Raw genomic sequence first — 213818 nt, forward strand, 5'->3', positions numbered from 1 at the left:
TCTGAAGCAGAGTGCAATCCCTCACCAGACACTGAATCTTCTGATGCCTTGGTCTTAGACTTTCCAGTGTCCAGAACCATGAACAATAAATTTATGCCATTTATAGATTATGCAGTCTAAAGTATTTTGTTGTAGTAGCCCAAATGGACTAAGAAATCAGGGATGTATCAGTTTAGTTGTTGCAACAACGATGCTGTGTAACAAGCAACCACAAAATCTTATGGTTTACAACAATAAACATTTACTGCTCATGCATCTGTGGCTCATTTAGGAATCAGCTGGGTGGCACTGCTTCTCATCACAGATCTGGGTTGGCTGGGACAGCCCCAGTCCTCTCCTCCAGGCCATGCATGTTCTTCTCTTGGTAGTGGCAAAAGAGCCAAGAAACAAGCAGAAATACAGGAAGCTTCTTGGGCCTAGGCTCAGAACTGGCATGCTGTCACTTTTGCCCATACAATGTCAGCCAAAGTAAATCTGGTGGCCAAGACCAAAGTCAAGTCCATTCTACCCTTGAGGAGGTAGGTCATGGGACAGGCGTGGAAGCAGGAAACAGTGAAGAATTTAAGCCAATAATGCCATCTAGCAGAACAAAGGAATGACAACAGTGGCAGGCATATTTATTGGTGATGATAAACAGGACCCATGGCCCCCAGACCTGTCATCTCAAACAGCAAGCATGATGGAAAGTTCATTTTGCTAGGACAGGATTCAGTTAACACCAGTGCAATTCATTTATAAGACACCTTCTTCCACCTCCTCAACAATCCAATTCTAATTTACAATTGAAGGCAGGAATTTGACTTTTAAGGAACATATGTGCCACACCTTCTGCCTGATTTCCATAAGGGTCCTTTGTGCTGAAGAAGCCCTAAGGTGGTCCTGGGAGATGCCACACCTTCTGCCTGATTTCCATAAGGGTTCTTTGTGCTGAAGAAGCCCTAAGGTGGTCCAGGGAGATGCCACAAAGATGCCCCATCCAGAGACAGTGAGGGCATTGGCTGCTCTTCAAAGTCAAGGAGGCCACATGTGAGTGTTTATTCTGATGTCATTGGATGAGAACAGGCAGGTCCAGGGTGGTACATCCAAATGGTATCTTTATTGAAGCAGGATTGAATTCATTTATTCACAGAAACACTTATTGAACACATAGTAAGCACAGGGCAGTGTAGTGGACCCTAGGTGTGGAAGTGCAAATAAAATATTGTGGGGGTCCTTGAGGGATCACATTCTGAGGAGGAAGATGGTCTTCGAAAATAATCAGTTACCACGCAGAGTAGTATACACGAGAGAACTCTGTGCTGGGTCAACTCAAAGACGGAAGGATGGGATGGTCAGGAAAGGTTTCATGGAGAGACACAAGGGGTCTTGGTCTTGAAAGAAGAATAGTCTCTAGGAGGGGAGGTTGAGGAGAGTGGGTCTTGATTAGCAGAGAGAACAATGTCTACAGACGTTCTTTGTATTTTGGAGATCACAGGCTCCCCAGAGAATCTGTTGAAAACTCTAGATTCTCTTCTAGGATCCATGCCTATGAACATCAGTGTTTGCCTACAGTTTCAGAGTTTCTCAAGTTGTCAACAAGCTTGTTCTCTTCTGAGAGGCCCTTAAAGTTTCTATTCACTCCACCTTCTTCTCAGGAGAGCCTTGTCTCTAGCCTGGGAGCCCCTGGCAAGATCCTGGGACCACCGCGCCCAGAGCTTCCTTTCATCCAGAAGAGTCAGCATCATGCCATCTCCTGATTGGCTGTGGTTTACCTACACCTGAGGGGATGCTGGCTCCAGTGCCAGGTATTTCTAGGAGCTCTGAAGGGTGAGGCAGGGTGTGCTCCGGAGTGTCTCTGCCGAGGCATGTCAGTCAGTGAGATGTGGGGGTGGCAGCCTCCTCCACAAACGCTATGTCACCTCCTGAGGGACACGGGGTTGACTCTCCACGCACTAGCTCAGGGGAGTACACCATTCTGTCAGTCAAAGGTGCCTTCATTTGTATCCTGCGATTATTTTTCTCTTAATTTGTCTTAGTTCCTCTCTCTCTGTCTGACTGCTGATCGTTCAGTTTCTGCCAAGCAGGAGAGAAGAGCCTGAAATGAACCCAGAACTTCTGCAATGTAAGGCAGGAATATAATTTAACAGGTCTCTGAAGAATCCTGACAGCAGGCCTAGTACTGAGCTATGCTCCATGAAATGTATGAGAGGCGAGTTTCCTGGATTGCAGTGCTGACCTAGGTCTGCTCTGGAATTGTCGCTGGCTCCCCTGTACCACATGGAACACGTTTGGTCATGGCAATTTTTTAGTCTCTGTAGTACAGAAGAGATCAGGCTCACTATTAACAAAAACAACAGCAGCAAAGAATTTTTAAAGGCTGGGGAAGGTAAGAGTGAAAGGAAGAAGAAGAGTTATAAAACTCAATAAACATTCCAAGCTTGTGCTCATTTTACAGCCACGTGCTGCTCCCAGCCTGGGACTTTGACCTCTGATCTCCACTTGCCAGGGTCTCTCTTGTCACTGGGGTGTCACCTCCAATGCCACTACTCCCTTAACCAGGAGATCTAAATTTGTCCTAACTATCCAACCATTCTCAACCAAATCATGCTGTATCATTTCCCTGTTTGCACCCACTGAAAACTCAGATGGCCTTGTTTTTTTATATTTTTGCATTTTTGTTTTCTCTCTTCTTCCAAAGAGAACACAAGCCCATTTTGTAGTGCCAGTGCCTGCAACAGACACGCAATAATTATTTACTGGAAAAAAGTGGCTGGGCATTCTGGTTTGCTTTCTGGGGTGCAGAGGCCCCAGACCAGCCTTGAGGATTCTCTGATTTTTAATTTCTCAGTACTCACCTCTCTTCTTCATTTGATCCCCTCTTTTCAACATCCATCTCCCCGCAATACACAATTTTGCATATGTTCACATACACAAAGACACACAAACCCACACAAACGTACACAAGCACATTCATACAAACACATAAATACATATAAAACACACTCATACAAGTGAACACACACAATTGCACACAACAAAACAGCACATATAAACACACACACACACACACACACACACTCATACAGAGAAGGAAGCCATCACTAGTTCAATCAGGAATTATGTCAAGGAGCGATTTCCCCATAGGAGCCTAAGTTGGGAAAGGTGATGGATGAGTAGTAGGTGGGGGCTTTGGGGTTGGGGTCAGGGAGTGGCCTTTCTTGCAGAGCCAATGGGTCAGGGACACTTGGAAACAAAACCAACCTCAACTTGTTTAGTTTCGCTGTTCCTAATGGTAACCTAAATTCTCAAAATGTTAAAAAAAAAAAAAAAAGAAAAAGATAGAAATATCTTCTAAGACTCATGCAAGCCTCGCTATGTTTTTATGAGTGGGAGAGGCAGGGCTAAAGCGTGATGAACAGTAGTGTTTTAAATTAACTTCTGAACTTTATATGAGCTGTAATGATCTGTTTATCTGTCTTCACCAGCCTCATAATGGCCAACTAGAGGGTCAAGACTTGAGCCTTTAACATCCCATTATGCATCTCAGAAAGACTTCTGCCCGGGTCATTATTGCTTAATTGTACCTTCTTCTTCTTTGAGTGACTTTATTAGGCCATAAGAGAAGCCTTAAGTAGCTCGTTGGTGATAGAGAGTCCCGCCCGTGCGACCGCTCCTGCCCTGATATTTACCGTGATGGGCAGGAACCGAGGATGTCTCCTGGCCGAGAGAAGCCAGTGGAGTCTAAATCCCTTTTGCAATTTGGTAGAAAAACTTGCTTTTGTGTTGTCTTGTTGGTTTTCAGCATGGCCATTTCTAGTGCCCTCTTTTAGGTTTTCCAGCTCCCATGAGATCTTCCTAAGTTTTTTCTATATATCCATTGCTTTCCTGGGTGGCGGGATGGTGTCTGGAACAAGGTCTGAATGGGTGATGTACATCATCACACCTGTCTGTGCCTCAGTTTCTCTACCTATAAAAGCAGGATAGTGACCCCTAATTTTTCTTTTCTGTAGGCCCTTCAGATGACTAAAAGAAATCACTGGTGGGAAAATGCTTTGCAAACCGTGGAATAAGACCTTGTGGGTTAAATTTTGATGAAGGTAAAAACAGCGTTGCCTCTTTTCTGTCGTCTGTGTGTTTATCCTCCCCTCCCCCAATAGTGGATGACAGTTCTGCCTTTTTCTACTTTCCTGGCACCTTTACCTTACAGCTTGCATGTCCAGCTCTTCCAGGTTGATTGCACCCCATTGATTACCCCATCGCATGTTTGACTGTCCTTCCCCATTGGACCCAGTGGTCCCCGAGGGCAAGGTTTGAGCCTCCCTCACCCCTGAATCCTCAGGGCCTGGCAGGGGCCTGGAGTTCACGATGTGCATGTTTCTGTGGTCACAGAGCAACCCACATGCTTTTGCGTATTTGATGTGGGGGAGCGAGATCAGGGAGATCTGGTCACCCTGGGGGCACCCACTCTGTGCAAGGCCCTTGGCTGGGTGGCTTACATCATTGTCCCCTTGTAAGTGATTTCTTTCATTTTGCAGAGGAGGAGACTATGCCTGAGGATGATGAAGCACCTTTTCCAGGGGTGAGCACCTCTGCGGCTCTCTTCTGAGCAACACCTTCATAGAGACAACTGCCTTCCAGCCTCCCCTGTGAGCATTTCTCACAGCCCCTAGAGATCATCCTGTCCAAAAGTGAGCAGGTGGTCTGTGCTGCCCATTACCTCCAACTTTTCCTGCCACCTTAAATGGGATCTCCATCCACCTGCATTTGTGGCAGGTTCTCCACCTTTGGTCCCCATTACAGGTGCACGAGTCCATCCACTTCTCACTGCCTGCCCAGAGGCCACCGTCAGTCACCTGAGCTCCAGATCTCTTTGCTTCCTCTCTTGCCACTCACTAATCTCTTACTCATACTGCAGTGATGTCTTCAGAGTATGCATCAGGTGAAGTCCCTTCCTTTCCCAAATAAAACTATTTGTAGGAGAGAAACCTACAGATTGCTCTCCCTGATATGTCTCCCATTCTAGCCTCCTCCCATGTCATCCTTCAACCTGTTAGCCAGCCTCGCTGGTCCTCTCTCCCTTCTCTGAAGGTGCCTTGTTTCTTTACAAATTGTGCTGTCCTTTGGCTGGGCACAGTGGCTCACACCAGTAATCCCAGCACTTTGGGAGGCTGAGGCAGGCAGATCACCTGAGGTCAGGAGTTTGAGACCAGCCTGGCCAACATGGTGAAACCCTGTCTCTACTAAAAATATAAAAATTAGCCGAGTGTGGTGGTCTGCACCTGTAGTCCCAGCTACTTGGGAGGCTGAGGCACAAGAATCACTTGAACCCGGGAGGTGGAGGTTGCAATGAGCCGAGATTGCACCACTGCACTCCAGCTTGGGTGATAGAGTGAGACTCTGTCTAAAAAAAAAAAAAAAAAAAATTGTCCTCTTCCCTGTTGCAGCTCTCCTGGCTCTTCAGGGTGATTTCTCCAGCAGCAATATTGGAATTATTAACAGGAAAGACTTTTTAAGCGTGATGCAAAATCCAGAAGCTCAAAAAGTAGATTGATGGATTTTTCTTTCTATAAATTTGTAACTCCTGTCTTGCAACCTATGTGATATATGTCAGACTAGTTTCTTTCATATGTAAAGAGCTTCTACAAATTGTTAATATTGCAAAACAATCCAATGGAAAAATACTGAAAGAACTTTAGTAGACAATTGGCAAAAAGGAAACAAATTACTATTTAAAATAGATTCTCAATTTGTTTGTAATAAGGAAAATGCAAATGGCAATGGGGGAATGGAAAAATGGACTTTGTAGATGTGGTATGTGTGAGTGGTCAGTTAGTGCATCGGCTTTGCAAAACGAATTGGGGGTTTGTGTCAAACTTGACATGATTCATACTCTTTAACCTGGCAGTTCCACTTTAGCACTTTAGCTTTTTGAGGTACTTACAGAAATTCACAAAAATGTGATTTTTGTGGCTTTGTTAGGATAGTGATTAATTGGAAATGATTTAACTTACATTTGTAGATTAAATAAAATGTCAAATATTCTTACAATGCAATGCCATGCAGCCACTAAAAGAAAGAAGCAGATGTATATATCTGCTGTCATGAAATGATCTCTAAGATGCATCTTTAATTAAAAAAAGAAAAGTACAGGCCAGGCACGGTGGCTCACGCCTATAATCCCAGTACTTTGGGAGGAAGAGGCGGGTGGATCACCTGAGGTCAGGAGTTGGAGACCAGCCTGGACAACATGGCGAAACCCCGTTTCTACTAAAAATATAAACATTAGCAGGGTGTGGTGGCACATGTCTGTAAACTCGGGAGGCTGAGGCAGGAGAATCGCTTGAGCCCAGGAGGCAGAGGTTGCAGTGAGCCGAGATCATGCCACTGCACTCCAGCCTGGGCAACAGAGAGCGACTCCGTCTCAAAAAAAAAAAATGTACAGAACAGTGTGCTCAATGTATTACCACTTATTAATGGGAAATGCTATTGCTTTTTGAAGGGAAAATGGTAGTGATAGGGTGCACTTCACTTTTGTACTGCCGACTTTTCTTTTAAACAATATATGTGATTTACCTGTTTAAACAAAAAAATTGGTATTAATTTTACAATAATATATTGAATGATGTAAATCTACATTTTGTATATATGTAGATGTATTTCTATAACTACATAAAATAATTTATCATTATATTATACACTGTACCTATAATAGGACATAACTGTGGCATGCTATGTTACAGGCTATGGTTATAGTATGACGTAGAGCTGTGGCTAATGTTATATACCATAGCCTAGTCATGACATATTGTAGGTACATATATATTAGTAATAACATAAATATATAAAAATAGTTATGCAAATATTTACATTTATATTCTGAACAGATAAAAACTGGAAGAAAATATAATGAAAAGTTAATTTTGGTTTCTCTGGGTGGTGAAACTATAAGTAGTTTTTTAAAACTTTTTTGTATATATATGTTTTAAAATTTGCATTGTAATTATTTGTGTATATGTGAGTATATATATGTGTATGTATGTATGTGTGTGTACACATATAATCAGCATAGATTATGTAGGCTGTTTAGTTTTCATGTGTAGTTTTCTTATTTCTGCCTGTTTTAAAAAAACTAATAATATAATTATACATAATTACATAAATATTCTGTTACATTTCTATCTGCCAAAGCAATTTCATATTAATTATTTCCTCTGGGTGCCCCATTGATCTGGAGATAGGCAGAATGTACATTAACACTACCATTTTACAGATGAGTAAACCGAGGTTCTGTCCAGTTCAATGGAAGGGTATGAGTCAGAGCCAGGGACTGTTGGCCAACTTGGTTTTAGGTTGATGATGGACTGGGTTCCAGGGAGCAGTAAGGGCTCTGGAGATCTGGAGACTGCCAGCCTCTCATTCCACATGTGCCCTGTTGCAAGGCCCTCGAAGCAACGCTGCCATTTCCAGGAGTACTGGGAGGAAGATAAAGGGATGTCCACAGTGGGCACATTAAGGATCTCTTGCTTTTTTCTTCTCTCCACTGCATTAATGTAGTTTTTAAAAATCATCATCATAGATCGGAAAATACATGAACGTATTGCATGTGAGTGTAATGAAAAACTGGAGAACACGCCAGTCTTTTTTTTTTTTTTTAATCTTTGTTGCATAGTTTTTTATCTTCTTTTTGTAAACAGAAAAAAAAAAAGCCTCGAGTCTCTGAAACAGCTTCCCATTCGACCTATGCAGGTCACATTTACATGTAGTTCTTAAACTGGTGGTTGAGCCTGCGTTTTGGCATTTACCCTTCCCAAATGCCTTGAGGAGGGAGCTTCATCTTTAGCCTCAGATCACGTCACTCTCGTGCTCAAAGCCGTCCGCTGGTTTGCATCTCACTGGGTGTAAAAGCCGAAGTCCTTGCCATGACCTTCGAGCTCCTGAGTGATCTCCCCCACCTCTGCCTCCCTCTGATTTGATCATTCTGCTCCAAACACATGTCCCCCCTGCTCTTCCTGAACACACCGAGCAGGCTCTGCCCCAGGCTTTGAACTTGCTTTTCCCTCTACTTGGATCTCTTTTCCCCTAGAGAGACAGGTGGCTTCTTCCCTTGCTGCTTTTTATCCTTACAGAAACCTCCCCTACCGTACGAGTGCTTTCTTAACCTCCATGTGCGTCATACTAACACATCACGCCACCCTGGGACTCCACAGGACTCCACATTTCCTTTAATGATTTATTTTTTCCCATAATGTGTATCCCCATGTGGCATGCTGTATATTATCTCCCGCCCCACCAATGGCTGGACTGGAAACCTCACGAGGACAGGGATGGTATCTTTTTTGCTCATTGCCAGCATGCAGGACCGTACAGAGGATGGAGGTAGTCAGTGATGCAAAACTGATTTTAAATTGTTTGGTGCTGTGCCAGAAGGAGTGATTATTCTCACTATGCGGCTTCCTCTGACCTCTGAACTCCTGCTGGAATGATCTGGACCGCTCAGTTTGGCATTTTAATTATATACTGTCTCATGTTACAACTTAAAGTGTTCTAATTTTACGTATTTGCTTATACGGTAAACATGTATTCAGCTTCACCTATGTATACCAAGCACCTCAGAAACCTGAAATCATTCCTTAAGACCAAAGAACAGATAACAGGCTGATAGCATGCTGATTTTGTTTTTTTATCTTCCACTTCCTACCTAGGACAGTGCAAGTAAAGAGTCAGCCCTCAAGAAAACAGAACAAAAAAGCAAGTCACTGGGCTGTGCACATTTAGTAAGCTCCACTGGTACCAAATGCTTGTAGGTTAATGAATTAGGAACATCAGTTTTCTTGGTGCAAATATGCTCCCAGCTTAGTTAAGAGGTTCTTCAGTTTGAATTTGTTTGGATGAAAACAAGATGGTTCCAAATTTCTGTGTAAATCTGAAACCAGACAAGTTTCACACAGTTGCACATTTCAAAAAAAAAAAAAAAAAAAAAGTTCTGCTCCCGTTTGGTAAGTATTCTGTGTATCTGAAAGGAGAAAAAAAAAAAAAAAACCTTGTAGTTTCCAATTGCAAAATGAGTCTTTATTTCCTCTCCAAAACCCTTTATGTGCCGTGAGTTGGTGAGTGTAAACCGGCTTCCTGGTGTGTGTGTGCAGCCCTGGGATGCCACAAGTCACATTTGTGACATGTCGGCTCTGGGAAATGCTGTGGAACCTGTCAGAACAATCCGTTCCACATAAATACAAAATGCTCTTTCTCACCCATGTCACCACGAACCTTTATTCAGGGCTTAAAACCCAGCTAGGCCTATATGAACAGCGTATGTTCGGAGCTTTTCCTACACACACAAACACGCACACACATACACACACATCTTTATCTTTCTGTCATTCTCTGCATTAACTACATTCTTAAAACCTGGAGGTATGCCAATCTTTTTTTTTTTTCAAAGAGGAAAAAAAATCAAAAGTTTTTGGTAATTGAAATTCATGACAAATTACAGACAGTTTTTTTCTTTCTTTTTTAGAACACCGTGTTCTTAGAAAAGTGTCTTCTTACTGAAATGAAAAAGCGTGGAAGCCGTGTGCGCCCGTGGACGTGGTTTTGTGACTCATGGCTGCCCTGGGCTGACAAGGACCAGTGTTTGATCTCTAAATCACGGGAAGACGAGTGTTGGATGTCAGGTGGTGGTGTGGTATCAGAGAAAATCGGTGGTCTTTTTGTTTTGCACCTGTGTTCTTTTGCTGTCGGCAAGGTGGGCCCAGGTAAAGCCAGCGTAGGTGAGCAAGGGGTCGCTGATTTTAATTGAGTAGTTATTCCAGTAACACCATCTATTCTGTTCACAGCCAAATGGGGTGGCCCCCTCCAATTTATCCCTCAGGCAGATTTCAAGAAAACGCTGTAGTCCAATATAATCGATGATTTCATATCCGAGAAAAGGTTTTTGTGTTTTTATTTTGTTCCAGTGTTTGCTTTAGGACTGATACTACCATTGCTTTTAATAAACTCCTTTGATACATTTTCTCCCCAGAAGAGACTTTTTTTGTTGTTGTTTTCAAGGTCACACAAAGAATATAACTTTGGTTTATTAATGGAAACCTTCTAGCTACTGGTTAATTCATTACTGCACAGTACAATTTTAAAAGTCACCAACAATGTGGTTCTTTGTCTTTAATTTCTTTGGATGTGTGGTTGTGTGTGTGCGTATGTCAGCACCTTTTTACCTTAAAGAGATACGCGAATCCCCATGAATTATTATACTTTCACTTGTTTTTGTGCCCACTTAAATTTATAGGTAAATATGTGTAAATTTGGGAAAAATATACTTTTTCCACTGTTCGAATTTCTTTCCTCAGAACTTTCCTAAGACTATAAAACTACAGCAGAGATGCTGGGGGCGCTGGGATCTGGGTGAGAGAATTGAGGCATGCACCTTGGGTGCAAAATTTAATGGAGTGCCAAAAAGGCAGTAATTAAGAAAAATGATAATTGGATGCAATGTTTAAAAAAATAAAATGAATGCACCAAAATTCACAATGAACAAAAAATTCAGATTTTAAATAAAGGCAGGATCTGATCCTGTCCACTGATTTTTAGAAGAGTGAGATGTATGTGCAGGCTTCTGATATCTCAAAGACAATTTTGGGAAACATCTTGCACAGAATCTATCATCACGGATTTTTATTTTAGGAGAAGATGTTACCTATCACCACGAGGGTAAGTTTTGACAACCGAATTTCTCCCCCTTTGCTCTTGCGGTTACTCCACAGACATTTGAGCATTCCGCGACAAAACTGTTTTCCAGTCCTGGACAAATACTTTTTATTTCTGAAAGCATCTCGCAGGGGGAGCTAGGGAGTAACACACTGCTCAAAGACGCTCTTTATAAAGGGACTTTCTGTGTCGTTTCTGGATTTTGATAGCAACTTTTGAGTAGGGCCGAGCAGCCTTTGCAGGAATGGGTGGATGGCGGCTAAGGTCATTGTCAAGGACTTGGGATCAATTAGTATGCAGATCAGAGCCAAGGAGTTCAAAGGTATTGTTCCAATTCAATCACATTAGCCAGGGCAGAGATGAACAAACAGCACGACCTTAATCACCAAGCCTTACCCATTCACTGGGTGTGTGTGTGTGTGTGAGAGAGAGAGAGAGAGACACACTAAGATCTGGCCAACCATGTGAAGATATGAGAAAGCTGACCCCCAAGCCTTATTATTTATAAAATATAATATGTACATTTCCTTCCGTGTATATTTGAGGGAGAACTTAATTGAAGGTGAACAAACTGGCTCTGTATTTCAATGCATGCCTTCACACATACACAGACACATTAAATGCCTTGCAAAAAACCAAAATCTCACTAGTATAATGCCAAGGTAAGTTCTTTTCCCTCTTACTTGCAGACAAGCCTATTCAAAATGTGCACAATTCTTTCAAGTCCCCCAAGTGAGAGGACGTGAAATTCCACATTCTAAAATACAGTATCTGCAGTCTAAATATACCTTTCAACTGTGTGGTTAGAGCTAACATGGAGATAAATGAGGAAATTTTGAATTTTTAAAACATCACAGGAAGAAGGATTTTTTCCCCCTTCTCTCTCTTCTCAAAGGAAAACCCAATTATTTTCCTGATTTGCCGATGTGATGCATTGGAATGTGGGCAAACCAGTGGCCGCTACTCATTGCCTGTGTCCTTAAAACATACAGCACGGAAGAGTAGGGACACAGATGCATAGTGTAAATACGCGGGTTCCATCTATAATTATATCTACAGCACACATGAGATACTTTTATGGTTTGGGTGGAAATGAGGAACGACAAGGGGATTAGCCTTTGACAAAATGTGACATTTAAGCAGGTTCACCTGGTTCTGGAACCCTTTGCCCTCCGAGTCGCTGTTTATCTGCGTTCACATGTAAGTTTGCTGCATCAATCTGGATAAACATTTGCTAAACCCAACAATGACTTCTATTGGAGTGGATTACCCCGGGAAGCTGTAGGCTGCACTGGGGGAGAATTCCGCCTCGGTATCTTCATTTCCATCTAAAATCAAACATGATCCGGTAACTAAGGTTTTCCGAATCCAGTCTCTGCCCCCACCTCCGGCCCTGGGAAGACAGTTAATCATAGCTGGCGAAGATGAAAGACGCGCAGGGAAACGCAACTCTAGCAGGCAAAGCTGCACCCCAGGGGGTCATGAATGCTGGGGGAGGAACCATGATTCCTTGATGCAATAACATATTGAGACACTTTCGGCTTTACACTCGCTATCAAGTAAATATAGGATATCTCACCCATGAAGGGTGATTATTGCTCCTGAAAGGAGGAAACGACTTATTAAGGTCTTGTTCAGGAGCAAAAGAAAGATAAGAATCATTATTAATAGAGAGAAACAATCTGGGATTTTCCCTATAAAAATGTATTTCCCCTTAAGACTATTTTGGCAGTGGGGTTATTATTATTATCATTATTATTCATATTGGTCTGAAATTGACTGTGCTTTCAAAGCAGTCCTAATAAGTAGAGGTTTCAAAAGATAACTTTTCCCATTGCATCTCCCGTCACATATTGTTAGTAGCGCTTTTATCTGTAATGCAAATAAAGACATTTTAAAATGTAAATCTGTTACCCAGTCCCATAAAAATATTCATTCACTGTTTGGTATTTTATTTGAAAATATTAAGCCACTAAAACAAAACAAAACAAAACACACGATCCTTAAAACCAAACGTTTACCCAATTATTCACAGAGGCATCATTTCTCCTTTGATCCTACTATTGTGATGTTTTCCCTGAATTTTGGTTCAAGACAGACATTTTCCTCTTCTTTTTTCTTTCCCCTAAACAAGGTCATAGATTTTTTTCCCCCTAAATGAAGACCAGAGCCCCCAGTGCAGGATTAAGTAAGTCCTTACAGTGTTATAAAAGTGAGTGCTTCTTTCCTATAATAAAAGGTGTTTAAAAGGTTCGCTACAGCTTTAAACAGAATTACAATTTACTTCTTTCAAGTGTCCAGGCCATAAATTCTTCTCAATTCCCTCTCTCTCTCCTTGTCGGAATTAATGAGATCAGATCTGATCAGGGCGCTGATGTGTTCAGCGCCAAATCACACAACAGCGCGCGCACCGTAATGGAATTTGCATCTAATGCATACATAAATCAAACATCTTTCTGGACATTTTCATATGCATAATGTCATTTCATCCAGTTCTCTCTGTGCAGAGGGGGAGATTTTTCTCTCTGAGAGAATGACTTTCTTTAATGCTTTCATTTTATTTTCGCTGACTGCAGTCCGGGAGAATGCGCTCGGTCGGAGAATCTTTCGGGGCGCGGTTGACAGTTCTTTTTCCAAGAGGGGTCCTTCACATTTATCATGCCTCTTCCTCGGGGGCTTTGTTATGCAAATGTGGCTGAAATTGATAATTCCAAAGTGCTTCATTTCGGCTCCTCGGCGGTTGGAGATGGTAGATAAAAAGAAACTGACAAGACACACTGATTGCCCTCAATGCATGTAACTCTCTTGCTAACAAGGCTGGATATTGTTAAAAATTCCTATTGTTATGAGGGTGGCGCTCCCATTATGCAGGCCTTGCAAATTTCTGATTTGAATATTAACCCTTTAATCACCCCACCCCACAGACCCCTCCAAAAAAAAAACAAAAAAAACACACAATTGCCATCAAATGGCTTCAGAACCCCAAACATCAAATTATTCTTCTATTATAGTGAACAGCTGGGGTACACTGAAAACACTTCATTAATCATTTGTTCCCAAGGTAAACTTTACATTTATTTTCAAATACAAAGAAAAGGGGTTATCTTAAGCAAAGGGGAGCCTCCCCCCAAGTTCTAAGTAAAGATGTTGGAACGGCATCGCCCTGAGTTTGCACAAAGGGCTGGAAATTGATAATTGAGAACAACAGTTTGTAAAAGGAACCTGGCCTCTCCCCCGGCCCCTGCTCCTCGTCGGCAAATGGAAAGATCAGTATTTTCACTTGGCCATGCTTCCGCTTTTCCGTTCAGACTAAAGAAGGCCTCAGGGAGGGGATATGTGTCTGCCGTCACCAGAGTTAAGTTTATTTTACCTGTTTGACCAGACGAAGGGAAAAAAAAATCTCCCAGCGTCCTTCTCTTAGTAGAGAGGGGATGCAGAAATCTGAATACCATTTCCAGGGAAGAATTACAAATTGAGGCAGCTCTGGGCATTAGCATACCAATTAGGTGCTGGCAGCAAACTGGGATTCTAAGGAGGTGCTGCGGGCCTTGGGCTGCGGCTGCTACGGGGTCAAAACACCAGGAGCTCAGAAGAACGTGGTTATTTCTGCTCAAAATCAAGGCCTGGTCCTTCCAAATACCAAGACCAGAATCTGGACTGGAAGGCCTCCTGTTTCTAAACATACACATGCACAATTACAATTTCCCAGAAAGTGATCAGACCCATTCATAGCGTCTCTGAATGAAAAACAGAAACTTAACAGGAATTCGCCTGTCAGCTAATTAGAATTTAGCGACTAGAATTTCTTAGCAGCTTTCCCATGGTGGCTGCATCTCCAGAAATGTCCACCAGGTAATTGGCCTCGCTGTTAAACCTTGGAACCACTTAGAATTATGTTTTCTTTTGAAAATGTTGCTAGGTTAGGGAAAGAAAACCTGCAGGTTGGTGAATTATGCTTAATGTTTTTTTCTCTCAAATGAAGCTCCTGAGCTTGGAAAAGAAAGCATCACGGGGCTTAGAGGCTAGAATTGCCTTGATGGTGTGCTGTGCCCGACGCCCATCAGAGGCTGCATCAAAGGGCTTCACCTTCTCAGTTCTGCAGCCGCGCAGAGCAGTACCTGCCAAATTATGGCAAATAAAAGAGGCGCCAGATCCAACAGACCTCTCTTACCTGCTGCACTAAAGAGGTGGTGCTCTGTCTGGCTGTTTGTGAAGTGCTGCCTTCCGTCCACACGCTTGGGGCTGTCGTCCAGACACACGTGGAAACACATGCAGAGGGGCACACAGATAGGGTCACTGCAAACGTTCTCAGGGATGACAAAGCCACTCACAGACCCTCTGCACACATGACCCAGGTGACTGCCGAAGAGACCTGGTCTCTCTCCTTGGCAGCCTTCACGTGCATGTCAGTCCAGGTACGAAGGCAAATTACACCACTCTAAAAGATTTTTAAAAAATGCATTGGTTTGTGTAGAAGCAGATTTTGATAAATGGTGAAGTTAGGGGATCATTCTCATATTTATAGTGGCCATTGGGCCCACGAACTTGTCTCCTGTCTTCATTATATGTTTTTGATATTTACGCTAGCTGCTAATCTCAGGAGCTCGGCCACATTTTCATAATTAAGATTGCAGCCCACACTCCCTAAACTTAGTGTGAGTCATTAAATCAGCAGGTTATAGTCAAAGTTGCAGTCAAAACAATGCTTATTCATTAATATCTGTTATGCTAATCAGCACCAATAAATGTGAAGGTAGCTAAGCGCTTACTCCTCCCCTGAAGAATCAACTAGCTTTTAGAAGCTTACACTTTCCTAGGAAAAGAGAAGCCTTATCTTTAGTTCACAAGAAGCTTTTAGGATGCAAGATTTAAAGATGTGTCTCTATGTATTTAATGTCTATTTTATTTTCAATTACACTTTGCGGTGAATCTGAATACCTAACGTTATCTATAGATTGCATGATATCGCTGGGCACTTGAAAGTGAGTTTTTCTGAGTCTATTTGATTTGTGAGTATTTTTTTTTCATCTGCTGGCAGAATGGTGCTCCCCACTCTCCACCCCAGGTTCTTCTTAAAAGGAAAACTTGGTAGTTTGTTCCCATCCGTGCACTGACTAATGCTCAGCAGGCACCGGGTGGTAATGACCTAGGGAAGGGGGTGTAGGCACAGGCTAGGATGTGGGCATCCTGGGTCTTCACAGCCTCTGCCAGGATGAGGGGCCTGGGATGCTGCTTTGTGTGCACAGAGGAAAGGTGTAGGAATGCCCGTGCTCGCTGGCATTTAATTTACCAGTTGCCTCTGTGCTGGGGCTTTGGCAGATTCTGCTGGAATCTGAAAGACAGGCTGTCATACCGAGGGCCTGCTGCCGACTCTGAAATTGAGAAACTTGGCAGATATGCAAACAGTAACTGGGTTTGAGTTGTTTTGATTACAAGTTAAACAGAGAGTCATTGGCAGGGCCAACGTATATCTGCCGAGGTTCTCACTCTCTCTCTCTCTTCTCCCCTTTCTTTCTCTTCTTTCATTTTCTTTCTTCCTCTTGGCCAAGTGCGTGAAAGTAGCTGGTAATTTCTGCAGAATCCAGTAACACCTTGGCTTTGCAGAGCTGGGATATTGTGAGAGAAGGAGAAAGGGTCAGTCTCTCTCCCTTTGGACTTACTTTATGTTGTGTTGGAAATGAGGCTGGCCATATAAAATTTAGCCCTGAATTCCAAGCCTTCAACACATTCAAAATTTCCCCTCTGGGTGGTTTACAAGGACAGAGCCCCATTATTCTTTCTAAATTTTGCATTATTTAGAGATGTATGGAAAAACATGCATGAAGAAAACATTTGAGAAAGCCTTTTAAAAATAAGTCATGCTTCCAATATTTGCCCAGAGAGAAATAGAAAGAGAGAAGATCTGCTTTCGCTGTGCTGTTTCTCTTTGGTTTGATCCAGGTTTGGGCCCTCAGCACGTGTCTACCTAGTCGCACCCTGCATGTTTGGGACAGTGAGCATTTACTCTTACCGGAGTAAAGTCAAGTCTTGCCTCCCTGGTGACCATGTGTAGGGGAAAAACGAAATAAAGAAAAGAAAAGTAAGAAATCTCAACTGGTATCACACAGGTGAATTAAAGGCAGCTGGCCTTTTAACCACATTTCCCCATTGTCAAAGGCCTCTTTCCATTTCAGCCAGGGGTTTGCACAATGCTCCATTCTGGACTGAGCTGCTCTTGCAATTTTAAGGTGAAATTTGTCAGTTTTGGAAAGAGGGCAAGGACAACATCTAACTGTCACTGCCATTGTCTTAAGCTGGCTGGCTGGAGGCAGATTTCCAAGAGGCTGTTTCACGTGGCAAAAAACACATTCGATTTATAGAAATGAGACTCTTTTCTTTCCCCCACAAGTAGAAAGCTGAAACTCTGAACACCCTGACAGAGTTCTTGGAAAGAGCCCAAATATATCAAATCAGACTTAAAAAAAAATCCACCAATTTGACCACAAAAATACTTTATTGAAAAATGTAAAAAAAAAAAAAAAAAAAGGCCAGGAAAACACACCACCTCACTGGGCTCAATAATGTGTCCCTAAAGAAACTGAGTTCTGAAAGGGCCTCATTTGGACAAAGTTAATTACTGCACAATAATTGCATTTTAAATTCAGTTTCTTTCTAGAAGCAGTGAATTTTAAAGCTCATGATTAGGGAAAAAAGTAAGTTCCTCTACCTACAACTTGTTAATTGCCTTTGTCAAAAACTGATGTCCCAAGACTTCCTCTCCCCTTGAAGAAATAGAACTTCTGAGTTGGTGGCAACACAGTCTCTGCAGACAGGGCTGAGTTTGCAGCTTCTGCTCTGAAGAGCTCAGCACTGCACATGCCCACCAGGCCAGGTGGACTCCCAGCATCATGCTAGAGCCCCGTTCATGTGCCGCATGGACTGGGGGCAGAAAGGCAAAGGACAATCACTTTAGTTGAGCATCTCCTCTTAGTCACTCTTTTCTACATGAACTCTGGTTTCATTCTCCTCGGAACTCTGTGCATTGATACTCCCGTGTTTGTGGGTTTTATAAAACTATTTTTATTGTGGTAAAACATGTAGCATACAATTTGCCATCTTAACCATTTTTAAGTGTACAACTTGGTGTTATTAAGTAAATTTATAATGTTGTGTAACTATCAACGGTACCTATCTCCAGAATTTTTCATCAGCGCAAACAGAAATTGTACATCTCATTAAGCAGTAACTCCCTAGTCTCCTTTCCTTGCAGCCTCTGGTGGCCTCTGGTCTCTCTGTCTCTGTGAGTTTGCCTGTACTTCATGGTGAGTGGAATCACACAGCTCTGTTCTTTGGGTCTGGCTTATTTTACTTAGCATAATGTTTTCGAGTTTCAACCACGTCACTGCCTATGTCAGAATTCCGCTTGTTCTCGTGGCTGAGTAATATTCCGTTGCGTGGTAGACCACATTTTATCTGTCCACCAGCTGATGGACACTTGAACTGTGCCTATCTTTTGGCTACTGTGCTGCTATGAACACTGGTGTACAAGTGTCCGCTTGGGTCCCTGTTTTCAGCTCTTTAGGGTCTATTCAGAGGAGTGGAATTTCTGGGTCCTGTGTTTAACTTTTTGAGGAATGTGAGATTATATTTACAGAAAAGGGCACAGGGGCACAGAAAAGTTTAATAACTGGTCTATTCTGTATAAGTAGCCAGTTGCAGAACTAAGATGTTGAGCCAGAGTGTGAATTCAGTATCTGTTTTCCATCCTACTTGCTTCCCAAAGTTAAAACCTTCATTCCTGACCCTCGAGAGGACACTTGTCAGCTGTAAGGTGAAAAGCTGACCCTTGAACCTGCTGTCTTGTGACAGCTGCATCAATGGTCTACAAATTCCCCTCCTCCATTTAGGCAAACTGTGGGGCCTCCTTGAACCTCCAGTTATCTGCAACAAGGGTAAGAGGATGTCCTGCTGATATGGTGGCATGTATATATTATATACAGACTGAGTGACACGCACTGAGTTTTAAATAAGTAGTATGCGGCCGGGCGCGGTGGCTCACGCCTGTAATCCCAGCACTTTGGGAGGCTGAGGCAGGCGGATCACGGGGTCAGGAGATGGAGACCACCCTGGCTAACACGGTGAAACCCCGTCTCTACTAAAAATACAAAAAATTAGCCGGGGTGGTGGCGGGCGCCTGTAGTCCCAGCTACTCGGGAGGCTGAGGAAGGAGAATGGCGTGAACCCGGGAGGCGGAGCTTGCAGTGAGCCGATATCGCGCCACTGCACTCCAGCCTGGGCGACAGAGCGAGACTCCGTCTCAATAAATAAATAAATAAATAAATTAATTAATTAATTAATTAATTAAAAAAATAGAAAAAATAAAAAATAAATAAGGGGAAAGACCAAATTGACATCATTTATTGTTGGTTAGGGGAGTGGAAGGGGCGTATGAATACTGGTAAACTAAAATGACTGGGGACTGGGCGCGGTGGCTCACGCCTGTAATCCCAACACTTTGGGAGGTCAAAGTGGCATATCCCCTGAGGTCAGGAGTTCAAGACCAGCCTGACCAACATGGCGAAACCCTGTCCCTACTAAAAACACAAAAATTAGCTGGGCGAGGTGGCGTGCGCCTGTAGTCCCAGCTACTCAGGAGTCTCAGGCAGGAGAATCTCTTGAACCAGGGAGGTGGAGGTTGCAGTGAGCCGAGACCCTGCTACTCCATTCCGGCCTGGGCAACAAGAGCAAAACTCAGTCTCAAAAAAGTAAAAATAAATAAAAATAAATGATTGGGGATTTCCAATCCTCACTGCTGACTCCTTTTTCTAAGTCCCTGATGAAATTCTTCTTTCTTTTCTTTTTTTGAGATGGAGTCTGGCTCTGTCACCCAGGCTGGAATGCAGTAGTGCGGTCTCGGCACACTGCAACCTCCCTCTCCCGGGTTCAAGTGATTCTCCTGCCTCAGCCTCCTGAGTAGCTGGGATTACAGGTGCCCACCACTATGACGGCTAGTTTTTGTACTTTTAGTAGAGACGGGGTTTTACCATGTTGGCCAGGCTGGTCTCGAACTCCCGACCTCAGGTGATCTGCCCACCTAGGCCTTCCAAAGTGCTGGGACTACAGGCGTGAGCCACCTTGCCCGGCCTGAAACTCTTCTCTCTAATGAGCACAAATCCCAGAGGCTCCTGAAAACATCCACTGTTCCACTCTTGTCTGTTTTCTGTGTGTGGAGCTGAAGAGATCTTTAGAATCGTGGGTGGGTGTATATGAACAACTAGAGAGCATGCACTTTATAACAAATGTCCTGAGTGCTTAAAAGTTATTCTGTACTGATTGAACATGGAAAGCATCCAGGGAGATTAATTTTATGGGCTCTTTTTATGGGGGTAACAGATCAAAAGCCCGCCTTTGGATTGGTTTCATCAGATTTCATTGGCATCTTTGTCTTAATCACTCACTGATTTAAGGTAGAAATTTAATTTAATTTAAAACTTTTTTTACTCTAATCTCTTATGAAATTAATCTGCTCTTTCAGTTTGGGAGTTCGTACAATTGCTATTTTTATCATTTTAAAATCTGTTAGCCAAAGTAAAATGTTTTTAACTTTCCATTTCACACACCCAAAATCGGTATCAGAAAACAAGTACCGAAATTGTATTTGTTTGGAAACCAACTCATTCTTTTCAGAAAGTAACATTAAACACAGCCAATTTTCACACGAGGTGATTATTAAAACTTAAGAATCGTTTGAAGTTGGCATTCCCCTGGGATGCTGAGGACTTTTCCATTTTTTGAGACTAAAAGCCTCTGTTAAAGGTAAACTTCCTTTAATTAGTGAAAGCATCTTTGTTACGTAACAAATTCAAATCTTTCTTTTTTAAGGCTTGTAATTTTTTTTCCCAGTCCATTTTTATTATTATTTTTTTCCCCAGTCCATTTTCTCTGTGCCTCTTGCCCAAACCAAAATGAATTTCCAACTTTCTTCCAACTTATCCCTGATTGCTTAGGGCTTTCTCAGTTTTAATACTGAAAGTCTGAAGCCCAGGAACCCCCTGAACAAAAAAAGTGGGACAGCGGCTTTTCTACTCCTTGACCCTTCTTTCAAATCCTTAAACATACAAATAATTGCTCCAAGATTCATTAGTAAGCAGGCCTTACTAATATACCAATGGACTGGTTAAGCTGTCTATGAGTGAAAAACATTAGTTCAACCGTGCAGTCACAGTTTGTCATTATGGCTCTGATACATTAATAACAGTGAGGACTTCATGTTGTTGATTTGACAGAAGGGTTGTGTTTGGCTGTAGTTGTGTACTTTTCTTTGGGTATGTTCACAATGTGCATAATAAAGAAAATGCATTGTAATACGCTTGTACCATAGTGTATGTTTGTGTGTCAGGTGCAATTCCTGCATTAGGAAAACACATTGCTAAATGCCTGAGCAAGACACTGGGTGGAAATGAACCCATGTGCAGTTGGCAATTCCATTCTAAGTCTCAACATCCTGGCTGTTTCACACTTTTTCTTAAATACTCCAAAGAGGCTAGTCTATATTATGGACTAATGGCCTGCAAAGTTGCTTTTTGCAAAATGAAGCCCTTTAAAGCTTCATAAATTCATATATAGAGTCATTTGAAATATACCAATGTTTACATGTCTATCAATTTACTTGTTAGAGGCTTTGTGAAGACTATTTACAAAGAGTGTTAAATTTCTCCCCCTTTAAAAATGTTAAAACATTTTGATTTGAAAAAGTGGGTTCCTAATCATGAAAATTTTAAAAATCTTTGAACTATTCAGGCTCCCTCAATAAAGAAGTGCACTGGGAGAAAAAGACAGATACAAAGTGAGAAAGAATGATTATTTCCTTAGTGGCAATAAAACTGCATGAATTAGGGGTATGTACATTCTGAGTGATTTATAACACTTGAAATTTATTTAAAAAATGGTTTCATGTAAGAAAATAACAAAAGCTGGTTGTTATTCATAGAATGGATAAAAGAGCATGAATCTAAATTTGGTTCTGAACAGCTGTCTCTTAAAAGGATCTTATTATACCATTTATTTAAATTATTTTCTTAAATTTTTCTTTTAGACAGTGCACTTAATCCTGCAAAGTGGCAGTATATATTTGTTTCTATTTTAACTTCATCAGCATTCCCTTCCTTCACAGTTTCTCTGTTGGTGTAACTCTTGGTCTCAACTTATCAATAAGGCGTTTAATAACTACACTTATTTTTCACTTGCCTTATGTTATTAACTCTTTGTTACAAGTACAAAGACCATCGATTTAAGTGAGGTTTATTATTCTGAGGCTAAAAATACCTTGTAAATTGCATAAACTTAGCAATTATATATGTTTCCTCAAATGAAAAAAAAATCAGAATTTATTAGAAAACAGCCTAAATGGATGTCACCTTTGGTTTTAAAAGCATTAAGATTGATTTTAATGCCTCTCCAGCTCCTTTAACACTTATGTACACATGTAGGATAAATAGTTAGAAAGCAATAGAGCACCTTGTTGTTATATTAATAAAATACACTTACATCATCATGGTTAGAAAGAAAAGCAATACACCACATTTGGAATATAAGCTCATTTAGAGCAGAGCGCAATATAGTTTTATGAATTAAAAACCAAATCAAATAAATTCAATTAATTTCAAGCTACCAACTTAGATTCGAAAGCCAAATGTCACCAACAGCTGCAGAGAGAGCTCCTCTGATGGGCTACATGTGGTTCACAATGACAGTCGACAGCATCCTCCGTATGGGTCTTTGAGCCCATGCGGTGACAGTCCTGAAGCTTATCTGAGTTTATACCTATTGCATGAGAACGGTAGCTCAGACTTGACCGTGGGTATATTACACGTACTCAGCAATCTCTAATTTCTCCTAAGGAGGCAGCCAGGCATATAACGAGGTGCTAGGGTTTGGAATTGCACAAGACCTGAGTAACCACAGGGCCTGAAGGACTCAACTTGTTTAGGACTCTCCTCATCTGTAAAACGGGACTGATTTTAGAGTGGGTCCAAGAGATGTATGTCCATGTGCATTACAAGAACATAGGTGGTTCCACATAAAATATGAAGGTTCACCATGTCGTAATTTGAAATCATGCCAATCAGAATACAGATGAAGCAGAGGGTTTCAACTTTGTCCTGTCAAGAGAATTGTACATTGTATGGATGTCACAGCTACATTGCGCTTCCTTCTTAGTCTGGACAAATGACATGCCTGCCACCTTTTTCAGGATTACGCATGTCGTGTGAGTTTTGAACTTGGTAAGTTCATCAGGAATGAGGACCTTCAGAGATATTGTTGGGAAAGTGGGAACTTCCAGTATTGTCAAGAATGCCTGTGAAATTGTTCGCAGGACACCTGGCACTCCTCAGGGTCACAGGCACCCAGCATCTCCATGGGTCACCTCAGTATCACCCTTAGGAATCTGTGCTGAGGCTTCCTCATGAAAGACATGGGGTTTCTCTCCTCATCAGGCAAGCATAAAATTTGTTTTCTTTCGAAGCACGAGAACATTGCTGTTTATTTAAGGTATGAGTCTAGAAGCAGAGTGTGAAGTATTTCATGCTTTCTGTAGTAAACCAGAATGAATGATTATTTTCCATTTCCGTATAGTTTTTTTAAATAACTAATTAGAAAAATTAAAAAGTTTAAATATGAGCATTTTCCAAAGTCTAGTTTCTATTAATAACTTCTTTTTAAACTGAATAAATGGTTTGTCATGCCTTGCACAGAAATTGTACAAATTAAATCAAATTTAATTCAAAAGAATGACAATTTCAGTTGTGTTAAAGATAGCTAATTGGGGCTGGGCACGGTGGCTCACGCCTGTAATCCCAACACTTTGGGAGGTTGAGGTGGGTGGATCACTTGAGGTCAGGAGTTCGAGACCAGCCTGGCCAACATGGTGAAACCCGGTCTCTACTAAAAATACAAAAATTAGCTGGGCGTGGTGGCACATGCCTGTAATCCCAGCTATTAGGGAGGCTGAGGCAGGAGAACTGCTTGAACCCAGGAGGCGGAGGTTGCAGTGAGCCGAGACCGCACCACTGCACTCCAGCCTGTGCAAAGAAGCAAGACTGCATCTCAAAAAATAAATAAATAAATAAAAAATAAAATAAAATATTTAATTGGTGCTGTAAGATTAGATCCAGTTGGTTGTAATTTGGGGAAAAATATTAGAGATCTGAGGTACATTTTCCAGAATTGAATTTCACAATATAACTTTCATCACCACGTATACCAGGACCTGAAAATAATATTGAAATTTCTTGTCTAAAACTTGTGAGGGAGGTATATGTACTGATTCTATCTAGAATTCTGGGCTGAAACATAACAACGCTGAAATTTTCAAGGTTAATTATGTTGGAAGCCTAAGGCTGGGTTGGAGCAGGCGAGGGCTTTTAAAACAAAAATAGAGGAAACAAAATTGTAGATACATCTTTGAGGGGATATGTTTTTGTGTCAGTGATGCATGTTTGGAAAGAGAGAGGGAAAAAAGAGAGAGAGACAGAGAGGGAGAGGCAATGCTACAGACCTCAAGAATCAAATTCTTTTTAAATTTGCACGCTACAAATATTCTTCATTATAAAAAATGTTTCCGGGCTGTGCCTGATGCCAATGTGCATTTCTTCTTGTTATTATAATCCTTGTCTTCACCTGTGATATGTTAGATTATCTTGGAATGTTAATGCTTGGAATACCATAGGAAAAATACTTGGAAAGTACTTATAAAGTAAATAAGCTTTCATTAAATATAATTGTCAAGCATTAATCATTATAATGCTACTCCCTATGGGAATAAGGGTGGATATTCAATTTGTTTTGATTACGCATGAGTTTTAACAGAAGCCTGGTTTGCTGTATTCCTCACAACAAGTCTGCTTGCGTCTGAGTCCAGGAGCCGGTAAAGAGAGAGCCTTCTGTTTGGGTTGTGAATGAAAATCAGTCAGTTTTTATTGTGTGCAGGGAAGTGATAAATATTTTGGAAAACAGGAAGAGTATTTCTATACCACACCTCCATCAGATCTAGAGAGAGCTCCGTCTCTGTCATCCACACTGCCTCATGTACAGGTGCTAATATTTTTATGCTAAGCAGTGAGATTGGGAACTTTTCATCAGAATCTGAAAGAGGTACAAACATGCTGCCAGTTGTCACTGACAGCTAGAATCTTTTTTTGGGAACTCCTACTACCTGAATTTCCCAGGTAATTTTTAGGTGAAAATGTCAATCAATTCTAGACAAATTCAGATCACCCCTGTGAATGGCACCTTGAGTCTTCTTTTATAAACCCACTGTTTCGTCTCCCCCTTACCCAAGAATGTTTTCTAATAAACATTCCATGCTAAAAAAAAAAATATCTGAAGCCTACTGATGATGGAAATGAGGGTAGAGTTCAAAGTGTAGCAGTGGGGCAAGGAAAAGGGAACTAGCATTTACTCAGCACCTACCATGTGTCTTCATGCACCAGAAGATGAGAGGTTAAGGGTCTTACCTTCAAAGTTACGTAGTTGGTAAGTGGATTGCTAGAGTGGCACCCCAACTGTTTTCACTTCAAATCAATGCTCTTTCCTCTAAAGCATTTGTTTTCCTTTACAATGAAGGTTTGTTTTTATAACAATTGAGGCAAATTCAGTGTTTCACTAGGGAAAGGAAATGATGAAGAATAATGTGAAATTGGTTAAACAACAGAAACTTATCAGACATACAGGGGATAGATCTCCAGCTTCCCCGACAGGGCTCCCTTGCACTCTCCTGCCTTCATTTTGTCGAAGTCGACCTCACCCGCAGGTCAGGAAGGCACCTGCTTAGTGATGAGCCCTGTGCTAGGTTCTGGAAAGGAGCAGGGGACACAGAGATGAATGAGAGCTCCCCTTTTCCTCAAGAAGTCCACACTCTCTCATTAGGAGAGATGGATATGCCATTCATTTATGTTTTAAGCATATACTGAATACCAAATACTGTGGCTCCATAGGACTGGGCACAGTCCCTATGTTGAAAGGCAAGTGAAAAAAACATTTGGGTCAGTAGAATATGACAATCAGTTATAACCCAAGCCTTGAGAGTGGGAAAGATGAGAGTTATGGGGGATCCACCCAGACATCTTGGAAGGTGGGGTGGGATAAAGAATATGTCCTGGCCGAGCACAGTGTCTCACACCTATGGTCTCAGGACTTTGGGAGGCTGAGGTAGGCGAATCTCTTAAGACCAGAAGTTTGAGACCAACCTGGGCAACACGGCGAAACCCCATCTCTACTAAAAATACAAAAATCAGCTGGGTGTGGTGGTGCATGCCTGTAATCCCAGCTACTCGGGTGGCTGAGGCAAGAGAATAACTTGAAACAGGGAGGCGGAGGTAGCAGTGAGCTGAGATCACGACATTGCACTCCAGCCTGGGTGTCAGAGCGAGACTCTGTCTTAAAAAAATAAGGAAATACTTCCTGGAAGAAGTGCTTAGGAATTGACCTGATAAGATAAGGAGAACCATAATGGCAGGGAGGAGAGAGGTGATTTGGAGTGGTTTGGGAACCCGCCCACAGTTCCAAAAGGCTGAAGGTAGATATTATGAGGTTTGAGAGACACCCAACATGCCATCACAGCCCCTGCTGGGGAATTTTGGATTTTATTGTATAGTTTCTGGGGCTGCAGTGAAGCAATTTGGTCTGGACAGGGGCATGGTCGGTGGGGCATCTGAGACCTGTTGTTCCATTGGGGGTTGGTAATGAGGAGTTGCTGTGGCTGAATTGTGTCTTTCCCACCCAATGTGTATGTTGACGCCCTTAACCCCCAGTGTGTCAGAATGTGTGTTTGGAATGGAATCTTTAAAAAACTAATTAAGTTTTGGGAGGCCGAGACAGGTGGATCATGAGGTCAGGAGATCGAGACCATCCTGGCTAACACGGTGAAAACCCATCTCTACTACAAATACAAAAAATTATCTGGGCGTGGTGGCAGGTGCCTGTAGTCCCAGCTACTTGGGAGGCTGAGGCAGGAGAATGGCATGAACCCGGGAGGCAGAGCTTGCAGTGAGCCGAGGTGGTGCCACTGCACTCCAGCCTGGGTGACAGAGCAAGATTCTCAAAAAACAAAACAAAACAAAGCAAAAAACACAAAAAACAAAAAACAAACTAATAAAGTTAAAATGAGGTTGTTAGAGTGGGCCATGAGCCGGTATGACTGGTATCTTTAGAAGCAGCAGCACTTAGGATAGGGCCTCACACTGACTGAGGAGCCCCTGTGTGAGGTCACAGCCAGAAGGCACTACCTACAGGCCAACCCTGCTCACGGCTTGACCTCTGACTTCTAGCTTCCAGAACTGTGACATAATAAATTTCTGTAAAGCCATCCAGTGTGTAGTACGTTGTTATGGTAACACAAGATAAATACGAGGGTCAACCAGGGACCCCGGAGAACAGGTAGGAGTGTTTTGCTGGAGTGGTCCTGATGTGGGATGATGGCGGCCCAGATGAGAGGGGTGGCAAATGAAACAAGCAGAAAGGAGAGATGTAGGCCATGGAACAGACAGAAGAGGACATGGCCAGTGAGTGAATGTAGGTGATGAGGGAGGCAGGAAATCTGAGACGATGCAGGTTTGGGGAAGGGGTGATTTGGGTAGCACCATTCGCAGAAGGCAGAATCATGGGCTGATTGATCAGATAACTGATCAAAGGCAAGAAGCAGGAGAATAAAGTCCTGTAGGAGACAAGAGGGAGGATTCAGACGTATGTTACTTCTAGTCCCTGATTCTTTTCAAGGGTAGTCTCTGGACCTTCTCATCCATTCCCAGCTCCTAGTACGTGGGCAGTGAGATGGGAGAGGTGGGTCACTGCCCCACTGCCCACCATGCTTTTGTAATGCTCCCTGCTCACCCGTTCTGTGCTTTAGCCTCTACACCTCCACGTGAAATGTGGACAATGAACTGAAAGGACACCCCAGGCCCCTTTCCTAGAGCTGAGCAAAATCTGCTGTGGTCCCCATGTGTTTATGTGCTGATCACCTGGGTTGACAGTGGAATCTCACCTCCTTATTTCCCACTTGGGAATTGTCTTCCTCTACAATTCTTTCCTATTTCAACAATACAAATAAACTCAGAGCAAAGTCTGTGGCTGTATTTCTTTTGTGTCTGCAGCAGGCCCAATCCTTGTTAATTAATTGCAGAACTGAGCTGATTGCCAGACTTTATCTGGCATTCTTACGAACACTGGTTCATTTTAGTGACACTTTTTTTTTTTTTAGGCTTAATCAGAATGGTTTTAAACTTGGCTTCCCCGTTCTTAAGGAACTCTTTATTGTTTCCTCCTTGGAATTCCTGGAGCACTTTGAAAGTTCTCTGTAGCATCCCTTATCTTGTTTTCTGATAAATGGGTGTTTTTCATCTTTCTCTTTTTGAGGACAGATACTACACTTTTATTTATCTTCAGCTCTTGGTAGAGCAAGAAGACTTTGAAAAGTATTTAATTGAACATAACAGAATCAACCAAATGAAGCCATATTGTCATGCTTGCCCAGTAGAATTCCAGCTGACACCCTTCTTTGATTGTTGGTTAATTCACTGACACTAAACATATGCTGGGCCCCAGCCAGGCAAGGAGAAACAAAATTGATTATCATATAGTCCCATCCCTGCCTTCAGCAAGCTTCCAGTCTAGAAGCCCATGAAAACTCTCACTTGAGGTGTATATCAGTCAGCTCAGGCTGCTGTAACAAAATACCACCAGGTAGCTTAAACAACAGGTAGTTATTTTTTTACAGTTCTGGAGGCTAGCAGTATGAGATCAAGATGCCAGCAAATTATATTTCTGGTGAGGCCTCTCTTATTGGCATGTAGACTGACACCTTTCTGCTGTGTTACCGGGTCCTTCCTCTATATGGTTCTGGAGGGAGAAAGAGAGAGAGAGAGAGCGAGAGAGAGTGAGCAGGCTTTCTGCTGTCTCTTTCTTTTCTTGGAAGACCACCAGTCCTATCAGATTAAGGTCTCACATTTATGACCTTCCTTAGCCTTTATTACTTTCTTATTGGCTTTATCTCCAAATACAATCACACCGGGGGCCAGAGCTTCAACATATTAATTTTGGAAGTAGGACAAAATTCAGTCACTAACAATGTGTTTCTCATTCTTCTTCTTGACAACCCTTAGAAGTGGGTGCTTTTACTGTCTTCTTTTTTGAGATTTGGAAGTTTAAGTTGAGTCCCAGAGCTATTGGGAGGCAGAGCTGAGCTTCCAACTGCAAGGCTGAGACTCATAATTCCTCCTTCCTGCTGAATGCTGCGGGCCCCTGAGTCAATGGGCCATAGCCAAAAGTTTGCAACATCTCTCCTCTACTACTATGTATTTTGTTTAATCAAATGTAATGAGGTTTGTGGAAGCAGTAAACTGAAGTTATTTTCAAGTAGGAACTGTATTTAGCACTGTTAATTGAATCAGTCTAGTTAGTTAGAATAGAACAGTGGCTGTTTGCCCCATAATAAGGAAATTGAGCTTCTCATAAAACAGCTAATTCATGTCCTGTTACACTGTAGAGCATACCACAGGCTGAGGACCCAGAGTCCCCCACAGTCCAGCCTCAGCTCTGCCTGGACTGCAGTGTGGCTTTGTGCAAAGTCATGGCATCCTCGGTGTCTTCAGGCCTGATTGGCATGAAGAGGGAGCAAGGGAAACTTGGCTGTCCAGTGGAGCTGGGTGTACATGATCCATTGAATCCTCTCTGGGCCATTCTAATGGTGGGCTATTGTTCAGATTTTACAAATGGAGAAACCAAGTCTCAGAGGGACTAAGTAACAAGATGAGTGAGATTGTGGACATAGAAGCATGTGGAAGACTCTCTGTATCTCATGTTTTACCTGTCCTCATGTTTTACCTGTCTGACAACTGCATCCCAATGTCACCCTTTAGGGGACATCGATAGAATAAAAATAGCTGCAAACACTTGTCTACCTCTACTGAGATAGAGAGTCTAATTCCCCATCCTTGAATTTGGCTGGCCTTAGGGACTTACTTGACCTTGAGAATGCAGTGGAAGTGATGTTCTGGGGCCATGAGAAGACTTGTCTCTTCTGCCCTGGACTCTTAGAAACCAGGTGCCATGCTGCATTTTTTTGAGGTGAGAAACGCTATGTCCTCAGATGGCAGAAGGGCAAAAAGGGGTAAATTGTCTCTGTCAGGTTTCTTTCTAAGAGCAACTAATCCTACTCATTATGGTGGAGCCCTTGTGACTCAATCACCTCCCAATGGCCATACTTCCCAATATTGTTGCATTGGAGATTAAGTTGCAGCATGAATTTGGCAGGGGACACCATCATTACAACCTCAGCAGTGCAAAGAGGCTCACCAACTAGCTGCACTTGGATGAGTTTGTGAAGCTTTAGATCCATAGTCCCACGGCCCACCCCTGGAGAATGAGGTTTCCAGGTGGGGGCCTGTGGAAAACGTCCCTGAAGTTCTGATGGCCAGACACAACCAGGAGCCCCTGGTCTTCCTCCTGCAGCACCTGTCCATCAATATCCTTGCCAAGTTCCCTAGATGTCTTCAGGTTCCATGTTTGGCCTCTTTTCCTGGAGGCCCAGCTCCTTGAGGGTGGGCGCCATTTCTTTAGTATTTTTTCCCTAGCTTGCCACCCACCCTAGCACAGTCTGCCATCCTTCCGTGAGTGTCCCAGGAATATCTGACAGCTGTCAGCTGGAAGAATGACTGTGTCGACTCCCTTGTTTCCTAAGATGACCATTTGGCCATGGGTTCTACCTCACAAGACCCATCGTGTTGAGCTGGCGTTCATTAGCCTGCTGGGCCCGCATGGAAAGTGTCTGTAAGCGCCCAGCAGCAGGACATCCTGGTGATGAAGGCAGAGGCTGGTGGGCAGGCACCCTGAGCTCAAGCACTAGTTCCTTATGAAGGAAAGGAACAGCTTTGGGCGAGTGGGCGACACTCTCCAGGGCTCTGTTTCCTGCTAGGAGAAAAGGGTTTAACAACAGTGTCTCCCTAAGGGTGCCATGAAGATTAAGGTAATCCTGCAATACCTGGACAATGACCATCGTTTAGTAAACTGATGGTAGCAATATTCTCCACCTTGCCACTTCAGAGCTACACAGACAATGACTATGCTTCCAGTTTGTCCCCAGAATAACAATTTTTGTTTCTCATACCATTCTTCATCTGATCTGATAACTGTTCTTAAGTGTTCTGCAAGACCTTCCAGGATGAGTCTTTTCCTGTAGAATTGAGACATCGGAGTCCAGGCCAGAGAAGGGCAGGGTTGCTGGTGAGAGAGCCATGTGGTACCTAAGGGAGGTGGTGTGAAGGGATCACAGCCAGGTGACCCCTCACCACAGTGAGCCGCTTTCCCAACAGGCTGGACTCCTTGGGACTGCAAGAGGAAGGACAGGAGGGCCCAACCTCCATTCATCAGCTTCCTACCGACATGTGCAAGTCCCAAACGCTTGGGTGGGAAACTGGAGGTAGAGACCAGACTTCTGGCAACCCAAGATGCTGGAATTCATTGGTATTTAAAAACACTTCCTTGCCCTTTTTCATTATACAGTCTAACATTTAAAGACTCCAAAATCACTACTGATTAGTACAATGCAACGTGGAGAGCTTGGAAGAGGTGTTGGAAAAAAACACTTCACTAAGAAGTCATAGTCTGAGTTGATGCATCTTGTAAATAGATAATTTTTCATAAACCACTTGAACCTCTTGGCCTGGCCTATTTGCTGAAGAATTGCAGGTTGCTGGTGAGAAATGCCATTCTCTGTTGCCTGAGCCATGCAGTTTGGCACTCTGGAGTTGCATGTGGACATTCAATGTTGTATTGTTTCAGATGCTTCTCCAAGGGCTTGCTTTGTGTCTGTTGTCTCCTCAGCTCCAGTAGAGAGGGGTGGGTTCTGTCCTGCTTCTACAGCCCCTTACGGTGCCTGGCCTTGGTCTAGCAACATAGTAGGTGCTTTAAAAGTACTGGATGAGGCCAGGCACAGTGGCTCACGCCTGTAATCCCAGCACTTTGGGAGGCTGAGGCAGGCAGATTGCCTGAGCTCAGGAATTCATGACCAGCCTGGGCAACATGGTGAAACCCTGTCTCTACTAAAACACAAAAAATTAGCCGGGCGTGGTGGCATGTGCCAGAGGCTGAGGCAGGAGAATCACTTGAACCCGGGTGGCGGAGGTTGCAGTGAGCCGAGATTGCATCATTGCACTCCAGCCTGGGTGACAGAACAAGACTTGGTCTCAAAAAAAAAAAAAAAAGTACTGGATAAGCGGATTTGGAAAACTTGGGAGATTCTTTCTTTCTTTCTTTCTTTCTTTCTTTCTTTCTTTCTTTCTTTCTTTCTTTCTTTCTTTCTTTCTGTCCTTCCTTCCTTCCTTCCTTCCTTCCTTCCTTCCTTCCTTCCTTCCTTTCTTCTTCTTCTTCTTCTTCTTCTTCTTCTTTCTTTCTTTCTTTCTTTCTTTCTTTCTTTCTTTCTTTCTTTCCTTCTTTCTTTCTTTCTTTCTTTTTTTCAACATGGAGTCTTGCTCTGTCACTCCGGCTAGAGTGCAGTGGTGTGATCTGAGCTCACTGCAACCTCCGCCTCCTGGGTTCAAGCCATTCTCCTGCCTAAGCCTCCCAAGTAGCTGGGATTACAGGTGTGCACCACCATGTTCAGCTAATTTTTGTATTTTTAGTAGAGACGGGGTTTCGCCATGTTGGCCAGGCTGGTCTTGAACTCCTGACCTCAGGTGATCCGCCCAAAGAGCTGGGATTACAGGTGTGAGCCACCACGCCTGGCCTACTGTCTTTAACTTCTTACTTTACTGTAAAAGAAAATCCTTGGAAATCCATGGAACAAGAGAGGGAATGAAGTTTTAAAATAAATTTACTTATTGTATAACCACATTACTGAACATTTTGTAAAACAAAGGAAAACGAAAAACAAAAGATCATTCATACAGCCATGGCTGAGAGAAAGTTGCTGTTGGCCCTGGTGTCTTCTCTTAGGTTCCTTTCACCTGTTTGCTACTATTTCATGCTGTTGTAATTGTGTGTGTTTTAGTGTCCCTTGAGTCCCCCTTCACGTTACGGTGCTGTGGTTTAGACTTGTGAAGTGATGGCTTTGACCAGGATGGTGTGATTTCACAGAAGCAGGTGGGGTTTGAGTGACACTTGTTGGTGTTGGAGCCCTGTGAGTGACTCTGAGTGAGTCGTTTTCCTCTCTGAGCCGCAGTTTAGTGGTTCATAAAATTGGAGCAGCAGCCCATTGTTGGTTTCCTAGAGGAGCCGCACAGATGTGGGGCTCCAGTGAGAGAGACCCTACCAACGGGGGCAGGCTCCATAGGGGCCACTCTATGGAGTGGCCTTTATGAAACCCTTTAAGAGATGCATAAGAGGGGAAAAAACCAACCCTTCCTCCAAAACAAGAGCAAAATGCACACAAACTTCAGGGAGTAGAAACAGAAGGATTCCAAGTCCAAGGTGGATCCAGGACTGAATAATAATGGACCCCAAACCTTTCCTTTTCATTCTTCCTCACTCTGTTCATTATTTTAACACTTTCTCCATCTCTCCTTTCATTATCAACTTTTTGTACCAAATCGTCTTCCTCTTAACATTCTAACTGAGAATGCACAACATAGAGATCTGTTTGGCCAGAATAAAAATGTGAGAAGCTTGTATTTTTAAAGCTGTGCTCTGTGGTTTTAAAAACTGCTTCCATCACTAAGTAATAGGAGGGCCACTGGTGCATCCATGGCAAGATTGGAGAAGAAGGACATTTTTCAAGGCATTTCTACATGGGATCTGCTGAGAAAGGGCAATGACAATTAGCTCCATCAAGGCATCAATCAATCAATCAATCAATATCAAGTTAAATGGTGGACTATGGTGTTGGGCTGGCAGACAATATCTCCAATTAGATTTTGTTTTGTTTTGTTTTGTTTTGAGACAGAGTTTTGCTCTTGTTGCCCAGACTGGAGTGCAATGGCAGGATCTCGGCTCACTGCAACCTCTGCCTCCAGGGTTCAAGTGATTCTCCTGCCTCAGCCTCCCCAATAGCTGAGATTACAGGTGCTTGCCACCATGCCCAGCTAATTTTTTTTGTATTTTTCATAAAGACAGGATTTCACCATGTTGGCCAGGCTGATCTTGAACTCCTGATCTCAGGTCATCCACCTGCCTCGGCTTCCCAAAATGTTGGGATTACACACATGAGCCACCGCGCCAGGCCTCCAATTGGATTTTAAATGCAGTGGCTTTAATCCCTTAAATTCATATTTATTTGGACCAGTTACTCTGCATACATGTAACGGGTTTAGAATAGTCCCTAGGGCGGCCGGGAGTGGTGGCTCACGTCTGTAATCCCAGCACTTTGGGAGGTTGAGGTGGGTGGATCATGAGGTCAGGAGATCAAGACCACGGTGAAACCCCGTCTCTACTAAAAATACAAAAAATTAGCCGGGCCAGTGGCGGGTGCCTGTAGTCCCAGCTACTAGGGAGGCTGAGGCAGGAGAATGGCGTGAACCCGGGAGGCGGAGCTTGCAGTGAGCCGATATCGCGCCACTGCACTCCAGCCTGGGCGACAGAGCGAGACTCCTTTAAAAAAAAAAAAAATAGTCCCTGGGGCAGGACTAGAACTGAGTAAATATTAGCTGTTATTATAATAGCCATTATTATTATTACTGTTTTTATTGTCTTCACTCACAGAACATTTTGAGTCTGCATAAAGCAAAGGACCCACACGGCAACATAGGAGGGAGTTGGGTAATTCTTTTTCTTTACGAAGTGTCATTAAAAGATGCTATTGACAGTATTGGCAGCTTCATTAAGAAGTCTGTTGATGATGGTAATAAGGCTGGCACATTTGGGATTCAGATTGACACTTCTCAAGACAGTGGCAGAACTTGGGCTGGCACAGCAATGCCAGAATGTGTCTCAGGTTCTGGGAAGGGCTGGGTGTCTTCTAAGGGAGCTAGGTCTGGTTGGAGAGGCCCTCGCCTGGGGTGGGGGGTCTGGGGCCCCAGTGCCTGCTTAGCTAATTATTTTCTGTCTGAGGACTTTGTGCTCATCACTTCACTTCGCTGGGACTCAGTTTCCCAGCTGTAGCTGACAGCCTGCTCCACGATGAATTCACCCTCATATATCTGAGTCCTGGAGGTTCTGTCATGCCATAGGCACTGGCACTAACGCAGAAGCAGCAAAAAACCAGGCTTTTAGCAGAAGGTGTTGGCATAATATCAAATTTATGTTGTAGATTGTTGACACTGGAGATAGGTGAAGAATGGATTGGAGAGGGCAAGAAGAGACACTAGGAAAGCTTCGCCATCACCCTGGCAAAAGATGATGCAAATGAACCAAGACAGGTGCTGAGGATGGTGGGGGAGGGAGGCAGGCATCACCTCCACCCCCAGGACCAGAACACCCTTCCCCATGAAGAATATTCTGCATCACACATGAACTTGAAGGAGAAGGAAAGCTTAACAGAAAATAAGCAATCAAGGACCATTTGAACCTCCATGTTGGGTGAGATAGATGTGTGATAATCTGGGCTCCTGGGGCATTCCCTTCTATAACCTGTGAGTGGCCCAGGGTGCTGTAGGTCTGTCAACCAGGCTACTTCTGGGCTGTCCTTTCAAATCCTGAACATGGTTTTGGACTGCACCTCCTTCCTCCCTGCGTCTCTCCTCCCTCCCTCTTTTCTTTCCATTTTGCCTTTCAAGCAATGATCATTACACATCTTCTTTGTGTTAGACGCTGGACTTTGTGCAGAACCAACAATTGAACATCTAGCTAGTTTGGTGCTCCGTGGGTTACTGATTGAGAACCATTGGTTGGGTCTATCTTTAACATACTCGTTTCAGTGCAACATCTGCAAATAGAAAGTAGCTAATGGCCTTATCAGTCAGTAAGTATAATTCGGTTACAACAACATGTGATTTTTAAATGAGGCACAATCACTAATAGTGGTGTTAAAGACTGATCCCTGTTCATCCTTCTGCCACCAGGATGTCTGTCAGTCAGCCTGAGGTTGCTTCTTGGTCTTTTATCTGATTCAAATGTGAATGTGCTTTGGGAATAGGCTTGTACTCAAAATGTAAATAGGTGTTTTACTCTCCCTCTTAAAGCTATTACTATGTCGATAGATGTCTTGCTATAGTTAAGGGTCTGTCGGCATTTACATTAAGGAGTCTTATTTTCCAAGGCTTAAAATGCCATTAAAATCTGTTCGACTTGGTTGTTCAAATGACCAAATTATCCAAATTTCTTCTAAAAATCTAGTTGGTTTTTATTCATTGGGGAAAATATGCACATCATTGTAGATTCTTGGCTCCAGAAGACTTGTAGTGTTTCCAAGACTAACAAGCTGACATTTTTCATTCCTGAACCACATGTCTTTGGTCATTTTGACTTTTCTTTGTAAAAGTCCCTCACATTTATAGGGAGGCTGCTGTTAATTTAGGCAGTCATTAGGGTTATATTGGGGTAATTTCAGCATACACTGTGCTTTAGCTTTTTGAAGAGACAGAAAAAAGTGGGAAGATGTGTTGCATGTTACTGCATGCAGGGAACTCTGTGTGCATTTAAATGTTATCTCATTTAAACCACACAATAGCCTTTGGTGGTAGGAGCTCTAATCTCTCTTTCACAATGGAGGAGACTGAGGTTCTGAAATTTAATAATGATGTTGGAATTGTAGTTCAAGACGAGGATTAAAGCCCATGACCTTTGCATTCTACCAATACCTCATCATCAAACATCTTTGAAGCTGAGCGCTGTGGTGTGTACTTGTGGTCTTAGTTACTTGGGAAGCTGAAGGGAGAAGACTGCTTGAGGCCAGGAGTTCCAGGCTGCAGTACACTATGATTGCACTTATATAAAAAAAAAACTTTGTGATGGTTGTGCTAATCATGAAAGGTCAATCAAAACACAAAACCAAGGTCAAAAATTTTAAGAGACTACACTAATTCTAGGAGTTTTGACAGAATTTAACAATCTTCCAAAAGTTGGGCGTACTGTTAGCAAACCAACCTCCCTCTCTCGCTCTTTCCCTCCCTTCCCTTCTGCTTTCAACAAATATTCATTGAGCATGTACCATAATAAGCCTTATTATCATCACACTTAAATAATTATATTAATTTCTGCAATAATTTGCAATTAATAATTTCTGCTTCAGAGCTGTCACTCACATGATTTTTTCTGCATATGAGGTCCCGTTTAACCTCTGTCGATTCTTTAAAGCTCAGTGACTATTATTCTGGTTTGCCTGGGACTTTTCCAGTTTACTGTAAAATGATCAATGTTACCCTCTTTCCTGTTCAAAATGCCCTAGTTTAGATGATAGTCTATGTGATCACCCTATGATGGGGCTACATCTAGTCTTAGCTACTCAGTAAGGCTTTTACTGAGAATCCATTCCACTAATCTTAGGGGAGATTTTTCAATCTCTCTTCACTTTTCTGGTCAATCCTTCTGGTCAATTAGGTATTCTCTAAGTATTATGCTTATATTTATTTATATTGATAGTGTCTTTTGTTCTGTATCCTTGGTAACCTCTACGATAGGGATAGAGGATGTTCTAAAACGATCTGTTGAATTAATCAGTGATATGGTTTGGCTCTGAGTCCCCTGCCAAATCTCATTTCGTAGCTCCCATAATTCTCGTGTGTTGTGGGAGGGACCTGGTGGGAGATGATTGAATCATGGGGGCAGGTCTTTCCAGTGCTGTTCTTGCGACAGTGAATGGGTCTCGCGAGATCTGATGGTTTTAAAAACGGGTTTCTCTACACAAGCTCTTTCTTTGCCTGCTGTCATTCATGTAAGACATGACTTGCTCTTCTTTGCCTTCTGCCATGATTGTGAGGCCTCCCCAGCCACGTGGAACTGTAAGTCCAATAGACCTCTTTCTTTTGTAAATTGCCCAGTCTCGGGTATGTCTTTATCAGCAGCATGAAAATGGACTAATACAATGAGCAAGTGAATTACTTGGAAAGAACATTATCTTCCCCTCCCTTACTTTGGTCCTTTCCAGCACTTTTCCTTCTTGAAAACCCAGCTGTAAGCCCTTTTCTGCAAGAGGCCTTCTAGAATTCCCCCACATTAGTCGATTCTATTCTGTCTTCATCTGTTTGGGTGCTTATCCTAAAATATGATTGAAAACAATAGCACATATGTTTCTTCTGTCATCCCTCCTGGTGCCTAGCACATAATGATGTTCAAGTATTAAGTGAGAAGTGAATGAAGGTTTTCCTGAAGCACACTTCCTCACTGTGGTTTACCTAATGATCTGGGCACCTTAGGGAACTTTCAGACTGAGGCAGGCTAAGGTGTAACAATCATTTTGAATGACAGTAATTTCATTAAAACATTGACTGTAAAACCCTAGCAGGCAGTAAACAGCACTAATTAGTTCAGTCACAGTAACTGGCTAGAGATGTGCATTCTAATATACATATTTTTCTCACCCAAAACTTAAGTGCATATTTGTTGAGTTGCTCTATCTTTTAGGTCGGGGGTAGGTGGGTTAGTGGTTGTAATAACTGGGAAGGCTCTCTGAAGCTGCTGGTTTGATGGTTGGAAGCATGGAATTAGACATATGTATTAGTTACCTACTGCTGCATAACAAATTATCCCCAAGTTTTGCAGCTTCGAACAGCACACATTTTCTATCTGATAGTGCTTATGGGTTGGGAATCTGGGTGTGGCTTAGCTGGATGCCTCTAGTTCAGGGTCTCTCCCAAGGCTACAGCCAAGGTGTTTGCTGGGGCTATAATCATTTCAAGGCTCGACTGGGGACATTCTTTTTCAAAGCTCACTCATATGGCTGTTGGTAAGATTCAGTTCCTCGTGGACTAGTGGACCAAGAACCTCAGGTTCTCACTGGTTTTTGGCCAGAGACATAAGTCCATTTCCAACAAGGCTACCCACAGCATGGCAGTTCTCTTTGCTCATTACGAGGAGAGGGACAGAGAGAGACAGAGAGAGAGAGAGAAAGAAAGAGGCCACAAGTTTTTTTGGAACCCAATACCAGAGTGATCATAGTATTTTCCTGTACTGGAATCCCAAATGTGTTCTGGAACTACCTGGAACTATTGGAGATCCAGAAGTCACATGAGAAGACCACTGTCTGAGACTCACTGAACTGGCCTACAACCTGGGACCTCTCAATTAAATCTTCCAAAGCCCAGCAAGAAGACCTGGCTTATAATGTATTGGCCAAACTATTTAGCAGTTTTTGCAAGCAGATCTTTGTATGTTGCCCATCCCTTCCATCTCCTATACAAATGAACACATGTCCTTTCATTAAGTCCTCAGTGGGTGTATGCACTTCTGTCATGCATTCACTCATTGCAAAGGTAGGTTTATGAGACTTTTTTTTTTTTTTTTCTGAGATGGAGTCTTGCTCTGTCACCCAGGCTGGAGTGCAGTGACGCAATCTCAGCTCACTGTAATCTCCGCCTTCTGGGTTCAAGCGATTCTCCTGTCTCAGCCTCCTGAGTAGCTTGGACTATAGGCACACGCCACCACACCTGGCTAATTTTTGTATTTTTAGTAGAGACGGGGTTTCACCATATTAGCCAGGCTGGTCTCGAACTCCTGACCTCAGGTGATCCAAGGTGCTTGGCCTCCCAAGGTGCTGGTATTACAGATGTGAGTCACCGCACACAGCTGAGATTTTTATTAAATAAACACCATGGTACAGTTGCGAGGGTGGCTGAAGTTGAGTCCCTGCTCTGTGGCATCATCTCAGTTACTTATTTTCTTTGATCTTCAATTTCAATTTCCTGAGCAACAAAATGCAGAAGTAATGTTTCAAAAGACTATCAGGTGAATTGAGTGTGAGGCCAAAGAGAAGGCCCAGCATAGCATAAGAAGCTTAAAAGTGGGTTTAATGAACAGTAATTCTTCCTGTTCATTCCTTCCTTTTAACCATAGGCATTTTACTTTGCACAGTGAGGTGAGGGTGAGGGTGGGAACTTGAACCAGGGTCTCAGAAGATTATACAAAGTATAGCACATGGAAGATGTTCAAGGATCATTTATCAAATCAAAGAGTGAATGAACCCATGATGGAAGGAGTGAACACACAGCCTGAGCACTCAAGAAACTTCCAGACCCTTGGGTAGAAAGCATGGCATTGCCAAGGGAGCTCTCACAGATCACAGTGGGTTTCAGCCCAGGTGAGGGGAATGGGTATAGGAGGACTCCCAGGATGCAGGCATGTTGAAGAGGAAGCAGGGGCGCTTTAGGCCTTGGGGCTGGCAGGAGCAAAGGCATCTAGGCTGTGTTGTGCCCAGCACAGGACAGCAGCATAGCAGGTTGATTGGAGGATGCCAAGGAGCAAGACGGGAGCTCCAGGAGGAGGGACCCTGACTGTCAGGCTAAAGATCTGGTATCAGTCTGGCGACAGTGAGGGGCAGCTGGAATCCGGGCCACCTTTGGGACGTGCCCCTCCAGCAGGAGCAGTAGCAGCAGCAGCAGCAGCAGCAGTCATGTGGGCCGGAAGCATGGAGAGTCACCCTTGGTTTCTCAGACTGGAGGGAGGGCCTCCCGCTTCCCATTCCTGAGCACCACCCTCTCCGATTACTAACATATCACCCACCTCCATTTGGGATTTGAAAAATTCGAAAATATCTTATTCACACCTATGTATATCACTTCTCGACTTGAAGTCTAACATGCTCCCCAATTTACATATAATTCGTTTGACTCGTGTAAACTGCATTAACAAAAAGAGGAGCAATGCGATAAATTACTAGTGACAGAGGCCAGCCTGGATTGCAATTATTTTTATAAGCCCCTGGTAAGCAATGATGTCCTGTTTTTACAGCACATAATATCCCAGCATTATTGAAATGCCAGCAGCGTCCACGAAGCACATCTGTGCTAACCGGTCACACAGGTAGCAGGGCCATGAGAAAGTACAGTGGCTGGAGAGGCCCAGTCCTGCTCCGTGGCCTTGCAGTCATCATAGTCTGGTGCGCTGTGGTCCCCTCCAACAGGAGCGAGTTGGAGTGGAAGGCGTGCATGGAGATTGCAGCTGGGTGGGCTTGGATTCTGATCTCCTTATTATCTTTCTAGTTATAAAAATTGAGCAAACCTCTTCGTCTCTCCTGACACCCGAGTTTCTGGCCTATAAAGTGGGAATGCTAATAGGGGTAGCTCTCCTGTATTGTATCAGGGAAGGAGGAGAGACACGGAATATCTAAACTAACAATGATACCAGCTAATAGTTTGTTATTAATTTATTTATTTATTTATTTATTTATTTATTTATTTATTTATTTATATTTTGAGACACGGTCTCACTCAGTTGCCCAGGCTGGAGTGCAGTGGTGCAATCATGGCTCACAGCAGCCTCAACCTCCCAAGTAGCTAGCTGGGACTACAGGGACCCACCATCATGCCTGGATAATTATTTTTGGTATTTTTTGTAGAGACAGAGTTTAGCCATGTTGCCCAGGCTGGCTGGCCTCAACCTCCTCGGCTCAAACTATCTGCCCTCCTTGGCCTCTTGAAATGCTGGGATTACAGGCAGGAGCCACCGTGCCAGACAACACTAGTATTTATTGAGTATATACATGTGCCAGGCACAAAAGTATGTGCTTGAGATTTGTTTTCTGATTTAACACTGCGGGCTCCCCTCTGAAGCGGGTGTGATGAATATAATTGCTATTTTACAGGAAATGAGATGAAGAGGTAAAAAAGCGAAGTATGTACCCAAGATTACAGCTAAACTAGGACTTGAACCCATGTCTGTCTGAAGTCCGAGCTGAAACTTTGGCCACTAAATTGCCCTGTCTCACTACAGGTAAACGATCTTCAGAGCATCCTCACTTGCAGGAGGGGAGATGAACATGAGAAGCTCCCAGGGGAGGTGATCTGGGTTTGGGCACACTGACCCCAGGTGTGCTTAAGGATAGAGAGTTCATCTTCATACCTGCTAATCAGTTCTCTTGGCCCCAAAAGATGTACAGGGTGTGGTTGTGTGTTTTGCAAATCTGAATAGCGCAAATCTGAAATTTTGATTTATAATGTATCAATCATCTTAGTTTACGCACAGATTTTGAACTAATGCAAACCCTACTTTACATTTCCTGCTCCAGAGAATTAATCTTGAATTGTGCTAGTTTTGAATTATGTGAGGCCTTTGGGAATAGGCCTACATCCCTCGCAAGAAAATTAATCACCCTATAAATGACTTAACCCGCCTCTCAGGGCTTTGCGGTGGAGACTGAATGCAAGAATGCAAATTAAGTGACCAAAAACCCGCATTCGCAATACCTGAGTTTGCTCCCCTCTCCTAAGTGAGTAAACTCCACCCCAAAGTGGCCTCCAGCCCCCTGGTTCTTCCTTCCTGCTGCCTGCAGGTTTCCAAACTCCCCCTGGGGCGTCAAGTGCCAGCTCAAAGATCCCCCCAAAACTTGATCTACCCCACAAGCACCACTACTTCATGCAGGGCAGTGTGCCCCTGGTTCTGTCTTTGCCTTCTCATCAAGTCAGGGCCGGAAGACACATCAGTGTGTTCTCCCCATCACCGGTGACTGCAGAGAAGGGCCCAGCAGAACAAACACTTTTTTAAAACGCTGCAAATAGACAGGTGGATGAAAATTTTCAGATGTGTGAAATACTGTCTTGGGCCCCATGGCAATTTCTGGATCTAAGTTTGTGATTTCTAGTTTAATCTTTATCTTCTCCTCCTCCCACTGTCTCAGCATCTAGGCTGGGGATCTTTGGCCCACAGAAACCACATCTTTCTTGCTAACCTGTTGTCTTCTTTTCTATGCAACCCCACTGCTGGGGGAAAGGCCAAGATGGAGGACTTCATTTGATTTATTTTACAGAAAGCCAATGCTGGAAAACTCTGTAGTGGTGGGTGGTATTGTTTGACACCTTCCTTTTCAGGGGAAGAAGCTGAGACCCAAAGGGGCAACTTGAGCCACCTGAGGTCACTCTGTGGATAAGCAACAGCTCTCAGAGGTTTGCGTGAGACAGGCCGGAACTACTTCTCTCTGCCCTCCCAGGATCTTTGCATGACATGATATGAAACCAAGATTCTCAACAACCAAGATTCTTCTGTGGGGCCCAGCAGAAGTATCTGAGGAATCTTTTCAAAAATCTGCATGAACTTGCTAAGGCTGCCATTAACAAGTTCCACTTTTCTGGGTGGCTTAAACAACAGAAATGTATTTCCACACAGTCGTGGAGGCTGGAAGTCCAAGGTCCAGGCATCCACAGGTTTGGTCTCTTCTGAGGCCTCTCTCTGTAGCTTGTAGATGGCCGCCTTCTCCTTGTGTCTTCCCACAGTTATCCCTCTTTCTGTATCTGTGTCCTGATCTCTTCTTATAAGGACACCAGTCATATTGGATTGGTGGACTCATTTTTAACTTAATTACCCTTTTACAAATTCGATCTCTAAATACAGCCACATTCTGAGGTACTGGGAGGACTTGTTCTATTTGAATTTTTTTTTTTTTTTTTTTTTTTTTTTTGTGGAGGGACACAATTTGCTCATAATAATGTGTCCCCTGGCCCTTCAAAACTCATGTCCTTTCTGCGTGCAAAATACACTGACTCCATTTCAACGTGTTCAAAAGTGTTAACTGATTCCAGCATCAACTCTAAGTCCAAAAGCTCACCTAAATAGCATCTAAATCAGATGTGGGTGAAACTCAAGGTATGATTTATTCAGAGGCAAAATTCCTCTTCAGCTGTAAACTTATAGAACCAGACAAGTTCTCTGCTTTCAAAATACAATGGTGGGGCAGGCATAGCATAGATATCCTATGGGAGAAATCAGAAAGAAGACAGGAGCCACAGGTCCCAAGCAAATTCCATTAGATCTTAAGGCTCAAGAATAACCCTCTTTGACTTCATAATCTATGGACCACCTGGTCCCTCCCTAGCAGCTTCTGTGGTGGTTTCTCGTCATCTCCCACCATTGTCCCAGCAAATAAATACTATGACCCAACAACTCACCATGTGCCAGAAACATTTCCTGTATGTCAGTCAACTCATTACATTCTCACCAGGGCCCTAAGAAAGAAGCCCAGTGATCAATTCCATTTGACCAAGGAAGAAAGTAAGACATAGAGAGGTCAAGTTCTTCGGCCAGGGCCACGTAGCTTATTAATGGAGTTGCTGGGACTTGAACCCAGCCAGTCTGACCCCAGGGCCTTTTCTTATACCGAGACCTTGGCATTCCAGGTGAGGCTCCTGCTCACCAGTGTTAGACAATCTCTGACCTGTTGTGTCAGCTCCAAGTGTTTACTGGTGTAAATGTTTCTTCTCCTCATCCCCAGAAGGAGTTAAATGAGACAGAAGTCCTCCTCGTAATCCTCTCGGTGCTCCTGTAGCTGGGACAATGTGTGATGCACAGAACACTTATAAGTGTCTGTTAGTGATGAGTGAATTGGGGGAGGCTGTGGTCCTTCCCTGAAAAGGTGAACCAATTAAAACTCAAAATCACCTTAGCAAGATACCAAAGAGCAGAATTTCAGTGGTCCCAGCCCCTCTGGAAGCCCCTGGAAGCTTATTTTCATTCTGAATAGACCTCCTTTGCTTTGCCTCACAGAGAGTGCTTCCATTCAACCAGTAATTAGTGTCTCTAAGTGGAATCTACTTAAGAAAGGACACAAAGCCTGAGAAAGTTGTATTATGCCATTTATAAATGTCCGGTGATCTGCTGCTGCACTGTGATTCACGGAGCTGAAATAAATGATTTGCTTCAAAAAAAAATTATGAACGTTCATTCCGCTGGTAGAATCTCTTAATTCCCGTTACACATGTCAGCATATTATGACTGGAAGCTGTCAGGTTCTAATGACTAAAATTTCATTTTTCAGACTTCTCACACTGTGTGTGAGGACTATAAGTTAGAAATATCTCTGCAGCTAAGTTTCTTCCTCATCTGGTAAATTTAGCTCTTTCTTTCTTTTCTATTTATTTTTTAAGTGTCCATGTTTACATGAATACCTTGAGTAAACTAATCTCATGCTTCATTCAATAAACGAGGAGGTCTACTACTATGGTGCTTTTCTTCCCAAAGCTGCTGTCCTTTTTATGGGACATAATGTGTCTTGACAGCTGACAGATTCAATGCAAAATTATTTTTACTTGGCAGAGTGGATCAAAATATGGATTATTTTAAAGAACATTAGCACTTTTTTGTTTAAAGTAAAATATATTGTTTATGCTTTGTATGGATAAACAACCTTGACATTGGCTGTAACTTGTTTTATTATCCTTGAAATGGAAATTTGTTGACACGATATTCAATAAATAGAAATACTTCGGTCCTGTTCACTTAACTCGCATACTATACTAAATAGGAATTATTGATCCTCCAGTTATTACACTTGTTCCTGAAATGCTCTGTGGAGGGCAGGAAAACCAACTTCCAATTCAGGTTGTTAATAGATTGGTCGCAAAATTTATGTTATCCATGTCCAACAAATCACTAATAAAAGCTTATAAGAGGCTAGATCATCTGCATTGAATTACTCATTCTTCCCCCCATAAAAAGCCTTTAGCTAGAGACTGACCAAAGAATTTAAAATCTCTCATTATCTATAAGTCATTGCTCAAAGTGTCCCTAAATGGGATTAAAGCATCGCTGCTCAGATTTCCTACAATGACTGCCCTCTTCTACTTCCACCTTGACTTAAATTAAAGGCTAATGATATGTTTCCAGAGGAAAGAAAGAGATAGCTTTTCCTTGAACGACTTTCCAGGACTCCAGCATCTAATCTGTTACGGAATAGCTGCTATGCCATGGTGGCCGACTGCATCTGTTTTTCTGGGAATATGGTCCAGGTCTAAGTGGGTCTGGTGACCACGTTGTCATCTCCATACAGCTGGTCAACTCAGTGCAGGAGGAAACGGGACGTAAGCACCGTGCACCATCCAGGGGCTGTTCTCTACCTTTGTTTACTGCCACTGCAAGGATGTGTGCTTCAGGTGCTGCTTTGAATACTCAGGGGCAGTCAATGCAAATGTTCCCTCCACTCAGTCTCCTTCCCTCCCACCCTCCTTTCTTTTTCTTTTTTTCTTTCTTTCTATCCATAAGCATTTATGGAGCACCAACCATGCACCAAACTCAGTACCAGGCACTGGGACCCCCAGACGGATCGGGCTTCCTGGTGCTCAAGCAGGTCTTGGTCTCCTGGGGGCTCAGACCAGCCCATGTACTCAGACATTTGTGTGGCATGACAGTGTGGGTGGTGGCAGGATGCCCAGTGGGAAAGGCCCAGGCCAGGCATGCTGCTGGCCTGCCTAGTGACTCCTGTCTTTACCCATAAGCACCTGGAGCCTGCTGAGGATTAACTGTGAATGAGTGACCATCACACTGTAGGCCCTCAATAACGGATCAGTGTTATTATAAGGCTGTCCTAGAGGTGCGTACCAGGGGCTATGACTTCTTTACATGAGGCAGCCAGGAAAATTTCACAGATGAATGAGAAAGCCAATCAGAAGCAGGAGAAAACTGGGCTATAGAAGACCCTGGTTTGACTATATTTCATGGGGATAGAATGAATTGAAATGAAGTGAAATAGAAATAAAAACAAAACCATTTGAGTAGGAGTGAGAAAGCAGTTGCAAATACCCCTAGTGTCGAGGCAGGTATTGCACGTGAACATTGCAGACAGGCCACGAGGGGAAGCGATGCAACCTCAAAGGCTAGAAGGTTCTTACCCATGGTTGCCAGATTTGATTCCTTCAAAAGAAGCCCCACATCTGGCTTAGGATGCCAGATCTCCAAATGTTTAAGGGAAGAAATCTATTTAAAACCTTTTAAAGACACCATGCATGATACACCAAATGTATCTTCAGGTCACATAAAGATTGTGGCCAAGCTAATGTCTGCCTCTTGTCTGGACATACCGATTTTATTCTTTCATTCAAAAACGACTTGCTGGTACTTATCATAACAAGTCAGTAGAAACAGTATTAGTATTCATACCAAAGAAGGCGGTATTTGAATCTGAGCTCCAGTACCTAATTAGCTGTCTGACTTTGGGTCTGTTACTCAGCCTCAACTATAAAATGATGGTTTTCATACCTGCCTTACATGTTGTTAAGAAGATTCAACCAGCTGATGCGGGTGAAATTCCTGATACAGGGCCTGGTGCACTGTGTATACTTCACAGAGTTTTTCCTTCAACTTAAGGGGTAAAAGAACAAGTTGGAACGAGCCAAGGAGTGACCAGGTGTGTCAGAGGCAGCAACAGGTTGGATCAGGGAACAAGTGCAGAAGGAGTGAACCCAGGCTTGACCAAGGAAGGCTTTTTGGGCTTCTCCTTCTCAGCAAGGGTGTGAAATGAAGTCTAGCCAGTTTGGAAAGAATAGCTCCAGATGCTCTTCAGGGTCAGGAGTGATTTTGATCCGTGGTGACCCATTCAGGTGGAGCAGATAGACTCATTTATTCACATGCACAAGCCTGGTGTTTCAGATCCTGATCTGACAGAAAGGCCAGTCTCGTAGGAGATGCCTGTGAGGCCAACAGGGGCAGTTTGGTGTTAGCATCTTGAGCCAGGATGCCCAGAGTGACCCTTTCCCTTAGTTAGGGTGACTTAGTCAAAGAAGACAGACATCTGGTCTGTGTGAGGTTAGGTTTTAAAAACAAGTTCCATGTATGTCTTGTTTACAAAACAAATTGTGCCCATCATTGTAGAAAATCCGGGAAATGCAGACAAATGTAGAGAAGAACACAAAAATCACAACTAGCTACATCCTTGGCATTTCCATGTTGATCCTGCCAATCCTTTTACTTTGCCTTTCTAGGTCAGTTACATTGAGTGGGCCCTTTTTCTGGCCTGGGTAAGCATGATGTGGCTTTCAGAAGAAGCACCAGTCTGCAATCCAAAGAGGAAATGGAAAATCTTTCTAAATGCTTGGCTTCTGTCTCCCCAAGGCTCCTCTCCCCACTCCCGACACCAGGCCTCTCCTGTCTCCCTCTCTCTCCCACCCCTGCCCTTTCTCCTTCCCACCTCCCCAAACTGGATTAGAAACCCAGGTCCTTTGAACTGTGCTCATTTTCATCCTATTCTCTTCAGTCACTCTCTGTTAGGGTGGCCAGATCAAATCTAGGATGATCAGTTAAATTTGAATCTCAGACACATCATGAAAAACTTTTTGTATAAGTTTATCCCATTGAACACTTGAGATATACTAAAACATATTCATTGTTTATCTGAAATTCAAGTTGGACTGGGTATCCTGTATTTTTATTTGCTAAAACTGCCTGGCTACCTCACACGGAAATCAAACAAGCCCACCTTGACTTACTTTTGCCCCAATCTTTACAATGAGGTCGAGGAATAAAGAAATTGAGCCATGAAAGTCAAACTGCCCCTTGGAAGGCTTGGTTGGACTGGGATAGAAAGGGAGCACACTATTTATTTGTTCATATATATATATATATATATATATATATATATAATGTGTATATTCCCACATATTTCTTTCATGAAAGTTGGTTGTATGTGTGTATGTGCACATACACACACACACACACACATATATATATATATGCATCATTATTTTTTCAGTAATCAGCATATTATATACCATTAAATATCTGGGGGAACAATCATTTTCTAAAAACCACCTAAGCTGTAATTAATATGGAAATAAACTTACTCTAATTATTAGACATTTTCACTATTTTCATTTATTTAAATTATACATATTGCTGCAGTAAACATTCCTGTAACTTTTTCTTCTGTTTTTGAGACAGAGTCTTGCTCTGTTGCCCAGGCTGGACTGCAGTGGTGCAATCTTGGCTCACTGCAACCTCCACTTCTAGGGTTCAAGTGATTCTCTTGCCTCAGCCTCCCAAGTAGCTGGGATTATAGGCACCTGTCACCAAGCACAGCTAATTTTTTTGTATTTTTAGTAGAGATGGGGTTTCACCATGTTGGGCAGGCTGTTTTCGAACTCCTTACCTCAAGCGATTCACCCACCTCGGCCTCCCATAGTGCTAGGATTACAGGTGTGAGCCACCGCGCCTGGCCATGTAACTATATTTTTATCTAAACATTTGATTTTTTTTGTAGCTACCTTCATAGGAATAAAATTACTGAGAAAAATTGGATAAATATTTTAAGCTTCTTGAACATACTACCTCTGGAGGGTTACTTGTGCTTCTTGCATCAGTGAATATTTCTACTGATCACTGCAAGATGCCAGCATGCAAGCTCAAAGGGAGGATCCCCTTCCTCATGGAGTAGAGTCCAGTAAACCTCCCAACACTGGTGAACAAAGGCTCCCGTCTCACCATCCCTCTCCAAAGTAACCAAGAACAAAATACCAACTCCTTATTGTTTTAACTTTCTGGTTTGTATCACTGTGACCTTACACAGTAGAAGGGTGAGGGATCTCACTTTGATGTAAAACATTTCGAAGTCTAAGATTACTCACATTTTTTTCTTTTATAAATAATCTGTTCACCCTACTACCATCTCCATAATTTTGTAAAATATTTTTTCAAATGCTAATGAATCAATGAATGGATTTGATTTATTTAGCCTTTTATATAGGCTTTTTTTTTTTTTTTTTGCAATGGATTCTCACTCTGTCGCCCAGGCTGGACTGCAGTGGTGCAATCTTGGCTCACTGCAACCTCTGTCTACTGGGTTCAAGTGATTCTCCTGCCTCACCCTCCCAAGTAGCTGGGATTACAGGCATATGCCACCATGCCTGTCTAATTTTTGTATTTTTAGTAGAGATGCGGTTTCACCAAGTTGGCCAGGCTAGTTTTGAACTCCTGACCTCAGGTAATCCGCCCACCTCAGCCTCCCAAAATGCTGGGATTACAGGTGAAAGTCACTGCAACTGGCCTTTATATGCTTTTTACTTCAAGTTGTATATTTATGCATTCTGCCCATTTTTTTTGAGATATTCATGTGTGGGTTTAATTTGTTGGATATTTTTGTGTCTAAAGGCTATTAATGTTCCTCCTGATATTTGTAGCAAACATTCTTTTGTTTTTTTGCATTGCATTTTAAATTTTGTTGATGATGGCATTCAACAGAGAAAGTTTTAAACTTTTATCTGGCCAGGTGTACTGACCAATTTTGTGAAGGGTTTTTTCTTAGTCCGTTTGGGCTGCTACAACGAAACGTCATAAACTTACAAACAAAATTAATTCATTTCTTACAATTTTGGAGGCTGAGAAGTCCAAGATCAAGACTCAGACAGATTTGGTGTCTTGAAGAGCTCTCTTCCTGGTTCACAGAAGGCCACCTCACTGTAACCTTACATGGTAGAAAGGTGAGAGATCTCTCTAGTATCTCTTTTAAAAGGACACGAATCTCATTCATGACGGTGGAGTCTTCAGGGCCCAGTCACTTTCTAAGGGCCCAACTTCCTAATACCATCACTTTGAGAGTGAGGATATCAACATGTGAATTTTGCAAGGGCATAAACATTCAGATCATAGCAGGTTATACCACGTGTTTTACATTTAGGGAGTCTTTTTACTGGCCCAGAATTTATTTCAGTATTCATCCACGTTTTCCACAAGTCCTACTATTTATTTATTTTAACTTTAATTTAAATATCACCTACCTTAGGTAGAAGTTTTCCTTTGTGTAATATAATATAAAACCGACATTTCTTGGGGGCATAATAGTAAAGATGTTAACATTTTTTGGTTCTTTTTGGATGCTGTATTTGTGCTTCTTCTGAAAGTGATGTGTGCCAAGATGGCTCATGTAACCCAGTTTTGACTAGGCTATTGATATTCTGTCTGGTTAATTTATTGAACTGGCTTAAAGCTATACATATTTTCTTTTAGTTAACTATGTAAGATATTCTAGATATATTGTCTACTGATTCATAATATCACTGGTAATGGATGATTAATGAGTACTCTTCTTCTTTGTATAACTTGAATTTATTTTTTCCTGTCTTATAAAATATCTGGAATGTACAAAACAATGCCAAGGATGAATGGTTGGGGCTGGAGCCCTTGTCCTTGTCCTAACTTGAATGGGAATGTATCTGGAATACAAGCATTGCATATTATACAGACTTTTGTTTAAACGCTTCAAAATATATATATTTTAAGAAATGGATGTTGAATTTATAAAATTTATTTTGGCTTCTACGAAGATGGAATCATTTATATAGTTTATTTCAACGTTGACATCTTAATGTGATGTGATGAATTAATCGATTGCTAATATTACGCCTTCCTTATATTCTTAATAAAATACCTGGGATTCTCTTAATGTGTATGTGAATTCAGTTAGCTAGTATTTGATTTAGGATAATGCCTGTGTTCTCATGAGTAATTTAGATACCTGGTTTTCTTTTTTGTCCCATCCATTGCTAGCTTTTGATATGGGTGTAAAGTGTCTTTATAATATGAATGAAAGATTTTTACATTATTATGTGTGCTCTGGATTAAATCATAAGTAATAATAATTGTCTATTATTCGAAGTTATATAGAACTAGCAAAATTACTTGGCCTAGGAGTCTTTTGGGGATATAATTATGTTAAAGATTTTTTTCCATATTTTCCCCATGGCTATAGGTTTACAAAAGTTTTCTAATTCTTCTTGGACAAATTTTTATTATTTCAACTTTCCGGAATTTTCCAATTCTGGAACCAAAGAACAGAATCTATGCAACAAAAAATTAAACAGTAAATAGAAAACTATCTATCTCATTAGATTTTCTTTACATATGTCTTTATGTAGGACTGCACATCTGTATTTCTAATTTATAAACTTATATTGTATCTAATTTCCCACATCCAATATGCATATTTATTTGTGACATTATTAATTTGGATTTAATAGTGGTTTATTTGTTGTGTTGTACATTTCTAAATACCAGCTCTTACATTTATTTATTAACACTATTTTCTCAGTCTATAATTAATTTATATATGATTTAACTGCATTTATTTTTTAGTTTCCCTTGTCATTAGATTTATTTTGCTCTTCTTGAGATGGTTTGTTTGTAAGCTATATATTTTTTTAATGTGATATTTTAATTTTTCAATTGTAGTTTTTCTTACTGTACTTACTGAACCGATTTGGACTTAATTCTTATGTTTAGTATTTAGTAGTTGTGATCTACACTTATTACTATTTGTCCTGAACCATGCTTTCTCTCTTCTTGAATTGTTTATTTTGATTAATTACTGAGTCATTTCAAGTATATCTGCAATCCCATTTTTTAACATGAGTATAGTGGTAGTATACTTTTTTTTATTTTTGCATAGCTGAGTGTCTTTCTTTTTCCTTTACAAATCATCCCTTTGGTGTAAAATTATTGAGTAATTTTCTTCTCAAAACTCGTTAGACTGTATTTCACTTTACTCTTGATATGAACAATTTTGAAGTCTGAGATTACCCACATTTTTTTCTTTTGTAAATAATCTGTTCATCCTACTGCCATTCTCACAATTTTTAAAAATAGTTTTTCCCCAGAGATTCAAAATTCTTTTCAGACAGGAGTTTCTTTAGAAAATGGTTGTTTGGAATAATTTGAGCCCTTCTGAGGAACGAACTCAGATATTTTCAGCTCTGAATTCTTCTCGATATATTTGATTAACCAGTTACTCTGTTGGCCCTGGTCATGTCCTCTGAAATGTCAGCTCTCTTCACACACTGCCTCTTTACTGTGTCTTCCATATCTTCATCTTCTCTCACATAAGTTGTATCTCTGTGTCTTCTTTCTCTAAATTAAGCATCAGGAAACATTTTCTGTGAAAGGTTAAATAAAAAATATTTTCAGCTTTCTGGGGCATAAGTCTCTGGTGCAATTACTCAGCTCAGCCTTTGAAATACAAAAGCAACACATAAACAAATGAGTATAGCTGTGTTCCAATAAAACTTTATTTACAAAAACCAGTGGTGGGACAGATTAAGCTTATAGACTGTAGTTTTCTGATTTTGCTCTAAATACCTGGAAGCCTTCTTGTTTGCTTTCTATTTACTGATTTAATTTTCTGCTGTATAGATTCTGTTCTTTGGTTCTCTAGACCAGTACCATGTGAAGATTGAGTGTGCAGGCTTAGGCTGCTTGAGCTTAAATCTCACCTGTTCCATTTAGTAGTTTTTTTGAGTTGGCCAAGATATTTAACTGCTCTGTGTGTCCCAGTCTCCTTATCAAAAAGCCAATGTGGAGACGTGTTTGAAGATTTGACTGAGCTAATAGATGTAAACTGCATAGAACAATGTCTGAGACTGTGTTAGCTCCCGGTAAGTATGAGCTATTATTGATTCTTTCATAATTTCTTTCAGATCCCTTCCTAAATTTCAGGCTTCATTTGAACCTGCTACGTTAAAAATAGTTTATTTCTTATTATGCCTCTTTTTTTATGTATTTTATTATATTTTAGAAAGAACACAAAGCAAATACCTCATAAAATGTTTTCCGTTTTTGACAACAAATCCCTTTCTCTGGTATGCTCTTCATCTATGTGTTTACAATGCTGGTTCCCATTTTTATACTTGCTTTGGGCATGGTTTGCTTTTATTTATGTTTATTATTATTTAAATAAGGATTGAGTTTCTCCTCACTATTATTTTTACTATTTTCAAAATAATCTTCTTGGATTTTAATCCAGAGGCCACATTGAAATGTAAAGTGTGTTGACAAATTTCAGGTATAATGCAGGTAAATGATCCTGTCAGACTCTGGCCTCAATTCAGTTTTCCTGGATAAAATTTTGCCCTGGGATTATTTGAGAAATCTATGACTCTTCTTATTTGAATTACATGCTGTCAAATTCATTGCTCCCAGTGCTTGTCTTGGAGTTTTCTTGAGTTTGTGCTTTCCTTATGTCTTAGTATGCAGAGTCCTCTTAGCTTTGATTCTTACTCCTCTTCATTATTTGGCAATGAGGAGTTTTAGCCTTCTAAATGGCTGCAGAAGAGGAAGGTATCAACGAGCAGACGTGAAACTGGGGGTAGTTCTGCAGGTTACAAAAGTACCCAAGGCCCGGTGCAGTGGCTCATGCCTGTAATCCCAGCACTTTAGGAGACTGAGGGGGGCGGATCCCTTGAGCACAGGAGTTTGAGACCATCCCGGGCAATGTGGCAAAACCCTACCTCTACAAAAAATACAAAAATTATCTGTGCATAGTGGCACCTGCCTGTAGTCCCAGCTACTTGGGAGGCTGAGGTGGGAAGGTGGGAGGATCACTTGAGCCTGATAGGTGGAGGTTGCAGTGAGCCAAGATGGTGCCACTCAACTCAAGCCTGGGTGACAGAGTGAGAACCTGTCTCCAAAATAAATAAATAAATAAATAAATAAAGGTACTCAAAAGGGTAGACATTATCACCAGGACTTATAATCAGTGGTTCAGCCACCAAGGTGCTAAAGGGATCTGCAGATTGCATAGCTGGAAATTTTCTCCTGTCTTCTTCTGCTAGTCAAGTTGTTTTTCTTCAGAATTCACCCATGAGTCACTGACAATCTTTTCTTGGTCACCTCTAAAATAGAGAGCGGGCACTTTATCTTTGAGATGGCTTTGTTTCCAGTGGCCATAATTGCTTTGGTATTTCGGTGTTTATGTGTGTTTCAACAGCACAGAGGGGCAAGCTAACTCAGGCAGAACTCCATGGCCTCCAGCAAATTCCCAGTATGTGATTCTTGGTAAGACAAAAATTGAATGGAAAGAACATGTGCTTTGGAATCAAGCACATTTAGCAGGTTATGAGGCTGATTCTGTCAGTTCACTGCATGACTTTGAGGAAATCATCCACCTCTTTAAACTTGATTCATCTTCAGTATAAAAGTTGGGATCACAGTGTCTACACTCGTGCTGTTGTAAATATTTAATACAATATAATAGTAAAGGTCCAAGCAGAGATGCTCATTAAATATTGTCAGTATTGATCCTTTTGCCATATGCTGGTATCTACAGAGAGAGGAAACTTTTGTTTCTTTTTTTTTTTAAGTCTATAGAAGTTTGTTGTGTAGACAAAGATTATTTATAATATGAAAGACTCATTTGTCCATCTGTAAGCATTAATATGAGCAAAAATACATTAGACTAAACCCTATAGAGTTAGTGGTATTTGATATTTTTACCACTAGCAATGGTAATGCCATATGGTTCAAATAAACGTAAGCAATTCATATTTATCTGTGTGTTTCTAGAATTGTTTTATTGAATGAATAAAATGGCATAATTCACTTAAAAAATCCAGAGCATGTGGTTACGCTAAACCTTAGGTTGCCATATAAGTAGCATGTGTGAGAATTTCTTTGAATGTAATGAGACCTAGAATGAATGTGTAATTCCTCTGAAATGAAGCTTCAGGAATATTTTTGGGAGTCTGTGGCTGAATGGACAAAACATAGCCTGTGGTTGAATTCAGACTCCACTACATATGTGGATGAATGGCACTGGGCACGTTCCTTACCCTCACTGAGCCTCCGAGTCCTCATTCATTCAATAAATGCTGCCACTTAGGCCTGCTTTAGGGATTGAGAGAAAATATTTCAAGGTCTAGTTCAGTGTCTGATCTGTAGCAGGGGCTTAGTAAAGGGCTATGACGCTACAGCACATTTTCTTGGTCATTGTAATGGCAGAGACTTTGTAGAGAAAGAGGAGCAGGTATTTTGGTGTCTTTAGAAACCACCCATAAGGTGAGAAAAAAAAATTGGTTCCTGGCACAAGAGAATTGAAAGAGTTCTTTCTAGGCCTCCCAGTGATAGATGAGGCCACGGCATTGTGAAAACTGTCCACTCTAAAGGGTAGGGTTGAGGTGTGAGGTAGACAACTTGTAAGGTGATTTCCAAGATCTCTGCCTCCTGGTATTCACATCCTTGTGTGAGCACCTCTCTTGAACGTGGGCTGGACCTAGTGACCCACTTCTAGTTAACAGGATATGTGAAAAGGGAAGGGATATCATTTCTGAGATTAGTTTATAAAAGATATGACTTCTGTCCTGAGTGCAACCTGTCTCCTGTTGTTTCCTTGCTTGCTTACAAGGATGAATCCTCCTGTCCTGTTGGGACCTGCCCTATGGAGAGGGCCATAGGACAAGCAAATGGGGATGATTCCCAGCTGGTGAAGAACTGAGACCTTTAGTCCAGCAGTCCTTGTGGAGCTGATTCCTGCCAGCAACCACGTGAGTGTGCTCAGAAGCAGATTCTGTTCCCAGTTAAGCCTTAGATGCCTGCAGCCCTTGATAACACCTTGGCTACCTTCTGCGGGAGACCCTGAAACAGAAGACTCAGTTAAGCTGTGCCCAAATATTCCTGACCTATGAAGCTGTGGGGCAATACATACTAGTTGCTTTCATTCAGCCACTATGCTTAGGGAGAATTTATGTGGCAACAAATGACATGAGGTATGTGTGGAAACAGAAACAATCCTTTTGTGTTGCTGTGGAGGTACAAGGTACCTGCTGTAGAGGCAGTCAGGATACAGCGTGGCTCTGAGACCTTCTTTCCTGGCAAACAGCTGGTGGAAGTCGAGAAAAGGGATCTCGCTGGGGTGGATGTTCCTGCGGCCTGGACATCAAGATCTGTCATGTAACATAAATCAGAGAAGATCAATGCTGCAGTTGTAGGGAGCTTTGCAGCACCATTTCCACCATGATGGACCTCAAACTTCTCTTCTATGGGATACATGGTTAGAAAACCACAGCTATGGAGGAGGAAGAGGGCAATAGAACCGTTTCTTGGAAGTGATGCCTCTCAAAGCCTAATTCTCTCAAGTCAAGCTAAGTCCCCATTCCTTCTGGTTTGTCTCCACCTTTCTCCTCTGCAGAGCAGGCTGCACAGGCATGGTCCCCCCCACATGCAGACATACCTCATTCCTCAGGTCTGCCCTGTTACCAGTTTTGTCGTGCATCTCGTGCTAAACTTACTTCTCAAATGGAAAGCTGCCTCAAGGGCAGGGTGGCACGGTGGAGAGGGCAGGGGCTCTGCATCTGACCTGTCTGACATCTGATCTTGGCCCTACTGGTTACTTGCTGGGCAGTCTTGGCGAATTTGTTTAATCTTTTTGAACTCTGGACTCATCAGCAAGAAAAAGGGAATGATAATATGTACTTTACAGGGCGGTTCTGAAAATTAAGCCAGACAAAGTGCTTGGGACGAGAGCCTGGGACGTTCTGACAGCAGTGTGGTTGTGGCTCGTGTCTGTGTTATTTTTCTGATTGTCTCCATGCAGGGTCACAGTAGGATTCACATGGGGTCACTTAGGCTCTGCCCTGGCCGGCAAACACTGCACTCATAGGTCCCCTCCTCAGAGCTCTCCAGCCCCAGGACAGATTGGGGGTGATATCAGGCAGGAGGACTGTGCTGGGATGTGACCCACTGGGAGGCCTCCATGTGGGACAGAGCCAGAGGCAGCACCTGGGCCGTGACACCAGTGCCTGGGGACGTGGTTTGCCTGGGAGCCAGGTGGAGCTGATCCTCCTTCTGGTGGGTGCTCTGTGCCTGAGGCATAGCTGGGCTGCAGGGGGTGGAGGACTCCTCATTCTGTCACTGCCACTCACAGGGCCTGGAGAGCTGTGTCTGTTTCTGGAACCTCTGAATCACAGCCTCCTTGGGTTCTTCTGAAGGCACATTGCACCTTCTAGAAGGGTATGACTCAGAAGGAAAGAGAGAAAAACCTCTACTGGCAAGAGGAAATGGCTGCAGTGTTTACTTTATCTGAAAATGGCACACGCTTTTATTAAGACATAAATGCCAGTGATGGATTCTGCTCTTGGCGTGTGGCTGTGCTCCCCAGCCCTGAGGTGAGATGGTCAGGAGATGTGAGACCCTACAGAGAAAATATTTACCATGCTGAGCTGTCATGAGACAGAGTAAGTGGGCAGAGGGCAGCTGGTTCCTTTGACCACCTCATTCTAGGGAAAATAAACAGGGACCCTGGAGCAGTCACTAACAGAGGGGAGCAAGTATCCTCTCTCTGCAGTAGAATCTCTGAAAATTCGGATAACGTTAATTGTGCCACTGTGGTGGCAGTGCAAGAAATTCCTGTTCATCCCGCTGCAATGATGATTAAGGTAACAAACACCCAGTCGGGAAGTCAGGCTCCGGCCCTGGAGAATAGTTGAGGATCGCCTGTAGCATATTGTTCCACTCTGCTGGCATCCTAACTAGACAGCTTTAGTTTTAGCATAAAATCCATATTCCAGACCTTTATGGAGCAGAGAGGCAAACTCCAATGCTGCCGTTGCAAGCATCAAACAGCATTAGAATGAATTAAGGAGATTTAAGACTCTCGATGCTGTCGGGGCTCTTCTCCATCCCCTCTGTTTTCTCCAAGGAGCTGTTTTAAAGGCGTGGGGGGCAAATTGGAAGAAGGGAGTGGGAAAAACGCAAACCAATCACGCTAACCTCGCTCCGGAATCGAAGTCTGACTCTGTACCACGCATGGATTTAATTGGGAGAGAGGTCTTTTAGAGACACTCTGGGTGGGTGCATAGATCAGTCTGGAGTTTCACAGTACGGCTTCTTCCAAGGTCAGAGCATGTGTCCAGGGTCTTCCCCGCTTCCTGGTGGACGGGAAGGCGTCTTCGGTCCGGTGGTTGACAAAAAATCCAAAGAGGGCGTCAGATGTGTGCACTCTGGTGTTTGGAATTTAAGTAAAATCTGTAATTTTCCTCCTGCATTTCCTCAGAGAAATTAGCTATTCTATTCACTGCATAAATTTTCAGGTTTTGCTAGCACGACACTCAGGGTGTTGAATTTTTTATGACAAAAATGCTGTAATAATTGTTGAACAGATGTAAGTGTTGGAGACTCGGCTCTGGCAGACCTCACGAAACCTCGATTAGCAATTTAACCCTGTCCTCCCTCCTGTCCGCACGCCGGGGAAGAGGAGTTGCAGTTTTGAATGGCTTCACTGGGATATGCACAAAGGCAGAGAAAGAGTTTTCTGGAGAGCAGGGGAAGTCCTTTAACGAGCTCTTATGCCCAGCCAGAAAAGGAAGAACTCGGTGCAGCCTAACCCTGAAATTACCACATTACCAAGTTGTCTAGCTGGGTGATTAATAAACTAATTGACACGGGGGACACTTGTCACTGGCGAAGCAGCTCCCTAGCCAAAGCGAGGAGCAACTACATAGCGTCTCCCGGGGAGCTGGGAAGTGACAGTCTACACCCGCTTCCGGGCTCCCCGTGACATAGGCCAGCCGGGCCTCCATTTACACCTCAAAGCAAAGTCACAGAGGGATCCGCCCCTTTCCTGGCTGCCTACACAGAAAGCAGCCATGGGAGACTTGCCGAGGACTTTGTCCACCAAGTGATGAAAGCATGCAAATGCCTCCGAATCAAAGGTAAATCAAAAGAAAATGGCAGCCCGCAAGAGGAGGCGGCGGTGACAGCCCGTCAGCCGTACAGCCACCCGACAGGCCTGGTGGCAGCGTGGAGGCTGCCAAGAGAACCGCCTGAGGAGGCTGCCGCCAAGACAGATGTCACGGCGAGGAGGGCGCGCTTCCGTCGCTTTCGGCGGGGCCTCATGGAGCAGGAAGTGGTACTACATGTGCCACTTAAGAGAATAATAATACTAATAAAACTGGGCGTTGTGAAGGGGGAGAGGTGGGGGAGAAAGGCTGGTTAGAGAGAGAGAGAGAAGAGGGGAAAGGCATGTCACAGTGTTTGGTAAAGGAGGAACTGAATTGATGGCCATCCTGAAGTTTGTGTGTGTGCGCACATGTGCGTCCTTTAGCAGGCTGGCTTTCCCTAGGCGCTTACAGCATCTTGAGAGGCATTGTGCTGGTGGAGACGTGGGGTTCTGGTGACAGCTGTGTCTTTGCAAGAGAGGAGAGGTGACCACAAGGCCACAGAGGTCCTCTAGTTTTTATAGCCCTCTTTTCTGCCTTTCCTGGAAATTGACTTTTGGTTTCCTGCCAAGATTGGGTTGCCCATTATACAAAAAAGCAGACTCCTGCTTGGGGCATTGCAGAGTTGCAGAGATGGAGGGAGACAGAGGCAGGTGAGGAAAGCCTCAATGTCTGATTTTCTCTGTGTCTGCCTCTGTGTTATTTGCGGATGGGTCGTGAGCCCCAGCCCAGCAGCCCACGATATTCGGACCTTAAGTACTGAAAATAACCTACTCCCCTTTTCATGGGTATTTTAAATTAAAATTAATATATAACAGGCCAGGTTTAGTGGTTCACGCCTGTAGTTTTCAGCACTTTGGGAGGCTGAGACAGGAGGATCGCTTGAGCCCAGGAGTCTGAGACCCACATGAGCAACGTGACAAGACCCCATCTTTACAAAAATAAGAAATAAAAAAAATTAGCTAGGCATGTTGGCATGTGCCTGTGGCCCCAGCTACTTTGGAGGTTGAGGTGGGGAAGATCACTCGAACCTAGGAGGTTGAGGCTGCAGTGAGCAGTGATGGCACCACTGCACTCTAGCCTGAATGACAGGGCGAGACCCTGACTCAAAAGAAAAACGTGAGTGTGTATGTGTATAATAATAATTACATATATATATATAGCCATTACAGCAAGAATGTCCAACATAACAGCTCTTATGTGTTTTTTGTATGTCAAGTTTTTCTAAAAATTGCTGACTTTGAGGTGAGACTTCTGTTTTACCTGTGCTCTGAGCAGGTGTTTGGGCTGCATGTTGGGAAATCCAATCCCAGAAATTGTGTAAAAAATAAACTATGTTTTTTTAAATTCTAAGATGATTAACTTTTGTCTAGGAAGTGATTGCAGATAGGTTCTTAGCCATAAATGTATAAAATTGTCATAAACCACAACATATTGATTTGATCATAAGAAATTCACTTTTCTAAATGTCCCCCCTCCTCTAAAAAGCATTTGGGAGTAATGCAGTCAATATAACAAAGAGTCTAAAGATATAATGTCCAAGTGCCTTGGAGGTGAAAGACCTTACACTTTATCTTATTCTTACCATTCCTACCCCAGCTGCATTTTATAAGCAGGAGAGTTGCTGGCTTTATAGTGTAGGAACAGTTTTAGTGCCTCTACCATTATCCCATTTTTGCAAATACTTCCAGAGGAAGTAATTCTGAGATTGCTGAAAATTCTCATAGGTGTAACTATGTGATAAGTCCTTCAGGGCAGAGAGAAGATGGGTAGAATTAGCCCAGCCTGGTGAAGTGTGAACAGGATGCCCATGGGTGAGAATCTGTCCTGGGTCCAAATAAAGCCTACACAGTTGGATGTGTGACCCTTAGCATCTCCGAGGCTGAATGATAACCCTCCCTACAGCAGCATGGCCAGTGTTAAAATGTACAGAAAGCTCACATTGCAGCAGGTGATGTCGGAAGGGCTTCATCAATATGTGCTGTACTGAGCATCATAAAGCAATCAGGCGCTGGTAACTGAAATCCTGGGATGGGCTCTATTTATAATTTATTGTACACTTAGTTTAAGTGTAATTATATATATATATATATATATATATATATATATATATATGGTTTTTTGTTTGTTTGTTTGTTTGGTTTTTTTACAAAGTTTTGCTCTTGTCACACAGGCTGGAATTCAGTGGCATGATTTCTCCTCACTGTAACCTCTGCCTCACGGGTTCAAGCAATTCTCCTGCCTCAGCCTCCCGAGTAGCTGGGATTATAGGGACCTGCCACCATGCTCAGCTAATTTTTGTATTTTTAGTAGCGATGGGGTTTCACCATGTTGGCCAGGCTAGTATTGAACTCCTGACCTCAGGTGATCCACCCACTTTGGCCTTTCAAAGTGCTGGGATTATAGGCACGAGCCACTGTGCCCGGCCGATATATTTCAAAGTCTAAATAAAATGCAATGGGAGACTGACATTCACTTTTAATACCATTTCACTAAAAGTTACCATTTAAGGGGATCATCCCTGTGGTGGTTCAACCCAGATGTTCCAGATGTTTCTTCCTTTTTCATCCATGATCTGCTGGTTCTCTTCACAGTAGCACTTTTGTTTTATTTTTAATATACTGTACATTAGTCTATCACTGGATAAGCATTTTTTTCTTGCAGCAAGTTCCTTATTCCTAAGAGCAAAATGTCCTCAATCTTTAAGTCAGAATTTAAGCACTTTCCTCTTCAAATATCTGTAAAAAAGATTGTCTTCTTCCAATTCTCTCTGTTCAAATTCATGACGTTCACTTTTAGGTTACCATTATTTTATTTAATGTAGCTGAAACATTTCAATCTGATTCCATATTAATATTTCCCTTTTTCAGATGAGGAAAACAAAAGCTCAGAAACTATCTTGGAGTCAGCAAGTAAGAAGGAGCTTAGAAAGGCTTAACATTTTCCATGCTTCTGCCTGGCTTCAGAGCCCATGCACTCTGCCTTACCACGGCAGGTGAAAGATGGCCCCAAATTCTTAGGTACATCTCCTGCCAAAAGACCCCTCCTATGGGTTCTGTGACTACTTCAATGAAAAGAATAGGGCAGAAGAGATGATGAGAACTTAACATCTGGCAGTGTCCATTTCCTGTCTTTTGAAACTTTCTGTTAAAGGCCTGAGCCACGTATGAAGTGTGAATCTTCACACCATGCAAGAGAAGCCACATGTTATTGCTCTGGTCAACAATCCCAGCTGACCCAACCAGATAGTGTATCAGGCATATGAGTAAAGCATTCTTAGATTCTTCAGTCCAGCCCTTCACCAGCAGAACACCATTCAGCAACCCTTGTCGGCATCATGTGGGACAGAAGAACCACCCAGCTGAGCCTTATCCAAATTCCTGACCACAAAATCATAAGGTATGATTGCTGTTTTAAGCCAAAAGTTTTGAGATAGTTTGTTAAGCAGAAATAGCTATTGATCAATTATCATGTATAATTGATTATAATTACAAAATGCCAGGACCCTGTTGGAATTGTCTGCTTCATGCTTTACTTTGTCTGAGTAGCTTTTGAACATCTCTGCAAAATCACAACCACAGCTCTTTACATTGTATTGATCTATACCTAGACTCTTTATCCATATCCTTTGTTTTGCTGCCAACAATTCTTGAGTGGACTGGAAAGAATTCACTGTCTCTGGCTCTTTGGTTGCAAGAGTAACTTTCAGGCTTCTGGTTTTAACAACATGGCAGACTGAACCAATAAGCATCACCTTCTTCATACAAATACACAAAAATACTGGAGAAGTATAAATTTTAAAATGAACACATAAACTCAAAGAAAGGGAATGCTTAGGTACTCGAAATGAAAGTTCAGTTTGCTGATACCATACTGTCCTTCAGAGCTATTGATTATAGGCCTTTGGGTCTGAAATTTCTTGCCTACAGAAAGACAGGAGATGCGGCTTTGAATCTGTATATGGTGGGAACCAGAACTGAATCCCCAGCATGAGACATGCACATTTAAAAGACCTGATAGACTAAGAGAAGCAGCGAGAAAGCTTTCTTGTGGCTTGGTTTCTGGGTAGGAAAAAAATGCCTCTCATGAGAAATCAGTTACAAGCTCATACAATGCACGCAGGGAGGGTCCAAGTTTACATTGCCCTTGTGATGTAAGAATTGAAGTCAAAAACACTAGACACAGGTCTAGCGTCCCTGCAGAAAGAAATGCAAAATTTTATTTTTAGTAACACATTCACAAACTTGGGCCACATGGAATTCTGATAGGTTTAAAGACAGAGCAAAACTAAACCAAAGCTCTTTGGAAGACAAACTCAATAGAAAATCATGAAATTGCACTAGGAAAGAAGATACTGAATAGGGAGTTAGACACAGCAAGCTGAAGAATGGGCATCTCAAGAAATAGAACTAATAGAATACTTTGAAAGGGACGGCAACATAAGTATATTTATATATGTAGAAGGATTTAAGCAGAAGGGTTAGAAAAAATAGGACAAAAAGAATTAAAAAGTAGAAGATGAATTTTCAGGTTGATCCAAGGTAAAAAATAGATCCCTGTATTAAAAAGTCCCTGCATACCATTAGTACTTCTGAATACAATGATTGAAATCTTGTGATTGCTCCAGGCTGGAATTTTATTCTACAGTCCTGTAAGGTACAGATCATTGGGTAAATGGAGAAAATTTTCTCCCCAAAGAGAGAATGACTTCTTTCATATCGCTGAATGGAGCAACATGTTTGGCCAAGTTCCTGTCCCAGGGAGGAGAACCTTCAGCTTGCAACAAGTCCTGGCCGTTGGAGAAACCATGAGACTAGACCTTGTGTAAAGCAGCTGATTCTGCCATGGGGGAAATGCCCTTTTGTTTACTGAGCTTCTCCCACCCATGCCTTGCTCCACTTTCCTCTAGAAGCCTGAGATATTGGGAATAAGAGTCTCAGCCTCCAAGAGATGGAGAACATATCAAGAGAGTCTGGATTTCTGGGGTGATTAAGTTCACTTGATTCATTAGCCTAAGTGCTCAAGTAAATTTCAAATCACAGTGTTATGTGTGATTGTCCACGTCCTTCCTCCAAACACTCCCCACCTCCCACCCAAGGGCCCATGTAACTTGCTATTGAGAACCTTTGATTTCTTAGGTATTTGGGTGATAGGGTTTTGTTGCCTCTCCTGAAGAAAATAGTGGCAATTTGTACTCAGCTGTGGAATAAAGGAAATCATGACATATCTTCATAGTGGATTTCCTATTTGATGGTTCCAGCCTATTTTCAATATCCACAACCTGCTGCACCCTAGGAAAATTGACTTCCTCCACTGCCACCCCATTCCCCAACCCCAGAGCTAGAATCTAGGTGAAACAGTGAGGCAGGGAAGCCTTCAGGAGGGAATGGGGCAGGGTGGGGGCTTGTCTCAGGTCACCATTCTCAATGTTGGCTGCACACCAACTTTCAACATCCCAAAGCCCAGGCCTCACTCAGACCAATGAAATGAGAATCCCTGAGGGTAGAAAAGGGCTTGGGATGCAATAAAAAATACGGAGTAATACAGAATGTGGGTCATACTTACAGTAAAAGATTATTTGTTGTTTATCTGAAAATCAAATGTAACTGGGTCAACCTATATTTTTATTTGCTAAATCTGGCAACACCAACCCATGCAATACTGCTGTTCAAAGCTCCCCCAGAGATAGCAACATGCAGTCGGTGATTTTCAAACTTCAATGTGTTTAAGAATCACCCCAATTGATCATTAAATACCAATTCCTGGGCCTACCTCTAAGAATTCTCATTCTGTTCTTCTAGGGTGGGGCCCAGAATGATCAATTCTAACCAGTTCCTGGGTGTTTCTCGGGCTGCTGGGACTCCGTCCACACTGCAAGTAGCAGGAGTGTGTTCCAGCAGATCTGGGCATTGAACTCAAGTCTTCCAACTCCTCCATCCTTCCCACTATGCAGAGATTGCATGGATTTTTGTGTGGGTCCTTTGGCTATAGCGTGAATCTGTTTTCCTAGGTTCTCCTGTTGGTTCTCATCTCAGATCTCTTGCTTGAGGAGTTAGTTCCCGGGATCTAATTGTATCTTATTAGTAATAAGTTCAAGTCAGATGCTAAAGCTAAAAAACCCCCTCCCCACACCACCACCATGATTGATTCTATTTAGGATCTATTATTTGCTCTGGCTATGATAAGCTGTCTGGGGGAATAAAGGAAACCTACGGCACTATCTCCACTCTTAAAGGAATTTGTTGCGTCTAAGACAAGAAAATTACATTTAGAGAGAGAGAGAGAAAAGGCAATGTGTATTCTTCTTTCACATTGGGAGTTATTTCCTGAAGAAATTAAAGAGATTCGGCAAAAAGAGAGACATTGGAGTCCAGATCAGAAGGAAGAGGACTGGAAAGAGGAGGGAAGAGAACAATTCTCCCAGAACCTTCTAAAAAATTACTTTTGTTTCCAGCAGTTTTACCTTTGTTCAGCAACTTATCAACAGTGTGATCTTGGAAATGTCACCTTAACTCCATAGCCTCAGTTTCCTCTTACGTGAAATAGTCATGCTGACACTAACTTTATAAGTTGGTGAAGGATTAGAGGTAATGGTTCTAAAGTGGTGGTTACAGTACCTGATGCTTGCAAGTTCCCAAACTCAGCTGCCCATGTGAGCTGGGTGGGCAATGTTGGTGAGCAGGTACATGATCAGGCCCGCTCCAACCCTTGGTCATTGCCACTGTGTTAGAAAACAGCCCTGGAAGCCTCATATTCCAGTTTTCTGAGACAAAATGAATTGTATTTTTGTGGCATCTTCCAGTTTTTAGATGCGTGCTCATTAGTTTCAGAAGCGTTCATTGTCTATGGCTGCTTTAGTGCTTTACAGTAGCAGAAGTGAGTACTTGCAACAGAGACCATAAGGCTGCATAGCCTAAAGTGTTTACTCTCTGGCCCTTGGTGGAAGAAATTCGCCAACTCCTGGACTAAAGATGCAAAGCAGAACTTCTGGTGGAGGGAGTGGCCCCTCTGTTGATGGTTCCATCTGTTCCACTCACTGTTCTGTGCCTTCTCATCTCCTCCCTCCACTCTGTGTCTTCTTCTCCCTCCATGTCTTTCACTCAGTCATGGTTTCTGCTTCCTCATAGCTTCTGTTTGCAGAAGGCCTTCGGTGGACAGCCTCAAAGGTCTCACTACACCATGGACTTTCAGCTTCAGCTGTCACCATCACCATCATCTTTTTCCAGTTTAGACTCCAGAGATGAAGACTGTGTCTTGTCCAGTTCATCTGTTCTTGTTAGGCCACAATATATGTCTCTGTTCAGCCTCTGGATTGGATTTCCTTGGGTCAAAGTGGCCACTTGGCTTCAGTTGATTGACATCTTTGGTATGGTCTTACTACCAAGACCTTTGTGATTGGAATTAATTATCTTTCTCAATCTTTTCATGATTCTATCCTGTACCATGGCTTTATCTCAATTAACCAACACTGCCCAGATTTCTAAGTACAGTTGACCCTTGAACAACATGAGTTTGAACTTTGAGGGTTCACTTATATATGGGCTTTCTTCTACCTCTGCCAGCCCTGAGAGAGCAAGACCAGCCCCTTCTTTTCTTCCACCTCCTCATCTACTCAACATGTATCTTCATTCTCAAGACGATGAGGATGAAGACCTTTATGATGCTCCACTCCCAGTTAATAAATAGTAAGCATATTTTCTCTTTCTTCTGATTTTCTTTTCTCTAGTTTATTTTATTGTAAGAATGCAGTATATAATATATGTAACATACAAAATATGTGTTAATCAATTATTTATGCTATCAGTAAGGCTTCTGGTCAATAGGGGGTTTTTAGTAAAGTTTTTGAGCAGTCATAATTACACATGGATTTTCAGCTATAGAGAGGGTCAGTACCCCTAATCCCCACGTTGTTCAAGAGTTAACTGTACATAGTTTTACTCCTGTTAGGAATAATGCTCAAAATCCTAAGGAAGTTAAACACTCGAACAAAGGATTCTTAGCAAAGCAATTTTACTTCTGCACAGAAGGGTGCCCCCTTGGCCAGTCACCATGAGAGCACACCTGAACAAAGGGGCACGAGTGCTTTTATTCTTGACACCAGTCCTGCCCCTGTATCCTTTTCCCATTGGCTTGGGTCATGTTGTACAATCTAAACTAATCCTGGTTGGCTAAACATTTGATTTTTTTTTTTTTTTTTTTTTTTTTTTTAGATAAGATGGGCAAGTAAAAGAAAGTGGAGAGGAAAGGGGAAGCCGTGTGTGTAATGAGCTAGAAAGTTAGTCCTCTTTCCAGATAAGGAAAGGAATGTGAGCTGGTACTGATAACGCCTGGTTCTGTGGCATGCCTGGGCAGCTAACAAAGGCAAAAAAGAACAAAAGGAGAAAAAAGGGAAAAAAGGAGGGGGTACTATGAATTAAAGAATGAAAGATTGATCGGGTTATTTGAAGAGAAACCTCATCATATCCCACACTCCTATCTCTAAGTAGCATCACTCTTATTTTGTAGGTGATGAAATTGAGACCTCGCAGTTAAATGTTTAAGTCAGGATGAACTACTTTTCCAGGGATGGTGAAGCCGGAGCTCTGGATGGCACTCCTGGATCTCCTAAATCTTGATTCCGTGCTCTTTTCTCCCCACTTGGCTCCACTGTTTTGGCAGAGTCCCTTAAGATGGACCTGATTGGATGATGTGGAACTAGCCATGCAGAAAGAACAGAGGGTGGGAAAACAAATGAGGTCAGAGAGTCCTCATATTAGTCGGTTCTTGCACTGCTATAAAGAACTATCTGAGGCTGGATAATTTATGAAGAAAAGAGGTTTACTTGACTCACGGTTCCACAGGCTGTACAGGAGGCATAGCTGGGGAGTCCTCAGGAAACTTAACAATCATAGCAGAAGACAAAAAAGAAGTAAGCATGTCTTCACATAGCCAGCAAGAGAGAGAGACAGAGACCAAAGCAGGAGGTGCTATACACTTTAAAACAACCAGATCTCATGAGAACTCTTTCAGGAGAACAGCAAGGGGAAAGTTTGCCTCCATGATTCAATCACCTCCCACCAGGCCTTTCCTCTAATACTGGGAATTACAATTGAACATGAGATTTGAGTGAGGACAAAGAGCCAACCATATCAGTCCTCTTCAGTTGTTGGTACCTATGTGGGGAGAAGGAGCTGTGTAGAGTGGGTGTGACTAAGTCGGTCAGAACTGGGAAGCATGGCAGACTAGGCTGTCCTGCAACCGGAGGGTGGTTTCAGAATCCAGAGCCTGGGATAGCATTCCCTGGACCCTCAGTCCATACCTGCTATCTACAGGCAGCTAGAGAAAACGTAAGAATCAGCATCGGTCACAGGTGACATTGGGGCAGGGCACTGAGCTCCCTGCTCTCCACTGCGGCTGCAGTCTTTAAACTCCTTATTCTATCCAGCACAGACAGTTTGCAGACGAAGGTTTCTGCACCGGCATCTCTGCTCAGAAGAGATTTGCTGATGTAACAATTATTTGCACTATTTATATTCAAATGTTCTTTTAAAAAAATGCAGCCTCTAAATTTACGGATAGTAACTGTGTGCAAATCAGGAAACTTATCTCCTTTTTATAGTCTAAAATCAAATTACACTTTACATTTTTCTCACTTGCAGAATATTAGATTGTGATGCCTAAATGACTTGTGTTTATGAAAAAGGTGAATTTTAAGAACAAATTTTAAAACTGCATAAGCAGTTTAATGGGTGTTTTTAGAAAGTGAGAATGATCAGCTGGTAAGCATTTATTATATATTAAACTGGAAGTTATATCGTCGCATCCGTTAGCACTGAATTCTGAAAATCATCATGGCCCAGGTTTGTGTTTATGAAATGATGGACCACAGGACTGTTAAATAAAGTTGTAAAAAAAAAGTTGGTCGATGTCCCTGTTTTTTCACTAGTTTTCTGACCTGTAATCTGAGATCTGATTGAGTTCTCAATATCCTGCAAGTCACAGATTCTATCCCCATTTATGCACACGATTGTAGTTGTCTCATGGTTTTCAGTGTTCTTAATGAGCTGTTAACAAGCTGTCAATTACCTATGCAAATTAGGGAGGCCAACATTGAGGGGTGGCTGTATCTGCAGTTAAAGAGTGCTACCTTGGAATGTTATGAAATCAATCATTCTTGCTTTAATAGCTATCTTTACTCATGTGTCTCTTGTCATGTCTGGGTCTTTTTTCATTATAATACCTACCGCATAAGAAAAGCCCTCTGGGAATTTTGAAGGTGCTTAGAAAGGAGCTTACCCAAATCTTTCATAACTTTTAACTTGGCTTAAAGATTGCCTAAAATGCAGGCTTACTTTTTCACCTGTCTTTCCAGGCACACTAAGACATTCTGTGGAGGAAGGAAAGCCATTGCTATTCTTGTGCTGATGAAAAGTGGCTTCTACTCACCTTTTAGCCCCAGATCTGGAGGACTATTTGGGATCTTTTGCCCATGTCTCCTCTGCAAGATAAATAGGTCTTTATTCCCTCCACCACTTGGTGAGCTCCTAGGTGCAGGTACGTTGATGATTAATAAGTCAAGTTAAGTGCTAGGGTTGACACAGGCAAGCTTATTCACTCAACAGTGGGCTGAGCCCCATGTTCTAGGCACCGCAGCTGCAAGAGTGAACCACGGCAAGATCACGTTCATAGAGCTGAAGACGTATAATAAACAAAAGCCATAATAAATGGGGAACAGAATCAGGGGTATTAGAAGGGGATGCGTGGTATGAAAAACAGAGAAAGAGGAGCGTAAGGAGGGTCAGGAGTGGTTGCGGAGAAGGCAGTTGTAATCTAAATGGAATGATCAGGTGAGGCTTCATTGAGGTGGGTACATTTCAGCAAAGACTTGAAAAAAGTGAGGTTGTTGGCCACAGAGATTCCAGAGGGAGAGCATCCGAGGCAGAACAAAATGCGAGTGCAAGAGAAGGTTTCGGAACAGTGAAGTGGTCAGTGGGAGGAAAGTTGAGGCAGCTATGGAAGGCAGGGTGCGCTGAGGCCAGGGCTGGAGCAGGAAGGGCAGGTCGCATGGACCCCCTGAGGATAAGCTCCTTGACTTTTCCTCTGAATAAAATGGGAAGCCATTACTCTCTGTGTGTGTGTGTGTGTGTGTGTGTGTTTCTTTTAAACCTGCTACCTGAAATAATGTTTAGGTTTAAAGAAGAGTTGCAAAGAGCATACAGGTGTTCCCTGTACTCTTCACTCAGCTTTCTCTGCTGTTCACGTTTCTCATAGCCATGCTCCATTGATCAAAACTAAGAAATCAACTTGTGTACGATACTACTCACTAAACTGCGTGCTTTATTTGGATTTTCCCAGTTTTCCATTAATGATCTTTTTTTTTTTTCCTGTTTCAGGATCCAGATTTGCTGTTCAGTGTCTCCTCAGTGTCCTCTAATCTGTGATTCTTTCTTGGACTTTTCTTGACCTTGAAACTTTTGAAAAGCACCCAAGTATTGTGTAGAATGTGCCCCAGTTTGAGTTTGGCTGATGTTTTCTCATGGATACTCTGAGGGTATGGATTTTGAGGAAGAATCCCACAGAGGTGATGTGATCTTGTCTTCCACTATGTCAGGGGGTACCTGGGAGCCACATGACTCCTCACTGGTGATGTAATCTTGGTTACTTGGTTAAGGTGGTGTTGGCCAAGTTTCTCCACTGTAAAGTTACTATTTTTAGTTTTCCATACTCTATCCATTGGCATTAAGTTGCTAAATCCAGCCCACATTCAAGAAAGGAAGCGTTTCAAGAAATCTGTAGTCATATGTTAAAACCACCATACTAATTAGAAAATTTGGGAGGAGAAACTTTGACATGATGAAAATATCCTATTTCTCATTAAAGCTTTGCTCATTAACTTTAGCATTCATCCACGGACCTGGCCCGCAGCATTTATTAATGTGATGTTCCAATGGTGCTTTTCTAGTTCCTTCAGAACTTCATTGCCAGGTTCACAGCAGGAGTGGCACACTTGATTTCTCTTTGAAAAGTGATTCCAGGGTTCATGGACTGAAATAGGAAGCCAGTGTGGAGGTCATTGTGATGACTCAGGTAAGGGATGGTGGCATCTTGGGCCAGGTGGAGGCAGTGCTCTTAGATTATCTGTGGAACTGCTAAAAGCATGGAGATGCCATCATTAAGGAGGGGGAAGGCTGAGCTGGGCCATTTGGTATGGAGTAAGCCAGGTGCTCAGTTGCATTAGGCATCCCAGTGGAGATATTGAATAAGCAGCCTCATAACTGAGTAAGAAGTCAGGAGTGAGGTCCCTTTCACCTTGGAATTTCTTCTTCAAGCTGAATTTGAGCTTTCTCCATAGCGCATCCTCATTAAATATTCTCATTTTAAAGGCTAAAAGGTAAGCCTCACTGTGTTGTTCTAAGAATTACATAAATTAATATATGCCAAGCTCTGAAACTCAATAAAAGATGTTACTTGTGTTAGCAGAATTAAAAGATCTCTTCCTCCCATAAATCAGCAATTCTACTTCTAGGAATAAAACCAAGGAAAAAGTGTACCTAATAAGACAGATAAAAAGAATGTTCACAGCAGCATTGTTCATTACAGTAAACAAAAAAATTGGAAACAACCTAAATGTTCATTCTCAGGATGGAAAAATACACGCTGATATGGCAGTTACAATAGAATATTATAGCACAGTGAAAAACGTATAAACTAGAGCCACATGTTCTGCAGTGAATAGATCAAACAATATTGAGCAAACAAGTAAATTGCAGAATTGGTACATTCTTCAATCTATTGCAATGTTATTTTGGTTGAAAGGTATAAAGAAGACCTGGCCTCTCACATATGTATAGTTGGAAAAGTCAAAAGTCACTTAATAGTCTTTTCAGATAATTTTGGATAATTTTCTTTGACAGTACACCAATATTTGGCAAATAGTAGTTTCTTAAGGGTTAGTTGTAATGTAAAATCTGTAATAATGCCAGTGAGTTTTTCATACTTTTGTATTAAAATCTATTATCTATATTGAGCTTCAATGAAATTGATGGCAGACTCGTGCGATTCTGTAACGTCATACATTGGTCTTTTGGAAAATATTGGTTCACTGAGTTGTGCAAATCTTCCAAATGTTGATACATGCAACTATAAAACATTTTAAAATCCACATTAGTGATTACCAGCAATCTCAGCAGAAAATGTTTCTAAGTATTGGGTCTCCGTCAGCTCACGGTGGTAGACAGACATTTTCGCAAATTCAAATGTTTTAATTTGAATTCTGATATTGTCAGTTGCTTCCTTTGAAATGACAGGCTCATTTTACTCATTTTTGAGAAAATGTCTGCTAAACACTCTAGTTCAAATAGCCATTATTTTTCTGTCTGTTGTTCATTTATGTAAAAATGTTGTGTGAAAACTGTGGCTAGTTCAGCTTGCAACTCAAGCAAGCAAGCAAGCAAGCAAGCAAGCAAGCAAGCAAGCAAGCAAGCATACACGTGTTTTCCTCACAACTCCATCATACTTTGGGGTGCAAGAGAAGTGTGCTATGTGTACTTCCCATTTTGTAACACAGAATACCAAAAAGAAGTACCCATAAGGGTCTAGATATCATAAAATTAATTTTTACTGCTTCATCAAGAGCATTGTTAAGTGAAACTGGCCTTGGTTTTTTAAATTTAGGTGTGTGGCAGTTAGTAATGCAGGGATTACTAGAAGAGTCTGTGCCACGGCCTTGGTTCCTGCTAAAAAGATGGCATTGGGAGAAATTTTAGAGAGCTTTCAAACTCTTTTTATTCTCATGTTCCATATGGTCTAATTTTAGCACAAATAATATGCCTTCACACTAGATTGTAAAAGGCGTGTGATTGTAGAGATTTTATTTTGTGATGTATTGTCTTCTGCAGTATCAAAGGGAAAGAGGTATTAACGTGCATCCCTCTATCTTGTTTTTTTTTTGAGACAGAGTCTTGCGCTGTCGCCCAGGCTAGAGTGCAGTGGCACGATCTTGGCTTACTGCAGCCTCTGCCTCCCAGGTTCAAGTTATTCTCCTGCCTCAGCCTCCTGAGTAGTTGGGACTACAGGTGTGTGCCACCATGCCTGGCTAATTTTTTGCATTTTTAGTAGAGACAGGGTTTCACCATGTTGGCCAGGATGGTCTTGATCTCCTGACCTCATGATCTGTCTGCCTCGGGCTCCCAAAGTGCAGAGGTTACAGGTGTGAGCCACTACATCCGGCCCCCCATGTTGTTTTTAAAGCCAGGGTAATTGTACGATTTTGTTACCAGCAGTGCTAACCTGAATGTGACCTGGTTACCTTGGAAATGCAGGAACTTATATGAGTGTAGTATAAAATAAAATGTGGACTGATTCCCAGCCTAAAAAATAAGCGGGTTTGTCAGTTTACCTTTTGCACCATGGACACTAATGCCAATTGAATGAAAAGAGGCAAGCAATGTCTCACTACTTCTATGAGAATAGTTTTGATCTTGTAGACACCCTGGCAGTATCTTTGTCATAGATCACTCCTGTAAACTGCCCCTTTAACTCAAGTCTAGACATTTTGGTTGGTTGGTTGATTGGTTGACCTATTGTGCTCCTGTGCCCTTCTCAGGGCATTGCTCCACTTGTTGTTTCCTCATGTGTAGGGAGCAAGCCACACAATTTTTCTCCTTTCCCCCCATCCTGGCCACAGCTTAAGAAAGTGGTGAGAACTTGACTAGAAAGTACCTAATGCATCGGCAAGGTGGTGGCCCATCAGACTCTCTTTTTGGAGAGTTTGAATAAGTCACAGAGTTGTACCTAGTCAGGCATTAGAGGCAATAAAAGTGGGGACCATATGGAATGGAAGCCATTTTTGTCAACCTAAATGTTGACAAGGATGCAAAGGAAGCCGGTACATTTCTGCAGGTAGAAGTTGGAAAATGAAGCAGTGTGGGGAAGAGTCAGGAGGAGGGTCTGTGAAGTGTCATTGGGAAAAGACAGAGATAGGGACAGAGATAGAGATGAGAGAAACACACGGAAAGACAGAGTGAGAGAGAGACAGAGAGAGAGACAGAGAGAGAGACAGAGAGAGAGAGAAACTGACTTCCAATAAAGCCCCTTATGTTAATTTGATTACTTTTCCTCACAACATAGAACATGACAAAGGCTCCAGGGGAAATTCAAAGTGGAGAGAAGGAATTAAAAACTTGAAGTCTTTAATTATGAGAATGCACCAGGACTCTTAAAAACCTCTATTAGAAATTCACTTGAAATGAACATTTCAGGACTTTTAGATGACACAGTAAGTATAGTTCTATTTTTTTTCATTCATCTCCAGAGGATATTTTATGTTAAAAAATAGGTTTTGATAATCAGAACCAGAACTTAAGTTCCTGACCTTGGGCCACCAGTAACCCTGATTGCTCTGAAATGTGCAAGAGCTCTGGAGACCAGGATTGGACATTCTGTTCAGCATAAGCCCTCTTTAGATCTCTCTCTGAAACAACCCTCACCAGATTGCCTGTTAATCGCCCCCGTTGCATCTCCGTGGTCAGAATGCCATTTCTGGCTTTATTTTCTGTTTTCTATTTGTACATAAGATAATCTTTTTTTTTTATTTCCATCTGCAAACTCTGGGGGGTAAATTTTGAGCATGATGCGCGGAGGTTTAGCCATGGGACTCTCATTACCGTTAATGGGAATGACAGCACTCAGTTTCAGAGCCTGAGAACATTTACCCCTTGGATGATGGTGTTTTGTGGTTGGATTTTTAATTGTATTTACAAATAAAGCTGACATACAAACAGCGGCGGCTCCCAGGAAGACAACATTGTAGAAAACGAGTGGGGAGTTGGGACTGTCCTTGGATACCCAGCCTCACACAATTCAGAGTTAGAGAAGGGTGGTGTGGATCTCTGCACCTCATATTATTATTATTATTGTGGTAAAATACACATAACATAAAATTCACCATTTTGAAGTGTACACTTTAGTGGCATTAAGTACATTGCAATTGTGCCACCATCACCACCATCCATCTCTGGAACTTTTTCATCATTCCAAACAGAACTTTATACCCATCCATTAAACACTCAGTTCCCATCCTGCCTCTCCCCAGCTCATGAAAACCACCATTCTGCTTTCTGTTTCTAAGAGTTTGACTCCCCATAGGCCTCAGGTAAGTGGGATTATACAGTATTTGCCCTTTTGTGACTGGCTTATTTCACTTAGCATAATGTCCTCAACACTCATCCGTGTTGTAGCATGTGCCAGAATTTCGTCTTTATTCAAGGCTGAGCAATATTTTGTTGTGTATTGATCTACCACACTTTTAATCCATTCCTTTAATGAGAGACTCTTAGTTTGCTTCCACCTTTTGTCTGTTGTGAATAATTCTGCTATGAACATGGGTGTGCAGATACCTGTTTGAGTTCCTGCTTTCAATTTTTTTGGGTGATATACCCAGAAGTGGAATTGCTGGATCATATGGTAATTCTATGTTTAATTTTTTGAGGGACTACCATATTGCACAGATTTTACGTTTTCACCAGCAATGCAAGAGAGTTCCAATTTCTCCACATTCTTGCCAACACTTGGTCATTTCCTGTTTTTTTTTTCTTTTGTTATTCGTGTGTGCCCGTGTGAGTGTGTGTGTGTGTCTGTGTATGTGTGTTTTTAAGTAATAGCCATTCTAATGGGTGTGGAGGTTTTCTGCATCTTGATAAACACCATACGGATTATATATTCATTCATTTTTTTCTTTCCTAACCCCACTTTCCTCAAACTTAAAAACTCAGAAAATGCTCCTTGAACCGAAGAATTGATTAGGTCTCCCCACTTGAAGTACCCAAAACGCTCTCTGCATGTTACCATTGCTACGTGTGTCACATCATTTCTAATTTGTGGATTTGTGGTTTATATGTTTGTTATCCTCACTATCCTTTGTGTAGCTGTTAAAAGCAGTATCTATCCGACATGGGATCTGGCACCTAGTAGGTACTCAATACATATTTATTAAATGAATGTATTTAAACCAATTCTGTTCTGTGTGACAAATGAGTCTTTAAATATGAAGAACAGAGAGGCTTATTACCAGGAAGACTATATCAAAATTCAGATCGTGCAGTAACAAAATAACACGACTGTAAACACAGAGATGGGAAAAAGTAAATTGACTAAATTATTAGTGTCATTTTGATTTCAGAAAGTGCTGCTTCTTTACACATAAGCAGTTACAAATGCAGCCTATAAAAGTTAATATTCATAACATGATTATCTTTCAATGAAAGTATTAGGGAAACACAAAATAATAATAATGGTAATGTACAGGGGGCGGGCTTCCGTGGTAACCCCGACACATCAATTTCGACATTTAAGCAAGGAGCTGCGGCACTTTAAGACAGGAGGCTCCGACGCCCAGTTTCAGAGTGACCCTCAATAAGTACATGAGAGATCATGATTACTTGGCATTTCTTGATTACTGATTATTCAGAAGGCACTTTGGAAATTGCAGATAGCTTGCTTGCCCAGGGGAATTACAATCCAAGTATGATCAACAAGGCAGAAGCTGTGCAAGGAAGGTTAGACTAAAAATACTGAAAGGATCCTGGTTTTAAAGCTACTCTTTTCTGCATTTTTCTTCTTTCCTTCTTCTTTCTGCTTTTTAGTTTATGCTCTGGTTATTTGCACATTTTAAAGGAAGGTATAGACAAGTTCGTTCATGTAGGGGGTGGAGAAGGGGACTTATATATTGGGCTAAGGGAATTGTATGAGATGAAAATAGGAGAGTTAAAGAAAGGTAAAATTTAAGGAATTTAGCACTGGAAAAAGATGTTAGACATCACTCATTCCCTTCATTTCGCAGATGAAATGAGTAAGGATTTAAAAGAGAAGGGGTCTTGGCAGGGCCGAGGATCACACCAATTGGCAGCAGCAGAAATGGGTGTATGGCCATCTTCTGCTGGTTCCTGGATCCAGGTTGGAAGATGATCTCAGGTATAAAACTCAGAGATATGTACTCAGGAAAGAGCAACAATCAGACAAATGAATTACAGCAGATAAAGAGGCTCAAAGTGGTTGGACTTCCACGAACTCAGTCCTTTTGAGATGGGCCACGTGGAAACTCCAAATAGAGTTCTTGCCTCATTAGGTATGAGAGGACGATGCAAGAGGTCCATAGTACTTTTGGGGGCCACAAAAATATTTCTTAATTTCTTTGATAGTCAAAAGAAAAATATAAATATAATAGTAACAAATGTATTTATCAAGGAAGGACAAAGGCAAAAATGTCTCAGCTCCCTGAAAGTCATGAAGCAGCCCTGCCTCCAAAGTACATGATCAGAGCTCAAATTTCTCATTGATCATCACCTTCTCAGTTTGGGGAGAAAATTCATGTGAGCAAGTTGGGCTCAAGATCTGAGATTAGAAGAATGACAATATTTCTATATTATTTAGGGCTTTCAGTAGCGACCAGCAGAAATTCAGTTTAAATTGGCCTAAGCAAAAGTGAGCAGTGACTCTCAAAACGTAAAAGTGCAAGGTTCTCTGATTTTGGGTACAGTGGGAACCAGGTGTTGAAGCGATAACATTCAGAATGTGTCTCCCCTCACTTCCAGGTGCTACTTTTCTCAGCACTGGTGGTGTTCTCTGACAGACTTGGATTGAAGAGGTGTTAACCAGCAGCTCAGAGCTTATATCCTGCTAGGTTCGATTTCACAGGGGTTCCAGCACATGCCCCAACAATTGACACTTGCAGCAGGCCTGGTACTGTACCTGGTCTTCACTTGCATCATTTCATTAAACTTTCAACTCCAGTCTATTAGGTAGGATCTAGTCTCACTCCCCTTTTAGAGGCAAATACACTGAGGCTTCTGGAAATTAGTGACCCCTGGTGCTTTCTCCCATATAGTAATCATTATCTAGATGTCATTTCCCCTATTTAAGATGTCACTTCTTGAGAGCTGAGGTTGGAGCAACACGCTTGCTCCCTTATGTGAACTCACCCCACCTCCATTTCCAGAGAAGCCTTCATAGAACCTGCAGTCCAGAAGATGCTCATTAAACATTAGTTCATGAATTAATAACTTGGCTCATTGGGTCCCCAAATTACCTTAACTGAAAGGGCTGACACATGGGTAGGCTTATGAATGCAGTGTGCAGATGAGAGTAAGAAAAGTTAGGAGCAGAGGATAATAAGATGTGAAAGAAGCCAAGGAAATTGAGTTACTGTGCATTAGCAAACTTTAAGCTTAAAAGATATTATCTATTTCAACTACGCTGTCTCCTACCGGTTTTCATAAGAGACTAGGATACAAAGAGGTGAAGAGACTTGCCTAAATTGTTAACACAAGTAGTAGCTCCCATGTATGAAGCCTCTGTTTTAGACCAGGCACTTCACGCAGTATTTCCAGTCTTCACAATGATCTCACAGCAAGGAATAATTTTTCTGACTTGACAGATGAGAAAATTGAAGGTCTGAGAGGTAAAGTTTCCAATACCACAATGCCACTAGTGAGGGACATGGGCAGGATTTGAATCCAGATTTGTCTCAAGCAAAAATTCATGTTTTTTTTTTCCTTCCCCTTTTACCATACTGTGCTGTTGGCTGTGCAACTGGAACTAAAAGTAATGCTTCTTAACTCAGAGTCCAGTGTATGTAATAGTACCTGACTCTAAAGCCCCCTGGGAGAAGACCCCTGTCTATTAATTCCCTTTCTATAGCATCTCTACTAAACACCATGGGCCATTTGGGGCCTAATAAATTTCTTTTATTGGTGAAGGTTATCTTTGGCATAATAATAAGAAAAAAAATCTTTATTATAGAGAAATAAATGGCAATTTTAAAACAATTTGAATGTAGAATAGGAAAGAAAAGGGAACATAGTCAATTCAAATGTGTTCATGATAAAAAGAAAGGCAACATGGAACCTCACACCATGCATAGCTCATCATTCCCTTCTTCTTGGGTCAATCTGCTTGCCCCAGCTTTCTCATTCATCTTTTAAAAAAAACTGATATAAAAATACCTTAGATGTTCCTGAGCACAAAACAATGGGGTCCCAGGGCAGAAAGGGCAGAAGGAGGATGTAGATAAACATAGAATTATCCAGGTCAGCAGAATTTCTACTTTCCTATGACCCAGCTTAAAATATTGCCACTTGCTTCTTTGGCTCATAATGCTATCTCTTTCTTATTCTTCTTCATTTTTCTTTGAGACTATCACAAAACAGTAGCTATCTTATTTTTTTATTGCACTTATCACCATTTGAAATATTTTCATCATTTATTTGCTTACTTCTTTGCTGTGTGTCTCCCTCTATAAACTGTATGCAAACTTATACTTCCTAACTGCCTTGTTCACAGGTATATCCCCAACTGCTAAAACATTACTTGTCATATAGTAGGTATTGGAGGAAAAAATGGACCACTGTTGAAAGAATAAGTGGAATTAAAGCCACTCAATGGGATGTCATGGTCTTGTATGCTTAGACAACACCCTGGTCTCTTCTGACTCCTATTTTCAAATGGATTTGATTCTTCCATGCCTACCAGGACCTGAGTCCTGAAGGGGAATTAAGAGTTCTCCAGGGGACAAAGTGGGGGAACAACCCAGGCCAAGGGGCCATGAAAGAAGGAGATCCCGACCTTGCATCTCATTGCTGCTATGGTGTCAAAAGACTCCTTGGAAAGTTTGAAACTTGGTGCCAAGTGATTAGATGGAGCTTTTTAGTGTGTGACGACTGCAAGTTGATTTGTAGATGATTGAAAGTGGATACCTGCTCATCTGGTGGGATTCCAATCAGAGCTGAACACCTCTTTAAGTCAATAGGATTTGCCATTACAATCAATGGTTTTCCCTGAGTGTAAATCTCCCAGTCAAATCACTAGGAAGTGATCAATGAAACTGCTTTTTGATGTCAGTAGGAAATTAGTATATAAGGTAAGTCGATGGGGAAAGTCTCCAACTTTCCTCAGGAAACTTTTGATTCTTCGGTAATTTACAAATCAAAATGATATGCACAGATCTCCTCCCCACCCCAACATTAACAACTTGCTCTTCAGAAATCCTTACCCAGTCTCTCACCAATCTGTGAGGCTTCTTGGTTTCAAATGTCAGCTTCTTAGTCTTTGGCAGACAGTATGGAAGTAATGTTATGGTGTGTATGACATACAGTAGGTAGTTTTTCTTTCATTTACTTGCAATCACTGAGAAAGAGAGAGAGAAAGAGAGACGGAGAGAGAAGAAAAGAAACACCCTAAACAACTTCCCATCCCTTATTATTTCATCAGTTGCTGTATATAATCAATAAAGTTCCCTGACAGACATCAAGGTGTTATGGCCACTCTTAGAGCCTATAATCAGTACAAGAGTTTCATGATGAGTTTGATATTCAACTTACCCAGGTGACTCTCGTTGGGCTACTGGGTGAGCTTGAGGAAGTGAAGAGGTTGGTTGGATATAGTAAAAGCCACACTTCTAAGCTGCCTAAGAATGGTGAGGCTTGATGGTGATGCCTTGGCATAGAAAGAGGTCAGCAACCCATGGTTCCACATGGTGGCCAGGAGGCCAGAGAATGTAGGTTTTATTCTGCCCGTGCATGTCCTCAATTGCCAGGTAACCATGGCCACAACCTGTGTCTCTTACTCTGGTTCCTCAAAATCCACCAGAACACAACGTAGTCAGAGTCCTCTCGCTTCCACTTACCACTTAAATGACTTTAAGAATTAATGATTTAATAATAACCATAAGCATAATGAACAGCAACCACAATAGTAGCAGCTCATACCTTTTGAGCATTTAACCACGTGCCTAATATTGTCTAAGTGTCTTCCATGCGTAAACTTATTAAGTCCTCATAGCATCTCTCTTAGTTACTATTAGTATTGCCATTCTACATGTGAAGAAACAGAAGCACTTAAAGTTCGAGTCACTAGCCAAGTGTCAAATGGTCAGTAGGAGACGGGGCCAGGAGTTGAATCCAGAAATTCCGATTCTAGAGCCCAAGCTCTTTACCAGCAAGTCAATCTCCTCCCCTGGACTCCAGTTCATTATTTCTTCAGGGTTGTGTGTGAGGCTTGGGTGAGTGTAAATGTGGACGCCTTCTCTGTAAGCTATACAAATAGAAATTAGTATGTTCAAGCCTTTGGTAACCAGAGTGTCAGTCTGAGAGCATGATCCCTAACTTAACTTCTGTCCTAACACTGGAAACACAATTTAAAAGCACACACTTCTGATGGACGGGCCAGTGGTGTTATTCAGAGGCATTAAGGAGAATATTGTCATTATAACCTTTCAGCAAACTGCCCCTTGGCTGGGATGATTATCTCCCTGCTCAGAGCATTCACATATGGCAGTGACAGCCAGTCTAGCATGAACAGATTCAATACTGCATTTATATGAATTTTGTCTTCTTAACCTGTGGGTGTATTTTCCTCCGTTGCCTTACATGTTCCTGGTGATTATTACTCTGACATTCTTGCCATTCTGACTTTTCTTAAAATTTGATTTTCCTCCCTAAAGGATGATGTCTTCTTCCTCATTGTGTCCCCAACACTCAGCACAGCATCTAGAACACGGCAGGATCATCATCTTTTATCTGGTTTAAATTTTCTTTAACATTAATATTTTGGCATTTGGAAGCTTATTAAACCCATGTTCTAAATTCTGAGATTTTAATTATGTACGTTCCTGCTTGCTTCTCAGCCAGTTAGGTACCCTTTTTTACAATTTTGTACATGGCCTGAGCTGGACTCCATGACATGCTTAATATGTGTTGTCTCTATTGGTCAGAATGAAGTAGGTTATGCTGTTGTAACAAACCCCCCTAAATCTCATTTACTTATAAAGCCAAAGGCTGACTTTATGTTGCTATTAGGTGGGTTGGCTTCATATCTTGTCACTGTGGGATCTGGGTTGAGGAAGTAACCACCGTTATCTCAGATTTCTGGTTTCCACAGGGAGGAGTTCTGGGAGACCTGACCCTAGCAATTGAAAGACACATGCATGACTTCTACTCATCTTAAAAGCTAGAACTGGTCACTCAGGCCCACTCTAAGCCAAAAAAGTGAGGAAGTGCAATCCTGCAACATGCTGGGAAAGTGGAGAGCTGGCAATATGTGGTAAGCCGCTCTAATGACTACCACATGGTCTTCAAAAAGTCCAGTCTAGTCTAAATGACAAGAAAGGAACCCATTAATTAAACTGGAATACAAGAGAAAAAGTGATGAGTAGTTTAAAGGTCAAAAATCATGCAAGGTGAACGGGAAAATGAGAAATAACTTTTTTGCACATCTGTTAGATTTGAATACCTTTACATATGGGTTCTGACTGACCTCTCAGCAGTCTTATGAGACAGATGCTATCGGCTCCATTTTTCATGTAGTAGAAAACTGTAGCCAGTCAAGGATTTGTTGAAGGCCAGTGGGGGCACAGCTACTCTTTCCCCTATTTCTCATGTAAGTAACTTGATGCCTTCTTCTTCATTGTGTCTTATCCTGTCTTGTGTTTATCCTGTCTCAGACAGCCCAAGCACAGTGTGTGACATAAAATAGGCTCAGTAGATGATGACTGGAGGAAAGAGCCTATGAAGGGTTGCTTCTGGATTAAAGAACCAGGTTGGATCCTCCAAATGTATTCAAGTACAGTCAATAAGTGGTAGCTGGTGAACCCTCTTCACTACCAACTATGACCAGAAGCTCTCCAGAATGTTGTTTTTTATCTCCTTCTTTCTCTCCCCCTTAGGGACCAATTCTTATGTTGACTTAGAGAAGGATGTACTATTTTATGCATATCTGAGACAAACACAGCCCACAGCCCTCTTTAAATAAAAGTTCTTTTCCTTCTCCCTCTATTTCTTCTTTATTTTTTATTTCCATTTTTTTTTGTCATTTTCTGGAGTTTTGGAAATTAGGCCATGAATATATGGCCTAATTTGTATGTGTCTGTGCTTGCAAAATCAAAAAAGATACCAGAAAAGAATTTTTTGTTGTAAATATGAGATGTTGAGTTGTTTTCACTTGTTGAAAAGAAGAAGTACTTTTGCATTTTATTGAGTAGCACAACACTTTGAATCACATAATTAACATTTAAGATAAATATTGTAGATATGATTAAAGTAGGTATAAAATGCTTTTCATCTAGTAGCAGGACAACTCCTTTTTTGAGGAAGATATAAAAACTTAATTATTTAAGCAAGCAACAAATTGAAGTGCAGACTCTACTTGCAGTCAATGATTATTTCAGAAATATTTTTGAGCACCCAGTGCTAATAACTATTTTAATTATAATAGCATCTCTACATGGAGGACTTATTGCACTCAGCATTGTCACAAAGCATTAAGTGTTATCTCATTTGCTCTTTGCTCCAACTGTATGAAACAGGCAATCAGGCCATTATATTGTCCCTGTTACCTTGAGGAGTTAACCAGGTTTAAAGATGAGAAATTACTTGTCTAAGGTCATATGGCTGGAACTCAGTACTGTCTGGCTTTCAAGGTCAACCTCAACCATTTCAGTTCAGTATACCCATTCATAGTGTGTGCCAGTTACATGGATGCACAGACAGACTAAGAAACATATTGATTAACTCCCTAATTATATAGTGGGTGAACTGGGGTCAAGAGAAGAGGCAACTCACCCTAATTATCCTATCACTTGGCAGCAGTACAGGAACTCATGTCTGAAAGCCCTGAATCTTAGAAAGTGAAGTTCTTTGGGCCCAGGCTCTGGATTTAGACAGACTGAATTAAAACCCACATTCACTATGGCAGAACTGAGTAACCTCAGACACATGTGAAGCTCGGTTTCCTCATCTATAAATTTGGTGATCATTTTACATGTGTGTGCACACGCATGCTTCATGCCTATGTGAGGGTTAAATGAGTTGCTGTATGCAAAGCCTGCCTCATCAGAGATGTTTAATCATTTATTTTACAATAATAATTATTATTAATTCACTGCACTTTCTACTGCAATAATTTTTTAATACTGCAGTGAGTTGCTTTCGAAAACTTTTTGTTTTAAGCTAATCACAGTTGAGAATGAGGAGCCTAGCCTGGCCATGGCCAGGGTGGGAAGGAGAAATGGTCACAGTCAATGCAATTTGCATCCTGTGGTCTGTATGTCTAGGTCAAGAGAGCTCAAGATGCAAGAAGGACATTGACCTCTGCCATGCATTTAGTGAAAGTGAGTTTTTTGTTAGTACGTAAGACCATAAGCTGGAAGCGCTGTCCTATTGAACTTGCCAATATGATTAAAATTTATGCTGTCCTAATTATACTGGGAAGACAGTGCAGGCCACCAAACTCTACTTTGGAAGGAAATCCATCACTGCTTGCCTCTTTTCCTGGTTCTCAAGGATGTCCACAATGACCCTCAAGCCACAGGACCTAAAGAAGAGAGCACAGTGCGCCAGCAAGCATGTGGGGGCAGGGACAACTCCTGGCACCAGCTCTGCCAGGGCTAGCAGGGACCTTGAGCATGTTATGCCCCCTCTCCTAGTTTCTGAGATCCAATGAGGCACAGAGGGGAAGAAATACCTAGGTTCTTGGTTCTGCTGTTTGTTGCAGCTTTAGTAACTTGGCTTCTGTGAGGCTGAATTACCTTATCTGCAAAGGGAGATAATAATTTCTAACTCAAAGGAGGACTGACAAGGGCAAGTGCCAAAGCATATATAGACCTCTGGCATGATGCCTGATAATCAATGCTCAATTAATAGTAATAATGATGATCACACCAAAGGGTGTTTTATTTTTATTTACATGACCATGAACTTCTCGAGGACAGAGGCTTTATTTTCCTTATCTATCTACTTCAGTGCCCAAGACAGTCTCTAATAATAACAGGGTCAACAATAACACCAACATTTATTAGGCATTTACCATAAATTAGATACTGTTCTATGGACTTTAAATACACAAACTCATCGAATCCTCATGTTATTCTTATGATGTGGTTGCTGTCACTCTTCCCACATTCAGCTGCGAAAATGGGGGCGGAGAGAAGTTAAGTAACTTGCCCAGGGTCACACAGCTTTTTGAGATGGTAGGAGGTGCTCAGTAAATGTGGAATGAATGAATGAATGAATGAATGGCTTGCCATGATGCCTATCTGTCGATCCTGACCACAGCTCCTTGTGTGTTCCTGTTGTTGTTTTCAGGTGCTGGGCAGTTTGGCTGGAGGGATTTGCCAGTGGCAATGGGTACAGTGATTAGGGAGGCTACTGGTGCTTCTGTAAGTCCTGCCTGCCATCCATGTGCAGCGATAGTGAAAATGATGGGAGATTAATAGGAAATAATGGGATAGTGAGTACAGCACTTAGGCAGCTTTCCATGAGCAAAAAACCTCACATTTAGCAAGGTGCAATTAGCTCTCCAAGACAAGATGGATAGGCAGGAAATGAAATAGGCTTGCGGTGATTTTATTTTTATACCTGGGTCCGCCCTTGGTCCTTCGGCCTAGTTAGCACTTCCGAACCTCCAGCTGACTCTGCACTGCCTGCTAGCTTTAATACACTTCGACTCTGGCTTGCTACACAGCCCTAATGTCGAACACACGAAGCAGACAGCTGCCCAGAGGCATTCTCCATAGAAACTCTCATATCACAACAGAGCTCAGCTTTCCACTACCACGCCAGGCCTCTTCCTTCCATCAGTGAGCAACGTAGCAGGTTGCAGACGCCAGGCAGTGTCACAGAAATGTCCTAATAGACACATCGGGGGAAAGCAGGGCGGCTCCCGTTGCATGCCAGAAGCCTTTCCATCATACCTTCTCCTCCACATAAGCAGATTAAACTTCATTAACTGTTCTTAAAAGGTCTACATGCATCCATACCATAGGAACATGAAATGATCACCTTAAAAGAAATTACCATTGTTTTCTTAACAGCCACCGCGAACTCCAAGGCATTTGCACAAAGACCTGTTTTGACTTTTCCCTTTCCAGAAGATGGACTATATATGTTTCCCTAAATGCAATAATTATTTTATTGCCCTGGCTTCTATCTGGGCACACATTCCATTTTCAAATGTAAATAATCATTTCCACCTTTAATAAATTAGATGGAACCTGTCTTGCTGGGAGAATGAACATTTCAATATCTTCAGACACACAATGACATCGTATCAATATTTAAAATCATTTTATGCATGTATTCCAAGTTGTCCAACTTCATTAAGGCCACTCATCAAGCCCTAGCTAGAATGTATTCCCATTGGACTTGTAGGCCTGGGGGCATACCAAACAGAAATTTAAACTAACTCACCTTTTTAATTCACATTATTCTCAAATATTCTCTTTTTTAACCCCCTGCCATGACTAAGGCATTTAGACTGGGCCATGATTTGGTACATGTCAAAATTTAACTGACACAATCCCCATTAGTATGTCAGAATGTGTGTGCCCTGGTAAAATACAGTATCCATCCCTCCCTACTCTTTGATAAATTACCCACTAGTTCTTTTCAGCACTCGGTAATAATTTGAGTTTATTGCTTGGTGTTTCCGTTAAATATTTACAAACATTTTAAACTATGTATAAATGAAACTTTCAATGTTTTGCCAGTCTCATCCTTTCCCCTGACTCCAAAATAAAAGAAAAATCTCTTGATCTATTTTTCATATTCCTGAAGATGCCACACGTGAGCATTGATGCTGGGAATACAAATATCCTTGCAAATAAGATCAGCCCCTCTCCCTGCCATTTGTGTCGACCAGGGTGGATTTGTTTCCCAAGATATGCATTTTCTAGCCGATGCTGAAATCCCGCACTGCAATGCCAATAAGCAATTAAGTCCATGCTGAGGAACTTGCAATAAAACCTTCTCAAACAGGGCACAGACTCAGAGAAGGTTGGAGAAGCCTGCCTCCACGATGCCACCTTTTGCCAGGCAAAGGCCACGGAATGCAAGCTCATACTTCAGGGGCAACCAGGCATCCGTGAGAGAAGTGGCTCTTTAGGAAAGGGAGGGGGAGGTGGCATTGTTGTAGTCTATGAAGGCTGCCATAACAAAATACCAGAGGCTGGGCGGGCGAGGCCGGGGGCGGAGTGGGGGTCGCGGTTAAACAGTGGAAATGTATTTTCTCACCGTTCTGGAGGCTGGAAATCCAAGACAGAGATGTGAGCAGGGTTGGTTTGTTCTGGGCCCTCTCTCCTTGGCTTCTTCAGCGACTTTGCATGGCCTTTCCACTGTGTGTGCACATCCCTGGTGATTCTTCTGTGTGCAAATTTCTTTTTCTTATAAGGATTCCTATTGGACTAGGGCCCACCCTGCTAACTTCATTTTAGCCATTTAAAAACCCTATTTCCAAATATGGTCACACCTGAGGTACTGGAGTTAGGGCTTCAGTGAAATTCAGCCCATAACAGTGCAGGGCTGTTTAAACAATAAGACAGTGGAGGGAATGAGAAGGCAAGGAGCAGCGTGAAGGATGAGAGGAAAAACGATGATCACAGAGGCAGAAAAAGGACCAGCAGCTGGGAAAAGTCCAGAGGAATTCAGACTTCTTTGTGCAGGGAAGAAGGCTGGAAACACAAGTGTCCATTATCCATCGTAGCTCTGACACTTGCTTACTGTCAGCATCCACTTCCTTTAATGCTTGTCACTGTGTTTAAAATAAAACCTCAACTCCCAAATCCCCTGCGCAATTGGTCTCCTGCCGCGTCTTCTCCAGGAGCTCTCCTACCTCTCTTAGAAAGCATGTGGCCCTCTTTCTTTTCTCCAACAGGCCAAGCTCTTTCCCACCCAAAAGCCTCAGCACATGCTTCTCCCTCTGCTTGGTGGTTCCCTACAGCTGGTTAATTTCTCCTTATCTTGCAGATCTCAATTTAAATGCCTTCAAGTTTAAGAGGTCCTTTCTCGGCTGGGTGCAGTGGTTCACGCCTGTAATCCCAGCATTTTGGGAGGCCAAGGCGGGTGGATCATGAGGTCAAAAGATCGAGACTATCCTGGCCAACATGGTGAAACCCCATCTCTACTAAAAATACAAAAATTAGTTGGGCGTTGTGGCACAAGCCTGTAGTCTCAGCTACTTGGGAGGCTGAGGCAGGAGAATCGCTTGAACCTGGGAGGTGGAGGTTGCAGTGAGCCGAGACCATGCCACTTCACTCCAGCCTGGGCGACAGCATGAGACTCCGTCTCAAAAAAAAAAAAAAAAAAAAAAAAAAAAAAAAGAGGTCCTTTCTCTTTACTCTTACCTGAGAATGAAACCTCCTTTTTCAGCATCCTCGTTCCTTTCTTTGGAGCACTACGTTTGTTACTACCATTTGCAATTGTTTTATTTGTTGGCTTGTTTAGCGTCAGCGGAGGGAAGAAAGTGGCTCCCTGTAAGGAAACACTGAATTTGAAATTCTCATGTCATATCCCGGTGGAGACACCCAGAGGTTCTTAGGACACAAAGGCGTGAATATCTAAGCTAAAGAAATGGATTTAGAAGCTTCCAGTCTAAAGTCTGTAGTTCAAACCATGAACTACATGAAGAGGTCCTGAGTCGGAGAGTAAGAGGGAACCGGACAGAATCCTGAGTGTAATTTCCATATTTAAAGCTCCTATAAAGCCACTAGATAGTAAATAAGAAAATGCCCTGGAAATTTAGAAACAGTAGTTGCTCAGTATCAGTGTTTCTTATACCCCAAGAGGAGGCCAGTTATGGGGTCCCAGTCTAGAAGTCATAAGACATAGATCCCTCTGTGGCTGTGTCTGAACTAGCAGCTCTTTCCTGATCTGGGCCTCAGAGCTTCTGTCTGTCCAGAGGGCAGGCCATGCCACATGGTATCAAGAGTCTCCTCGAGGTCTGCTGTGCCTTTGGTTGGCCAGTGACTGCCCAGCACAGAGGAGAAATCATAACCCTCTCAGTTCCCTGGAGTATTCTCTGAGACATGTCCTTGTGAGCAGTGGCCCTGCTTGCAGCACAAACAAGAAATAAACTCCTGTGTGCCTATGTTCTTGCTTCTTTAGGTGTTTATTTCCTGTCTCCTCTTTCCAGTGAGAAACCATCTCATCAGGGCTGGTGGTGGGGATCCCGGGGAATACCCAGGGCCCGGTAGGGCAGACGGCATCCAGGGCTACAAAGCTTCATAGCAATGCAAAGTCCAGGTAGAGATTCATTGCAGAGTCGATGCCAAATACCTGGGCCAAGAGTTTCCCATCTGCTCTCTAGTCTCCCCTTCCATTAACCGCCAAGATCTCCTTGTTTTATAGATGAGACAAATGACTTGTCCCTGGTGGTTGGAACTTAGGTTTTCTGAATTCAAATCTCAGTGTTTTCTATTCCATCTCAAGGTACTGAGGACAAGGACTCTTCCTTCTTCATTGGTCAAGTCTTCCTTTTTGGGCAAAGTCTATTCTTTGTTTCATCAAGCATAGACTCAAGCATAGACTCATTCTCCCGCTCCTGAATGAGTAATGAAAGCAACTTGCCGGTTCTTTGAGGTTCTTGAAAGTTCTGAGGTCAGCTTAGTGCCTCTGTGGTCCTGTTTCCTGGGGTCAAATGGAGATAAGGATCACTTACATTACAGAGTTGCTGTGGGGACTAAATGACCCCACAAATGAGAAATTGGCTCGATGACAGTAGGCATTCAATGCACATCAGCACATCTGAATTGAAAGGCATCAGAGAGACAGCATTTAAGCTTGGGGTTAAAAAGCACAGTGTTTGGAGAGGTGGAGTGGGAAAGTGAAGATATTCCAGGTGTACAGAAGAATTGAGTGCTGCCTTTCCTCCATACTTCCCCCCGGTTTGGGAACTTTGGGGATTTATTTCTTAGTGTGGGGTAATTGCATTTTCAAGTCAGTCATGTGCTCATTGGAGTAATAGAGCATTATTTGAGTCACTTCCAAAATGAAGTGCTTATCTAAAAAAAAAAAAAGAGAGAGATTGAAGAGCTCCCATAATATTAAATTGTTCTGCACTATTCGTGCCTAAATCTCGATGCTTTCCAAATTCAGTACTTCACATTTTAAAAGAGCTCTTCATGTTAGAAGTGAATGAGGTGTTCTGGGCTCACGCACTGTGGGCCAATTTAGACTCCCCCGATTGTGCTGATAACGTGAAGAGCGCTCCAGCTATGTAGAGTGCAGCTCCGGCATCCATCCGCTGCTCTCACGAGCCCCTTCTGAGCTGGAGGCAGGCTGGTCTCTGGAAGGTCTGTGCCCATGGGGGCAACTCTGGGCTGGACCCACTCCAGGCCTCCAGTGCAACATATTGTTCTCGTTCTGAACAAAAGTCTGGGTCTCAAAAAGAATTAAACAATTAGGCAACAGAGTATAGGGTTTGTTTCCACCAGGCCACCAGGATGGAATCCTTGTAGAGCTGGTTTATCCGTTGTCGGAAGGACAGAGACCAGCTGTCATTAAAGTGCTACCCTATGCTGGTTGCCAGTATGAAGACTTGAGTTGTCTGTTTTATTAGGCACAATAACAGGGTGAGATATTTATACACTGTGGAGGCAGAAGCTCAGAGACATTAACAAATGTTCCTACAGATAGGAAGGAACATCCCTGGGCCTGGACTCGGTTCTACCTATTCCAGTGTCTGTGCTCCCCTCCCAGCTAGGCAGTGTGGAGAAAATGTGGACTTGGAATTAGAAATGGAGCCCGGCCATTAAATATGTCTTCTGACTCAGTGTCCAGAGTTCCTTCTGCTCATAGCACATCGGTGCCATTTTCTGAAAAAAAAATATTCTTTGGTAGGATGGTTCAATGTCAGAGTTTCAATGCCAGTTTCATTCACAAAAAACAAACACATTATAAATATAGACCACTAATCACGGAAGTAAGTTCCACTGACAGCCACAGATAAGGATGTGGGGATTGAGGTGTGGAGGTGGCACATGGCTATCGGAGGTGATGCGGTAAGACAGCGGCCAGACTCGTGTAGATTCTTCCGGTCTTGGCTTCCCTGACTGATACGGTTTGGCTCTGTGTCTCCACCCAAATCTCAGCTCGAATTGTAATCACCATAATCCCCACTTGTCAAGGGCGGGATGGAATGGAGGTAATTGGATCATGGAGGCCATTTCCCCCATGCTGTTCTCATGATAGTGAGTGAGTTCTCATGATATCTGATGGTTTTATAATCATCTGGCATTTCCCCTGCTTGCACTCATTCTGTCCTGCTACCCTGTGAAGAAGGTGCCTGCTTCTCCTCTGCCTTCCACCATGACTTTAGGTTTCCTGAGGCCTCCCCAGCAATGCGGCACTGCAAGTCAATTAAACCTTTTTCTTTTATAAATTACCCCATCTCAGTTATTGCTTCCTAGCAGTGTGAGAACAGACTAATATACTGACCCTATATGCAAAATGAGACTCCTGACCTCTCTTAAAGTGTCCTATTTTTCTTTTTTCTTTCCTTCTTCTTTTTTGAATTCCAAATCTCATGCTGTGTAAAGTGCATATTCATTTCAGGGACACTGTTTCATGTCTGTGTTACCACCTCCTTTTCCCTGGAGGGTAGGGTGTGTGTGGTCCTTTTGGTTTGAGAGTAAACTCAGTGCCTAGTACAGAACCTGGAACATAGTCAAAACTCAACAGATAGAATGTGAAGATGTAAATGGGAATCAATCTCTTTCTTCCACTTCTCAGGTGTGGTGTGGGGGGACCTGGTTTTTGAACCTACAGCCCTAAGACTTGCTCTTCCTTTCTGCATAAACTCGGGCCAGTCTCTTGATTTCTTTGGGTCTTGATTGATTTTCTCCTGTGTAGAATGTGGATAATCACACTCTCTTCCCAGAGTGCAGTGAGAGTCAATGGAGAGAGAATTTGTGAAATGTCCTGCCCAGCCACAAAGCTGTGATTTGGTACATTTGCTGGTTCTGTCTCTCGGGTTTCACCATTTCCTGGAGTCTTAGCCCTCGGGAGGAAAGAGATGGAACCAAAGAAAAGGCTTTTTTTGGGTGGTTGGTGATGCGCTGGCTACACCACAGCCTTTGGCAAGGTGAACACATGGCCAGGTTTACTCTGGCGGTATTCCAACATGATCCCTAGCCAAATCTGCCCTACTTCCCTCTGGAAGCCACTCTTAGACCAGCCATCTGGGGACACAGATAAAGATCTAAGTCCAGTGACAAAAGATTCAAAATAAACACTAAATAAAAGTGAGTCGAAAGGGATCAAAGTCAGCATTGATTTTGGTTCTAAGAGAGCTGGATAAGGCAGTTCCAACTTTCCAGTATAACAATCAATAGGTGAGATTATGTGGAAATATTTATCATGTGACATTAACCTAAGGTATTTCTTATCAAAAACTGTCCCCACTTAAAAAACAAAACTGCTTGTTCATCTCATCCTTAGCTCAGAGACTTATATTCTCCCATACTACCTCTGTTCCCAACTCTCCAATTTGCCATTGGGTTCTACTGCTTTCCAAATGAATTAAAACAAACTAACAAACAACAAAAACAAGAAGCTTCTTCTGCTGTCGTCTGCTCCTTCGTGGTTTGCGCTCAGTGGCTTTGTTCATGTGCTTCTCTTTGCCCAGCTTGCTTTTCCTCTGAGAATCCTACTTTTGTCTTGTATCTGCTGGTCTGCTCATACGGTTAGCATAAAATACTGGCCCTCTCCCACAAACCCAACACCAAAGAGGTCAGGAAATTAAGGAGTAAGCGAATGGACCTGAACAGTAATATAGACATTCCAAGGAACTCTGGGGAGACTGAGGGCAGTTATGCCTTAGCATGGCCCCAAGGATGCCTGCATACCACATTTAGTGGGGTGGATATAAGAAGGGAGCTTGTGTATTTTATTTTTTATTTTTTCCATATTATACTTGGAATATCTTTGCCAACCCTTTGACCTCTTTGAGACAGAAAAATAGCAAAGTCAACTCAGCCATGTTGGGGTCACTAAGGAAGTATTACCCCTGAGGGCAAGATGGAGATGGCTGAACCAGCAGTGCAGTCAGAGAGACTGGCTGCTGGGGGCTTCCAGCTTCACTTCCTTCCTTCGCTGCAAAGGATGGAGGCAGGGAGACAACCTCTTGCGGAAGAGCCATGCCTGGCTACATGGATGGAAAGCTGCTGTAAGGTGAGGCTTTGGGGTTACAAAGTAAATGGGCTGGCCAAGCCCAGACTTTGGCATAGGAGGTCTCTATTCTGGGCCACATATCTCACTCCTTCAACTCTTCAGGAGACTAGAAGCAAGGGCCTGAGAAGCACAATCACAGTAAAAGAAATGCTGCTCCTAACATGCAAGGATATTGGACGATGAAGCAGAAACAGGCAGTTACAAAGCAGAACCACGTGGAAAAACTAGGTATGAAATATGCAATACTGAATATAAAGAGTTTAAGGAGTGGAATAAAAAGCACAATGGATACAACTTAAGGATAAATTAGTGAGCTAGAAGGTCAGTTTAAAGAACTCTCTGAGAAGGCAGGAGCAGGTAGAAAGAGTTACAAAAAGCAAAAAAGTTAAAATAAATAGAGGCTAGAGGCACATCTGTTGATATAAATAAAATAGGCAGTCATAGAAGGAGAGAAAAAATAAGGAGAGGAAGTATTTGAAAAGCAAATAATAATAGAATAAATGAATAAAAAGAGATTCATAGCCACAGTTCTTATGGAATGCCTAATAGAATCTATAAGTAAAAAATCACTTAGACAACATAATTATATTTAAGTACATCAAAGGAAAAGAAAAAAGTGACAAGCTATCCAAGAGAACATACAGATCACCCATACAGAAATAATATTTAGATTAAAATCTTATTTCTTAATAGCAACATTGAATAGAGAATTATTTTCAAAGTGTTAAATTAAACTCACTTTTAAGTTGTAATCTTATACCAAGCTAAACTATCTCTCAACACACAGGCAATATAATGATATTTTTAAGTGAGTAAAGACTCAGAAAGTTTACTACCCCATCATGCCCTCTCTGAAAACATCCTTGAGAGAAGGGCACCTGAAGGAGGATGTTTTGAAAAATATGGATATTAAGGATGAGCACATAGATTGGTAAAATTTATTGCACTAAGTTTTACCCATGCACACACATGTCTGTGTGTGTTTAAAGTAATATCCAAAAAGAAGGAAGTAAAAAGATAATCTACAACATAAAAAATACAGTTAAAATTCTACATAATATAACGTAATACCATCAAGTTTCCTGTGGTGAGAGGAGGGAATGGGGTTAGGAATAATGTCTGGGCAACTAGCAAAAGGTGAAGACAGCCAAAACCTTTTTATTCTGGAGAAAGCTCTTGATCTAGGTTCTCTCTGGTTTGTCCACCATCACAAAGCCTGGTTTTACATCCTGGCTTCTCTATTCTATGCCTGTGCCACTTTCTGGACATTTCTCCAATCCTTGGTTTCTCATCTCCAAATCCTGGATAATGAGGCCAGCCATGATAGGTTATTCATGGAACTTTGATATAGAGCCTGGCTCCCACTGGATGACAGCCCTAGGTACTGTACAGATGTTAGCCCTCTTTGTCACAACCCAGAAAAGTATCCTTTTTGACAGTAAAAATGTAGCTTATGTGTCATCCTCTTTCCCAGACCTTGGCACAAGGTATGCAGCAGTAGGACACTCTTCTCATCTTTGGAGGCTGAAGTAGCTTAGAGGTATAAAGGGGTAAGTCAGATCTGAAAATCCAGTTTATTTCATTCAATTTTGCAAATACAATTTACAAACTTGCCTTTTCAACCAAATATGTGTATATGGCTGAAGAAATCGGGGCTCCTGCAGTGCCATTAATTGCCCAGTTTGTTTCTTGGGAGTAGAGCATGGGCACTAACACATGTTCATTAGACGTCTTAATTGGAAGCAAAAATCACCATGGACACCATGGACACGATTTAAAAAGAGTAAAGCATGCTGGTCAGTTTTCATTTGGATTTTGTTTTATTTCATTTTATTCCCAATTCTCCCAAAGCCCAGGAACAGCAGTTCACGATAAAAAATAATGGCCTGAGAAATGTCCTTCTGTAACATCCCCACAGCTGTGTGAGTTTGCATAACTCGAATGTGCCTAGTGGGACCCATTTTGTTCTCTGGCCCTGCTGAGAGTGAGTTGGGGTGCCTACATGTGAGTGGCTTGGATCCCCACAACTGCTACCCTGGCACAGCCCAGAAGATGGTCTTAAGAGAACAATATCTTCCCTTTTGCTTCTCTGCTTTATTGCACTTGTTCAAGTGACAGCATTCCAGAGTTCCCATCCTCTTGTCTGGATGTCCTGCCAGGGGGCCCTTGAAAAAGTCTTTATATCTCCAAAGATAATAGAGCAACTTGCCACTGCCACTTGTCTTTCTACCCCCGCCGTGTAGATTTCCCCTGGATCCTGGAATGACAAAAGGTTCCAAACGTGATAAAGGACTTCAATGGGATTGGACACGAAGAGGTGTGCGGCAAGCCCTCCTATCTCTTGGCACTTTTCTCTTTATTCTTTGATTAAAGTCTTTTCCCTTACTTACATCCCCCATTAAGATGTCTCAGTGTCATTTAGGGTGTTAATTGAGAGGAGGTTTAAGCTCATCAAAGCGATTATAAGTGATAGTTAAAAATTTCTATATATGGCCTGTGCTGGAATCGGCACGGTGGGGTGCCATTTTTTCTTTTATCCAACTGACATTGGTAATAATAGATGAAATTATTACTAAATCGCAGCTGCAGAGATGATATCATGATTTTTTGTGTGTAATCTTTGATGAAAAATTAATTTTTGAGAGGGATAATTTAAAATGATTTAAATAGTATTATACTGAAGTCCTTGCTGGTAATTAACACCAATCTTGTCAGAAGGGAAACCACTTTTGCAGCTGTTTCTAAAGATACCTACAGTATTTGTAACTTTTCTGCGAGTAAAATTATAGTGTTTGGACTTTATTTTTACTGCACAAGGACCATTAGAAGAAAAGGCGTCAGATAGAAACCTTTGTTCTCTGAGACCTGAGTCCTGTTTTGTATTTGAAGGCCCTGATCAATGCCTGTTTAATCATCGCTAGACTATGGACCAGAGTAAGGCTGGGTCTTTATTTTTATTTTTTCAATATATAAAAGTATTCATAGTGGATGCTGCATACATACCTCTCTTTAGTTCTTAATTATTAGTTACGTAAGAGCATACTACTTGATGTGCACAGGATTTAATTAACAGAACAGATGGCTGCTGGTCAGAATATTCCTTCATCTTCATCAGTGCCTTGACTTTCTTCAAAATCCACTTCTTTCATCATGGTGGCAAAAGCTTTCTAACATGGAACAGCTGAAAATAGATTTTTCTTCACTAGTTTCTTCATACTTTAAATGACAGAAGTGAGAGAGTGAGGGGTGTGTGTGTGTGTGTGTGTGTGTATTGTGTCCTACGTATAAAGACCAGCAAGAGAATAAAAAAAGAAATATAGTGAAATTTAAATAGCAAAAAAAAAAAAAAAAAATTGAATGAGAAAGTGGGATAACTGCACAGTCTTCTGAGTCCTGAGTTTTGCTTTCTTCTTTTTTAACAGGCACGGTGATTTTTCTGACAAGATATATGGCACTAGATATCCACGGCAATCTCAGTATCTGCCACCTTGTGATTTCTTTCCCCCTCAACTTTGTGCTGAGAATGGGAGAAAAGGAATGAGTAAAGGGAAAAATGGGAGAAAGGAGGAAGGGAAGGAGGGAGGGGTGAGAGATGGCAGGAGGTCTTGAAAATTGTTATGCAGGGTGTCTGTTCATTAAAATAGGAGCTACGGCCTCAGCTCCTGCCGTGGGTGCAATTTTATTTCACCAGGATGCAATTGTCACTCTATATGTTTCCATCAAGAAAAGAAAGACAGAAACATGTTTTTTTTTGTTGTTGTTGTTTTCTTAAAGTCCCTTTTGCAAGCAGAAAAGACAGTTTATTGGTGGAGGCGTGGCATGCATGCCTGTGAAGTTTGCAATATGGAGATGCCGGCAGGTAAGATTGTGTTTCTCATGGCAATGTAAGAAGGTGGAGGGCCCTCGGCAGGCCCGTGGGAAAGTGCATCAGCCACAAGGCCTTAGGGGACCCCTGAGAGGAGGAGACCTCTGGGAATGAAGAGCTTTACCCCTGCAGGGTGAGAAGTGGGTCGGGCAAAGAAACCAGGCTGCCATTTTGCAGCTGTTAAGCCTAAATCATATCTCTTGTTTCAAGTTGACTCTTTCTGAGTGCTTCCGTGTGCCAAGCACATTGCAGGTATTAGGAACTGAATCTTCCTATAAAATCCAGGAGGTGGGGGGCATCATCATGCTGCCATAAATGACAACAGAGGCATGGTGAGGTAAGCGGCCTGCCTAAATCACACAGTGTGGCTCCCGGTCAAAGAGGAGAGTGAGGGATGGGGGATGTCAGGGCTAGGACTTTAGAAGGTACACAGTGAATGTTGGTGAAAAAAGTGGGTGAATTTACTTCCCTTCTCACAGCCCTATGAATACCCAAACTCCTCTCTCCTTCAATCCTCCCAAACTCCTCTAACCTTCAATCACCTCTGATTCTAAAACCCATAGATTTTAGGATTAGAAATGCAAGCTCTTAATATTCTTCAAGACCATGCTCTGATGTTATCAGCTTCTACCATAGAATCAGGAGCCCTTTCCTCTGAAAATATGTCCATGCTTATGGTAACCCTTACCCGATTTTATTTTACTTATTTGTTTTTAGGTTTGTCTTTCCTGCTAGACTATTAAGTTTCCTGACGGCAGAGACCAAGAATGTATTCACTTATGCATTTATTGCTTTCATTTCTCATTCATTCATTCATTCAACAAATACTTCCTAAGGACTTACTGTGCACTGGGTTTGGCACTGAGGATGATACAAAGATAGAAGATGCAGCCTCTGCTTTCCAATTGCTTACAGCCTGGTGGGAAACAGACTAGTGGCATAACTGAATGAATGACTTCCTGAATGAATGACAACAATATAAAATCTGATATACTTTAGAGGGAAGATTGGCCAACTTTCTATCTAAAGGACCAGATAGTAAATATTTTAGGCCTTGCAGGCCATACAGAGTCCATGGCAACTGCTCAATTTTGCCATTGTAGTACAAAAACATCCTCAGATAGCACGCAATATGAATAGGGGTGACAATTTCGATACAGCTTTATTTACAAAAACAGGCAGTAGCCCAGGCCTGAAAACCACAGTCCCCTGGGCTTGGCATAGACTTAATCCAATTGAAGATCAAGATAAATATTATTCCCCAGTCCATCTGCAGGAGCTGCAGCAAAGGTCAGAGGGAGTTGGTTGGGGGTTGGTTGCCCTAAGATCGTCATATGACTAAGGGGCAGGTAGACCTATTTGTCACTGAGTACTTGGAAGGGAAGAAATGGTGTGGATTGATGCAAAGGAATTTCACCTGTTCACAGACTTCAGTTCTTTGCTCTCCCTGGGCTCAGACAGTCCTGAGAAAACTTGCAGGAAGGCTCATTCATTTGGCAAGGCCAGAGGGCGAGGCAGGCGTGGGTAGGGAGTGCCGAGCCAGACCAGCCAGCAAGCCCAGATCCTGCGTGTCTATCAATGTCCCTGTGAGAGCATGCCATTAGGCTGCAGTAAAAACCTGGGGATGCATCATGCCCTTGTCTGCTCCCAACACACCCTTCCTTTTGCTGGCACGTTTCCAGAGGAGGATCCAGCATCTTGAAGCCTGGACGAGTTTGGTCAGTCTCGGCTGGGTGGTCAGGGCTCTCACTGAAGGGGTCGTAGCCTGCTTCTCCATCACTGTTCTCTATCTACTTGGTCATTGTCCCCACATGCATGTCCACACTTTTAGGACTCCAGATGGGGCAAAGGGACATTGTGTGCTACAATGTGGGACATCCATGGGCCTGGAAAAAGGCTGACCCATTTTAATGAGTACAGGTATTCCAGATGCAGAAGCAGGTGCCTTCACTTCCTTCACAGTCCTAGGTACTGTGTCTCCATTCCACAGAGGAGGCTAATGAGAGTCAGAGGTAAGACAGTGTGCCGAATGTCTAGGTAATCCACATGCTGTGACTACAAAGTTGATACATACCCAGAGTCAGCGACCATTAATGTCCATTCCAGCAGGTACAGCTTAACCACGTTTCAGGTCTCTGTTCAAAGATCACCTCTTTCCTGAAGCCCTCACCAATTGTCTCCATATGCCCACACTTCTTCTCATCTGAGTGCCCAAATGACTGTCTGTACCTCTCATGTGTGCGCAGTCATCATCTATCTTGTGTTCCAGGTAGTCGTGTATGAGCCACCTCTCAAACAGGCTGTGAGTGATCCAGGTGCAGGGGACCTGCTGGAGTGAAGCTTTTGGCATGATGTAAGCATCCAATGTGCGCGTGTAGAATTAAGTGAATAGAAGAAGAAATGAATTAGATAAATATAAAGACCAAGTAGATAATGGTCTCCAAGTCCCCAAGTATCCCCTTCTCCTGTAAAAAGAAACTGATTCCATTTAGAAGAAGAAGGAAGAAGGCTCATAACAGGATGAATCAGATGGGGATGTGGGGCTTGAAGGAAGCAATGACACAACTGGGTTCGAATCCCACTCGGGCCCCGGCCAGTGGCATGTGTGTGAGCATGGGTGTTCTCCCAATCTCCCTAAATTCTCTTTCTTCATATCCTTGTCACCTGGGATGTTTGGAGGGATGCTGTGCCAACAAAATTAGCCTGATGAACATAAGTGCTGGTCTGATAAATAATCAATAATTCATGGGATTCTGGGTTTGTCTTGGTGGCTTGTGGATCTTAGACTGCAAGCTCCATGACAGTAGGAAACGTGCACACTTTGCTCATTTCTACATTCCAGAACCCAGCAGAGTTCCCAGCACTTATAAAGTAGGGCTAAGTAGATACTTATCTTGAATAAAGGAATGAATAAGCTGCTTGTTTGTACTTTTCAGAGTCATGGCCTGCCTCGATGAGGACTTGGTTGGGTGTTCATCCCACCTGCATCCTAGGCAGGCTATATGGTCTCTTGCTGCCCAGCCTGGCCCCCTAAGGTGGGAGGGTCACAGAGGCAACCCTAGGAGAGTGGTGGGCTGAGCCTGTGCAACTCCTGCCTCCCTGAGAGGCCCTCCCCAGACTGTGGGAACACTGCTGAGGACCTCAGGGAAGGCATCCTGGAATGGTGGCTGTCTCAGGCTGACTGCCTGAGGGCCAGGGCTCTGCCAACTCTCATGTCAGACTTGCCTACACAGGCTGGCACCTTCCAGAGCTAACACTGAGCCCATCTTCCTCAGGGCTCGCACAGGGCACCTTATCCTCTTGATTGGCTGGGTCTTGCACCTTTTAAGAGGGCAGATTTTGAGCATGTTCTCTACCACACCCTTTTCCACCCCCTTCGTGCATGGGGAATGAGCTGATAGAGGCCTCCCTTTGATGGAACTCGGGTGGGAATCAGATGGGAACTGAGCCCAAGGAGATTAGGCCCCAACAGGGTGGATTAATCATTCCAGCCATCACCCTAGCAAGGGCAGCATGACTCACAGTGAGCAAACCATATTGCCGATGGCAAATTGGAGGACCTTTGTCGCTACAGGACCAAATCTCCCTACTCTTACACACGAGATGTGTGTGCTCTTTGGTCTTGGAATTTGTTTACCACCTTTCCAGCTGGAGCAATACTGGGCAAGGAGCAGGCATCCTGTGAATTTACTGAATGAATCTGCAACTATGTTTTGGGTTTGATTTTAAGATTATGCACACTTGTGGACCTATCGCAAACAGACTAAGAACTGAGCCTAATGACATAAATTTTCCATCACTACTCAAAGTCATAAAGTACTAACTGATTGAGAAACATTCCTTATGGGCTCACTAGCTGAGTTTCTTGACCTTGGCACTATGGAAATTTAGGGCTTGTCTAAGTCTATTTGGGCTATTATAACAAATATACATCTTGTTTGGATGGCAAGAAAAAACATTTCTTGCTCACAGTTCTGGAGGTTGAGAAGTCCAAGATCAATGTGCTGGCAAATCTGGTGTTTAGTGAGGGCTGGCTTCCTGGTATGCAGACATAGGAGAAGGGGGGGTGGGTGGGGGGAGAGACAGAGAGAGAGAACGATTTTATGTCTCTTCTTATAAAGGCACTAATGCCATTCATGAGGGTTCCACCCTCTCAACCTAATTACCTTCCAAAGGTCCCACTGGCTAATACCATCACATTGAGGGGTTAGGGGTTTAACATATGGATTTGGGGGCACACAAACTTTCAATCTGCAAAATTCATCAGCATCCCTAGTTTCTACCCACTAGATTCCAGTAGTACCATCTTCACCTTCCCACTTGTGATAATCAAAAATGTCTCCAGAAATATCTTATAAAATGTCCCTTGGAGGGCAAAATATTGAGAAGCACTCCTCTGGGAAAGGTTTCTGAACTCCTCAAGAAAGAGGCACTAATTTTGCACCCTGTATCTTTTGGAATGTGTCATGTCCTACCAGGTCTCGAACTTTCCTTAGGGCTGAGATGGATACTCAATGGAATCAGTCCATCTTGTCCCTAAATTGAGACACATAGATTTAAGAGACAGAATACATCCTCTCTCACCCCTGAACACCAACCCCTCCAGCCATTGTTTCTGCATGTATTGCCCTTCAAATTTTTCTCTTTGCTGCCTCTCTGAATCCTTGTCTGTGGAAGTCCTGCTAATTCACTAAGGTCCAGCTTCAATCTCATCTCTTACATCAGATAGTTACCAATCCTGGTGAAATGTGCTTTGCTATGATCTGGATGTCTGTGTGCCTCCAAATTTATATGTTGAAACTTTAATCTCCAAGGTGATAGTTTTAGGAGGTGGGCCTTTTATGTCATGCAGCAATGCCCTCATAAATAAGATTAGTGCCTTTATAAAAGAGCCCCTAGAGACCTGCCTTGCCCCTTCAACCACATGAGTGCTTCATGAGAAATCATCATCTATGATCCAGGAAATGGCCCCTCATTAGACACCAAATCCGTTGTCACCTTGATCTTGGGCTTCCAAGCCCCTAGAGCTGTGAGAAATAAATTTTTGTTGCTTATAAGCTATTGTTTATGGCATTTTGTTAAAGAAAGCCAAATAGAGTAAGACAAAAACTGGTACTGAGAAATGGGTAAGCTGCTGTAACCAATACCTAAAAATAGATAATTGCCTTTGGAATTAAAAGAGTTGTGAAGTGCCTACTAAAAAAAGCCTACATTCTTAAGAACAGACTATTAAGGATGATCCTGGTGAGTGCTCAAAAGGAGAAGAGAAGAGCTTTAGAGAAAGCCTCAAGCTTCTTAGAGAATACCTAAGTGGTGGTTAACAGAATGGTGGTAGAAACATAGATGGTACAGATCGTTCTGATTAGGTCTCAGACCAAAAGGAGGAAAACATTATTGGACAATAGAGAAAATCATCCTTGTGAAAAAGTGGCAAAGAAATTGGCTGTATTATATTTGCATCTTAGTGTTTTGTGGAAGATAGAATTTGTGAACAATAAATTTGGAAATTTGGCAAAAGAAATTTCTAAGCAAAATGTTGAAGGTGTGACATGGCTTCTCTTGACTGCTTATCCTAAGATGTGAGAAGGTAGAAACAACTTAAAAATAACATTTTTAATCAAAAGAGAAGTACAACTTAAAGGTTTGAAAAATTATCAGTCTGTCCCCATTGTAAAATTAAGAAAGCATGCTCTGGAGAGGACACCAAGGATGTGTCCAGGTGACCATTTGATAAGAAGATTAGTATGAATCAGCTAGGTGCTATTCATTAAGAAAATGGAAAAATGACATGAAGGCATTTTGTCGATTATTGTTGCTGCTTTTACTAACACAAGCCTAAAGTGCAAAGGCCTTAGAGGCAATTCGATTTAAGAGGAAGAGCCAAGGATGCCTGCAGGACATCAGCTTCCCAGGGCCACCTAAATACTTTGCTTCCTGCATTTTGGTGTAGTGCTCCTTGGATGACCCAGGTGTGGATCCAGTCAGCCCAGGTGTGGTACAGGCCACTGTGGCTGCCTCACCCGAGGGTACAGGCAGTAAACCTTGGAGGCAAACCTTGGCAATGTCCATGTTTTGCCATATTCATCAGTGTATAGAGTGCATGAGCTGCAGGGGTACGGCTACCTCCACTTAAATTTTAAAGAATGAAGCTGCCTAGAGCCTGGGGCACATGACCCAGGCATAGGACCATTGCAGAGACAGAGTCACTAAAGGGTCCCCACCAGGGCAGTGCCTAATAGAGATCTGGGGTGTAGCTGTCCCAGGACTCTAGACCAGTGGAGCTACTTGTCTGTGATTCTAGACTGTGGGAGCCACAAGCATGTGACTTCAACACATGAGAACTGCAGCATGGGCTATACTCAGCAAAACTGTTGGGGTGAGGTACACTAAAGCCATGGGAGCAGGACCACCAGGAGTGTTGGGGACCCAACCCCTGCCTTAATGTTCCTGGAAGGTGGGAACTCTGACCAGCGGGCCTGAAGGGCAGAGCGTTGAGTCAAAGAAGATTATTCTGGAGGCTTAAGATTTAATGCTGTTTGCCCTGTTGGGTTTTGAAATCTTTGTGGAAACTGTAGTCCCTTTCTTCTTTCCTGTTTCTCTGTTTTGGAATGGAAATGTCTATCTTATTCCTGTTCCACTATTGGAGTTTGGAAGCACATAACTTATTTGATTTCACAGGTTCACAGCTGGAGAGCAATTTGCCTCAGGATAAATTCTACCTTGAGTCTCATCCATATCTAATTTAGATAATATTTAGATGAGACGCTGGAATTAGGCTTTACAGTTGATACTGGAATGAGTTAAAAATTTTGAGGCCATTGGGAGGGAATAATGTATTTTGCCTATGAGAAGGACATAAATTTGAGTGGGGGGCTGGGGCAGAATGCTATGATCTGAATACTTGTGTTCCCCCAAAATTTATATGTTGCAATTCTACCCCAAAGTGGGACCTTTATGGAGATGATTTAAATATAGGCCTCTGTTTCACTAAAACGTATGTCAGTATGATTAAAAAAATGCTATGTATCTCATAGAATGTGATTCTGCCCTCATGAACGAAATTTGTGTCCTTATAAATATGCCCAAGGGACCTGGTTTATCCCTTTCACCATGTGAGGACAGAGCAAGAAGGTGGCCACTGCAACTCAGGAAAGGCAGTCTCATCAGACCTTGAATCTGCAGGTGCCTTGATCTTGGACTTCTCAACCTCCCGAACCATAAGAAATTAATTTCTGTAGTTTATAAGCTCCCCAGTTTATGATATTTTGTTATAGTAGCCCAAATGGACTAAAACATTACCTCTTCTGTATTCTCTAGTTGTCTTAAAAAATTCATTTTACCATTGATCTCAGTCTCTGTTCTAGCAGTTCTTATTGAATATGAGACAAGAATTTTTGTATTGAGATTCAGCATGTCATATTTATTAAACTTATGAACCATGGAGGTGAACTGCTCTGAGCATAAGTTCCCTCTTCAGAATTTATGACATGTGCAACTCTGAGAACATTGTTTAAACTCTCTAAGCCTCAGTTTACTCACATGTAAAATGAAAGCTCATAAGAATAAATACCAACTTCACATGCTTTTGTCCCTTAAAGAGATGGTATGTGGACATTGTTTAGTTGATATTCACTATCATTAAGACATAGCTGCCTGTTATAGTAGATTATGAAACCCTGGAGATCAAGGGATTTGTATTAGTCTAGCATAGTGTCTGGCACATAGTAGGTATCCAATAATATGTATAAAATTGAATTACAAATCTTTCTCAGGTTTAAATATTAGGTTGGTGCAAAAATCATTATAACTAGGCTCAAATACATCTTTATTAATCAAAGTAAGAACCTTACAATCAACACATTTTTGCCAATGAGAAATAAGTTTGTTTACTCCTGTAGGGTAAAAATCTGAGCTTCAGGATTCAATGAACTCTTGGAAAGCATTTTCTGCATCCTGCTGGTTGTGGAAATGTTTTCCCTGCAAAAAGTTTTCAAGATATTCGAAGTAGTGGTAGTCAGTTGCTGGGAGGCCAGGTGAACATGGCAGATGAGGCAAAATTTTGTAGCCCAATTTGTTCAACTTTTGAAACTTTGTGCAATGTGCCATTGGGTGTTGTCGTGGAGAAGAATTGGGTCCTTTCTGTTGACCAAAGCTGGCTGCAGGCATTGCAGTTTTTGATGCATCTCATCAATTTGCTGAGCATACTTCTCAGATGTAATGGTTTTGCTGGGATTCAGAAAACTGCAGTGGATCAGACCAGCAGCAGACCACCAAATAGTGACCATGACCTGTTTTTGGTGCAAGTTTGGCTTTGAGAAGTGCTTTGGAGCTTCTTCTCAGTCCAACCACTGAGCTGGTCATTGCTGGTTGTCATATAAAATCCACTTTTTGTCATATGTCAATCTGATCCAGAAATTGTTCGTTGTTGCATAGAAAAAGAGAAGATGACACTTCAAAACAATGACTTTCTTTTTAAATTTTTGCTCAGCTTATGAGGCATCCTCTTATCAAGCTTTTTGCCTTTCCAATTTGCTTCAAATTACAAACGACTGTAGAATGGTCGATGTGGAGTTATTTGGCCACTTCTCACGTAGTTGTAACAAGAGGATCAGCTTTGATGATTGCTCTCAATTGGTGGTTGTCAACTTCTGATGGCCGATTGCTACATTCCTCATCTTCAAGGCTCTCTTCTCCTTTGCAAAACTTCTTGAACCACCACTGCAGTGTAAGTTCGTTAGCAGCTCCTGGGCCAAATGTGTTGTTGATGTTGCGAGTTGTCTCTGATGCTTTACAATCCATTTTGAACTTGAATAAGAAAATTGGCCAGGCATAGTGGCTCATGCCTGTAATCCCAGCACTTTGGGAGGCTGAGGTGGGCAGATCACTTGAGGCCAGAAGTTCGAGACTAGCCTGGCCAACATGGTGAAACCTCGTCTCTACTAAAAATACAAAAATTAGCCGGGCATGGGGGTGCACACCTGTAATCCCAGTTACTCGGGAGGCTGAGGTAGGAGAATCACTTGGACCCGGGAAGCAGAGGTTGCCGAAATCACACCACTGCACTCCAGCCTGGGTGACAGAGCCAGACTCAGTATCAAAAAAAAAAAAAAACAAAAAAAACTTGAATTTGCTTTTTGTCTAACATTATTCCCATAGTCTAAAATAAATATAAAATAAGGAGCAAGTAATACGTCATTAGTGAAAAAACATGAAGTGAGAAATGTCCATTAAAATGATGTATAGCATAACTACATTCATGTAAGAGTGTATTCCAATATCTAATGGCAAATTTCAACAATGCAAAAACCACAACTACTTTTGCACAATATGACCCTGTTTCGCTAACATGTTTGTAACTGGAAGGAAAATGCTACCTACCTCACAGAACCACTCTGAGAATGGATGAAATAAGGTGTATTGTGGAAACAAATCAGCGATGGCCCCCAAGCCCCCAGCCCTCTGGTGCACATTTTCTGGCTAGCTCCTCCTTTCAATTAAATTACATTTTATGGAAAAAGGAGCTTTACAGATGACACTGATATCCCTCATCACTTGTATTAAATTAATCAAGAGGGATATTATCATGGGTGGGGCTGACCTGACCAGGGGAGCCCTTGAAAGAGACAGGAAGCAGCGGCAGACACTCTCCTGTTGGTCTTGAAGAAAACAGTCACATTGTGAACTGGCCATGAAGGGGGCCTTTTGGCAGGGATCTGGGAGTGGCCTCTATGAGCTGAGTGGTTCTTTGCTGGCAGCAAGCAAGAAAACAAACAAGGACCTCAATCCTTTAGATGCAAGATACTGAATTCTACCAATAACCATGTGAACCTGGGAGAAAATCCAGCCTCAACTGAGACTTTGGCCAGCAGACTGTATTAAAATGTACCCACAGGATTTTGATTTTGGGAGGTAATTAAATGATGACATGGAGAGCCTGATGCCATTGAAAGAAGAATTTACTACTTACATTTCCCAAGAGAAGGAGGCTTGCCACACCACAAGCCAAGTGGGGAAGCACCAGATTTGGTCAGGAAGCAGAAGGAGGAGCGAGGCAAAAGCTTAGACCACAGCCTCTGTTAGGACAGTGGTAGATAGTTGTTAGATGGCAATGTCCCCTATTGGGCAGAACTCAAAACACAGATGCTGTGGTTTATGTTGAGAGGGTTGTAATACTATTTTCATTCATCTGCAAAAACTGGATCACGGGGAAGATGTAAGTAACTTTGCCCATTAATTTGATTTTATGATTTTAATGGATGCTGATACGGTTTGACTGTGTCCCCACCCAAATCTCAATTTAAATTGTATCTCCCAGAATTTTCATGTGTTGTGGGAGGGACCCAGGGGGATGTAATTGAATGATGAGGGCTGATCTTTCCTGTGCTATTCTTGTGATAGTGAATAAGTCTCATGAGATCCAATGGGTTCATCAGGGGTTTCCACTTTTGCTTCTCTCTCATTTTCTCTTGCCACTGCCATGTAAGAAGGGCCTTTCACCTCTCACCATGATTCTGAGGCCTTCCCAGCCATGTGGAACCTCTTTTTCTTCCTAGTCTCAGGTATGTCTTTATCAACTGCCTGAAAATGAACTAATACAGTAAATTGGTACCAGTAAAGTGGGGCACTGCTGAAAAGATACTCAAAAATGTGGAAGTTACTTCGGAACTGGGTAGCAGGCAGAGGTTGGAACAGTTTGGAGGGCTCAAAAGAAGACAGGAAAATGTGGAAAAGTTTAGAACCTCCTAGAGACTTGTTGAATGGCTTTCACAAAAATACTAATAGTGATATGAACAATAAGGTCCAGGCTGAGGTGGTCTCAGATGGAGATGAGGAACTTGTCGAGAACTGGAGCAAAGGTGACTCTTGTCATGTTTTAGCAAAGAGACTGGCAGCATTTTTCCCCTGCCCTAGAGATTTGAACTTGAGAGAGGTAACTTAGGGTATCTGGTGGAAGAAATTTCTAAGCAGCAAAGCATTCCAAAGGTGACGTGGGTGCTATTAAAAGCATTCTGTTTTAAAAGGGAAACAGAGCATAAAAGTTCAGAAAATTTGCAGGCTGACGATGCAGTAGAAAACAAAAACTCATTTTTTGAGGAGAAATTCAAGCCAGCTGAAGAAATTTGCATAAGTAGCAAGGAGCCTAATGTTAATCCCCAAGACAATGGGGAAAATATCTCCAGGCCGTGTCAGAGAACTTCATGGCAGTCCCTTCCATCACAGGCCCAGAGGCCCAGGAGGAAAAAGTGGTTTTGTGGGTGAGGCCCAGGGTCCCCTTCCTATGTTCAGCCTAGGGACTTGGTCCCCTGTTGTAGCCACTTCAGCTGTGGCTGAAAGGGGCCAATGTAGAGCTTGGTCTGTAGCTTCAGAGGGTGGAAGCCCCGGGCTTTGGCAGCTTCCACATGGTGTTGAGCTTGCGTGTGCACAGAAGTCAAGAATGGAGGTTTTGGAACCTCTGCCTAGATTTCAGAAGATGCATGGAAACGCCTATATGCGCAGGCAAAAGTTTGCTGCAGAGGTGGGGCCCTTATGGAGAACCTCTGCTAGGGTAGTGCAAAAGGGAAATGTGGAGTCAGAGCCCCTACACAGAGTCCCTACTGGAGCACTGCCTAGTGGAGCTGTGAGAAGAGGGCCACCATCCTCCAGACCCCAGAATGGTGGATCCACTGACAGCTTGTACCATGCACTTGGAGTAACCGCAGACACTCAACACAAGCCTGTGAAAGCAGCCAGGAGGGATGCTGTACCCCGTAAAGCCACAGGGGTGGAGCTGCCCAAGACCATGGAAACTCACCTTTTGCATCAGCATGACCTAGACGTGAGACCTGGAATAAAGGAGATCATTTTGGAACTTTAACATTTAACTGCCCTGCTAAATTTTGGATTTGCATGGGCCCTGTAACCCCTTTGTTTTGGCCAATGTCTTCCATTTGGAATGGCTATATTTACCCAATACCTGTACCCTCATTGTATCTAGGAAGTAACTAGCTTGCTTTTGATTTTACAGGCTCATAGGCAGAAGGGACTTGCCTTATCTCAGATGAGACTTTGGACTGTGGACTTTTGCTGAAATGAGTTAAGACTTTGAGGAATTTTTGGGAAGGCATGAGTGGTTTTTAAACGCAAGAACATGAGATTTGGAGGAGCCGGGGGTGGAATGATATGGTTTGGCTGTGTCCCCACCCAAATCTCAACTTGAATTTTATCTCTCAGAATTCCCACGTGTTGTGGGAGGGATCCAGGGGGAAGCAATTGAATCTTGAGGGCTGGTTTTTCCTGTGCTATTCTCATTATAGTGAATAAGTCTCATGAGATCTGATGGATTTATCAGGGGTTTCCACTTTTGCTTCTCTCTCATTTTCTCTTGCCGCCACCATGTAAGAAGTGCCTTTCACCTCCTGCTATGATTCTGGGGCCTCTCCAGCCATGCAGAACTCTAAGTCCAATTAAACTTCTTTTTCTTCCCAGTCTTGAGTATGTCTTTATCAGCTGTGTGAAAATGGACTAATATAGATGCCAAATAAACATACTATTTATGGCAACAGAAAACTGAAATCTTGATTTCAGCATATGCTATCCTGAGTGGAGAGCTTAGCTGCACTGTGCCTGGACCCCTGGCCTACTGAAGCTGTGAGATAATAAATAGGAATTGTAAGCCACTATGTTTGTGGCCATTTGTTACACAGCCATAGAAAACCAATACATGTACATAGAGCTGACCTATCCCCAGCATAGACTAAGTGTGCAATGAATGATCTTTTTTTTTTTTTTTTTTTTGCCTTCCTCTTCTTCCTCTGTCTTCTTTTTACAGAAAATGCAAAGCTTACTCTACAAACTCACATGGGGGTAGAATACAGCTATACATATTTTTTTCCTCCTAAGACTAATTTCTCTTTTGGGCAATTCAATTTCAGTCAATGTAGAGAGCCTCTCTTCCTTCCAGCCTCTGTTCTTTCTCAGGTTTGGATGTTCTCCTTGCATCTTACTTGATTCCATGGATGGGTTCTACCTCTTGTCCACTCAGTTTCAGGGGAATCTTTCTGTGGTCAGGCTGAGTGCAGAGAGTTGGTGAGGCTGACCAGGGCCCTCAATGAAGGCCTAGATATTCCACGAAGCCGTTTATTCTCTGGAGTTCCACATTTCCCTGGAGTTCCACATAGAAAACAGGCCCAACTTGTCTCTATTTTCAGATTCCATAAACCTAGGTGGGGGTTGGAGGCATAGTCCCTTTTCTTGTTTTTGTTTGTTTGATTGTTTTAACAAACATTTTATTCTGGAATAATTTTAGTTTTATAGAAAAGTTGCAAAGATAATATGGAGAATTCCCATATACCCTTTGCCAAGTATAACTTTCCCTTAATGTTACATTTCTCTAGTCTATTTTTCAGAAGTAAGACACTAACATTGGTAAATTACTATTACCAAAACTCTAGACTTTACTTGAATTTCATCAAGCTTTTCTTTAATGTCTTTTTGTTGTTGTTGCAGAATTCAATCCACGTTACTCCATTGCCATTTGTTACCACGTCCTTCAGTCTCCTCAATCTCTCAGTCCCCTTATTTTTCGTGACCTTGACAACTTTGAGGAGGACTCATCAGGTATGTTGTAGAATGCACCTCAGTCATGGTTTGTGTGAGATTTTCTCATGATTAGACTGGGCCTATGGATTTTTGGAGAGGAGACAACAAAACTTAAGTGCCCTTTTTATCCCATCAGAGCATGGGGCACATGGTATCTACATGGCATCACGGATGGTGCTGACCTTAATCACATTGTCAAGGTACTGTTTGCACTAAATAAAAAGCAGTGTCCACATCTTTATCTCTCCCTCGCATCATCCTTCCTTCCTTCTCCCCTTAGGCTGAGGTCAGGAGACAAAAGAGGGAGAGTTGTAACTTCTTCAACCCTTCATGCTTTTGTTTATTTCACTGTTTCCCTAAGGATCTGGGCTTTTGGAAGACAAAAGCCAGAGAAATACAAGCAGCATATTATATTCTGGCCTTGATGTTCTCTACCTCTGAGGCAATGAGCACAAGAAAAGTCTGGCTGTTCAAAGAGGGTTGGGGAAAGAATTTTCAGGAAAAAAAAAATTTTTAGTTTATATTTCAGAAATATTATTCTGCCACATTTTGCTTGAAGCTCAGCCCAGGGTTTCCACTGCAGCTGCAGTTTCAAATATACTGCCCCATTATCTCTAGAAGGTTTTTTTCACTTATTAGACATGCTACCCAAAGTTCTATTGTGCAACAGAGTTAAAGGGCCTGGAGCCCTTGCAAAATTTAGGACGTATGGAAAAAGCCAAGGTTACAGCTGACACCATCCTTAAATATTGGCTCAACAGACAACTTGCCTTGAGATACATGAAGAGGAGTTAACTGCACTTAAGTAAAAATTCAGAATTTGGGCAAAAACACATTCAGAAAGAACATGTTGGAGATATGGTTGTATGCAGACAAAATGATTCTAAAACACTTATTTCCCAAATTTCTTATTTGAGAGCCAGTTTGACTAATTTTGGGAAGAATCTATAGTGTGCACTAAGTTCCTTCCATTTTCCTACTGGCCTGATAGAACCTTCCTGATTCTTCGTTGACCCTGCAGCTCTAGCTACAGTGATTGGCTAAATGGTGGGCACCTGACTGGAGTTGGACTAATCATAGCTCCTCACATCCCTGGCCATCTGATTGGTTGCTTGTGAACACATGACTCAGACTGGGCCGATCCGAACCCCAGTTGAGCATGGGGCATGTAAGTAGGAGGAAGGGAGAGAGGGAAAGGACTCTGATCTCTAAACAGTGAGGATCTGAGCCCAGGAGTTGCTGGTAGCCATGGTTTCAACCTCATAGAAACAGATATTCTAAGGCCGTGAAGTTAATGTGTGGGGAGAATCAGGTAGAGATAATTCTGATGCCCTCCCCACCCTTATTATGCCTGTACCCATGGACACCCTACATTTGGATTATGAGCCACTGATCCTCCTTTCTGCCCAAGTGAGTCTGTGTTACTTTTCTCTTGCTTAAAAACAAAGTCAGTCTTGACTAAGAAAGAGTTATGTCTCACAATCAGGGCAGTGCAAGGCAGGGGAAGAAGAGAAAGCTCTAAATGCCCCACCTCAGAGAGTCTTGGGTTCAAATGTGATTCCCTGATGCTCCATTGATTATCTGTGCGATCTTGGGCAAGATACTCAACCTCTCTGGGCATTAGTTTCTTCATCTACACAGTGGGAAAATTAGGAGAATAAATAGTCTTCTGAATCTGTAGGATGTGGATTGGTAATTTTTTTCCTCTCCCTCATCACTATTCAGAAACATTGCCTTACATCCAGTTTATTAAGTCCATACTGCATAATTATTTTTGTTTGAAATTCTTCATTCCACCAACATACATTGGAGTTGCTCTATCATGGTGTCTTCTCCCCTGATGAAGGCATGTGTTCCAGGGGTGAGCAGGTGATGCAAGATAGGACAATCTATGTTCATTTCAGGGTTTTTCCTAGAGGAAAAGAGGGCTTTCCTTTTGGGACATGGAGCAGTTATCTCCCCTGATACGTGGAGGAAGTCTGTATCCAATAGGAGAGAAGGCGCTGAGCAGTGAGAAACAAAGGAAAGAAGGATGGCAAGATAAAATGAATTTGGTGACATGGAATATTGATGTGACTGAATCCACCTTAATGCTGAGCCAATAACATACTAAATCTATACATTTTTTTTTTCTAAAAGCTACTTCATATTGGGTTTCTGTTACTTGCACCTAAAGAAGTCCTAATAACAGCATATTTTATTCCTGCCTTGAACATATTTTCTGATGTGTCCAGAACAGTCTCATTTTATGTCTGTTATTCTGGTGTAGTTAATAATAATAACTAACTTAACTCCCAAAAGTACCCTGGTTTGGTTGATAAATTTCATATTACTTAACCCAATGTACTTGCCCCAAAACAAGTGTTCATGAGGGCAGGGAGAGCCACTTATTTGGAGAAAAGCAAAGGTGGAAGAAGATCAGGAGAACCAATAGGAATATTTTTATTGTGGGTTTTTCTATGTGTCTTTTATTTTTTATGGCTTCTTTCTGTGCATGGAACAAGGTGTTATTTTTTGTCTCCCAGTGGTGAAAATAATTCCAAACAAAAATGATAAATACCAGACTCAAATTGGAAGTGAAAGGATCCAGAAGATGGTACTTGCTGAGAGTAATGGAACAGGGATGGTGCCACAAGAGTTCTTGGGGAAGTTTTGAAGAAAGCAAAGATGTTTTGGGGACATATGCAGTCTGCAGTCCTCCACAGAGACTGGAGCCCAGCATTTTGAAAAGAATGCCAATTGGAAGAATTTGGAATAAAGAATTACTCAGAAATAGAAACTGTTTTGGCAGGGTTGAAATGTTATATCAGTACAGAATGATTTCAAATTAATGGGCAGAATTCAATTTTGTTCATATGCATGCTCCAGTTTGGGAAGGGAATCAAGTGGAAGGGATATATGGGGGCTTTGAGAGACATTGAGTTCTTAGACAGTTCTTCCTTCCCACAAGTTAGAATTTAGAGACGAGTGTGGCCAAACACTGTGGGTGTGGTAAAAGTATGTGTGAGTTCAGACAATGGCAGTGACTGGCAGGGATGCTCTTGACCAGGACTAGGTCTATTACTTGAGATAATATAAAGTCTGAATTATTTCCCAGCCCATGTCATAATATCGTGGGGCTTAGACCCTTCTAAGGCTGCTTACCTTGCCAGGGAAGTGCACTTCCCCCTTGTAAGTATGAGATGGCAATGAGAATCCTGTGTGTGTCTGTATTTATCTGTATCTATATCCAGGTCTATATTATCGGATAATATGCCTACACATTCAGACACACATAGAGCCCCCAGTTCTGTTCCCCAAGCACTTACTAAGGACCCACTCTGTGCTGGAGTCTCTGCTATGTTTTGGGGATATAGTGAGGGAAATGTCTTACAGTCTCCTTCATGTGTTTACTATTTATTAATGCCAAATAGAGAAATAAAAATGCTGTCACATTTACAGAGCCCTTTGGCATTTGTGAAACACATTCACATCAAACAGCGCTGTGAATACAGCAAGAGCCATTCCCCTTATTCTACAGATGGTGAAGTCAACTCAGAAAGACCAAGTGACAAGTTCAAGGTCACACAGCCAAGACTAATCCACAACTCTGCCTCCTACATCTTCTTAAGTCACGTTTAACTATCTCGTATTTCTGTTTGAAATATTTAATTCCAGTAAGTGGGGAATTCTGAGTGGATACCGTGAAGTAAACCCATTTTCAGGCTTTATACCACGAAAACACACATGGACAAAAAGGCAGCATAAATCTCCTTGACTTGTGATTTAATATTGGGACTCCAAGCCCCGGGGAATATTTTCATTTGATTTCTTGCTCCCTTATGCTATAAGAGAGTATTTTTAGAGGGTCAATAGCCTGGTTTAATCTATCATCTCCTTCCTTCCTTCCTTCCTTCCTTCCTTCCTTTTTTCCTTCCTTCCCTCCTTCCTTTTTTCCTTCCTCCCTTCCTCCCTCCCTTCCTTCCTTCCCTTCCTCCCTCTCTCCCTCCTTCCTTCCTTTTTTCCTTTGTTTCTCCTTCCACCTCTTCCTTCCTCCCTCTTGCCTGCCTGCCCTCCTTCATTCCTTCCTCCCTCCCTCCCTCCCTCCTTCCCTCCTTCCTTCCTTCCTTCCTCCTTTCCTTCCTTCCTTCATTTACTTGTTAACTCAACAAATACTTATGTCCATTCCTCTGTGACAGAAACTATACTAAGGGCCAATAATTCAGAGACAAATTAAATTCATTTGCTGCCCTTGAGGGGCTCACAGTCTTGTGGTGAGACAGAGCATCCACTTGGGAGACTGTGATCAACGTTCACCAAGGCTTGGACAGATAGTTAGGAGAATTGACCACATCCACTGACAGACCTCACAGAGGGAGCAGTGGGCATGGCCTTTGGGAGGAGACATTGGAAGGGCCCTCCCAGCCTGGGTAGATGTCCACACCAGCAGGCGAAGCTGCTGCAGAGTGCCCTCAAGGGAGTAATCCACTCCCAGGATGGAGGGGCAGGCCTGCCAGGAGGGCTTCAGGAAGAAGGAGTGCACGCCAGTGGCCTCTAGTCATGCAGGCCTGAACTGGCTGCTGAGATGTGCAGAATGATTCTTCCTGATCCAGTGGGCACTGGAACTTTCAGTGGGCAGGCGGGCTCTCCTGGAGAGGAGGCTGCCCTCCATCTGAAGTCCCTGCTCTGCTCTCCTCTGTCTCTCCCACGCGTCCCTTCAGGCCTTTCATGCACTACCCAAATGTCTTAGGTGGGCTGCACCTCCCTGGAATGGGCTCCGGCCTCCTCCCTTAGCCCTTGTATTAGTCAGCTCCAGCTGCCACAACAAAAGTACCACAGACTAGGGACTGAGGAAAGCATTTATTTTTCATCATTCTGGGCTGGAACTCTAAGGTCGAGGGGCTGGCCTAGTTGGTTTCTGGTGAGGGCCACTTCCTGGGTTTCAGTCTTCTTGCTGTGTTCTCATACAGGTGAAAGAGAGAGACCACCCTCCATCTCTGATGTCTCCTCTTATAAGGACACTAATCCTGTGGGACCAGGGCTCCACCCTCACAACCTCGTTTAATCTTAATTACTTCCTTACTGCACATACAGCCACACCAGGCCTCAAGGCCTCCACAGGAAAATGTTCAGGGGATCCACTTTAATTTTATTATTGTTATTATTATTATTTTTTGGGACAGGGACTCACTCTGTCACCCAGGCTGGAGTTCAGTGGTGCGATCTCAGCTCACTGCAACCTCCACCTCCTGGGTTCAAGCAATTATCGTGCCTCAGCCTCCCAAGTAGCTGGGACTACAAGTGCCTGCCACCACGCCCAGCTAATTTTTGTATTTTTTTGGTGGAGATGGGGTTTTACCACATTGGCCAGGCTGGTCTCAAACTCCTGACCTCAAGTGACCTCAAGTGATACACCTGCCTCAGCCTCCCAAAGTGCCAGAATTACAGGGATGAACCATGGCGCCCAGGGGATCCACTTTAGCCCCGAGGAGCAGCCATCTCCTCACAGCACCTGGCCCAAGCCCCTTCTCACTCCTGTCACTGCCCTTTCAGCCCCATACTCTCAGATTCAGGATTTGTGGATGGGGTCTGGTGCTGGCATTACACACACACACACACACACACACACACACACACACACACACACACACGCACAGTTGCTTGAGTGATTGTTTGATAAAACAATACACATACCTGGTACAAACTTCAAAACACATGAAAATGGGATGAACAGTAAAATGTGACTGGCTCCCCCTCACATCTCCCAGCCACCAGTTTCTTTGATACAGAGAAACTCACGGTTTCTTGTGTATCCTTCCAGAAGTGTCCTATCACTGTTCAGCCTTTCACCGAGTGGATATTTCAAGCTAGTGGCAGCACAGGGTCACACTGCTCTCCATCATGCCTTTGGTACGGATCCATCTGTCATCGAGAGCATCGCTATCTGTAAGAACAGAGCTGCCCCATTTTAATGTTCCATTCTAGGGCTATCCCAAAGGATATTTAACTAGAATACTTGTGATAGGCATGACTTTATTCCAAGTCTTGTGGAGGAAATGAATATGCAAACTCCTTTGGTAATTCTGTTGTCCACTGAAGTTCAAGAACCTCTTGCACAGTCGAATGCCAGCTCCTTCCTTTGTCTTCCTGAATTTCCCACAACCCTCCCCCTCCTCAGTTCCTACACCCAATGGCTGACTTCTACAGTCATCAAGCCCCATAGTAGCTGTGGCTTCTTCTGGCTCACTCTCCTCATCTTTGGAACAGGGGCAATGCACTGCCCACTGCTGATGAGGTTTGAAAGAACTAAATGGGTTAACATCAGCAGAGATCTCAGAACTTGGCCTTCACATAGTAAGAATTGGGCAGATGTAAGCCATTTCCCCCACTGCTATTCTTACTCCCCAGAAATGTCCCACATCCAGGAGGCTGAAAAACTGGGTACTATTTCTCTCCACCTCTTGGAAATACTGAGATAATTACATTTCTCTTGGAAAATATCAGGTGATCTGCATTCACTGGGGAAATGGTGCGTAAACTGATCTCTCTTGCCTTTGCTATGAAAGTCATTTGCAGGTAAGAACCCCAGGATTTGGAAGCAGAATTTCTGTATTGACACAACTATTGGAATTCCTTCTCCAAGATTCAGGTGGGATGGGATTCAGGAAGCAAAGCTGCCACTGCAGCTTCCTCCTTCCATAGTCCAGGTGACAGAAGCGACAGCTTTCTTCTTCCCAAAGGGGAGGAATCGCAGAGATGCCAACTCTGCCGCTATGTAGGCTTCCCTGAGCCCCAGACTCCTGAGTTTCCGGAGAGGGAGCTGCGAAATTCTGGGATCCTATTCAGAGCACTTGTGATGTGCTCAGAGATGATATTAAATGTTTTATATCATTTTGGCCATGATACAGACACATTTGCCTCTGATTCTGAAGAAGCTCAGCATTTCATTAAGTCATTCCTCACTTGATGCACCCTCCTTCCCCAACCCTCTTCTTTACAAATTAAGAAAGAAGCCAAATTTTTTTATTTCTGCAACACTGTAGGTGTGTGTCCTCCATCACTATTTCTTAACAATGTGTGCATTGAACATATAGGTGTTCTCAAGGAAATCAAATATTATACATTTTATACTTTAAAAATAAGACTCTTCTAAAACACATGGGATGCTTTGGCCAGTCTACAAATTGTAAGGCATAAACGTTAAGCCCAGGTACCCAGATGTTATAAAATACCCATTTGATGTAGCTTTTATTTGCCATCAAAGGCTGCTATCTCACAATGCAGAAGCAAATCCTGTGGCAAACTTTGCTTTGCTTCAATCAGATAAACAGAAAATCCTGTAAAACTGCATTTATCTAGCCTACCCCCAGCCTTCCATTCTGGGGAGAGGGCTTATTGCCTTGAGACTTTCTGTCTTCTGGAAACACCCACATGGCCAGTCAGCTCATGGGGTAGGAAAGGATGTCTCTTTGCAGAGTCCCAACTTCCATTCCCTCTCCCACACAGCATGATGCGGGCACTCAGGCGGGCAGACAGTGACTAATCGGTGGTTATTTAGAACAAGGGCCACCAGCCCATCTGCTGGGTGATTAGGATTCTAAAGTGAGTGGGCACTAATTCTCCCCTCAGGGCCTCACAGCCGTGTCAGGGAGGTGGGTAGGTACTCAGACTAAAGTAAAATTGGGAGGCCTTGTGGGGAGGGATCAGTGGGCAGGGAGATGAAAGAAAGCTTTCCAGAAGTCTAGTGCTGAAATTTTGGTGTGACAGACATGTAGGAATTCCCTAGGCAGAAAAAAAGGAAAGGTAGAAGGAACAGCATATTCTAAGGCGTGGAAGCATGAGAGACAACTGTGGGGTCAGTGAAAACAAGGCTGGATCATAGGATGCTATTGGGGAGGTGGTGGCAGCATCTCCTCCTTCAGCAACTGCTTTCTCCTTGAAAGCAGGTCACTGCCCAGCTGGCCAGGCAAGAATCATCACAGGCTTCTCATGTGTGCGTGGGATCTAAGAGAGCTCTTGATTGTATTTCCTTTAACTGTGCTGTATTGGTTTGGTTCTGGCCTGGCCTATCAACTCCTGTGTTAGGAAAAGTAGTCTACTTTTTCTTCTTCTGCCTTGCTTCCTCAATCCATCCTTGCAACCACATCGGAATAACTTATCTACAAGTGTACCTTCAACAGGTCCCAGTGATCAGCAGCAATGTATTCCAAACTGTAGTTAGGTGTCAAAATCACCTGGAGTGGAAGGAAAGCTTTAGTAAAATTCAGTTTCCTCGGCCCTGTTCTAGACCCACAAGATCAGAATTTGGAGATGGTGCTTTGTGTCTGCATTAAAGACACACCCACATCCACACCCACCCCCCCACACATATATACATACTCAGATGCACACACACTCATGCACATACACATATGCACATGTAGTGTGTTGATCGATTGAGTTCAGTCATTGATTAACAAGGTAATATGCCAAATTAAGAATCAAAGTTCACATCTAAGATAACAATGGAAGTCATAGGAATTGATCCAAGGTAGTTCCTCTCTGGCTCTGGGTTTGTTATAAAAAGACATAGAAAAATAATCAATTTTTGCCTTGCTGCCCACCCCCGATTTTAGGTTTCTCTTTGTAAATAACCCCCACCCCTCCAACTCCATAATACTCTTGCTTAGATTGGGTGGCTTGGCAACGTTGCCTTTCGCTTCCTCACCACCATGGCTTCAGAGTGGTGGGCTTGTCACCAAGTAATAGCCTACCAGGATACTTTCCCTCTCACTCCATCCACCTGATTGGCTTACATATTGGCACATGATCCAACTCCTATTCGAAGAAGAGATGATCTGATTGACACATTTAAAGTTGGGGTTCATCCCTGGACCAATCAACTGTAGTCAGGAAGTTCTGGTTACTTGGCAAAAGCAAGGAATGCCAGAGGGCTCTTCCTTATGGATGATGGGGATGAGAAAGCTCTCATTGAAGGGGGATTTTCTTTTGAGCTGAGTTGACTCCCCAAAATATCTTCTAAGAAACAAAATGTGCAACAATTAGGGACTGATTAATAAAATCTTGATTCATTCAGCTCAGAGAGTATATTGTTTTGTGTCCATAACAATGGTAGTTATGGAAGTCTTGTAACACCTGGATGGTAATACATTTATGTGAATTTTACGAGTTAGCCAAAAATTGCATTTAAAGGCTTAATTTTAATTTTAATTTTGGATGGGAAAAGTCTTTCGCATTGTCATGGGTCTTTAAGCCAGTTTGTCCAAATCGAATAAGTCTTCAGAAATTTTGAGCCAGATTGCTTTCTTAGCAAATGAGGAAACTGAGGCCCAGAGAACAGAAGGGATGCTGTGTGATGCCCATCAGTGAGACAGGTGCAGCACATACTGGACGCCAGGTCTCCTGACTCTGGACCAGTGCTCCTTCCATTACACCATGCTGTTTCTTGCTACCTTGGCTTTGTGGTTTCCTAAAAGAAAAACAAATGTGGGAACATTAACTTGAAACATAAGGAGAACGCCTAAGCATTCAAATCCATTATGGAAGAGGTAGCTCTCCTGGACCCTGTTGAAGGATAATGTGCTTGGACCTGTTGTTGGTTCATCGGCTGGTGCTCCATCATTCGGTACCTTGTTCCCAGACATTTTCATTACAGATTCTGCCTGCTGTGATGCACTGGCACCATGCCATTCCTTATGCACATGCCAAAATGCTTTTATAAAACCATTAGAAGAAAGCTTTCCTAATGAGAACCACATCGGAAATGAATTCCTGAGATATCAGTTTGATATCAGTTTGAGATATCAGTTGACATGCCTGAGATATCAGTTTGACTATGAGTGGGCACCTTACCTGTAGACTTGCAAAGGAACAGTCATCAATGGGAAACCCAACCTACTATGCCTTGCCCTGTCTTTCCTACATCACCTGTATGATATATGGTCATTCACATACCTCCACCACCACCAACTACAATTAATACAACTACAGTCACAGAACGGAGAAAAAAGATCATGGTGCAGAGAGTCATAGCTATCTAACATTGCTGAGTGTTGTGCATGGCTGAGGTCTCACCATTTCAGATTGCATCTTTGATGCACAAAGAACATGGAGAGAATAGACAATGGCCGTATCTTCTTTGGAGGCATCAGTAGTAAAGACAATGGTCTTTCCCCACATCAAAGGCCTGTAGGAACAGAGAAGACATTGTTGTTCCTTTGATGAGAGAAATCAATACTTAGGATGAAAAATATAATTGATTGGACATAATGAAAAGTTTAGGCAATATATCTTGTCTAAGTTCAGGTTGAATCTGGAAGACATGATCATAAATAATGCTTCTACTTTATTAAGAATCATCATTAATATTTTATTTAATATGTAATATTTATTTTATTATTGCTTTTTTGTGTATCTTCATAAGAAACTTCCTTCCACTGAGATGACCTGGAGGTGTCTCTATGACTTGAGTTTGTCAAACTGACATACTTCCTATATGGATTTGACCTTGAATGGTCTCTTGATCTCAGTGACGTACTGGTTAATGTGTAACAGTTGATTTTCAAGAAAAAAAAAAAAAGGCCCTTGATATGTATGAGTGGATGATTTCTTTGGTGTAAATACTCACATTGTGGCTGATTTCAAGCCTCCAATATCATGTCACTGAACAGGAAGTTAGAAAGAGATGGGCAGTAGTGCACATCAGATTTAAATATATTCAAGGTCCTAGATAATAGTGAACTATAGTAAAATCATTAGGAAGTGTTATGTTTGGAGTGCTTATTATCTTTGATTTTAATATGGAGTATTTAAATGTAAGCTTATGTAATTTAATTTTTAATAATATCTGTATTTAACAACTGGACTGCAAAATTTCTGAAAATTTTACATTTGTCTGTCATGAGCTGGTATGAGTGGGTCACAGAATACCTGTTTCTTCATCTTTAAAGCGGAGGGTAGTATTGCTGCCTGTCCACACAAAATAACTGGATGATGAAATGTGCTAAGACTATTTAGAAGAGAGCCTCGTCACAGAAAATAGTCAGACCTTACCTTTGTCTGTCAATATCCTGCTTTACAGATGCAATCACACAGTTCTCAGTGGCCATACTTGACCTTGCAATCTTGCTTTCTGACTCTGGGCCAGGTCTTTTTCCACTGCAGAATTTTTAGGGTACTTTTTAAGCTTCACAGGGCGGAGTCTTTCCAGGGGCAGTATGGCCTGGAGGAAGGAAACGGATGTTCAATTCATGCACCCCTGCATTTGAAATCTGGTCTTGAGCCAAGCTCCTTGAGCTTCCTGAGCTTTGTATTTCTCATCTGTAAAATGTACTTTAGTAATGCAAGAACAGCAAATGATTTGCACACGTAGAGCACCTATCACATAGTAATTGCTCAATAAACGTGAAGGGTATTCCCTTTCAAACTAACAGCCATTTGACAACTAAGGGGTCCTTCTTTGCAAGCCAGTTAGAATATGTCTGTGAATAAATCTCATTGGGGACACAGGTCTACCCTATGGTATCTAAGGGATTCTAAATAAAACAGTGACCTTAGATATCTCCTCTGAGTTGAACATGTGAGCCCCATACTGCTAGCACCTTCTAAGCTGACTTTCTTCCATGTCTAGTCTCCTTACACATAAACATGTCTGCTTCCTTCCTGATGAACTGAACCGTTCTGCTCACAGACCAGTTCTTTGATATACTTAGTGTTTTCAACTAATTACACCGTGAAGTCTCCTGGCAGTCCCCATTTGCAACATTTGGCACCATTCCTCCTATTTCATTTATATTAATGATGGGAGTAGTCTGTGTACCATAATCAGTTAAAAATCATGACTTGCCTTATTAATAAATACCAGATTGGTGCATGATATTGTATTGGCTGAGCCCTCATTAGACAGCCCCAAGCTGTACCAGGAGTGGGATGCTTGTGCATTTCTCTTATAAAGTCTCATTTCTCCTTTCTCTTTTGGTTTTTCCTGGTCTTTGCAACTCAGAACAACAAACTTATCCTGTGAGATTTTGGTATTTTTAAATCTGATCCCATTTAAGCCACTTTATCCTTTAGGTAAGTTTCCTTTCCTTCCTTCTTGTCTTCTTCCATTCCTTCCTTTCTTTTCTCTTTCCTTCTTGCCTTCTTTTCCTCCCCTCCCCTTCTTTCTTTCTTTCTTTTCTTCACTGAGGCAAGGGAAAGAGACACAAAGATAAATGAACCACTAGTTTTCATCTGGAGGAGATCTAGGTTCTATCAGTGGCCCCTCTACTCTTCACTCACTATACTCCCACCACCTTGGACTTCCAGTGACCCGAACACGCCAGGATCATCCCTTATTGAAGGGCTCTTCTATCTCCCGGGAACTCTATGACTGTGGAGCTGCACCTGGTGGCTCCATCTTGTCCCCTAGCTCTCAGATCAACAGTCTTCTCGTCATTAAGGCCTTGCCTGATGCTTCCGGCTATGGCAGCTCCCTCTCCATGTCTTTCTCCATTGCATCATCCTCTTTCTCCTACTTCTCAGCCACTGCAGCCATCTGAAATCATCCTGCTATTCAATAATTCTCTTTCTTTCTTGTCTTTCTCTCTGACTAGAACATAAGCTCCTGGAGGCAAAGGACCTTGCTAGTCTTCCTCACTGGTGCTCAGCTCAGGCTTGGCATCAAGTAGATGCTCAGAAAATATTTCATAGCTGCATGGCGGGTTAGGACAGACAAACTCAGTCTACTTGGGCTGCTGTAAGAAAGTCTCACAGACTGGGGGACTTAAACAAGAGAAATTCATTTCCTCACAGTTCTGGAGGCTGTAAGCCCAAGATCAAGGTGCCGGCAGTGTTGGTGTCTCCTGAGGCCTTTCTCCTTGGCTTGTCAATGGCCACCTTCTCCCTGTGTCTTCATGTGGTCTTTCTTCTGTGCCTGTCTGTGTCCCAATCTTCTTTTCTTTTCTTTCTTTCTTTCTTTTTTTTTTTTTTTGAAGCAGAGTCTCGCTCTGTCACCTGGGCTGGAGTGCAGTGGCTCGATCCTGGCTCACTGCAAGCTCCGCCTCCTGGGTTCACGCCATTCTCCTGCCTCAGCCTCCTGAGTAACTGGGACTACAAGTGCCCACCACCACTCCCAGCTAATTTTTTGTATTTTTTTAGTAGAGACGGGTTTCACTGTGTTAGCCAGGATGGTCTCGATCTTCTGACCTCCTGATCCGCCCGCCTCAGCCCCCCAAAGTGCTGGGATTACAAGCGTGAGCCACGGCGCCCGGCCTCAATCTTCTCTTCTTATAAGGACAGCGGTTGTATTGAGTTGAGGCCCACCCTAATGACCATCTTTTAATTTAATTACCTCTTTAAAAATTCTATCTCCACATGTAGTTGCATTCTGAAGTACTGGGGTTAGGCCTTCAACAAGCAAATTTGAGGTTCTCTCAATTCAGCCCTTAACACCCAGGCAGCTTCAGCATTGAGAGAATCATCCATCCAGTACCTGAAAATGAGCCACATGCTCAACAGCAGTGACCGCCTCTGCAGGCCAGTCCGCTCTGCTGCATTCCTCAGCTGTCACTCTCTCACTGTCTGTCTTGTGGAAAGAATAACATTGCCTCAACACTTCGCTGGTGCTGTTCACTTCCCTGTAAGCCATGTTACTACCTGGGCATCTTTGACTTATTTTCTTAGGCTCAGCTCAGCTGTTGCTCCTGGGCTGGGTTCAGGTCCCTGTTTTAAGCTTTCTTAGCATCAAGTCCCTGCCCTGCATTACATCATCTTTTCACGTTGCCACAGGATTCAGGACTCTCTCATCCCACTTCCCAGCAGACTGGGAACTCTTTAAGATCAGAAGCCACACCTTTCATTTCCGTATTTTCATGAGTCATTTGGTAGGCATGCAAGAAGCATTCACTCCATGGACAAATGAAGCTACTTCTGAACCTAGCTTCAGTCTCTAGATATATGAGGATTCCCCAGAGAAACAGAGCCAACAGGACACGTGTATAGAAAGAGATTTATTTCAAGGAATTAGCTCACGTGACTGTGGAGGCACAAGTCTTAAATATACAGGGTAGGCTGGCAGGCTGGACACCGAGGAAGAGCTGCAGTTCAAGTCCGAGGGCTGTCTGTTGGCAGAATTGCTTCTTGCTTGGAGGAGGTCAGACTTTGTCCTATTTAGGACTTCAAAGAATTGGATGAAGCCCACCTACATTGGGCGGGCCATCTGCTTTACTCAAAGTTTACCAATTTAAATGAGAATGTCATCCAAAAACACCCTCACAGAAACATCCAGAACAATGTTTGACCAAACATTTGGGCACCTTGGCCCAGCCAAGTTGTCATATAAGACTAACCGTCACAGCGGGGAAGACCTTTTTGTGTGTGATCTTCATACATGAACAGCTTATGTGGACAACCTCATTACTGTTGTGAACTAAGGCACTCCTCGGTGAAGCTGTCTAGAGATTCCACTAGGTTTACCCAGACCACAAGGCATCCCCTGTTAGTGGTTGTGGGAGGTGCCATTTGTAAATAGCTTTGCCTGCTGTTTCCTTTTTTTGTGTGTGTGTGGACAAGCTGAGGGATTTAGTCTCTGGGTACCCATCTGCAACCTTTCCAAGAACTAGATTTGCTTACAATTTCAAATAGAGCCTGTAAGACACTTTGGCTTCACTTTCCCTGTCTCTCCCTCATTCTCTCCTAAGTACACTGTTAAATAATGGATTTGTGAAATGAATAATAGGCTCTGGCGGTAGCGGTTGGTCAGGAAATGTGTGTGGGCAGCTGGAGTGGTGAGAGGAAGCATTAAGCAGGCTGGTCTCTGGTTTTGGTTGTTTTTGTTGGGGTTATGTCTCCTCTCCACCCCTGCCCCCGCCTTGCTCCTTCTTTCACTTTTATCTCCTGGCATTGGGTCCTGTTGGGGTTGGACAGAAGACACGGGAGAGCCCACCAGAACAGTCTGCTCTTCCCAGGGTATCCTTCCCTGTGATACCCATGACCACAGGCAATGCAGGGAGAAGATGATGCAGAGGAGCTTAGGATGCAATTTTTTTTTCTTGAAAATTGTGACAGAGAAAAATACATGCGTACAAACTGATTAACCACCACCCACAAAAAGACATGAACGAAACCCTCTGTACCCGAGTCACAGCAGAGACTTCCAAGCCTCACCAGAGCACATGACCTCATGGTCTTGCCGTCCCAATCCTTATCAAAATCTAGGCATGATAAATGACAATGTGCAGACCTCCAGAAAGACCTTGGATACATGTGTTTCCTTGCGGTATCTAATTTTATGCTGTGGAGAGACACAGAGTGGGTGTGGACAGACTGTTCACTTCTCACTCAAAATCTCTTTCCATCTCCTTCTGTAGTGAGAATACCCTGATTCATTTGGAATAGGAATCACCTTACCTTTCCCAGCCTCACTTCTGGCTGCGAGAGCTCATGGAGCAGCACTGAGATTAATGGCACATGTGCAGAGGCCCTGGTGTGGGGCTTTTGTGAATGTTTTTTAAGGTGAGTCGACCCAACTGGCACACACCCCCTTGCACCCTCGTATTTCCTCCTTTTGCCCACTGGGAAAGGGACATGTTACCCTCTAACACGACAGTGCCTTGTGAATATACACACGCACATCTGTAACACACACTCATTTGGATGTGTAAGCATACTTCTGCACATAACATAAACATGTCCATGGTCACATATGTGCACACACAGATGTAAACCCATATATATATGGTTTGTACATTTTTTTGTTTGTTGACGTATGTACATTTCAACATAAACTTACAGACCTACTGACACATACAAGATATTCACATTAAACATACATGCCTGCCTAAATACATATGTATATGCCTACATCTCTTTCTCTGCTTTACTCAAATGCGTATCTGCTCACGTGCTAACGCACGGTTGCATGCATTCATTTGCATCTTCTTTGTACACACACAGACTGAAGGAGAGGAGAAATAGTGGATGTCTACAGGTAACATAGTGTCACGTATGAAAAACTATTTGGGCTTTATCCTCGAGGAACAGTAATTTACCCACTATCTGTGTAAAAGGTACTGGCTATTCTAAGTGGGATTTGATGTGGGGTTTGAGTCTGAAGGAATTTACAATTTCCCAGGGGAGGAAAAAATAGGAGATGTCCACATGGTCACCTAAGAAACACTGAAACCAATATAAAGAATGTCACAAAGCCATTGGTGAACATCCACCTTGAAGGCAAAAGTGATTGGAGTTTCCTGGGACAGCATCCCATCAGAGGTCAGCAATAAAGTCCATGTTCACCAACCAAGGCTGCTACATACAGTTGCACAGAGCATTCACTGTGCAAGGGCGCTAGAACAACATCAGATCTTCTCTCTGCCTTTCAATCCATTCACTTGCCATGGGACTGCACTCTTCAAGAAGAAAAGGCATTTTGGTGGTTTCTAACATGCATAAAGTTACTCTAAGGGCTAAGGGAAGCACAATCACTAATTGTGTCGAAGATACCTCACCCAGTCCCCGTGGAGAGAAAGGTGCCTACATCTCAGAAGAAAGTCATTTGGCTTCCAGTAGCTCTTCGTATGTGACTCCTTGGCTTGTGGTCAGCTTTGCCTTTGCAGCTTGCATTCATAAGCTTCGGGGCTTCTATAGTGCATTGGGTTAAATGAAAGGGATGGGGCAGACAAAGCCCACTGAATTACCTTTAACCAGCATGGAGCAGCACTGAGAAATTGATTAAAATATGCATTCCCCTAATAGAGCGGCTGGTCCCAGTCTGGAAATTAATTAATGTTAATAGTACACAATCAAAACTGCTTTTGGAAATCTTCTTAGAACATTAACTAAAATGTTCATCTTTTTAATGCATTTTCCTGAGCCACGGAGGCTAAAAGCTTCGCTTGTTCCATGCAAATGTGAAGGCGAGGAAAAAAAAAGCAAGCAGATTTAGGTATTTCAGGCTTGATAATGCTGGCTTTTCTGGTTAACCTGAGCCTGCTCCCAGGGCCTGGGCAAGATACCTCTTTTAGCTACTGAGACGGAGAGAGTGACCTGAGGACTGCAGACAGTCACCTCTGCATTTTATGCTGTGGACCACAGAAGGGGAAAACCGGCAGAGAAAAGGAACAAGAACTGAAGGGAGTCAGTTGAGGATCACCTGGATGTCTGGCCCTGGTGTGAGGGTGGGAGGCACAGAGCTTTAGGTGACACCAAAGGTTTCCTCAACTCAACAAAATGGTACATTTCAGTGATTTCCAAATAGAAGCGTTTTTGTAGCACCAGCTCCCTTAGTAACTAACTGTCTGCCAGTATAATGAATTTTTAACTTGCTTGGCCCCACCCTAGTCACCATGTACAGGTTTAGGGGGATTTGGATGCTCCAACCCCTTCAGTGAAAGTCCTGGTGAGCCTTGCCATGGCCTTACCCTTCAGTTATTGGTTTCCTCAATTATCATTTGCCTACTGCCTACTAACTAGCTGCTGAGCAAAGCATTCCTCTCAGGAGGTCAGAGTTTGGTGTGGGAGATAGGCATGCAGGCAGGCAAAGGGTGGTGCCTATCACAGAGATGTGCCCAAGCTGAAACAGAGCTCAGAGGAGGGATGCTAGCCCAGGAGAGGGCAGAGGCTGGTCTGAGAAGGCTTTGGATAAGGGATTGGCCAATCGAGGGATTAGAAGCAGCATCAGGGGTGTTCATGAGCGTGTGTCTGTGTGCGCACATGCATGTGCATGCTGAGTATGTTTGAATGTGTGAGCATATGTGTGCATGTGTGAGTGTATGAGAGTGCAGCCACGTGTCAGAGTGTGGGAGTGTGTATGCAAGTATGTGTGTGTGCATGTTGAGTGTGTTTGAATGTGTGCATGCATGTGAGTGTGTGATTGTGTGCACATGTGTGAGAGAGCATATCCATGTGTGAGAGTCAGTGTGTGTGCACATCTTTGTGCACGTTGAGTGTGTGTTTGAAAATATGAACATGTGTGTCTGTGTGTGTATGTGTGTGTGTATGTTGAGTGTATGCACATACTTGAGCATGGATATGTGTGTGAGGGTGCATATGGATATGTAAGTGTGAGTCAATGAGTGTACATGAGTGTGTTTGAATGTTTGCATGTGTGTCAGTGTGTAATCATGCAAGTCCAAGTGTAGGAGTGTGTGCAGGAGTGCATATGCATGTGTGAGTATGTATGAGTGTGTGGATGTGATTCTGGGGGCAACTAGGCTGAGGCAGGCATGAGCCCATGGGTACAGGGGCAGGAATGGAGGAGAGATTTGCAACTTATGAACAGGGCTGGTTGGAGAGATGCCAAATACTGTATAGGAGGAGAAAGGAAGTTAGTGCCATGAAAAGGAATTGGGTGAATGTAGGAGCTCTTGTTTTGTTTTGTGAGATCATAGGGTGACAGGGGGAAAATCAAGGGGAAATACCTCTACTGGTGAAGATGGTCAAGCTGCCATATTTACTCGGATCCCATTTTCTGAGAGCATTCATTAAAATGTTCTCTTCCTTATGATTAAGGCAAAGCTTCTCAACCTCAGCACTGCTGGCTTGTTTGTGGTGGGGCTGTCCTGTGCACTGTAGGATGGTCAGCATTTCTGGCATCTACCCGCTAGATTCTAGTTATGATGAGCAAATCTGTCTTCAGACATTGTCAGATGTCCCTGGGGTAGTGGAGGTAAGAGCCATTGGTTAAAGGCAATGAGAGATTATGTCACCAAACCTAAGGATCTTTGCCTGTTGATCAGTGCCAACCTTGGGCTCCTAAAATTGCAACTGGTTTCAGCAACTGCGCTTCTCCAACTAAAGCTTTGGCAGTTTTACTTTACTTAAATTTTGAATTTGCATATATTTTAATCTGCAAAATGGAATGAAATATTAAAATGTATTCTGGTCTTTTTTAATGTAGTTTTAACCACCCCATCAGTGCTTCCTGGTCATAAGAGTGCATGGGAGATTTTCATTAAAATGGGACCATTTATCTTATTATATTATTTTCTCAGTTGAGGTGAGCTCATTTTAAACTTTTAATTTCTTCAATCTCATTGTAAAATAAACTGTGATAAGATAAATACTAACTTTTAAATAATTGAAAAACAACTATCAGATTCTTTTACAGTTTATTATTTTCTAGCATTGAGGAAAAGGAGCTGACTTTGGGGGCCAGGCTGTACTGGGTGACCACAACCCTGAATTCAAGCCCACTCTCTTCCAAATTTGAGCCACGAGACTTCCAGCAAGTCTGTGACCTGTTTCCCTTTTTGTTTAATGGGAATTTCATCTGCATTTTTCGACTGTTGGAGAATTCAAATCAAATCAGGGCTATCAAAAAATTTGAAAACTGAAAAAAGTGCCACATAAATAGAAATAATTATTATATAGGTCGAGCATCTGTTCCATGATGAGCAGGTCTATGCAACCCTACCTCCAAAGGCTGAAGAAGCTGGGAGGCTGAGAAAAGAGGCTGAAAAATCTTGTTTCTCAGAAAGAAACATTTAATAGGAACTTATGATGAGAAGCCATATCTCAAGCAGCCGAGGATGGTGGATCCCTGCATCTGCCTTCCGGAAAGTATATATAAACATATTTATTTAAAAGACAGGGTATCACTACGTTGCTGCAGTGCAGTGGCTATTCACAAGTGCAATCCTGCTACTGTTCAGCACGAGAGTTTTGACCTGCTTTATTTCCAACCTGGGCCAGTTCACTCCTCCTTAGGCAACCTGGTAGTCCCCCAGTCACTCCCTGGAGGTCACCATATCAATGCCAAGCTTAGTGCAACATCCAATCAGCATAGCTCACCACAGTCCAGAACTCCTGGGCTCAAACGATCTTCTTGCCTCAGCCTCTCAGCAGCCGTAACTACAGGCAAGCCAGGCAGTATTCTTTATATAGCAAGTTTTAGGGTAAAACATGTGCATTTGATCATGTCTTCACACTTTCTTGCCAAGACTTGTGACTACTGAGGAGGTTAGATAAGCATCTTTATGAGGGGTTAGCTATGCTACAGGCATTGTTTAAAGGACTTACTGCAGAACCCCTTGGTATACGGGAATCAAACATCGGACATCGCGGGGGTTTTGCTTCAAGATAGCGTCACTCTTGCCATGCAACAGGCTGTTTTCCTACAGAATCTTAAATCTGAAAATTCAAAATCTGAAACTTTTTGAGTGCCGGCATGATGCTCAACAGAAACGCTCATTGGAGCATTTTGGATTTTTGATTCTCAGAGTTGGGATGCCCAACCAGTAAACATAAAGCTAATTTTCCAAAATTTGAAGAAATCTGAAATCCAAAACACTTCAGTTCTGAAGCGTTTTACATAAGGGATACTCAACCTGCAATGTTAATTATTATAATTCTGCAGAAAGGTTGAATGGTGTAAAATCAGGTAGCACTGAATACAAATTTTAGATCTGCCACTTACTGGTGGTGAAAGTTCAGGTACGTTACTTAAATTTTCTAAAATTCTGTTTTCCCATCTGCAGAACTCAACAGCAGAACTCACAGCATGGAATTTAAGGATTACAGGCCAAAGGTTTTGCAAAATGTGCCCAGTGTGAGGCACAGAGTACATGCTCAAGAAACAGTAGCTATATAATCAATGTGACCACAGCTATTATTATTATCACTATTGTTAATTTTTCAAACTCAGCCTACATTCACATTTTGTTAAAAGCTCATATGGCTGGGTTTTTCACCAAAAGCCAGGACTTTTGGCATTCGAGTACAGAACGGACATACAGTCAGTTTAGTCTCATCTTATTTGCACAATTGCAATGGCATACCTTCTGGTCACTGCTTTTTTTTTTTTTTTTTTTTTTGAGACGGAGTTTTGCTCTTGTTATTCAAGCTGGAGTGCAATGGCACAATCTGCTCACTGCAACCTCCGCCTCCTGGGTTCAAGCGATTCTCCTGCCTCAGCCTACCAAGTAGCTGGGATTACAGGCACCCACCACCACACCTGGCTAATTTTTTGTATTTTTAGTAGAGACAGGGTTTCACCATGTTGGTCAGGCTGATTGTGAACTCCTGACCTCAGGTGATTCACCCGTCTCAGCCTCCCGAAGTGCTGGGATTACAGGCATGAGACATGCGCCCGGCCACTGGTCACTGCTTTTAAAAGATGCTGTTATCAAATCCTCAAGCATGTGCCAGGCTGCCCATGGCATCTTCTATTTGGTCCTCACAGTAGCCTTGTAAGACATGCAATATTATTAGCCCTGTTTTACACACGAGGAAATGGAAAGCATAACAGGCAAGGAGGCAAAGACTTTCTTGTTTTCTATCTGCCTTCAGCCTTATAGCAGGCATTCAATAAATATTACGACTGATTCAACGGAGGGATGAATGAATGGAGAAGTTCAGGGAGTTCCCCAGAACTGTCCTGAGTGGGATTCCCAATCAGAAATCCAGGCTCTGGGCATCCCCTAGGCCTAGGGCACAGATGCATTTCCTGTCAGAGGCTGCTGTCTTGCATATCCATCTCTGTGGTGCTTTATCTGTCCTTTTTTTAAATGTATGTTTGCACCTTGTAAAGCACCTCTTCCCTTGATTTGAAAAATGGGAGAGTAGGGGTTGATTGTGGAAGAGCACCTGGTACTTAGTGGGCCCTTTATAAATGCCTGTGGAGTGCTTGGGCCACCAACCACAGACTCACAGTCTCATGAACCTCATTCATGCCCACCTCTGTCTTCCCTAAAGAACTGCAAGTTCTTTGTAAGCAAGCCTGTGTGTTTGAAACTCCGTTCATCAAAGATTTGATAGCTTGAAGAGTATGTTGTTTTAAAGCAGACTTGCCATGCTACCTAACAATGATACTGTTGATAACAGCTCTCATTCATGTAGCACCAAATGAGTGCCAAACACAGTGCAGGCAGGGTGCATGCCCTTCCTTATTTTATCTTTAGAACAATCCTATGAAGTTAGTATTGTCATTAGTATCATCATCATCATCATCATCATCATCATCATCATCATCATCATCATCATTGCCATTCCAGTTTAACAGGGGAGGATTTGGGAGAATGGACAGGGGAAATTGATTGCCCCAAGAAGTCAGGCAGGTGTCATAGTGAACCCTCAAAGCAACTCCACTGGCAGTGGCCCCATGGACTCTCGTCTCCTTTCTGCACTTTGGGGACAATGTCCAGCCTCTCCTGGTTTCCCTTCTTTAACTCAGAGACACTCTGAGCTCTGGCTCCCAGTGAAGACCAAAGCAAGGCAGGTCTGTTTCTGGCAGGTGCTGTGGCCACTGCGGCTGCTGGAGCCAACATGGACTGCTGTAGATTTTCTTTGGAGGGGCACTCAGATCCATTTCAGTACTGGGTCATTCATTTGAACCATTAGTGTCTTAGTCTATTTGGGCTGCTATAAAATACTATAAGCTGGATAATTTATAAACAATAGACACCTATTTCTCACAGTTCTGGAGGCTAAGAAGTTCAAGATCAAGGAGCTGGCAGATTCAGTGTCTGGTGAGGGTCCCCTTTCCTCTTCATAGAGGACAGCTTTTTGCTGTGTCCTTACATGGTAGAAGGGGTGAGGGAGCTCTCTGTGGCCTCCTTTATAAGGGCACTAATCCCACTGATGGAGGCTCCACCCTCATGACCTAATCACCTCCCAAGGGCTCTACCTCCTAACACCATCACCTTTAGGATTCCAGTGTATGAATTTGGAGGGGACACAAGCATTCAGACCCTAGAGATTAGAATATCGTTAGCTCAAGCAAGCTCAAGTGTCTTTTGGGCATCACAGTGAGGAGCACCTGGCTTTCACTGTAGTCCACGCACGTCTCCTAATCACTGGCCTTAAGTCTTGTCGGTGCCCTGTTCTCTCACTTAACCCCAAGGTTGGAATCCAGCAGCTCCTGACTCCTCTGGGGATGCCTTAGACAAGCCTGGCCTTCTTCTCCCACAGCCTGCAAAGTGCCCCAAGGCAAGGCCCGAGGGGCATGTCTCCCTTTCATCTCACAGGCCCTCCTTTTCCCTGTGGGGCAAATCTCTCCTCCCTGCGAGTTGGATCCATGGCCTCCACTTGCAGCTAAGCTCCACCAGCTGCCTCCACCTGTCCACTGCTGGACAGGGGCTTATGTTCTGACCACCTCTTCTCCTCATTTGAAAAATAGAAGAGTAGTGGCTGATTGTGGAAGAGCATCTGGCACTTAGCCCTTTATAAATATCTGTGGATTGCATGGATGCACCAACCATAGACCCGTTGTCTCCAAAGGAAACCAAGTCACAGTGGGCGGTTGGGACTCAACCCTCACAGTGCCAGGGTTGTACTGAGGGCTGGACACTGCCCCTTTGGACCTTCACCAGGTCCCTCTTACTAACTTCCACACCCTCTCCTCCGCAGATTGTCATAGACAAGCCCGTGCCCCTTCTCTGCCCCCATCAGCTCCTCTCCCAAGTGCTGTCTCTGTGCTCGGCTCATGGCATCATGCTATCTCTTAGAAACATGTCGAGGTAGGTTCACTGACTGTCCCTAAACTGGCCCTGTCTAACTCTCCAGCCTTCTTGTATCCAACAACTCCTGCAATATTCTCAACTCTGGCCACTGGAGACTATCCACAGCATGTCCAAAGCCCGTTCTACTTGCATGCTGACGTGAGGCTGCAGGGGAGGCTTCGAGCCTCAGAATCCAGCCCTGCATGTCCCTGTCTCACAGCACAGACCATGCCCCTTCGGTGTCTTGTAGTTTTCTTTTTTCCCTCATTGGACTGGGACCCTCCTGAGGGCTGAGGCATCTCTTATTCACCTCTGTTTTCTTAGTGTCTGCCCAGACGGGATTTTGACATGGAGTAGACGCTCAGTAGCTCAATAGAGCTTTTTGTATACATGAAAGATTTATCACGGTGCCTCCAGAAAGAATGATGGAACTTGCATAAACTGACACGATTATTATTGGAATTCATTTATTAGAAAAAAAACTTCAGATATTTTATTATCCCAAACACTGCATTTCAAGACATTTTTTATGCCAAACCTGACAAATGGATAGCTTTCCCCAGGTTTTTTTTCTTTTAATTATTTGCATTCATTTTCTGTTTCAAAGACATTTTAACATTGGGCAACCAGCTGATGGCTTAACAGATGTTATTAATGGGAATATTAGAAAAATTAAAATCAGAACTTTTAATATAAGTTGAATGAAATGCTCAACCACCCGGCCAATCGAAGGACTGATTATGCATTCTGGGAGCACAGGAGAAGGTGAAGGACTTGAGTGGTGTTTAGTGTGGGGAGACAGGAAGTGAGCTAGGGAGCGGGACTCAAGTCCCACTGCAGAGACCCTCAGGAGCCCTGAAACCTTGGGCCACTCTCCTCCTCTTCCTACACCTGAGTTTCTTCATCTAGACCCTGAAGAGGGGCTGAATGAGGTCCTCAATTTGTACCCAGGAGCTTTCTAGTCCTTCAGAGAGAGCTGTGAACCCACTAAACTGCATGCAAAATTGAGGTGGATGCGCATTTTTCCAAAATAGAGTGTTCACAACTTTTATGAGATTTCCAGAGATCTGTGACTCAAAGACATTTAGTAACCATTAAACTAGGCAGTTTCTAAGCTTTGTTCACTTGTTAATTCATTCATTCTTTCAGTCATTAAAGTAGCAGAGATTTTTGGGTATGTGGTAGGTGCCAGGCATTCTTACAGGCACTGGAGATACAGCAGTGAACAGGAAGAAGTCTCCACTGTACTGTTTCCCACTCAGACCATGCTATTTATGTGTGCCGAGAATCCTGTCTTGATTAATATCTGCATTGACCTTGAAAGTCAAACACATTCCTCAGCTATTTGGCTTTGATCAGGTACGTAGGATCCAGGGAGAGCTGGACTACTGTGAAAGGCTGGCGGCTGAGCCTCCAGGACCCCACTTCAAGAGGCAGACATGCTTTCTGGAAAAGTGTTTATTAAGGAGCAGGCAGCCACAATGCTGGCCAGGCTCAGTGCCTCGGGGACGGGCAGTGGGCACAGTGGGCCCAGCTAGTTCTAGGGCACCGGGATGCGTGACACCAGACAGCCATTTCCATAGACAGCAGGAGACAGATCAGTGCAGTCTCTCCCCTCAGCTTTCTGTGGCAACAGAGATTCCACAGGGTAGTGGGATTCCCAGCCCTGTGGCAACTTCCTGGAGAGGAGGACGGTGGAGATCTAGGAATCAGGGCAGCGGCAGCTCCCAGACAGGGTGGCACTTTGATGGGAATTGAGTTACCTCAATCCCAGGGATCAGCAGACACAGATATGCATATGGCTTTTGGAGCCCTGTGTGATCTGCTGTTAGCCCCAGTTCAGGATGCCTGGAAAACACAGGTCACATTTACACCCAGGTGGCTCATTTGTGAACAAGGAGCCTGGAGGGGCCATTCTAAGATGTCCTGCCTGCTCTTTATGGGGGGTTAGACAGGCATGGCCTGGGCATGGGTCAGGAGGGGTCATCTTCTCTCCAAGGGTGGTGAGAGCATGTTGTGGCCCAGAAGAGGTCCAAGGAAAGGAGACTGATATCCGCCTTCCACCAAGCTGGGAATGGAAGACTCTGTGATGGAGCTGGAATCCAGGGAGATGTGAGGACCTGCCACACAAAACACAGAACTCCCATTAAATGTGAATTTCAGATAAACAAATGGATATATTTTCAGGATAAGTATATCTCCAATATTGCATAGGACATACTTCTCCTGAACAAATTGTTTTGTTTGTTTGAAATTCAAATTTCACAGAACATTCTGTATTTTTATTTGCTGAATCTGGCAACCCATCCAGAATAAGAGCATGGCTCTATATCTATAAAATTTATTTTTTTTTTTACAAAAACTGATGTCAGGGCCGATTTGGTCTACAGGCCATATTTGGTTGACCCCTGATCTAAGAGCGTGCGACACAATCCAAACAAAGTTGTGTGGATGAGACAGAGCCAGCTGGTAGCGCGGCCAGAAGCAGGAAGTCCCTTGTTTGCTAGAATGGCTCCTAGCACACAGTAGATTCCTAGCCAGGGGACTTGTTATTAATCTATGCACAAAACTTACATCAAAAAGGTATGAAACAATTGCATGAATGCCCTTATGTGGGTCAAGCATGCACACACTGCAAGGAAAGGTATAGCTTGCTGGATAAGGTATAATATAAGGTATAGCTTGCTGGCCCTGAGGCCCCACCCACAGAACATAGGTCTGAGGTCCAGCACCTCCTGGTTACGTTTTTGTGAGACATGACTTCATCTCTGTAAGCCTCTGATTCCTCATTTGCAAATGGAAGCTAAAAATACTTATTTCATGAGGTTATACAAGGATTGATGAGTTGCGTTACTTATAATAGTGTCATACAGTTCTCACTTTTTCCTTGCCAGCCCTCAGAGATTCCTTCTCCTCGCTGCTCCTCCTCTCCCAGGTAAGTACACATTGCCCCAGAAAATAGAAAGACTCTTCTTCCCTTTAACTGGCTCACAATTAAAGGAACAGAATCCCTCGGTTTCTGCTGCCAGATCACATTTGCTAAACAATCATTTTGCTAACTGGGATTCAGACAATGTAGGAAGAAACACTTGAAAACAGTTTTAATTGGTGTTGAAAATAAAAAAGGGGAGAAAAAAAAAGTCAGAACATTATTAATTTTTGCTGCCGTAATGACCACTGTAGAATTGGCTGGTTATTTCCCCATTAGAACATAATGACATCCATTGTTGGCGGCTCTGTACTTGATTATAAGATAATGACAATAATTCATTGTTTGCCGCTCTTTACCTTGAGACAAGGTAACCATAAGTTTAAAGGAAGATGTACAAGAGGTAAATTATATGTTGCTAAATATGAAACAGCACCTCACTTGTCCTGGTTTATAACAATAAAAACAACAATTTTAGATAGAACATATATTTAGTAGGTTTTCCCCCTAGGAAAGACAGAGACATTGATCATCACATAATTACTACAAAGGAAAATCCTGCTAAATTGTTAGGTTTAGATACGATACAAACCATCTTCTTGAACTATGCAAAGAAAAAGGAGCTTTTTGAACCTTTTGCTTGCTGTTTGAACGAAGCCTTTTCTAATCACAGAGCTGGAAGTCACCCCAAAGCTCATCAGGGTGGGGGTTTTCAAGAACCTTTTAAAAATGCAGCACCTATGTACAAATATGGTTGTTTATGGATAGGCCATATGTGAAACAGATTTGAGCCTCAAACTCAGTGCTTTTCCACCACACCCTCTGCTGTGTCCCCAGTCATTTGGCTCCTGCCAGCTCCTGCCTGCAGAGGCTGCACCCACTTTGCACTAGCCCACAGGGTTACAGCTTGGCCTGCTTGGTCTCTTTTCTCCACCAGCAGTCAAATGAATCTTCTAACCCCCAGATCAGATCCATCACTCCTCTGGAGGACAGTTTGGCAATTTCTTACAAAGCTAGACATGGTCTTACCTTATGATTCAGCCAGCGTGCACCTGAGCTTGTATCCACATAAACTGGAAACAAATGTCCAAGCAAAAACCTGCACACGAATGTTTACTCATCATTGCCAAAAACTGAAAGCAGCTGAGATGTCCCTCAATAGGGGAATGGATGAACAAACTGGAGTTCAGCCATACAGTGGAATATTATTGAGCAATCAAGAGAAATTAGCTATCAAACCATGAAAAGACATGGAAGAAATGTAAATGCACGTTACCAAGTGAAAGAAGCTGAAAAGGCTATATACTGAATGATTCCAACTATCTGACATTCTGGAAAAAGCAAAGTTAGACAGTAAAAACATCAGTGGTTGCCAGAGTTTCAGGGCGAAGGAGGAGGGGTGAGCAAGGGGAGCACAGGATTTTTAGCGCAGTGAAACTATTGTAGATGATGCCATCAGGGTGGATATGTGACACTTATGCGTTTATTTGAACCCGCAGAATGTACAACACAAAGAGTGAACCCCAATATCCCCTAAGGACTTCAATTAATAATAATGTGTGAATATTGGTTCATCGATCTTAGCGTATGAACCACACTAGTGCAAGACGTTTAGTGGAAACTGTGTGAGGGGAGAGGAGTAGGTGAGAACTCTCTGTACTCTCTGCTCAATTGTTCTGTAAACCTAAAACAGCTCTAAAAATAAAGTCTATTATTTAAGAAAAAACCCCCAAACTATAACTGAGCATCGCTGTCGGTTAAAAACCCAAGTCCCTACCGAGGTCTCAAGCCCCTCCACAGCCCGCCTCTGCCATTTCCATGGTTATTTCTTCCACTTCATCCCTCTTGCTTCCACGCCTCATGCTGGCCCTTCCCTCAGCCCCTAGTCTTGCTCTTGACCTGTTCCAATCTCTGTCTGAATGCCACTTGGGCCATCCCACCTAGAGGATGGTACTCCATGCCTCCTGCTATCTTCTCTCACTGGCTTTTGTTTTCTTCTTATATGCTGCCCTTTATTTTTCTCTTTATTTTCTGTCTCTTCCACTACAAGTTCACTGATGCTCCCCCAGCACCTGCCAATGGCTGGCACATAATAGGTGCTCAGTAAGTATTTGTTGAATGAATAAAGGTGGGGCTGCTTCCCCTCATCTCTGTCCCCCAGGAAGCTCCACCCTGCTTGAAATGTCCTGGAGATGCAGTTAAACAACAGATCTATCTGTTGATCTTACACCATGATGTTGGTTAGGGTGTGGGCCCTGCAGGGCCCCGTCGCCTGATGGGGCATCTTATGTGGCACTCTTTAACTAGGGACCCATGGGGGAAACCCCACCACGTTCTCCAGGGCTGTATCTTGAAAATGGTCTTAACACAAGCTTGAAATGTTTTTTTTTTATTCTAGCTTTAAACACACACACCTACACACAGAGAGAAATGTTAAGTTTGCTGATGACGTGTGATATGGTTTGGCTGCGTCCGCACCCAAATCTCATCTTGAATTGTAGTTCCCATAATCCTCACATGTCGTGGGAGAGACCCAGTGGGAGGTAATTGAATCACGGGGTGGTTACCCCCATGCTGCTGTTCTCATGATAGTCAGTGAGTTCTCATGAGATCTGATGGTTTTATAAGAGGCTTTTCACGCTTTACTCAGCACTTCTCCTTCCTGACATCACGTTTGCTTCCCCTTCTGCCATGATTGTAAGTTTCCTGAGGCCTCCTCAGCCATGTGGAACTGTGAGGCAATTAAACCTCTTTCCTTTATAAATTACTCAGTCTCAGGCAGTTCTTTATACAGCAGCATGAGAATGGACTAATATAATGTGACAAGGTTTAAAGTCTCACTAAAGCTCGCATGTGGCTGCTGGATGAAGACCTGCAATCAAGATGCAATCTGTGCAGAGGAAGGCCAAGGTTCTGCTGGCCCAGGGCCAGCCCTGCCGTTGTCTCCTGTGCTGTTGGCTCCAGCAGGAGCTTCTTTCATTGAACGTGCTGAGTGGAAAATTCTCTCCACATCTGGATGACACCATCTTCCCAGGCCACCTCTTGGGGACATTCTGGTTCTACTTTCTCCTTCCCTTTGGCAGAGCCTCGTACTTAAGTGCGTGGTCTTGAGCTGGAGTGTCTGAGTTTGCAACCCAGCTCCACAACTTATTAGGAGTGTGGCCTTGGGCAAGTTACTTATGCCGCTGTGCTGCAGTTTTCTCATCTGTAAAATGGGAGGACGGAAAAGGAAGAGTTCAGATTAAATGATTTTGCACATGTCAAGTGATTAGAAGAGTGCCTGGCAAATTGTAGGTACAAATAAGCACTAGCAATGATGCACACTGGTCGTGTCAGTGGCATTTTGAGACTTCCCATCCCCATTAAGTGTCAGCATGACTCATCTCTTCTCCATACCTGTACATAGATGTCTCAGCCAGTTCTGTCCTGGGCAGCAATCCAATGGCTCTCTCTTCAACATTCCACATTGTATTTGGACTGGAGAAGCTGAGGTTGGAAGTTGTAATGTGGCTGGGTCAAGGTGATAGAGTAAGTTGGTATCACTCAAGGGATAAAAATCTGGAATCTGTAGGAGATGCTGGCATCTACTTTCTCCCTGAAAACGTCACAATGAAACCATAGGGCCACTGCCCAGTCCCACAGGTGCAGCGGTGCTTCCTCACTGTTCTGAGAGTTATTGATCTTTTTGAGACTTAAGGTGGGGTGGACATGAAGACCCACCTCTCAGAGCTCCAGGGCATCACTGACCAAGGGCTCCAGCTGCTATGCTCTGAAATCTGTCAACCGCTATGTTAGTTCTCAGGCCACATGTCCCAGAGGATGCTCTTGGCCAAAGACTGAACACAGCAGGCCCATTCCTGCGAAACCCAGGACTTCCTCACCCAGCAGCTTTGCTTGAAGACTCCTTCAGGGCCTTGCAGTATTTCCTTCAACGGCACTACAGATGCAGACATTTCTGCCCAACCTTCTTTCCTTCCCTTTCTGCTTCACATGGATCAGATCTCTGTCACTGCCAGACGGTTCTACCTGTCTCCCTTCACCCCCTTTGCATACCCGCATCCTAGGCATCTCCTTAAGGAAATCTTTTGCATGTCTATTCCTGTCTGGGCATCTGCATCTCAAAAAACTTGGACTGATATCCGTGTGACATAATCTTTTCCCGGTAAGGTGCACCTGTACACAGGCAATCAGAATTCAGGGACTTTCAGACACCTAAACTGCATCTGCCACAGGTCTTCATTTAAAAATGTCAGTATTTGGCTGGATGCAGTGGCTCACCCCTGTGATCCCAGCACTTTGGGAGGAAAAGGCAGGAGGATCGCATGAAATCAGGAGTTTGATAGCAGCCTGGCAAACAGAGCGAGATCTTGTTTCTCCAAAACACTTAAAACATTAGCCAGGTGTGGTGACGCACACCTGTAGTCACAGCTTCTCAGAAGGATGAGGTAGGAAGATTGCTTGAGCTAGGAGTTGGAGTCTGCAGTGAGCTATGATCACACAACTGAGCTCCACCCTGGGTGACAGAGCAAGACCCTATAAAAAACAAATGAACAAACAAAAACCCCAAAAGCCAAAACTGTAATCATTTAAAGCAATTGAAGCATATAACAGAAGAAATTGTCTACGCAGTTTGAGATCAGTTTGCTTATTCATTCAACAAACATTTACTTGCTGTCTATTTTCTGTCCAGTCTAACGTCAGCACCAAAAGTGCACAGCTACTGCTCTTAAGACGCCCCCAGGCAGGTGGGGGAAACAGGCAGACAAAGAAGTAATACACTACAAGTGATTTTGTTGAAGCGCAGTTGGGCATGAAGAAGAGAGAGGGAAGCCCATGTTGAATCTTGAAGCAGGAGTAGTTTGACAAGAAAAAAGAGGAGTATGTGTTTCTTTGCATGGGGAAAAGCATCTTGTGAGCTCAGGTCGATAAAAGAACATGGCTTGAGGCTGACACGGTTCACCACAGCAGCTAAGAGCACAGGCTCCAGAGCTAAGCTGCCTAGTTCTGGGTCCTAATTCCACTACTTCCTAGTGTGTAGACGTGCATGTGTTTCTAACCTCTCGTGCTAGAGTAGTGCCCTGGGAAAAGGGGCTAGTCATGCCTCATGAGGCTGTTGGGAAGATTGAAATAGTTCATAAGTACAAAGCTACTTAGATCAGTAAATGGCACGCACTCTTAAATATTATCCGCCATTTTGGCCACTGCGTCAAAAGTGTCAGGTAATGAGATTTAAAGGGTGATTGGATTACACTGAGCACTGCGGGCGTTTTCTCTGTAGACAGTGACTCTGCATTTTCTGGACCTTATGCGCTTACTAAGAGTTGGGCAGGCATCATCTTTGAATTTCATACCCAAAGCACAGGAGGCACCAAAATACTCCAAGTCTGTCTCAGGAAAGGGCATAAACATAGAAATGCAGCCTCCCAGAGGAATCTCAAAACCATCTGGTTCTCCCTCCCACCCAAAGCAGGAAACCCCTTCACAGCATCCCAGAAAGAGGGCCCTCCAGCTTCTGCTAACACACTTCCAGAAAGAGGTCCTCACTCCCTCACAAGGCAGCTTGTTCGGGTGCACCCAACTGCTGAAAAGTTTGTCCTGACATTGAGCTGAAGTCTGTCTCCCTGTAGCTTCCACCGCTGTTCCTGGTTTTCCATCTGGAATTCCAGAGAACAAATCAAATCAGCTCCCTCACCCCTGCAAAGAAGAAAGAAAAAAAAAAGATTTGAAACACGTTGGTTGTTCTTGAATATTTTCTTCAGGGTAATTGTGTCCGATTCTCCCACCCACTTTCCCCAGGACCTGGTCTCTAAACCCTGTGACCCCCGGTTGCCTGCCTCTTCAGGGCTGGAGGCCCATTTGAAATTGAACTTTGGGACTTGTCTTGCCTCTGTATTCTAGAGAAAGCCAGTGCCCCAATTTCAAACTGCTGCTGGAGGAGGGGTACTTTTTCTCTTCTCCTGGAGTTTTATCCCAGGTGGCGGGGATTTCACTAGCATAGCACTACTGGCCTCTCTCTGTCCCCTCATTTGCCTTACTTTAAGGGTAAACTGTTTGGGAATTTTGGAACGAATACCCTGGGATGCTTGGCTCAGGTCTCCTTCTATTCATTTATTTAAAAATAAATGGAAAAGTCATAGAAAGCTACCTGTGCCAGAGAATGTGAGTTCTGTGTGTTCCTGAATGTGGTCAGTTTTGTCTTAGGTTCCTCGGGAAACGGTGATTGCAGTAACCCACTCTGGGAGATACGTGCTAGGGAGTCCACCCACTTGCAGATAGAAGCCTCCTTCTCCTCGAGCTGCTGGAGAAGCAAGGTGTCATTGTGACTGATGGTTTCCAAATCACATGGGGGGAAGGAGTGCTCTTTATAATGTTCCCCTTAAGGCCCCCAAACCTGCATGTGATGGTTCAATGGGAACCCTGATATTTCTGCAGTTGGATGGTTTTTTTATACACGTGTTCTCAGACTATGCATAGTCACAGATATACAATTTTCAAAAAATAGTATCTTTAGACTGCATAAAACATTCTGAAAGAGCTACATAATTGTCTTCATTTTAAGTTTCCTTTTCAAACTTACCAGCAGTACTTTCATGAATGTCTAATCTAGACAATCCTTGATGAATTGACCTGAACAGAATCTCCCCATAATCCAATTCAGCATGGCTAGATGGCGACCACTTTAGCCTTATCTCAGCGAGACCCGTGACCTTTAAAATAATCACATTGTCCTCTCTATGCATCTTTAAGTACTTCCCTAATACATGGGGACAGGCCAGCCCTGGGACTGTAGTGCTCCTTCCTTAAAGAGATCTAAAACCTCCTCTACATCTCTCTTGTCCAACTGGCTGGAGCTATGTTTTTTTCCATGCGGTACTTCGTCAGAAAGCACCAAAAGTCAAAAAATTTGCATGCATACCCAAGCTGAAAACTTCAGCTTTTATTTTTCATTTTGAGAGTATGAAGTCTGAGTTCTTGTTCATACTCCATAAACTCAAAAGTCCTTTTCATCAACACCTTTTTTGAAATGATACAAGTTTCACCTACCCCAAAACACCATACAAAATATTTATTTTTTTAACTGCCATTTTGAAAACAGGTAGGTATAGAATATCTTCATTAGTTAAAAAGTACGTTTTTTCTTCCCTGTAGCTTTCCACTTAAAAAAATCTAAGTTTCCAGTTTCCTTTCCCCCAACAATTGTTTAATCGAATATTTTGACTTCTAGTACCAGTTAGAGGAATATATATATTAAGAGAACTATCCTTCTATTAGAAGGAAAAATGGCTTGCCCTTATCTAAATGATTTACACACAGAGGCAAACATTGTAATTCAGGAAACCACTTGCTGTGGTTCAGAGAACCAGAGAACTAACATCCCTTTTTTTTTTTTTTTTTAGTCTCCTTCTGTATTTTGTTTGTTTGTTTGTTTGAGACAGGGTCTTGCTCTGCTACCCAGGCTGGAGTGCAGTAGTGCAATCAGAGCTCACTGCAGCTTTGACCTCCCAGGCTCAAGCTGGCCTCCCATCTTAGCTTCCCAAGTAGCTGAGACTACAGGCGTGTGCCACCAAGCCTGGCTAATGTTTTTCTTTTCTGTAGAGATGGGGTCTCACTATGTTGACAGGGCTGGTCTCCGACTCCTGGGCCCAAGTGGTTCTTTTGCCATGGCATAGCATCTCATAGTGCTGGGATTACAGGCATGAGCCACTGTGCCCGGCCTCTTTGTCTCCTTCTGCTTGGACATCAGGAAGGTTCTCTCTCCCCACTGTCTCATTTGTACCCCACCATCTGTGCAGAGGCCTGGCCACTGCTTCTCTGGAAACTTCTCATGAATTCAGAATCCAACTCCCACTCCTAACGGAAACTCAGCAACCTCCTGGGACCTCCAAGTTCCCAACTTTGCCTTCCTTCTGCCTCTCTCAGCTGAAACTGAAGTGAGTCATTTGGAAAGCAAGTTGAAATTATTATTACTATTAATAATTATTTTAATACATTCACTCTGGGAAACTTTAAATTCTCTACCAACATGCGCATACGGAAGCTTCTCAACATAAGTCCTGACCTGGTCACCAGGCACGGAAGGAGACTTCCCAGTGGTATTTTATAGAAGAGGAAGTTGAGTCAAAGTGAGAATGAAATGACCTCTCAGCAGCTGGTAAATTTCATATTTGAGTTTCAAAACCAGATTCTCTAAGTCCAGCATTTCTCTTTTTATACCACACTCTCCACATCATCTCTAAAATGGGTGTAATTAGACCTATCTCATGCGATGAGAATAAAGAGTAAATGAAATGAGAGATGCAAAAAGCCCATCTTACTTGCAGTAAGTTGCTATAAATATAAGGCATGTTATCATGAATGCTTGAAAAGCTTAAAGCCTAGATTTTCTACTTCCAAGGTCCATGTCATCTGCCAAATGTCCCTTCTGAAGTTCAGTTACCTTATCTATCATTAATTAGTATTTATGTGTACCTGTAGGGTTGATATTTATTATAAAGTCTGTATTGGAGTCACTGGCATATAGTAGATGCTCATTAAAAGTCAGTTTCATTGTTTATGGGAACTCAATGATAACAGGGACTGATGTGAGCTTGAATCAGGAAGTCTTTATGAGTAGCGTTTTTTTAATACCTTCTCATTTAAAAAGAAATCTAAAACCTCCAAAAACAAAAGCAAAACACCAACAATGATTTTCATAATGTTCTAAAGCAGCAGCCCCCAACCTTTTTGGCACCAGGAGCCGGTTTTGTGGAAGACAATTTTTCCATGAACCAGGGGAGGTGGGGGAGGACTTAAGGATGATTCAAGCTCATTACATTTGTTGTGCACTTTATTTCTATTATTATTACATTGTAAAAATATAATGAAATAATTATATAACTCACCATTATGTAGAATCACTGAGAGACGTGAGCTTGTTTTCCTGCAAGTAGATGGTTCCATCTGGGGGTGATAAGAGACAGTGACAGATCGTCAGGCATTAGATTCTCATAAGGAGTGCACAACCTAGACCCCTCACATGTGCAGTTCACAGTGGAGTTTGTGCTTCTATGAGAATGTAATGCCACTGCTGATCTGACAGGAGGCGGAGCTCAGGTGGTAATGAGAGTGATGGGGACCAACTGCTGTGCAGCTCAGTCCCTAATAGGCCACCAGTACCAGTAGGTGGCCTGGAGGTTGGGGACCACTGTTCTGAAGTTCCCTGACTCAAATTAGTTAGTCCAGATGGGGTATTCTTTCACCCTGCAACCCATTATTTGAGTATGTAACTGTTCACCATTCATTCAACATAACTCCTTCCAGTGGCTACTCTGGGGAGTTTTGGCCCTGGAATTGGAATATGGAAATGCACGAGACACAGGTCCTGCCTTTAGATAGCAAAGGGTCGTAGGAGAGATGGCAGGGGATGAGTCATAGTAATAAGCGTGATAAGTAACATCAATTAACATTACTTATTCACTTATTTCATTGATAGTAATATTAATATCTGTGTAGAGGGGGCAGGGGAAGGAGCAAGCAACTGACAAAGAGCTGTAAGGAAAAAAAAAAAAAATCAGTCACTGGAGTGTACACTCCTGAGGAATACACTGCAGCTCTTCCGGATAAGTCAGAAGATCATTCCCGGCAGGAGGGGGCAGCCCCGGAAAAGGGAAAGGGACATTAAGTTCAAGGAATCATATAGGTTGGTACAAACGTCATTGCGGTTTTTGCCATTACTTTCAATGGCAAAAATGGTAATTATGTTTGCACCAACCTAATACGGCTGCCCATGGCAATGGTCAGCGTGTGATGGAGAGAGCGATATTCTACCGGGGCAGTTGCTGGCAGGGAGCTCTGATGAGGCAGGTGGGCCGTGATGGAAGGATACGGTGTATACCAGCACGTTAATTTTCAGAGAAGAGCGTCGTTAGTGCTTTCCTCTCTGCAAGCCCCCTGCCCTGCCTGTATCTGCAAGGCCTATTGGTTCTCCACGGAGCCGGACTCTGACTCGCTCCAGCACAAAATGCCTAAGCCCTCGGAGGTGCTCCGTATTGTGAGGGCCACCAGGCCCCGCCAGGCGGTGGGGGTGAGCCGTGAAAGGAGGAGAGGGCCCAGCCTCTCAAAACCTGTTTAAGACAACATGAAAAACCACTCACGTACTTTCAAATAGGTGAAATTTCACTTTCAGCTTTATTTACCTGAGAATGAATTTCAGTCTGAAGAGGCCTTTATGTCGTTGGAGCCGAAGCACCCGAGATATAAGCAATTTTCAACGAGAGTACTACACATTTGTCTTTATAACAATTTGTGTGTAACAGCTTTTATGCAAATGACACTAAAGTGGCACCTTTTTTTCTAAATTGGACATTTTTATGGTTATAATTTTCTTCTGTAATAACAGCAAAAAAAAAATGGCTGTCCCAGTGGAGTTGAACATTTCATCTTTGAGCACTGTCTTGTGAAGTTGGAATGACAAGTTTCTTTCATTTGCGCCAAGAATGTCAAAAAAGTGTTCTTTGTCTTCCTTGTCTTAGTTTTCAGGGGTGGTTAAACTTCAGGTGTCATCGTCCCCCATCAGCAACCCTGAGTAATCAGAATGGTCTCAGAAAATCCCCACACAGCTTCCAGGCCCCCCAAAAACTGCCTGCTCTTTCTCCTTCCAAGCCGAGCAGCATAAATTAACTTGGTTAGATTTCAGTTTCAACACGTTGTTGGGTCTTTTACATTCATGCCCACTTTTCCCTAAGTCAGACAGGTGACTTTTATAGACAATGAGGTTTAATTGACTCCAGTACAATGGAATTTATATACAGTATTCCAGGCAACCATCCCGAGATACTCATAGAATAATTCACGTTATTGTTGCTTAATCGACCGAACATTTTTGCAGAAACAACAGGAGACGGTGTGTGTTTCAAACAATGACTTAAATATATCCAAGGACTCGGTGAAACAATATCTATAATTTGTGGCAGTGGAGGCCTTTGGGATGGACGAAACTAGAAGGTCTCAGCAAGCGCACATGGGAGGAGTAGAGAGAGGTGCCGGGAAGAACTGGAAAGAACAAAGGCCTGTGCCCGGCTTGACCTTGGAGGTGTTTCTCCCTCTTTCTACGCTCTGATTCCCGAACGGTTCCCCTTCACCTTCATTCTAAAGTCAATAGTTAAAAGGGGTTGTTTTAATACATTCAGAGAAACTTGCTGTAGTATTAACTCCTGATTTTTTTTGAATTTGGAGATAACAAGAGAAGAAGAAATTGGGAGGCAAGAGACCAAAAACTGTGTCTATTGTGTGGTGACAAATTGATGTGCATCATGGAGGAAAGAGACTCCAGGACATGTAGACTTGAACTCAAACATTGAGAACTTGCTAGGTATTTGACACGGAGGAAGTAACCCACCCTTTCTAAACTTTTGCCTACCCGTGTCTTAGTCCTTTTGGGCTGCTGTAAGAAGATACCTTAGACTAAGACATTTATACACAGCAGTCATTTATCGATCTCAGTGCTGAAGGCCAGGGAGTCCAAGGTCAAAGCACTGGCAGACTGGGTGTCTGGTGAGGACCTGTTTCTCATAGAGGGTGCCTTCTGTGTGTCCTCACATGGTGGAAGAGACAAGGAAGCTCCATCAAGCCTCTTTTATGAGCATGGATCCCGTTAATGAAGATAGGCTTCATGACTTAATCACCTCCTAAAGGCCCCACCTTTTAGTACTATCACATTGGGGATTAAATTTCAACATATGAATTTTGGGGTGACACAAACATTGGGTCCAAAGCAACCCACCTGAAAAATGAGACCAGTGATATCTGTCACACGAGGTTCTCATGAAACTCAAAGGAGATCATAAGTATGAAACATGCTAACATCTATAAATGGATGCTTATGTTTTTATCATTATGATGAAGACTTATTTTCTTTTCTTAATTGAACTGACATTATAAAGTCACCCAGAAGCTACCTGCTATGTTGTTAATACCACCCAACCCAAAGGGTTGTAGTTCGTAGCTTGAAAATGGACACCCCTGAGGAGCCACCAATCATACATCATGCAATGCGTGCTCCTTGGCTTCTTTCCTGAGTCGTGGCCTTTCCTTTGCCCAGCAACACATATGCTGCTCAGCCATGCTCAGTCCTAGGCAGGCACTGGAGATTCAGAGAAAGGCAGGACATGGTCCCTGCCCCCACAGTTAGTTCCAGCTAACTCTAAGTACAGGGTTTTGATTGGATGTATACTGAAGCCGTGTTTCCTCCCTTCATCTCCCCTGGAGGGAGGGTTGTGTCCTGGCTGGTGGAATATTGGGTGATTTTTACTTTTAATTTTAACCCTTTTATTTAACCCTTTGTGAAATATATGAACTTTTTTGAACAAAAATGTGTTATATATAAGATGAAAAAACTGCTTTCACTGTGAAATGAAAAAAAGACTTATAACAAAAATAGTTTGAAAGGGAAGTTGGCCGTCTTTGATATACAGGTTTTGAATTAGAGAGGCTTTAAATGATAAATGGAATGTGTAATTTGTTTTAGTAGAAAAGTTTATCTATCTGTCTACCAATAGACAGATCAGATAGGTAGGTAGGTAGATAGATTAGATAAGTGATAGAAGATAGATACATAGATAGATAGATAGATAGATAGATAGATAGATAGATAGATCTGGAAGCTAGATTTGCACATATGTGGGTACACTGTGTACATGCACAGCTGTGCGTATACACACACATGCCCACACCTATCAATATAGAGGCATTTGTGAAACAGCACATCTTCAGCTGAGGCCACTTGGTGGGATTCCTGTGCTTTGATTTCTTCCTCCTGGCCATCTCTTCTACCCCTGGATGGGATGTCTTGGTGTTCTCACTCTGGCCCTCCTTCATCCAACTGCCCTTGATCCTCCACATTGAAGAGCAAATGACAGGACTAGGCAGGCCTGGCTCAGGACCCCAGACTTTAACCACCAGGCCTCTGATTTCAGCATGCAAGTCCTCCCAGGCCGTACAGAGGAAGGGGAGAGCGGTCTCTGGGGTTCCTCTCTCCACATACCACTTGTTGATTAGTTCACTTGTTTATCCTTCATGCACTTTAGTCTCCTTATCAGCAAAATACGAAGAATGAAGACAATCTCAAAGACTGTTAGGGGAATGAGAGCCCTTGATATAGGTTGGTCACTTTATAAACATCACTTCCTTTTTCTCTGATTTGATGGCTGGGAAGAAGGACAGTGACTTTTAAACTCCCTATAAGCTCATTAATAGGAATTAAGTTTGTTTCAATTTTCTATTTTCAGAGAGTAATCTTAGAGACATTATAGTTACTATCCTTCACCCACGGGACAGATGAAAAAACGAAGTATCAAAGTAGGTGGTGCGTAAAAGTGCTGGTGACAGAGACCAGTCTATAGTCCAGCCAGCAGAAGATGTCTATTGGGGAAATCTATTCCAGGGTTTTATCCCACGTATCACAGTGTGCTGGCAGCACAGTTTCACCTTGCATCTTGCAAGCAGAAATGCTTAGGGGCCAGTGTGCATACATCAGCATATATCTATATATCCTTACAGAAACCAAATATTGAAGCATGTCACCATTCTAGGATTGCTGCAGAAGACAAAGCAATTTGCATGGATCCTTTGTGAGCTTTCTTTTGCAGTGGTAGAAACTCATTAAAATCTCATGAAATCCTTCTACACAAAATGTGAAGAAATGCCGAATGGCCGCCCTAAAAGTTAATATGTGTGTGTTCAAGGTGAGGGGTTGCGGGCGGGAGGGACACATGTATTTGAAGCAGCTCATCATTGGATACAGCTGCCTAGAACAGGAGCATTCCTTAGCATATTTTAATTACTGTCTGGCTGCCCCTGTAAATAAATGAGCCAGTGGCTGGAGCTTGGAGGAGGCTGGGGACGGAAGCAGAGGTGTGGAGTCCCAGTGGTGCCTCTACTTGCAGCAGGGCTGAACTTGGGCATGATTTTTGCAGTGAGAAGAAAGCCTGCTGGCCTACCTGGGATTAATGAGTACCCAGGGAATGTGGGATGACTCTAGGCTGGAGCTGGGGTCATTAAATTCCGCTGGTCATTAATCCCCTGGAAATGCCCAGGGCTGAGGTCATTATTCTTGGGAGATAAAAAATTCAGGACCAAACAGCACAAGAACATGAATATCGTGCATGTCTCAGATTGGTGGTGTGTTTTTCAATTTGTTGGCAGAGTCCCATTCCAGGAAAACAAATCTCTGTTCCATATATCCATTGTGCATGCATTGATCATTTCAGCTTTAATTTTGAATCCAACCAGCATTTTTGGTGTGTCCCTACTGTGTGTCAGGAGCTGTTATAAGCTTAATTTCCTTTAGCCCCCAGGAGGTAAAGGTCATACCCTTCAGTTTAATTATGAGGAAATTGAAAGTCGGACAGTGTAAATGATTTAAGTCACACAACTATTCTTCAGTCTCTGGGCTTGGTGCTTTTTTCCTGCATTGAAGCCGCTTGCCCAGTGGTGCAAATTGTTAAGTGGTATATCAGACGGCAAACATCTTTTTTTTTTTTTTAATCTCTTCAGCTAGTTGTCCTTTTTCTACAAGACAAAAAAGACGCTCAATTCCACTTTAAAATTGCTGCAGTGGCTGGGCACAGTGGCTCGTGCCTGTAATCCCAGCACTTTGGGAGGCCGAGGCAGGCGGATCACTTGACGTCAGGAGTTTGAGACCAGCCTGGCCAACATGGTGAAACCCTGTCCCTACCAACAATACAAAAATTAGCTGGGCGTGGTGGCATGTGCCTGTAATCCCAGCTACTAGGGAGGCTGAGGCAGGATAATTCCTTGAACTCAGGAGGCGGAGGTTGCAGTGAGCTGAGATGGCGCCGTTGTAAACCAAACTGGGAGAAACAACAATATTCTGTCTCAAAAAAAAAAAAAAAATTGCTGCAATCTCTGATGCTGTTGTAAGAACAGCCTGTGTGGCACGTGCCATCTTCTTGCAGAGTGGATTAAGCTTCTAAAAAGTGTTCTACATTGTTCTGAGCTAACTAGTAAATTAGACTGTATGATTACAATGCCTAAAACCATCTTGGGCCAACAGCAAATGCACTCTGCAGACAACCTTACTTCTTTGTCCTTTAGTTTCTTTATTTGTAAAATGGAGCCAATAATTGTGGCACCTTATGAGATTGTTGTGAGGATAGATGAGCTAGTGTTTGTAAAGTGCTGAGAACAGCATCCAAGGCAGAGTAGGACATACAGACGTAGTTGTAAAAGAAAACAAAGTAAAATAAAATGAAGTAAAACAAAATAAGTAAAAACAGATAAGATAAAATAAAGTGATATAAAATAAAATGCATTATTAAGGCTGGAAATAGGCACTACTATAAGGAGTGTATGTTCTTTCAACTACTTTAGTGTGTTTGAATGCATAAACTATTTTTAGATATTTATTGGTCTTCAATACAACTTTGAAATGGCTTCCAACTTCTACAGTTTTATTCATACCTCCTTGCTGCCTGCCACTAGTGCATATGCAGATACCAGCAGAGCAGGGCTTGTTTGTTGCAAGTCTTTGAGACATTTTGCAGGAACCTTATGCGTTCTTTTACATGCAAAGAGAAAAGAGCACCAACGCTTTGAATCCCAACTACGTGCTTAGAACTTTATATAAAAACAAGTCTGCAAGTGAGGGTGTTTTATCCTTATTCTGTAAGGCTTCAAGGTCTTGGAGGGTTAATAAAAAGTAGCTCCAGTCACCCAGCTGGAAGGGGTGGACTGGGATTTGAACCCAGTGAGGCAACTTCAAAAGCTTTGGCTTCTCTTGCGCCAACAGACAAACATTTGTATAACTGTTTAATGCATCGGTTTTATCACCACTGTAATTTCTAGTAATATACTTCTTCTTACCTTTATTTATTGAAAAGCATTTTTTAATAGCAGTGGCAAGCAAAAGAACAAGAATTAACAACTGAGCTACAGTCTCTTCTAAAAATCAAACTGTTGTCTTTTTTGGTCTATGGTCCTTCCCAGAGCCTTCGTATACACATGCAGCACTTTTACATAGTAGTAATCATAGGAAAGACACATGTTTAATTCAGCTTTTTTGACTTAATATTAAACCAAGGTAGGTAATTTGAAGGACTTCATACATTCTGAAGCCTTTGCTCTAATGTGTTTGTTAAAAAAAGATCAAAACCCCTAGTTACGTTGCTGGTATGGTCATAACTGAATACTGTTCAGCTTCCAATAATTACCAATTAGAGCAGTGTACATAATATTTAAAATTGCATCAGAAGAAGGAATAAGTCTTCCAGGAGCAATGATAAGCCTTTCCATGATAATAGGACACTGCACATGTCTGTTATGAAACCACAGACTTCTAGACACTTCAGAGGGTCTTTGGTTTGGTTTTTCAACATAGTCAATGATCAATGACCGATGCATTTATATTACTGGGAGAATTCTTTTTATTCATTATGTGAACTAAATTTCTGTAGGCCCAGAAGTCTCACCATAAAATTTACTGACATGGGATATTTAACATTCGTATCTTTGTCTCAAATGCAAAGTGACACCATTCATTCATTCAGTATGTGTTTATTGATCACCTGTTTTCAAGGTGCCAGGTTAGGACATTGATTTGCAAACTATGAAGTGCATGTGAGCTCCCAGGGATAAGAAGATACAGATTCTGATTTGGTAGGGTGGGGATTACAATATGCAACATTCTTATCAAACTCCAGGGCCCAGGCAGATATTGCTGGTTAGTGGACCACGCCCATGCGGTGCTAGAGGATACTGGTGGCAATGAACCCATCAATCCAGCCCGGGGGGCGGCAAAGAAGCAAGTAGGCAAGGGCCAAATGAGGTTACTTCAAAAAGTGACAAATGCTGTGAAAACATAGAGAGAACCTGGCTATGGGGATGCTGGACCTGTAGGATGCTCAGGGAAAGCCTCTGTCTTGGAAGAGGTGACAGTGAAGCTGAGAGCTGTCAAATGAGAAGGGTGCAAACATGGGAAACTCAGGAAGATGAGCATTCCAAGCAGAAGGAAGAGAGGTGCAAAGACCCCGAGGAAGAAACGAATGGGTTGTGTTTAAGGAACAAAGAAATTTAGTGGGGAGAGAGTAAGTGAGGAAGAGAAGAGTGTGAAATAAGATCAGAGACATAGGGGAGGACCAGGGTGTGTCAGGCCCTCTAGACCACAGTGAGGAGTTTGGATTTTAGTCCATCCACACTGGGAAATCATGCCCTGGCTTTAGTAGGGCAATAATGTACTTGGAGGGATTTTTTTTTTTTCAAGGAGCTCTTTAGATAGGGTATGGAGGGCAGGTTCTAAAGAGGTGGGATGGGAAGCTATACACCAAGTAGACATCTGATGCCAGAGCCTATAAGACAGATGATGGGGTTTGGACAGGTTTGGTAGCAGCAGAGATGGAGACCCACAGATGGATGGGGCATATACCCTGGCAGCTTTTCTTTCTTCTATCAACCGACTGACTTGGGTGCTGCTAATGTGTCAGCCCTGTGCCAGTGTTGTCTGCTGATAACCACCTAGCTCTGGGAAGACCCACTCTATCCAGGGAGGGAGACAAGTGAGAGACTCGCCATTAGAACACCAGGACCAAGGGCTTCCCACGTACAGTGCTCACAATGAGAGCAGGTGATGATGTCTGTCCTGTGTTAGGCACTGTGCAATCCATTTCCCTTGAAGTACTTGCTATTATCTCACTTTACAGATGAGTAAAAATTGGGAGTCGGGAAGGCTGAGTACTTTGTCCAAGGCTAGTGAGAGGGTAACCTGGGGCCAGTGTTGCTACCTGTGGCTGTCTGACTCGAAAGCCTTTCCTGTTTCTTGGAACCCCACGCATCTTTCCTGGAAAGCCTCATTTTTCTACAGTCCCACAGAAAGACCCTTACACTAGTGACCACCAAATGTGGGTCTCTGCCTTAGGTCGCTACCCATCTGTTACGAGGCATATGCATGAAACTCTGCTTTCAAACTTCATTTCGTTGAGCCTGTCATGCCAGACAAAAATTGTGTGACCTAGCTTATAGTAGCTTTTGCCATGAAGGTATCATTTACTGGTGAGTATATTTTACTGCACCATTATAGATCTCTTCACTCAAGCAGCTGTCTAATATGTTGAATAGTCTTTCATCTTGTCAAACACTTCCATGCGCCTTTCTACAGCCTTCTCAGCCAACATGTACACACCTAATCAATCTAACGCCACTGTCTCCAGACTTTCAAACCCAAAAGCACTGCCCCAACCACTTTCTTAAAGAGACAATCCCTTTTCATTGAAATCTTTTTATCACATTCACAGAAGGGCTTCTTATTAGTGGATGCTTTCAGAGTGGTATAAAGGAAGAGGAAACTGGGATTTTTTTTATTGGTACATAATATGTGTACATATTTATGGGGTAAATGTGGTATTTCGTTACATGCATAGAATGTGTGATGATCAAATCAGGGTATTTACGGTATCCATCACTTGGAGTGTTTATCATTTATGTGCAATGGGAACATTTTAAGTCCTGTCTTCTAGCTATTTTGAAATATACAATACATTATCATTGACTATAGTTACCCTACACTGTTATCAAATATTAGAACATATTCCTTCTATCTAACTGTATGTTTGTACCCATTAACCAACCTCTTCATCTCCCCCACTGCCCCACCCATGTACCCTTCCCAGGCTCTAGTATCTATCATTTGGCTTGCCTGCATTTCTACTAGATCAGTTATGGAAATCTCTTGCTACAACAGGAAGACACATGGGCTGTTTCTCCTGCCGTCTTGCGGGCCTACACATATACACATTGATAAAGGAGGTTTTATCAGTGGGGTCTCATGTATTCATTATCTCCCACATGAAGCCTAAGGCTTGCAGAAGTGGCACACGATGTCTTCCATCTTCGAACATCAGAAAGCACCTAACCTCTCAGTCTCATCCAGCACCTTCCATCTCCCCCATCACCTCACTCTGTGCACTCCTGCAATATTAGTGGGCATTATTTTATGCCTTCCTGTTTTGGCTGTCTTCCCATGGCCTATAACACCTGCCTCCCCTGATCTTTCTGATGAGCTCCCTGACCAGCCTCCAAACTCTGTGGAGACATTATCCTCCCTAGAAAGTCCTTTTTGCATCTCCCAGGGTGCATGGCTTTGTCCTCAACATCTCAGGGGGCCTTGCCTGCTCTTCCATTATACATATTTATGAAATGATGGTATATATCTTATCTGTCCCTGAAAGGCAAATTGCAAAAACAGCTCCCATTCTCACCCCTGCCTGCGCCCACACCCTTTGCTACATAACTTTGAAACACCTTTCCACTCTAACTTAGACTCGGCAATGTCATCCTTGGCCAATAAGATGTTAGCAGATGTGATGCAAGCAGAAGTTTGCAAAGCCCTGATGCTACTGGGCTTGCCCTGTCTCTTGCATCTCTGCTCTTGCCATGAGAGCATGTCCAGGCCAGCTCCCTGAAAAATGAGACTAGAGCCCACTCATCCCATTTCCACCCCCCCCCAACAACTTTGTGGACTTTTAGACACTTGATAAGGCCAGGTGAGATGAGCAGAGCTAACAAGCCAGCCCCCCAAGGTCCAGTAACAATCATTTTCTTCCTGTTTTATATAACTGAGCTATTATTGTTTATTAAACAGCATTATTATGGCTGTAGGTGACCAATACACTCCCCTATAAACCTACATTCTCCTAAAGAACGGACATTGAATTTAAGTCATATTTGTGTCCTCAGGTCCCAACACTTAGTTAGGAACTCAATCAATGTTTGTTGAATTAAAAGCAAAATGATTTTCAAATTCTATATACATGATAGCAGCTCTATAATACTTAATCTGGAGCTTTTGTTATGACGTGGGAAACTCAACATCATTTTTCTCTTTGGACTCCAAGTTACAGAATTTCCACTGATAGATTGAGCCTTCGTTTGTGTGAGGATAGAGGGGAACCCCACTTTAGAACAATATTACCAATCTCCTCGCAGAACTATCCTATAAACCAAGTCTGTGTACAAAACGTTAATTAAAACCTCTTATTTTTAGTGTAAATATTTTACTCATATTACTTAGGAGAATTGTGTGCAACGAACCACGTGGAGGACAGAGATCACTCATGAGTTAATAGTCACCCCTAAACCAGTTAATCGAAACAGATTGTGAAAAAGTCCATAGATAAAAATGATTGCTATTAAAAAAAAATCAAAACAAAGCAAACACACACACACATACACACACACACGCACACACAAAACATTCTCTTGCTAGCCTTGCAATTTAGTGATAGACTGTGGATTTCTCAATTGAACTTTTGTGTCTCGGTATGATATTTTCTGTTTAAATTTCAGATTTGCTGCAAATACATCCACACAAAGGAGGCACTGAACACATAGGTAGATGTGTGCTCTGTTTTAGACTTTCTCCTTAAAAAAATTATATATGTATATATATAGAGAGAGACACACACACATACACACATATACACACATTTGTATTTGAATTAGTCAGGATGGAAGGAGGTAAGTCACTTCAACCTTTAAGCCCCTTTGACATTCACAAGGTGCTAAAAGTCAGCTGGGGTCTCAGCTCTGACGAATTTGCATCTCTTTGAATATGACGCTTGAAAAACCCCAGCGATAGATTAAATTTTGCCAAGGAGAAAATGAGAGAGAGGCTTCCATCTCTCAGGTCTGCTGGGAGGATCTTTATGGTTGATTTACTTTTTTAAAATAAATGTTTCTTTATGTGTTTCCCTCAGTTCCTGCCCAGGCTGACTCTATCATACAAGCTGTAACTTCTGCCAGTCCTATCAGCCAGCAAACAGTAAGTCAACCTGGCTCTGAATACGAGGTGAAGGGATATTTCAATCTAAGCTGCATATACCTTCTGTGTTTTCTGATTAAAATTTGCAAGCAAACCTTGGAATAAACTCTACCTGACACGACTTCTAAAATAATTTACGCTTTTTGCAAACCTCGAATGTAGGGATTGATTTTAGTTCCTGTCACTATATTTCAGATCATCAAAAATGGATCAGGGCTTTTAAGTGAATTTAATGACCAAAGATGTTTCCTTTAAAAAAAGAAATCACTGAGGTTAGAAGACAAAATTCCTTATCTAAAGCCACAGAAAAGTGTTCTTTTTTTTTCTTTTAAAAGTGGCCCATATTGATCATCAAAAATTTGAAAAATTCAGAAATAAAAAGAAGAAAAAATCACTCTTAAACAAATCAGAGATTCATTCTTATGCTTATTTTAACACATAAGCATATTTTTTCCAGTCTTATCTGTGTCTTTGTGTTTTTTGATACAGGTAAGCATAGAAAGCAAATACAACTTTGTTTCCTGATCTTTTCATCTCTTGCAATAACGATGGTGATAATTAATTAGAATGAAGACGGTAACATCCAAGCACAATTGATGAGGAAATTTTTAAGCTCTATGCACAAATTGCCTTGCTTTGTCATCAAAACAACCCTACAGGATGGGTTTTTATTATTTTCCTTATTTTTAAGTGTTAAGCAATTTGTCCAAGGTCACATAATCAGAATGTTGGAAAACAGTGACTCAGATCAAGGCAATCTTATCCCTAAAAGCTATGCTCTAAATCACTATGCTATGCTATAACATATGCTTTTTAAACATTATCATAAAGTCACTTTATATGTTTATATGTGATTTTTAGTGATTGTATAGTATACCAGGAGGCTCCATTTACCATGTATCTATATTTCATTCTATGCAAATATGCCTTAGGGAGGTGTGTAAGGTGGAAACCCTGTACTATAACATTATATAAATGACCTAATATCTTTTAAAGTCATTTCTTTATTTCTGGACATCAAGTGTTATTGTTTATTTGTTCTTCCAATCACACTTTTGGTAGAGTTAAAAGAGCACTAAATATCTCATCAGATAGACCTGGGTTTGGATCCCAACTCTGCAACTTACTACTGGTGTTTTCTTAGAGAAGCACCTTAATCTGTCTATATCTCAGGAAAGATAGGGTGTTGCAAAAATTAAATAAGATGTCATGGGTGTTAACTGTTTAGCACAGTTGCTGACACATGGGGAGCGGCTAATATCTAGTAATCCTTTTCATTATTAATCATTATTTATGACAGCTCTAATGTTTTTAGCAATATTGTCAATTATGTGACCATAAATTATCTGATTCAATCTTCACATCAATGCAATAAAATAAGCATTATTTATTGTCCTTGATAGATAGAACAATGAGGCTCCCACACGTCCAGCGATTTTCCCAGGTGAGGTCTGCCTCGGTTCCGGGGAATCTGATTTCGGAGGCTACAGTCTGAGGTTCTTTGCTGGGAACTGAGGTCCCATCCCAAGTGCCTTAATGACTGCCAAGGAGTTTAAGGGTAAAAGGGAGAACTAAAGAAACTTTAAGTAGGGAGTGGGTGAGATTGTCTGTCCAAGATCTGTCTGCTGTAGCTTATGACTTGAAGAAAGAGTAAGAATGAGAACTAATTATAGGGCTCTTATTGGAATTTAGGTAAGAGATGAAGTAAATATGAAAGAATGACAATGAAGTTGGAAAGAAGTGAATGGTTCCAAGAATTATGTTGGAGATAGAACTTGGAGGATTTAATGCCATGAAGGAGACAGGGAAGAAGGGACAATAACGTCCAGGTCTTTGTTTAAGGGATGGTGGGTAAAACCAATAGATTCATCACACAGAAAAAAGAATGGTCAGAGGAAGATGGCCAGTTAAATTTTGGATAAATTGACATTAGGTTCTTAATAGATACCCAGATGAAACTGACCAGGTTGCAGTTGAATGTAGATGTATGAAGCCCAAAAACAGAAAGCAAATTAGTGATCTGGATTTGTGTGCTTCTATTGACAGTGGTTGGGGATGTGGAACTACATAGGTGTGTCTAGGGAGAATGTGAAAAGAAGGGAACTGAGAATAGAATATAAGGAAAAAGGTCAGTTAAAGGATGAGCAGAGGCTATGCTGTACATTAGTCAGGATGGGTTAGGCTGTGCTGAGGTAACAAACAAAGCACAATATCTGAGTGGACTGGCACAATAGACTCTTATTTCTTCCTGTGCAAAATGTAATGATGATTGGTGGGGGCTCTTCTCCGTCTCTCTCCATCTTGGGATGCAATCCTCTTAATAATTGGCTTCCAGAGCCCCAAGAGAGGGAAAGAGCATATACACAGACTCTTAACTGCTTTATTTCAAAGAGATACATATCACTTGTGCTGATGTTCCATTAGCTGCAGTAAGTGCAGGCCATGCCCTGACCATAAAGGAGAGGCTGGGAAGGATTGTGGGTGCAGGAAGAAGACATGACACGATAATTGAACACATAGCATCGTCTTCATCTCCAACTCAGGTGGATTCCCAAATTCAGTATGAATTGTAAGCCTCTATTCAAGCACAAGAAGTAAGTGTTGATGTCATAGCTCAGGTTGGTATGCCTTGAGGTGTGACGGGTGCTGTGCATTTCTGCTCTTGTGGGGAGAGATGAGCAAGATACCAGACAGGACAGAAGCTGGTAGAACTGTCCTAGCTCTAGAGGCTTTGCACACAGGTCCAACATAGTCTACAGGAGTGTTGGAAACTTTTTCCAGGGAAAGTCGTCAGTAGAGCCCAGCAGTCTAGGCCACAATTAAGCTCAAAATAAGAATTGTAATTCTTACCAATTGATCCTGATGTAGCAAAACTCTAGAGCAAGCCAAACAGTTCCAGGATCACTAAGGAATCAGAGAGCAGGACATGGAGATGAAGCCTGGAGCTCATTTGTCCTGAAAGGCGGAATCTTACTTCAGTAAGTATCCACTGATAATTCCAACCAACTCAGACTGGGGACTTGTGCAGTGCAGGCTTTGAACATCAGTCACAGGGGCCCAAGGGGTGATATTTGTCCTGCTTTCATCAGGACTGGATTGAGTTTTGAGCAAGGAAGAACTTTGAGGCTGAAGGAGACTCCAAGTGAGAGGGCGTGGGAAAGTTTCCACGGGCACATTCTTGATCTTCCTGCATCTCAGCTTTGGTTCCTTCTGGTCTCTGTTGCTGACGATTTATGTCCTAATCCTTTAGGCACTTATTCCCCACCCTCTCTGGGTGCTGGTTTCCTGATTCCCGAGTGGGTAGAAAACAGTCATGTAGGTGATCTGTGAGGTCCCTGACCCTTTTAAATCTACTAATCTATAATTAATTGAAATATTGTAAAATGCAGCCCACATTAATGTATGCTGTTAGGCAAGCTGTTATTTTCATTAATCATAGACAGCTCTTCCCCACACTCCCAGTTAATGGGCACCGACTGCAGGTTTCAAAATTCATTTACAGGGGGCACTTGGAAGGGGGATGCTGTGTCCAAATAAAACTTCTCTTGAAGTTTAATTGCAATTCACTGCCGAGTGAGGCAGAGCCGTTTCCAAGTAAGAGCAATTCTCTAATGCATGCCGAGTTTTAAAATAAAAGTTAATACTGCTCATAACCGTGGCTGATGATACTAGGAAAACACAATTGCTTGAAGCATTTGAAGGTAAAGTATTTATTCTCCTTGCTCCAGCAGAGAAACACCTCATCGGAGCATTTGCAGATTCTGTTTCTCCTGCCTGCAGAAAGGGTGGGTGTGGCCAAGTTCATCTCCAGCTTCGGAAAGGCTTGGTGCCAGAAGCCCTCACTTTGCCCTTCTCAAGTGGGCTGTAAGGGTAACATATTTATGATAAACAAATATTCTTAATTCCCTTTTCCCCGCATTTCTCCCATCACTCCCATTCACCCAATTCCAGGCCACTCTGTTTTTAGGAAGACCATGTTGCACCCTGGACCTCACTCTCTTGCACTTTGCGTTAGCCGGTTATGCCTGAGCAAACTCTCCTGGAGGAAGCTGGAAGCCAGGTTCTAGCAGAGGCTTGTACAGAAGAGGAAAGTCCTTAGAAGAAAGAGAGAAGAACAAAAGACAAATTCCTTAAAGAAAGAGAGAAGAACTAAAGGATACAAGGGCAATCGGAACTGGTAACCTAAGGAAGTGCATAGTGAGGCAGGAATGGGCACAGCACTTCAGAACTTGCAAGGTCCTTCCCACCCTCCACTCCCAGCCAGCTCCTCCCCACCCCATGTGGCCTGAAGGGCTGGGATGAGGAAGGAAGATACAAGACTGCGGGAGTTACATGACTTGCTGTAAGCCACCCATTTACTCCTTGAAAGGTCTGAGCTTGCAATTCAAGGTCTTCACTGTACAGGCAGCCAATCCCCATTGCACTCATATTCCCATCATTCCTCCCTCCACTCCCCTGCTCGGAGGCTTCCTCCCTCAGTGGCTTGTGCAGCGCCTGCCTTGGCTACCACCCTATGGCATTGCTCACATCTCCTCTGCTCTCTTCCTAGTAATGTAACTAGCTGTCTGTTTCTATTTGCTGGGAACTCTGAGGGGTGTAACAATCTTTAATCATCAGAACAACTTTACGAAGACCACCCTGAAGTGCAGAAGGATAATGCTCCTGGCTTGTATCACAGAGCTAGTAAACGACCAAACCAGAATTTGGTCTGAATCCTGAGATCGTTCTCTTACTTGTAAGCTACACACTTTCATGTACTGAAAGAGAGGTAGCTTTGGTTTGTGACTTTATAAAGCAAGGACCCATCCCATTTGTACAAATGGTACAAATTTAGGTACCATTTTTCTGGAGATGCAGGATTTGGACCAGATGGGGAGAGGAAAGAGCAAGCAAGGTTCTGTGGTAAGAACATATAACAGGTACACAGGTCACAAGACATGGAGCAGGGCAGGTGTGAAGCACAGGGGAACATGAGAGGAAAGCCAAGCTCTGGAGGTGAGGGGCCCTGGGAAACCCATGGAGAAGGAACGCAGAGATGTACAGCACCATGAAACTTGGAGGGTCCCAAAGAGTGTTCAGTGAAGAGCTGTAGACTAGAAGGAAGAGATGGAAGAAGGGAGAAAAGGAAGGAAAAAGGAAAGGAATGAAAGAGGGAGGAAGGAAGGAGGAAAGAGGGAGGAAGGAAGGAGGAAGGGACAGAGAGAATAAAGAATGAAGGGAGGAAAGGATGGAAGAACGAAAGAAAGCAAAAGGTGGTAATCTTGTGCCTCATGTTTATACTCAGGTGAGAGTAGAAATTTTCAGAGACATGAAGCTCATCATTGACTATAAATCTGATTTCCTAGGAAAACTAAAGGTTTTTTTTGTGTGTTTGTTTTTTGAGACAAGTGACACAAAATTCCATCAGAAAAAGGGTAGGGTAGCATGTGCCTGCAGTCATTCAAGTCATTTATCTGATTCTTAGTTCCATGTCCCCTGGGTTTGCTGGAGAGGGAGAAGGCAGCAACAGAGACAGCGTGGTGGAGTGAGGTGAGCATCAGGAGAAAGCTATCTGGGCTCTCTTTTCTGATCTCTACCATCCGTGCATCCTTCCCTGAGCAAGACCTGACAGCAGACCTCTTAGAGGTTCAAGCACATCATCTGTATAAGAGGGTGATACAGTTTGGATATTTATCTGCTCTAAATCTCATCTTTAAATGTTATCCCCAATGTTAGAGGCAAGACCTGGCAGGAGGTGTTTGGATCTTGGGGACGGATCCCTCATGAATGGCTTGGATCCATTTTTGCAGTAATGAGTGAGGTCTTGCTCTACCAGTTCATGAGAGATCCGTTTGTGTAAAAGAGTGTGGTACCTCTCCCATCTCTCCTGCATCCCCTGTCACCATGTGACATGCCAGCTCCCCATCACCTTCCACCATGATTATAAGCTTCCTGAGGCCTCACCAGAAGTTAAGCAGATGCTGGTGCTATGCTTGTACAGCCTGCAGAACTGTGAGCCAAATAAACCTCTTTTCTTTATAAATTACCCAGCCCCAGGCATTTCTTTATGACAATGCAAAATAGATTAATACAAAGGGACCTCAGTGCCCTTGGTGATGAAGTGCAGAATCCTGGACGAGACTATTCCTGAGAGCCAGAAGGAAGGGTATTACCTCTCTCCACAGTTTCCAGGGCCTTTACATACACATTTCCATGCTGCTCCTTAGAACAGCTCTGGGGTTTTGGCTGGTGAGGGCTCATTATACCTATGGTGGTGATGTCGTCAGTGTGTGTCACTGAGACTCAACTGGAGAAGTGAGTTTCCCAAGAGCACACTCAGAAGAACAGAGCCAGGGCCAAGACTCACATCTTCTGCCTTCTTTATATGATGTTGCCTCTGCAAAACTCATCCTGTGAAGGCAATTCCAATCCCTCCCCACCCTGGGTTTTAATTTATAAGACATCCTATATGTAAATGGGTCATTCCAAACATCCCTTTTGGCCTATTCCTTTACTTACAAACTATGCCTCCAAGTCCCAAATGGTGCCAATTCTCAAGGAGAGAAATTTACTCATTATATTTAGAATTTTGAATGAACATTTCACACAGAAACCTGGCTGAAAACAAATATTTCACTTGCCCATAATGCAAAACAAAGCTTGGGTTTAAAAATAAACACAGCACTGAAATGACAATTATATTGACGAGAATACCATAAACAAGCCCAGATCCTGATCAGATGCCTCTCACATGGTGTGCCTACCTTTAACATGTTGGTGTTATACTTTGTCTCCCTATTTAATTAAAACTGTGTACCTAACAAGGGCCATATTGTTCAAGGAGTTTGTTCTTGCACTTGGCTTTCTATGCAGCCATCAAAACAGCCATGTTTCAAGTTGTATTCCCTGCCAGCTTTGCTAGATTTTGTATTTGCACTTGCAGAGTTTTTTTTTCTTTTTCTCTTTCAACTTTTATATGGGAACAAATACTTAACCCAGGTCCACCTTCTGAAATCTCATTCTCATCAGAAATTCACCACGTGGGTAGATTTTTGCATAGCACCTATTTTAGGGGCTCTGCTGTTTCTATTCTGACTGCTCTTGAATTTTTCAACTGTCACTCAGATTTGCCATAGTTCCCCCTTGCCGTTTCATTAATCAAACACTTCTCATCATGGCGCTCAAGGCCTTTCTTGACAAGACTCTAGCCTGTACCTTTCACAAAAGCATCTCACACACTGTCTATTAGCAAACATTTAGTCATTTATCCCACAATACATACCAAGTAGCTATTGCATTACAGATGCTGTTTTATTTGCTTCTACTATGTGCACCATGCTGAGAGAGATGCATTCCTTCTTTCTCAAGATGTCCACAGTGCATATAGAGGTGAAAAGTGTCAGGTTGGCAGAAGGAAAGGATGAGTTTTTCATTCACAGGATATGGAAGACAGATTCTGGGAGGGGGTGGTGTTTGGATGGGACTTGAAGGAGGAGCCATTCAAAGACAGAGGTAAGATCAGTGGAACTTTCAAAGGGACAGAGTATGAGTCCAGAGTACATGGACTGTTTTTGGAGAATGACCAGTGGTATAGTACATTTGGAACCTTAAAAGTATTTGGGGAAATACATTGATGAACCACACTTGAAGGGGATCTTGGGGACAGAGTGTGGAGGGCTATGAGTGCCACATCAGAAATTCAGAATATGATTTTATGAGTGCAGGAAGACAGACTGAACTTTGGAGTGTCCTACACACTAATCAATTCAGATCCCCCATTATTTTCCCAAACATGCCTGGCCTTGCCTGTTTCAGGGCTTCAGTCTTCCTCATCTCCTCTGCCTGGAACAGTATTCTTGTATTTCTGCTCATGAATTTCCACCCATTTCTGTATCATCTGCGTATTCCATGCATGGAGTATTCCACGTATTCCATGCGTGGAGTTCTCCTGAAGTGCTTCTGCCTCCATGAACATCCGTGTGTGTGTGTGTGTGTGTGTGTGTGTGTGTGTGTGTGTGAATGCCTTTTGCTTCCTGATATGATTGAAAGCAGATACAGGGAGTAAAAAACACAGAGATTCTTCAACATTTCTAGTCTGCTAATGGCACTCTTGATTGTTTTCACAAACTCATTCTGTTTTCTTGCCTTGTTTGAAATATATTCCCAGTGATTTTTAATATTTTTCATGAGCAGTAGACTAGTCACCTGTTCAGCCTGCCATCCTGAACTCATAACAAAAGTTCTTTAAATAGCTTGGAATCACCATTCTACTTTTCTCCCTCACATCACATTTTCCTAAAAAGGATAAAAGTCTTCACCTAACATACAATTAAGACAATACCAGTTTGTTTTTTTCCTTTCAATGTAGTGAGGTGACATTTCACAAAAACTACAAAAAATATCTAACTGTCCATTGACTTTCCTTGTCCTTCTCTCCCCAGGAAATTCCACAGTAACAAAGACAGAAAGCTACTCTCACTCTTTCTTTCTGCAGTTCAGGACCACTTTCTTTAGTTTGTGGCTGTTGATACACAGAACCTGGTATATGGGAGAGGTCCAATTCATCCTTGTTGAATGAGTGACTATAGGAATTTGTTATCGAGCCCTGAATGTGAGTTGGTGTTGGTGATAGGGAAAGTCTCTTGCTCCCCTTTGTACTAGTGAATTGGGATTGTATTGGTGATTGAATGTTGGAACTCAGCATTGATCCTGCAGCTAATCTAAGGATGCTGGTGATATTGCAACTGCAGATACTACAGTACCACCAAACACACAGCAGCACCACCAAGCACTATCCCAGTTAATAGATCCTGTGGGACAACAGCCTATTTATAGCCTATTTCTAATGAAGTCAGTTATGAAAAACATAAAAATAAAAATACTCTCTGAATCAAGTAGCAGGAGCAGACTTTCAAGACAAGATGCTGTTTCAGTTGCTTCTGCTTTATTTGTTTGAAGATGCAATATTAATAATGACCATTTATTTACTACCTACTATATACTACACACTGGGGTATATGCTTTGCATGGGTTATTGTATTTCAATCCCACCAAAAATTTAGGAAGCAGATACTGCAATTGTTTCCATTGTTACAGACGTGGACATCAAAATGTGGAGAGTTTAAATGGCTGGTCAAAGTCATGCATCAAGTATCACAAAGAACAGGATCTCAGCCTCAGGCATTCTAACATGAGAGTTTGAGTTCTTAACCACTGGCCCCCATGCCACCCCTGTGCTGCTCAAGGTACCACCCAAAGGCTCAGGGTCAGAATTGCTTAAGCTGTGTATTCCATGGACTCTTTGCAGACCTGTTGGAGCTGAGACCCAAGCATCTAAGTTTTTAATGTTAGAGGAACAAGTGAATCGTATTCTCACCAAAGATTTGGAGCCACGGCCTTACCTCTTGAGAGCCCAGGATAAGGGGAATCATCGACCTGGACACGTCTTACAGCCAGGGAAGAGAGGTTTCCTTGAAGCCAGGGAAGAGAACAGTGCAGCTCTTTATGTCATGGGCAGGAGGATGGGCTGGGAGCTCCAGGTAAGAGCTTCTTTGCCAACAGTAAAGACTTCCCTGATTCCTAACCCAGGAATCTGGTGATGCCCCAGTTCTAGGTGGCAGAGGCTCAGATGACTACAATCTTCTGGACTGTCCTCTATTTAAGTCATATGTGGTCTGGAAACAACTTTCTAGGCAAGAGCCAATGCTGAGGGTCTGGTCTGAAGCCCTCCCAGGCTTCTCGTCTTTGAAAGTGGTGCCTCCATATCTCACATCTGGCACATCCTCCAGCACCTTCAGAGAGAAGTCTTTGTGGGCTCTGCCTCTTTCCCAGCAGTGAGAGGTGGATGTGGAGGTGATTCTAGTCACAGGCTGGCTCACTGTGGCTGCCTGAGGCATGGTGTGCTCACTGCATCCAGGGTGGCAGCTGAGAGTCATTGGCCTCCACAAGTAGACAGTGAACTTAAAAAGGCAAGCTTGGTCTGGTTTTTCCACTGAACTTCCCCTTTGGGAAAATTAATCTTTCCCATCAATCAAGATTCTTTAACAGTTTTTAATGTCCTAATCACTCCTAGGTCTTTTTCTGACCTCCACCTTGTGGGCTTTATCAAGCTTATTAGGGCCTTTGGAAATGTCTTTTTCTCCCCCTTCAACTTAAAACCTCAAGATTAGCCTCCAGATCTTCTGCTTTTTGAAATTCCGTTCAATACAGAAAATATTTAGAGAATACCATGCCAGACTCTTATTAAGACACAGATCTTGTCACAAGAGCAATCATGTTCTAACTGAGAATGGGCAAAATCTCTGAAACCATGAGCTAGCCTAGAAGAATAAGCAAAACATTGCAGGAAAACAGATGAGGCATTTATTTTATCAAGAGAGGGTTCTTAGTGAGTTGTGATCCCAATTGCATGAGACATCATTTTAGATAGCATTTAATGTTAGCTTTGTGTCATATTGCCACTTCCCTTACCGTACGCATTTTCCAGAAATCTAGAATGCTCCCTTTAGGTTGTAAAATTAACAGAATGAAGATAATACAGCCAGACTGTGGACTATTTCAAGGCAGTTACTGTGCCTTACTCCTTGTCCTGTTCCTGGACTAAACTCAGAGCTTCAAGGTATCAGACAAGTGAATGAAGAAGTGAGGATGGAATCCTTCCTATGATCGTAAATGACCCTTAATATTTGCAGTATATTTTCCAAGTTTCAGAATCTTATCACATACTCTAGCATGTTTTATTCTTGTACATATTCTGTGAATAAGAAAGTGAGGTATCATTTTTATAATGAAATTCAGCTTTCACCAGCCTAAATGCAGAGACCTGGAAGAGGCCAGGTTTGGACTTGATCTCTGATCTGCCTGGCTTTTGATTCTACACAGATTCCCCTATATCACCTGAGGAATTAGAGTTGAGTATTATTATTACTATAACTGAATATTTTTCATGGATTATTAATCTTTTTTCCTGAGTTGCAATTCATGGATTATTAGTCTTTTTACTATTTGTGATAATTAGCATATGGTAAAAGCAAAAGAATGTTCAGACAAAATGACTTCACTTGATTCTAATGTTTGATTTGAGAATTTATGTTTGGTGAGTGATGATGTTCATTTCGTTGGAATTTCAGAGCCAATAGGCATGGCTGATCATATTAACACCCTCCCCTCTTGACTTCCTGCTTATCACAGGCTACTGTCATACTCCTTTGTCACCGTGGTTTCTGCACTTCAGGATTCTTCTGTGAATCCTTCTCTTTTTTATCTAAAAGGTGGTCCTGCTTAGGTCTTGATCTTCAGCCCCTTCTCTATGCCCTTTCCCTATTCCATTTCATCCAACTCTCTTGGCTTATTTACATTGTTAAGCCCATGGAGTCTCAATTTTTATCTCTAGTATGAACTTTAGTCCGTCATATCCAAATGCTTACTTGGAATCTCACAGACCTTCTTATTTCATTCAGTAAGTATGCACTCATTACTTACTACATATTTGGTACTCTTCCAGGCATTGAGAATACAGCAAGGAAAAGACTTAAGGTAACTTATCCATCCATAACTTATTAAAGTGGAACTTCATTTTTCATCTGTGAAACCTGTTCTCTGGTTTGTCTTAACTTAATAAATGAAGTGCCATTCATCCAGTGTTCTAGATGAAAGCCTGGGAGTTGCCACAATTCTTTCATTTCTTTGACTTCTCAAATCCAGTCCATCAACAAGTTCTGTCAGTCCTAATCTTAACATTACTCTCAAGTTCTTCCCCTTCTCTCCATGTCTGTTGCAACTACAACTAGTCCACGAAGATCACCATCGTCTCTTATCCAGATGACTGCAATAGTCTCCTGACTTCCTGTCTTGGTGCTTCTGTCCCTTTTGCACACCACAGGAAGAGTGACCTTGAAGTATGTCACTGGACCACACCATTCCCTGATGAAAACCACTGATGCCTTTTCTTTGTATTTGGGAAACAATTCAAACTGTTAGCATGGCCTTCCCATATGTCTTCTGGGCAATCTGACCCCTGGGCGCATCTCCAAACTCATCTCACATAATTCCTTCATCATCTACCACCCCCTAGTCACATTAGTATGCATACTGGTCCTTGAATACACCAATGCTCTTTCACATTTCAGAGTCTTCCCATACACCATTCCCTCTGCCTGGAATATCCCTTTTTCTTCTGTTTGTTGCTTGCTTCTTTTTCAACTTTTGAGCTGAGCTTAATGATCTCCTCAGAGAGGGCTTCTTTGATTGTTCTTTTTTTTTTCTGTTCCAATACTTTATTCTTTATAGAATTTAGCACAACTCATGATCATTTTACTGATATTTGTGGTTTAGGTTTTTAAAAATATCTTTTTCTACTAAAATATAAGCCCATTACAGGTAGACTTTGTGTTATCTTGTTCATCGGTTTTATGCCTAGTGATTAATCCAATGCCTGATATGTAGCAGGCCCACAATAAACACTTCTTGATTGAATAAACGATTATTTTGCCACATGAAAGACTAACAACTGAGATTTTGCTTAAATTTCATCAAATATCTAAGGCAACTTATTGATTTTTTTCTGAGGAAAACATAAATAATAACTGGGCTCAGTGACATTTTTAATAGTCATGAAATAATTACAGAAAAGTCTTCATCTAAGCATACAGTCAATAAGTGTTAATATTGTCTCTCTTCCAGACCAGGGTGTCACATGAAGAGATGTTTAGGGAGCTACTTTATATGGTTTCTGAGATTGCATGTAATGACATTTATCATTTGCCCATGCAAATGTGATTTAATCTTAGTCGGTGATCCTTTATCAGTCCCTCCTCTGTGCGAGATTCCACGGGCAAAAGTTGAATATATGAGTCTTGGAGGAGCATCCAACCTGCAGAAAGGGACCACGACGATTTCAGACCTAACTCAAGGGAGATGATAAGAATGTAGCAGTCTTTGGTACAGATATGGAAACATATATATGTTTTGATAACACAGAAAAAAGAGATTGAATTTTCCCCTAGGAAAAGAGGGACAGTAATGGCATTTTTGTTGTGTCATGGGGATGAAATAATATCAGGATGAGAAAAGGGGAGAAGGGAAACCAAAAGAAGCCGGATGCACTGGCATCTACGTCACAGATTGAGAAGCATGTTCCATATCTTTTCCAACTCCATAATCCTGTGGGCCAATAGTACAGGGATTTCTAATGTTTTGTGATTTTTGTTGTTGTCTGTTTACTTGTTTTTACCAAGGGAATTAAAAATCAGAGGATCAGTGAGTTTTCCTAAGGACACTCGACTCCTAGCAGTGAGAGGTCTTCAATCACGGCTTGTGGATCTAGGCTTCTGAACCTAGCTCTGTGCTAGCCTGTCCCATGCAGATGTTGAATTAAACGGGTGGCTTCAGATCCCCCTTCACTTTTCTACTCCCTCCCACCAGTCTGAGAAACACTCTGTGATGATTGATTTCCTCGCAGAATGTGGGTCCCAAATAGCCAATAGTGTCACCTGTCAACAAATTTCCCAAACTTTAAGGGGCAAAGTTTTAACTTTTTAAACATTCTCAAAATCAGAGAAAATGTCTACAACTCCTACATGCTGGGCCCGCTCAGCTTACACAATGTAGTGTGGACTCTGCAGTAACTGGTTATTTCACAAAGCCATGGGCTTCTGCTCACCTTCCCTTCCAGAGTGCTCTGTACGCTGCCAGAACCCTTTCTCTGGAATGGAATCATTTAAGGCTGTTGAAGGCTTCTCTCTCCTAACTGGCTGGTAACCAAATGTTGGCAAGATGACAGCCATCTAATGCAGTGCCCAGGGTCTCAGAGAGGAGAGGTGGGAGCAAGGATAACATCTAAGGCTGCTCATTATTGCAAGCACCTAGTATTGAAGGAGGCCATCACTTGGATCTGGAACTAATGCTTTTTGTTGCAACATATTGTGCTGGCGCTAGGAGGAGGCTGGCACTAGGCGAGAAAGCATAACGATAAGGTGGATGCCAAGTGCTTCTGTGAAGATGAGACAGATCCCCGTTTCATAGAACTGTCTTAATCAAAGAACCTCAAGAGCCCGCCCCTCCTCAATATACACATTCTGTCCCATGTATTATTCTAATCCTCACTCAAACCACCCAACCACCTCATACCTATGTACACACACCCACTTCCCACTAAACTTCCTGATGGCAAGAGCAAGGACTAGAGAGGGCAAGGACATTCAGGGCCCGCTAATATAAATGTAACTATCTAATAGATCAATTCCAGAAAGATAACAGGGCGCAGGCTTTGAGAGGCTGAGAAGAATTGAATTTCCTTGTCTAACAGAAGATCCGGCTCTTTCTCTTGTCTACTAAAAAAGGCTGGGCATTAGCACGCCAGGTTCTCAGAGAACTCGCCAGCAGAGAGGCATCAGGTGGACTCTGGAGAAGGTCAGACCTGTGACCAGTGAGTTATGGGCACCCAAGAGATGGCTGAGATTTGAGTTTACATCACTGCCTCCTCTGCTAGTGTGACTGCATCCTCCTTCCATCATCAAAACCCTCGTTTAACCTTGGCCTTGAATTCAGGCCAGCTACATGCAATGGTGTGTGCTAGCTGTGCTATGAGGAAGTAGATCCCTGCGGTGGTGGTGAGGAAAGACTAAGGTACATGATTCTGAGGCAAGCTGGGGGATGGAGAAACCAGCAAGATCAAAAATAAAGAGGAAGAAGAGGCTGTGAGAGCCTGGGCATCCGATGCTCTTGACTCAGAAAACCATAAAAGTCTTGGAGAAGATTCCAGTGCTCCACAGAGCTCTGGGGTCCCAAGGTTGAGATGTAGGCTGAAGGGAGGGGGCTGAGGAAGCTGTGCAATCCATCTGCAAGAAACTGGACACAAGGCCCAGCCCAGCTCAGCAGGGCTACAGACTCCACAAAGGCCTTGGGAGCCAAGCAGGGGGCAGGTGCTTGTGGTATACCCTGGGCCGCCGTCAAGCTTCCAAGTCTCCCAGGAGGCCAGTGCTGGCCACCTCCCAGCCTCTCTCTAGCCCATCAGTACCCCAACCTTCCAGTGTCTTCTGCTTGGTCTCCTGCCTCATTTACTTAACCCTTCAAGCTGAATTGGTTGTCCTGGGCTCTGAACCCAGGCAACCAACAGAGCAGAGCATTAGCTTTCGTGTTAATGGCAAATGGGGGAAGAAGTATCCAGAGGAAGATCTGAATAGTTTCCATGAACTTAGAAAAATAACCAAACCTAACAAAAGACTGAGCTCTGTGCATTCTACAATGCAATCGCTCATTCATTCATTTATCCCAACTCACTCATCTCTTCAGCCTCACCCCCCTCTCACACACGTGCTCCCTTACTGAGCATTGCAGTCCAGCCTGACATCTCAATGGAGTTGTTTTTCTGTTGTCTTTCCTCTTTCACCCCAACCCCTATTTGTTCCTTTCCTCCTCTCCTTTCCCTCCCAATGGCAGTTTTTTTTTTTTAATTTCAGAAGAAAACTTACAAAAATTGTTGAAACATTCACTACAAAGCAAAACCTTATTTTTTTTTTAACATTCAGCAGAGAGCTCCTCGCCCCCAACCCCACAAAAAACCGGCAGCCATGTCAAAGACACTGCCTCCCCCTTTGACATTCATGCAGTGCTCTGAGTCAGCTGGGGTCTCCGCTCTGACAAATTTGCATCTCTTTGAATGTGACGCTTGAAAAAAGCCGGAGCCGCTAGATTAAATTTTTTTTTCCGTCGAGAAAATGAGAAAAGCCTCTATCTCTCGGCAGAGTCTACTGGGAAGATCTTTATTCTGATTCTTGTTAGAATTGTTTATCACCCTGACAGGCCAGACTCGGACGAGATAAAGGCTCCGCTGCATCACGGGGCCTGACAGTGGTAGGACATGCAGAAAAATGAAAGAAGCTGGAGAAAATATTATTAATAGATGCCGACTTGCTTTGCCTGCACGGCACGTCAGGGAAGGGAGAGGGGAGCCATGGCTTGATTGCAGGCCTATGAAGTTCTGTCCAAAAAAGAAGCTATTTTTCATTAAGTGATAGAAGGGCCTTTTTCATGTTCTTTCCTTAGGAGCTGATAACTTATGCAGGGTTATTCTAACCCTGCTGATTTCTGTCAGGGGAAGAAAACTCCTGAAAGATGGCTTTGACATGTCCTTTTCAGGGAAAGAAGGCTGGTTTGACAGACACACAAGCAGTCGGGAGGCCTGGCCTGGATAGGCTCAAGGTCCCCAGATTCTGGTCGGGCATGTGTTCTTGTGTCTAGGATAGATGGGGAAGGGGAAAGAAAGACTAAGCCAAGAGCCCCTCAGCCTCGAGGGGGGCTCTCTGCCTTATGAATGTAAGGCTTCCTCAAGTGGGTCTGTGTGTATGACTCCCTTCCTGGAAATACACCCTTGGTGCTTCCATAAGTTGATGCCTTCCCAGCCACATTGCCGTTTACTGCTGTATCAGTCTGCTTGGGATGCCAAAGCAAAATACCACACACTGGATGGCTGCAACAAGAGAAATGTATATTCTCGCAATTATGGAGGCTGAAAGTCCAAGATCAAGGTTCTGGTAGGGTTGGTTTCTCTGGAGGCCTCAGTCCTTGGCTTACAAATGGCTTTCTCCTTGCTGTGTCCTCACGGGCCCTTCTTCTGTGCACGCACACTCTTCTCATCTCTTTCTCTTCTTATAAGGGCACCAGTCCAATTGGGTTACAGCCTCAGCCTCATGAACACATTTAACTTTACTTGCCTTCTTACAGGTCATTCCTCCAAATAAAGTTACACTCTGAGCAACTAGGGCTTAGGACTTCAAAGTATTAATTTTGGGGAGACACAAATGAGTCCATAAGAATGATGCAGCAATTTCTTCCATCTTTGTTTTTCTGGATTCAGGCAGCAGAATCTGAGAGTGGGACCTGATGCCAAGGCAGTCCTGCAGTGTCCCTAAGGAAAAGCTTATTCTTAGGGCTGGAAGCTATGCAGATTTGTCTCAGTCAGCTGGCCCCTGGCACCAAGGAGAAGGCCCTTGTGAGGAAGGTGGGGAAGGTGGCCTCTGACAATCCTTTTTCCCTGATGGGACAGCTGTAGTGGGAGAAGAGCCATGGCATGCCTCAGCACTTGGACTGGTAGCTGAGTGACCCAAGGCAAGTTGCTTAACCCTCTGCGCATTGGTTTCCTCTCCTGTAGAGGTGGTAGCATTTCTGTTGATGCCTAAACTGAATGGGGACTGAATGAGATAAGGGGACGTGATAGCTCCTCATCTAAGCTGGAGGATCGTGTAGATTATAAAGGATAATTACAATTGCTGAGGGGTGGGCACATGGTGGGTGTTTCCACCTGTCAGGCAGCACTGCCATGGGTAACCCAGTGAGTCTGGGCATGTGAACTTTGTCCAACTTTGGTCTCAGCCATGAATCTGTAGGGGATTTATCTCCAGAGTTTTGTGGGAACTGGTGAATTTTCTCTGTAATCTGAGTCCTGATGCTGAATCTCCTCCTTCCCCAACCCAGAAGCCAGAAGGCTGGCTGAGGGCTCTGTGACAACTCAGTCGGACACCCACTAACACCAGGGGTATTCATCCATTTCACACTGCTATAACTAACTGGCCGAGACTAGGTAATTTATAAAGGAAAGAGGTTTAATTGACTCACAGTTCAGCATGGCTGGGGAGGCTTATAATCACAGTGGAAGGTGAAGGGGAAGCAAGGCAGCAGGAAGGAGATTGATCACAGGATGAACTACCAAACACTTATAAAACCATCAGATCTCATGAGAACTCACTCAATATCAGGAGAACAGCATGGGGGAAACTGCCCCCATGATTCAGTTACCTCCACCTGTTCTCTCCCTTGACACATGGAGATTATAATTCAAGATAAAATTTGGGTGGGGACACAAAGCCAAACCATGTCACCAGGAAATGGCAAAATTCACTCAATTTAACAGTTTGGGGTCTGTGGGAAGAACCTCAGTGAAACTGGAGGTGAGCGATGTGGTTCAGGCATTTCCATTTCAGTGGGATTCATGGAGCATCTGGGATGACCAAAGACCTTGTGCATAAGGGACTAGACTTATGTAGACATAGGTGACACATTTGCCTTTTCTGTGTCATTTACTACTTTAGAACATGACTTAATTTTTCAAACATGACTTAACTTTTTCAAGCTTCAGCGTCCTTGTTTCTCAAATGGGTAATACTGGAGACAGCTGTATTAATAAAGTGTATACATTGTTGGCATGACTCCTGAAGTTAATAAGTGCTCAGTTTGCAGTTGTCATGATGTTGTTGTTGCTGTTGACAACGGTGATGATAATGTTTGATGACGATGGTGATGGCGATGACAGCAATGATGGTGATAATGATGACAATGATGATAATGATGATGATGGCAGTGATGATGGTGATGATGACCATGATGATGAAGAAGATGATGATGAAAGTGATGACAATGATGATGACGATGATGATGATAGTGACATGAGGATGTTGGCAATAATGATAACAATGATGGTGGTGATGATGACAATGATGAAGGTAACGACTGATGATGATGATGGTGATAACAATGATGATGATGAGGATGGTGATGGTGAGGATGGACATAGTTATTTGCTTGATAACTAACACATGCACAACACTGAAACGTGTGCTGGACAGTACCCTGGATCTTTCTGTGCTTTGTCTCATTTAATGCTCAACTTTAATGAGTAGGCATCCTTTTTATCCCCACTTTAACGATGAAAACCTTGATGTTCAAGAAAGGTCAATGAATTGTCCTGGGTCATACAACCAGTAAGAGACTCTGCAATTGGCTGGGATAGTGCTGGGCCTTGGCTGGAGAGTTGGGGAGGGTCTTTCATTTTACCACGTGAAAGACAGGAAATTACCAAACATCCATGATGGGAGTAAAATCCCAGAAGAGCATCTTCACTTTATAATCTAGAAGGTAACTGAAATTATTGGCCAATTGTGTACAAAGTCACCTAGTAAGTCATGTAGACTGGTAGAAATTAGTCACTAGACCCTAGTGATTAATAAAATGAGCAACACTCAAAAATGAACTAAAAGGTCCCAAGTATTTTCTGGCATGGACTGACTAAATAGTTCCTGCAGGGATTCACCTTTCACAGAAATCTTTTGCTCATCCTTCAGCAAACAGGTTCAAAGTCACTTCTTCAATGAAGCCTTCCTTAAGTTCTCCAACATAGGTTACTGCCTATCTTCTACAGTGATGAAAAACGTCTTCTATGGTAATGAAAAACATGTAACATATTTGCAGATTTTCTGGCAGAAAAGTATCACAGCACAATGAAATCATTTAGGGACTGGTTTGTCTTCCCTCCTTGACTCTCCCAGTGGAAAGATGGAGGCCCTGCAGGACCCAGGACTTTGCCTGACACCAAGATGGTATTCAGTGAACATCTGTAAGCAGAACCATGGAAATTAAACAGCCTATGAATCATAAATATATTGAATATGAATCTTAAATCTGTAACGAGAAAAAAGTCATGATGTTAACAGAGAGCAAAAGTTTTATTTTGAAATATGCAATTTAGAAATAATAATGAAATTAAGAGTTATATTTTATTTTATTCAGCACAATAATAGCTCAGGCCAAGTACCAGGGTGGTGGCAGGGTTTGGGCTGTGTTGCAGAAATATCTGGGGTATGAGTTCTGCCCTGAGGGAGCTTCCCTCTAGAGACAAAGCAGCCCCTGAGAGTTACTTTTTCTGTTGTCATTGAGCAACCTGAAGGAAGAGGTGAATCTTAGAAATAGGAGGAGAGAAGACACAGGATTGAGCCTTTGGGCCACAGGAGTGGAAGTTTAAAGAATGAGTGGGATTTCTCTAGGTCATCAAACACTTGCAGTATATGCAAAAATGCTCCTGAAAGAAGAAATATGAACGAAGACCAGGAGGCATGAAGGAGGGTGGCAAGCTGAGGTCCATGAGTGCCAGGATGAGCTTTAGGCTCTGTGTGGAAGACAGGATTCCAGCCATGGATTTTTCCCCCGTTCATCACAATTCAGTTGACCTTTCTGGGTGCAGATTCTTTATCTCTAAAATGACCGTGATGAAGTAGATAAGGGAAGGGTCTCTTCCCAGCCAAGTGAGTCAGATTATCTATGGCTTGCTTTTCTTTGATGGCTTGAAAATGAAGTCTACTCATAACTGATTAATTCCCTTCAGAAATTAATTGAAAAGAGTTCTGATATTGGGATGAGGTCTACTTCTTAATTTCAACTTCTTCCTATACCTGGGGTCAATTCTGTTCAGCTTAACAAACATTAATATGGTGATAACTAGGAGCCAAACATTGGGAAATCTGGACACATTTGAGAATAAAAGGTGGTACCACTCATAATTATGTTGTAAAAACAGGTTAAATTAAATGACTATACTAGGGAAACTAAGATGTGGGATCACCCTAGCCATATACCATATTAAGCACTTGAGAAATAGAGCGAGTAAGAGATTCAAGTTCTGCTCTCAGAGAGCCTATAGTATAGTTGGAGACACAGCCATATTTATTTACTCTCATATTTATTTGCTGAATTGTTTACTTATCTTCTCCAAGCCTCAGTTTCTGCATCTCTATGTTGGGCCTAATACTGGCATCACCCTTGTAGGATTGCCCTTGATGTTAATAGATACTTCTAAGGATGATATACACACAATCTTTTCACAGTGGCTGGTACTGAATGAACATGCATTGGTTCACTGCCTGGAATGGTATTTGACATAAATAAAGTGTTCAATAAGTATTTATTGAAGGAATGAATAAATTAACGTTGACCACTGTTATTGTTGAAATTGTTGTCCGTCATGGGTCCCGAGGTGATTTTATAATATAGTTTAATAAATATTATGATATAAACAAGCATAAGACCATCTATGCAGAAAAAAAATAGAGCACTGAAATCACCTCAAGAGAAAATAAAGAAACAACTTCTGGAGAAGAAGATACTTGAACTAGGGGTTAAATCATGAATAGCGAAAACCAAAAGTTGGAGTGCGGAAGGCTGAGAGGAGGGTGAGTGTGCTCCAGGCAGAGATGACAGCACAGACAAAGGCACAGGACTGGGGCACAGCAGAGTATGTTTAGCAAACTACAAGTGTTTCTGGATCTTAAATGCAGGACGTGGGAAGCAGCTGTAAGTGCAAGGAGAGAGGAAGCCAGTCATGACTTATTGTAGGCCATGCTAGGGTTAGACTTAACCTTGAACAGGTTGGGGAGCCATGGCAGAATTTTGAGCAGAGTAGTAACATGGCTTGACTTATGTCTTAAGTCACCATCAATGTTCTTGTTTTTCTTCTATTATTAACATCCTGTCTTGCATTTGCAGACAATACCTTTCCTCCAGTAGATCTGGTCCGGTGGGTCTGTACTTGAGAGTAGCTAGACCTTCTCTAGCCAAGGTGTGGGTCTTAGCTAGATCTAAGCCAATCAGTCTTGTCCATGGATTTTGCATCTTAACTAGAGTGAAGTCTTTTTAAAGAAAATGGCTGGGACTGGTTGATCCTGGCAGAAGTGCTTGGAGACAGTCTGTGAGTTCCTGCTGCCCAGATCCCCAAGAGGGCCCAGTAATTTCCATCAAAGCTACAGTATCCCAGGTGCCTGCTGTCACACAGACCTGCTGGACTTACTGACAGTATTGCTGAGATCTGCTGTCAGCCCCAGTCTCCCACTTGCCTTCTAACCTTATGTTAGTGCTTCTTATTGGCAGAGCAGGGCTAAAGTCAAGTAACTAGAGACTGAGAAATGTAGTTTATAGGTTCAACCCTCTCTAACAAAGAAGAGGATATAGAAAGAAAAACATGAAACTGAGAGCCAGGATGCAAATCTATGGCACACTATTTTTTATGACTCTCTTTCCCACAGAGGTATTTTAATGCAGGTTTACACTAGAGGGCCTGTGATGTTAATCATATACTAAGGCAGATGAGGCCAAAGTCAATGAGGGCCAGATGGAATGATCAAAACTGGTCAGGCAATTATCACTACAATGTAAATCCCCTGAGTGCAATGATTCTCTTTCTTATTCATTCCTCTAACCTGACTCCCAATCTCCTAAAATAAGTGTTCAATCAATATTTGTTGACTGTCTGGCTGACTAATGGGAAACTTCCATTCAATGATAGCTATAACTGAAAGTTGAAAAATCTTCTCACTGGCAATTTCATATGTGATCCAAAGACCTTTGCAAACTGCAAATGTTCTTCGATGGGTGGTCACAATGTTCTATAGGAGACCTCAAGTCTCATAAACCATGTGCTGTGTGGATGCCATAAGCATTCATTAAGACTAGTTAAACTACTGAAACAAAAAGATCCCAACATATTTAAAGGCTCACCTATAATAATAAAATCCAAGATAGTTATATTTGGCCATCAGGCAGTTTGTCTTCATGTTATGATGCAGGAACCCAATAACGTTCTATTTTGTGGCTCTGAACTCCCCTAATATCTTGCTTTCCTCAACTGCATTGAGCTGCGAGAACGGGAACAAGAATATGAAGTAGACCCACTGCTTCTTAGAAGACTTGGCAGAAGTGACACTAATCACTTGGGTCCATCCCATTGGCAAGAAGTAGCCCTGTGGCCAAGGAAACTTAAAAACATGGAAGAGCTGTGTGCAGTATGTGCAGAGGAAGAGAAGGAAGCTGATTTCTGGGGAAGACCTGTCTCTGCCCCGACAGTGTGCATGTGCATACATATGCATGTCTGTGTGTGGTATAAAATTTTTTCAACATAGATTTAATTCAATATTGCAAAAAGGGCGAATACAGTTTAAAAATTACTTTGATGATAATTATTTAATTTACTCAAGTTTCACAAGATCTCATAGTTGCTGCTGCTTTTGTCTTTTTCTCTATTTATTTGTTTATTCCTGGAAGGGGAAGGAAAATATATATTTGAGGATTTACTGTGTTCCTAAATTTTGCTTAGTAAGCCATACATATCATTTCATTGACTCTTCCCAATAACTTCGTGAGTTAGATTCTGTCACTCTTCTTTCATAGATAAAAGCACTGAGGCTCACAAAAGTGAAGTAACTTTCCTCAAGTCCCAGGGCTGAGAAATTGCAAACACATAATTTGGACTGAAGTTTGCCCCCTATTCACTGGGGCCACCTGTCTGCCAATGGGAGTAGGAAAGGCATTCACCATCAGAAGGCCACAAAGAGCTCTGAGGAACAAGTACACAAGGAGGTATTCCCACACATGGGTGGCACTGGTTTTCATATTAAATACTTAGGAGCATCTCCACTCTCACAAAGAAATGTGTTCATTCACAGTTTCATAAAACATGGTATTTCTAGTTTATCTTTTATGTTTTCTACCATAGATAGCGACACAGCAGACAAAGGAAATTGTATTCTATTGTAAGAAAACAAAAGAATAAACAAGGCCCTACTGAAGGGAGATGACAGGTGTTTAGGGTCGTGCCTGATGGCGAGTGAGCGTCCATGAGGTGTGAAGGATTCTGCCCCTGACAGCTCCAGCCGCTGTGGCTACAAGCAGAAATGGAGCCCACTGTTGCCTCATTTTCCAACTTTTCAAGAGAAGCTGAGGCTGTAGATGTAAAATTCCCATTTGAAATATTAGATCAAATGAAAAAATAATAAGGTTGAACAAGTCATAGTCACAGGCTAAATTCAGCACCAGGGACAGCAGGGGTGTGACCTCTGCTTTAGCTGATACTCTCAGGCTGCGGGTCCACAAGGCAGGAATTACTCACCCATCATCCCAGCCTCTCCTCTTTGTGTTACAGACAAAGCTGCAGCACTGCCAAGGACATGGATCTCTCAAGCTCCTGTCTGGCACATTGCAGGAAGTAAGGGGCATGTCTAACCACCACGCTCAGCCAAGCCAAAGAACAAAGGCAGCGGCACTCTCTCTGGACCTTGGGGAATAACACAGCCCTCCCAGGCAGAAGATGCAAGCATTCCTGTTGCAGTGCAATTAGGAGCAGCGAAGAAACTCAGACATGTGCCCCTTCTGTGTTGGCAACTGATATGACAGAACTTCATGAGGTGCAAAATACAGGCTGTGTGTGTGTGTGTGTGTGTGTGTGCACACTCGGTGCTATATGCTGCAGCCCAAGTTTCAGAGTGATTTTTAACTTGAAGCTGATGAGATGGGATATTGTGTCTTTTTTAAAAATGTAACCAACAACAAACTTTGCTTGGTGTAATTTTAGCAAGGACGCAAGTGTGCCAAGGTGCAGTATGTTATTGTTGAACTACTGTTTTGACAAAATAGTATGTATGTGTGGTTGTGTCTGTGAGTATAAAGGAGGCAAGCAAAAAGAGAAAAAATGATATGTACTTTTTAGGGAAGTGAATGCAATAACAGAGAGACAAGAAATTTAGATTAGAAAGCTGTTAAGTTTCACTGTTGTCACAGGTCTTCTTGGAAGCTGTTTGTCTGTAAAGAGGCACCCAAATACTCAGCTAATTCTTAAAACATTTTTTCTAGCAAGTATCTCTGGAGCTTACCCTGTGCTAGGCACAGTAGTAGCCCAGGCCACTCCAAGATGCACAGGACATATTTCTGCTGCCCCATGGTCCACTGGGGACAATTATATAGATCTGCACAGAACTGCCCCATCATTCCATAAGTCACCAGAGTGGACAATATTTTATTGCTATAATTAATGCAAAGCTCTGCTGGTAGTGACTGTCATATAGCAGCATCCCCAATAAATTAATAGGCACAGGGTAAGGTGTTTTGCACTAGTGTTTCTTATTCTCATAACAATATCAGATGAGATCACATTATAAAGGAGGCAAAACAGAGGAAGGCAATACTGCAGAGTGATTAATAGATCAAGGCCTGGTTCAGCCTCTTACTAGTTGAATGACCTTGGTCACTTTACTTAATTGTATTATTCCCCACTGTGCTTGTCTATGATTTATGGATTATAATAATGCTATTGTATTCGTTAGTTTTGGTGCATAACCAACCATCACAAAATCCAGCAGTTTAGGCCACAGCCACTTATTATCATGCATGCATCTGTGATTCAGCTGGGGCATGTCTGATCTAGGCTGGACTCTGCTGAGGGTTCTGATTCCAGGGGCAGCTGCCTTGGGTCTTATTCTCACTGCAGGTCTCTGAATCGGGTGGGTGGCTCTGCTCCACGTGTTCTGTGTTTTTGTGGGGCAAGTGGGCTTGCTAAGGCATATTCTACCTATGGCAATGGCAGAAATGCAAGAGAGCAGGCTCCATCTCAAAAGTGCTTTTGAAGTCTCTGATGACATTACAATAGTGGTGGCCCATTGGTCAAACTGAGTCACATGACCAAACTTAGAGTCATTTAGTGGAGAAGTAGACTCTGCTTCCTAGACACAAAGTGGGGGAAAGAGTATATATTTCTGAGCAATAATATAATCTACTAAGCTATCTTTCCCCCAGAGTTGTTTTGAGAATTGCATCTAAAGAATGATATAAGGTACTTAATAAAAGGTTAGGACACAGTGAGGGATCAATGAAGCAAGATAATTTGTTATTAGTAAGAATTCTCTTTACGTGATGGATGATCCAATTGAGGTAGACGTTAAGTAACTTGTCTAGGATTACACAGTGTCAAGTGAAGAAACATGATTTGAAATCATATTGTCCAAATTCCATTCATTTTGATAGAAACCTATGGACCGTTGGGCACTGGAGGATAGATTCTAAAGATCCAATAAAGGCAGGGTACGCATTCTAAATATACAAGCTGGCCCTATTTAGGAAGGCAGATTACTGTCTTGAATGTTGAGAGAGCAAACCTAGGTGAGCAAAGACCAAATCTAAGTCCTGGGAGCTAGAGTAAGAAAATAAATCACTATGACAACTATGCATTGAGACCCCTGTGTACCAAGTCCAGGGTGAGGAGACCAGGGGCCTGGGCCCTCCGGTGAGAGCTAATGATTGTTCCTTTGCTGTGCCTGCTTAAAGGCTCTACAGCCTGACCCCACACACTGGCCCTGGGGAGCGTGTGCCGGCGGCTGGAGCTCTCCCTTCTCTTTTCAGCCAGTCAGTGGGAAGAAAGAGATTTCCTCTAGAACCTTTCATTTGCTAACATTTATTTTCCTCCTCTGATCTTTCTTTTCCTCCCCTGAGGACCTTGAGTTTATAAGTATTAAATTTTTTAGAACTCTCTGAAAGTACTACATTAAATGCAGACAAGGCTGACGGGTTCCCTGGGCATTTGGTGCTAATTTCTAGCATGCCCCTTGTATATTGGCTTAAGTCACTTGCTTATATGTTGCAGTCTACTTCCTGCCCTCTCTTCACTCTGTGCCCTCAATCCCTAGATGGCAAACCCATTGTAACGTTGTACCCAGCACATGCTTTAACCAGGTCACCCATTCAAAAATGGGTGAGTGAATGAATGATGGATGAAAAAATGTGGTGAATAAATAAATGAGTCAACCAATTATACATAAATGGATATATGGGTGAATGAAGAAGTAGATGGGTCAACGGGTGGGTGCCAGAAGGTGAGGGGGAACATAAAAGAGTAGGTGACCTTTAAGCCCCAATTACAATTAGTCTTTGTCAACAACTTTTCTTCTGTTCTCACACTACTAATAAAGATATATTTGAGACTGGGTAATTTATAAAGGAAAAAGGTTTAATGGACTCATAGTTCTACATGGCTGGGAAGGACTCACAGTCATGGCAGAAGGCAAAGGAGAAACAAAGTCATGTCTTACATGGTGGAGGCAAGAGGGCAGGTGCAGGGGAACTTCCCTTTATAAAACCATCAGATCTCGTGAGACTTATTTACTATCATGAGAACAGCATGGAAAAAACCTGCCCCCATGACTCAATTACCTCCAACCAGGTCTCTCCCATGACACTTGGGAATTATGGGAGCTAAAATTCGAGATTCAGGTGGGGACACAGCCAAACCATATCAACTAGCAAGCACATCTTGGTCAAGAAGATCTATTAATTACATTTATTGCATCAACTTTAACTCAGAACCTGTAGGAAGGAGGGGTCTTGCATTTGTGTCAGTAGGGCTGTCTTGGTAGTACAGTTTTGAGGGAGATTATAAAATTTGAGACAAACTCCTGGCTTCTGATAGACACTTGGGTAAATTACTAATACAGCAGGGCAGAGAATTCAAGCATGGTATCTGAACTCATTCAGCTACAGTCTCTTGTTTATCTGTCAGGAAAGCAAATGGAACCTGCGATCTGTGTATTTAGGGGTGTTCTTGAGGGAGATGTTATTGAGGGGGCGGGGCATAAATTGCCATGCAATTCTAATGGAACCTTTCAGACCACTCTGCACTTCTGAGTTGACAGTGACCTCCTATGGCAAGGCAGGACATGGCACTGATACACAGGGAACCCTGGATGGTGACTCCTGGGAGGCACTCAACATGAACTTACCCACTCTCTAGATTGGCTGCCACCTGAATGATCTCTTTCTCCTCTTACTTCCAGTGGAACTCTTTCTTGTAGCTCTCTTTTGATTCTAAGCTGCCTTAGACTCTCACTGACCTTAGACTCTCATTGACCTTGTTGTAGGCTACAGACAACTGGAGAGTAATCTCTGTGTTAACTCATCTCTAGCTGACCAGAAGGTGCTATTTTAGCTGACTGTGGGATAATGGTGACAAGATGTCATTTCCAACTATGCTGATTCTTCTGAGCGTGCAGGAGCACCTTTGTTGGAAAAAGTGATGGGAGATTAGAGAGAGGAGAAACCACTAGAGTAGACTCTGGAGTGGCCGTGGAGTCACATCTTAGAAGTGATGGCATCAGAGCTGGGCTGTTATAAGTAAAAACAACTTCAGAGTGCAGGGACGGAGAGAGAAGGGGTTTATGGCAGAGGGTGGGAACCCACAAGCAACATGTAAACTGAAAGGAACCAGATGCTTAGGGTATGAGATCTTGAGAAGGCTGACATGGTTAAATCAGTTCACTCCCTGGGCATGAATGAAAAGTCCAAAAATTATTTACAAAAGCATCCACTTGCATTTCATTCCCAAGTGGTCTTTTAAATGCCCAACAGGATTTGGTAGGTTTGGTGAACCCAGCCAAGCTCCATCAAGCAGTAAAAGACTCGAGTGTCGTATAACACAGCCTAGTGGAGTCTACTCCACAGTTCTGCTCATGGCCACTGACATGTCCTCACCCTGCAACTTCATTCACCAATTCCTTGTTTCTAGGTGTTCCAACCTTATATAGGAATATCTTCATCATGTTCTGCTTCTCATTTCCATCTCTGTAGTTGAATGTGGTCTTCTCTTCCTGGGGGATGAAGGATTAACTGTACACATTTACTTTCTTGAGGGCCTTTTAACTAGTTGCCTGGCTTAGTCTATCTTTTTAATGCCTCTGATTACTGGGGTAGGGGATAGGAATTTTGGTCATAAGATGTTCTAAGGACATACTTCTATCTGCATAAAGTATTTCTAACATGTAGAGCTTAAATAAATATCCTTCTTCTAAGTCCTCATGTCCTCATGTCTACACTGACTATCGATATAAGACAGCCATGGGAAATATGACTAGAAAGGCAAGTAGAGGCCATTACTCAATTGCTAATGATGGAAACACACAAACTTGTCTGAGATCTGGACTCAGTAAATAGCATATAACATGGCATTCTAGATGATTTTCTTCAAATGATAGTCTGAGCATTTTCACATGGCATCATGAATTCTCAAAGTCATAACATAGCCCTGACTTTGAGCTTCATCTTCTATCTCTCTTCACTATTTCATTCTCACTTGAGCCACATGAAGATATTTATCATTCCTTGAACATGCTGAGAACTTGCAGAATTTGAGACTTTGTGATGTTCTTCTTGTAGCTTCATGTGCCCTTATTCACCATCCCCATCTGGCAAATCCATTAGACCAAGGTCCAAAAGCTCATCTTAATATTTACGCTCACTTTTAATATTTGGGACATGACAATGAGAGTACTTTATTGTATGATATATGCCTGCCTTACTCACCAGTTTGTGAGTAGCTTGAGAGCCAGAACCCATTGTCATGTTTGCCACCTTGCAGGTCCTCAGTAAATGTTTACTGGAGGAAAGAATGAATGAGTGTATGAATCAATGAATGCCTAAGTGAGGCAGTCAACTAATGAATGAAATGAGTAGACGAAAAAGTAAATAAATATGGAACAAATGAATGAATCAACACATGAGAAGTTGAGCACAGCAATCAAGAAAACAAGTGAATACGTGAATCAGTTAGTGAGAGCGGGTGAATATATTTAGGATGGATGGGAGAGCCTCCTGGATACTCCAGAGAGGTTGGAGAATTCCTTTTTACATATAATGAAATATGGGACTGAATCAGGCTATCCTTGTGTGACTATCCCAACTGGTTCCTTCCTCCCTCATCAAATGACTGAGCCAAATATAAAAACCAGAATGCCATGCTGACTAAGGTGAGTGATTTGGAGTAATAATAAAAATGTGTTGTAAAAAATTGTTCCTATTAGATGGAGGTATGAATGATGTTAATTTTTCACCTTCCAGTATGCTTCTCACAGGAGCTCATCAAAAAAGCCACCCCAGATTCACCAATTTTCTCCTAAGAAGACAAAAAGATCTGGAAAGTAGCTCCCAGCTTGGGAGCTAGGATCTAAGAGGTACCTTAAAGATTTTTGTGATGGTGACACCGGGACTGCACTTCTGGTTTTGTGAGAAGCTTTGGACAGTGTCTATCAAATGGGAAGAATTTTACAATGAGTTTGGAATCATCCTGACTGCACCTGCATCCCCATCCCCAGCCCCTATCAAGGAAGCCAACACTTACTTTCAAGTATGAGAGACCCTGCTGGATGCTTAGCTTTAGGAAAGTGGAATCATGGACAGACATCAAGACTTATAAATACCAGGACATAATCCACACAGAAATCAGGAATTAGTTGAAAAAAAAAAATCTAGGTACCTGCATATTTGGAGAGAGTGCTAGCGGGGAAAAACCCAAAACCTTGCAAATTTTTAAGAAGGAGGCTGACTTTGCTGCCCCTCCCCTCCTCACACTGCAATGTGGGCTCTAAGCCAAAATTCTCACTTCTAGAGAATATTTTTTCTTTCTCTCTCTTTTTTTTTCAAATATGCATTTCTTAATTTTGGGGGGACCCAAATAGACTTTGCTAACTTAGGTTCCTTCAGACCTATCAAGCCCTAGTGTAATATGACTGGATAACTCCAAAGCATTTTCACAAATTGTAAGTGGAGTCAGAATGTGGAGAAAATCCCCTATAAAGCACTGACCCAGTGTAGGTTATGGTGCAATCTAGACAGGCCATGGGTGGCAACTACAGTAGATCATTGGGTATAAAAAAGAGAGGAGGGACCATTTTTGACACCACGGAACCAATATTTAGTTTAGATTTTTATTTTTTATTTTTTTATTTTTGGCTTTTGGCTGCTAGGGCTGCTGGGGAGCTGTTAGCTGTTAGAGACTTTGAGCAAGTACAAGATATTGGTGCCATGTTGTTTTATAAATGCAGCAGGCATAAAAGGAGGAATCATTTTAAGTATTTGGAATTTTTCACATAGCCACCTGTATTAGTCCTTGTGTATTATTAAAAAGGAATACCTGAGGCTGGGTAACTGATAAAGAAATGAGGTTTAATTGGCTCATGGTTCTACAGGCTATATAAGCATGGCACCAGCATCTGCTCAGCTTCTGGTGAGGCCTCAGGAAGCTTTTAGTAATGGCAGAAGGTGAAGGGGGAGACCGCGCATCATATGGTGAGACAGGAAGCAGTAGAAAGGGGAAGGGGAGGTTCTAGACTTTTACACAACCAGACTTCACATGAACTGAGTAAGAAGTCACTCATCACCAAGGGGATGGCACCAAGTCATTCATGAAGGATCTGCTCCTATGACCCAAACACCTCCCACCAGGCTCCACCTCTAACATTGGGGATTATAACTCAACATGAAATTTAGAGGAGAAAACATGCAAACTATATCAATCAAACCCTGGCACCACCCCAAATCTCATGTTCTTCTCATACTGCAAAATACAATCAAAATCTTCTCACATTGCAAAATACCCTCCCAATAGTCCCACGAAGTTTTAATTCATTCCAGTGTCTAGTCCAAAGTCCTGATTCTCATCCGAGACTCATCTTGTTCCACTATGAGCCTATAAAATCAAAACAAGTTATTTACTCCCAAGGTAAAATGGTAGTACAAGTATTGGGTAAACATTCCTGTTGAAAAAGGTAGAAATTGGCCATCAGAAAGAAATAACAGGCCCTACACAAGTCCTAAGCCCAGCAAGGCAGTCATTGAATCTTAAAGCTACAAAGTATTCTCCTTTGATTCTTTGTCTGGCATCCAGGGAACACGCGTGCAAGGGAAACTCTGCCTCTGTGGCTTTTCACGTTGCAGCCCCTCTAGCTTCTCTTACGGGTTGGAGTTGAGTGCCTGCAGCTTTTTCAGGCAGAAGATTCAAGCTTCCAGTGAATCTAACATTCTGGGGTCTGGAGGGCAGTGGTCCCCTTCTCATGGCTCTGCTCCTGCAACAGACTTCTGTCTGGGCACCTGCAAGCTTACCACAGCATGGAAACCACCAGAGCTTATGGCTTGTGCCCTCGAGTGGTGGCCCAAGCTGTACCTGGAGCCCTTTGAGCTGAGGCTATAGCTGAAGCACCTAACATGCAGGGAGAAGTATTCTGAGGTTAAGCAGGGCAGCAGGTCTGGCTCCTGAAACCATTATTTCCTCTTAGGCTTCTAGGTCTGTGATAGGAGGGGCCACCTAGAAGATCTCTGAAATGCCTTTGAGACCTTTTCTCATTGTCTTGATATTAGCACTGGCTCTCTTTTAGTTATGTGAATCTCCTTAGCCAGTGGTTGTTTCACCGCCTACTTGCATTTTTTCTCTACCACAAGGCTGGGCTGCAAACTTTCCAAACTTTTACACTCTGCTTCCCTTTTAAATATAAGTTCCAACTTCAAGTCATTTCTCTGTTTCTGTATCTAACTGCAGGCTGTTAGAAGCAGCTAGTTTACATCTTGAATGCTTTGCTGCTTAGAAATTTCTTCTGCCAGATACCCTGTTATCATTCTTAAGTTCAAACTTTCACTTCACAGACCCTGAGACCATGGATATAATTCATCCAAGCTCTTTGCTACGGTGAAACACGGGTGACTTTTACTCCAATTCCCAATAATTTTCTCATTTTCATTTGAAAGCCCATCAACCTGGCCTTCACTGTCCATATCTCTACCAGCATTTTGGCCATAACCACTTAACAAGTCTCTAAGAAGTTCTGAATGTCCTCTCATCTTCTGAGCCCCTCAAACTCTGTCCATTACTCAGTTTCAAAGCTGCTATTATATCTTCAGGTATCTTTATGGCAATACCCCCTCCTCAGTACCAATTTTCTGTGTTAGGCCACTCTTGTGTTGCTATAAAAAATGCCTGACTGGGTGATTTATAAAGAATAGAGGTTTAATTGGCTCACATGTCTACAGGCTGTACAAGCATGGCAGCAACATCTGCTCAGCTTCTGGTGAGAGTCTTAGGAAGCTTACAATCATGGCAGAAGCAAAAGGGGAAGACTGCATATCAAATAGTAAGAGAGTGAGCAAGAGAGAGGAGTAGGGGAGGTTCCTAACTTCTAAACATCAAAATCTCACATGAATTAACTGAACCAGAACACATTTATCACTGATGGGTTTGTGCTAAACCATTCATGAAGGATTCGCTCCCACGAACAAATTACCTCCCACCAGACCCCACTTCCAACATTAGGAATCACACTTCAATATACGATTTGGAGGGGAAAACATTCAAACTATATCACCAGCCTTTCCTCTTAAGGTCACCTACTAACACCATTTGCATGTTCTCAATAGACCGAAGTGAGGATCTAATTGCTGTAAACTACTCGGAACTGCTAGAGAGTGACGTCTTTAATTTAAGTAAGGCTGACTTTATAGATAGTTTGGAAGGGTGGCCCTGACAACAGAGTGGGGGTAGAAACAGATGGGAGGGATGGAGTGCAGATTGAGGGCGATGGCAGTGATCACAGGTGGGAAGATGAGGAGCTGGGTGAAAGCCGTCATAGAAGGCTGCATCAATGCTTATGCATGGGCAGGAATTGGATAGGACTTACTGACCAGTTGGATCTAGGAAGAGTGGGAAGGAGGAAGGAAAAGTTTAGCAGATGATGACATTACTATTCACCACCCCTCCTACCCAGGCTTGTGTAGGAAGGAGAATAACATCTACATCCATAGGAAATATGAGTCTTCTGTCAATTTCACTAACTCAATGTTTTTGAGTTTTCCAATATTAGACTGTCCTAAGTCAGCCTGTATTTCTCCTTCTAAGTCTTCTAAAGAAAGAGCCAAATGTTTCCTAATCTTTATATCTTAAATTATCTCATATTCACTTAGAAGCTCTTGATTATCTGTGATAGATAGTAAAATGGAAATATGTGAAATTGTAGCTGAAACGGGAGAACTCCTGGAGGAGCGATTTATGAAGAATACAGGCTATGTTTTAAACTTAGGGTACAGAAGTAGTAGAAAAATGTCCTCCATTAATGTTTTACAATTGTTTTTTATAATTTTCACCTCTATATCATATAAAAAGATTTATGGATTCCCACATAATAGTAATTATATGTTTAGTACTTCTTTGGTAATGTAGTTAAATTTGAATTTACTGGGAATCCTTAGTGCTTGGGAACTGGAGCGAGCTGGCTTTGGATGCCAGCTTTGTCTCTTCTAAGTGGGTGACATGTGCCAGCTGCTTAAGCTTTCACAGTTTTAGTTTGCTCATCTATAAAATGGGAATAATATAATCAGCTACCTCTCTGGACCACTGTGAACATTGAATGAGGCCATGGATATAAATACATGTCCTAGGGCCTGATACACGGGAAGTAATGAATCGGTGCCTAGTTGTAGTAGCTACCAAAGAATGATCTTTTGTGCATAGTTTTCTTATAACTAAATAAAAATAAAAATGACAAGAAGTTTTGTGTACATGGATTTGAGGACCTCATTGTAAAGTTTTTTTTCTCTCTAATGTTTGGGCATTAAATCTATCACCAATTGAGAAACCTGGACATAATATTTTTTGTTAACATTAATCTTACACCACCAATTAAAAAATAAAGATAGATCTGTCTATATTCCGAAGACAGACTATGGGTATATGAAGATGGGATCACTGAACCTTGCCTCTAATGCAAAATTCAATTTTGATTTCAAATTTAAAGGTCTGCAATTATCCAGACAATATTATAAGCATATTCAAAGTTTGGCTTTCATCTCATCTGGAGGCACACTTTCCAGGCCCACTCTTTATCTACTTACTTACAGGAATGCAAGTAACACTAGATCCATAAATTCCCCACGTCAGAATAAAATCACAGTCCTGTGTGTTTCTCATCCAAACAGCTTTTTTTTTCTCTATTCAGAGATAGATACAACCTAAGCATCTCCACCATGAATTTTGTTATAAAAAGCAGAGTTTACATTTAGAAATGGCCAAAACCTCCCACTTGTATGTCAGCCCAGAGGAAGACAACTTTAGCAAAGTATTTAATAATACACATACTTGAAGGGAAAAATCCAGCTGAAAATCTTTGTTAAGCCTGCAATATTTATCAATATTTAAATTCTTAGATTGCATGGCACTTTTCCCCCCTAAGTCACACGGCTATGGGTACTCACCATTAATCTTCCTTTCTCATAGATGTTTTCTTTCCGAAACAGTACTTAACAGGGATAAATGTGGCACTCATTTTGCCTTTCATTCATTTTTATTCTCTTATTAGTGTGAAAGATAACATGGAGCATGTTCTGCGGGCCAGGCACTGTGCTAGGTAATTTACATTAATTACTGTAGTTAATTCCGTAATCTGACAACATCCCTGGGATGTAGGAACTATTATTACCTGTTTGAGAGGAGGAAATTGAAGTTCAGAAAAGTGAAGAAATGTCTCGAGAGGTATTCAAGTGAGAAGCAGAACTATATCCTGGTTGTAGTCACGTGTGGATAATGGAAGCCATTTTAAAATCCAGATTAAATTTGAATTTTGCATTACAGGCAAAGTTAGACAGTGACTCAGTTCTTCTGGTTACAAACAAACTAACCATGGCAGTGACTGGCTGTGAAAGACCAACAACTGACAGGGGCATAGATAAGAAGAAGGCACGGAAATAGAAAAGGAGATTTGTGGCAAACAGATTGTAAGGCAGGCTCCATCATTCCCACTGCTTGATGTTCACGTTCTTCAGTTATTTCCTCCCCTGGAGTGTGGATGAGAGGAGATCCACACTCAAAGGGAGTAATTTGTTTAGAAGCAAGTCATAGAATTTGACCTGCTTTTAACCAAAAGAAAACAACAATGGGGGTGGGGTGTCAATTCTGTGGTTATATTATAAGACCATGGTATCTGTTTTGCTGAGAGACACTCCCGCCCTTGCTGGCTTTGAAGAAGCAAGCTGCCATGTTGCAAGCTGCCTTGCAGAGGAGGCCACATGGCAATGAGCTGGGGGCAGCCTCCAGCAAATATCCAACAAGAAACTGAGGCCCATAGTCTGACAGTCTTCAAGGAACTGAATGCCATCAACAACCATGTGAGCTTGCAGGCAGATCTTTCTCCACTCAAGCCCCAGATGAGACCACAGCTCTGCAGACCCTTGTGAGACCCTGAAGCAGCTAAGCTATGCTTGGACTTCTGACCTACAGAAACTGAGATAATAAATATGTGTTGTTTTAGGCTGGTAAATGTGTGGCAATTTGTTACAGAGCGATAAATAACTAATACAAGATCTTTCAAAAGCACATCATGGAATGTATACCTCATTGGATAGCATAATGATCTTATGGGGAGGGTTGTAGACTTGGAGTGAAATTGCTTTCATCAAAGTCACCAAAGTCCACTGGACACATTTCACTAGTCAACGAATGCCCTCTGGGGGCATTTAGTGCCATTTAACAACCTTCTGTTGGAATACCTTCTCCCTTCTCTTCCATGACACTCATCACTGGTTTTCTTACTACTTCTGACTATTCCTCACATCTTTGGGGACGTGCTTCCTCTGCCAATCTCTGGCATATGCGCAGTCCCTGAGGATGCACCACCAGCTCTGCTTCTCTTTCCTCAGATGCGCTCAAGGCATTCAGTGCAACATGAATGCTGATCAGCCTTAGATCCACGTCTGTGCCTTGAGCTCTCCCCTGCGTTCCTGACTCAAAAGACCAACTGGGCTTCTTCTTTTGGATGTCCTTGGGAAAGCTCAAACTCAATCTTACTCTTCGATTCACTACCACAAAGAGTGATGCCTACAGCCACCACTCCTCAACCCTCCGACCAGCCACATAGGTCAGAATGTGGCAGATGCCCTTGACATTCCTTCTTCTTGAAACACTAATTCACTAATCCTGTTAGTGTTTATCTCTGAAATAATTATCAAGCCCACACTCCTCCCCTATTCCAGCCCATGATGACTACCACTATCTCAATTAGGTTTACATTCATTCCAAGGGACTATTAAAACATTTTTCTAGACAATTTTCCCATCTTGCCCTCCTCAGTCCACTCCACACATTGCTGCTAAAATGACAAAATAACAGAAAGATAGAAAAATTCTACATGAGCCCCTGAAGCCTCTCTGCTTCTCTCATGTTAGGACCATTGACCATGAAACTAATGTGAAACTGAGGATGTTCAAGTTTATAGGTGTTCACTTGTGGAGCTCTTTCCAGCATGTCTTTCTCATTTAAAATAAATATTTACTTTTGTATTCAATTGCATGTTCATGATTCTGTATCATTTTTCTCAAAAAGTGAAGCCACACATGCTGCTTACAATCTTTCTTTGGTTCTGGGTTATGTCTGAGAGGAAGGCCAAGCCCCTTGGTGGGACCTGGTCCTTGCTTGGCTTATCCATCTCATCTTCACTCTCTGCCTCACATCTTATCCCTGAAAAGGTAGAACAATTTGCACTTTTCACCACATATCATGCTATTTAATGTCTCTGCACCTTTGCTTATGTTGTTCCTTTATTCTGCAATTTCCTCCCAGCCCTCATCACTTTTTACCAATGCACATCCAGCCACAGCTTCTATTGAGTAACTTCCCCTCTTTCTGCAAGACTCCACTCTGGAGTCCAAGGAGACTTCTTGGATGCCCTTTCTCTTCCCCAACAGATCTCTGTGCCTTTTTATTTGTGCTTTTACAGCACCTTGAGCTTTTCTTTATCATGATATTGATTGACTAAGTGTCCTCAGTGCCTGACAGAGGGGAGACCCGCAGTGAAAGTTTGTAGAGCTGTTACCAAATTACAGTTCTGAAACTTGAACAAGTTACTGGACCTCTTCAAATCTCAGTCTTTTTCTTTGTAAATAGAAAATGTTGTTACAAATAGAAAATGTTGTTACATTATTTTGATGACGGTAGCAAGGTTTCAATTACATTATGTAAAATAAAAATGTTTGGCAAATATCAAGCGTAGTTGATGCAAGTAGAACTGCCAGTATTAAGGTGTTTTCAGAACCACAGAAGTGGTCTACTCACATCAAGCTGAACATTTAAATGAATATCAGACTCCAGAAACCAGATAGAAAAATATGGTAAAAATTGTAGGGCAGTTAAAATCATAGGTATTAAGGCTAGATGTCCTAGGTGTAAATTCTGGATCTGTCATTTACTAGATTTTATAAGTTTAAGTAAATATTCTCTCTGTGCCTCAGTTTTATCACCTGTAATTGAAGATAATGATAGGGTTGCTCTGGTGATTTAATGTATTGTGCATTTTTACCTCTTAGAGTAGTGCTTGGCCCTTAGAATAAACCTTTAAACACGAACCACCTTTATTGTTATTATGATTAACAGAATTTGAGAGAAAGACCCCTTTCGATGTCACAATAAAATCAAGCCAGATTTTAGCATAGATATCCAAGCTGCATAATCCCATCGCCAATAAAAATTTTGATCATACTTTTGTACTCACAGATAACAATGATAGAGTATAGAATGCACTAAGATATCACTAGCAGGTTCAATCCCAAGAATGGGGATGCACAGGGTGCTACCCAAAGCAGAATGCTGATTTTCTTATTTTTAAATATTTGAACACTTGATATACATATATATATGTATACACACACATATATACATACGCAAATTTAACAGTAAGATTAAAATCCAAACAAAGCAAACTTGGATGAAATTTTAGCACGTGGATTAGTGAAAAGAAAGTAAAGAACAGAAATGCTGAGGCAAAGATTTTTAGACATAAATAGAATTAGTGTCTCCTTATGTTAAAGCTCTTTCGGATTTTACAATTTCAGAAAGTTCATTGACAGGAAGATATTATAGAGAGTTGTATGTAAGAGGTACCCCATTATCTACTTTAGTGAGTGGATGAAAAAAGACTGACAAGATGAACCGGGCGGAGGCAGTTTCCACTTCTAGTTGCCTGGGGAGGAAATATATACTGGTACAAACAGAAATGCTGCTAGGTTGTTTAGCAAACTGACTACAGTGTCAAGACTATCCAGATGCTGAAACTTCAGTGAAAGTGGGAACTCAGAGAGAGCAACAGAACACCAGAGCCTCATTTTGTCTTGAGTGCTCTTTCCAAACCAGAAGGTGAGCCCAGCTCTCAAGGCCCATAGGATCCCAGCAGACTAGAGACAAAGGCCAAGGCTTTCAGTGTGTCCATATGTGTATATAGCAAGCTGGGATCCAAAACATCCTCAGCGTAAGAATGAACTAGACACCAGACACAAATGTGCTTTTCTAGGGACTTCTGTGAAAATTGCCTGTCTTAAACCCTGATGGAAATTGGGAGTAAAACTAAAAAATCTCATGGAATATAATTTAAAATGGCTCCGGGCTGGTTATACACTCAGGTACCTGGCAAGAGAAAACACACATCCTTTTTGGAGGAAACCATTTTTACAACAACTTTAAGGAATACCTATAGATAACATTTTCTTTAAAGATAAACTCATAATTTTAAAATATTACAAAATGCAAACAGACAAAACACAATTAATAAGACTTGGCAAAAACAATAAACAGAAGAATCAAAAGTAAAAAATAGATATTGAAATTATCTGACCCAGAGAATAAGTATTTTTTGCAAATTAATCTGTAGTGACAAAACAAAACAAAACAGATTAATGATTGCCTGGAAAAGGGGATACAGGAGGGGACAGGAGGGAAAGCTTAAACGAGAAAACCTGAGCATTTGATGGACATATCCTCTCTAGATTGTCGTGACGGTTTTGTGAGTGTTAGCATATATTAAAACATCAAATCATACCCTTTAAATATGGGTAATTTATTGTATATTAGTTATAACTCAATAAAGTTGGTTAAAATAAATATTTTAATGTGTTTTAAATAAAAAAGACCTTATTTACAATATAATAATAAAAAGAAAATAATGTAATTTTAGTGCTTTAGTTATATAGGAAATTAACTATAATTTTAATCACAAACATAAAAGATTTCTAGCAACAATAAAAAAGAGAAAACATGGGAAAGTATGAGATAAAATTAGGGCATGGTAAAAATGAGTGATCAGTTGTATTAGGAAAAGACCCAAGTAGAAAAATAAGACATTTAAAAAATAATAATAGTTAGAATTAAAGATTCAATGGCTGTTTAACAGTTGGTAAGGCACAGGCAATTAAAAGTTTAATGAACTAGAAAATAGATTAGAAGAAATGGTTCTAAATGTACCTTAGAAAGACAAAAAGGATGTAAGAGTGGTCAGTAAATATTAAACACAGAGTAAGAAGGTCTAACATGTCTCATCAGTGTTCCAAAAGAACACAGTGAGAGAATGTGCAGAGGTGATATTTAAGAGATGAAGGCTGAAATTTCCCCACAACTGATAAAAGACATGCATATGCAAATTCAGCAAGGAAAATAAATCCCAAACAGTTTGAATTAAATAAATCCATAGTTAGACATGTCACAGTTAAAGGTGCAACACCAAAGACAAAGAGAAAACCTTAAAAGCAGTAGGAGGGGAAAAAAAGAGAGTTTACCTTTGACATTTGAAGGCAAGTTTTATTATTAGGAACAACAATAAAAGCTAGAAAACAGCAAATAATATATACCACAATACTGGAAAAAAATAACAGTCAGCTAAGAATTGTGTACATCAGTGACAATGTATTTCAAGAATGATGGTGAAAGTAAGACAGTTTAGAAAACAAACACAGAGATTGTTTAACCACCAAAAAAACCTCTAAAAAAACTCTAAAAGTTGTTATTTAGGCAAATAAGTCCAGAAGAAAGCCTTGAAATTCAAAGCAGGTAAAATAACCAAATGAAGTGGTATCATGTGAAGATTTCTAATCAAATATTGGCTTTATATATAAAAAATACCAAAGATTTGCAAAGATTAAAAATATATCAAAATACTCAATAACAATACACAAAAGTCAAGAAGAAATATCTTGAATTCCTGTTTCAAACTCTTTGTGTTATTTAGGAAAGAGGAAAAGATATCAATAAGCTCTAGTCTATGACAAATTAAATATGACTCTCAGCATTTTTGAATGTTAATGAAAAGAAAACATTGTTTAAAACAATGTTTAAGCTAGGAGACAGAAAGGATAAAAATGGCACAATTAATTAAAAAGTAGACAAGAATTAGACAAAGCACATTTAAAAATACAGGTTACTAGAACCTACAAAATAAATTCATACAAAATAAATCCAAATATATAAATGATTACAATAAATGTGTGTTATCAGATGCTTCAGCTGAAAGATATAAAATTTCAAACTCAATAAAAAATAAAGCTCAGTACAAACTATATAAAAGAGAAATACCTGCAACACAGAGGTACAGATACCTTGGAAGCAAACGGATGGGAAAAAGATATAACAGGCAATTCTAGTCAGAAGGAAGCAGGCATAGCTATATTTTTGATAATTATTATTTTCCGAACATACGTAGATCACATAGAAAAACTGACCACATATCAAGAAAATCTACATTTTTGGACACTTAGAGACACAACTCTAAACAATTCATATATTAAACGAGTAATCATAATGAAAATTATAAATAGTGCTGAACGATAAGAAAAATAAACCATTCAAAATGGATGTGATACAGCTAAAGCAATATTTAGAGAAAAAAATCATGTCCTTGAGAGATTATTCTATAAAAGAGGAAAGGTTAAAAAATGATTAGCTTATTCTCCAACTTATGAGGTTAAAAAACGCATAAACCCAAGAAATTACACAAGTAGGAAATGATTATTTTAAATAAGTAAAATTAATGAAAGTAATAAAAAACATGGAATATAGAAAGAAAAGAAGGTACAAGGAAGAAATAAAAGAGAAAGGAACTATAACTACCAAGTAGAAGATATGAAAATGATAACAAGATATTATGAACAACTTTATATTGATAAGTTTTAAATATTAGGTATAATGAAAACCTTCTTAGGAAAAATATATTGTACCCAACTGACTCAATAAGAATAAAACAAACTATAATAGCCCTACCACAAGTAAGAAAACTTTAAAAATCTTTTTTTAAAAACTTCCTACAAAACAGTCCAGGCCCAGTGACCTCACTAGTAGGCTTTACCTGAGAGTCAAGTAATAAATAACTTAATTTTACACAGATTTTACAGATTACAGAATAGAACACAGCTCAACAAATTTGGTGGCCAGAGTAAACTTGATATCCAAATCTCACAAGAACTTCGTGATTACGGGACAATTTTCCTGTGCATATAGATGCAAAAATCTTTAAAAACTATTAGCATGCAGAAAGCAGCCCTGTATAAAAAGGGATCATCCATCATGTACAAATTGGGTCACTTATAGAAATGAATGTTGGGCTTAACATTGGGAAAATAATAAATCTTATATACCTTATTCATATAATATAGGAAAATTAGATGATCATCTCAGTAGTTGGCAGAAAAAAACATTTGAAAACGCTTGATGACAATTGTACCTACTTAGGAGAAAAATCTCTTAATAAACTAGGAAGAGATGAAAACTCAATCACAAAGCCTTTAATACACATTATCCTTAAGGCTGATACACGGACACATTCTCTGGAGGTCAGAGACAAGAGTACCTATGCTATTACCAGTGCAGTCATCATGGTATCAGCAGTCCCATCCCAGACAGTCCAATTGAGAAAGAAAAGTTACAAGGTTTCAAAAGGAAGTAACACCTCTAGCACATTTTGTGAGTAAAATGATTGCCTATATAGAAATTCTAAAAGAAGCTAGAGGTAAATCATTTGGATTAGGAGAGTTTAAGTTTTCTAGGTCTAAAATCAATCTACAAAAATTGGTCATCATTGTATATACAGCCAATGAACAGATAGATAATGTAATTTAAATAAACAAATAATTGGTAATAACATCAAAAATGTAAGAAACTTAGAAATATATCTAACAAAACATCTTCAAGGCTCTTATAAAGAAAATTAGAAAAGAAAAACTGCTTTGAGAATTTAAAGACCTGTAGAAATTGAGATATCATGGATGTATGGATTGGAAGATTCAGTGTCATACATACGGCAATTCTCTCCAAATTGATTTATAGATTCATTGTAATTCAAATATTACCCCAACAGGCTTTGTGAGCATGTGGGTATGTGTGTGGAAATTGATGAGTTTATGGGCTTGCAAATGACAGAAAAATAGAGATTCTTCTGAATGAGAAGAATAAGGTTGGTTGTCTGACTTTGACAGATATGAATGTTTATTTGAATGATAGCAATTAAGACAGTTTTATATTGTTCCTGGGCTAGACAACCCAACCAACAAAATTGATTGAGTCACAAATTGTGTGTGTGTGTCTGTGTGTGTGTTTAATGTATGAGCAGATGTGGCTTTATAGATCAGTGGCAAAATAATGGACTTTTAAATACATGATACAGAACAATTTGTTATTCATATAAAAAAATAGAGTTCTACCTCACAGTATATACAAAAATGAATTTGAGATTAAAAAGACTTACATGTGAAAAACAAAATGGTTAAGTAATAAAATATAATATAGTGTAATATATTCATGAATTTCTGTGAACAAAGGTTTCTTAAGGCATGAAAAGCAAAATCCATTAAAACAATTGATACATTCAAAAGACAGCAAAATAAAGGAAAACATAGACTAAAAAATGCAAAAAGTATTCATAATACATATAATTGAAGTTATATATATTGGTTAGTATACAAGATAAATAAAGAACTTCTATAAACCTATCAGATAATTTCAAGTGACCTAATAGAAACATGGGCAAAAGGCTTGAACAGGCACTTCACAAAACAGGGAACTCAAATGGCCAATGACAGAGGAAGAGGTGTGTGATCCCATTGATAAACAGGAAAATGCAAACTAAAACCATGATGAGTTACTATATTACACTCACCAGATGGCCAAAAATTATATCTAACAGTAAGAACTTATGGCGATAATAGCAATGAGACTGTGACATTTCTTAAGAGAGTGTAAATTGGTGCAATCACTTTGGATAACAATATGCCATTATCTAATAACATTGAAAATGCACAGATCTTCTGTCTCAGCATTTCCCTGCTTAGGTGTACACCCCTAGAGAATCTCCTCTACATGTACATCTGGAGACAGGGAGAAGAATGAGTCCAGAGAAGTTTGTTGTAGTAAAACACTGGAAACAGCCCAAATGTACACGAGTAATAGAATATTTAGGTACATTCTGACATAGTCACACAAAAGAATATTGTTCAGCTATGAAAATAAATGAAGCACAGGTACATATAACAACACAGGCAAATCTCAGAAACATAATATGGAGCCCCAAATCCAAAACAAACAGGCAACAACAACTGCAAAATAGCGCACATTGTCAAGAGAATTCGTTCAGCATGATTCCATTTATATAAGGTTTAGAAACATGCAACACTGCAAACAATAATTTTCAGGAATACAAACAAATGGAGAAGCTATAAAGAAAATGAGAGTGTGGGAAACACGACGAGGGAAGGAGCCAGGATGGGGGAGGGAGGAGCATAAGGTTCTAATTCTTAAATTGGGTTACACAGGTGTTTTCTTGTATTTTTAATTTTTGTGCCTTATATATATTTTAGAAGAATTTGTGTATGAATTCAATCATTTATAAAAAAGAATTTTATGTATATTTATAATATAGTTAAAAAGCAGACATATGTGTAGCTGATGATGGGAATTATTCCAACGTTGATGAATATGCTGTCAATGTGGGTAAGAGAGATCACTTGGATCTTAGGCATTTTGAAAGACTTCATGGAGAAATGAAGGTTTAAAAGAGGTCCAAGTTTTGTTGAGGTGAATTTCATCCATGGTGAGGATGAAATTCCAGCTTTGGCAAGGGAGCAGAAAGTGCAGCTTTTAAAGTAGGGAGGGTGGACTTTGAATACATTAGTACCTTAAAAATGGCATTTCAGAGTAATTGGAGTTCGGCCAGTCTAAGAATAGGTAAGCAATAGATGGTACGCCATGTCATGTAAGTCTCCATGTGATACTGTGGTTAATAGTGACCTTGAGTTTGAGCCCTCTGCCAACTTTGTAGCTGTTTGACCTTGGAGGAGTCATTTTATTACCTTGAGCCTCAGTGACTTCTTCCACATGATGGAGATAAGAACTATGCATACCCCACAGTGTTGCTTTGAGGGTTAAATCAAGGAATGCATATAATGTACCTTGAATAGACTGATCGACACTGAATGTTGACCACTGTTTTATGATGTGGTTGAGGTTCCTACTAGGAATGACAGATAGAAAGGACAAGAAATGCCAGGATACACAGGTGTGAGGATCCAAGTGAGACAGGAGGGACATCTTGTTTTGGGAACCAGAGCCTCGGCCAACTGGAGCACTGTGGACCTGAAAAGACAGGGGATGAGAAGAGGATGAGAGGGGGGAGTAGGAGTCAGATCGCGGAAGGCTTTCTGTGCCATGCCAGAAATCTTGAACATGATTTGCAAATGATGAAGGCAATACCTGAAGGGTATTCGGCAGGAGAGTAGCACTCTCATGTGGGGAATGAGTATGATCTGAAATCTAAGCCGTGTGCCTTTGGGGCTGCATCCGCCCAAGTGACCATTTTATTGTTAGAAAGATCCTTCTGGCTGCCTCCTTGTGGAGAGTGGCTTGGAGGGGGCCAGATGGGGACTGATCAGACAGTCATGTGGAAGGCTGCCACTGCTATCCCTGCACAAGTTATGAGAAGGTCCTACACTAGGGTGGGGCCAGGAAGGAATATGAGCAACACAAAAGCGGCATCTCTGACAGGATCTCTCGGGGGTGGCTTAGTCTCAGAGCTTATTTTAAATGCCAAAAGGGAAATGGGAGCGGCATAGGGGGTGGGGTGGTGGGGAGGAAGGAGAGCTCAGATCTTATCTGGACTCTTGGGCTGTCATCGGAGCTGCTCAGAGCAGGTGCTTCAAAGCCTTTGGCTTTCCCCTGCATTCGGGCCCATGTCGGGTACACACACAAAGTGGGCATGCATTATTCAGGTGGCATCACATCCTCTGTGCAGCTCATCAGAGCTTGCTGCTTCGGGCCCTCCTTCCCCAAAAGCCCATTGTTAAGAATTATAAACAAACAGGATGGACGCCTCTACAGTCACTACACTGGTGCTGCCGGCGGGATCTGCAGTCATAACAGGAAATCGTGCACTTGCTGCAGAAAGATTTTTTTCTAAGAGGCAGCATGAATGTCATTGACCTAAATTCTAGTGCCCTAGCCTATACCTGCAGAACTTTTCAGCAAAGAAATGTCAGTGAGAGGCAGATTAAAAGGGTCTCTAACTATTTCTTTCTTTTTGCTTTATGAGTATCCATTGCCATGAATATCTAGTGACCCTGAAACCTACTTCCAACTTTGCAATCAGCTCCCCAAAGGTTGACTTAAAGATACAGATAAAAATGATGAGGGGGTATGGATAGAGCAGAAGGTGCTGGCTTTCTACTAGTGGAGGCTGATGTCATCTGTGCCGCAACCGAGAGTAGTGATAGTGGCACCCAGTCCCACCCTACAGGGACCTGCCCGACTACAGGGCTGAAAGGACAGTGCAAGGGACTTCAATCTTTCAGATCAATTACTAGTTGTTCTAAAGGACTGTGGCAATACAAATTAGGTCAGCATCATTTTCTCCTTTACAGATAAGCTCATCTAGATGCAGTAGCCAAATGAATTGCCCAAGATTTGGAGCTCAGAGAGTTTGCTCAGCTGGCCCCTTTTCCTCTCACTCCAAGAATGCATCATCTTAGCATCTCACTCATTCGTTTATTAATTCACTAACTCGCTAAGTATTTGTAGAGTGCCTACTACATTCATGCATGGCGCTGGATGCTCAAGATGCAGCACTTAATACACTGTAATCCCTGTCTGTAAAATGGTCGTAGTCAAGTAAGAGCAGATAAGTTAGCTACTAGATGGGACACAATGTAAAAAGTGCTGCAACGGAGTTGTTAAGGGATTCCAGAGTAGCCTCCCTTAGCCCAGGCTGGGGTATTCAGAAAAGGCTTCCTGGAAGAGGGGGCATGGATGTTGGTCCATAAAGGGAATAATCTGGATTTAGCAACAGGAAAGAGGAAGAAGGATGTTCTGCCAGAGGCATTTGTAATGTCAGTTGGATTGGAAATAGCAGAGCTCTGGCCAGCAATCATTAATTTCACTTGGGTTAGGGGAAGCGCATACCATTGGGTGTGGCAAGAGCTATTAACAATGGTGGGTAACAAGCTAAACGGATATGAGAGGTGTTGTAACCACTCCATCTAAATAGTTAAATCGAAAGAACAATTCTATAAAGTAGTCACTAGGAATCTCTTTTAAGATTTAGGAAACTGAGGCTTGTAGAGCTGAAGTGACTTGCAGGGTCACATGGCGAGGCAAGTGAGAAAAAGATTTTAAAATTTTGGCCCTAAAGTCTGGCCAGAGCCTCTTTTGGTGCAGAAGTTCTGATTCCTCTTCTTTTATCTCATCATCCAGAGAATAACCAACCTGGAATATGTGTAAGTTTCTGTCTGAGCACTGGTATCATTGCAGTGGCCTCCTCCCTTTGCTCCTGGGAAGGGGCTGCCACTGGACAAAGCATGGGACATTGGCACAGTGGATAATAACACTGCATCAGGAGTGAGAATTCTGAGCACATAGGTCCCTCTACAGCTCAGAGTCCCTATACTCATTTCCCTACCATAGCTATAGGGTCTCCCCAGAACTTGGAACTCCTAGGCTGTGCCACCCTCTTGTGATGAAGTGAGGAGAATGAATGTCATTGGCTTGTTTTCAAGAAGCACCTCACATACATGCAGAAGGAAAAAGTTGGCCAAGGTAAGTCCAAGGGGAGTCTCTGCTTTTCACCCTAGTACAGTGAGTCTTGGGGAAAAACTGGTCTTGCTGCAGCAATGAGTTGGGCCCTTAGTGTGGTTTCACTGAGAAACAGGAGGTAGCAGGGCTCTGCTCATCTTGAACACCACTCTGTGTAGAGACAGTGTTGAGGCCAAAGTTGAGGTCGGGGGCCCTGTGTTGGCCAATGCTGCGTAAGGGGTCGTGGTCACCACAGCAGGTTGCAGGGCTTCTCAGGTTTGACTTGGAGTTCTAGTCCAGCTAACACCAGCTGCGTGATTTCGGATGTGCTGATTGCCTCTCATTATCCCCCTCCTAGAGGTGAGAGGCGGGGCTGAGAGGGCAGGTAGGTGACTTGCCAAGGTCATTTGGTCAGCAGGAGGCAGAGCTCAGTTCCAACCAAGGAACTGTCAGGATCATTCTGTGGATCTTGAAAAAAAAAAAAAAAAACTCTCTGTGCCTCAGTTTCCTCACCTGTAATGAGAAAATTAAGTTATCTTCCTACCTCAGAGAGTAGTGAGAACCACCTGAGTGGAGAACATGTTTTCCAAGGTCTCACCGACTCTGAACATTCTGTCCCCTGTGCCTGGAGTATTTGTTCCTCAGCCTTGCTTTCCACTTTCCCACCTCTCCTGCACCTAATTCATTCCTATCTATTCTTTATTTCAGATTTCTCTCTATTCTTGAACCCAGATTCAAACATCATTTTTGGAACAAAGCTATCTCTCATCTCCAACTGCCCACATTCAGAGCAAATTCCTTTGTGATATTTGTTGCAGCTTGTGATTACAATGCACACCTGTGTGCCTGTTTGATTACCATTAACCCAGCAAGGCTTTATGCCCCGTGAAGGCAGTCACCGTGGCTAACATGTGCTCCCCATTACACTCTTGGGCCAAACAAATATAGAGAACTCTCAATAAATAGGGTACATTACCAGTCGCACAGACAACCCTGACTTTTGGAAAGGCTGCAGAAATGCAGCAGCAGCTGACTTGTTGAATGAATGCGTGTTTACTTCTCTCCGTGACTGCCAGTCTCCCTGACTAGGGTTTACCAAATCCCTGGCAGTTTCACCTTATCCGCTTGATGGTGTTGTCCCACATGCCTATTAAAATAAAATATTGCACTCCTAACGAAATGATTGTATTCTGCATAATGCACCAGTAATTAACCTTGCAAAGTTACTTTTCAAATCGCTCATGAGTGTTCATTGCTAGGTGTGTGCAGTTACCCCCCCTTCTGTTTATATCTGCATAACTGTATGTGTTGGTTGTGCTATTTTAATTCTCCCTGTATATTTTGACTTTATTAATTGATTCCATCTGATTACATTAATCATGAGTAATTGAGATGTAAAATAGTTTTCAGCTGAAGTTTTTCAACAATCCTTACAGTAAAGAGAAGGGGACCAGTCTCCAATGGACAATTGGTGCTAGAAGTATTCATTGTTTACCACCTGTTCAATGTAAGTGCGATTCATGGAATTCCAAATTTCTAATGCTTCATTGATTTATCAAAAGCACATTTTTTATTATAATGGACTGCAAATGTAAAGCGAATCTTTAGGACTAGATGTTTGATCTCTAATTTTAAAAAATGTGAATGAGTAAATGTTTAAATACACAATAACACTTGGAAAGGCTGGTTGTGAAATAAAAGGCAAATAATGCATAAGCATAAAAGCAGAAAGCTTCTCTGTGCTATAGGAATCTTCCCTCTGGAGGTAACCAGTGACCAATCTTGTGTCTTCAGGCTTTTTGTTATATGTTTTTGTCTGCACAAGTATTTTATTTTTTTACACAATAGGAATTCAACTATCTATTTTGTATCACAATTAACTTTAACCAATAGAGTTTGGAAAGCTTTTCATGAGAGATCTATGTTTTCTAAGCTGTCTGGTATTCTATATTATATGTATACTGTAATACATTTAATGAAGTTTATTTAGCTTGATAGCAATTGTTGACCTGTTCACTGTTACACCTATACCCGCAAATTTGCCACAAAACAACGTTGTACATATATCATAATATATAGGATAGATTCCTAAAAGTAGAATTCCTAGGTACTTTGTCCTGCCTGTATAATGCACATTTTTATTTATTTTGCCACACAAACAAATAGGAAGTTTGCTACAATTATTCAGTTTACTTGGGCCAGTAGTCCCTGAACACTCCACAGCAATGCTGTGTACAATTCTCGCATGATGCTGGGGGAAGGGGTTCATGCCTGTAATTCCAGCACTTTGGGAGGCTGAGGTGGGTGGATTGCTTGAGGCCAGGAGTTAGAGACCAGTCTGGGCAACATGGAGAAACCCATCTCCACAAAAACTACAAAAAATAGCGCAGTATAGTGGTGCATGCCTGTAGTTCCAGCTAGTCAGGAAGCTGAGAAGGGAGGATCACTTGAGCCCAGGAAGTGGAGGCTGCAGTGAGCTGAGATTGCACCACTGCACTCTAGCCTAGATGAGAGAGCAAGACACTGTCTCAAAAAAAAAAAAAAATTCTCAGATGAGCCCCCCATGGTGATGTATAATTTATTTACAAAGCCTGTTTTCAACTGCATGCCTCTATTGCTATAAACAAACTGTCTTTCTAAACTCTAGTTACCTCTGCTGGCCATGTACATCTTCTTCAAGGAAAAAAGTTGACAATTTCCATTTCACTTTATTCTGGGTTAAATTGGTAGGAATGCTAATTCCTATTCATTTAGAGGGATTGTCCTTCTTTAACAAATTTGTGAAAGTGAACAGAAGTCAATGTTTCTGCCACATTTTCATGGAAGAATTGCCCTCTAGGCTGTGTAGTGCAGTAGTTATGATCAGGAATTTAGGAGTCCAATGGGCTGGGCCTCCCTTCCTTAGGAGATCCTGGATGAGCCACTCAGTCTTTGCGCCTCGGCTTTGCCATCTGTAAGGCTGTTGTTTTCTAAGGAGTACATTGGTCACATATGTTGAGCATGCAGGACAGCAAACATTGTGATTGTTGATATGTTTGTAGCTGAGAAGTAAAAGATAGAGCTTGAAAGCTAAGTTATGGATTTAGACAGACCTGGGGTCAAAATTCCACCTGGAAGCTTTTAAGGTAGATGATCTTAGGCACCTTAGTAATCTTCAGCTTCCTGGTCCGTAAGTAGAAAATATAGCAGTACCTATCTTGCAAGGTAGTCATGAAGGCTGAAAAACAGGTGCTATGTAGAGTGCCTGGCAGGTAAGCAGTCAGTGAATGGTAGCTGTTTTTATTCCTGTTACTGAAATATTTAGACAAAAAAGTACTGTTATTCACTTAAGATGGGAAATCTTTCTTGAGGCTCAATGCTCAAATACATGAACACTCCACACATGAAAATACATCTTGTTCTCCACCCTACAAAGGGCCAACTAGGTTGGGTGCTGAAAGCTCATTATTTTCCAGGAGATTTTTATACAAAAATCGATAGGATGTGTTTTCTCTGGAAAAAGAAAGAACTTCCCATTCCTTCTAATCGATGGCAAAATTCCTTGAGAGAATAACAAAGCAGAAGATGGCACTGCGGAAGGTGACCCTCTCACCTCTGGGGCTGGTGACTTAGATTGGCTTTGCCACCTCCACTACAAAGACCACAGCTTTGCTGAATTAAAAATAAAGACGTAAGCCGGTAAACACAAAGTGAATGGAGCAGATTGTTTAACGTGACTTTCCCTTATCTGCACAACACATGCATAAGATAATGCTGTTGACATTTTTGTCAAGGAAATGAGATGCGGACCCTTAGCATCACTTTAGATGGAAGTCAGGGGGAGGAGGCATGGCAGTTGGTGTGCCAGAACCCAAGCATTCGATGACAAGACAGACACAGGGATGTCTCACATGCTCTCCACACCAAGTGGGTAATTGCACTCATGGCTCTCTTGTTTAACTACTTGGGAGACAGAATGATCCATCCAGCCCTGGAAAAAATAAAACGGAGTCACATATAAGCCACCGAATGTTAGCAGTGCAAAGGAGTTTGAAGATTATCTCTTTTTGTGTGTGTGTGTGTGTGTGTGTTTGTGTGTGTCTTTCCTATTATAGGTGGTAAAACTAAGAAAAGGGACTAACTCATGATCAAAGAAAGAGGTAGCGTCGGGGCAAAAGGCTAAGTCAAGTGTCCTCCAGTAAAGAAAGATGCTCCTATTGAAATATCAGGGTATATTTTGCCTAGGAACTCTCTCTTCTTCTGTAAGCTGAGAATATATTTTACTTCTACTTATAAGTCCTCCCTACAGTTATTGTTGCATTTTTAGTCCCGAGTTGCTTGGTTTGAGCTGCAAGTGTGCTTCATTTAGGCAAATTCAAAGAGAGTCCTTCACACTGTTAATTTGCTGAAGCATCAAACTAACGGTACGGAGAGAAGAAGATTAAGTTCTAGTAGTTGCCAATCTTGGGCCACAGCATATTGAGTCTGGGGAGGAAAATTAAAATAAAAATAAATTCACACCTAGACACTCATGGTGGAACTGGAAAATGGTAAGGACTGAGACAATTTCAAAAGCAATCAGTGAGAAAAGTCAGATTACTTGCAAAGGATTAACAATTAGGCTGACAACAGACTTCTTGTCTTCAATCCCAATGTCTGAAAGACAGCAGAATAATATCCTCAAAGCACTGAGTAAATATAAGTCTCATCCTAGTTCTATACCCAGTTAAATGCTGATTCAAGACTGAAGTAAGGCGTTTCAGGCAAAAAGGACATCTAAGACAGGTTATCACTCAGGGACTTCTGCTGAAAGAACTGTCAGAGGACATTCAAGTGGAAGGACACTCAAACACAAGAAGGGGAGAAATGCAAAAATACAATGCTAGGCAAATAAACTGTCTGACCATACAGAGAGATTTATAACAAACAGTAATTATCATAAGTATGCCTTTGAATAGGTTTAAAAACAAGAGAATACTGAAATATTAGACAGTAATACCGTGAAAGAGAGAAGAGGGAATTAAATTCTCTGTAGTCCTTGTAATATTCAAGGGAACAATCATGTTGACTAGACTTTGCTAAGTCAAATGTGTATATTCTCCTTTTATTTTCAGTTGACACATAATCACTTTACATATTTACTGGATACAGAGTAATATTTTGATGCATGTATACACTGTGTAATACTCAAATCAGGGTAATTAGCATATTCACTGCTTCAAACATTTATCATTTCTTTGTGTTGGGAACATTCAAAATCTTCTCTTCTAGCTTTTTAAATTATTATGAACTATATTTATCCTATAGCGCTATAGAACACTAGAAATTGTTCCTCAAATCTAGCTACAATTTTGTGTCCATTAACCAGCGTCCCCCTATCCTTTCCTCCCCACTACTCTTCCCATTCTCTGGTAATGAAAATTACACTTGCTACTTCTATGAGCACAACATATTTAGCTTTCACATGAGTGAGAACATGCTGTATTTACCTTTCTGTGCTTGACTTATTTCACTTAACACAATGTCCTCCAGGCTCATCCACCTTGTAGCAAATGACAGGATGTCATTCTATTTTTATGGCTGAGTAGTATTCAGCTATGTATATATACCATATTTTCTTTATCCATTTTTATGTTGATGGTCATTTAGGATGATACCATGTCATGATTATTAATAGTGCTGTGATAAACATGGGAGGGCTTGTGTCTCTTTGACATACTGATTTCATTTTCTTTAGATAAACACTTAGTAGTGGGATTGCTGGATCATATGGTAGTTTTATTGTTCGATTTTTGAGAAACCTCTATTCTGTTTTCAATAATGGCTATACTGATTTACATTCCCATCAACAGTTTATGAGTTACCTTTTCTCTGCATCTTTGCTGGCATTTGTTAATTTTTGTCTTTTTGATAATAGCCATTCTAACTGGAGTGAGATGATATCTCATTATGGTTTTGATTTGCCTTTCCCTAATTAGTGATTGATGTTGAAGATTTATTTTATGTACACGTTGTATGCCTTTCTTTTTGAGAAATGACCCATTTTAAAGATGTATTATTATTATTATTATTTTGCTGTTGAGTTGTTTTAGTTCTTTGTGTATTCTGGATATTAGCTTCTTGTCAGGTGAATAGTTTGCAGAATTTTCTCTCATTCTACAGGTTGTCTCTTCACTCTGTTAATTTTTTTTTTTTTTGGTTGTGTAGGAACATTTTAGTTCAATGTGGTCCCATTTATCAGCTTTTGTTTTTGTTGCCTGTGCTTTTGAAGTCCTAACTATAAAACCTTTGTCTAGATCAATGTTGTGAAGCATTTCGTCTATGTTTTCTTCTAGCAGTCTTATGGTTTGGGTCTTACATTTAAATCTTTAATCCATTTTGAGTTACTTTCTGTATATGATGAGAGATAGGGGTCAAGTTTTATTCTTCTGAATGTGGATATTTGGTTTCTTGAGCTATTTATTGCAAATTGTGTCCTTCCCTTTCCCCAGTGTATGCTCTTGGAGTCTTTGTCAAAAATTAGTTGGGACCAGGCACAGTCACTCATGTCTGTAATCCTGTCACTTTGGGAGTCCAAGAAAGGAGGAGCACTTAAGCTTCAGAGTTCAAGACAGGCTTGAGAAAGATGGTGAGAGCTTGTCTCTCCAAAAAAGCAAAAAGCAAAAAAGAAAAAAAAAAACTAGTCTTGTGTGTTTATATGTGCCCAAGGGCCTAGCCACTCAGGAATCTGATGTGGGAGAATTGCTTGAGCCAAGAAGACTGAGGCTGCAGTGAGCCATGTTCCCACCACCTCACTCTAGCCTGGGTGACAGAGTGAGACTGTGTCTCAAAAAACAAAATCAATTGGCTATGAATATGTAGATTTATTTATGGTTTCTCTATTATGTCCCATTGGTTCATGTGCCTGTTATCATATCAATACCATACACTTTTTGTTATTATAGTTTTGTACTATATTTTGAAGTCAGTAGTATGCTGCCTCTAGCTTTGTTATTTTTGTCCAGTATTGCTTTGGCTATTTGGAGTCTTTCATGATTCCACATGAATTTTAGAATTTTTTTTATATTTCTTTGAAGAAGGCCATGAGTATTTTATAGAAATTGCTTTGAAGCTGTAGATTGCTTTGGGCAGTATGGTCATTTTACCAACATTAATTCTTCCAATCCATGAACATTTTTTTGTCCTCTTCAATTTCTTTCATTGATGATTAATAATTTTCCTTGTAGAGATATTTCGTCTCCTTGGTTCAATTTGTTTTAAAATATTTTATTATTTTTTGTTGCTATGGAAAGTGAAATTTCTATCTTTATTTCTTTTTCAGCATGTTTGTTGATGGTGTATAAAGACATCACTGATTTTTTTATGTTGATTTTGTATTCTGCCACTTTACTGAATTTGTTTATCAGTTCTAAGAGTTTTCTTGTGAAGTCTTTAGATTTTCTATACATAAGATTTCTTTCATATAAAAAGAAGGACAGTTTGACACCTTCTTTTCCAATTTGGATTTTTTTTTAATGTTCTATTGCCAATTACTTTAGCTAGGACTTCCAGTACTATGTTGAACAAGAACAGTAAAAATGGACATCCCTTTTTGTTTTAGTTTTTGGAGGAAAAGATTTTAGCTTCTCTCCATTTAGTATGATATTAGCTGTGAGTTTTTCATATCTCACTTTTATTGTGTTGGGGTATATTCCTTCTATGTCTAAGGTATTGAGAGATTTACTATGAAAGGATGTTGAATTTTATCAAATGCTTTTTCTGTATCTGTTGAGATGATCATATGTTTTTTTTCTTCATCCTGTTGATGTGATGTGTCATGTTTATTGATTTGAGTATGTCGAACCCTCTTTGCAACTCTTAGATACATTTCATTTGATCATGGTGTGTTGTATTTTTGATACGCTGTTAAATTTAGTTTGCTAGTATTTTGTTGAGGATTTTTGCATCTGTAGGCATAAAGGGTATTTGCCTAGAATTTGTAGTATCCTTGTCTGGTTTTAGGATTAGGGTAAAGGTGGCTTCTTAGAATGAATAAGGAAGAATGACCTTCTCTTTAACTTTTTTGAATAGTTTACAGATAACTGATGTTAATTCTTTAAAAGTTTAGTAGAATTCAGCAGTAAAGCCATCTGCTCCTGGGCTTTTCTTCATTGGGATACTTTTTATTACTGATTTAATCTTGTTATTCATTATTAGACTTTTTAGGTTTTCTATTTATTCTTGGTTCAATCTTAGTATGTTATGTGTGTCCAGAAATTTATTCGTTTTCTCTAGAATTTCCGATTAGTTGGCATATGGTTGTTTATAATTGTCTCTAATGATTATTTATATTTATGTGTTATCAGTTAAACGTCTCCTTTTTCTTTCTGATTTTATTCATTTGGGTCTTCTCTATTTTTTTCTTAGTCAAGCTAGGCATTTCTTTTATTTTTTCAGAAAACAACCTTTTGTTTTGTTGATTTTTTGTATTTTTTTTCTCCATTTCATTTAGTTCTATTATCATCTTTACTATTGCTATTCCTCTACTGATTTTGGGCTTGGTTTGTTCTTGATTTTCTACTTCTTTGAAACACATTGTTAGGTTGTTTATTTGGCATCTTTCTACTTTTTAGATGTAGGCAATTTTTTGCTGTAAACTTCTTTAGTACTACTTTTGTTGTAGCCCATAGATTTTGATATGTTGTGTGTCTATTTTCATTTGTTTCAAGATAAATTTTAATTCCCTTCTTAATTTTTCAAAGAGCCATTGGCCATTCAAGAGCACATCATTTGATTTACAGGTATTTGTACAGTTTTCAAAGTTTCTCTTGATATTGATTTCTAATTTTGTTCCATTGTGGTATGAAAATATACTTAATAAGATTTCAATTTCTTGAAAATTTGTTGAGACTTGTTTTGTGGCCCAACATATGGCTTATCCCTGAGAGTGTTCCATATGCTCATGAGAAAAATGTGTATTTTGTATCTGTTGGATAAAATTTTCTGTAAATATCTGATAGGTCCATTGAGTCCACACTGCAGTTTAAATCTGACATCTATTTATTGATTTTCTCTTTAGATGATATTTTCAATGCTGAAAGTAGGTTTTTGAAGTCCAAAACTATTATTATGTTGAGATATATCTCTTTAGCTCTAATAATATTTGGTTTAT

The 213818-nt window shown here is 42.0% G+C and overlaps 1 long non-coding RNA gene across 2 annotated transcripts, besides 9 other annotated features; it reads left to right on the plus strand.

Annotated features, from left to right (window-relative positions):
- Nucleotides 2872-4071: an enhancer, noted in NCBI's record as "BRD4-independent group 4 enhancer chr14:97869232-97870431 (GRCh37/hg19 assembly coordinates)". NCBI's record gives its function as "activates an origin of replication core promoter dependent on BRD2, P300/CBP, MED14 and CDK7 cofactors, and independent of BRD4, by STARR-seq in HCT116 cells {active_cell/tissue: HCT116}" and the evidence as "EXISTENCE:reporter gene assay evidence [ECO:0000049][PMID:35650434]".
- Nucleotides 11884-12405: an enhancer, noted in NCBI's record as "NANOG hESC enhancer chr14:97878244-97878765 (GRCh37/hg19 assembly coordinates)". NCBI's record gives its function as "activates a minimal SCP1, AML or CMV promoter by ChIP-STARR-seq in naive H9 embryonic stem cells {active_cell/tissue: H9 hESC(naive)}" and the evidence as "EXISTENCE:reporter gene assay evidence [ECO:0000049][PMID:30033119]".
- Nucleotides 40051-40551: an enhancer, noted in NCBI's record as "H3K4me1 hESC enhancer chr14:97906411-97906911 (GRCh37/hg19 assembly coordinates)". NCBI's record gives its function as "activates a minimal SCP1, AML or CMV promoter by ChIP-STARR-seq in primed H9 embryonic stem cells {active_cell/tissue: H9 hESC(primed)}" and the evidence as "EXISTENCE:reporter gene assay evidence [ECO:0000049][PMID:30033119]".
- Nucleotides 42461-42790: an enhancer, noted in NCBI's record as "active region_9000". NCBI's record gives its function as "activates an Ori minimal core promoter by ATAC-STARR-seq in GM12878 lymphoblastoid cells {active_cell/tissue: GM12878}" and the evidence as "EXISTENCE:reporter gene assay evidence [ECO:0000049][PMID:35858748]".
- LINC02325 (long intergenic non-protein coding RNA 2325) lies at nucleotides 58793-181360 on the plus strand. 2 transcript variants are annotated; one of them, NR_110166.1, is made up of 5 exons: nucleotides 58793-58904; nucleotides 110232-110342; nucleotides 136615-136655; nucleotides 157394-157458; nucleotides 181175-181360. It is a non-coding gene; the product is annotated as a long intergenic non-protein coding RNA 2325 (long non-coding RNA). The 2 variants fall into 2 exon arrangements; NR_110165.1 differs by lacking the exons at nucleotides 110232-110342; nucleotides 136615-136655; nucleotides 157394-157458; nucleotides 181175-181360 and adding exons at nucleotides 61781-62309; nucleotides 63609-64136.
- Nucleotides 125495-125664: an enhancer, noted in NCBI's record as "experimental_38981 CRE fragment used in MPRA reporter constructs". NCBI's record gives its function as "activates a minimal promoter by MPRAs in K562 erythroleukemia cells, with activity observed for both the introgressed and non-introgressed 14:97991940 variant alleles {active_cell/tissue: K562}" and the evidence as "EXISTENCE:reporter gene assay evidence [ECO:0000049][PMID:34662402]".
- Nucleotides 126727-126896: an enhancer, noted in NCBI's record as "experimental_38982 CRE fragment used in MPRA reporter constructs". NCBI's record gives its function as "activates a minimal promoter by MPRAs in K562 erythroleukemia cells, with activity observed for the non-introgressed 14:97993172 or rs76265996 variant allele {active_cell/tissue: K562}" and the evidence as "EXISTENCE:reporter gene assay evidence [ECO:0000049][PMID:34662402]".
- Nucleotide 126812: a transcriptional cis regulatory region, noted in NCBI's record as "Neanderthal adaptively introgressed variant 14:97993172 (GRCh37/hg19 assembly coordinates) or rs76265996 in the experimental_38982 CRE". NCBI's record gives its function as "modulates activity of the experimental_38982 enhancer by MPRAs in K562 erythroleukemia cells {active_cell/tissue: K562}" and the evidence as "EXISTENCE:reporter gene assay evidence [ECO:0000049][PMID:34662402]".
- Nucleotides 134767-135268: an enhancer, noted in NCBI's record as "H3K4me1 hESC enhancer chr14:98001127-98001628 (GRCh37/hg19 assembly coordinates)". NCBI's record gives its function as "activates a minimal SCP1, AML or CMV promoter by ChIP-STARR-seq in primed H9 embryonic stem cells {active_cell/tissue: H9 hESC(primed)}" and the evidence as "EXISTENCE:reporter gene assay evidence [ECO:0000049][PMID:30033119]".
- Nucleotides 141693-142892: an enhancer, noted in NCBI's record as "MED14-independent group 3 enhancer chr14:98008053-98009252 (GRCh37/hg19 assembly coordinates)". NCBI's record gives its function as "activates an origin of replication core promoter dependent on BRD2, BRD4, P300/CBP and CDK7 cofactors, and independent of MED14, by STARR-seq in HCT116 cells {active_cell/tissue: HCT116}" and the evidence as "EXISTENCE:reporter gene assay evidence [ECO:0000049][PMID:35650434]".
- Nucleotides 181361-213818: the final 32458 nt, after the last annotated feature.

This window comes from Homo sapiens, chromosome 14, assembly GCF_000001405.40.
Source record: "Homo sapiens chromosome 14, GRCh38.p14 Primary Assembly".
Taxonomy (NCBI): domain Eukaryota; kingdom Metazoa; phylum Chordata; class Mammalia; order Primates; family Hominidae; genus Homo; species Homo sapiens.